The sequence below is a fragment of the Somniosus microcephalus genome, chromosome 2 (genome assembly GCF_052327205.1).
Source record: "Somniosus microcephalus isolate GS21.2 chromosome 2, FLI_Smic_1.0, whole genome shotgun sequence".
In the NCBI taxonomy this organism is placed as follows: Eukaryota; Metazoa; Chordata; class Chondrichthyes; order Squaliformes; family Somniosidae; genus Somniosus; species Somniosus microcephalus.
The window spans coordinates 286509809-286798166 of record NC_140988.1 but is presented as its reverse complement, the minus strand read 5'-3'; the positions used below and the strand labels follow the sequence as shown (position 1 = coordinate 286798166).

At 47.4% G+C, this 288358-nt stretch overlaps 1 protein-coding gene across 1 annotated transcript; it reads left to right on the top strand.

Annotated features, from left to right (window-relative positions):
• The first annotated feature begins 95082 nt into the window (after positions 1-95082).
• Positions 95083-278568, top strand: LOC147123443 (urea transporter 2-like). Its single transcript, XM_085966031.1, has 10 exons — positions 95083-95103; positions 95504-95657; positions 138298-138487; positions 143435-143558; positions 153192-153196; positions 223271-223463; positions 225682-225829; positions 259018-259152; positions 261492-261541; positions 278401-278568. The coding sequence occupies exons 1-10, from the start codon at positions 95083-95085 to the stop codon at positions 278566-278568; spliced, it is 1188 nt and encodes a 395-aa protein (XP_085822157.1).
• Positions 278569-288358: the final 9790 nt, after the last annotated feature.

The window sequence follows — 288358 nt, the reverse complement described above, 5'->3', positions numbered from 1 at the left end:
CCCTGCAGTTTTATCGACAGCCATCACAGACAATGGCAACTTTTATTCAAACCCATCCCAGACAAGGGGACAGTTTGGATCCTTTTGTTTTAGCCCAGAAACTTCCGATTTGGGCGGGAACATTTTGGCCCCAAAATTGGGGTATAAGAGATAGCTTCTCAGAGCATCTCTCTCTCTCTCTGGCTTGTCTCCGTGTGCCTTCTACAGCATGGTGTCTGTCTGTGGAAGTTAAACACCAGCAGTTTACTTTTAAACACTGGGGTGTTTTCACTTCTGGGAAATGAAGATCTAAGATCACAGGGCACGGAGCTAGCATTGCATGTGGTGAGCATATATTTTTCTGGCCTTCCACAAGGCAACTTAGGGTAGGCTTAGGGGTGGGGGTAAAGTGGGGATTTCGTTAAGAATTGTTATTTTAGTCGTTTTTCCCTCGTTGTGTCTGTTTCTTTCCCTCCCCTATTTAAGCAATTTTACAGTGATTACTTTAATCGTGTGGTATAGTTTCTTTAGTTAATCAAATTTGACTTTCTCACATCCAGACCATTTGTCCGTTTTAATATATCATTAATTATAAGTTCCTCCAGTCAGAACTGGAAGGGTGGGTTTAGCGATTCAAAACCGCTGATTGGGATTGGTCAGAGTGCAGTAGCAAAAAGCTGCCTGACCAGGTAAATTACTGTAAACCAGGTAAAGTAAGGTAAATTACCATAAACCAGGTAAAGGATGCCCCCCTACACCCCCAATCAACATCACTAAAACAGATTATCTGGTCATTATCACATTGCTATTTGTGGGAGTTTGCTGTACGCAAATTGGCTGCCACTTTTCCTACATTACAACAGTGACTACACTTCAAAAGTACTTCATTGGCTGTAAAGCGCTTCAGGACATCCCGAGGTCGTGAAAGGTGCTATATAAATGCAAGTCTTTATTTTTCTTTTATGGCAGGTGGCATCTGTGGTAATGATGGTCAGAGTCAGGGGCAGGGGCGTTTCCTGCAATGTGATGGGTTAAGATGGATTGGTGTTGAAGGACTGTCAATGTAGTGGTGATGTGAAGGGGATAGTGTGATTTTACTTATATTGGAAGTTTCAGTCTATGAGCTGCTACCTGTAAGCCCTCGCTACTTGCCGTAGAATCCTAGAATCATAGAATGATATAACACAGGAGGAGGCCATTCAGCCCATCATACCTGTGCTGGCTCTTTGGTAAAGCTATCCAATTAATCCCACTCCCCTGCTCTTTCCCCATAGCCCTGTAGATTTTTTCCCTTCAGGTATTTACCCAATCCTTTTTTAAATGTTACTGTCGAATCTGCTCCCACCACACTTTTAGGCATTGCATTTCAGATTGTGTCGATTGGGCTTATACTCACTGGAGTTTAGAAGATTGAGAGGGGATCTCACTGAAACCTATAAAATTCTGTCAGGCCTGGACAGACTAGATGCAGGAAGGATGTTTCTGATGGCCGGGGAGTCCAGAACCAGGGGTCATAATCTAAGGATAAGGGGTAAGCCATTTAGGACTGAAATTAGGAGGAATTTCTTCACCCAGAGAGTGGTGAGCCTGTGGAATTCTCTGCCACAGAGGGCGGTGGAGGCCAGTTCATTAAATATATTCAAGAAAGAGTTGGATATATTTCTTAAGGCTAAAGGGATCAAGGGATATGGGGAGAAGGCAGGGACAGGGTACTGAATTTGGATGATCAGCCATGATCTCATTGAATGGCAGAGCAGGCTCGAAGGGCCGAATGGCCTACTCCTGCTCCTATCTTCTATGTTTCTATGTTTCTACAACAACTCGCTGTGTAAAAAAATGTTTCCTCATGTCGCCTCTCGTTCTTTTACCAATCACCTTAAATCTGCGTCCTCTGATTACCGAACCTTCTGCCACTGGAAACAGTTTCTCCTTATTTACTCTATCAAAACCATTCATAATTTTGTCCACCTCTCTCAAAATTTCATCTTAACCTTTTCTGCTCCAAAGAGAACAACCCCAGCTTCTCCACATATCTGAAGTCCCTCATCCCTGGTACCATTCTAGTAAATCTCTTCTGTACCCTCTCCAAGGCTTTGACATCCTTCCTAAAGTGTGGTGGCCAGAATTGAACACACTTCAGCTGGGGCCTAACTACTGTTTTATAAAGGTTTAGCATAACTTCCTTCCTTTTGCACTCTATTCCTCTATTAATATAGCCAAAGATCCCATATGCTTTTTTAACAGCCTTCACAACTTGACCTACCACCTTCAAAGATTTCTGTACATACACCCCCAAGTTTCTTTGTTCCTGTACCCCCTTTAAAATTGTACTTTTTAGTTCATATTGCCTCTCCTCATTCTTCTTGCAGCAGCTTCTCCTGCATTCCCTTGTTCAAAGCCTCTTCGTCCACTGCTGAGGACTCCTCCTCCTCAGCTGCTGCTGGCTCGATGTCGTGGCCCCATTGCAAGGCAAGTTTATGCAGGATTCAGCAGACGACAATGATATGGGACATGCGATGGGGTCAGTATTGAAGGAAAGTTAGGCACTTGAATCGCTACCTCAGCACATCAATAGCTTTCTCGATTACTGTCTTGGTGCTACCATTGTAGCACCTATAAGCTAGGGTTCATGTCATCAGCCCTGGCAATAACAGGTAGCCTTTGTCCCCTTATAGCCAGCTTTAGACCTGATATTCTTGCTCAAAAGATGCAGAGATGTTGGACTGATGCAGGATGAACGCATCATGGTTGCTCCCAGGATACCATGCACACATCTGCACTATTCATAGAAGATGGTGACTGCCAGTTGAGCGTTGAGAGGGCGGTAACCCTTCCACTTCATAAAACATTCTGCCTCATGTGATGTTGCATTAACCGCCACATGAGTGCAATCAATAGACTGGACTTATGGGAAGCCGGTAATTGCTGCAAACTCCACCGCTCTGTCTGTTGACTGGCAGCATCCATGGGGAACTTGGTGTACTGTCTTGCTTTATCAACAAAGCATTTGTCACTTGCTTGATGCACGTGTGTGCAGCCGACTGGGTAATGAAGGATTCGAAAATTTCATACATCTCCCCCCCACCCCCGAAGATTTATTTGGTTTTTAAAAGAAACCCTGGTCAGACTGAGTTTTAAAATCCAGGGCACAACAAAATGGCTGCGGTCAGACCTCGTGACCGAAAGCCTGTCAGTTTCAATTCGGACCCTGGCAAGCTAACAGCTTGTGCATTTCAATGTCTGCAGCAAGGAGGTCACGAAACCAGACAAGACTTTTGCATATGCATTGGGGACAAACCCAATTACAATCAGACCTACGCATAAAGGCCATCAAGGTGTTTGCTCAAACAATCAAAATAATCAGCAGGGCCATCGAGACGGGGCTGGCCCCCATCAAAGAACCTGTTGGACAAAGGAGAGCAGTTGCAGAACCGGCAGGAACCAATTACCGGCCATCCAAGTCGATGGGCCAAGATCAATACCTTTTGTTTAATTCCAGCCCACTCAAATCAGACAAAAGAATGAGCTGATTGAACGTAGAGATAAGGGCTACCGAGGCGGGTATAACTAACCTCTCAAGAAGCCATTCGCTCTCTCTCACCTCGCCTCCTGGGCCCTGCCTCGCCATCAACCAAGGAAGAAGACCATCGAAGGAGAGCCTGTCCAGAGAGGTAGGATACCCTGTCAGAGACCTTTTAATTACTGGGGTATCTCTACCTGGACGGTGAAGTCTGTGCAACAGCGGGACTACGTGACATCGGCAGGCAACAGGGCAAAGGGGCAAGGCTTTTCTTTCAACATCTCAGACCGGTGAGCATTATACTTCTGACCCATCGCAAGATAATCTAGCTAGGTGTAGAGGGTGGGAGTTAAGGGGATTGCTGAATTGTCATTATAGCCATTTTCCCTCGATGTGTCATTTCTCCTCCCCTGTTAAGTGTAAGTGTACTGCATTCATATCATCCTTTTGTATAGTATTGTTATTGTTGTGTTTGTACCGCTACACACAACTACATAAAATAATAAAGCAGCAGAGACTGAGAGTAACTTCAAGTGCTCTTTACTGGGTAACTGGAACTTCAGCACTGACTGTGCAAACCGATACGCATCTGTTATATACGCTCGCAACTAAGGATATACATCCGCAATACAAAGTAGTCCCTTCAATGTTGTATACATTACACTTCCTCCCCCTTTAGTTTAATAGCATATTAACGCAAAATTTCTATAATTAACATAGAGAGCCTGTCTTTACAGTAACAAAACTCAAATTCCAACATAACATTTTATTTTGTCAACAGCCCTTTTACAAGTCAAGTCTCTGGGGAGGCCTCCTCTGCCTCTCTGGGTAACGTCTCTCTAGACTCTTTTGCTTTGGGGAATGAGACTGTACAGGTACAGTTGCATCAGATGAGCTATCAGTACAGGTAGAGCTCTCAGCTGAGGATGAGGCTGGTGCTGATGCTAATGAATCAGGAGTGTCTGTTTCCATGTCAGGTGAGTCTGGGCGAGGTATAGGGGTGTTTTCCACCTGAACATCCAGAATTTGGTCCACATGATGTCTCAAAATGTTCTCTCCCACATCCACAGTATACATCAGTGGTCCCTCTCTTGTGGATATTGTACCTGGTTGCCACTTTTCCGTCCGGAAATCACGAGCAAGAACTGACTGTCCCACACTGAAGCTTCTTGTTGGCTTAGCATTCAAATGTTTGAACTGTTTGTTCTCTACATCACGACGTACATTCGGTTTAAGAAGGTCCATGCGAGATCTCAGGTGCCTGTTCAGAAACATCATCGCTGGAGTCTGATTAGTGGCTGCGTGTACTGCGTTCCGATAAGCAAAGAGGAATTTGTCTATCTTGTGTTGCAGTGGTAGATTCTCACTGTACATTGCTTTGATGGCCTTCTTGAAAGTCTGTACAAATCTTTCTGCCAAGCTATTTGTAGCTGGATGGTACGGGGCAGATGTGTAGTGCTTGATTCCATTTTTCCTCGTGAACCTTTGGAATTCGTCAGAGACAAATTGTCGTCCATTGTCTGTGCAGATTTGTTCTGGTAGTCCATTTCTAGCGAACATGGTCCTCAGAACTGAAATGGTCTTTTCAGATGTGGTTAATTTCATTTTAATGACCTCGGGCCATTTGGAATGTGCATCGACTGCAATCAAGAACATGGAGTCCATGAACGGTCCAGCAAAGTCGATGTGCGCACGTTGCCATGGTGATGAGGGCCATTCCCATGGATGGAGAGGGGCTTGTGGTGGTGCGTTCTGGACCTTTTGACATCTTGAGCAGCTCTTTGTCAAGTCCTCGATCTGTTTGTCAATTCCCGGCCACCACACGTATCCATGGGCAAGGCTTTTCATCTTTACCATACATAAGTGGCCTTCATGCAGTTCATCTAGCACTCGGTTACGAAGCTTGGGAGGAATCACAACTCGTGAGCCGCACATCAGTGTTCCTCGACACACTGATAACTGCTCCCTCCTAGCTGAGAATGCTGGAAACAATGAGTCACCATGCGCTGGCCATCCCTTCACGGTGATGTCATAAACTTTTGACAATGTAGATTCATTGCGTGTTTCTCTTTCAATGAGGGAGTTTGTCACTGGTAGCTGCTCAACTATTGTTGTGTGAAATACCTCTGCTGAGTCAACTGTTGTAGTTTCCTCTGAGGTCGGCAGTGGTAAACGTGACAAACCATCAGCGTTGCCATGTTGCTTGGTCCCCTTGTATTCAATATCATACAGGTGAGCCCTTAGGAAGAGTGACCATCGCTGCAGCCGTTGTGCCGTCATCACTGGAACGCCCTTCCTTGGGTTGAAGATTGAAACGAGAGGCTGGTGGTCAGTTAACAGTGTAAACTGTTGACCATACAGGTAGTGGTTGAATTTCTTGACTCCCCACACAAGGCTGAGGGCCTCTCGGTCAATCTGTGCATAATTGTGTTCAGCTGTAGTCAATGATCTTGACGCAAAGGCTATTGGTCTTTCTGAGCTGTCTGGGAACTTATGTGACAACACAGCACCAATGCCATGGGGTGAAGCATCACATGCCAGTCAAATAGGTAAGGATGGGTCAAAGTGAGCTAGCACCTTTTCTGAAGTAATGAGTCTTTTACTCTCTTGAAAAGCTTGTTCACAGCTGTCACTCCACTTCCATTGTGACCCTGTCTGTAGCAGTGCATTTAGTGGATGTAACACTGTGGATAGGTTGGGCAAGAACTTGTGATAGTAGTTCACCAGTCCAAGATATGATCTCAACTGACACATTTTCAGGTATTGGTGCATTAATCACAGCCTCAATCTTGTCTGGAGACTTGTGTAAACCGTCCTTGTCAATCACATGTCCACAGTATGAGATTTCCTTTTTGAAAAACTCACACTTGTCTCGGTTCGCTCGGAGCCCATACTCCCATAACCTGATAAGCACCTGTTCGAGGTTGGAAAGGTGGTCGTTGTCATTCTTGCCAGGAATGATGATGTCATCAAGATAACACTGAGTACTTGGGATCCCCTGCAGGACTTGGTCCATTGCCCTTTGCCAGATTGCAGGAGCTGATGCTATTCCGAATACCAGCCAATTGTACTGGTAAAGGCCTTTGTGCGTATTTATTGTCAGGTACTTCTTTGATGCATCATCAATTTCCATTTGGAGATAGGCCTGGGCCAAGTCAATCTTTGTGAAGCATTCCCCTCTTGACAGGGAAGCAAAGATGTCCTCAATGCGAGGCAATGGGTACTGTACTGTGTGGAGGACTGGGTTAACAGTCACTTTAAAGTCTCCGCGGATGCACACTTTTCTTGGCTTTCCTGGTTTTGTGCTGGAGGTTTTCTTCATCACTGGAACTATAGGTGTGGCCCATTCACTCCAATCCACCTTGGACAGGACCCCTAACTGCTCCAAGTTCTCCAGCTCTGCTTCTACTGATGGGCGAATTGCATAAGGCACTGGCCTGGCCTTATGGAACTTTGGATTTGCGTTCTCCTCAATCTTAATTTTTGCTTTCATGCCCTTAAGTGTTCCTATTCCCTTCTTGAACACTTCCTGAGAGTCAGAAAGTATTTGTGACAGTCTCTCAGGAGTGGCGTTGCTGTCCTCCTTTGCTGGCACAAACAGTGCTTGGATGGTGTGCCAATCCAACTGTATTTTCCTGAGCCATTCGCATCCCAGCAATGGTGGTCCTCCATTTTCCACTACATAGAGGTTCAATTGCGGTATTTCTTTTCTTTGTATGTCACTGTCACTTTTATTTTACCTTTGGGGCACACTCTTTGTCCTGTGTATGTCTTTAACAGTACTTTAGTTGGCCTTAGTGGTATGTGTGAAAACAGTCGTTTGTAATCATGTACAGAGATCACTGTTAAAGCTGAGCCTGTGTCCAACTCCATTTTCAGCCTAACTCCTGCCACTTCTGGAGTAACCCATATTATTCTGTGATCCTCTGTTTCTTTCACACTGTGTAGTTTTAGACAAGCCAGATCCTCTTCCTCTGAGTCTGCGTCACTTTTTCCTTTATCTGAACTGTCTCCAGTCACGTAGTATACCTTCTTGTATCTATCTTTGAAAGGTTTCTTGTTTTCAGTCACTTGGTGTGCCTTTTTGCTCTGTATTGTATCAGTTTTCTGCTTCTTTGCTTTGCAAACTCTTTCAATGTGCCCTCGTTTGCCACATTGTCTGCAATCTTTGTCTTTAAACCAACAGTCATTGTGGTCATGTGACATTTTACCACAGCGATAATACTTCTTTTCTTGTTTCAGTGACATTTTGTTAGTGGAACATTCCAGGGATTTTTGTTGAATTTCTAAAGCGCCACGTGCTGCTGCTTCCATTGAAATTGCAATACTTAGAGCCTTCTCCAAGGTGAGATCTTTTTCAGACAAGAGCTTCTTTTGTGTGCTTTCATTTTGCATGCCACACACAAATCTGTCTCTCAATGCGTCTGATAAGCCCACTCCAAATTGGCAATGTTCTGATAATTTGCGCAACTTTGCCAAATATTCAGAAATGCTTTCATTTTTGCTCTGGTTCCGTTTATGGAATTTAAATCTTTCGGCTATGAGCAGTGATCTGGGGCTTAAATGGTCTTGGCGTGTGTCCACTATTTGTTTAAATGTTTTGTTTGCTGGCTTTTCAGGGGTTAATAAACTACGTAGTAGCCCATATGTCTTCGCGCCCATAACACTCAGCAAAACAGTGGCTTTCTTTTCTACCTCCACTCCGTTAGCCTCACAGTACAACTCCACTCTTTCAATGTAAGTTGCCCAGTCTTCAATGCTGCTATCAAATGCTGCAATCGTGCCAATCATCGCCATTTTTTTTTTCCAAACCCGTTTTTCTTTCTTTACTAGTTAGCTAGCGTCATGCAAGTCCTGTGCACTTTTCACTTGACTTACGTATCCCCTGCCTAGCTTAGCAAGCGTGCTCCGTTTTCTCTGCCTTCTCGCTCCTTTCTTCCAAATTTCGGTGTCCTCTGGATGTGATGCCAGAATAGGAAGACGTAGGTTCATAATTCTCATCGCCAATTTGTTGTGTTTGTACCGCTATACAGAACTACATAAAATAATAAAGCAGCAGAGACTGAGAGTAACTTCAAGTGATCTTTACTGGGTAACTGGAACTTCGGCACTGACTGTGCAAATCGATACGCGTCTGTTATATACGCTCGCAACTAAGGATATACATCCGCAATACAAAGTAGTCCCTTCAATGTTGTATACATTACAGTTATCTTATTTTCTCCTAATAAATTTTGGTTTTCTTTGTACCAAACCACTGGTCTACTTGTTATCTGCCAATAAGTCCGGGGATCAGAACTAAGGGGTGAGCGATCCGAACCGCTCAGAGATAAGGCAGCCGGAGACATAACCGACTGGCCAAAGCAAGTAGCAAAACCCCCTACAGAATGGCGACCGGCGGCAGGACCCCGGCAACAGTGTGCGATATAGCAGACAGTGGTGTGGATGAAGGAGCCATAATGGAAGAGAGGTTGTCTGATTATGTGTTTAGAAAGGTGCATATCACCAAGAAGTGGATACTCACCCTATTACAGGCTGAGCGTCCCATAGATGCAGCCGCCCAGTGGACAGCCAGTAAACAACATAAGGGGTCAATAGAGAAAGCAGTGTGGCTTATGTGCTACAAGAAACAGGTTCTACTGTTGGACGGAGTTGTAGCAGCACAGGCTGCCAAGCTTAAGAAATCGCCCTAGAAATCCAGGACAAGGAGATAGAAATACAGGATAAGGCTTTAGCAGAGGAGAAATTGATAGTGGCGCTTCAGGCGCTAAACCAAGAAAGAGTGCAGACGGCAGAAGAACACCAGGCAAAAATAGAACGCCTGGAGAGCCGGGTCGCTGAAGTTAAGAATAATACAAGAGCAAAAATAGAGCGCCTGGAATGCCAGACCGCCGAAGTCAAAGGTAGCGCAAGATATAAGGTGGAGTGTTTGGAGTTCCAGGTCAGAGAGGCAAGAGGTAGTGAGATAAGGTTAGAGGACACAATTGCTCACCTAACCCAAGAGATAAGAGAACAGGAGGAGAAGGTTAAAGAAGTAAAGGCAGCATATAGGCTGGCTTGCGACCGAGGCTTTGAGGAAGCAGATCATGGCCCCTGTAGGGAAGAGATAGAAACCTTGAGTATGACTTTAGCGAGGGCTAAGGGGATGATATGCCTTATCAGCCCAAAGGCAGGCCAATCGGACTTTACCGGCAACCCAAGCAGAACGGTCCCATAGGCAGCGCAAAGAGATGAGCCAGTAAGGGAACCAGAGGTTTCACGGCCACCACCCATAGCTCTGAGCTTTCAGGAGGTCTGGCAGCATAGGGGGGTGGAAGATGAAGTGGTAGGGGAGGTACAGCAGCCCCCGCTAGATAGGCCGGGACCGGTGTACCCCCTCTGACAACGGAGGTACAGCCTGCCCGGGGATGACAACGAACAAGGAGCCATCCAAAACCAGTTTGTGGTACCGCATGGCACCCACCAACTCAGGGCCATGGTTAGTCACATCCCCAAGCTCTCCGAAAAGAGAGACCCCTCACTGCATTTTAGAGAGATAGAACAGGCAGCTTACGTTAATGACTGCGATGACGCAGAGCAAGCCAAGATGCTGCTGTTTTCTCTGGAGGGTAAACTCCTCCAGACCCTATCAGATGAATGTAAGAAGGGGCAGAAGGGATACGATGACTTAAGGGATGAGATATTAGAGGCCATGTGTATGAATGACGGCAGCCCGTTCGCCCGTATAGAAAGAACGGTACAGCTCCCAGGGGAGTCCCCGCAGGCGTTCGCAGACAGGCTGTGGCCAGTCTACCGGAGGTCGTGCCCGGGAACGCTGGCATGAACGTTGATGGACCAAGACCAATTGGCCCACTGGCTCCGTTGTCTAATGACAAACTGCCTGCTCCAAATCCGAGCCCAGGCTGTGGCCTGGTTTGACCCCCGTAGCCCCCAGACCACCAAGGAAACAGTGATCCGCCAGCTCACGATAGCATTCAAAAATATAAGGGGTATCGAGACGCCCCAACCCAAAGGGAAAGTCCATGAGGTTAAACCTCAGGGCCAGAATAAGAAAGAGTGGCACTAGGAGGGAAACCGTCCCTCCCAGAATAAGCTGAACTGTTACAGGTGCGGGAAGGATGGCCACTGGCGAAAGGATTGTAAGAATCCCTGGAAGGAGAATAAGGGGAGGAATTCACCAGCCCCAGCCCAAAAGGCAGGGCCAGGTATCCCTCCCGCTGCGATCGAGCCACTCCTGGTGTCGATACAGTCCCTACGATCTCTCCTCCTGGCCAGCCAGGGGAAAATAGCTGCCACCACCGGTGTTGTAGTTCCCTCAGCCCCATCTGACTCCCCGCAATGACTGGAGCCCGCACAGCCTGTCCACCTGTGTGATCTCCGGTACGACAGATGGAAGAGACCGCTCGTGCAGATGGAGGTAGAGAAGGTTAAAGGGACTTATCTGCTGGATACGGGAGCATCATGCACCGTGATCCATGCAGCTAACCCCACCACCTCACCTCTGTCTAGCGGGGTTCCATATGTCCTATCGGGATTCACAGGCAAGGAACAGGTGGGAGCGTTATCCAAGCCGCTCTCAATCCGGCTGGGCACGCTCCAGACCAAGTGGACGTGTGTCCTGGCGAGGTGGGAAGCGGAGGGAGGCAAAGGGATCCTAGGGGCCGACTTTATCGTGGGCCACGGGATCCTCGTGGATCTCCGCACTCATTGCCTCTGGGGAGCGACACGGGTAAGGAGGGCGGTGTGGTAGTCATCCCAGGAAAGGAGGGGAAGGGGACCCTGTGTATTGTGAAGCCGAAAGAGGGTTACAACCTCGGGCTCATGGTCGATGGTGTCCCGAGGGAATTCCAGGCATTCGTGCAAGCCCACCTGGCCGCGTTTGCCACACACAAGCACGACTGCGGGAGGGTCACCGGGTTTGAGGTCAGAGTAGACGGCGACCCCATGGCCCGGCCCCAGAAGCAGTATAGCTTCCCCCGAGAAGCAGAGGCCGACATGGAAGCAGCCATGTCCTCTTTAGTACAGCAGGGAGTGTTGAGGCCCACAGCCACCCATGTTAATTCTCCGCTTTGGCCGGTTAAGAAACCGGACAATTCATGGAGAGCCACGGTGGACTATCGGGTGCTCAACAGCAATATCCCCGTGTGTGCCCCCTGATGTGCCAAATAACTGCCTGAATCTGAAGTTAAAGCTTAAGACTGAAGCCTTTTATTAAATAAGAATCATGGCAGAGTTAACAGAGTCCATCATCGACCGAGCCCTTGGGAGAACATACCAGAAGAGGGGCGGGGCCAGGGAGGAGCATTAGTGGTTCCCCCTAGTGGAACATTCCAGACATTACAAGTGCAAGTACAAATATCAGAACACAGTTATTTCATCACATTCACCCCCTGCTATAGATTCAGTCTGTCAGGTGGTCTGATAATCCTTTGGGAACAACGTAACTCTTGCTGAGGCTCCTCCCGGAGTACTAACTCCGGTTCATTCGAATTCCCAGAATCATCAGTATTTTCCACACTGAGGGTTTGTGTCTCTGAAGGTCCAATACCACGATTGAAAACTCTATACTCTCAGAGTCTAACTCTTTTCGAGCTCCAGCAGGTGCAAGATCTTTAATAGAGACCGTATCCTCTCGCCCATCCGAATATTGAATATACGCATACTGGGGATTAGCATGGAGGAGTTGTACTTCCTCCACCAGTGGATCAGTCTTGTGGCCTCTCACATGTCTGCGCAACAACACAGGGCCCGTGGTCGTCAACCATGTGGGTAACGATACTCCATTGGTAGCTTTTCTTGGAAAGCTAAACATCCTTTCATGAGGGGTGGCATTCGTCGCTGTACACAAAAGAGACCTTATGGAATGCAGCACGTCTGGCAGGACATCCTGCCAGCGAGAGGTCAGCAGGCCTCGTGACTTCAGAGACAGTACGATAGCCTTCCACACTGTCGCATTTTCTTTCTCGACCTGCCCATTACCACGAGGGTTATAGCTGGTAGTTCTACTCGTTGCAATCCCCTTCGATAGCAAAAACTGTCGTAATTCTTCGCTCGTAAAGGAAGAACCCCTATCACTATGTATATAGTTAGGTATGCCGAACAAGGAAAACAGTTGGCAGAGGCATTTAATTACAACAGCACTAGTCACATCCGGACAGGGGATAACAAAAGGGAACCGAGAGTACTCGTCTATAATATTAAGAAAATAGACATTACGGTCGCTCGATGGAAGGGGACCTTTAAAATCGAGACTCAAACGTTCAAATGGTCGAGTTGCTTTAATAAGATGAGCTGGCTCGGACGGCTTATAGAAGCGGGGTTTGCATTCAGCACAAACATGACAGGTTCTGGTCATTGTCCGGACCTCCTCAATAGAGTAGGGTAGATTGTGGGACTTAATGAAGTGGTTCATTCTGGTAACCCCAGGGTGGCAGAGTGCGTCGTGGAGACTTTGAAGCTTATCTGTACCTAGACTAGCACATACTCCTCGTGACAAAGCATCCGATGGCTCATTAAATACTCCAGGCCTGTACTGAATATCATAGTCATATGTTGACAGTTCTATTCGCTATCTTAAAATCTTATCATTTTTGATCTTGCCTCTCTGCTTAGTGTTGAACATAAAGGCCACAGATCGCTGGTCAGTAATGAGCATAAAACGTTGGCCAGCGAGATAATGTCCCCAATACCTGACTGCTTCAATAATTGCCTGTGCCTCCTTTTCCACTGAAGAATGTCGAACTTCTGGTCCTTGCAATGTACGAGAGAAGAAGGCTACTGGTCTACCAGCTTGGTTAAGAGTTGCTGCCAATGCAAAATCAGATGCATCACTTTCCACTTGAAATGGGATCTTCTCATCCACGGCACATACCACTGCCTTCTCAATGTCCCGTTTGATATTAAGGAAAGCCTCCTGAGCTTCCGCCGATAGCGGAAAAGACGTCGACTTAATAAGAGATCGGACTTTATCTGAGTAGCTAGCCATCCACTGGGCATAGTACGAGATGAATCCCAGACACCTTCTTAAGGCTTTTACAGTGTGAGGTAAAGGTAATTCCTTAAGTGGGCGTAATCTTTCAGGGTCTGGCCCGATTACCCCATTCTCCACAACACAACCAAGAATACACAAACGTGTAGTATTGAAGGTACACTTGTTTTCGTTGTAGGTCAGGTTTAACCTTTTTGCAGTCTCTAGGAACTTCGCGAGATTTTGATCATGCTCCCGTTGGTCACACCCACAGATGGTAACATTGCCCAGGTACGGGAATGTTGCTTCCAATGCGTATTCATCCACCATACGATCCATCTCCCGTTGGAAGATGGATACCCCATTCGTCACTCCAAAGGGCACCCGAAGGAATTGGAACAGGCGCCCATTAGCTTCGAAGGCCGTATAAGGTCGGTCTTCTATTTTGATGGGGAGTTGATGGTAGGCAGACTTTAAATCAATGGTGGAGAACACGCGGCACTGAGCTATCTGGTTCACCATCTCAGAAATACGAGGCAAAGGATAGGCGTCTAATTGGGTATACAAGTTTATAGTCTGGCTATAATCGACCACAAGTCTTTTCTTCTCATTAGTTTTAACCACCACCACCTGGGCACGCCACGGGCTACCACTGTGTTCGATGATTCCCTCCCGTTGAAGCCTTTCCACTTCCTCTTTTATAAATGTTTTATCTTCTGAACTATACCGTCGACTCTTAGTCGCTATAGGTCTACAATTAGGAGTAAGGTTCGCAAACAAAGAAGGCGGGCTTACGTTTAAAGTAGAAAGGCCGCAGACTGTGAGCGGAGGCTGGGATCCACCATACTTAAGGGTAACGCTCTCATGCTGACACTGGAAGTCCAAGCCTAATATTAAGTTCACACACAACTGAGGTAATATGAGGAGTTTAAAATCCTTATACTCCGTATCCTTAACGGTCAATGTGACTTTACAATATCCAGTTACCTCCAAAGTAAGGCATTTGGATGCCATCACAATTTCACTTCGAGTAGGATACACCTTCAATGAACAGGTGTTAACAAGGTCGGGGTGTATAAAACTTTCAGTACTGCCACAGTCTATCAAACACCCAGTAGGACGACCATTAATCTTGATGTCCATCATAGATTTTGACAAGGAACACGGTATGGTCTGGTCAACCGTAGCCGAGGCTAGAGTAAAACGATAGGCGGCAGCAGGGAAGACATCGGGTACAGGATTACCCTTACACACTTTACTAAAATGTCCCTGTTTCTTACATTTAAAACAGGTAGCCTCTCTGGCTGGGCAACTTTGCCTGGGGTGTTTAGATTGGCCACAAAAATAACACTTAGACCCATGGGGCACAGCCGCAACAATAGGATTAAGTGGGGGCTCCATTGGTGTTATGGATGCCTCCATACTCGGAACACACGAGGCTGAGAGAGATGCATGGGCTGATGCATACACTTCTGAATTCTTCTGGGCTACATCTAACGATTGAGCAGCAGCGACAACCGTTTTTAAAACTAACGAGTCGTTCTTGAGGAGTCTCTGTCTAATATAATTAGATCGGAGGCCAGATATGAAAGAATCGCGGATGGCTTCTTCCTGATACACTATGGCAGAGACAGCCTTGTAGTTGCAACCCTTAGCCAACGCCTTAAGGTCCTGCAGGAAATCATCCAGAGATTCCTCGGGTAATTGCCTGCGAGTAGACAGGAGATACCTGGCGTATACTTTGTTAACCGACTTAAGGTACTGGGCTTTAAGAGCTGCAAGGGCCTCTTCATATGTAGTAATATCTTCAATTATAGAGTAAGTTTGATGACTTACCAAGTTGGTTAGAAGACCCAACTTGTTAACCGTCGGATTGGTCGATGATGCGATGAAGTGTTCAAAACATCGGAGCCAATGCGTAAATTTCTTCGACGCATCTGCCGAATGGGGATCGATATCCAGACGCTCTGGTTTCAAAAATTGATCCATCTTCCAAAAGTTGTTATTTAATAAAATTGATGTGCCAAATAACTGCCCGAATCCGAAGTTAAAGCTTAAGACTGAAGCCTTTTATTAAATAAGAATCATGGCAGAGTTAACAGAGTCCATCATCGACTGAGCCCTTGGTAGAACATACCAGAAGAGGGGCGGGGCCAGGGAGGAGCATTAGTGGTTCCCCCTAGTGGAACATTCCAGACATTACAAGTGCAAGTACAAATATCAGAAAACAGTTATTTCATCACACCCCCACGGTGGCAGCAGTTGCCAACCTCATCGGAAGTATTCCAGCATCTGCGACCATGCTCACGGTGCTGGATATTTCAAATGGGTTTTGGTCCATCCCTTTAAGGCGGGAGGACCAGTACAAATTTGCCTTTACTTTTAAAGGGCAACAGTACACTTGGAACTGCTTGCCACAAGGCTTTCATAACAGCCCCAGCATCTCCCACCAGTGTATGGCGGATAGTTTAAAAGAATTTAGTCAGCCCACCCAGTTAGTGCAGTATGTGGATGACCTGCCTTTGTTTACCGACTCAGTCGGGGAGCACGGCCCGCTGATGGCCGAACTGCTGGAGCTGCTACAGTGTAAGGGGTTCAAAGTGAACCCGAAAAAGGTGCAGATCGGCCAGCGGGAAGTTAAATTCCTGGGCCTGACCGTCCGCACCAGAGAGAGAGCCATAGACAAGGTGAGGAGGGAAGCAGTCCAAGAGCTACCGGTCCCCAACACAGTGAGAGGTGTGAGGTCATTCCTAGGGTTAATGGGGTACTGCAGAGACTTCATTGAAGACTATGCAGCCACAGCAGCCCCTCTGCTCCGACTCCTACACAAGGGAGTGGGGTGGTGTTGGGATGAGGGGTGCCAGGCAGCATTTGTCCAGCTCAAGGGGGACCTGCAGACCGCACCAGCCCTGGGAGCCATCGATGGAGGGAAGGAGTTCTTCTTGGAGGTAGCGGCCAGCGGGGATAGTCTCAGTGCTGTGCTGCTCCAGGAGCGGCACGGCAGGCTAAGACCCGTGGTCTACTCCTCCAGAGTACTCACTGATGCGGAGAGGAGCTACTCAATTTGCGAACGGCACCTTTTGGCCACGTATTGGGCTGTGAAAAGATCCTCGATCTTCACAGGCACCTCTCCCATCACCCTCCGCTGGACGGGAAGGATTAAAGATGGGACAGTCAGCAGTGCCCGCATTGCGCACTGGACCCTCCTCCTCTCGCAGATGGATCTGAAGATGAGGGGCCTTTGCGAGCCAAAGCTCGCGGCCAATATGGTATATCCTGGAACAGCCCATCGGTGTTCCATAGAAGGGGTGTGGGAGGTGAACATAGGTTTACGGGCCGGGATGCATCCCACAGGCCGCGAGATCTATGTAGACGGTTCCAGCATGGTACCTGCTGGCGAACGACTCACGGGGTGTGGAGTTTATGACCCAACGGCAAACATTGCCCTGGCGATCAAGCTCCCCAGTACCATGAGCGCCCAGCAGGCGGAGCTGTCCGCGGTGGTGTACGTCGTGACCCACCCCGAAACCTTCCCTACCCCGTACACGATTTGCTCGGACAGCATGTTCACTTGCAATTCATGCACGGAATACTGTTAAGTCCGTGAATGATTGAGACACGGACCAGCAGGAGTGAAAACAACAAGTATTTACTGGTGGAAGTCAATAGCGAAACTAACAAACAGAGGCTCTCTAGCGCCTTTTATACAGGGGTAGTCACTGCTGGTACTGCAGTCTGAGACCAGTTATTCTCTTAAAGGTACATACACAACAATTCCTCCCCTTTTAGATAAACAGTACATAACATTCATTTAACAACTAAATGATAACGAATTACAATCACAATTACTGTTGCTAGATACATTGGTTAAGTTTAAGCAATTATAAGTTCAGTCTTTGAGGAGGCTTCCTGATTCTGTCTGGATAACGCCTCTTTGGGGTATCAGGTTCTTCTGGCAATGTTGCGTCGGGATCAATATCTTTGTTTGGTTCATCTGCTTCCAATATTACCGGTTCTGCGGTAGCTGCAATTGGAACGTCAATTTCATTACCAGGTGTATCAGATCGTGGTGTGGAGTTGACGTTTTCCAGTGACTCTAGAATCTGGTCAGCATGGCATCTTACAATGCTCTCCCCAACGTCCACGGTATACAGGAGAGGTCCTTGTCGTGTACAAATCGTTCCTGGCTGCCATTTCTCAGTGCGGTAGTCCCAGGCCAAAACTGGTTGACCTATCTTAAAACTCCTGGTCGGCCTTCCATTCATATTCTGAAACTGCCTGTTCTCCACATCTCTTCGGACGTTTGGCTTAACCAAATCCAAGTGGCATCGTAGTCTTCGATTGAAGAACATCATGGCTGGAGTTTGGTTGGTAACCGCATGTGTCGCATTCCGGTAGGCAAACAAGAAGTTGTCCACCTTGTGTTGTAGGGGTATATCTTCATTACACATTGCTTTGATAGCCTTCTTGAATGTTTGGACAAACCTCTCGGCCAATCCATTAGTGGCTGGATGATATGGGGCAGATGTGTAATGCTTAACGCCATTGTTCTTTAAGAACCTCCGGAACTCTTCGGACACAAACTGTGGTCCATTGTCAGAGCAAATCTGTTCAGGCAGCCCATTCCTGGCGAAGATGGTTCGCAAAACTGTGATAGTTTTTTCCGTGGTGGTTGAGGACATTTTTATTACCTCTGGCCACTTTGAATGTGCATCCACCGCAATTAAAAACATCGAGTCCATGAAGGGACCAGCAAAATCAATGTGCACCCGTTGCCATGGAGATGAGGGCCACTCCCATGGATGCAGAGGAGCTTGTGGTGGGGCGTTTTGGACCTTCTGGCATCCTGCACAGCTCTTGGTCATCTCTTCGATTTCTCTATCGATTCCCGGCCACCACACAAACGCTCTGGCTAAGTTCTTCATTTTTACCCCACCCAGATGACCCTCATGAAGCTCATTGGGTACTCTATCCGTCAACTTAGGTGGAATTACTACTCTGGATCCACACATCAAGGTCCCTCTGCACACTGACAGCTGTTCTCTTCTCGGCGAGAATGCTGGCAGCAGTGGTTCGCCATGTGCTGGCCATCCCTTCACTGTTAAATCATAGACCCGTGATAGTGTCGGGTCATTCCGTGTTTCCTTTTCTATGTTTGCATTCGTCACAGGGAGACATTCGACTATGGTCGAGTGGAATAACTCCATTGGATCCACTGCAAGGTCTTCTTCTTCCACCGTCGGCAACGGTAGGCGTGACAATCCATCAGCATTTCCATGCTGTTTAGTTCCTTTGTACTCGATGTCATATTGGTGTGCCCCTAGGAAAAGGGACCATCTCTGCAGCCGTTGTGCCGTCATTATCGGTACGCCCTTCTGAGGGTTGAAAATGGAGACAAGAGGTTGATGATCGGTTAGTAGAGTAAATTTTTGACCGTGCAGGAAGTGATTGAACTTCTTCACCCCCCACACTAGGCTGAGGGCCTCTCTGTCAATCTGAGCGTAGTTACGCTCGGCAGAAGTTAACGAGCGTGACGCAAAAGCTATCGGCCTCTCTAACCCATCAAGGAATTTATGTGACAGTGCCGCCCCAATGCCGTAGGGAGACGCATCACACGCCAGTCTGATCGGCAATGCTGGGTTGTAGTGAGCCAATACTTCCCTTGAAGTGATTAAGTCCTTACTCTTCTGAAAAGCACGCTTACAATCATCGCTCCATTTCCATGTTACCCCCGTTCGTAGCAGGGCGTTCAGTGGGTGCAAAATTGTCGACAAATTCGGCAAAAACTTATGATAGTAATTCACCAATCCGAGGAATGACCTCAGTTGCGACACATTTTCAGGCGCTGGGGCCTTAACAATCGCTTCAATTTTGTCAGGGGACTTATGTAACCCCTCTTCATCAATCACGTGGCCACAATACGATACTGTTTCTTAAAAAAGTTGCACTTGGGGCGGTTGGCTCGCAGCCCATGTTCCCGTAGTCTAGTGAGCACCTGTTCTAGGTTGTTAAGGTGTTCACTGTCATCTTCACCTGTTACAAGGATGTCGTCCAAGTAACACTGAGTCCCCGGAATCCCTTGCAGGACTTGTTCCATCGCTCTTTGCCATATCGCCGGAGCCGATGCTACTCCGAATACCAATCGATGATACTGGTAAAGACCTTTGTGAGTGTTTATCGTGAGATACTTCCTAGAGGACTCTTCAACCTCCATCTGCAAATATGCTTGTGCTAGGTCAATTTTTGTAAAACGCTTCCCTCCAGACAGAGAGGCGAAAATGTCTTCTATCCTTGGAAGAGGATATTGTACTGTGTGAAGGACAGGGTTCACCGTCACCTTGAAATCCCCACAGATGCGAATCTTCCTTCTTCATGACAGGAACGATGGGTGTCGCCCACTCGCTCCAGTCGACCTTAGACAACACGCCCGCCTTCTCCAGATTCTCCAGCTCTGCCTTGGCGGCTGGGTGAATTGCATATGGTACCGGTCTTGCTTTGAAAAACTTGGGAACTGCATTCTCTTCTATTTTTATCGAGGCGGTCACGCCTTTAAGCGTGCCCAGTTCTTGTTGAAATACCTCTTTGGCATTAGCTAAGATTGTTGACAATCGTCCAGGAGTGATGTCTTCATCTTTTTTACCGTCCACCGTCATTGCATGAATGGAATGCCAATCTAAGTTTATCTTCCTGATCCATTCCCGTCCCAATAACGGTGGTCCACCATTTGGCAGTATGTAGAGATACAATTTCCGTATTTTCTTGCCATTGTATTCGACAGGCACCCTTATTTTTCCTCTGGGGTATACCTTTTGCCCCGTATACATCGTCAAGACGATGGATGTCTCTCTCAAGGGTATGTGTGAAAATAGCCGCTCGTAGTCTCGTCGATTCATGACGGTTAGCGCTGATCCTGTATCCAATTCCATTTTAACTTGGGACCCTGCTATCGTGAGGGTGACCCAAATGGTTCAGTGATCCTCTTTTGCGATTACATTGTGAAGTTTGAGACAGCTTAGTCTCCTGTTCTCGGATTCACTGTCGCTCATCTGGTCTTCGGAACTACTGTCCGTCATCTTTTGTACTTTCTTGTACGGTTCCTTAGTAGCCTTTTTGTTGTCGCTGGTCTTCTTCCCAGACCTGCAAACTCGTGCAATGTGTCCAATCTTCCCGCATTGTCTGCATATTTTGTCTTTGGACCAGCAGTCCTTCTGGTCATGGTTAGTTCTGCCGCAGCGATAACATTTTGCAAATCCCCGTGTCATTTCATGGGTGCCGTATTCCTGTGGTTTTTGTTGAATTTCTGCAGCTCCCCTGGCTGCTGCTTCATACGATACTGCCACGCTGAAAGCCTTATCTAGCGTCAGCTCTTTTTCTGAGAGTAACTTCTTCTGTGTTCCTTCACTCAGGAGTCCACAGACAAATTTGTCCCGTAGGATATCTGCCAGTCCTGCTCCGAACTGGCAGTGCTTTGATAGCTTGCATAGTTCCGTAAGATACTCAGCATTGCTCTCATCTTTGTGCTGAGTTCTCCTGTGGAATTTAAATCTTTCTGCTATCAACAGCGGTGCAGGGTTTAAGTGTTCCTGTAGGACAGCAACAATTTCGTTAAAACTCTTCGCCTTTGGTTTGGCTGGAGTAATCAGGTCCCGCAATAGGCCGTACATTCTAGCGCCCATTAAGTTTAGCAATATCGATGCCTTTTTCCCCTCCGCTTTTTCGTTTGCCTCGAAATATACCTCGACTCTTTCCACATACGTGGTCCAGTCCTCTAATGTATTATCAAAAGCAGTGATACAGCCAGTCTTCGGCATCTTGCAAATCTAAAATGGCGCTCCCCGCGCTTTGCCTTCTTCCCCGATTTAACAAAATGGCGCCTCCCGCGCTTTGCCTTCTTCCCCGCTGTTGTTAGCGCTGCTTTCCACGGTTTCTTGCGCGTTAAATATTGATTCTTTTTCTTTTATTATTTTCCCGTCGTGGAGCGGACCCTCTGGGACACTTCCCTCCCTCTTCTTAGGTCCGAACGCTGCCCGGCTTCGAAGCATCGGCCGCGCCCTGTGTGCTCCACCCTCTCTCTCTCTCTTTGCTTCCCGACTCGCTGCCCGGCCCCGTTGAAAAGCCATCCGATCGAGCTTCAGCCCGCCGCAGCCCAGGAAGGATCAGAGCACTACCTGCTACCAGCCCGATTAGCTGGGAAACCACAGACCGAGGAACCCAGCCTGGCTCTGGACAGTCTCTCCTGCAAGTTTTCAAACCGATGATTGACGGTCGACGCCCGTTTCCCGAGTTTCTTTGGACTCTATTTTTTTTTTTCTTTCTTCTGGCTCCGACCTTCAACAACGTCGTCTGAGGTGCTGCCGAGTTGCAGGTAAGTTCGTTTCTTACTCGTCGCCAGTGTTAAGTCCGTGAATGATTGAGACACGGACCAGCAGGAGTGAAAACAACAAGTCTTTACTGGTGGAAGTCAATAGCGAAACTAACAAACAGAGCCTCTCTAGCGCCTTTTATACAGGGGTGGCCACTGCCGGTACTGCAGTCTGCGACCAGTTATTCTCTTAAAGGTACATACACAACAAATACCTGGCCATTTGGTCTTGCAGCGGGTATACCTCCGCCGTTGGGAGACCCTTAGTAGTAAAACCCCTGCTGGAGAAAATCCTGGCAGCCGTGGGGGAGGAAGGCGAGATCTTCATCCACAAAGTGAAGGCCCACTCCTCCACAGAACCCCGCAGCCAGTGTAACCAGCAAGCTGACACGCTGGCCAAAGAGGGTACCTGCACCGGCACTTTCTGGGACCCCAATGGGTCCGGGCCCGTGGCGGCAGTTAGAGGCAGGGATGGGACCCAGAGGAGCTTAGGAGTAGCATTAGCCCCGGATCTTAAAACGGTCCAAGCCCAAGACCCTGTCCTGAAAACCTCCATCAGCGCAGTGAGCGAGGGTAGGAGCATAGAAGGCCCTTACGGCGCAGCGGCCCTCTCCATAAGGGAAGGCATGCTGTTCAAAGAAGAACAGTGGGTAGTACCCCAGCAGCACCAGAGGGAGTTCCTTCAACTGGCCCATGAGGGTCCGGGAGTGGGACACCCCGGGCCTGAGACCACCTGGCAATGAGTGGAACAGGCGGGATGGTGGCTGGGACTCCGGGAAGACGTCCGCAAGTTCTGTGCTAGCTGTCTTGTGTGCGCTGCAAACAACCCCGACCCCCACAGAAGGAAGGTGCCCATGGGACACGTTAGGAGGGTGGAGGGACCATGGCAGTCGATCCAGATCGACTACATCGGGCCCCTGCCCACCGCCCAGGGAGACTACAAATACTGCCTCGTCCTGGTAGACATGTTTTCCAAGTGGGTAGAAGCCTTCCCCTGTAGAACAGCCACAGCACTGGGCACTGCATGGATCTTGGTACGGGAGGTGTTCTCGCGGTTGGGACTACCCCAGTTTGTGGAGTCCGACCAGGGAAGCCACTTCACCGGCGAAGTCATGCAGAACACTCTTATGCTGCTCGGCATCAAGGGGAAGTGGCACGAAGCTCACAATCCACAGTCCTCAGGGATTGTGGAGCGCATGAACTGCACCATAAAAGAAAAGCTGAGGAAAGAGACAGTGGACTCGCCCCAAAAATGGGCGGAGGCCCTGCCTCTAGTCCTCATGGGGATCCGGGCCAGCCAGTCCAAAAGTACAGGGTATTCCCCGTACGAGTTAATGACTGGCAGGGTTATGCGGACCCCCACCCATGTCCTAGCCCCAGTTCTTACCGAAGGGCAGCTTCGGGAGGTAAATCGGGATAAATTCGCCCAAACACTCCTCGAGCGCCTGAAGCAGATTTACGAGCAGGCAGCAGGTAGCATGGGGAAGCAGCACCGGAATAACCGGTTGCTGCTCGAGCCTAACAAAAGTCACCAATGGGAGATAGGGGACCAGATAATGGTTAGGAACTACGCCCGAGTGGGGAGGTGGGGAGTTTAGAGCCATTGTACATGGGACCCTATAGCATAGTAGATAAAGCCAGCCCCATGGTGTATGCAGTGAAATTGCCCCAGCGCACAAAATGGTTCCATATCAACCAGTGTAAGCTGTTTAAGCCAGAGGCGAAGAAGCAGGCAGCTGGGATCCAACCCGAGCTTTGAAATCCTCAGCCCGCAGTGGGCGCGCACACATAGGCTGCACACGCAGGCGCAGTCGCGTGCGTCAAGGGAGGGGTCGCCCAGCACCTTGTTCAGACCACTCCCCCCCTCCTTTGGGATTCCGAGGAGGAGGAGCCCAAGCCAGATGGCCCCGCCCCCGACCCAGGTTTTGAACCTGGAGGTGGAGACCCTCAGCCACCGGCAGCCGGCGGTGGGAGATTACCAGTCCCCTGTTCAGGTTTGGGAGGGGAGGGACCCCAAGGAGAAGATCCCCAGCCAGCGAGGAATGCGGTCCGAGCAAAAGTTCCACTCACCAGGGTAGCCCCACCAGTAGCACTTCCTAGGAGGTCCCCTCGGACACCCCAGCCTAGGAAGGCATGGTCGCCGGCTCCCCAGTTTGAAAGGGCAACCTCCCGAGTTACAGAGAAGTCGGAAGATAAAGGTCCCCAACTAGCAGCTACAGACTGCAAGGGACCGGAAGTGCAGGTCAGTGCAGCAACGCCGCAGGGAGCAGCCTGCAACAGCCCAGGCAGGAATTAGGCTGGCCGCTCGGAGACGGGCGGCAGATGTATATAGTTTTAGTAGTTTAAGTTTATAGTGTTAAGTTAGGCTTTTTAATTTAATTCTAAGTAAGGAACAGTTAGTTTCGATTTAAGTATGAAGCTGTCTCAGAGTATTGTCCATGTGAGTCGAGGTCGCGGGACCCGACCATACGTCACCTGAGCCAGCGAGTCTCCAGGGAACCTGGCTAGATGCCTTTATGTCTATTGCAGGAAATTTCAGAATGTACGGAGGCGTAATCCTGCTCGCCCTGCTCGGGCTGAGCATCGGTAGGAGAGGGGATGTCGAGGACCACCACATCTTCAGGTGCTCGGGGAACAGGGCGCCGGTGGCGGTTGACGGTAGCGGCGTACGGGAGGCGGAGGACACAACTGCTTACTTCCACGAGGGGACGTGGCCAGGGTGGCTGGGATCCAATTCATCCCAGTACTCCAGCCAAACCGGGTTCACCTATGGGGAGGCCTCCCTCCTCTGCCCCAGGATACGGATCGTCACTCCCAGGATTAGCATCACCGTGGGCAAAGGATATGTTTAACATGCAAGGGACACGTTCCCCTGGATAGGTGGTGGTGGCTCAGGAAACTAAGTAAAGGCATGGGGAACCCCAGAGTTGAGTGGGAACGGTTGGGGAACAACACTCATCAGACTATCACAGGGACCCACGGGGGGGGTTAAGTGTGTGTTGGGATAAATGGTGGGAACCGGATCAGGGGATCTATGTCTGTATGTGGGGATCAGAGAAGGCCTGCCCCACAGGCATTTCCATCATTTTCTGCAGCCAGTGGCAAGATAACGGGAGGGGGATGGACTGGGGGTCTCGCCTGGATGCATGCGCGATCCCATACTCTCCAATCTCAGTTAATGCCACTGAACTAGAGACCCGCCCCCGACAGCCCCTGCCCACGACCGCGACGTCACGGACGATAGTAGAGGGATGTCCCGCCACCACCAAGGGACCAGGGAACGGCTTGGTGCTAGTACCTACAGACCAGGTGCTATATCAAGGGGTGCACTATGCGGTAGCCTCCATGGTTTTAAACCTCACCGAGATAAACCTACCCGCGTGGTGCCCAACAGAGACCGCGCAGTTGTATCAAGCCCTCTTAAAAGATATGTTCCGTAAATTCTATGAGTTTGATTTTTCAGACGTTGACAGAACCAGACTATACACCCACGAGCTTTTGGACGGGATTGGGAGACAAAGAAGGGGTGCTTTTAACGATGTTTTAACTGGTTTTAACACGGGGTCTTCTGTCATCAACAGCTTAGATGACATCGAGCTGCAAACTTAGATTAATGGTATAAAAACGCAATTAAAGAAAATATTAATCGATGAGGATGAGGTGGTGGGTTCCGAGTTGCATGAGGACCAGGCCATAACACTCCACTTAAAGGAGATCATAGCGGAGCTGGAGGAACATGCCAAAACAGTTAATGCTCTCATTAGGGAGGACAGAAATGCTTCTGACCAAGCTGCACAGAATGAAGTATGCGTGCTGTATGGGGCATGGTTGCTGGGCGAGGGCCGCAGCAATCTGGAGGATTTAAAGCAAGGTTTAGTCCCCTCCTGGATCAGCAACAAACACCTCGCAGCCCTCCACCCTTTTGAGAATGCATTAAGCCCATGCCAGCTCCGGCTAGCTTCGGAGGCCTACCCAGTCCCAGTGGACTGTGGGTGGTCCAACCACACCATCATGGGGATAGCTGTAAGAATGCCAGTCATGGGCGGGACGGCCCGACCCGCGCCGGTGTACAGGGTGGAGCACATTGGAGTCATTCAGGGGGGTGCACACATTCATTTTACAGCGGTCCCACCCTACGTCATAAAATGCTATGACGGGCACAGACCTCTCAGGGTGCCGTAGCCGGGGAGCACACATAATGCTGTGTCCCCAGCACTTGAATGCCTATTCCAAACCACAGTGCGGGTTCAGAGCTGCTGACGCAAAACCTATAAATTGCACCATGGAGGCAATGGCACAAGGCCATGTTTCCCCCCAGGTAGCATATGTAGGAGGTGGGACATATTGGGGTCAATTTTCTGGTCGCTGTCGGGCGGCTTTTCATGCGGCCAGGGACCGAAAATCGGCGAAAAAGCGGGTCGTGACCCCCCCCCACCTGATTTCCCACCCCGTCCAACTTTCAGACCGCCGTTTCTCCGCGACTCGCTTCAGTCCCGCCCGCCGCTGGCAGGACTGGTCGTCGGAGCACTAATAAGCAATTATCAGCTTGTTGAGGTAGTTTTACCGGGGCCGTTGCAACTTTGGGGCTTTCCCCACATCCAACCTGCCTGCGGGGAACCCCGCTGCTGAGACCTGGCGTGAAGCTTGCCGGCTTACTTGCTGTCAGCTGCAGGTCAATCGGAGAAGCTGCAATTTAAAGGGACAGCACTTGTATGTTGAAGGGCCTTGTTGTTGCAGGTTTGGGGTTACTTCTTCAAGGCTTAGGCACAGCTGTGGAAGGTTGCAGCCTCACACACTTCTCCAATGCGATCTCCTGGGAAGCCCCTCTCGCCACCCTCACCCAGCGCTTCCTCAGCGGAGGCATCTACGAGAAGCATGGGACACCTTTTTTTCCTTCCCTTCTTGCCATTAGAGGATCTCCAGCAGCAGAGGCGGCAGCAGCAGAACCAGGAACAGCAGGATCAGCAACAGGAGCACCAGGCTGCTTCTCACTCACCTGAAGCTGCACAGGCCAGAAGGGGCCAGCGCTTGGAAGTGGCTTGAGAGCACCTTGCTGCGCTTTAGGGGGCCATGGGGACCCGTTTCTGCACTGGCAGTCCTACTCAGAAGGACTTCCATGAAGATCTGGTTTCTCTGTTCAACAGATGGCCAACGCTCCTCAAGAGATGTCATTCTCTTATGAGCACTCACCATGTTTTCCATACCCTGGCGAGTTATCTCCTCCATGGAGGTTGCCAACCTTTCCATGGTGATGCGCTCATGCGCCAATGACTCCACAAAGGCTCTGCTCATGGTCGCTATGGACTCCTCCATTCGCTCCACACTCGCAGCGACCCTGGAGACAAAACCTGCCAGAGACTCCTGCATCTGTGCATGGAGATCCATCACCTCTTCTCTTGCGGTTGGACCCAGAGGCAGAGGGTCAACATGCAGCGCAGCTGAGCTGAGCTGTCAGAGTCCTGCGCCCTCCGACGAGGACTCTCCACTGCTGTCCCTGTCTCCAGAATCTGCTGAGGCTCACTTGTGAGCTGTGAAACACCAGGTGACAACACTACTCTATGTCCCGAAGGTCCCCCCGAGGTGTGAGTGTCTGCGCTGGTGCTGGGTGTGCTTACTTCTGCTGATGCTGCGCCCTCAGAGGTTGGAGCTTCCTCTGAGGAGTCTGGCTGCACAGCCTCTTCCTCCTCCACAGTGAGGACGGGGGCTCTGGATGGTACTGTGGGGGAGTAAAGGAAGGGTTTAGAGATGTAATGCCAAGGTTCTTCTGGTGACTCCCAGCGAGTTGGCATCTGCTGACACCTGCATCCATGCAGCGTTGGTCTCAGTGGGAGGTCTCTTCCTCCCTGACCTAGGGAAGAGGACCTCCCTGTGTGCCCTTACCCCATCCAATCATGCCTGCAGTGAAGCCTCGTCGAATTTGGAGGCAGCTCGGGGTCTGGCACTGGCCACAGCTGCTGCAGGCTCCTCTGCCATCCTGTATGGTTCGATGGAAGCCTTCAGAGGATGCAGTGCTTGCTATGGACCTTAAAAGCACCATGAATGATGACATCATACTGCGGGGATTTCTGACTTGAATTGGACAATTAGCAAGGCTTCTCACATGCTGGGAATTCATTGGCCAGTTGAGGGAAAATTGCGTGGAGCTGGCTGACACTTTTTTATGTGTGTCAGAAACCCCCCATTTGGGGAAACCCGACCATTTCCCACACAAGCCGAAAATCGGGGACATTGTGTCACCACAGGAGCGCCTCACGACCAGTACGGACAGCTTAGCTGGTGTGCGGTGAGTGACAGCAGTTTCTGTTTCAAACCCAAGGCAGAAGTTCAAGTGGCACAACTACGAATTGTCCCCATTCCTGAACCCTCCACTGTTCACCTCACTGTGAAAGAGAATTTCACCCACCTGCAGAAATATGTTGCGCATTTCGGTTATCAGATTCCCCCTCTCCCAGAACACCTCACCAAATTGCTAAAAGCCGTTTTAGTGTCACAAAAACGCTTCTATACCCTGGAACAGAAGACTGTCCAGATAGGGGCCGACATTTTAGATATTACGACCCCACCCAGGTGGGACGTTTTTGAAAATATAGAGGCCCCATCCTGGATCCGTATGGCACCCCACATCCTGGTGGTGTGTCAGTTAGGGATAGTTCTCTACCTGGTGTGCATCCAGTGTAGGAGAAAGGGTCCCAGATTAGAGTTTAAAACTAAAAAGTTGTGGAAGGAAAATTATGCCCGGGTGGAAGAAGAGACACCCGTTTGAGTTTTGCGTTGCATCACTTAAACGTGATGGTCGTTGTTTGTTACTTTTAATAAAGCGTGGCGGAACCACCAGAGGATTACGGACAATTGTATATAATTCCTTTTACAGCAATGTAGTACAGCTGGGGGCTGCACCTTTAATGTATCTGTTAACTGTACTAGGTCTTCTTTCCTGTACTCCACGTGATGATGTCATGCCGTCCGTCATGTGATCTCTCAATGGCAGGAAGAACGTGATGACGTCATGACGTCAGAGCTCGGAACCTTCTAGCAGTAGAGCTCGGAACCTTCTAGCAGTTGAGCTCGGAACCTGCTAGCAGTTGAGCTCGGAACCTTCTAGCGGTTTCCAGAGAGGCTTTCAAGCAGACCAGACCTATTTACATTGTATCCTACAGTTTCCTGTACAGCTTCGTTTGTTCATTAAATTTTATTGCTTTTGATTTTCTGAGTCGATCTCAATTCTTCGGCTAGGAACCCCAGTTCCTACATTGGTGACCCTGATTTCTTCGAACAATTTTCGTTGAAGTTACATCATGGACACGAACGCCGTCACCCTCAAACTGCCGCAATTTTGGGAGCAACAACTGGCCGCGTGGTTTTTCCAGGCGGAAGCCCAATTTGCAATCCGGGGAGTAGCAGCGGATTCAACCCGTTATTATTACGTGGTCTCTGCCCTCGACAGTGCCACGGCCTCGCGGGTCATCAGCCTCCTCGAGAGTCCACCGAACGATGGCAAGTACGAAGCTTTAAAAGCACGTTTACTGCAGACTTTCGGTCTGTCCAAGTCGGAGCGCGCTCGCAGACTTATCTCCATGCCCAGCCTCGGGGACTCAAAACCCTCAGAGCTCATGAGCCAAATGCTCACGCTTTTGGGCTCAGAATCGCAATGTTTTCTGTTCCGTGAGCTGTTTCTCTGTCAACTACCAGAGCCAGTACAGACGGCCTTGGCCAATTCCGCGATCACGGATTGTGCTGAACTCGCCACGGAAGCGGATAAAATAGTCATCGTCTCACAACAATCTTGTGCAGCCACGAGGCGCCCATCCCCCACAAGAGCGAATCCGACTCCTCCTCCTGCAGGCTGGTGTGCATACTGTAGTGTAAGTACCTTTAAGAAAGAACTACTTTTACAGCTCCTGTATACTGTAGTACCGGCAGTGACCACACCTGTATATAAACCCTGTGTAGGGATCTGTACTTTAGTTTTTAGACTACCCTCATCCAGGAAACACCTGTTGATTATTAATCTGCAGTCTCCGTCTATTTATTGAAGAACACCATACCTTAAGATTCACAGATTTAACAGTGGCGACAATTAAAATAGAGGAAAATGTAAGCCCAAAGTTTTTTAAGGCCAGACCTTATGCAATCCACCCAGCCATCGAAGCAGAGCTGGAAGGTTTGGAACGTTCAGGAGTACTGTCCAAAGTGGACTGGAGCGAGTGGGCTACACCCATCGTTCCTGTAATGAAGAGGTCATTGAGTAATACGCCTGGGGAACCAAAGAAGGTTCGCATCTGTGGGGACTTTAAGGTGACAGTGAACCCAGTCCTTCATACGGTACAATATCCGTTTCCGCGGCTTGAAGATATTTTCGCCTTGCTATCTGGAGGAAAACGCTTCACTAAGATTGATCTGGCCCAGGCGTACCTGCAAATGGAGGTAGAAGAAGCCTCGAAACAATACCTCACGATCAACACTCACAAAGGTCTCTACCAATACAACTGGCTGGTGTTCGGGGTAGCATCAGCTCCGGCTATTTGGCAAAGGGCAATGGATCAAGTCCTGCAAGGGATTCCAGGGACCCAGTGTTATTTGGATGACATCCTGGTCACGGGCGAAAATGACAGTGATCACCTCACCAACCTGGAGCAGGTGCTCACTAGATTGAAGGAATATGGGCTACGAGCTAATCACTACAAATGCGAGTTTTTCCAGAAGCAGATCTCGTATTGTGACCATGTTATTGATGAAGAGGGGTTACATAAGTCCCCTGAAAAGATTGAGGCAGTAGTCAAGGCTCCAGCACCGGAAAATGTGTCACAACTGAGGTCGTTCCTCGGGCTGGTGAACTACTACCATAAGTTCTTACCAAATTTGTCTACAGTAGTACACCCACTGAACACCCTACTGCAAACGGGGGTACCTTGGAAGTGGAATGACGAATGTAAACAAGCTTTCCAGAAGTGTAAAGAATTGATCACATCAAAAGAGGTGTTGGCTCATTTCAACCCAGCACTACCAATTCGGTTGGCGTGTGATGCATCACCCTATGGTATTGGAGCGGTGCTGTAGCACAAATTTCCAGACGGGTTGGAGAAGCCAGTAGCCTTTGTGTCTCGGTCATTAACCTCAGCCGAGCGCAACTACGCCCAGATTGACAGGGAGGCCCTCAGCCTAGTATGGGGAGTAAAAAAGTTCAACCACTATCTGCACGGGCAGAAGTTCACCTTGCTGACTGACCACCAACCACTTGTCTCCATCTTTAATCCAAAGAAGGGCGTTCCGGTGATGACTGCGCAACGGCTACAAAGATGGTCCCTTTTTCTAGGGGTGAACCAATATGAAATAGAGTATAAGGGCACGAAACAGCATGGAAACGCTGATGGGCTATCATGCCTGCCACTGCCTACTGCAGCGGAAGCACCAGCACTGGACCCTGTCGAAATATTTTATTCGTCTATAATTGAACGCTTGCCAGTAACTAACGCGGATATAGAGAAGGAGACCCGAAATGATCCGACACTGTCTCGGGTATATGATTAGACGGTGAAGGGATGGCCAACACATGGCGACTCACTGTTGCCAGCATTCTCATCCAGAAGAGAACAGCTGTCAGTATGCCAGGGGACAGTGATGTGTGGATCCTGAGTGGTAATTCCACCCAAGTTAAGGGAGAGAGTGCTCAATGAGCTTCACGAAGGCCATCTGGGAGGGGTGAAAATGAAAAGCCTTGCTAGGGCTTATGTGTGGTGGCTGGGGATCGATCAACAAATCGAGGACCTAACAAAGAGCTGCTCAGGATGCCAGAAGGTCCAATATGCACCACCACATGCCCCTCTACACCCATGGGAGTGGCCCTCCTCTCCATGGCAATGGGTGCATATTGATTTTGCTGGTCCATTCATGGACTCAATGTTCTTAATAGCAGTGGATGCGCACTCGAAATGGCCTGAGGTGATCAAAATGTCCTCCGCCACTACGGAGAAAACGATTGCAGTCCTACGGACCATATTTGCCAGGAACGGCTTGCCAGAGTAGATTTGCTCTGATAACGGACCACAGTTTGTGTCCGAAGAGTTCCAGAAATTTATGAGAAGGAATGGGGTAAGGCATTACACATCTGCCCCGTATCATCCAGCCACAAATGGATTGGCTGAGAGGTTCGTACAAACCTTTAAAAAGGCAGTAAGTGCCATGTGCGATGACGACGTTCCACTGCAGCATAAGGTGGACAATTTCCTGTTAGCCTACAGAAATGCAACACATGCAGTTACCAACCAGACCCCGGCCATGATGTTCTTTAACCGAAGGTTGAGATCTCGTCTGGATTTGCTCAGACCAAATGTGCGAAGAAATGTTGAGAATAAGCAATTCCAGCACATCAATGAGAAGCCGGCAAGGAGCTTCAATGTAGGACAACCAGTCTTGGCCCGCGACTACCGAACAGAGAAATGGCAACCCGGAACGATATGCACACAGCAGGGGCCACTAATGTACACAGTGGATGTTGGGGAGAACATTGTGAGATGCCATGTCAACCAGATCCTAGCGTCACAAGAACGAGTCAACCCCATGTCTCGCGTACCTGGTGATGAACCCGAGATACCGGTAGCATCTACCCCAGAAACAGTAGCATCGGAAGCTGATGAACTAACCGACGGCAGGGGGCCAGAATCGCCTCCACACCAAGAACAAGACACTCCAGAATGGCGCTATCCAGAAAGGATCAGGAAGCCGCCCCAAAGACTGAATCTATAAATGGACTATTTCAGTTAAATGTGCATGTTAAAAGTGTTAACTGTTATTTGATTGTTATGGTACTGTTAATCTAAAAGGGGAGGAATTGTAGTGTATGTACCTTTAAGAAAGAACTACTTTTACAGCTCCTGTATACTGTAGTACCGGCAGTGACCACACCTGCATATAAACCCTGTGTAGGGATCTGTACTTTAGTTTTTATACTACCCTCATCCAGTAAACACCTGTTGATTGTTAATCTGCAGTCTCCGTCTATTTATTGAAGAACACCATACCTTAAGATTCACAGATTTAACACATACCATGCTCATTTCCACGTGAAGGCCAGAAATTGCCATCCGCCCTGCAGTTTCTCACCAAAACAAAAACCTACCTCAAACCAGCGGTTTCTGAGAAGATCAATAAGGCCTAAGGGACGCGCCGGAGTTGCGATGGCCATCGGGTCCGCAGGGAAACTCCTATACATTACAGACTCCCTGTCAGGGCGACATTTTCTCTGTGATACTGGCTCCCAGTGCAGTATCCTACCAGCGTCGAAGCTAGATCTTCAATCCGGCGGTCAAAGTCCCCCCCTCGAGGCAGCCAATGGTGCGGCCATTCGCACATTCGGAAAGCGTAGGGTCCAGTTGAGTTTTGGCGGCCAATGTTTTGTTTGGGAGTTCATCATGGCAAAAGTCTCACAGGCCATCCTGGGGGCAGATTTCTTCTGCGCAAATGGGTTTCTCGTCAACGTCCGACACTGCTGGCTAATCAGTGCCTCCACTTTTCACTCGGTCCCCTGCCACCGAAGCACCGCGATGTCTTGGTCAGTTGCCTGTGCAGTCCCATCTCCAAATGAGTTCTCTCGTCTTCTCAGTGAGTTCCCTGAGCTCACCAGGCCCACATTTTCTTCTTCAGTCGCGAGGCACGGTGTGGTGCACCACATTACCACGACAGGATCCCCCGTTTATGCGAGAGCTCGAAGGCTGGAACCTGGTAAACTCACGGCCGCTAAGGCGGAGTTCCATACAATGGAACGCCTGGGTATTATTCGACGTTCGAATAGTCCTTGGTCCTCGCCATTACACATTGTTCCTAAGCCGGGCGGCGGATGGCGACCATGCGGCGACTACAGATGCCTGAATGAGGCTACCACACCGGATCGGTACCCAATTCCTCACATTCAGGATTTTTCAGCCCACCTGGCAGGGAATTCCATCTTTTCCAAAGTAGACCTCGTCCGAGGCTATCATCAAGTGCCCGTGCATCCTCAGGACATCCCCAAAACTGCCGTCATCACACCTTTCGGGCTCTTTGATTTCCTTCGTATGCCATTTAGGCTGAAGAATGCAGCACAAGCCTTCCAACGTCTCATGGATTCCGTGTTGCGCGATCTGCCATTCATCTTCGTCTACCTAGACGACATCCTTATTGCCAGTAACAGTACGAAAGAACACATTATGCACTTGCGTACCCTTTTTTCTCATCTCAGCCAACATGGCCTTATTATCAACCCGGCCAAGTGCCAGTTTGGGTTGCACAGCATTGATTTCCTGGGACACAGAATCACCTCAGAAGGCGCTGTCCCGCTGGCCACGAAGGTGGAAGTAGTCACCTCGTTACCTCTTCCTCAGACCGTCAGGGCCCTCCAGGAATTTCTGGGAATGGTCAATTTTTATCATCGGTTCGTCCCCAAGGCGGCATTGTTGATGCAACCTTTGTACGAGGCCCTCAGAGGTAAATCGGGCAAAGACCCAATCGATTGGACACCCCAGATGGACCAGGCTTTCCTCGACACAAAGAACGCTTTGGCTGCTTCGACCATGTTGGCACATCCCCTTCCGGGCGTAACCATTGCCCTTACCACTGACGCATCTGATTATGCCATCGGGGCAGTACAGGAGCAGTGGGTCGACGGCACATGGCAACCACTGGCTTTCTTTAGCCGCCAATTGCAGAAGAATGAACGCAAGTATAGTACTTTTGATATGGAGTTGTTGGCATTGTTTCTGGCCATCCGCCATTTTTGCTTCCTACTGGAAGGATGCCCATTCACGGCTTTTGTAGACCACAAGCCACTTACTTTTGCGATGGCCAAGACAGCGGAACCATGGTCGGCACGGCAACAACGTCATCTTACGTACATATCTGAATTTACAACTGACATACAACATGTCTCGGGCAAAGACAACCTGGTGGCAGATTGTCTCTCCCGCGCCCAGCTCCACGCAGTACACCTGGGAGTCGACTATGTTGGTTTGGCAAAAGAACAGAAGGCAGACCCTGAAGTGCAGGCATACCGGACCGCACCTTCCAGCTTACAAGTGGCTGATGTCAGTTTCCAGGCCGCAGGGACCACACTCCTGTGTGACATCTCGATGGGCGTCCCACGTCCAATCGTTCCAGTCGAATGGCGCAGGAGAATTTTCGACACTATCCACGGGCTGTCACACCCTGGCATGAGAGCGTCACAATGACTCATGGCAAAGAAATTCGTCTGGAAGGGCATGCATCTCGACATCCGTGACTGGACCAATACCTGTGTGAGTTGCCAGAAGTCCAAGATACAATGCCATGTTAAAGCCCCAGTCGCCACTTTTCCGGTTCCGGAGCGTCGATTCGACCATGTGCACGTGGACCTGGTTGGTCCTCTCCCTTCCTCTCGCGGGTACACTCACCTCCTCACCGTGGTAGGCCGCACCACCAGGTGGCCAGAGGCAATTCCTTTGGTTGCCACCACAGTGGCAGACGTCTCCAGAGCCTTCATCTCGTCATGGGTAGCTTGGTTCGGGGTATCGGCTGACATCTCCTCTGACCAGGGGCCTCAATTTACCTCTGAGCTTTGGAACGCCGTAGCTCAAGGTTTGGGCACCAAGCTTCATCGTACCACCGCCTACCATCCACAGGTGAACGGTCTGTGTGAAAGATACCACAGGTCCCTTAAAGCCACACTGCGTGCTAGTCTTCGTGGGCCTAGTTGGGTGGACAGGCTCCCTTGGGTGCTGCTAGGTCTTCGCACGGCACCTAAGGACGACCTGCATTCTTCTTCAGCAGAGCTGGTTTACGGCCAACCACTCAAAGTGCTTGGCGATTTTCTTCCTCCTCACACGGAACCCTGGTCCCCAGCTCAGCAGCTCGTCAGCCACCAGGAAGCGGCTAGGAATTTCATCCCAGTGCCTACGTCGCATCATGACCTGCAGCGCTCCCATGTCCCGGTGGATCTTAAGAGCGCAGAATACGTGTTCATTCATCAGGATGCTCGCAAAAACCCGCTCAAACCGCCTTACACAGGTCGTCAGGTGACAAGTCCTTCACAGTCGACGTCGGCAGTAAGCCTGACCACATCTCCATCAACCGGTTGAAACCGGCGCATCTGGATCTGAGCGAACAAGTCGTCACCGCTCAGCCGCCTCGTCGTGGTCATCCACCGTCGACTGCCGGTCCAGTACAGCCACAGTCATCCGCCGAGTCGCCAGTGCCTGCCTCACCGGGTCGACCACAGCCGGCCTCTTCTTCTCCTCCGCCTACGGCGTCATCCCAACCACAGCCAATGGCCAGTTCATCTTCTAGTGCTCCGTTCCAGCTGCCGGGATACCGCAGTCGGTCGGACAGACTCGTCAGACCCCCTTCTCGCCTTACCTTCTCTGTTTAAAGCAAGTCTGGGGGGGCGCATGTGGTGGAACCACCAGGGGATTACGGACAATTGTATATAATTCCTTTTACAGCAATGCAGTACAGCTGGGGGCTGCACCTTTAATGTATCTGTTAACTGTGCTAGGGCTTCTTTCCTGTACTCCACGTGATGACGTCATGCCGTCCGTCACGTGATCTCTCAACGGCGGGAAGAACGTGATGACGTCATGACGTCAGAGCTCGGAACCTTCTAGCAGTAGAGCTCAGAACCTTCTAGCAGTTGAGCTCAGAACCTGCTAGCAGTTGAGCTCGGAACCTGCTAGCAGTTGAGCTCGGAACCTTCTAGCGGTTTCCAGAGAGGCTTTCAAGCAGACCAGACCTATTTGCATTGTATCCTACAGTTTCCTGTACAGCTTCGTTTGTTCATTAAATTTTATTGTTTTTGATTTTCTGAGTCGATCTCAATACTTTGGCTAGGAACCACAGTTCCTACAAAAGATTGTTTCTTCATTTCATTGTGTTATTTTAATAAAGATTGTGACTGTTTGATACTACAGAATAAAAATTTTGCAATGTACCAAGTGGTGCAGGGGTGTTGGACCCCTCCACGCTTGGATTGTTTGTAGCGAATCGTATTTGCCATCTGTAGATGCCTGTCGTACACCGCGTTTTCTCTAAGTATGGGAAATGTGGGCTGAGGGATTATGGATAGGTAAATACAGGAGAAGGTTATTTGTGGGGGTCAGAAATTTTGCTCACCTTCATTGGACACTTCAAGCAAGTTTCAGTATCCTAGGGGGGACTGAAGGATTCGAAAATTTTATACATCTCCCCCCCCACCCCCGAAGATTTATTTGGTTTTTAAAGGAAACCCTGGTCAGACTGAGTTTTAAAATCCAGGGCACAACAAAATGGCTGTGGTCAGACCTCGTGACCGAAAGCCTGTCAGTTTCAATTCGGACCCTGGCAAGCTAATAGCTTGTGCATTTCAATGTCTGCAGCAAGGAGATCACGAAACCAGACAAGACTTTTGCATATGCATTGGGGACAAACCCAATTATAATCAGACCTACGCATAAAGGCCATCAAGGTGTTTGCTCAAACAATCAAAATAATCAGCGGGGCCATCGAGACTGGGCTGGCCCCCATCAAAGAACCTATTGGACAAAGGAGAGCAGTTGCAGAACTGGCAGGAACCGATTACCGACCATCCAAGTCGATGGGCCAAGATCAATACCTTTTGTTTAATTCCAGCCCACTCAAATCAGACAAAAGAATGAGCTGATTGAACGTAGAGGTAAGGGCTACCAAGGCGGGTATAACTAGCCTCTCGAGAAGCCATTCACTCTCTCTCGCCTCGCCTCCTGGGCCCTGCCTCACCATCAACCAAGGAAGAAGACCATCGAAGGAGAGCCTGTCCAGAGTGGTAGGATACCCTGTCAGAGACCTTTTAATTGCTGGGGTATCTCTACCTGGACGGTGAAGTCTGTGCAACAGCGGGACTACATGACATCGGCAGGCAACAGGGCAAAGGGGCAAGGCTTTTCTTTCAACATCTCAGACCGGTGAGCATTATACTTCTGACCCATCGCAAGATAATCTAGCTAGGTGTAGAGGGTGGGAGTTAAGGGGATTGCTGAATTGTCATTCTAGCCATTTTCCCTCGATGTGCCGTTTCTCCTCTCCTGTTAAGTGTAAGTGTACTGCATTCATATCATCCTTTTGTATAGTATTGTTATCTTATTTTCTCTGTTAATAAATTTTGGTTTTCTTTGTACCAAACCACTGGTCTGCTCGTTTGTCTATATCGTTATCTGCCAATAAGTCCGGGGATCAGGACTAAGGGGTGAGCGATCTGAACCACTCAGAGATAAGGCAGCCGGAGACATAACCTACTGGCCAAAGCAAGTAGCAAAACCCCCTACAGTAACATGTTCCCCACTGCAGCCTAGAAGGGCCCTGATGTAAAAATATTGAGGGAAACTGTCACTTTGACTGCGACTGGCAGAAAGTGACCGGATGGCGCAGAAGGCTACAACTTCTCCTACGTCTGCCATGAGACCCTTGCACATTGCTCTTCTGTGAGCTCTTGGAAACTTGTTCTGAATCTGTAGATCCTATGTGGAGGATAGAGTCACCTCCGTGCAACCCTTCTTCTATGTGACCCTGTGACAGCACCTGCTACCACTCCAGCATGCTCACCTTGCTCCTCTTTCTCCCCATCTTCTGCCCGCAGTTGAGTGTCAGAATGACTTCCATTCCTCCTCTCCTCATTCACCCTCCTTGAAGGCAAAGAATTAACAAAAGCCATCAATGTTATAATCAGTTCCACAGCACTTAGCAAAAATACTAAACCGTTTTCTCTATAGCTGCTTGCCCCTTCAAATAATGCTTTTAAGTGCTGATTTTGGTCTTCACCATCAAGGATTGCTGGGTGTTTCCATCCCTCAGCATAATTCTATTTTGCTGAACAGAAATAGCATTGGAGTCCTAATCGTGTCATAGGACCCTGATTAGCATACGATTATTAGGCTACCACTGTGTTTAGGCAGTTGCCCAGGCTTTAAGGGGTTTTCTTAGATCGCGGAGGTCTCTCTCTCTCCAGAGGCCTCCCTCTCTCTTGCACAGTAAAACCTTGAGTGTTTCGACCCACTCGCCCCTTAGGTTCTAGACACTGAACTTTGAGGCAGGAACTACAATGCAGAGAAAACTCTACAGACCAGGTTTAATGAAAACGAAATTAAATTTAATTGCATAATGGAACAAATCAAACTGCAAGCCAATAAGGTACACGGGAGGGAAAAACAAATCATAATACAGTACTGGCTAAGATATATACAGGCATATTATACTTTACAAAAGTCATCACGAAATGGGGAAACACACGGAACATCGAGGGACAACAACTCATTGTTAAAATTACCCCTTAAATGCCCACCCCCTAAGCCTATCTAGATCAGATTATGAGGGGCCAGAAACATGCTCACCAATCCAGTTGGAAAGTATAGAGTTTTGAAAAAGGTCTGCGTTTTGATCCTTTCAGGCGTCCTGTCTCCACGTGGTCAGCGCTGCGGGCTGCGACACTCTCTCTTCTTCCTCAAGGTAAAGGTCATAGACAGGCTGGATGTCAGCAGGCCTGGAAGTCGGTGCGGGGAGAAACCAACTGTTTTAAGATTTTTGCATGGGTTTCGTCGCACAGTCCAGTTGGTTCACCGTTTTCATATAGGTTTCACCTATCTTTGTCAGCATCCCGGGGTTGGTCGATGATCTCACAACAGTTACCCCGGGGTTAGATGCTGACTCGACCTCCCATCTCGAACCTTGATCCTCCGTCGTCTCCACCTGAACTCTGCACCGAACAGGGCTGCGTTTTTCGATGGCTGGCGATGTAAAGATGTAGAAGCCCAGCTGAAGCTGTCGATCGCTACCCCGGGTCCCCAGATATACTTCTCAAAAGAGGCCTTTCTCTCCCGCCAAATCAAGGTTCGTCTTTGTTTAACTTTTGGCGGGCTTGTAGCACAGTGGGGTAGTTATTATGTTTTAAACTACTTTGGGATGGCTGACTCCACAAAGGCTGTCTGGGGACTGCAGGAACCATTTTAAAGTGTCCCAAAAAGCTGGTCACGGGGTCTGGTGGCCATTTTGTATGCCCCTTTTCCTGGGCTTCTTTTAAAACAGTCTTTAAAAATTAAGGCCTCTTCTGCCAATAGACCCTTATAGGACAATGTTCAATTTTGCAAATCTTACAGTCCCCCCTGATGATACTATAACATGCTTGAAGTATCATAATTCTGGGTGAGCAAAATTTTCTGACTCTCCACAATCAAACCATGTCTGTATTTACCTATCTGTGACCCCACGACACATGCATTTCCCATTTCAGAGAACCCACAGTGTACATTAAGCATCTATAGATGGCAATACATTGGAATTGAAATCTGACACACACATTTCCAGGCATGGAGGGGGACCTAATACCCCTACACCACCTGGTTCATACATATTCTCTTTTATTAATAGCAACACATATCAATAAAAATACCATAAAGAAAGAAAAATAGACACTAAATCATACATGAATACTATCAAAAATAGAGGAGGGAGGGAAACTTTAACTTTATAGATAGCAGCAAAAATCTAAACGGGTGCTTCCTCTTCTACCCGCACATAATGCTCTCTCCATTCTCCTCTGTTCTCATACTTCTGGACACGCTTGTCCCTCTTACAATGTACAAACAGTAAATAAATCACAATAAAAACCTGACACACTACAAGGATGTGGGAGGCTATCCTAATCCAAGAAGGGACTTCTATATTAGTGAACAGGTCCCACCACTGTGGGGTCACTATATCCAATATGTCTGCCCCTATTTCTAACGTCTTCTGCTCCAGCGTGTAAAAATGTTTCTGTGAAACGGCAACGGCTTTTAGTATCTTGGTGAGGTGTTCAGCGAGAGGGGGAATGATATACCCAAAATGTGCAACGAATCGTTGCAGATCGGTGAAATTTTCTTTAACAGTGATGTGAATAGTGGAAGGTTCAGGAATGGGGACAATTCGCTCTTGGGCCACTTGAACTTCTGCCTTGGGTTTGAAGCAGAAACTGCTGTCACTGATCGGACACTAGCCATGCTGTCCATGTTGGTAGTGGGGCGCTGCAGCGGTGACACAGTATGTCCCACCTCCTATATATGCCACCTGCGGGGGCACATGGCCTTGTGCCATTGCCTCCATGGTGCAATTTATAGGCTCCGCGCCAGCAGTTCTGAACCCGCACTGTAGTTTTGAATAGGCATTCAAGTGCTGGGGACACAGGATGATGTGTGCTCCCCGGCTCTGGCACCCTGAGAGGTTGGTACCCATCGTTGCATGCTCCCATCGAATGACGTACGGTGGGACCACTGTGTAGCGAATGTGTGCACCCCTTTGAATGACTCCAATGTTCTCCACCCTGTATACCGGGGCGGGTTTAGCTGTTTTTCCCATTACCGGCATTCTTATACCCATAATGGTATGATTAGACCTCCCACAGTCCACTGGGACTGGGTAGGCCTCTGAAGCTAGTCTGAGCTGGCACGGACTCAATGCATTCTCAAAAGGGTGGAGGGCTGCGAGGTGCTTATTGCTGATCCAGGAGGGGACCAAACCTTGTTTTAAATCCTCCAGATTACTGCGGCCCTCGCCCAGTAACCACGCCCCATACAGCACGCACGCTTCGTTCTGCGCAGCCTGATCTGACGCATTCTGATCCTCCCTGATGAGAGCATTTACTGTTTTCGCGTGTTTCTCCAGCTCAGCTATAATTTCTTTTAAGTGTAGTGTCATGGCCTGGTCCTCATGTAACTCAGAGCCCACTACCTTATTCTCGTCCGTCAGTATCTTTCTTAACCGCCCTTTTAAGCCATTAATCTGAGTCTGCAGCTCCACGTCATCCAGAGTGTTGATGACGGAAGTCCCTGTGTTAAAGGCTGTAAAAATATCATTTACTGTACCCATTCTTTGTCTCCCTACCCTGTCCAAGACCTCTTGTGGTGTGGTGTACATTCCGGCTCTGTCGACATCGGCAAAGTCGAACTCATAAAACTGTCTGAACATGTTTGTTAACAGGACCTGGTACAATTGCTCCGTTTCCTTGGGGCACCACTCTGGCAATCGCACCTCGGTGAGGTTTAAAATCACCAAGGCCACCGCGTAGTGCACCCCTTGGTACAGCACCTGTCCTGTGGGCACTAATACCAATCCGTTCCCGGGTCCCTTGGTAGTGGTGGGGCACCCTTCCTTGCGGGCTTTGGCTACCGGAATCGTGGGCAGGGGCTTGCGGGGGCGGGTGATGAGCTCAGTGGCATTCACCGCGATCTGAGAGTACGGGACTCCGCACGCCCGTGTGCTGACGTCCCACCTCATCCCTTTCCCAGCATCCTGCCACTGTCTTTGGAAAAAGATGGAGACGCCTGTGGGGCAGACGCGTTCTGAACCCCACATACAGATGTAAATCCCCTCATCTGGTTCCCACCATTTGTCCCAACAGACACTCAATCCCCCATGAGTCCCCGTAATAGTCTGATGGGTATTGTTACCCAATCTCTCCCACTTGACCGTGGAGTTCTTCATGGTCTTACTCAGCTTCCGCAGCCACCACCATCGGTCCAAAGGAACATGTCCCGTGCAGACCAAACAAATCTTCCCGACGGTAACGCTGACTCTGGGTGTGATGATCCTCACCCTGGGACACATTAGAGAAGTCTCTCTATATGTGAATCCCGACTGGCTGGAGTATTCCGTAGAGTTCAACCCCAGCCATCCTGGTCACCTCCCTTCATGGAAGTAGGTGGCTGTCTCCTCAACGTCACGCGCGCCCGACCCATCGGTCGCGATGGGGGCTGTGTCCCCGGAACACCCATAGACTATGGAGTCCTTGGTGTAGCCCCAATAGGCCCAGCTACACCCGATCACCGCGAGCGTGATGAGAATCTTTTCCATGGCACCTTTTGTTCCTGCAACAAATTAAACAATACAGCCAGGCTCCCGAGAGATTCTGGCCTAGGTGAAGGCATGATCGGGTCTTTCGACCCCGATCCCAAACAACCACACATGGTAGGCAGATTCCAAACTACTATTTATACATACTTTCGCCTTAAAATTACACACCTTAAACTAAAACTTAAACTTAAACTTAACTAAACTTATGTACAGCAACGCCCGTCCCCGGGCGGCTTGCCTAATCCCTGTTTGGACTGCAGCTCACCGCTCCCTGTGGCGGGACTGCACTGACCTGTAGCTTGGGTCCCCGCAGCCTTTTTCTGCCAATTGGGGACTGCGTTTTTCATGGGGTTTCCCAAGTCGGTGTCTGCTGACGTAGGGGAGATCTGGCCAGGTTTTCTTTGGCTGAGGCGTCCGAGACGACCTGCGAAGGGGTGTCTTGGGCGAGGCTCCCTTAGAGAGTGGACCTGTGGTTGGGACTTTAGCTCCACCACGACTGCCGGCTTCGGCTCCCTTCCCTCAGGCTCCGCCCCTTTGGGATTTGGGTCTGTGGCAGACGACTTCTCCCTACCTGTCCCTACAGGTGGAGAATCTCCGCCCCCAAGTTCTACCTACCCCAAGCTTGAGTCGAGGGCGGTGTTAGATCCGTGGTTCAGTGGATAAATAATTACACGGATGCTGTACATAAACAAATAACAGGTCTTTACTGGAGGAGGGTAATCTCTAGACTGGGGTACAGAGGCATGCGCACAGCTTATATACCGGTGTGGTCACTGCCGGTACTACAGTATACAGGAGCTGTAAAAAGTAGTTCTGACTTAAAGCACATACACTACAATTCCTCCCTTTTTAGATTAATAATACCCCCTTAATATTCAAATAACAATTACATTTTTACATGTACATTCAATAACAAAAGTCCATTTATAGATTCAGTCTTTGGGGCGGCTTCCTGACCCTTTCGGGATAGCGCCTTTCCGGGGGTTCTTGTTCTTGGTGCAGAGGTGATTCTGACCCCCTTTCATCAGGTAGTTCATCGGGTTCCACTGCTACTGGGTCTGAAGTAGATACTACCGGTATGTCGGGTTCATCCCCAGGTACTCGAGACATGGGGTTGACGCATTCCTGTGATGCTAAGATCTGATCGACGTGGCGTCTCACAATGTTCTCCCCGACATCCACTGTGTACATTAATGGCCCCTGCCTTGTACATATCGTTCCGGGTTGCCACTTCTCTGTTCGATAGTCCTGGGCCAAGACTGGTTGCCCTACATTGAAGCTCCTTGTCGGCTTCTCGTTGATGTGCTGGAATTGTTTGTCCTCAACATTTCTTCGCACATTTGGTCTGAGCAAGTCCAGACGAGATCTCAACCTTCGGTTAAAGAACATCATGGCCGGGGTCTGGTTGGTAACTGCATGTGTCGCGTTTCAGTAGGCTAATAAGAAATTGTCCATCTTATGCTGTAGTGGAATTTTCTCGTCGCACATGGCCTTTATCGCCTTCTTAAAGGTTTGTACGAACCTCTCAGCCAATCCATTGGTGGCTGGATGATACGGGGCAGATGTGTAATGCCTTACCCCATTCCTTTTCATGAATTTTTGGAACTCGTCGGACACAAACTGTGGTCCATTATCAGAGCAGATCTGCTCTGGCAACCCGTTTCTGGCAAATATGGTCCGTAGGACTGCAATCGTTTTCTCTGTAGTGGTTGAAGACATCTTTATCACCTCAGGCCACTTTGAATGAGCATCCACTGCTATTAAGAACATTTGAGTCCATGAATGGACCAGCGAAATAAATGTGCACCCGTTGCCATGGAGAGGAGGGCCACTCCCATGGGTGTAGAGGGGCATGTGGTGGTGCATTTTGGACCTTCTGGCATCCTGAGCAGCTCTTAGTTAGGTCCTCGATTTGTTGATCGATTCCCGGCCACCACACATAAGCCCTAGCTAGGCTTTTCATTTTCACTCCCCCCAGATGACCTTCATGTAGCTCATTTAGCACTCTCTCCCTTAACTTGGGTGGAATCACCGCTCTGGATCCACACATCACTGTCCCCTGGCATACTGACAGCTGTTCTCTTCTGGATGAGAATGCTGGCAACAGTGAGTCGCCATGTGTTGGCCATCCCCTCACCGTCAATTCATATACCCGTGACAGCGTCGGATCATTGCGGGTCTCCTTCTCTATATCCGCGTTTGTTACTGGCAATCGTTCAATTATTGACGAATAAAATATCTCGATAGGGTCCACTGCTGGTGCTTCCTCCACAGTAGGCAGTGGCAGGCGCGATAGCCCATCAGCGTTCCCATGCTGTCTCGTGCCTTTATATTCTATTTCATATTGATTCGCCCCTAGAAACAGGGACCGTCTTTGTAACCGCTGTGCAGTCATTACTGGCACGCCCTTCTTAGGATTAAAGATGGAGACAAGTGGTTGGTGGTCAGTCAGCAAGGTGAACTTCTGTCCATGTAGATAGTGGTTGAATTTTTTTACTCCCCATACTAGGCTGAGGGCCTCCCTGTCAATCTGGGTGTAGTTGCGCTCGGCTGAGGTTAGTGACCGAGACGCAAAGGCTACTGGCCTCTCCAACCCGTCTGGGAATTTGTGCGACAGCACCGCTCCAATGCCGTAGGGTGATGCATCACATGCCAAACGAATTGGTAGTGCTGAGTTGAAATGGGCCAACACCTCTTTTGATGTGATCAATTCTTTACACTTCTGGAAAGCTCCTCTACATTCGTCATCCCACTTCCATGGTACCCCTGTTTGCAGTAGGGTGTTCAGCGGGTGTAATACCGTAGACAAATTTGGCATGAACTTGTGGTAATAGTTTACCAGCCCGAGGAACGACCTCAGTTGTGACACATTTTCCGGTGCTGGAGCCTTGACTACTGCCTCTATCTTGTCAGGGGACTTATGTAACCCCTCTTCATCGATGACGTGGCCGCAATACGAGATCTCTTTCTGGAAAAACTCGCACTTGTGGCGATTAGCTCGTAGCCCATATTCCTTTAATCTGGCGAGCACCTTCTCCAAGTTAGCGAGGTGATCACCGTCATTTTTGCCCGTGACCAAGATGTTGTCCAAATAACACTGGGTCCCTGGAATCCCTTGCAGGACCTGATCCATCGCCCTTTGCCAGATAGCCGGAGCCGAGGCTACTCCAAACACCAGCCGGTTGTATTGATAGAGACCTTTATGGGTGTTGATCGTAAGGTAATGTTTCGAAGCTTCTTCTACCTCCATTTGCAAGTACACCTGGGCTAGATCAATTTTGGTGAAGCGTTTACCACCAGATAGCGAGGCGAAAATATCCTCAATTCGTGGAAGCGGATATTGCACCGTGTGAAGGACTGGGTTCACTGTCACCTTAAAATCCCCACAGATGCGGACCTTCTTTGGTTCCCCAGGCATATTACTCAACGACCTCTTCATTACAGGAACGATGGGTGTAGCCCACTCGCTCCAGTCCACTTTGGACAGTACTCCTGAACATTCCAACCCTTCCAGCTCTGCTTCAACCGCTGGTCTGATCGCATAAGGCACTGGTCTGGCCTTCAGAAACTTTGGGCTTGCATTATCCTCTATTTTAATTGTTGCTGTTATTCCTTTTAGTGTTCCTAGTCCCTCCTGGAACACTTCTTTTGCGTCAGTTAGCATTTTTGACAGTCGTCCAGGTGTGACGTCGTCATCCTTTTTGGCCTCCACCTTCAGTGCCTGTATGGAATGCCAATCTAAATGTATCTTCCGGATCCATTCACGTCCTAACAGTGGTGGTCCTCCATTTGGCAATACATATATATCCATTTTAAGTGTTTCCTGACCTTTATATGTCACTTTCACCCTTATTTTTCCTTTGGGGTAGACTTTTTGCCCCGTATACGTCTTCAAGACAATCGCTGTAGCTTTCAAGGGTATGTGTGAAAATAGCCGCTTGTAGTCTCTTTGATTTATGACTGTTAGAGCTGACCCTGTGTCCAATTCCATTTCCACTTGGACTCCGTCTATCTTGAGTGTAACCCAGATAGTCTGGTGATCCTCCATTTCGGTTGCATTATGTAGTTTCAGACAACCCAGCTCCTTGCTTCCGGAGTCTGTGTCACTTTTCTGTTCATCTGAACCACTGTCCATCACCTGGTGTACCTTTTTGTATTTCTCCTGTGGAGATTTCTTACTGTTGGTTTTCTTCCCAGACCTGCAGACTCTTGCTATGTGTTCTGCTTTCCCACACTGTCTGCACACTTGGTCCTTGAACCAACAATCTTTCTGGTCATGTGTTGTTCTGCCGCAACAATAGCACTTCCCTGTTCCATAGGTCATTTAGTTGGTGCCATATTCTTGCGGTCTCCGTTGTATCTCTGCAGCGCCCCTTGCGGCTGCTTCGTGTGATACTGCCATACTGAAAGCTTTGTCCAGCGTAAGGTCCTTTTCTGATAGAAGCCGTTTCTGGGTTCTTTCACTTTGTAGCCCACACACAAACTTGTCCCTTAACGTGTCTGCTAGTCCCGCTCCAAACTGGCAGTATTTCGATAGCTTGCGCAGTTCCGTTAGGTACTCAGCATTGCTTTCGTCTTTGTGTTGGTTCCTTTTATGGAACTTAAATCATTCTGCTATCAGCAGCGGTGTGGGGTTTAAGTGGTCCTGTAGGATTTCTACTCTGCTTTCAAAATTCTTGTTTACCGGCTTCTCTGGGGTTATTAGATTTCGCAGTAACCCATAAGTTTTTGCACCCATGGAATTTAACAGAACCAGTGCTTTATTAGCATCTGGCACTTCATTCGCCCTGCAGTACACCTCAATACGTTCCACATATGTCGACCAATATTCGTCTTCATTGTCGAACGTAGAGATACTGCCACTCTTCGGCATCCTTGGTTGTGCGTTAACTATCACCAATGGCGCCTCCCGCGCTTCCCCTTCTTCTCCGCTGGCACAAAATGGCGTCTCCTGCGCTTTCCTTCCTTCCTGCGCTCGCCCGTCTTCTCCGCTACGGCTTCGCAAAATGGCGTCTCCCTCGCTCTTCCTTCTTCTCCGCGGCTCAATGGCGTCTCCCGCGCTCTCCCTGCTTCTCCGCGGCTCAATGGTGTCTCCCCTTGCTTCGCCCCGTGGACCCTGATCAGCCCGTGATCCCTGGCTGTGCTCTGCGCGTTCTTCTCTTGATATTTGTCGACGCCGCTCAGTCTAGAACCCAGCTGTTTCTTACCCTCTCTCTCTCCAGTTTGCAGTATTTGTCCTCGATGCCGCTCGGTGATCAACCCCTGGCTGCGCCCTGCACTCTTCACCCTCTTTCTTACCCCGTCGACGCTGCTCGGCTCTCTCTCTCTGCCATCGGTCAGCTCCAGCCGCCACTGCTCGGGAAGGGTCTGCTCTGGAACTGTCGTCGGTCTCTTACTGCTCGTTGTGGCTGGGGAACCAAGCCCGGCTCACCACAGCCTCCCCAGCGAAGTTGGATCTCTGCCTGACTGCTGGGCGGTTGCTCGCGGTCGACGCCCGTGTTCCTGGACTCGACTATTTTCTTTTTTTTTTATGTTGCAGGTAGATTTGCATCAACACTCGTCGCCACTGTTAGATCCATGGTTCAGTGGATAAATAATTACACGGATGCTGTACATAAACAAATAACAGGTCTTTACTGGAGGAGGGTAATCTCTAGACGGGTACAGAGGCATGCGCACAGCTTATATACCGGTGTGGTCACTGCCGGTACTACAGTATACAGGAGCTGTAAAAAGTAGTTCTGACTTAATGCACATACACTACAGGCGGGACCTCCGTCCTCCGACTCCACCTCCTCCAGAATCATGTCAGGGGCGGGGCCTAGCTGTTCGGGCTCCCCCCCGATGGCGTTCGGATCAGGGGGAGGGCCCTGGTCTTCGGGCTCTTCCCCGTCCGAGTCCCACGCCAATGGGGAAACCTCCCAGGTGGGCGGGATAACTTCTCCCCTCAAGCAGGCTGTGGTTCCAGCCTGTGTGCTCTGCGACTCATCGCGCGCCTCAAGCTGAGGATTTTTACCCTCAGACCTGGCTTCAGTTGTTGGCTCTTTTGCACCCGGCTTAAACAGTTTGCACTGATTGATGTGAAACCATTTAGTGTGTCGGGGCAACTTTACTGCGTAAACCATGGGGCTGGCTTTGTCTACAATACTGTAGGGCCCCATGTACAGTGGTTCTAAACTCCCCACTCGGGCACAGTTTCTCACCATGACCTGGTATCCAATTTTCCACTCCTGTGCCTTACGGGGCTCGAGCAGCAACTGGTCGCCCTGATGCTGCTTTCCCATGTTCCCAGCCGCTTGCCCATAAACCTGTTTCAGGCACTCAAAAAGGGTCCAGGCAAACTTGTCCCGATTTACCCCTCGGAGCTGACCTTCAGTGAGCACCGGGGCTAGTACATGGGTGGGGGTTTGCATGATTCTCCCATTCATCAATTCGTGCGGGGAGTACCCCATACTTTTGGACTGGCTAGCCCGGATCCCCATGAGGACTAGAGGCAGGACCTCCGCCCATTTCTGGGGCGAGTCCATCGTCTCTTTCCTCAGTTTTTCTTTCAGGGTGCGGTTCATGCGTTCCACAATCCAGATGACTGTGGATTGTGGGCCGCGTGCCACTTCCCTTCAATGCCTAAGAGCATGAGGGTGTTCTGCATCACTTGGCCGGTGAAATGACTCCCTTGATCGGACTCCACGCATTGTGGTAGTCCCCACCGCGAGAACCCTTCCCGGACCAAGAGCCTGACAGTACTAAGTGCCGTGGCTATTTTGCAAGGGAAGGCTTCTATCCATTTGGTGAACACATCCACCAGGACAAGGCAATACTTATAGCCTCCCTGGGCAGTGGGCAAGGGCCCGATGTAGTTTACCTGTATCGACTGCCATGGTCCCTCTACTCTCCTGATGTGTCCCATGGGCACCTTCCTTTTCTGGGGGTCTGGGTTGTTTGCAGCACACACAAGACAATTAGCACAGAACTCGCGGACATCGTCCCGAAGTCCCGGCCACCATCCCACCTGTTCTACCCGTTGCCAGGTGACCTCAGGCCCGGGGTGTCCCGCTCCTGGACCCTCATGGGCCAGTTGAAGGAATTCCCTCTGGTGCTGCTGCGGCACAACCCACTGTTCCCCTCGGAACAGCATGCCTTCCTTGATGGAGAGGGCTGCTGTACCGTACGGACCCTCTACTTCCTTGCCCTCAGTGATGGCCTTGAGGACTGTTTTTAGGGTGGGATCTAGGGTTTGGACGGTCTTGAGGTCTGGGGGCAGTGTTACCCCTGTGGTCCCAATTCCCATCCCTGCCTTGGATTACTGCCGCGGGTTTGGACCCATAGGGATCCCAGAAAATGCCGGTCCGGGCACCTTCCCTGGCTAGCACCTCCGCTTGCTGGTTACCCTGGTTGTGGGGTTCCGTGGAGGAATGGGCCTTCACCTTGTGGATAAAGACTTCCCCTTCCTCCCCCACTGTGGCCAGGATCTTTTCCAACAGGGACTTTACGGTCAAGGGTCGCCCGTCCGCAGAGGTATATCCGCGGCGGGACCAGATGGCCAGGTATTCCGTACATGAATTGCATGTGAACATGCTGTCCGAGCAAATTGTGTATGGGGTGGGGAAGATCTCGGGGTGTGTAACGACGTACACTACCGCGGACAGTTCAGCCTGCTGGGCGCTCATAGTGCTGGGGAGCTTAATCGCCAGGGCAATGTCTGCCGCGGGGTCATAAACTCCACACCCTGTGAGTCGTTCGCCAGCAGATACCGTGCTGGAACCGTCTACGTAGATCTCGCGGCCCGTGGGATGTATCCCGGCCCGTAAACCTATGTTCACTTCCCATACCCCCTCTACAGAACACCGATGGGCTGTTCCGGGATATACCATGTTGGCCGCGAACTTGGGCTCGCAGAGACCGTTCACCTTCAGATCCATCTGTGAAAGGAGGAGGGTCCAGCGCGCAATGCGGGCACTGCTTACTGTCCCATCCTTAATCCTTCCATCCAGAGGCATCCGGGTGTGTGTGTGATGGGTGAGGAGAGTGATGGGAGAGGTGCCTGTGAAGATCAGTGACCTTTTCACAGCCCAATGCGTGGCCAAAAGATGCTGCTCGCAATTGGAAAAACTCCTTTCCACATCTGTGAGCACTCTGGAGGAGTAAACCACCAGCCTTAGCTTGCCGTGTCGCTCTTGAAGCAGTACAGCGCTCAAGATATCCCCGCTAGCCGCTACCTCCAGGAAGAACTCCTCCCCCCCATCTATGGCCCCCAGAGCTGGCGTGGTCTGCAAGTCCCCCTTGAGTTTTTCAAATGCTGCCTGGCAACCCTCATCCCAGGACTACTCCATTCCCTTGTGTAGGAGTCGGAGCAGCGGGGCCGCTGTGGCTGCATAATCCTCAATGAAGTCTGTGCAGTACCCGGTCAGTCCCAGAAAGGACCTCACACCCGTTATGGTGGTGGGGATCGGTAGATCTTGCACCGATTCCCGTCTAGCCTTGTCTATGGCTCTCTCTCCAGCGCGGATGGTCAGACCCAGGAATTTTACCTCCTGCTGGCCGATCCGTGCCTTCTTTGGGTTTACCTTGAAACCCTTTCTGCCTAATAGCTCCACTAGCTCGGCCAATAGTGGGCCGTGCTCCTCTCTGGAATCTGTGAACAGGAGCAGGTCGTCCACATACTGCACTAGCTGATTGGGCTGGCTGAACTCTTTTAAGCTCCCTGCCATACATTGATGGAAAATGCCGGGGCTGTTATGGAAACCCTGTGGCAAGCAGTTCCAGGTGTACTGTTGCCCTTTAAAAGTAAAGGCAAACTTGTACTGATCCTCCCTCCTTAAAGGGATGGACCAAAACCCATTGGAAATATCCAGCACCATGAACGCGGTCTCGGATGCTGGGATACTCCCTATCAGGTCGGCAACTGCTGCTACCGTCGGCGCGTAGGCTGGGATGTTGCTATTGAGGACTCTGTAGTCCACCGTGGCTCTCCAAGAATTGTCCGGCTTCTTCACCGGCCACAAAGGAGAGTTTACATGGGTGACTATCGGTCTCAACACGCCCTGCTGCACCAGTGAAGACATTGCTGTCTCCATGTCGGGCTCCACTTCCCTGGGGAAGTTGTACTGTTTTTGGGGTCGGGCCATGGGGTCCCCGTCTACTCTGACCTCAAACCCGGTGACCCTCCCGCAATCGTGTTTGTGAGTGGCAAGCGTAGTCAAGTGGTCTGACACGAATGCCTGCAGATCTTGTGGGACACTGGCGACCATGAGCTCGAGGTCGTAGCCCTCTTTTTGCTTCACGGTACACAGGGTCCCCCTTTCTCCCTTCCCTGGGATGACTACTACCTCGCCCTTCTTACCCTTACCTGCTCCCCAGAGACAATGCTTTCTTAGATCCACGAGGATCCCGTGTTCTGCTAAGAAATCGGACCCAAGGATCCCTTTTCCACCCCCCACCTCCCACTTCATCAGTATACACTTCCACTTGGTGTGGAGTGGTCCTAAACGAATGGAGAGGGGGATGGAAAATGCGCCAGCCTGTTCTTTGCCTGTGAAGCCCGACAGAATATATGGGACCCCGGTGGACAGAGGTGAGGTGGTAGGGTTGTCTGTGTGAATCACGGTGCATGATGCCCCCGTATCCAACAGATAGGTTCCCTTTTCCTGCTCTACCTCCATCTCCACGAGGGGTCGCCTCCATACATCATATCGCAGCGCATACAGGTAAACGGGCTGCGCTGGCTCTAGTCATTGGGGTGAAACGGTCGGGTTTGTGAGAACGACAGGACCGGTGGTGGCTGCTACCCTCCCCTGCGAGATCATAAGAGACCGCATTGTCTCTAAAATTGACTCGATTACAGCGGGATCCATAGCTGCACCGGTTCCCTTTTCTGGGACAGGGGCTGCGGTCTGGACCTGGACTCGTGCTGGGGCGGCGGTCTGGGCTTGGGCTTGGGCTGCGGGAGATTTTCCCTTATTATCCTTCCACGGATTTTTACAGTCCTTGCGCCAATGTCCATCCTTCCCACACCCGTAGCAATTGAGCTTGGCTTGGGTAGGGCGATTCCCTTCCTGGTGCCACTCCTTTTTACTTGGGGCTGCGGGTTTTGCCTCATGCACTTTTCCCTTAGAGGGAGGTGTCTCCTGACCCCTATAATTCTTGTATGCAATGGTAAGCTGTCGGAGCACCGTCTCCTCCATGACACCGGGACCTTGGGGGTCAAACCAAGATTTGGCTTGGGCCTTTATCTGCGACAGGCTGTTGGCAACCAGACAACAGAGCCAATGAACCCGCTGAACATCGTTCATTGCAGCCCGTTCAGGCATGCCCGGACAGCTGCGCCGATACACTGGCCACAGCCTTTCTGCGAAAACCCGCGGGGGTTCTCCAGTTAGCTGCACAGTCCCTTCCACACGGAGGAACGGATTACCTTCGTCCACTCCCAGAACCTCCAGGACATCATCCCTGAGTTCCACATACCCTTTCAGTCCCCTCTTGCTCCCTGCTGAGAGGCACTGAAGGATTGTGCTATCCAGGAAGAATAGTAACATCTTCGCCTGCTCAAGATCATCACAATCATCGATGGCGGCTGTCTCCTCTACCTCCCTGAAATGGACTGAGGGATCTCCCTTCTCAGTGAGTTTTGGGAGGTGGCTCACCATCGCCCTGAGTTGTTGGGCACCGTGGGGCAGCACGATCTAGTTCATGTGGGGTCCGTCCGCGCCATTGGCGGCGGTGGGACCATGCCTCTGGTGCCGAGTGGGACACCTTGGTGCCGGCTCCGGCTGTACTACCAGGGGTTGTTCCTCCTCCTGTTCCACCTCGGCTTCCTTTTCTTCCACCCCCCCCCCCTCTTCGGGCCAAACCTCACTATAGCTCGGCGGTGCTGAGGGCTCAGTGGCTGGCGCCACAACTGCTTCGCATGGAATCGGGTTTTTGGATTCCTTCAAAAAGTCTAAGTAACTTGCTTTTGGGCTTACGAGGCATATTTTGCCTTAACCAAGGCCGTTCTTAGGTCTTCTATCGTCTTTTGGCAGGGGCCATGGTCTGCGCTCTCAAACCCGTGCTCAAGGGCCAGCTTGTAAGCTGCCTTAACCTCTACTACTCTCTCCTCCTGCGCTCTTAGCTGTTGTGCGAGGCGGGCATTTTTCTCCCGTATCCTCGCTTCATGAATCTTTGCCTCAGTAACCTGGCATTCCAGTTACTCTATTCTAGCCTGATGTTGGCTGGCTACAACTTGGCGTTCCTGATTCAGCGCGTGAAGCGCTGTGATGAGTTTTCCCCACCCATGGCCTTTTCCTCTATTTCTGCTGCCTGGGTTGTGATCTTGGCTGCCTGCGCTGCAACAACTCTGTCCAAAATCTGGACTTGCCTTTTGTAGCACATCAGCCTCACTGCCTTCTCGACTGAATTCTTATGCTCTTTGCTCTCTGTCCACCTGATGGCTGCGTCTACTGGACGCCCATCCCGTAAGAGATCGGAAGTCCACTGTTTAGTGAGATTTACCTTCCCAAAGACATAATCCGCTATCCTCTCATCCATAACATTTCGTCCATTCAAACCTGGGTCTAATACATTGCAATCCTGCTGCAAGTGTCCTGCCGCGGTCGCCATTTTCTGTGAGGGGTTTCTTAGCTCGCGGAGGTCTCTCTCTCTCCAGAGGCCTCCCTCTCTCTTGCACAGTAAAACCTTGAGTGGTTCGACCCACTCGCCCCTTAGGTTCTAGACACTGGACTTTGAGGCAGGAACTACAATGCAGAGAAAACTCTATAGACCAGGTTTAATGAAAACAAAATTAAACTTTATTGCATAAAGGAACAGATCAAACTGCAAGCCAATAAGGTACATGGGAGGGGAAAACAAATCATAATACAGTACTGGCTAAGATATATACAGGCATATTATACTTTACAAAAGTCATCACGAAATGGGGAAACACACGGAACATCGAGGGACAACAACTCATTGTTAAAATTACCCCTTAACTGCCGCAGGGGTCAGTGCTGGGTCCCCAACTCTTTACAATCTATATTAACGATTTGGAGGAGGGGACCGAGTGTAACATATCAAAGTTTGCAGATGATACTAAGATGGGAGGGAAAGTAGTGAGTGAGGAGGACATAAAAAACCTGCAAGGGGACATAGACAGGCTAAGTAAGTGGGCAGAGATTTGGCAGATGGAATACAATACTGGAAAGTGTGAGGTTATGCACTTTGGCAGGAAAAATTGTAGAGCAAGTTATTATCTTAATGGCAAGAAACTTGAAAGTACTGAAGTACAAAGGGATCTGGGGGTCCTGGTGCACGAAACTCAAAAGGTTAGTATGCAGGTGCAGCAAGTGATTAAGAAGGCTTTCATTGCTAGGGGGATAGAATATAAAAATAGGGAGGTATTGCTTCAGTTGTACAAGGTATTGGTGAGACCGCACATGGAATACTGCATACAGTTTTGGTGTCCATACTTAAGAAAAGACATACTTGCTCTCGAGTCAGTACAAAGAAGGTTCACTCGGTTAATCCCGGGGATGAGGGGATGGACATATGAGGAGAGGTTGAGTAGATTGGGACTCTACTCATTGGAGTTCAGAAGAATGAGAGGCGATCTTATTGAAACATATAAGGTTGTGAAGGGGTTGGATCGGGTGGATGCGGGGAGGATGTTCCCGATGATGGGTGAAACTAGAACTAGGGGGCATAGTCTTAGAATAAGGGGCTGCTCTTTCAAAACTGAGATGAGGAGGAACTACTTCACTCAGAGGGTGGTAGGTCCATGGAATATGCTGCCCCAAAAAGCTGTAGAAGCTACATCATTACATAAATTTAAAACAGAAATAGACAGTTTCCTAGAAGTAAAGGGAATTAAGGGTTACGGGGAGCGGGCAGGAATTTGGACATGAGTCTAGGTTCGGATCGGACATGGCCCTGCGGGTAGCGGAGCGGGCCCAGGGGCCGTGTAGCCTGATCCTGCTCCTATTTCGTGTGTCTAATTCTGTTAGATTCAGGAGATGGTTCTGTGATAGTAGATTGGCGGTTAGGATCAGATCAGCCATGATCTTATTGAATGGCGGAGCAGGCTCGAGGGGCCGATTGGCTTACTCCTGCTCCTATTTCTTATGTTCTTATGTTCAGCCCCTAAGCCTATCTAGATCAGATTATGAGGGGCCAGAAACATGCTCACAAATCCAGTTGGAAAGTATAGAGTTTTGAAAAAGGTCTGCGTTTTGATCCTTTCAGGCGTCCTGTCTCCACGTGGTCAGCGCTGCGGGCTGCGACACTCTCTCTTCTTCCTCGAGGTAAAGGTCACGGACAGGCTGGATGTCAGCAGGCCTGGAAGTCGGTGTGGGGAGAAACCAACTGTTTTACCATTTTCGCATGGGTTTCGTCGCACAGTCCAGTTGGTTCACCGTTTTCATATAGGTTTCACCTATACTTGTCAGCATCCCGGGGTTGGTCGATGATCTCCCGACAGTTACCCCGGGGCTAGATGCTGACTCGACCTCCCATCTCGAACCTTGATCCTCCGTCGTCTCCACCCGAACTCTGCACCGAACAGGGCTGCGTTTATCGATGGCTGGCGATGTAAAGATGTAGAAGCCCAGCTGAAGCTGTCGATCGCTACCCCGGGTCCCCAGATATACTTCTCAAAAGAGGCTTTTATCTCCCGCCAAATCAAGGTTAGTCTTTGTTTAACTTTTGGTGGGCTTGTAGCACAGCGGGGTAGTTATTATGTTTTAAACTACTTTGGGATGGCCGGTAACGGCCATCTCTGGTCTGGAATGACCCTGTATTGTTTTTAAATACCTTCTGATGTCTTAAACGGTTCTTGATGTTCCCCCTATGAATATGAAACTGTTTTCTTTTGTCGGGGTAAACATCTAGATGGCCTTTATCTACAGGCCGATCTGACTGGATCTGCATCCAATCCATATGTATGTGATTCTGTCTGGTTTTGTTTTCTCCGAAACGGCCTTCCAGAAGTTACTGTGGGCTGAATCCACAAAGGCTGTCTGGGGACTGCAGGAACCATTTTAAAGTGTCCCAAAAAGCTGGTCACGGGGTCTGGCGGTCATTTTGCATGCCACTTTACCTGGGCTTCTTTTAAAACAGTCTTTAAAAATTAAGGCCTCTTCTGCCAATAGACCCTTATCGGACAATGTTCAATTTTGCAAATCTTACAAGGCTGCTTAACCCAAAGACCCTCAGAAAATGGGGTTGGCAGCACCATCAATGAAAATAGGTGGTAAGCGTTTCCCTGCAATTTTCAGGATCATGCCACCCTGTTTCCACGAGGTGGGAAGACTGAAAATTCAGCCCATAGAGGTTTGCGTATAATTCTTTGCACAGCTCAAGTAAGCAGTTGCTCCCAGGCATCAGTTGATGTGCCAATATATTAGTTGCAGTGTAACAAGGGTTTAGAGGTTGGTGGCAACATTAAATAATAGCATTAATAGCATTAAAACCACTTGAACAGAGCTATTGATGAGAAGAAGATTAAATAATAGACCATGAAGAAAAACAACTAGGAAAGAATATGTGTGGCGAAATTGCACAATAATAACATAAACACGTTAATATGTTTGTATAAATTCCTGTCTAGTATTTTAATGAAGGCATTAATCGTCAAACAGCTTAATGCCTTTAACAAAATATTGGACAGAGGAATTTCATAGAAGTGTGTCAATGCATTCAAATGCTACTCTCACGCAGCACAATTTCACCCCACTGATTAAGAATGAAAAATAAACCATAGCATCAATGAAAACATAGAAAATAGAACTCAGGAGGGGAGAGTTATTAGGTAGCATAAAGGGATGCAGTCAGGCACAACTACAATGAGGGCAACCTTTCACAAATTTGGTGGTTGCAGGGCACACAGATATAACAAAGTAGAGAAATTAAAATAAAAAGATTAATCACATCAAATTAATTTACAAAATAAAACCCTGCATATCAAACACACAAGCATAGATTAATTAATAAGCTCTACTTACATAACATTCTGGAGTTTGGTTATTTAAGGTATAATTTGATTTTAATATGATGAAAATTGGTTAGCTCTGTGAACAGCTTTCTTGTAACCTATTCTTACCACAAGATGGCACACCAGCTGATTATACTTCTGATAACTCAGGAGTGGGATGTGCAGCAGTGTGCAAAACTGTTTAGTAACTCCTTCATATAGTATTTTATTAAATGCACTGCCAACATATTTATATTTCAAAGATTGTTTTTAGATTAGAAAAAAGTGTGACTGGCATTTATTAGGATAACAAAACTAAAATAATAGAAACCCTCAGAAATAGTGTCTGGTGCAAGAGAGGGAATCGCAGCTGGTGCGCAAGAAGATAAAGGGCTATCGTGAATGGTGAATTTAGCTCAGTTGGAGATTATTAGAACTAAGTGATTACTTGGAAGTTGAAGTTAACAGAGATAGTAGAAGTGGACAGATTATGGGAAAAGCAAAAAATGACATTTTTCTTACCTTTAAAGATTTCACAGATGTGAAAATAATAGATTCAGTATTCAGATTTGGATGTAGTGAGTGTGCGAGAAGAGCAGTAAACTAGATAGAGAAAAGGAAGTGGAATAATTTGTTTTAAAAAGCGACAGAAAAGTTACAAAGTTGAAAACAGCAAGACGAGTTTAGAGAAAGTGGCAAATAATAAAGAATGGGAAAACAAGGACAAATGTCCCTCATGGAGAGTGACAGGCCTAGAAATTAGGTTTGCCTCCGCCAGGGCTTTTGCGCCCGAAATTTTGCGCCCGCGATAATTGCCGCTGCGCCCGCCAAAAATTCAGCTGCCCCGCGCCCAGACGGCTGCGGGCGCTAATGGAGGGTTTCAGCGCCTCGCTATGGGCGCTGAATGCAGGTTTGCGGCGCTAATCCCCCGCTGCGGCACCCGATGCGGTGCGGCAGGCTGGGGTACTGCAGGCCTCCTCCTTCTGTTAAGGAGGAGCTGCCTGCAGCCGACCGCTGACCGGTCGATTCGCCCGACAAATGAGCCCGGCACCTCGGAGAAGTGCCGGGCTCGCGGGCCACACACATCAGTGCCGCGGGGGGGTGGTGGAGGAGTCCGGGGAGTGAGGTGCGGGCAGGCGGACGCCGGGAAAGCGGCCGGCCGCCGCTCCACCTTAATGCGCCGGCGCTACGTGCTGCAACATCCCGTTGAACAATCGTTGGTTGCGGCTGCCACGGGCGAGGCGGCCGCAACTGAATTTGGGCGTCCGGCCGCGTTACCACGGCAACCGGGACGCTGCGCACACCGATGACGTCATCGGTGCCGGCGCAGTGCTACCGGCTAACGCCGATGGTAGGGCCCAACGCAATTTCGATCGCGGCTATAATTCCGGCACAAGGCCCTCTAACGCCTCTAATTGGGCGCTAACCCCACCGAATTTCTAGGCCACAATCTTTCATTTTTGCTTAAAATTATAATAAATTTTGATATATGTCACTTAAATAGAAAAGTTACATAAATTAAAATGGGTTTGCAAACTGTCATCAATGCCCCTGCTAATATTACTCTGATGTTGGCAGCTTTGCAGGAAACGTTGTTTTGTTCCACACTGTTATATGGAGGAGTCATAGAGGGAGAAATTCGGTATCGCCCTGTTTGGGGCACAAGTATCGGCCGGGCGCAAAGTTTAGCGCCTGGCGCAAATTATCATCTCCGACTGCAAACTTGGCTTCTATCGCCCCTGGAGGTGATTGGAGCGCTAAATCAGGCGCTACACACCTGTCTTAAGGCGCAAAGGCCGAGGAGTGAGGTGCTAACTCAGAGCGCAGGCGAAGATCAGGTGATGTCAGTTAGCAATGGAACACAGACACACTGGCGCCGGCCAGTTCTTAAAGGGGAGGGTCGATCTTGCTCTCCATTCACACCCTGCTCATTGCAGCCTTGAATCTCGGCCTGGAGAGACCTGTACATCAATTTTGCTGCAAAGGACTATGGAGAGGGCCAGGGAACGAGCTCAGCGCTTCAGCCACTGGGCCTTGGTGGCTCTGGTTGGCGCAGTGCAGCGCCAAAGAGCTTTACTGTACCCTGAGAGTGGCAGGAGGCCTTGCCACGCAACTACAGAAGAGTGTGGAGGAAGGTGGCTCATCACGTCTCCTCCAGGAGCATGGTGCCAAGGACCCATACACAATGTCGGAAAAAGATCAACGACCTCACTCGGGTGGTCAGGGTGAGTGGCTGCTTTTTAATACCTCTCCATCCCTCCATCTGAACCTCACTCTATGGCTAGAGGGTGTAAAACCCCAATTCCCAACACTCATCCAACACCTATGGCCAACTCATAAATCACACATGCACATTCCACACCTTGCATACATTAAAGGCTGTTCAACTATGGGAGGCACATCGGGCAAGCACATGGCTGCTTACCTTAAGGGCTATTCAACTATGGGAGGCACATCAGGCGAGCACATCGCTGCATATTTACTCAGACGCCGTCCTTTTTCTTGCAAGCCAAGCTATCTCATAACAGGAGTCAGCAGCAACGGACGGGTGGAGGGCAGCCTCAGCTGCAACCCCTCAGCGATCTTGAAGCGCACGTCCACAGGATTGTGGCAAGCCAGGTGATCGATCCCGTCGCCCCTGCAGAGGTCGACCCCATTCGGGACGGCAATGGTAAGGTCATCAGCTTTCTCTCCTCTCTCATTCCACTTGTCCCTCACAACACCAGCCTTTTACACTTTCAATACAACTTACTAAATCGCTCCACTCCTTCCTCCCTTACTGCCCCCCTGTCCTGACACTGAAGCCACTCTTGTACCTCTCTGCTTTCAGATGGTGAATCACCAGCTGAGGAGACGGGCCCTAAAGTAGCCGATAGAAGCGACGCTGCAGGCGAGGAGGAAGCAGAAGCCACAGCCTCAGCGCCAGCGTCTCCCGAGGGAGCCCATGCTCACACTGGGACCACATCTTCCCTGGAGGGGAGCAGGGGGGTAGGGTCTGATGAGGGTGAAGCTCCGGGACCCAGCGGGCTGCAGCAACGCGATGGGGGTAGGGAAGATCGGGGGGCTTTCTCCCTGGAGGGAGAACAGGCCAGCGAGTCCTGCTGCACGGGACGCAGAGGAGGAGCGGCTCATCACGGAAATGAACACCCAGGCAGTGAACATGCACACTGAGCTCATGGGTGCAATGGGAAGGGTGCCCGAAAGTATTGATGGACTGGCAAGGAGTGTGGAGCACTCCGCTGCAGCACAGGCGGATGCAACACAACTGCTTAGTACTGCAATTCAGTCACTGGCTGCTGTCATCCAATCTCACACTGCTCTCATGCAGTCTTGGATTGAGGCAACGCAAGCACTGACTGCTGCCATCGTTGCTGGTTCAGCCACACTGCCCCGGGGCTCTCACGGCGCCGCAGCAGGCCAGCAATCTGTGGTCCAGCAGGTTGCTCCGGATGTTGAGGTGCTGCCCCATGGGAGTGCCAGTGTGTCAGTTGAGCAGGGAGGTGCTGTCCTCTCTCAGGATGACAGCATTCCTGCTCCCACCACTGTCACTTCCCCATTGCACTTGCACGTAGCCCAGACTGCTGCCGTCCATGCAGAGTTGGTGCAGTCTGCAGCCGGGGCCTCCAGGCCCAGAGCTGGTTGAGGGTGTCCTTCAAGGGCATCTGTAGTCTCAGGATCTGATATTCAGCAGCCTTCCACCAGCCTTGCTGCAGCCACTGGGGCCCCATTACGGAGGAGCAGTAGGGTGGGAAGGGGGGAAGTGCGCAAGGGATGGAGATCACCCTCGAAGGGTAAAACGTAGGAGGTCTCAAGAAATGTTGGGAATGTTTTTATTAAAGGCTGAGGTTCATCTGATAACTTTTGTTTAGTGTTTTGGTCATTATCTCCAGCTTGTGAGAACCAGTTATGTTAATTAATGATTTGTTGTGTTTGTTTCTATAAGTTTGTCATGAATTAATGACACACACAGAGTTTGTAAAATAAAAAAGTTGGTGTATTGAAAATGTACATGTTTGACCTTTGGAATCATTGCTGTCTTGGCTGGCTATAGGGGTTGCGGGTTGCTTTCCATCATGTTGTTCTCCATGCCAGAAGCCATCTTCTGAGTAGGGGCCTAGAAGCGGCTTGTTATCAGCCATTGACGGACGGCCCTTGCAGTTTCAACATTGTGGGCCTCCCTCCCGCCTTGGTGCTGCTGCTGATCATCCTCCTCCTCTTCCTCCTCCGGTGGTACACCAAGGCCTGGTGGCATTGGCTGGGTCCTGAGGATTGCCAGGCTATGAAGAATGCAGCACACAACTATGAAGAGGGAGACTCGCTCAGGCGAGTACCACAGGGCTCCCCCTGAGTGGTCCAGACAGCGGAACCATTGCTTGAGCATGCCGATCGTCTGCTCAATGATGTTCCTGGTGGCGAGATGTCTCTCATTGTACCGCAGCTCAGCAGGGGTGTTGAGGTTATGGAGCGGTGTCATCAGCCAGGTGCAGAATGGATAACCCTTGTCCCCGAGGAGCCAACCACTTGGCTGATGCGGTGCCTGGAAAAGGTCTGCTACACCAGTCTGGCGCAGGATGAAAGCATCGTGGCTGCTGCCAGGATAGCGGGCATTGACGGCAAGTATCAGCTGTCTGTGGTCACAGGCCAACTGGACATTTAAGGAGTGGAACCCCTTGCGGTTTCGGAAAACCTCTGTATTCTCATGCGGTGCCCATAATGCCACATGCGTGCAGTCAATAGCGCCCTGCACCATGGGGAAGCCTGCTATCCTTGCAAAGCCCAATGCACGTTCATGCTGTTTGGCCTGGGTCATCAGGAAAGAGATGTACTGGCTTCTCCTTTTATAGAGGGCATTTGTCACCTCCCGGATACAGCAATGGACTGCGAACTGGGAGATATTGGCGATGTCCCCAGTAGCTGCTTGAAAGGAGCCGGTGGCATAAAAATTCAGAGCCACTGTGACCTTCACTGCCACCGACAGACGTATCCTGGTCCTCACTGCTGCAGCAGATCTGGTTGCAGCAGTGGCAGAGCTCAGTGACCACCTCCTTGCTGAAGCGCAGCCTGCGCAAATACTGCTCCTCAGACAAATTAATGTAGGAGAATTGTTCCCGGAATACCCTGGGAAGGCAAGGTCTCCTGTGCAGAAGCCTGTTGGCCCTCCTCTCTCTGGCCATGATTGCCACTCTCTCTTTGCGCCTCTGATGCCTCCAATTCTGCAGGCACAGGACGACACCCTGAATCAGTGCAGCCCCCATAGTCACTTGACAATCGAAGCAATGAAGGTCAAATCCAAAAGAACCTGCAAAGTGCTACTCAGTAGCCAAAACTACTTCACACAGCGTTGACTCTCTCCAGAAGTCTCTCTCTCTCAGAATGAGTGGTGCAAAAATGTCTCCCACAGAAAAAGGCAGGAAGAGGGTGCCTTTAAATAGCGCTCCCCCAGCCCCTTCCTGACTGCAAAACGTCCCACTCTCCCTGTCATTGCTTATGGATGGTGGAAATGAAGGGGGCGCCACTCAATATCCGGTCTGGGGCACGCTCGACTGATGTCACGATCTGCAGGCGCAGGAAATCGTGGCAGTAGAGTTTAGTGCCGCCGCAAAAACACTGGTCAATTTCGCGAGCGGCGCAAACATCGCTGCACCTGGGCGCTAGTTGCCTTGAGCCCCATTAACGCCCTCTTAGGGCGCTAACGGGAGGCGCAAAGCAGCCAAATTTTCCCCCCATAGTGTCATAACAGCAGAGAAGGAAACCATTCGGCCATCGAGACCATGCTAGCTCTCTGTAGAGCAATCCAGTCAGTCCCATTCCCCCGCTCTATCTCCGTAGCCCTGCAAGTTTATTTGCCTCAAGTGCCTATCCAGTCTCCCCTTGAAAACGTTGAGTGTGTCCGCTTCCACTACTTCAGTCGGCAGTGAGTTCCAGGTCCTCACTACTCGCTGCGTAAAAATGTTTTTCCTCACATCCCCCCTGTATCTCTTGCCCAAAACCTTAAATCTGTGTCCCCTAGTCCTTGTACCATCAACTAGTGGGAACAGCCTTACCCTGTCTAGCCTATCCAAACCCATCATAATCTTGTACACGTCTATCAAATTACCCCGCAACCTCCTTTGCCCTAATGAAAACAAATCCAGCTTCTCCAATCTGTCCTTGTAGCTAAGATCCCACATCCCCAGATCCATTCTGGTAAATCTCCTCTGCACCCTCTCAAGTGGCTTCACATCCTTCCTAAAGTGTGGTGACCAGAACTGGACGCAATACTCCAGTTGTGGCCTAACCAGCACTTTATAAAGGTTCAGCATAACTTCTCTACTTTTGTACTCAATACCTCTATTTATGAAGCCCAAGATCTCATATGTTTTGCTAACCACTCTCTCAAAATGTCCCGCCACCTTCAGGGGCCTGTGCACATTAACTCCCAGATCCCTCTGTCCCTGGACTCTTAAAAACTGTGTATATTGCCTCTCCCTGTTCCTTCTGCCAAAATGTATCAACTCACACTTCTCTGTATTAAATTCCATCTGCCACTTGTCTGCCCATTCTGCTAGCCTTTCTATGTCCTGTTGCAGTCGATTGGTATCATCATCACCGTTTGCCATACCCCCAAGTTTGGTGTCATCGGCAAATTTAGAAATTCTACTCTGTATTCCAATATCCAGGTCATTTATATATATCAAAAAAAGCAGTGGCCCCAGCACTGACCTTGGGGAACACCATTGTCTACCATCCTCCTGGAAGTAGCAGCCAGTGGGGATAGCCTGAGCGCAGTGCTGCTTCAGGAGCGACATGGCCAGCTCAGTCCGGTGGTCTACTCCTCCAGGGTCCTCACAGATGTGGAGAAGGCATACTCCAACTGTGAGAGACACCTCCTTGCCACTCATTGGGCGGTAAAAAGATCCCTTATTTTTACAGGGGGGAGGAACCTGGGGTGATTCCCCCACACTAACCCAGGGTCACTGGGTAATGATCATGGTTCAGAGGTGCACGGAGGAAGACCTGAACAGATTTTTTTTGGCAAAGAATAATATCATTCTACTTAACAACAGCATTATGAAGAGAGTCAGTGAATTTCCTGTATGTAAAACTAAAAAATAAATGCACTAAAGTACTTAAATCAGTATTTTCAGAGTCCGTTAATGGCAGTTTTTGAAAACAAGTGTAGCAAAATCATATAAACCTGCCATAATCATAAAATTCTACAAAAATAGCGTTCCAAACTATTTCTTACAAAAAAAGGAAAATATATACACAAATATCTTAAGAATGTATGTACGTTGTACTCCTGAGTTCATTTTCAAGATAACTATCACTAAGACCTTTTACACAATTACTTGTGAGTTAACACAACTGCTCGTCATGCAGGAACATGCTATTTCCTGATCAGCAGCATGACTCACGCTGATGAGAATAATCTAATTAGAATTTAGACATAGTTTAGCATCTTAAAACGTAGGAAATCAGCCTCTGGATCTCGAAAAGAACCAACCTGACAGTCATCCAGGTGAATTGAACAATTACAGTATATTCGCACAGAGAAAATGGATGCTACATTTTACTGAATCAGAGATGGCCCTCATTTTTGAGGATGACAACCATCTTCAGCACAAGAGCTAGGATCTCATAAAAAGAAGCAGGCTTGGCCATGTGGTTGATAGTGAGGAAGAAAGCTGTAGATTGCAAGAAGATATCGATGGACTGGTCAGGTGGGCAGAAAAGTGGCAAATGGAATTCGATCTGGCCAAGTGTGAGGTCATGCATTTGGGGAGGGCTAACAAGGCAAGGGAATACACTATAAATGGTAGGATACTGAGAAGTGTAGAGAAACAGAAGGACCTTGGAGTGCATGTCCACAGATCCCTGAAGGTAGCAGGACAGGTAGATAAGGTAGTTAACAAGGCATATGGGATACTTTCCTTTATTGGCCTAGGCATAGAATATAAGAGCAGGGAGGTTATGCTAGAACTGCATAAAACACTAGTTAGGCTACACCTAGAGTACTGCGTACAGTTCTGATCACCACATTACAAGAAAGATGTGATTGCACTAGAGAGGGTGCAGAGAAAATTTACGAGGATGTTGAGGGAAGACTTGATTGAAGTGTATAAAATTATGAGGGGCCTAGATAGAGTGGATAGGAAGAACCTATTTCCCCTAGCAGAGAAGTCAATAATCAGGGGGCATAGATTTAAAGTAAATGGTAGAAGGACTGGACGGAAGTTGAGGAGAACCTTTTTCACCCAAAGGATGGTGGGGGACTGGAACTCACTGCCTGAAAGGGTGGTAGAGGCAGAAACACTCATCACATTTAAAAAGTACTTGGATATGCACTTCAAGTGCCGTAACCTACAAGGATACAGACCAAGATCTGGAAAGTGGGATTAGGCTGGATAGCTCTTTTTCAGCCGGCACAGACACAATGGGTTGAATGGCCTCCTTCTGTGCCATAAACTTCCATGACTCTATGGGGGAAAAATTGAGTCATGCCCCCTTTGGGGCGCTAACTTCAACATAGCGCCCCGAAAAAATTAGCGCCCCCCGCGGCAGAAATTCATCGGTAGCGCCCCAAGAGGGAAGCGGGGTGCTACTGGCAGTGCTCCCTCTTGGGGCACTGCGAAGGAATATTGTGGCGCTACGTGCCGCAGCGCATGTCATGCCGCGGTACTGCAGGCCTTCCTCCCATTCTTAAATGGGAGGGGCTTTGCATAGCATGATCCGGGGCACAGCTCGGCCACCAGGGATCGGAATGCCAGCAAAAGAGTCCGGCACTCAAGTGCCGGGCTCACGGAGCACAGCCGGCACTCCGCGGGGGGGGGGGCACTGAAGAGGAGGCCGGGTACGGCAACGGGGGGCAGGTGCTGGCAGGCAGCCAGCAACAAAAATGGCCACCCGGCACCTCGCCTTTAATTAGCGCCGTCCGGCCGCAGGTAGGCCCCCCTGACCCCGTCGGACATAGCGTCCGACGGTAAGTCAGGGGTGTTGCGTCCATGTATAATAAGACACAGACTGCGGAGAACGGTACAACAGGTGTTTGCTCAACGTGGCTCACACTGCAACTGATCTGTACAGATTACTACTCAGGGCTATATACAGGTGTGGTCACTGCCGGTACTGCAGTATACATGAGCTGTAAAAGATAGTTCCCCACTTAAAGGTACATACATTACAATTCCTCCCCTTTTAGATTAACAGTACCATAACACTCATTTAACAATTAAATATCAAACTAATTACAATTAACACTTTTAACATGCAACATTAGCTGAAAATAGTCTATTTATATATTCAGTCTTTGAGGAGGCTTCCTGATCCTTTCTGGATAGCGCCTTTCCCGAGTGTCTTGCTCTTGGTGCGGAGGCGATTCTGGCCCCCTGTCGTCGGTTGGTTCATCAGCTTCCGATGCTACTGTTTCTGGGGGAGATGCGACCTGTACGTCGGGTTCATCACCGGGTACGTATGGGCGAGGCATGGGGTTGACTTGTTCCTGTGACTCTAGGATCTGGTCAGCATGGCGTCTCACGATGCTCTCCCCAACGTCCACTGTGTACATTAGTGGGCCCTGCCGTGTGCATATCGTTCCTGGCTGCCATTTTTCTGTTCGGTAGTCGCGAGCCAAGACTGGTTGCCCTACATTGAAGCTCCTTGTTGGCTTCTCATGGATGTGCTGGAATTGCTTACTCTCAACATCTCTTCGTACGTTTGGTCTGAGCAAATCCAGGCGAGATCTCAACCTTCGGTTAAAGAACATCATGGCTGGGGCCTGGTTGGTGACTGCATGTATCGCATTCCGGTAGGCGAACAGGAAATTGTCCACCTTGTGCTGCAACGGAACGTTGTCATTGTACATAGCCTTTATTGCCTTCTTAAAGGTTTGTACGAACCTCTCAGCCAATCCATTTGTGGCTGGATGATACGGGGCGGATGTGTAATGCCTTACCCCATTCTTTTTCAAGAACCTCCGGAACTCTTCGGACACAAACTGTGGTCCGTTGTCGGAGCAAATCTGTTCTGGCAAGCCATTCCTGGCAAAAATGGTCCGTAGGACTGCAATAGTTTTCTCCGTGGTGGTGGAGGACATTTTGATGACCTCAGGCCATTTCGAGTGTGCATCCATGGCTATTAAAAACATTGAGTCCATGAATGGACCAGCAAAATCAATATGCACCCGTTGCCATGGAGATGAGGGCCACTCCCATGGGTGTAGAGGGGCCTGTGGTGGTGCATTTTGGACTTTCTGGCATCCTGAGCAGCTCTTGGTCAGGTCCTCGATTTGTTTATCGATTCCCGGCCAACACACATAAGCCCTGGCTAGGCATTTCATTTTTACCCCTCCCAGATGACCCTCATGAAGCTCATTGAGCACTCTATCCCTTAACTTGGGTGGAATTACCACTCGGGATCCATACATCAAGGTCCCCCGGCACACTGGCAGCTGTTCTCTCCTTGTCGAGAATGCTGGCAACAGTGAGTCGCCATGTGCTGGCCATCCCTTCACCGTCAAATCATATACCCGAGACAGTGTCGGGTCATTTCAAGTTTCCTTTTCGATACAAGCGTTAGTTACCGGTAGGTATTCAACTATAGTCGAATGGAATATTTCGACTGGATCCACTGCTGGTGCTTCCTCCGCAGTAGGCAGTGGCAGGCGTGATAGCCCATCAGCATTTCCATGCTGTTTTGTGCCCTTATATTCAATCTCATAGTGGTGCGCCCCTAGAAAAAGTGACCATCTTTGTAGTCATTGCGCAGTCATCACCGGAACGCTCTTCTTCGGATTAAAAATGGAGACAAGAGGCTGGTGATCAGTCAGCAAGGTGAATTTCTGCCCGTGCAGATAGTGATTGAACTTTTTCACTCCCCACACTAGGCTGACGGCCTCCCTGTCAATCTGGGCATAGTTACGCTCGGCTGAGGTTAGTGATTGTGACGCAAAGGCTATTGGCCTCTCTGAGCCGTCCAAGAATTTGTGCGACAGCACCGCTCCAATGCTGTAGGGTGACGCATCACATGCCAACCGAATTGGTAATGCTGGGTTGTAATGGGCCAATACCTCTTACGATGTGATTAGTGTTTTGCTCTTCTGGAAAGCTCATCTACATTCGTCACTCCACTTCCATGGCACCCCAGTTTGCAGTAGGGTGTTCAGTGGGTGTAATATTGTAGACAAATTTGGCAAGAACTTATGGTAGTAGTTTACCAGCCCAAGGAACGACCTCAGTTGTGACACATTTTCCGGTGCTGGAGCCTTGACTACTGCCTCAACCTTCTCTGGGGACTTATGTAACCCCTCTTTATCGATAACGTGGCCACAATACAAGATCTGTTTTCTAAAAAACTCGCATTTGGGGCGGTTAGCTCGGAGCCCATATTCCTTCAATCTAGTGAGCACCTGCTCCAGGTTGGTGAGGTGATCACTGTCATTTTCGCCCGTGACCAGGATGTCGTCCAAATAACACTGGGTCCCTGGGATCCCTTGCAGGACTTCTTCCATTGCCCTCTGCCAAATAGCCGGAGCTGATGCTACCCCAAATACCAGCCAGTTGTATTGGTAGCGACCTTTATGGGTGTTGATTGTGAGGTATTTTTTTGATGCTTCTTCTACCTCCATTTGCAGATACGCCTGGACCAGATCAATCTTAGTGAAGCGTTTCCCTCCAGAAAGCGAGGCGAAAATATCTTCAATCCGCGGAAGTGGATATTGTACGGTGTGAAGGACCGGGTTCACTGTTACCTTAAAGTCCCCACAGATGCGAACCTTCCTTGGTTCCCCAGGCGTGCTGCTCAACGACTTTTTCATCACAGGGACGATGGGTGTAGCCCACTCGCTCCAGTCTACCTTGGACAGTACACCTGAACGTTTCAGACACTCCAGCTCTGCTTCGACGGCTGGGTGGATCGCATAAGGTCTGGCCTTAAAAAATTTTGGGCTTGCGTTTTCTTCAATTTTAATCATCGCTGTCATGCCTTTTAGTGTTCCAAGTCCTTGCTGGAACACTTCTTTCGCGTCAGTTAGGATCTTTGACAGTCGCCCAGGTGTGACGTCGTCATCCTTTTTGTCAGCCACAGTCAGTGCCTGTATGGAATGCCAATCCAGTTGTATTTTCCGGATCCATTCACGTCCCAGTAATGGTGGTCCTCCATCTTGTAATACATACAGGTCTAGTTTTGGTGTTTCCTTACCGTTATATATAACGGTCACCCTTATTTTTCCTTTGGGGTAGACTTTTTGCCCCGTGTCCGTCTTCAAAATAATTTTTGTGTCTCTCAAGGGTATGTGTGAGAATAGCCGCTCGTAGTCCCGTCAGTTTATGACTGTTAGGGTGATCCTGTGTCCAATTCCATCTTTACCTGAACTCCTGCTATCTTGAGAGTGACCCAAATGGTTCGGTGATCCTCCGTTGTGATCACATTATGTAGTTTCAGACAACTCAGTTCCCTGCTTTCGGAGTCGTTGTCACTCTTTTGTTCGTCTGAACTATTCTCCATCATCTTATGTACCTTCTTGTACTTTTCTTTGATAGGTTTCTTATTGCTGGTTTTCTTTCCTGGCCTGCAGACTCGTGCTATGTGTCCTACTTTTCCACACTGTCTGCACACTTTGTCTTTGAACCAGCAATCATTCTGGTCGTGTGTTGTTCTGCCACAGCGATAGCACTTCTCTGTTCCATATGACATTTCGTTTGTGCCATATTCTTGCGGTCTCTGTTGTATCTCTGCAGCGCCCCGTGCTGCTGCTTCATATGATACCGCAATGCTGAAAGCCTTGTCCAGCGTAAGGTCCTTTTCAGATAAAAGCCGTTTCTGGGTTCCTTCACTTTGAAGCCCACACACAAACTTGTCCCTTAAGGTATCTGCCAGTCCCGCTCCAAACTGGCAGTGTTTCGATAGTTTGCGCAGTTCTGTTAAATAATCAGCATTGCTTTCATCTTTATGCTGGTTCCATTTGTGAAACTTGAATCTTTCTGCTATCAGCAGCGGTGTGGGGTTTAAATGTTCCTTTAGTATCGTTACTATGTCTTCAAAATTCTTTTCCATTGGCTTCGTTGGGGTTACTCGATTTCGTAATAAGCCATACGTCTTTGCACCCATTAAATTTAACAATACCGACGTTTTCTTGTCATCTGACACCTCATTTGCCTTGCAGTACACCTCTATGCGTTCGACATATGTAGTCCAATCTTCGACTTCATTGTCAAATGCGGTGATACTGCCACTCTTCGGCATTTTGGGTGTGGTTTAAAATGGCGTCTCCCAATGGCTTAAAATGGCGTCTCCCGCGCTTTCCTTCCTCCCCCGCTGCTGCCAACACCGCTCCCGGTGGTTCTCGTGGCAATGGCAGCGCCCTGTAGGTTTCACGTGCTTCTCCTGCGCTGCTGCCAATGCCACTCTCGGCGGTCCTCGTGGCAATGGCGGTGCCTCGCGGGTTTCTGCGCATCTCTCTCTCCCTCTCCCCGACGCTGCTCGGCCCCTGAATACCGGCTGTGCCCTGTGCGCTCTGCCCTCTCTCTCTCTCCCCCGTCGACGCTGCTCGGCCCTTTGCTGTGCCGCTCAGTCGGGCTCTAGCCCGCCGCTGTCCGGGAAGGGTCTGCGCACTACCTGTTGCCAGCCCGTTTCACTGGACCACCTCGACTGGAAAGCCAAGCCTGGCTCTCGACAGCCTCCCCCGCAATTCTCGAGTCTCTGCTGGATGACTGGGCGGTTGCCCGTGGTCGACGCCCGAGTCTCTGGCCTTGACCTCCAATCCACTGATCTCCAGGAATGAATCCCCGGGAGGTGATGCAGAGTTGCAGGTAGGTTCGAACTTGCCTCGTCGTCAATGTTGCGTCCGTGTATAGTAAGACACAGACTGCGGAGAACGGTACAACAGGTGTTTACTCAACGTGGCTCACACTGCAACTGATCTGTACAGATTACTACTCAGGGCTATATACAGGTGTGGTCACTGCCGGTACTGCAGTATACATGAGCTGTAAAAGATAGTTCCCCACTTAAAGGTATATACATTACAAGGGGGCTCTACCGAAGATCGCAGCTGGGGCGCTGCGCACGGCAATGACGTCATTGCCGGCGGCACAGCGCTGCGGGGTGCTAAAGGTTACAGTCGCCGCTAACTTCCTGCTGAATTTCGCGGGAGGCGCAAAGCAACCAAATTTTTCCCCCTATGATTCTATGAGGCAGGCGCCTAATGAATACAAGCCAATCAGGGTCCTATGTTGTAATTAGAACCCCAACAAGTTTTTAACTGGAAAAATTGGAAGTCCTGCCCAGTGTCTAACCCATGGAGTAAAATCTCAGAACCAACAAACAGTTTGCCCCAGTTTCTGGGCATATATTTTCTGGGTATCTGCTGAAGATTCCCAGCTTTACTTTTTCACTTCCCTGAACCCCACAACTACATCTGTACTGTGAGAGTATTGGTCTGACATTAAGTAATTGATGAGCCTGAATCCGCTCCAAATGAAGACTGGGAAGACCAAAGCCAGTGGCCTAGAAATTCGATTGTGTCTGAAAACGGGCTACAGGGGGCGGGGCAAGAGCTGCACACATCTGTTCACCTGGTCACAGGGACACAAGAAATTCATGCTGGCAGATCATTACACTGGGACAAGTGTGCACGCTACCCGTGCTGCTTATTGGCTACATGCCTGTTTGGTGGGGAGGGGGGGTGGGGGAGTGGCGGTGAGGCATTTAAAGTGGAGATGCACTGCAGCTGCAGACAGCAAGAAAGGCTTTAAACTGGGTAACATGACTGGAAGAGTTGCAGATAGGTCTCCCGATTCTCAAATGCAGCTTTGGAAGCCCTTGTTCAGGTGGTTGGCAGGGGGAGGAAGACCCTTTTCCCATTGGGTTGCCAGAAAGCCCTCTAGTCAATAATGAGAAGAGGTGGCTCAGGAGATCAATGCCAGGAGTGTAACTCCCAGCACCAGGCTACAATGCTGAAAGAGGTTTAATGACCTCAGCAGGATTGTCATAATGCTTAGAATAATCCTAATTCTCAGATCAATTACTCTCTGCTTACACTTGCACCACCTGCAGCCCCACTACTCACAACCCTCCCTTCCTTTCCTACAATCACTGCACCTCCTTCTGCTCCTACTCACACACTCCTGCTGCACCTCCTACTCTAAGCATTATGGGATCTCTCACTTCCACATAAAGTGGGGACACTGGCAAGGAGAACATTGTAGAGGTAATAAAAGCACAGATTAGTATTTTGGCAGTGAAGAAGAGGTAGGGGCAGAGATGGATGATGTTGTGAAGGTGAAAGAAAGTGGTTGGAGGAAATGCTTTTTGTGGAGAAGCTGAGTTTGAAATTATTCTTGCTCTCATGGGTGATCTTAGAGTAATAAGAGAACTTGGTTTTACAAAGGTACCAACAGTAGACCTTGAGGCAATTGAGCCACATTATCAGTGGAGACCTATACCTTTGCTGCCTTTATTTTAATGGGAGGTTATCACAGAGCTATGCTATCTGCTCATTTAAAAGCCAGTTGGAACTGAAGTCAACAGGCCCAGCTTAAAAATGAAGGAAGGTTTAAATAGGCCCCCTTATAAGACGGCCAATTTCATTTTGGCTGCCTGTAGTCTCCTGGGGTGTTCCAGGATAAGAATCAGACCTTTCTGTGGTCGTGAAATCTGTAACTCTCCTCCCAAAAGGCAATAGATGCTATGTCAATTGCAATTTTAAACGCTGAGATTGATAGATTTTTGTTAGGTAAGGGTATCAAGGGATACGGAGCAAAGGTAGATAAATGGAGTTGAGGTACAGGCCAGCCATGATCTTACAGAACAGGCCCAAATGGCTGAATGGCATATCTGTTCCTATGTATGTTTCTTTCACTGGATGAGGATTACCAAGAAAACAGAGCATGGTAGGTGCTACGCAAGTCTACAGAAAGAGAAAGGTGTGTCTGACTGCAGTAACATAATTGCAGGTGCACTACAATTGGCTTCTCACATTGTAGTTGTAATGTAAGAAGTCACACAACACCAGGTTATAGTCCAACAGCTTTATTTGAAATCACAAGCTTTCGGAGCGCTGCTCCTTCTTCAGGTGAAGTGGAGAAATGCATAAAGACACAGCTTATATAGTCAGAGAATCATGTCAGATGTTTACAGGTAACCTTTCCAACTGCCATTAATCACACCTCGGCAGAGAGATAATCACAGCAGTCAAAGGTGTGAATGGTGTCCAAACTGGTCAGTCAGGGAAACATTACATCAAAGAACAATGAGGTGGGGTCACAAGGGGTCAAATATTGCAGATGCTGGGGTCTGTATGAAAAACAAAAAAACAGACAAAAAACATTTTTTTTGGCTGGAAATCACAGCAGGTCCGGCCGCATCTGTGTAGAGAGAACAAGCCAATGTCGACTCAAGTCTGGATGACCCTGCATCAGGTGGGGTTACATGTAGCGTGACATGAACCCAAGATCTCAGTTGAGGCCGTCCTCATGGGTGCGGAACTTGGCTATCAGTTTCTGCTCGACGATTTTGCGTTGTCGTGTGTCTCGAAGGCCACCTTGGAGAATGCTTACCCGAAGATCGGAGGCTGAATGTCCTTGACTGCTGAAGTGTTCCCCGACTGGGAGGGAACACTCCTGCCTGGTGATTGTTGCGCGGTGTCCGTTCATCCGTTGTCACAGTGTCTGCATGGTCTCGCCGATGTACCATGCTCCGGGGCATCCTTTCCTGCAACGTATGAGGTAGACAACATTGGCCGAGTCACATGAGTATGTACCATGTACCTGGTGGGTGGTGTCCTCACGTGTGATGATGGTATCTGTGTTCACACCTTTGACTGCTGTGATTATCTCTCTGCCGAGGTGTGATAAATGGCAGTTGGAAAGGTTACCTGTAAACATCTGACATGATTCTCTGACTATATAAGCTGTGTCTTTATGCATTTCTCCACTTCACCTGAAGAAGGAGCAGCGCTCCGAAAGCTTGTGATTTCAAATAAAGCTGTTGGACTATAATCTGGTGTTGTGTGACTTCTTACATTTGTCCACCCCAGTCCAACTCCGGCATCTCCACACTGTAGTTGTAATGTACCTGACCTCCAGGAACGTGCATTGAATGAAATTGCACATTTCTCCATGTGTGCTAAAACAGAAGCTTAGAAGAATGATTTGGATTTCTATAGTGCCTTATCATGTGCCAATGAACTTCCTTTGAAGTGAAGTTACTGTTGCTATGTACGAAAATACAACAGCCAAATGTGTACAAACAGCAAATGAGATGAATGATCAGAGTATCTGGGGTTTTTTGGTGATAGAGTAATGTTAGCCAGGACACTGGGAAAATAACAAGCAGGCAGATGAGGCCTCTTAACATTTTATCTGAAGGACGGTATATCCAACAATGCAGCACTCCTTTGGTATTGCACTAGAGTATCACCCTAAATTATAAGCTCTGGTGCTGTAGCGGGGCTTCAACCCATAGTTTTCTAACTCAGTAGATTACAGTGCTACCAGCTAAGCAAAGGTGATACTCAAAAAGAGCAATAAACTTTCAGTTAACATATAATTTCGTGCATTAACAGATAAAATGATAATTTACTTCATTTGGCTGCTAGATTTGTTACAACAAAAGAGCAACTACACTTCAAAAAGTAGAGTGAAGAGGTTATGAAAGGTATTGGCCCAGAAATTGCTGGAAAAATAATGGGGAGTTCAAAGCACCTGGCAATGGTGTGTAAAAAACCCAGCAACTTGTGGCGAGGAAGAGATATTTTATTAGCTGTGAATCGCCACAAATTGCTGGACGATTTGCACCACTCCATTAGCCTCACAAAAAGCTCGCCATCAACCTGCCCATGAATGTCAAGAAATTGCTGGATTTGCGGCATAAATACGAAATAATCTCACCGCAGCCATTTAGCATTGGTATTCCATGTTGTAAGGACCCTGTTAATGACTTGATTTATGGTCCTGACATGCTACTCAACCTTGGAAGCCCAAAAAGGAACTGTTGAAACTGTAGAGTCACACTCCTCCTGCAGTTGTAGCAAATTGTTCCTAGAGGTTTTTTTAAAAAAAAATTCTTACTTTTCCTTGCTGTCTTTTTCCTCCCTCTCAATCTAATCTTTCTTTCCCTCTCTTTATTTCTCTTTCTGTATCTAACTTGACTTTCATTCACCCTATTTCCTTCTCCATCATTTGCTCGGTTTCTTTCCCTAACCTCAAATTTCATTGGTTAAGGAGATAGACCATTGGACCCGACGTTCACAAGATCCCAGATGCACCTTTGACGTCGCCACACCATTATCAATTCGCATTTCCAGCAATTTGCAGTGCAAAAATAATATGATCTGAAGGGTGAGGTAAAAAATCCAATTCATGGTGCTCGCCGCGAGATGCGCCGCTCCAGCAATTACTAGGCAAATATATAAATGTAAGTTCTTTCTTTTAAGAGAAAATGGAATGGCTTGATTATGTACACTGTTACCCAAGCACAGGTATTGTTATATATTCAAGAACTAGAGACAGTGTTGGAAATGACAGTAACAAAGCCAGATGCTATGGCCCGGATTTTACTTTAATAATAACTGAGGCTAACAGCACCCACCGTCAATGTTCCCTCTAATTTTTTTTTGGGTGCGTGGCCTCTTTAAAGAGCTGCGCAGCCCATTCAAATTTCAGCGCATGCACGGTTTTTCCATTTAAAAGCCGGTGAGCGAACTGCACGGGACCTCCAGATCGCGTGGCTGTGCAGCTTAACGGGAACTGTTATTGTGGAGGAAATCGGACAACAACTTCGCAGTTAAAAGCGGAAATCCGTAAGTTGCTGTCAGAGATACCTCGCTCCTCCACAGGGTCCATTGTAACAGTCCTCGCCGATAGACTCGGCATTGAAATCCATGCAATGGCGTGAAGTTGGGGTACTTGCCCAATAGTTCCCCACTAAAGACGTCAGAAAAAGTTAGGGCTGGTGCATTCAGGAGGAAGTGAATTTTTAACAGCGTGACAAGTTATCATAGAATCATAGAATGGTTACAGCACAGAAGGAGGCCATTCGGCCTGTCGAGCCCATGATGGCTCTCTGCAAGCGCACTTCAGCTAGTCCCACTCCCCCACCCTTTCTCTGTAGCCCTGCAAATGTTTTTCCTTCAGTTACTTTTCCAATTCAATTCAATTGATAGTTACTGCCAAACAACCTCACTGGCCTGGAAAATTTAATTTTACAAGTGTGGAGTCTCATTCCTTCAGAAGCTAATTAGTGTTGGAGATTTTTTTTCATTTTTTTTTTTTACTTTTTCTGTCTGTCTCTTTTATCTCTCTGACTCCCACCTGTCTTTCCCAATCTTTATTGCACTCTCTGCATTTGATTTAAATCTAATTAATAATTCCTGCTTTGTACTTCCTGGTTTAGACACTGCAGCTGCGATTTTCTTTGAGGAGGCGGGTTGGAGTCGGGTTGCCTGGTGGGTGGGTTCCGGTCCTGCTGCCGGTTGCAGCTGCTCCCAATTCACGATTTTAAATTAAGTGGGCTCATTAAGCCCGCCGTGTGCGCTACCCGACCCAATGAGTGGGAGCGGGTCTGCTGCTTGCCTCTGATGACGTAATTCATTCATTTGTTTTTAAGGGGCCCATGTAGCCTTAGCTTCTCATTTCAGTTGTGCTGCTCTGGAAATCGGCCCAGCTAACCATGACTGCTGCAAAAGCAAAGGCTGCTCCAAGCTTTCATGAGGACTCTCCAAGCTCTTGTGGAGGGAGTAAGAGGGCACAGGGAGATTCTGTTCCCTCCCGCTGTCCGGAGGAAGCCTCTTCGGCAGACAAAGGCTGCCTGGCTGCAAATTGCTGAGGAGGTAAGTGCTGGGTCCTTATGCACATGCACCTGGGTGCAGTGCCGAAAACGGTTCAATGATCTTCTGCGCTCATCAAAAGTGAGTATCACATTACACTTTCCTTCAATCTGCTTCCCTTCTCTTCTCATCACCAGCACTCTGCATTGTCAGTCTGCTCCTCCACATCCCATCTTACCCTTACTTTGCTTGCACCCTTACCTATCCCTCTCTCTATGTACTGAATCACTTCACCATCCTACTATGCACCCCTCACACTCGCTCTCACTGTTATGAAATAACAACAACTAACAATGCACAGGAAGGCACCTTCCTCTTGGCACCTCACTCCATCTTGGTCTCCCTCTAAGCTTCTATGTTATGGATTCTTCAGTCACTCCATCAATCTCGCTGAAACTCCACTTGTGTCCATCCTTGCAGGAAAAGATACCCCACAATAAGAGGGAGAGAGCAATGACAGGAGGAGGGCCACCATCATTTGCAACTTTGACAAGCACTAAGGAGGTTGTTCGCGACATCATGGGAGGTGGCGAGGAGCTGGAAGTAGGGGACGGAGAGACGGGCGCAGTAGAGGAAGCTGGTGACAGAATAGATTTTCAAACCTCTCTTTTAGATTTAATGATTGACTGAAATGGCATATGATGTTCATAGAGATTGACTTTTGATCATCTGCACAATAGGATGTGTCTGCTACCTAAATATCAGATGTCTAACTCATTCCTTTACTCTCCCACAAGACCATCAAGAACCCCCCACCCCACTGTCCAGGAAGAAGAGCCATACGACTCCTCAGAGGAACCTGCAGCCTCTGAGGGAGCAGCATCACCAGGACTCTGCGCACCCAGCACCAGCGCAGCACCGCACACCTCGGCGGGTCCTTCGCGAGATAGAGTAGTGTTGTCACCTGGTGTATCACAGCTCATAAGTGAGCATCAGCAGATGGTGGAGACAGCAACAGCAGTGAAGACTCCTCGTCGGAGGTCGCAGGACACTCCTAGCTCTGCTCAGCTGCATGTAGACGCTGTGCCTCTGGGGCCATGCAGAAAGAGTGGTGCTGGAACTTCAAGAACAAGTACAGGAGTCTCTGATGGGGTTTGCATCCACGGTAACTGAGAGTGTGCAGAGAATAGAGGAGTCCATCTCAAACATAAGCACTGCCTTGGTGGAGGCAATGGCGCATGAATGTGCTGCCACGGAGAGGGTGGCAACCTCCATGGAGGAGATAACGCGCGAGACTCAACAGAGCATGGTGACTCTTCTAAATAGATGGTTTGCTATGGAGGATAGATGGGCATCTATTGAGGAGAGACACCAGAGGTACATGGACGTCCCCGTTATGAGGACTGTCAGTACAGAGATGGGTCCTCATGGCCCCACTGATGTTCAGCAAGGTGCTCTCCAGCTACTTGCTAGCAGTGAAGTGCGGGTGACCCATGAGAGGGATGTTGGTGGCCGACAACAAGGAAGTGGGTGTTCCTCTCCAAGCGCTCACACGACCATGCCACTGCGGAGCCCTCGGTCAGAGCCCCAGATTCCCCATCCAACTGAGATGGCCGTCTCAGCCCCTTCAAAGCCGCAGGAAGAGCAGACTGTCGAGGAGCCCTACCAGGCTCTCAAACCCAGAGGACGCCCGCCAAAGGTGTCTAAGCAGGCGCAGCATAAAAGTGAGCAAGGTGCCTCTACATCTGCTGAAGCCACAGGGGAAGCACCACGCAGAAGCACACATAAGAGAAAGTTAACACACAAATAGTCACAAGGGTAGTCACTTGGGTGTTTTCTTGCGTAACAAAGTAGCGATTGTCATCCTGATTGTCATTTTATTAAACAAAAGTGATGGCAAAGAATTGAAGATTTGGCCTATGTGTGCTGAGAAATGGAAGTTGCACAGTAAGGGCTCAGGGCGACCTGTATTTGTAATGATGGTGATGAGAGTGATAGGAAAGCACCGTTTATTGGACAGATGATGTATGGCATGTTCAGAAGGTCGTCCAGACATTCATCTCCATCTGCCAACCACCTGTGGTTGAAGCGTAAAGTTGTGCGAATCTGGCATGGATGAGTGCATCCCTTGCCTGACGGCTAGCAATGTGGTCGCATGCTGCTGGAATTGGCACATCCAGCCCCGCAAGGTGTCCCTCATCTGCTGCCTCCTCCTCCTCCTCTTCTTCCGAGGAGGCTCTGCGCTGAGCCACTTGTTCCTCAGGCAGCGCTAAGCCACGCTACTGTGCGATGTTGTGCAGGGCACAGCAGACCACGATGATTCTGGAGACCCTGGCTGGTGCGTACTGCAGGGCTCCACCAGAGGCATCGGAATCGCATTTTCAGCAAGCCAATGGTTTGCTCTATGATGTTTCTGGTGGAAATGTGGCTCAGATTGTAGCGCTCCTCAGCCTCGTTTGATGGCCTCCTCATCGGTGTCATGAGCCACTTTTTCAGGGGATAGCCCTTGTCGCCAAGTAGCCATCCGGAAAGTTGGGTTGGCGGATTGAAGAGCTGAGGCACAATAGACTGCCACAGGATGAAGGAGTCATGGCAACTGCCAGGGTACTTGGTGCAAACATGCATAATGATCTTCCTGTGGTTACACACCAGCTGGACGTTAAGGGAGTGGAAGCCCTTGCAGTTGACAGTTATAGCTGGGTTGTGATGGGGTGCCCTTAAGGCCACATGTGTGCAGTCGACGACGCCCTGCACCCTTGGGAAGCCTGCCATATTTGCAAAGCCAACTGCACGCAAGGTTACACTTACTTCATCTGTGGCGAAGTGGATGTACTTGTGCAACTTTGCAAAGAGGGCATCGGTAACCTGCGTGATGCAGGTGTGTGCGGCCGACTGGGAGATGCCACTGATGTCTGCTGCTGATCCCTGGAAGGAGCCCGAAGCAAAGTAGTTGAGTGCAGTGGTGACTTTGACAGCCACTGCTAAGGAGTGTCCACCCGCTCCTCTGGGCTCCAGGTGTCGGTGCAGCATTGTGTAAATGTCTGCGACTACCTCTCACGAAAGTCTCAGCCTCCTTTGGCACTGCTGCTCACTCATGTTGAGGAAGCTCATCCTCGGCCTGTAAACCCTGTGGTGGGGGTATCTCCTGCGGCGAGGTACAGCCCTGCGCTGACGCCCTCTGCCCTGTGCATCATGATGTGGCTGAGGAGAAGGTTGGCGCTCCTGTTGCTGGTGCTGCTGTTCTGCCTGGTTGTGCTGCTGCCGCGGCTGCTCTTCCTCCGAATCGGACGACCAGGATGAGTGGATATAAATGGTTCCCATTCCGCTGGTGGATATCTCAGTTGAGCAATAGAGGTTGCAAGCGCTCAGTCAAAGGGGCCAGCGGGCCTTCCAAGGAGGTCACACTGCAGATGGATCTCTGCTTGAACACTCACAAGATCAGTAGAGCTGCAAAATGTTAGCCCAAACCTCAAAGCACTAACTTGTGCCATCTGAAACTCAGCCATGTGTTGGACCGCTTTTAAGCTGCTGGAGCAGCTGCCAACAACTCAGCTCCTTGCTAAACCCGGCACAATGCAGCTGGCGTGTTTGACGACGGGCAACATGCAGAAAAAGCTCAAAAATTGCAACAGGCAGTTAAAATAAGATTAGCAAGGCAGTTAACAAACTGTTAACTGCCTTAAGTACCTCTCCCACCATTTGGTGTCAAGTCTGATCGGGACTTGCAGACCCGACACCTGGCAAAGTAGCATGGAGGCAGGATGGCGGTGGGTTCACAACCCGCTGTCAATCATTTCGATTTTTACTCCCAAGCCGTCTCCAAACCCACCCTCTGAGCACTGGCAAATTCGCGACCCGCATGTCTCAGTGAGGATTCTTCAATCTGATTGGTCAAAGAGCCTCATTGTTTCTTGTCCTGCTCACAGCCGTTCCTTCACTGCTGACCGCAAAAACGGACCCATGAATTTCCTCAGGGGTTCTCCCGATTAGCCGCAGTAACTTTGGCAGAAACCCGGATACATTGTGTAAACAGGGTTTCCACCAAAGTTACAGTGGCCAACTGATAGAATCCTCGAGAAAATTCTTAGCAAATTTATTTACACAGTCATAACATTAATCCACATGCAAGCATCAAGTACCCAGTGCCTAAACCCACGGAAGTAGTATTCTCACTTACTCTCGAATTTATCTGCTTAAACCAACACCACACTGTTAGGTAAACCATCATAGATCCTGCGGCACAATAGACTGTCTCTCTCAATTACTGCTAATTGGCTGCATATGTATTCAGGAAAGATAGGGAAGGAAAAAAAGAAGAGGAGGGTGGCAGTATTGATCAAAGATACTGTTACAGCACTAGAAAGAGATGATGTACCTGACGGTTCAAAGACAGAATCTATTTAGTTAGAATTAAGGAACAATAGAGGAGCTATTACGCTGCTGGTTGTATACTATAGGCCACCAAATAGTGGGAAGGAGATAAAGGAGCAAATTTGCAGGCAAATTGCAGAAAGATGCAAGAACTTTAAAGTTGTGATAATATAAACAGAAAATGCTGGAAATACTCAACAGATCAGGCAGCATCTGTGGAGAGAGAAACAGTTAACGTTTCAGGTTGATGACCTCTCGTCAGAACTGAAAAAAGTTAAGAGATGTAATAGGTTTTAAGTAAGTGCAGAGGCAGGGAAAGGTGGGAAGGGAGGCAAGACCAAAAGGGAAGGTCTGTGATAGGGTGGCAGGCAGGAGAGAATAAATACAAAAGGGATGATGGTGCAAGGCAAAAGGAGATGGTAATGGGACAAGTAAAGGAACAAAAGATGGGTCCAGAAGAGGTGTGAATAGCAGAATCACCAACAGCTGCCATCTGAAAAAATGGGGGCAGAGGTTATGATCTGAAATTGTTGCAATGTTGAGTCCGGAAGGCTGTAAAGTGCCGAATTAAAAGATGAGGTGCTGTTCCTCGAGCTTATGTTGAGCTTCATTGGAACAGTGAAGGAAGGTGTCAGATGTTAGGGTTGACTGAGGAGTGGACCAGGGTGTCACGGAGTAAACGCTCCCTTCGGAATGCTGAAAGGGGAGGGGAAGAAGTGTTTGGTGGTGGGATCACGCTGGAGGTGGGGGAAATGGCTGAGGATGATCCATTTAATGTGGAGGCTGGTGGGGTGGAAGGTGAGGACAAGGGGGACCCTATCATGGTTCTGGGAGGGAGGGGAAGGGGTGACGGCAGAAGAGCAGGAAATGGAATACACAGTCGAGGGTCCTGTCAACCAGGGAGGAGTGGAATCCTAGGTTGAGGAAAAAGGAAGCTATATCTGAAGCACTGGTGTGGAAGGTGGCATCATCAGAACAGATGTGACGGAGAAGAAGAAACTGGGAGAATGAAATACAATCCTTACAGGAAGCAGGATGGGAGGAAGTGTAGTCAAGATAGAGTAGTGATGATAGGGGACTTCAATTATCCTAATGTCATAGAATCATAGGATGGTTACAGCACAGAAGGAGGCCATTCAGCCCGTTGAGCCCATGCCTGCTCTCTGCAAGAGCACCAGCTAGTCTCACTCCCCCGCCCTTTCTCCGTGGCCCTGCAAATGTTTTTCCTTCAGGTGCTTATCCAAGTCCCTTTTAAAACCACGATTGAATCTGCCTCCACTGCCCTTTCAAGCAGTGCATTCCAGATCATAACCACTCGATTATAACCTTAAATCTGCCCCTCTGGGAACAATTTCTATCTACTCTGTCTAGACGCCTCATGATTTTGAAAACCTCCATCAAATCCTCTCTCAACCATCTCTGCTCTAAGGAGAACAACCCCAGCTTCTCCAGTCTAGCCACATAACTGAAATCTCTCATCCCTGGAACCATTCTTGTAAATCTTTTCTGCACCCTCTCTAAGGCCTTCACACCCTTCCAAAAGTGTGGTGCCCAGAATTGGACACAATACTCCAGTTGAGGCCGAACCAAAGTTTTATAAAGCTTCATCATAACTTCCTTGCTTTTGTACTCTAGGGCCGGGATCTTACCTGAGGAGGCGCGTTGGGGGCGGGACTGCTGGTTTCCGGGTTCTAGTCACGCCTCCAGCGATGTCTGACGACCTGATGCTATTTTCCCCTGATTGGCCTTGTTAAGCCAGCCCTGTGGGCTTGCCAGCCAATTAAGGGAAAGCCGGGATCAGATGACGTCAGTGCATGACGCTTCATCTGCCGGTTTTGTTAAAGTGACAGGCACCATAATTTTTTGACAAATGAATTGTCAGTGTTTGACAGCATTGAGGTGCTGTCAAACACTGACAATCACTGTCCAAAGGTGAGCCCTTGAATCCAGGCTCACCAATGACTCTCTCCTTAGGAGAAAACAGATGGCAGCTGCATGTGAGATTGCAGAAGCCATCTGTCAATTCTCACTATCAGATGAGGCTTAAACATCAAATCTTGTCACCTGCAAATACATATAAACAGAATAAAAATATTTCTCACTACATTCTCTCACCTGTCATACTTACCTGTGCACCATTGCACCCATCACACTATCTCTGCAGCTGTCATTTGCACACTACAGCAGACCCGCAGCTCGCCTCGCTGACCCTGGCGGGGTTTCCCGTCGTCGGGAAGGCCACATCAGCAGGCGTAAAATGGTGAAAAACCTCTTAACTGCCTGTTAACTACCTGTTAACAGGTAGTTAATTGGTCCTAATCCCCTTCCCGTCGCTAGGAGATGGATCCCTGCGCGAGTCGGGGACCCGCCACCCGGGAAGATGGTTCGGAGGCCAGTTGGGAGCGGGGTTGGGACCCGCTCCCAATTTTTCCCATTTTCCCAGCAGTGCCGCCTCCAAACCCGCCTCCTCAGGGCTGGTAAAACCCAGCCCTATGCCTCTATTTATGCAGCCCAGGATCCCGTATGCTTTTTTAACCGCTTTCTCAAACTGCCCTGCCACCAGATTTGTGCCCAGATCTCTGTTCCCGCAGCCTCTTTAGAATTGTACCCTTTAGTTAATATTGCCTCTCCTCGTTCTTCCTACCAAAATGTATCATTTCGCACTTTTCTGCATTAAATTTCATCTGCCACATGTCTGCCCATTCCACCAGCCTGTCTATGTCCTCTTGAAGTCTATCACTATCCTCCTCACTGTACTTCCAAGTTTTGTGTCATCTGCAAATTTTGAAATTGTGCCCTGTACATCCAAATCCAAGTCATTAATATATATCAAGGAAAGCAGCGGTCCTAGTACTGACCACTGCTGTTTTTGATATATATTAATGACTTGGATTTGGGGGTCCAGGGCACAATTTTGAAATTCAATGCAGCAATGTGTGAGCTGATACATTTTGGTAGGAAGAATGAGGAGAGACAATACATGCTAAATAGTACCATTTTAAAGGGGGTGCAAGCAGCCCGCTTGATTGGCATCCCATCCACCACCTTAACCATTCCACCACCGGCGTACCTTGGCTGCAGTGTGTACCACCTACAAGATGCACTGCAGTAACTCACCAAAGCTTCTTCAGCAGCACCTCCCAAACTCACGACCTTTGCCACCTAGAAGGACAAGGGCAGCAGGTGCATGGGAACACCATCACCTCCAAGGTCCCCTCCAAGTCACACACCATCCTGACTTGGAAGTATATTGTCGTTCCTTCTTAGTCACTGGGTCAAAATCCTGAAACTCCCTCCCTAACAGCACTATGGGAGTACCTTCACCACGCAGACTGCAGTGTTTCAAGAAGGTGGCTCACCAACACCTTCTCAACGGCAATTAGGGATGGGCAATCAATGCTGGCCTTGCCAGCAATGCCCACATCCCAGGAATGAATAAAAAAAGAGAGACCTGGGGGTGTTTGTGTACAAACCTTTGAAGGTGGCAGGACAGGTTAACAAAGCAGTTAATAAAGCACATGGGATTCTGGGCTTTATAAATAGAGGAATAGAGTACAAAAGCCAGGAAGTTATGTTAAACCTATATAAAACACTCGTTCGGCCCCAGCTGGAGTAGTGTGTTCAATTCTAGGCATCACACTTTAGGAACAACATGATGGTTTTGGAGAGGGTACAGAAGAGAGTTACTAGAATGGTTCCAGGGATGAGGGATTGCAGTTACGTGGATAGACTGGAGAAGCTGGGTTTGTTCTTCTTAGAGCAGAGTTAAGAGGATATTTGATAGAGGTTTTTAAAATCATGAAGGAGTTAGATAAAATCATGAAGGGGTTAGATACAGTAAATAAAGAGAAACTGTTTCCAATGGCTGACGGGTCGATAACCAGTGGGCACAGATTTAAGGTGATTAGCAAAAGAACCAAAGGCGACACAAGGAAAAACATTTTTTACATGAGTGGTTAGGATTTGGAATGGCCATAGGGGGTGGATACAGATTCAATAGTAGCCTTCAAAAGGGAATTGGATATATACTTGAAAGAGAAAACATTTCAGGGATATGGGGAAAGAGCAGGGGGAGTGAGACTAACTGTCCGTAAGAGCCAGCACAGACTCGATGGGCTGAATGACCTCCATCTGTGCTGTACTGTTCTATGATTCTATGAAAATCTTGAAGGTTTTAATAGAGTAAATAAGGAGAAACTGTTTACAGTGGCAGAAGGGCCAGTAACCTAAGGACACAGATTTAAGGTCATTGGCAAAAGAACCAGAGGCGGCATGAGGAAAAAAAGATTTACGTAGCGAGTTGTTATGATTTGGAATGCACTGCCTGAAAGGATGGTGGAAGCAGATTCAATAATAACTTTCAAAGGGGAATGGGATAAATATTTGAAAAGGAAACATTTGCTGGCCTCCTTCTCTGCGGTATCATTCAATGATTCTATATCAGGAGTAATCACCGTGTGACTACTATTTCCTCTATGTAAAGATTGGTTATGAGCAACGTTTAACTAACAATTGAGAGTATTTTAGGCTTGTTCTCCTGGATGACAGTAATGCCAAGATTAGTCAATTGAAAACAATAGATTTTGGGGGAGAATATTGGTGGGGTGGTAAATTGCAAGGAGGAAAGCCTCCGGCTACAGGATGATATAAACGGGTTGGTCAGATGGGCGGAAAAGTGGCAAATGGAATTTAACCCTGAAAAGTGCGAGGTGATGCATTTTGGACGGACAAATAAGGCAAGGGAATACACAATGAGTGGTAGGACCCTAGGAAGTACAGAGGGTCAGAGGGACCTTGGTGTACATGTACATAGATCCCTGAAGGCAGCGGAGCAGGTAGATAAGGTGGTTAAAAAGGCACATGGGATACTTGCCTTCATTAGCCGAGGCATAGAATATAAGAGCAGGGAGGTTATGATGGAGCTGTACAAAATGCTGGTGAGGCCACAGCTGGAGTACTGTGTGCAGTTCTGGTCGCCTCACTATAGGAAGGATGTGATTGCTTTGGAGAGGGTGCAGAGATGATTCACCAGGATGTTACCTGGGATGGAGCGCCTCAGCTATGAAGAGAGGCTGGACAGGCTGGAGTTGTTTTCCTTGGAGCAGAGAAGGCTGAGGGGGGACCTGATTGAGGTGTACAAAATAATGAGGGGCATAGATAGGGTAGATAAAGAGGAACTTTTCCCCTTAGTGGGGGGGTCAATAACAAGGGGGCATAGATTCAGGGTAAGGGGCAGGAGATTTAGAGGGGATTTGAGGAGGAACTTTTTCACCCAGAGGGTGGTTGGAATGTGGAACTCAATGCCTGAAAGGGTGGTGGAGGCAGGAACCCTCACAACATTCAAGAAGCATTTGGATGAGCACTTGAAATGCCATTGCATACAAGGCTATGGACCAAATGCTGGAAAATGGGATTAGACTGGACAGGGATGGATGGGCGGCGCAGACACGATGGGCCGAAGGGCCTCTTTCTGTGCTGTAAAACTCTATGACTCTATGACTCTATATAAGCCCTGATTTTGTAAGGCCCTGCCAGCAACACAGGGCTTGGCAAGGAAAGATTGGAAAATCGGGTGCCCAACCTGGCACAGCTGATTCATGTGTAGCCCAGTTCTCTGACAGATGATTTGGGGCCAAAAATTGAGATTGTTCTACTGGTACCTATGACTTCATTTTAATATTTAAATGTCATTTTAAAGGTTATTTACCCTAATTTTCTGTCCTTGGTGGGAGACTCTGCCCACAGCACAAGATTTGCCTATACAAACTAGGCATGAGGGAATTCCAGGACTAAATGCACATTCTTCATCGTTATTTTTGGGGTGGGGAGCATTTTTATGTATGCTTTGCTGCATTTTACACCATGCATTACTTTGTCCTCCAACTTTGCCTTTTCTTCCAATTGATAAATACTTTGTTTCATTATTCTAGATTACTGCTGGCTTTGACGTGCACCATGTGGAGGTAAGATGGGTATACCATATGAAAAAGCAGAGATCATAAAGGGCAACAAATACAGATGCCACATTCTCCAAGGTGTTTCGGATACCTGTCGCTACCCCAGGATCTGCATTCTTGAATTCTTCCACGTGCCTAGGTCAGCGAGATAAGTCGTCACTGCCTCCATTTCACAGAGTTGTATCACCTGCTGCATAATGACTTGCACACAACATCTGGATCAGGGACTACTCTTCAAGTACCTGGTCAGTTCAGGACCTTATGGAAACTTTGGTCAGAGGTTATCCTCTTTGGGTTAGATTGTGTTTGGGGAGGGAGCAATAAAACAAATGAAAAAGGACAGAAAAAGAACAACTGATTCATCAAGCCCATCCAATCCAGACATGGTGCAGTCTATGTGCACCATCAAAATAACGAACCCATCCCCATCACGCAATCTCCTGGGAGAGACAAAAAATAAAGAGAAAAAAAACTCTAGTCAATTTAGGCACTAAAATATGAATCTGGCACAAATGGAATGATTTTGGCCCCACTTTCCACAAAAATCTAGTACTCGGGCACTTTAAAAAATAGCTCTTTCTCAAAGTTCCCACTAAATATCAGAGGAAACTTAGAATATTCCCTTATTTTGAAAGAAGCTGTCTCCAAGAATTGCACCCGATTGTTGCTTGGAGGTTAAATGTTCACAAGGATAACTGTGCAAGACAAGCATGCCCATTACAATAATGCATTGTCCTACTTTTCAAAGAGGCTTTCTTGTCCATTAGCATTGCCACATCGAATTTCCCAGATTTATGAGGTGGGAAATAACCTTCTGAGCCCACGATTTCCTAAGCTTCAAAGATTCCCCGTCATCCAAACGAGTCTCTGATAAAATGATAATTTCCCGTCTTCAAACTGTTTCAGTGTTGCATCATTTTAAACTGACCAGTGTGTTCCTCACTTTTGCAGGAGACCAGTCTAATACAAATGTCACTCTTAGACAAATAGTCATACAACTATAAATACTGAACTCTCTTCGCCTTCCCAGCCCTGCTGATCACTTTCGTTGTCCGAGTTTCACGTATTTCCCAATCGGGCAAACATTCTGGCATTAACTACAGTCGGATGAAGAATTTAGCACCGAGCTCTCATTCTGCGCAACAGCGAATCCATCAGTTCACTTTCAGTGTTCAGCCAAGCAAGAGAAGACCAATGATTGATTCGAAGCTGTTTTCTGTTATATTGGCATTTTGTAAATGTGATATTATGTTTATATTGTGTTTCTTATTTACGTGTGTCTATCTTTGTGCATGAAGAAATCAAGTGCTCATAATTAATATAAAGATGCGGCCGGGAATAGGTTACTAACCGCCGGCGGTTTCGCTGCCTGTGCACGCGCTGTCTCTTTAAACCTTTCGGGCTCCCGCGCGACAGAGTCCGTCACTTGGCGCGGATGCGCACGTCCTGCACCGGCCGGGAGTTCAAGGTTTAAAGGGGCAGCACGTGAGCGGGCCGAGTGGCCAGGCTCTGCCCGTGTGGCATTGGGAGCTGCCAACCCGCAACTCCTCCTCATACATTCCTAAAAACAAGTATTTCAAATTAATGCTGATACTAGTGGGTGGCAGTCTAAAGAAATTGAGGAATACAATAATTCAGTATAGTGTCAATTGAATATTATACTAGATGTTGACTGATACTAGACAAGGGAACTAGATGTAATACCTCCAAATTTGCAGATGACAAAAAGCTGGGTGGGCGTGTGTGCTGTGAGGAGGATGCCGAGAAACTCCAGGATGATTTGGACAGGTTGGGTGATTTGGGCAGAAGCATGGCAGATGCAATATAACGTGGATAAATGTGAGGTTATCCACTATGGTGGCAAAAACAGGAAGGCAGATTATTATCTAAATGGCAATAGATTGGGAGAAGGGGAAGTGCAACGAGACCTGGGCGTCCTTGTGCACCAGTCGCTGAAAGTAAGCATGCAGGTGCAGCAGGCGGTTAAGAAGGCAAATGGTATGTTGGCCTTCATAGCGAGAGGGTTTGAGTACAGGAACAAGGATGTCTCGCTGCAGTTGTACAGGGCCTTGGTGAGACCACATATTGAGTATTGTGTGCAGTTTTGGTCGCCTTATCTGAGGAAGGATGTTCTTGCCATGGAAGGAGTTCAGTGAAGATTCACCAGACTGATACCTGGGATGGCAGGAATGACGTATGAGGAGAGAGTGGGTCGATTGGGCTTGTACTCGCTGGAGTTTAGAAGAATGAGAGGGGATCTCATTGAAACTTTTAAAATTCTGACAGGACTGGACAGACTAGATGCAGGAAGGATGTTCCCGATGGTCGGGGAGTCCAGAACCAGGGGTCACAGTCTAAGGATAAAGGGTATGCCATTTAGGACAGAAATTAGGAGGAATTTCTTCACCCAGAGAGTGGTGAACCTGTGGAATTCTCTACCACAGAAGGCAGTAGAGGCCAATTCATTAAATATATTCAAGAAGGAGTTGGATATATTTCTTAAGGCTAAAGGGATCAAGGGGTATGGGGAGAAAGCAGGGACTGGGTACTGAATTTGGATGATCAGCCATGATCACATTGAATGGCGGAGCAGGCTCGAGGGGCCGAATGGCCTAATCCTGCTCCTATCTTCTATGTTTCTATGTTGCTTACCTTGTATGGTCTGCATAGGTAGGGTTCTTGGAATATAAGAATTAATAGACTGGTACATATACATCCAATTACAAGGCTATCCCCACTAGTTGATGGTACAAGGACTAGGGGACACAGATTTAAGGTTTTGGGCAAGAGATACGGGGGGATGTGAGGAAAAACTTTTTTACGCAGCGAGTAGTGATGACCTAGAATTCGCTGCCAACGGAAGTGGTGGAAGCGGAGACACTCTGTTTTCAAGGGACTGGATAGGCACTTGAGGGAAATAAACTGGCAGGGCTACGGGGATAGAGCAGGGGAATGGGACTGACTGGATTGCTCTACAGAGAGCTGGCATGGAGTCGATGAGCCGAATGGCCTCCTTCTGTGCTGTTATGACTCTATGACCATGAGGGAAAAAGTCAGAATAATTAGCATAAGTAGAGTACTTGACATGGCAAATCCAATTGCTAGGATGGTACTGTTATAAATCTCATCATCAAGAAACTACTTATGAAATAACACTGGACGGCCAGCTGGTGGCGCTGTCCAAGGTGTATAAATACTCGGGCGTGGGCCCCAGCTTTCCAGGGACATTTTGTAAGACAAGGAGCTAGTGAAATACAACTAGACTTCCATGTTCTGAAACAAGCTGATTAAAGCCTTGCTTTATGCTCAAACCAAGTGCGTAGTGAGTTTTATTATGTCAGGTACTAAAGATGGATTTGCTAGGATTGTGGGGGGAAGCTACAATCTGTTACAGGCCAATATATTTTTGGACAATTGTATCACAACACAATCCTACAGGCATAAACTCTCACCAAACAGGCCAGTATCACAATCAAAGGTTAGATTTAATTTGGTTTCTTTTGACCGCTAAAACAATCTAATATCTCCACTTGATTTTATCTGCTCCAAAAAATCCACACTGTAAGCAGGTGCTAGCATATTGCACAACTGTGGATCAGCCTGATGCCAAAGGAGAAATTACAGCAACAACATGCATTTATATATCGCCTTTAATATAGTAAAATGTTTCAAAGCACTTTACAGGAGTGTTATCAAACAAAAATTTGACACCAAGCCAAAGTAAGAAATATTGGGACAGGTGACCAAAAGCTTGGTCAAAGAGGTAAGTTTTAAGTAATGTCTTTTAAAGAAGAGAGAGACAATGGTAGAGAGGCGGAGAGTTTTAAGGTGGGAATTACAGAGCTTAGGGCCTATGCAGCTGAATGTACGATCGCTATTGGTGGTTTGATGGAAATATAGGATGCGCAAGAGGCCAGATTTGGATGAGCGCAGAGATCTCGGAGGGTTGACGGGCTGGAGGAGGTTACAGAGATAGGGAGGGGTGAGCCCATGGAGGGATTTGAACACAAGGATGAGAATTACTATTCACAAGTGAAAACTATTCACAAATCCGCCAGTCTCTATTACCAGTGGAGGCTGAACCCTCATTGTGGCAATTAACTACTCAGAGTACAAATGCCCTATCTGTCATTTCAAATCTCCTCAGTTAGAATATCTAGCTATCTATGGGTTGCATAAAGAAAAATAGGGCACCTGAAAATACCTACAATGTGTAGTGCCCATTCTTTGGTACAATTTTCCTTCTCCCAAACTAATAAAAATGTGACAAATTAGTATAACATTTTTTTTAAATGGTCTGTCAAAGTCTGCTTCAACAGATACATCTGCACACTGTACATTGCCAAGACAGCTGTTTCTGAATGCTCCAAACTACTCACTCAGTTACATCGGAAAGACAATGGCCTGTCCAGAGTATTCATACCTTCACAGACTAACATTTTCCCCACTGCCTGTCTGGGAAGAAAGGAAAGGAAAGGGAAGGAATAAAGGAAGGATCTATCTTCGACTGTAATAGGACAGAAAGGCTAGCAGAATGGGCAGACAAGTGGCAGATGGAATTTAATACAGAGAAGTGTGAGGTGATACATTTTGGCAGAAGGAACAGAGAGAGGCAATATACACTTAATGGCACAGTTTTAAAGAGTATGCAGGGACAGGGGGACCTGGGAGTTAATGTGCATAGGCCCCTGAAGGTGGCAGGACATATTGAGAGTGTTTAGCAAAGCATATGGGATCTTGGGTTTCATAAATAGAAGTATTGAGTATAAAAGTAGAGAGGTTATGCTGAATCTTTATAAAGCGCTGGTTAGGCCACAACTGGAGTATTGCGTCCAGTTCTGGTCACCACACTTTAGGAAGGATGTGAAGGCCCTTGAGAGGGTGCAGAGGAGATTTACCAGAATGGTTCTGGGGATGTGGGATCTTAGCTACAAGGACAGGTTGGGGAAGCTGGATTGTTTTCATTAGAGCAAAGGAGGTTGAGGGGTGACTTTGATAGAGGTGTACAAGATTATGAAGGATGCAGGGAGGATGTTTCCCCTGGCTGGGGGGTCTAGAACAAGGGGTCACAGTCTCAGGATATGGGGAAGGACATTCAGGACTGAGATGAGGAGAAATTTCTTCATTCAGAGGGTGGTGAACCTGTGGAATTCTCTACCACAGAAGGCTGTGGAGGCCAAGTCACTGAATATATTTAAGAAGGAGATAGAAACATTTCTAGACACAAAAGACATCAAGGGGTATGGGGAGAGAGTGGGAATATGGTATTGAGATAGAGGATCCGCCATGATCATATTGAATAGCAGAGCAGGCTCGAAGGGCTGAATGGCCTACTCCTGCTCTTATTTTTCTATGTTTCTATTATGATGGGTTTGGATAGGCTAGATGGGGAAAGGCTGTTCCCTAGTCATTGTACCATCAACTAGTGGGGACACTGATTTAAGGTTTTGGGCAAGAGATACGGGGGGTTGTGAGCAAAAACATTTTTATGCAGCGAGTAGTGAGGACCTGGAACTCGTTGCCAATGGAAGTGGTGGAAGCGGACACACTCCATGGGGGCGATTTTGCCAGCCATGGGGAGGCGGGTTTGGAGGTGGGACTGCTGGGAAAATGGCAGAATTTGGGGGCAGGTACCCATCCCGCCCCCAGCCCGCCTCCGTGCAATCTTCCCAGGAAGTGGGGACCCGACCCGCGCCGGGTCCCGTCTCCTCAAGGCAGAAAGGGGATTAGTGCCAATTAACTGCCTGTTAACAGTTAATTGGCACTTTGTTGGAGAATCCCCATTTTGAGCCCTGAAGTGTGGGCTTCCTGACGGCTCCGAACCTAGCCAGGGTCAGCGAGGCGTGCCATCGGTCTGCGGGGGTTGGAGGGGCCGAGATGTCTGGTGTTCAGGTGAGTGATGGGTGCATGTGTGCAGAGGTAAGTGTGTGAGGTGTGCGTAAAGTGTTTTAATAAGTTTTACTTACCTTCTTCCTGCAGGCTTCCTCCCTTCAGGTCTCAGGAGTCCCTCAGCTCACTGGCACAGAAAGCAGAATGGCCACTGCTGTCAAACTGCAGCCTTCTGATTTCTGCTCAGGAGAGCTCTCTAACTCTGCCTGAGTGGCAGGACTGAACTTAGAGGACAGATTGTCAGTGTTTGACAGCTTCACAGAGCTTTCAAACGCTGACATTTCATCTGTCAAAAGCTCTTGACAGATGAAACGTCACTCGCTGACGTTACCTGTAACCGACCTTCCCTTAATTGGCCTGCTGAGCCCGCTGGGTGGGCTTAACAAGGTCAATGAAGGGAAAATAGCGTAGGTTGGCCACAAGTCGATGGAGGCGCAACTAAAACCCGACAAGTGGGAGTCCCGCCTCCAAAAGCTCCCCATTGACAAAATCCAGCCCAATGTTTTCAAGGGGGAGACTAGATAGGCACTTGAGGGAAATAAACTTGCAGGGCTACGGGGATAGAGCGGGGGAATGGGACTGACTTGATTGCTCTACAGAGAGCCGGCGTGGACTCCATGGGCTAAATGGCCTCCTTCTGTGCCGTTATGACTCTATAAATTTCAAAAACAAATATCTTGCTTTTTAACTGTATAATATAAATGTGTTATTACCACACAAAGTGCATTCTATCATGAACTGAGAATGTAATATTTCCAGTATCTCCATGGCAATGCAATACATTACCAGCACACATTGCACAACTTCAAATTAAATACCTGAATAAGTATTTAGTATTTACAGTGATTTGCAAAAGAAGCAGAAGACAAGTAACACAAAATGAATTTATTTTATTAAAAATATGAGGTTGCACAAAAAGTATAAAGAAAGAGATTAAAGTTGGAATGATTTAGCACTGAAAATAAAAATGAAAGTTTAAAGATGAAAGCTTGGTGAATGTGGCCCATTTGATTCAAAATTTAGTCAAAACACATATTCTCAACGGCATTTTGATCTCAACACAGTGCAGCACATTTTATTCCGTATACAGTATTTCTTTGTTGCAACTCGGATGCCATTTTGGGCTTCATTGAATGTTGTTATTTAACTAGTGTGAGTCCCATAACATTGCTCATTGGTCAAAATAACAGGACTACGTAAGTACATGCATAAAAAGTGGTAAAGATGCACAATATGGATGAATTTGAACAGCAAGAGGAAAAAAATAAATGTGTGTGGGAAAAAAAAAAGCATAGCAAAAGAACATAAAAAACTAGGAATGGAAAGAATTATGTACACTTCAAAATGCTGGAATGTGCAACAAAAAAATATCAAGATTTCCAGAAGGACATGTCCCCAGACATTCCCTAGAAGATAGATTTTGTATCATCAGACCTCATCTATTACATTTAAAAAATTCAAAATCCACCACTGTAAAAAAAAACACTTGTGTACTTCAGGAGTTTGTTCCCCTAATAATGCAACTGATGGAATATTGGGTATGGCTGCCGCTTTAGTCATGACAAGTTCATGTCCCATTGTACTTTCATTGCAACTAATTATTTTTATATGAGACCACCGGGTCTTGGTTTTCACAGAAAAACAAATTGAATTATGGGATGTGATCATAAAACACTAATAAAAAATCCTGAAATTGAATTTAATAAAAATAAATGTACTTATTCAGTAGCCTTGAAGCAGTGCCCTAGGCTGTTATTGAGGTTGTTTTTCAGTAATATATTGTTTATTGGGTTATCAGCTTTTTGGGGTCGGTGTCATGTTTTTTGAAGCTGCTTGTCAGCTTTTCCAGTTTTAGTGGCATGTATGATAGTTGTTTGTTTACTGATTTTAATTTTAAAGAATTTTTTTATAAATCTTCTGAATGAACTTGATTTTTAGCTGGAGACAAATTCATTCATGCAGCAAATGGTACCAGTATGTATAGAAGAGAACACAGCCGTCAAACAAGATAACGACAAGAATGTCTACTGTAATTGTGAACGTATTGTGCAATTCCCTGATAAAATCAGAAAGTTTGGTGATTGGCTCAAAGGTAAGAAACTACGGGGCTGAGTTTTCTGCCTTTTACTAATTTTAGCAAAAATAAAGATGTCTGTAAAAAGCAATGTATTATCAGGGGACAAAGTACTAATGGACTATTTTACTGTGTTCTAAAGTGGCATTTATATTGCACTGCTCATGTGAAATAAATGGCTCAGGATGATTAACAAGGAGTGAAACGCTAGATTATTCCTAGTTTGCAAGAAATGTATTAACGAGCGTTAACAAAAAGTGAGGGAGGAAGCTGATTTATACATGTCAAGGTTATTAATGATGCATTCGAGCAACATTGCACAGCTCCACCATAAAACTGGATATTATTTTAGTCCCAAGACCTAGAGGAAGTGAGTTTAACAAAGACAAACATTTTGAGGTATCAGCACAGCAGTGAAAGAAGTAAATAGTACAGAGGAGTTTTCTGCCTGAGAGCATTGGCATAGCAACCACTGCTGGGGGATATTGTTTGAGTTATCAGCTCTTTTGGGGCTGTATCAGCTTTTTTGGAGCTGCTCATTAGATTTTCTACATTTTGTCAAATTTTGTCTGATAACGTTCTTATGAAGTGCCTTGGGACATTTTACTATGTTAAAGGCGCTATATATAAATGCTAATTGTTGTTGTAGCTTGGCATTTATGGTAACAGTCATTAGTTTACCAATTTTAATTTGAAAGAATATTTTTAAAACCTTCTGAATCCAACTAGGAGGAGAGGAAAGCCCAGGAGTGTAGTAGCCCTCAGGAGTACATGCAGACACTGGGATGTACACCAGGAAACGGGTGTACTGCAATTGAGGCAGCTAGCTGGAGGAGAAGTGCACAAGAAAATGACATTATATTAAGAAAAAATACGCAGATAAGATTGGTAAAGTAAGTCAGGATAGTAAAACCACAGGAAATAAATTTTAAATTAGTGAAAAGTGTGGTGTATGTAACCTGTTCCACCTTAAGAGAACTTAAGCCTGTTCCACCTTAAGAGGTGTACTACTTTCTCTGGCTGCTGTATATGGAATACCAGTGGTGACCACCGGTATATAAGTACTGTGTAGTGATATTGTATTCAGTATAGTCCTGACCTCCAACTAGTAAAGACCTGTTGAACTTTATTCTTGTAGTCTGTGTCAGTAATTAATCTTAATACAACTGGAACACACAGACTTAACAGTGGCGACAAGTCCGATTCTTACCCTGCGGCAGTTTATATCCACGGCGGCTTCGTCCACAGAACGGGCGTCGAAGAGAGGCATCCACCCTCATCACCCTGCTGGAAGACACGTTGCGCGGCAGGCATCGAGAACCCGGAGTGCAGAAGACATCCTGAACTCGAAGCCTCCATCAGCGGCAGTCAGCTATCTTCTTTCTACCTCGGTGGTGGGTAAGCCGGTCAGCGACGCGAGCAGAAAGTCGGCCGCGTTGGCTGTACAGACGGGGGGGAGGAAGACGGAGGAATAAGGGCGGTGAGATCGATCGCGACTGGAGATAAGGGCCGGGCCGCTTTCGGGCCAAAAAGGTGCAGCGTCTGGGGCGACTGAAGGCGCAAGAGCCACGGTGAAGGCGAACGCAGCCAGTGCTAATAACCGGGCTGCAAGAAGGGCTGCGAGGCGCGACATCGGGGAAGCGCGAATGCCCGAGGGAGCCGCGGTGAAGCGGAGACAGCGTCGGGGGAGTTACTAACTGCTGGGAAAGGGGAGCAGCAGCGGCACGCCAAACGCCATTGCAGCCAGTGGGTGAAGACCGCCAAGCGCGGGAAAACCGCCATTTTGTAGGCGGAGGACGAAGACAAGAGCGGGAAGCCACCATCTTGGGATAAAATAAATTGCAACGATGCCTAAACATGGGAACATTAATACCTTTGATAGCGACATCGAAGATTGGGCCATGTATGTAGAACGCATACAAAATTATTGTAAAGCAAATAAAATCCCAGATGCAGAGAAAGCACTAACTTTATTAAACTTAATGGGTGCGAAGACATACGGGCAATTGAAACACCTTTTATCACCAGATGAACTGGCAGATAAGACGTTCGAGGAGATTGTTACTGTCCTGAAAAATCATCTAAACCCCACGCCGCTGATGCTAGCAGAACGATTTAAATTCTACAGCAGAAGGCAGCTGAAGGATGAAAGCAATGCTGAATATTTAATGGAATTGCGTAAGCTAGCAAAGTACTGTCAGTTTGGAACGGGACTAACAGACGCGCTAAGAGATAAATTTGTGTGTGGATTATTAAAAGAAGATACACAAAAGCGACTGCTCGAGGAGAATGAGCTGACGCTTGAGAAAGCGGTCACTATGGCAGCAGCACACGAAGCCGCAGCGAGAGGCACGGCAGTAATGCAGCTACGGTCACCGGAACTCAGTACAAATAAATTGGGTTTGAGTACTGTAAAATGTTATCATTGTGGAAAGACAACACACGATCAGAACCAGTGTTGGTTTAAAAACCAAGAATGCAGAACGTGTGGCAGGCTTGGCCACATAGCTAAAGTATGCCGGTCAGGAAAGAAGACCAGCAACAAAAAGCCACCGCAAGGAAAATACATAAAGGTGCACAAGGTGACAAAGACCAGTTCGAACGAACAGAAGTCAGATTCAGACGCTAGCAGTAATGAACTGGGTAGCTTAAGAGTACACAACGTTGGTAAGGATGCAGATCTCCAGACAATTTGGGTCACTCTTCAGATAGCAGGAGTCCAAGTAAAGATGGAATTGGACACTGGATCGGCATTGACGGTCATGAATAAGAAAGATTACAAAAGGTTATTCCAACATATTCCCCTACGGGATACGGAGATTATATTGAAAACATACACGGGGCAAAGAGTGTACCCCATCGGAAAGATAGAGGTAAAAGTGGTCCACAAGGGCGAAGAAAGCCAAGTAATGGACTTATATGTGCTACCTGAAGGAGGTCCACCACTACTGGGACGGGAGTGGATTAGGAAAATGAATATGGACTGGCACTCCTTAAAAGCACTAACGGTAGATTCCGGGGAAACAGATGTCAAACCTAAACGATTGTCCAAAATATTGGATGATGCTAAAGAGGTGTTCCAGCAAGGACTGGGAACACTGAAAGGAATTACGGCAAACATCAAGATTGATGAACATGCACAACCAAAATTTTTCAAAGCCAGACCGGTACCCTATGCAATACGACCTACTGTAGAAGCGGAACTGGAAGCGCTAGAACGTTCAGGTGTACTGTCTAAGGTAGATTGGAGTGAGTGGGCTATGCCCATTGTTCCCGTTATGAAACGTCCTTCGAGCAACAAGCCAGGAGAACCAGGGAAGGTTCGCATCTGTGGAGATTTCAAGATCACCGTTAATCCGGTGCTTCACACGGTGCAGTATCCGCTTCCGCGGATTGAGGATATTTTTGCTTCGTTGTCTGGCGGGAAACACTTCACCAAGATAGACCTGGCGCAGGCGTACTTGCAGATGGAGGTTGAAGAAGAGTCACGCCAGTACCTCACGATCAACACGCATAGAGGTTTGTACCGGTATAATAGGCTGGTTTTTGGAGTGGCATCGGCTCCGGCAATTTGGCAGAGGGCCATGGAGCAGGTATTACAGGGAATTCCAGGCACACAATGTTACCTGGACGATATTCTGATTACAGGTGATGGTGATGAAGAACACCTCGCAAACTTGGAACTGGTGCTCAACAGACTGAAAGAGTATGGACTTAGAGTTAATCGGCAGAAATGTGAGTTCTTTCAGAAGCGGATCTCGTACTGTGGTCATGTCATTGACCAGGAGGAGCTTCATAAGTCTCCTGACAAGATAGAGGCAGTTGTAAAGGCTCCCGCTCCGGATAATGTCTCTCAGTTGAGGTCGTTTCTGGGATTGATTAACTATTACCATAAGTTTCTACCGAATCTATCCACGGTACTGCACCCGCTGAACGCTCTTTTACAGAAGGGGGTACCATGGGAATGGAGCGAAAATTGTAAGAAGGCATTTCGCAAAAGCAAAGAATTGATCACCTCAGAGGAAGTGTTGGCTCACTTCAACCCGACACTGCCTATTCGGTTGGCTTGTGATGCTTCTCCATATGGTATTGGGGCAGTACTCTCACACAAGTTGCCAAATGGCACGGAAAGGCCAGTCGCGTTTGCATCCAGATCATTGACCTCCGCTGAGCGCAACTATGCGCAGATCGATAGGGAGGCTCTCAGCCTTGTATGGGGAGTGAAGAAGTTTAATCATTACCTGCAGGGCCAAAAATTCACACTTCTGACAGACCATCAGCCGTTGGTATCCATTTTTAACCCTAAGAAGGGTGTTTCGGTGATGACAGCACAGCGACTCCAGAGATGGTCCCTTTTCCTAGGGGCACATCAATATCAAATAGAATTCAAAGGTACAAAGCAGCATGGCAATGCTGATGGGCTGTCGCGCCTGCCACTACCTGAAGCAGAAGAGACGACGAAAGTTGACCCTGTTGAGTTAATTCATTCGACCATCATCGAGTGTTTACCAGTCACCAATGCAAGTATTGAAAGAGAAACCAGGAACGACCTGACACTGTCCCGAGTTTACGAGGTGACAGTGAAGGGATGGCCAACACATAGTGATCCTCTGTTACCGGCACCTCCGATCGCACTGCTACACCCATGGGAATGGCCTTCAGCCCCATGGCAACGCGTACATATTGACTTTGCTGGTCCATTCATGGACTCCATGTTCCTAATTGCGGTGGACGCACATTCCAAATGGCCAGAAGTGATCAAGATGAATACCACTACTTCAGAAAAGACAATTGCGGTGTTAAGAACAATATTCGCAAGGAACGGATTGCCAGAACAGATATGTTCGGACAACGGACCACAGTTCGTGTCGGAAGAATTCCAAAAATTCTTAAAGAAGAATGGGGTGAAACATTATACCTCTGCCCCATATCATCCGGCGACAAACGGGTTGGCCGAGAGATTTGTCCAAACATTCAAAAAGGCAATAAAGGCCATGAACGATGATCAGATTCCGTTACAACACAAGGTGGACAATTTCCTCATGGCATATCGAAACGCCGCTCATGCAGTGACTAACCAAAGTCCTGCCATGATGTTTTATAACAGGAGGTTGCGGTCCAGGTTGGACTTGTTAAAACCAAATGTGCGGAGGGAAGTGGAAAACAAACAGTTCCGGCATATTAATAACAAGTCCACTCGAAGTTTCGACGTAGGACAACCAGTGTTGGCAAGGGGCTATGGAAACGAAAAATGGCAGTCCGAAACAATTCGGGCCAGACAAGGACCTCTGATGTACACAGTAGATATTGGTAACAATGTGATAAGGCGTCATGCGGATCAACCGGTAGAATCAAGAGCAAGGGTCGAACCCATGGTTGCGACAGAGACAACTGTGGAAGACGTTAATGAACCTGAAGCATCTACCTCGGCAGGGACTGTACCTGATGATGACGTCCAATACATAGGAAACCAACAAGAAGAGTCACCTCAGCAACAAGAATCAGAGACCACTGAAAGGCGTTATCCAAACCGAATCAGAAGGCCTCCTGAGAGACTGAACCTTTGAACTGTTTATACCTGAAGTTATATATGTATATATGTTATTATGTTATGTTAAATGGGGATATGACTGTTAAGCTAAAAAGGGAGGATTGTGGTGTATGTAACCTGTTCCACCTTAAGAGAACTTAAGCCTGTTCCACCTTAAGAGATGTACTACTTTCTCTGGCTGCTGTATACGTAATACCGGTGGTGACCACCGGTATATAAGTACTGTGTAGTGATATTGTATTTAGCATAGTCCTGACCTCCAACTAGTAAAGACCTGTTGAACTTTATTCTTGTAGTCTGTGTCAGTAATTAATCTTAATACAACTGGAACACACAGACTTAACAAAAAGTACATTTAAAACAGAGAGTAAATAATGGCCCTAAATCTGCTCTGGCAGACTAGCACCATAATTCTGGCAGCAATCTGCTGGAACAGCGAGAAACTTCACTGGTATCTGGATGCGCTAGGCCTTGTTTTTATGTGGGGAGTTTCCAGTGGCCTTATTTGGGGGTAGAACCGGCACACAAACAAATCCACTGACAGAGCGGACAGGGCTGAGGGCAGGCACCTCCGACATGGGGAATTCCTGCTGCCTCTGCTGGCTGAACATCATCTGCCTGTGTTTCCAGGTCTTTCGCAGCAGGGTGGCATATCATGTCGTCTCCTTGACCGCGCAAACCTTGGTGAGGCCAGCAGAGGAGTTTCGTAGCGGGCACAATCCTGCTGGAACTTCTAAGATTGCGCCTCCATGAATTTTCAGGGAGGTAGTTTTCCAAGTATCCACTGACAGTGGGTGAGATACCTTTCTACCAGTATTGACTCAGAAAATTACCCTCAATTTTTTTCATTGTATCAGTGATAAATATTTGGAATAATCTCCCAGTTAAGATAGTGGGAACTGATTAGCAGCCATATCTTGGAAATACTCAGCAGGTCAGGCAGCATCTGTGGAGAGAGAGAAACAGAGTTAACGTTTCAGGTTGATGACCTTTCGTCAGAACTGGAAAAAGTTAGAGATATAACAGATTTTAAGCAAGTGCAGGGGCAGGGAAAGGGGGGAGGGGTGGAAAGAACAAAAAGGAAGGTCTGTGATAGGGTGGAAGGCAGGAGAGATTAAATGACAAAAGGTATGATGGTGCAAGGCAAAAGGAGATGGTAATGAGACAAGTAAAGGAACAAAAGATAAATCTAGAAGAGGTGTAAATGGGAATGGCAGAATCATCAACAGCTGCCATCTGAAAAAATAGAGGCAGAGGTTATGGTCTGAAATTGTTGAACTCTATGTTGAGTCCAGAAGGCTGGAAAGTGCCTCGTTGAAAGATGACGTGCTGTTCCTCGAGCTTACGTTGAGCTTCATTGGAATTGGAACAGTGCAAGAGGCTGAGGACGGAGAGGTCAGTGTGGGAGTGGAGCGGAGAATTAAAGTGACACAGGATCCAGGAGGTAGGTATCAAGCTACTTGCCTCCTGGATGCAACAGTCCCTGCTCTGTTTAACTGCCGGGTTTCATGAATTGTGTGAAACCCGTCCACAGGCAGTTAAACACAAAATGGAGGTGCAAAAAGAGGCTTCCAGCCTCATTACAATATTTAAATTGAGGTAGCGCTCCCTGGGAGCGGGTTGGTCGCCCGCCTCCTGTCCTGCCCCTGGTAAAACCGGAAGTAGGCGGGTTGGAGGCGGGATCAGGTCGGAATCCCATTTTTAACATTTTAACTGCCCCCAGGCTCCAAACACACCCTTTTTTTAATGGGGAAAATTCTGAAAACTTCTAGAATGAGATGACATATAGCAACAGCCTGACATAGTCATACTCACAGAACCATGCCTTTAAGCCAATGTCCCAAACTCCTCCATCACCATCCCTGGGTATGTCTTGTCTCACCGGCAGGACAGACCCACCAGGGGTGGTGGCACAGTGGTATACAGTCAGGAAGGAGTGACCCTGGGAATCCTCAAGATTGACTCCGGACCCCATGAAGTCTCATGGCTTCAGGTCAAGCATGGGCAATGAAACCTACTGCTGATTACCACCTACCGCCCTTCCTCAGCTGATGAATCAGTACTCCTCCATGTTGAACACCACTTGGAAGAAGCACTGAGAGTAGCAAGGGCATAGAATGTATTCTGGGTGGGGGACTTCAATGTCCATCACCAAGAGTGGCTCGGTAGCACCACTACTGACCGAGCTGGCCATGTCCTGATGGACACAGCTGCCAGTCTGGGCCTGCGACAGGTGATGAGAGAACCAACACGAGGGAAAAACCTACTTGACCTCGTCCTCGCCAATCTACGTTTCGCAGATGCATCTGTCCATGGCAACACTGGTAGCAGTGACCACCGCACAGTTATTATGGAGACGAAGTCCCGTCTTCGTACTGAGGACATCCTCCATCATGTTGTATGGCACTACCACCATGCTAAATGGGATAGATTCAGATCAGATCTAGCAGCTCAAAACTTGGCATCCATGAGGCACTGTGGGCCATCAGCAGCAGCAGAATTGTATTCCGCTACAACCTCATGGCCGGCATATCTCTCACTCTACCATTAGCATCAAGCCAGGGGACCAACCTGGTTCAAATGTAGAAGAGCACCCTCTCTAGATCTTTTTATTGCGAACTGCCGACGTGACATTGGCCGTCTCAATTTCTCTACTTCCCTCACTCACTTCAATCTACCTCCCCAGAACTTGCAGCACTCCTTCTCTCAGATCAAACCCTAACATGGTCATTAAACCTGCTAGACAAGGGCGGCGTTGTTGTTGTTTGGCAAACTGACCTCTACCTTGTGGAGGCTGAATGCCAACTCTCTGACACCGCCTCCTACCTCCCGCTGGACCATGACCTCATTACCGAAAATCAAGCCATCGTTTCCAAGACTGTCACTGACCTCATCTCCTCTGGAGATCTTCCCTCCATGGCCTCCAACCTCATAGTTCCCCAACCCTGCACAGCCCGCTTCTACCTCCTTCCCAGGATCCACAAACAGGACTGCCCTGGTAGACCCATCATTTCAGCCTGCTCTTGCACAACGGAACTGATTCCTTCCTATCTCGACTCTTTTTTCTCCCCGTTCAGTCTCTTCCCACTTACATCTGCAACTTTTCCGACACCCTCTGCCACTTTAACAGTTTCCTGGCACTAACCGTCTCCATTTCACCATGGACATCCAATCCCTCTACAACTCCATCTCCCACCAGAACAACCTGAGGGCGCTCCACTTCTTCGTTGAACAGTGGCCCAACCAGTCCCCATCCACCACCATCCTCCTCCGCCTGGCTGAACTTGTTCTCACATTGAACAACTTCTCCTTTGATTCCACTCACTTCCTCCAAATAAAAGGTGTTGTTATAGGAACCCGCATGGGTCCTAGCTATGCCTGCCTTTTCGTGGGATATGTGGAACGTTCTTTGTTCCAGTCCTACTCGGGTCTTCACTCCCTCACCTCCTTGGTGATGACTGTATTGGTGCTCTTGCCCTGAATTGGAAAATTTCTTTCACTTTGCTTCCAATTTCTGCCCTTTCCTCGCCTTCACATGGTCTATCTCCAACTCTTCCATTCCCTTCCTCAACTTCTCTATCTCCATTTCTGGGGATAGGCTTTCAACCAACATCCACTATAAGCCCACAGCTACTATGACTACACTTCCTCCCACCCTGCTTCCTGTAAGGACTCCATTCCATTCTCCCAGTTTCTCCATCTCCATTGCATCTGTTCTGATGCCACCTCCTATACTAGTGCTTCCGATAGGACTTCCTTTTTCCTCAACTGAGGATTCCCCTCTACCGTGGTTGACATGGCCCTCAACCATGTCCATTCCATTTCCCACTTCTGCTCTCCCCCCTTCCCCTCCTTCTCAGAACCATGATAGGGTTCCCTTTGTCCTCGCCTTTCACCCCACCAGCCTCCACATTCAACGGATCATCCAATGCCATTTCTGCCACCTCCAGCATGATCCCACCACCAAACACATCTTCCCCTCCCCTTCCCTTTCAGCATTCCGAAGGGACCATTCCCTCCACGACACCCTGGTCCACTCCTCAAACACCCCTTCCCCTTCCCACAGCACCTTCCCATACATGCGCAGGAGATGCAACACCTGCCCTCCTCCCTTCCCACCATCAAGGGCCCCAAACACTCCTTCCAGGTGAAACAGCGATTTACTTATACTTTTTTCAATTTAGTATACTGTATTCAGTGCTCACAATGTGGTCTCCTCTACATTGAGGAGAACAAACGAAGATTGGGTGACTGCTTTGCGGAACACCTCTGTTCAATCTGCAAGCGTGACCCTGAGCTTCCGGTCACCTGTCACATTAAATCTCCACTCCACTCCCACTCTGACCTCTCTGTCCTCAGCATCCTACACTGCTCCAACGAAGCTCAGCGTAAGCTCGAGGAACAGCACCGCATCTTTTGATTAGGCACTTTACAGCATTCTGGACCCAACATTGAGTTCAACAATTTCAGACCATGACCTCTGCGCCTATTCTTTCCAGACAGCAGCTGTTGGTAATGATTCTGCTATTTCCATTTACACCTCTTCCAGACACAGTTTTTGTTCCTTTACTTATCCCATTACCATCTCCTTTTGCCTTGTATAATCATATAATTTGTCATTTAATCTCTCCTGCCTTCCACCCTATCACAGACCTTTCCTTGTGTTTTTCCTTCCCACACCCGCCCCCCGCCCTTTCCCTGCCTCTGCACTTGCTTAAAACCTGTTATATCTCTAACTTTTTCCAGTTCTAATGAAAGACCTGAAACATTGGGGGGAATTTTGCCGGTGCTCAGGGGGCAGGTTTGGAGATGGGACATCCGGCAAAATTGCAAAGATTGACAGCGGGCCAGAACCCACTGTCAACCCGCCTCCAATCAATCTCCCCAGGTGTCGGGTCCCCGATTTGCGCATGGACCCGACACCTAGCAGCAGGAAGAAGATTATAGGCACTTAACTACTTGTTAACAGGTTATTAACAGGCAGTTAAGAGGCTTTTTGCAATTATGACAGGTCTACTGCGGGCTTCCTGACGTCTGGACACCACGCCAGTTAAGTGTGGCATGCTGTGGGTCTACTGTAATGTTTGTGCATTGATGACAGCTGCAGAAGTGGTGTGAAAGATGCAATGGTACACTGGTGAGTTTCAGAGGTAAGAAAATGTTGGGGAAAATCAATTTTAATGTATTTAGACTTTTCTGTCGGTGACAAGTTTTGGATTGTGTGTGTAGTCCCACCTCATTGGGAGAAACTCTCTCACCAGTGACAGATCGCTTCTGCAACCTCACCTGCAGCTGCCATCTGTTCTAGCCTAAGGAGGGAGTCACTGGAGAGCCTGGGTGCAAGGGCTCACCTTTGTACAGTGATTGTCAGTGTTTGCAGCACCTCAATGCTGTCAAAACACTGAAAAATCAGCTGTCAAAAATAATTGTGCATGGCCCCTTTAAGAAAACCAGCAGATGACGCATCATCAACTGACGTCATCTGACACCGGCTTTCTCTTAACTGGCCGGCAAGCCCGCAGGGCAGGCTTAGCAAGGCCAATTGATGCAAAATCGTGTCTGTGTGTCGGATGTCGTTGGGAGCGGGATTGGAACCCGGAAGGCAGCTGTCCCGCCCCCAAGCCGCATCGAGAGAAAAAATCACGGCCGTTAACTCTGTTTCTCTCTCCACAGATGCTGCCTGACCTGCTGAGTATTTCCAGCATTTTCTGTTTTTATACCCATTTTACACTATTGCACAAAGTCAAGATCTAGCCCTGTCCTTGGAATGGTGGGCAAACAGCATGTAACATATCAATCATTGTTTAATTAACTCAGAATATCTATTAACATTGAATGAAAACAATGTTTGTTGATAGACAAAAATTCTGATCAATTACTATAGTCATTTCAACTAATTGACCCATGTGAGCTTACCATTGTTTCAAAACCACAGAAACTTGCATACGTCAGCAGCATGGATGCTGCCATGTCTATGATGGTTTAGCTACAACACCTTCTCTGGATAACTGATTAACACTTTGTATTACAGTGGTAACCAGCCTGGTTTCTGCCCTGCTGGTTCATCGTTGAGGCAAAATGTTGAATTCAACATTCTAGAAATGTTATAAATTTAAAAAATTCAGTTAGGCAATACAGATTAAAAAAAACAATTGCTGCTTAGACATTTCTGAACAGGTCGTGAGGGAATCAGAATACACAGGCAATAGCTTCTCTTAACATTTGAAAACCGTCGTTTTCTGACCAAAATCGCATAGTCACCTCGGCAGCATGCATGACAAACAAGATGACTTTTCCAGGATCAGACAGCAGCCCACTAACCATTCTGCCTGGCTGTGGATTACTAAGCACAGCAACACTGATGCAGAAACCCAAATGACATGGACTAATGTGAGGAAAATAGTATCTTCTTGACTTGTGGACGGTTACTAAGATAGCATGTAAATTTGCAAGCTTTACACTATTCATATTTTTCATTCTGATAGCTTAAGATATTGTAAAGATTGGCCTAGAAATTCAGTTGCGTTTGCGCCCACTTATTGGCTATAAAGTGGGTTGCGCCTAAAGTTTTTTACCGCCCGAAATTCAGATGGACCCTAACATCGGCATTAGCCGGTAGCACTGCGCCGGCACCGATGACGTCATCGGTGTGCGCAGCGCCCCGGTTGCAATGCTATTCCAGCCCGATGGCCAAATTCAGTTGCGGCTGCCTCGCCCGTGGCAGCCGCAAACAGCGTTTGTGAAACGGGGTCTTGCAGCTCCGAAAGGCCGGCGCATAAAGGTGGAGCGGCGGCCGGCCACTTTCCCGGCGGCCGCCTGCCCGCACCTCCCTCCCCGGACTCCTGCACCACCCCCCCGCGGCACTGATGTCTGTGTCCCGCGAGCCCGGCACTTCTCCGTGGTGCCGGGCTCATTTGCCGGGGGTATTCACTGGTGATCTGACGGCTGCAGGCAGCTCCTCCTTAAGAGAAGGAGGAGGCCTGCAGTACCCCAGCCTGCCGCACCGCATCGGGTGCCGCAGCGGGAGCTGAACGCCTGAAAGTGACATTTAGCGCCCCTAGCGAGGCGGCCAAACCCTGCAATAGCGCCCGCCGCCGTCTTGGCCCGTCGCAACTGAATTTTAGGCGGGCGCTAAGGGAATCCTGGCGAGCGCTAAATTTCGGGCGCGAAAGACCTGGCGGGGCCATACCGAATTTCTAGGCCATTATCTTTAGACGTTATGCCCTCCTTAAAACCTATGTCTTTGACCAAGCTTTTGGTCACCACTCCTAATAGGTCATCCTTTGGCTTGGCATTTATTTCTGAATATGACTCTAATGCAATTTGGGATTGTTTGCTACCTTAAAGGCACTATATAAATGCAAGTTGTTGGAACACACAATTCACTTTTACAACAGCCTTGTGATGCTGCTCATGGACCTTCAACGATTCATGAACTATAACCCCCCAGGTCCTTTTCCCGACTTGGCTGCCTTGAGCGTACAACCCTGTCTCACAGTAGTCACCCTTTCAATTAATCTGCCCATTTAAACAATTTGATCATATTAAACTGCCTGAAAATAAAAGAATCTTGCATTCTTTCTCATGATTCTGCTTTGATGTGCATGATTTTCAGCAGCTGGTCACAAAGCATCTCCATATTGAAGGAATCTTTTCTTATTAAATTATGGCCATGGATTATGAGGAGGTCTATGAAGGACAATGTGGATGCCTCAGTATCCTCTGCATTTTGAGAAAGTGGGTCAACTGTGTTTGCCCCTGCTGCTCATGGTGTATGCTAAACTGAATGGACTGTTGTGCTTCATGAAGTCATGTCATTAATGCAGCAGTCACTTTTTATTTGATTAGCTGGACATTAGCTGACATATGGAAATCCATCATCATTGTGGTACAGTAGGTAGCATAGTGGTTATGTCACTGGGCTAGTAATCCAGAGGCCTGGACTAATAATCGAGAGACGCGAGTTCAAATCCCACCACGGCAGCTGGGGATTTTAAATTCAGTTAATTAAACAAATCTGGAATAAAAAGCTAGTATCAGTAAAGGTGACCGTGAAACTACTGGATTGTTGTAAAAACCCATCTGGTTCATTGGTGTCCTTTAGGGAAGGAAATCTGCTGTCCTTAACCCGGTCTGGCCTATATGTATTTCCAGACCTACAGCAATGTGGTTGACTCTTAACTGCCCTCTGAGGTGGCCCAGCGAGCCACTCAGTTGTATAAGGTGGCTCAGCACCACCTTCTTGAGGGCAATGAGGGACGGGCAATAAATGCTGGCCAGTGACACCCACCTTCCGTGATCGAATAAAAAAAAAAATGCTTAAGAATCTTCAAACCAAACAACTGAGAAATTCACATAAGTAATGTTTCCATTTGCCTAAGTGTGCAATCTCCAGGAAAGGGCAGATCCTACCTGGATAATATAGACACAGGTTGCCAAGAGTGAACTCTAGGAAGCCCCAAATATGCATATGCAATTTTACCAGCTCATACTGTGGTATCTTGAGGTGGCCATAGATGGAGACAGACACAGGTTAACTCCTTAACATGGTTTAATCAACACTTGCACATAACAGCTTCTGCCATGAGGCAGCAAAAACAAAGAGTACAACCAGTACAGATCAGACTTAACTCAGGAGAGCAATTGCCACAGCACCACCTGGTGGATCAGGTTACTCATAACCTCCCAGGTTACTACACATACCATGCAGCTTACCGACACAGAGCACTAATAAGGTTCCTGTTCAGCTAGGGCCATCATAGTCATTAGGGCATCAGCTTTTAGCTTCTGTGGAGCAATGTAAGAAAAATTCCATCCCTCAGTGACAAGCCTACCTTTCCATATCCCATTAATGAGTGGATCTAGTAGGTTCAGTTATTTTTGGACTAGAGAGGACAGGGAAGTAGGGTCACAAACTTTTCAGGAGAGAGGGCAGAGAGAAGAGGCATACAAACTCCGTGAAGTAGGGAAAGGAGGCAGCAGACTTTCTACAGAAACGGTCGAACAAATCTATAGACTATTCTAGAGAAAGGAAAGGAACAGCTGTGGACATTTCTTGAAAAATGGAGGACAGAAAAAAAAGACCTTTTTGGAACTGTACACCTTTCTGAACTGAAGTAAAAGCAGAAAATAGTGGAAATCCCTCCGATCTGGGGAAAAAAAACCAAGACAAGAGAACCTCATCAATATAAGACTCCTTAATACAAGGGGATTGTGGAAGAACGGGTAAAGGTCAAGAATTAGATCCTATTACAATGAATCAGTCAGTAGGATGAAAATTGTTGTTGTGTGCACGGATCATCAAGGATGCAGATTCAGTTCAAATTAGGTGTCCTGCAATAGCTGGGTTAGTGCACAAAGCAGAGCTCCAGTCATCCAGTGCCCATTTGCAACATGCACTTCAGGGGAGACTGCAGAAAAAATTGAAATGTGTCTTCTCCTGGGTGGTCTTCTTCCTTGCAATAGGTCCTCCCTTTATTGCTATACCTACCCTTGCTTGGCCTTCAAAGGATTTGTTGTTCCCCAAGACATTCTTCTGACCCAAATAATGGCTTTACGAGCAGCCAGCAGCCCATTCAGTGCAACCTCAAACTCCTGTAGTGCTCCCAGTGCATCATGCAGAAAAAACCGGGAACACCACATATGTATTTAAATGAGCTGACCTTGCCCGATCAGGCGAGGTCAATTATGTGAGATGCAGGCAATCACAGGACCGGAGTGGCAACAATCCCAAAACTGGGACTGCATTATTGGTACCCAGAGTTCCATATATGAATAGAAAATTTACATTTCATCACACATTCTGTTTGTTAATACTGTGAGGTAATATTTGTCATACAGACCGGGGGGGGGGGTGGTATTTTGGCCAAAGGGTGAAAACAGGTGCAAAATGGGTGCTAGCCTGCTTGAAAGACTAGCCTGTTTGAAAGTTTTGATTTAGCATGCAATTTTGGTCCTAATTACTGATTACCACAATTTGAAATTGCCTGAAGGTGCTAAATCAGAAACCTACAGGGGCAAAATTGGGCTCGGTAGCGCCCGTTTTTTGGGCGCTACAAGTGCCCTTAGGGTTCCAAAATGGCATCCATGGTGCACGCACACACTTCTGACGTGAAGCGTGCAGGACACCATCTTGGTGATGGCATTAAATCGTGCAGTGAGCATCCGCCAGAAGTATGCAGAGCAGGCAGATCATGACGCCATTTTGGAGCTCCACACTCCAGCCGATGCCCTCTCTTAACCTCGCACAGCTGAACACACATTAAGCAACATGAAGGACCCTATCCAGCGCTATTTAAAGAGATCATCAACTACTTCCAGGTTCACTGCTGGTTGATTTTGTCTGGCTGTTGCTACAATTGTACACATTTTTGGTGCTTTCCATAGTTGTTTCAAGTTTCAAAAGTCTACAGGGAGTGATGTGGCAGGTACTGAATTGCTTTTTGCTGACTTCAAGGCTTCTGCATAAATCAGTTTCTCCCAGACATAGGTGCACAAGTAGGCCTTCCTCTTGGAATCAAGCATGATTAGGAGAATGAGCAGAGGCCATGTAAAGCAAGACAAGCTGCTAGAAGATGGGTGGGGTGGGATGGGGAGAAGGGCTCTCAGCAGGAGGCCATATCCGCCCAGGGTGTTCAGAGAGCAATTCTCCTACCTGAACCTCAGTGACAACCAATGTTTGTGATGTCTGTGCTTCACTAAGGAAGTCATCATGGAAATCTGCCAACTGCTGCACCCACAACTCCAACCTCAGAGCAGGGCAAGGACTGCATTGCCAGTGGTTGTGAAGGTGACCGTGGCTATGAACTTTTATGCATCTGGCTCCTTTTAGGCTGGTGCTGGAAATATTGGCAACATCTCACAGTTTGCAGTCCACTGTTGCATAAGGGATGTCACTGAGGCTCAAAGAGAGATATCTTAATTTCATTCCCTCTTGCCAGAGACAAGCAGGCAGAGCGAGCACAAGGGTTTGCAAGGTTTGCATGCTTTCCCATGGTGCAGCGTGTCATTGACTGCACGCACATTGCTTTACGGGCGCCGTATGTCAACTCTGTCATTTACCAAAACCAAAAGGGATTCGACTCTCTCAACGTGCAGCTGGTGTGTGACCATAGGCAGCACATCATGTAGGTCACTGCCCGGTATCCTGGTAGCAGTCATGATGTGTTCATTCTGCAGCAGGCTACTGTGCCACCAAGGCAAACCAAAGGGCGGCTACTGGGTGACAAGGGCTGTCAGCTGACGACATGGCTCATGACTCCGGTTCACACAACCCACGCACACGTGCGCAGCATACATACAGTAAGAGCCATGCTGCCACAAGAAATGTGCTAGAGCAGACCATTGGTGTGCTGATGCAACGATTCCGCTGCCTGTACCACTCTGGAGAAGCCCTGCAGTACTTGACTGAGTGGGTCTCAAGATTTGTGGTGGTATGCTGCATGCTGCACAACCTTGCCATCATGAGGAACCAGTCCTAGCCACCACATATCAGATGAGAAGCTGAGGAGCAGGAGCACAAGGAGGAAGAAGAGGAAGCGGAAGAGGAAGGGAGACTGCCCAGGTAGTACATGAAGAACTAATTCAAGTGCGATACCAGTATCGTCAACCCCAGTTCCCCATTCACCAACAGTCTCGCACTCCTTACCTTCCCTCTGTCATTGACCATCACATTGTCCTCTTGGCCAAAATGCAAAAATAAAAGCCAACACAAAATACACATTCCAAACCAAATGTATAAATTAAATCATGACATATTGTATACACACTTAAACTAATGTCATCCGTGTGCCTTTGCCTGTCCTAGTGCTTCTACGAAGTGCTACCCCAGTGGCTGCAGCGTGGCTGGTAGAAGGCTGCTGACTTTCAGTAGAGAAGACTGCAGATGGCCTTGGAGGACGACCTCAAGCAACTCTGGTCCTAGAAGGTCCAGCTTCAGACTGCACCATCTAGGCATGGGTGGCAGTAGTCTGGGCTGCTGACAGGCAAGGGCACTGGCGGAGTGTCAGGGGTGCGATTACAAATGCTATCATCCTGAGAGAGGACAGCAGGTTCCTGCTCCATGGAGCCACTGCCACTCCCTGGGGCATCGCCTCAGCAATCCTAGTAATCTATTTCAAGGTTCGGAGGACAGATTGTTGGACTGCTGTGACACCCTGCAACTCCTATGAACACTGGTATCCACAGCCATGATGGCAGTAGTCTGAGCTTGCATGGCAGCAAGCTGACTCTGCATGACATCAGTCTGAGCTTCCACTGCAGCACTCACACATTTGGTGGAAGCTGCTTGTGCTACAATGGAAAAGAAAGAAAAGAAAGACTTGCATTTATATAGCGCCTTTCATGACCTCAAGACATCCCAAAGCACTTTACAGCCAATGAAGTACTTTTGAAGTGTAGTCCCTGTTGTAATGCAGGAAATGCAGCAGCCAAATTGCGCACAGTTAACTCCCACAAACAGCCATATGATAACGACCAGATAATCTGGTTTTTTTGATGTTGAGTGAGGGATAAATGGTGGCTAGGACACCGGTGATAACTCTCCTGCTCTTCTTCGAAATCGTGCCATGGAATCTTTTATGTCCACCTGAGAGAGCAGTCAGGGCCTTAGTTTAATGTCTCAACTGAAAGACGGCACCTCCGACAGTGCAGCACTCCCTCAGTACTGCCCTGGAGTGTCAGTTGAGATTTTTGTTCTCAAGTCTCTGGAGTGGAACTTGAACCCACAACCTTCTGACTCAGAGGCGAGAGTGCTACACAGCCAACACTTCAGCTGAGACATCGGCCATCAGACGCTGCATCATGGTTTGGTCCACAAATATGTTGATGGAGTTGGCCACCAGTTCCATGCTGGAAAGGACGGGCTCCAAGCTCTCAGCAAAGCCCTGTGCCAAGTTGGTGACGAACTCCTCCATGACATTGAACGCAGGCTTTCTGGCAGGCTTCCCAATGTACCAAGCATTTTGTTGTGTACACCTATCAGCCTTCTTCTGTAGCCTGCCCCATCAAAGTCCTTATCTGAGTCCTCTGCAGAGAACTCGTATGCAACTTCACCCTCTGGCGAGCTGGCATCTGCGCTATCCTTGCCCCTGTCATGGCTGCAGTGCACTTGTGCCTGGTGTCTCACCATGTACAGATCCCGCCTCTGTGCTGTCCTCTAAGATACACGTAGTGTCACTGTCTGAGCTGGTGGCTGAGCATGTGAAATCGAATGACGGTGTGTCTTCATTATCACTGCCTTCTTGGTCTTCCTCCACTGCCTGGTCAGGTTGCAGTTTTTGTGTATCGGAAAGGAAAAAGGAACAAGTGTAAGGTTGCGGTGAGGGGAGAAGGGAAAGTAAGAAGTGCATTTTTACACCATCTGCAGCTTGTAAGTCAGAAGAGATTATGGGGGGGAAGTGGGATCAGAGAAGGAGGATTAGTTATGAAGTTACCATCATCTTTAATGGATTCAGCACCGCTGCTGGCCACGGCCTCAGCAATGGCCCTTCTGATAATGACCAGCACCGTCTCCTACATGGGGGTTAGAATATGCAGGTGTGCCTCCCCCCCTCAGGTTAGTTTCTGCAGTCTCCGGTGGTGCTCTACCTTCTCCTGCCAGGGAGAAGGAACTCTGTCAGTGAGTGTCATGCAATATGTTTGGGTGATGTGGCTGTCATGATTGAATAGCTGGCAGTGTGCAAGCTGTGAGATGTGGGTGTGAGGCTTGCAGCAGTGCTAAGTGTGTGAGGGTGAGGTGAATCATATGAATGTTAGGTTTGAGTCCTGATTGATAGAGATTGTTGGTAGGTGAGTGATGGGGGTGAGGTGAATTGAGCAGTAGCTGAGTCTAGTGGTGCAGTTGGTAGGATATGGCATTTGAAGATGCATTCACTGACCTTGACCACTTATGTGAGGTCATTAAACTTCTTGCGGCACTGCATCCAGGTCCTCCAGGCTAACCTCCTGCCATTGACCTCCACAGCTATCTGTTCATACTGCCTTCTCACCGTGTGTCTGGAGTGCCTCCTTCTCCCCTGCAGATACAGGACATCTCTGCTCCTTTCCACCTCCTCCACCAAGACCTCCAGTGCAGCATCTGAGAACCTTAGAGCATGCGCGCTCCCATGGTCAGCCATTTTTCTTTGTTGGACAGCACTATTCCGAATGATGTAAGCACTCCAGCAGCCACAACGCACCTTCCATTTAAAAGGCGCAGTCTAGCTTTAAGTAGTGCAAGTTAGCTTTAAGTAGCTTTAAGATGTCATGCTGCCGGCATTATATTGAATGGGTGCAGGGTAATCACGCATTGCGATCCCCGCGCTTGTTTTCGGGGGCTGTCCAATTTAGCCCACTGTGGGTTTAGCACTGCTGATTAGACACAATTTTCATGGAGCAATATATGTGGTCTCCTCGCACCCACTTCCACTGAAGGTGTGGAGTGCGTTGGCTGGCATACAGCGGCATGTTTCGGGATGGCTCGAGGACTGAGCGAAAGGGCGCACAGGTTCTTGGATGCAGCACTGGAGCTCCTGGTGGAGGAGGTTCAGACAAGGGGGGATGTCCTATACCCGCAAGGGGTGTGGGGGGAGGGCGCCACCTCGCCCTCCTTGCCCTTGTGTCCCTGTCTCCTGCAACAACTGGAACTGCTCTGCTTGGCCTCAAGTCCTCCTCCCATTCCTTGTCCAGACCAAGGGGTACCCCAGCAAGATGCCCATAACCAAGCACTCCCTTTCTCCTGATGACTCCTATAAGGTGGAGTAGCACAGCACTTACTCTTTTTAGGTGAAGTCCTCAGAGAATTTCCAGAATAAATGTTGATAAGAGCTTTGGTGAAGTCTTGACAAAGTATACCAGAAAATCTCCTGATGTGTTTCAGGGGTCCATTTCACAGCTCCAGCAGCAAGCGAATATGAAATGGTGAGTATCCTTTTAAGTAGCGCTTGAAATGGACATCAATGCCCTGTTTACTCCGAAACAGCTGGGTGCTGTTAAGAGAGGGCATTAAGACAAGCTCTAGCCACCAAACTGCAGTGCAGCCTCTTTAATGAGTGCTAGCAGGCATTTTAAGTGGCAATTACACCCTTAATGAGCCTCCGGAGGGGGGGGGGCGTTCTTAGTGCAGGCTTCAACTCCTTTAATAAGATGGCGTCTTGCGCTAAATGTGGGCTAAACCAGCATTTCAGCTCAAAACCCTATCTTGTCCACTTCAGAGGCACGTTAGCGCCTGAATGCGCTGCCGGAAATCGACCCAAGATTACTTTACTTGAAGTGAAATAAGGTTATATTCTATAGTTCCATTGCGGTATCAGGGAGATTACTGGAAGATTGCACAGTTCAAGTGTATGTCTCAAATAGCTGAGTTTGTGATAAGAACATTAGAACATAAGAAGTAAGAGCAGGAGTAGGCCATACGGCCCCTCGAGCCTGCTCCGCCATTCAGTAAGATAATGGCTGATCGTCGACCTCAACTCCACTTTCCCGCCCAATCTCCATATCCCTTGATTCCCCTAGAGTCCAAAAATGTTTCTATCTCAGCCTTGAATATACTCAAAGACTCAGCATTCACAGCCCTCTGGGGCAGAGAATTCCAAAGATTCACAACCCTCTGAGTGAAGAAATTCTTCCTCATCTCAGTCTTAAATGGCCTACCCCTTATCCTGAGACTATGCCCCCTAGTTCTGGACACTCCAGCCAGGGGAAACAACCTCTCAGCATCTACCCTGTCAATCCCCTTCAGAATCTTGCATGTTTCAATGCGATCACCTCTCATTCTTCTAAACTCCAGAGAGCATAGGCCCATTCTACACAATCTCTCATCATAAGACAGCCCTCTGATCCCAGGAATCAATCTGGTGAACCTTTGTTGCACCGCCTCCAAGGCAAGTATATCCTTCCTTAGATAAGGAGACCAGAACTGTGCACAGTACTCCAGGTGTGGTCTCACCAAAGCCCTGTACAATTGTAGCAAGACTTCCTTACTCTTATACTCCAACCCCCTTGCAATAAAGGCCAACATGCTATTTACCTTCTTTATTGCTTGCTGTACCTGCATGCTAGCTTTCTGTGTTTCTTGCACGAGGACACCAAAATCTCTCTGAAAACCAACATTTGAAAGTTTCTCACCATTTAAAAACTGTTCTGTTTTTCTATTCTTCCTACCAAAGTGAATAACCTCACATTTCCCTACATTATACTCCATCTGCCACCTTACTGCCCACTCACTAAGTCTATCTATATCCCTTTGCAGACTCTTTGGGCGCGTTTTTCCAAGCCCCGAGGAGGTGGTTTTGGAGGCGGGAGTGGTGGGAAAATTGCAGAGTCGGGGGGCAGGAACCTATCCTGCCCCCAACCCGCCTCCGTGCCAATGTCCCAGGAGGCTGGGAGCCGCCTCCCCGAGGCGGGAAGGGGATTAGTGCCAATTAACTGCCTGTTAACAGGTAGTTAACAGGCAGTTTTTTGCCTAATCCCTATTTTTAGCCCTGAAGTGTGGGCTGTCGACGGCTCCAAACCACGCCAAGTTAGCGAGGCGGACCGCTGGTCGGCAGCGGTTGCAGCAGTCGAGATGTCCGTTGTGCAGGTGAGTGATGGGTGCATTTGTGCAGAGGTACGTGTGTGAGGTAAATGTAAAGTGTTTTAATAAGTTTTACTTAGGAAGGGGCAGAAGGTATGGAGTAAAAGGTAAAGTAATAAAAAGGGCAAAAGCAGGAACTAAGTGTCACAAAACATATTTGAAAGTTCTCTATCTGAATGCACGTAGCATTCGTAACAAAATAGACGAGTTAATGGCACAAATAACTACATATGGGTATGATCTTGTGGCCATTACAGAAACATGGCTGCAGGGTGACAATGCCTGGAAATTAAACATACCAGGTTATTTAACGATCAGGAAGGACAGGCAGGAAGGAAGGGGAGGTGGGGTGGCTATGTTAATAAAGGAAGGAATCACTGTAATACAGAGAAATGATATTGGGTCAAAAGATCAGGATAATGAAACAGTTTGGGTGGAGGTAAGGAATAATAAGGGGAAAAAAACACTAGTGGGCGTAGTCTATAGGCCTCTGAACAGTGGCAACTCTGTTGGACGGAGTATCAATCAGGAAATAGTTGAGGCTTGTAATAAGGGAACATCTATAATTATGGGGGATTTTAACTATCATATTAATTGGACAAATCAAATTGGGCAGGGCTGCCTTGAGGATGAGTTCATTGAGTGTATTAGGGATGGGTTTCTTGAGCAGTATGTAACTGAACCGACCAGGGGGCAAGCAACCGTAGATCTGGTTCTGTGTAACGAAACAGGATTAATTAAAAATGTCCTAGTAAAGGATCCCCTTGGAATGAGTGACCATAACATGGTTGAATTCCATATTCAATTAGAGGGTGAGAAGGTTGGATCTCAAACAAGCGTGCTAAGCTTGAATAAAGGAAACTATGAAGGTATGAGAGCGGAATTGAGTAGAGTGGATTGGGAAAATAGATTAAAGGGTAAGACGATACATGATCAGTGGTGTACATTTAAGGAGTTATTTTACAACTTCCAAAAAAATATATTCCACTGAGAAGAAAAGGGTGTAAAAGAAAAGACAGCCATCCATGGCTAAGTAAAGAAATTAAGGATAGTATTCGACTAAAAACAAGGGCATATAAGGTAGCCAAATCTAGTGGGAGGATAGAGGATTGGGAAACTTTAAAAGACAGCAAAAAATAACAAAAAGATTGATTAAGAAAGGGAAGATAGATTATGAAAGTAAATTAGCAAAAAATATAAAAACAGATAGTAAGAGTTTTTATAGTTATATAAAAAGAAAAAGGGTGGCTAAAGTAAATGTTGGTCCCTTAGAGGATGAGACCGGGAAATTAATGGTGGGAAATATGGAGATGGCAAAAACACTGAATGAATATTTTACATCAGTCTTTACAGTAGAAGACACTAAGAATATCCCAACACTGGACAAACAGGGGGCTAAAGGGGGGGGGAGGAGCTCAACACGATCAAAATCACTAAGGAAGTGGTACTCGGTAAAATAATGGGACTCAAGGCAGATAAATCACCTGGACCTAATGGCTTACATCCTAGGGTCTTGAGGGAAGTGGCAGTAGGGATTGTGGATGCATTGATAATAATTTTCCAAAACTCCCTGGACTCGGCAAAAGTCCCGGCAGACTGGAAAACTGCTAATGTAACACCCTTATTTAAAAAGGGCAGTAGACAGAAGGCTGGAAACTATAGACCGGTTAGCCTAACATCTGTGGTAGGTAAAATTTTGGAGTCCATTATTAAGGAGACAGTAACAGGACATTTGGATAATCATAATTTAATAGGACAAAGTCAGCATGGTTTTATGAAGGGGAAGTCATGTTTGACAAATTTGCTGGAGTTCTTTGAGGAAGTAACGTATAGGGTGGATAAAGGGGAACCAGTGGATGTAGTGTATTTAGACTTCCAAAAGGCATTTGACAAGGTGCCACACAAAAGATTATTGCTTAAGATAAAAAATCACAGGATTGGGGGTAATATTCTGGCATGGATAGAGGATTGGCTATCTAACAGAAGGCAGAGAGTTGGGATAAATGGTTCATTCTCAGACTGGCAATCGGTAACTAGTGGTGTTCCGCAGGGGTCAGTGCTGGGTCCCCAACTCTTTACAATCTATATTAACGATTTGGAGGAGGGGACCGAGTGTAACATATCAAAGTTTGCAGATGATACTAAGATGGGAGGGAAAGTAGTGAGTGAGGAGGACATAAAAAACCTGCAAGGGGACATCGACAGGCTAAGTAAGTGGGCAGAGATTTGGCAGATGGAATACAATACTGGAAAGTGTGAGGTTATGCACTTTGGCAGGAAAAATCGTAGAGCAAGTTATTATCTTAATGGCAAGAAACTGGAAAGTACTGAAGTACAAAGGGATCTGGGGGTCCTGGTGCACGAAACTCAAAAGGTTAGTATGCAGGTGCAGCAAGTGATTAAGAAGGCCAATGGAATGTTGGCTTTCATTGCTAGGGGGATAGAATATAAAAATAGGGAGGTATTGCTTCAGTTGTACAAGGTATTGGTGAGACCGCACCTGGAATATTGCGTACAGTTTTGGTGTCCATACTTAAGAAAGGACATACTTGCTCTCGAGTCAGTACAAAGAAGGTTCACTCGGTTAATCCCGGGGATGAGGGGATGGACATATGAGGAGAGGTTGAGTAGATTGGGACTCTACTCATTGGAGTTCAGAAGAATGAGAGGCGATCTTATTGAAACATATAAGATTGTGAAGGGGTTGGATCGGGTGGATGCGGGGAAGATGTTCCCGATGATGGGTGAAACTAGAACTGGGGGCATAGTCTTAGAATAAGGGGCTGCTCTTTCAAAACTGAGATGAGGAGGAACTACTTCACTCAGAGGGTGGTAGGTCCATGGAATATGCTGCCCCAAAAAGCTGTAGAAGCTACATCATTACATAAATTTAAAACAGAAATAGACAGTTTCCTAGAAGTAAAGGGAATTAAGGGTTACGGGGAGCGGGCAGGAATTTAGACATGAGTCTAGGTTCGGATCGGACATGGCCCTGTGGGTAGCGGAGCGGGCCCAGGGGCCCTGTAGCCTGATCCTGCTCCTATTTCATGTGCCTAATTCTGTTAGATTCAGGAGATGGTTCTGTGATAGTGGATTGGCAGTTAGGATCAGATCAGCCATGATCTTATTGAATGGCGGAGCAGGCTCCAGGGGCCGATTGGCCTACTCCTGCTCTTATTTCTTATGTTCTTATGTTCTTATGTTCTTTACTTTCTCCTGCAGGCTTTCAAAAGGCTTTCGATAAGGTCCCGCATAAGTGATTAGCATGTAAAGTTAAGGTACATGGAATTGGGGGCAAGGTATTGACTTGGATAGAGAACTGGTTGGCAGACAGAAAGCAAAGAGTTGGAATAAAAGGGTCTTTTTCCGAGTGGCAGGCAGTGACTAGTGGGGTACCGCAGGGATCGGTCCTTGGACCCCAGCTATTCACAATATATATTAATGATCTAGACATGGGAACTAGATGTAATATCTCCAAGTTTGCAGACGACACAAAGCTGGGTGGGAGGGTAAGCTGTGAGGAGGATGCCGAGAAAATCCAGGATGATTTGGACAGGTTGGGTGATTGGGCAGAAGCATGGCAGATGCAATATAACGTGGGTAAATGCGAGGTTACCCACTTTGGTGGCAAAAACAGGAAGGCAGATTATTATCTGAATGGCAATAGATTGTGAGAAGGGGAAGTGCCACGAGACCTGGGTATCCTTGTGCACCAGTCGCTTAAGGTAAGCATGCAGGTGCAGCAGGCGGTTAAGAAGGCAAATGGTATGCTGGCCTTCGTAGCGAGAGGGTTTGAGTACAGGAACAAGGATGTCTTGCTGCAGTTGTACAGGGCCTTGGTGAGACCACATCTTCAGTATTGTGTGCAGTTTTGGTCGCCTTATCTGAGGAAGGATGTTCTTGCCATGGAAGGAGTTCAGCGAAGATTCACCAGGCTGATACCTAGGATGGCAGGAATGACGTATGAGGAGAGATTGGGTCGATTGGGCTTATACTCGCTGGAGTTTAGAGGAATGAGAGGGGATCTCATTGAAACTTATAAAATTCTGACAGGACTGGACAGACTAGATGCAGGAAGGATGTTCCCGATGGTTGGGGAGTCCAGAACCAGGCGTCACAGTCTAAGGATAAGGGGTAAGCCATTTAGGACAGAAATGAGGCGGAATTTCTTCACCCAGAGAGTGGTGAACCTGTGGAATTCTCTACCACAGAAGGCAGTTGAGGCCAATTCATTAAATATATTCAAGAAGGAGTTGGATGTATTTCTTAAGGCTAAAGGGATCAAGGGATATGGGGAGAAAGCAGGGACAGGGTACTGAGTTTGGATGATCAGCCATGATCGCATTGAATGGCGGAGCAGGCTCGAGGGGCCGAATGGCCTACTCCTGCTCCTATCTTCTATGTTTCTATGTTTTCTTCCTTCAGTTCTCGGGAGTCCCTCAGTTCACCGGCACAGAAAGCAGAATGGCCGCTGAACTGTCAAAAGCTGCAGCCTCTGCTTTCTGGTCTGGAGAGCTCTCTAACTGAGTCTGAGTAGAAGGACTCAAGTTAGAAGACAGATTGTCAGTGTTTGACCGCTTCACAGAGCTGTCAAACGCTGATTTTTCATCTGTCAAAAGCTCTTGACAGATGAAATGTCAATCGCTGATGTCACCAGTAACCAGGTGAGCCTTAATTGGCCTGCTGAGCCCGCTGGGTGGGCTTAACAAGGTCAATCAAGGGAAAATAGCGTGGGTTGGCCAAAAGTCGATGGAGGCCGGACTACAACCCAAAAAGTGGGAGTCCCGCCTCCAAAAGCTCCCCATTGACAAAATCGAGCCGTATGTGTTCTCCTCACAGCTTACTGTCCCACCTAGCTTTGTATCATCAGCAATCTTGGATACATTGCACTCAGTCCCTTCATCTAGGTCATTAATATAGATTTTAAATAGCTGAGGCCCCAACACTGATCCTTGCGGCACCCCACTAGTTACAGCCTGCCAACCTGAAAAAGATCCGTTTATCCCTACTCTCTGTTTTCTGTCTGTTAACCAATCCTCTATCCATGCTACTATATTACCCCCAACCCCATGAGCCCTAATCTTGTGTAATAATCTTTTATGTGGCACCTTACCGAATGCCTTTTGGAAACCCAAATATACTACATCCACTGGTACCCCTTTATCTACCCTGCTAGTTACATCCTCAAAAAGCTCTAATAAATTTGTCAAACGTGATTTCTCTTTCATAAAACCATGTTAACTCTGCCGAATCATGTTATGATTTTCTAAGTGACTTGATACCACTTCCTTAACAATGGATTCCAGCATTTTCCTGACGATTGATGTCAGGCTAACTGACCTGTAGTTCCCTGTTTTTGCTCTCCCTCCTTTCTTGAATAGCGGTGTTACATTTGCGACCTTCCAATCTGCTGTTGTGCAAGAGTCGCTCATTTAAATATTAATCATGTGTTCCTGAATGGATTGGGCACTGTGGGACAGTATATCTGGCACAGCTGCTGTGGCTTAAAAAGGAACTAGCCAGTGTATAACTGGTCCAACAACTGAGCTGCAAAACCTGGAAGAAACGAGAAAGAGAGACATGGCTGACTGAAGTGTGAACAGCCAGGGCTGAGGGCATACTTGCTTTATGAAGTGGGAGCTTCAGTTGATGCTATGGGAGATGCAGTAAAGGAGAAATGCCACATTTAGATTTGATATGCACCCTCTTCAGGAAGCTGCAGCATGGGAGGAGATCATAGAGCAGGTCAATGCAGTATTCTCAGTGAAATGCAAAGCCCCTCAGAAATTCGCCAAAGTAAACATATCCAGCATTTAGCTGCATCAATTTAAATAACATGGCATCCTGCAACAACCACATTCACCTCAAATAGTTGCACATTGACTTTGTATGCTTATGTTTCTCAGTTGGGAAACCTAGCCTTAGTATCACAATGCACTTATATTATGTGTAAGGCACCACATATCTTTCAAGGAAAACATTGTAATATTGTGGCTCATTTATTAGAAGACGTAGGTCAACAAATATTTCCATTAACAGCAAATTGCATGCTATAACCAATTGCAGCAGGTATGTTTTGTGAGGAAGGGTGACTACACCATTGCTATGTCAGAGTTCTTCAACCTTGCATCACTTCAGTTATTTTTGAATTCAAGAAAAAAGAAGCTGCTAAAAATGGGCACCCAACCTGAAGCCCCTAAATTCAAAGTAATGATCCATAAAACAGTGGGGCCAGCATATGTGCAGGCAGTCCGCGAGGATCATGCAGGAGGTTATTGTGCATCTGCAGGCTAGTACGAGTTATTGATGCTTATTTTACCTGCCGCTATTTTTTCACATCATCGGGTACTTTGTCATTCACTAATTTATCATACACCTCAGCATCATGTCACGCCATATATTAACAAATCAATTTGTTACAAGAAGTGTGTTACAGATTCCATTGTAATATTTGTTCCTTTTCTATTTCTATAAGAGCCGAAAGCAACTGCCCCCCCAAGAAGCAGAACCTACCACCTTACAGCACAGTTTCACTCACTCCACTTGTAGCAGACACTAGCATAGGCGTATCCATTCTGGGAGAATTAGATTCAGGCTTTGAATACGGAGCACAGAGCATGACTGAGGATGAGCAATGAAGAGGCAGCAGCAGAGGAGCAAAATGTCTTGACTGTAGAGTCAGTTCGGAGCTGCCCTCAAATTGAGTTAGTAATACTGTGCCACAGCTCAAGAGGATATCACTGGTCCTTCAGGATTCATCTGTCATTAAATAATGGCACTATCAACTACTGTAGGATCAATGCATTGTGGCAGCCTCCAGGGTATCTGACATCCACATTCCTGGTGTGGTGCATGTTATATCCGTGTATCTTAATGTTGTGTCCTTCAATAATCAGACAACAGACTGCAGGGAACGATTCAACAGGTGTTTACTGAATGAGGGTTACTCTAGAACTAACTGTGCAGATCACTACTCAGGGTTTATATACAGGTGTGGTCACTGCCGGTACTACAGTATACAGGAGCTGTAAAAAGTAGTTCTCTCCCTTAAGGTATATATACATTACATACATTACAATTCCTCCCCTTTTAGATTAACAGTACTATAATACTCATTTAACAATTAACATTTTTAATATACAATTGATGGGCCTTCAATAACCACAAAACTAGAAGTTATAGACTTAAACAAGTTGGCTTTTAATCACTAAGATCAGAGCTAACATCTCAACACGCCGACTGGTTCACAGGAATGAGTCATACAGATCCTGGGATCTTTATGTAAGAGAAGTCAGGGGCGGAGCCAAGAGCCAAGACCTGGAACCTCCCAGGTTAGTCGGGAAAGAGGAAGTTAAACTATACACAGTGGGGGAGGGTAATATACATGAGTGCAAAACGAATACAGGATCAAGACAAACAGATTTCATTACATTCACCCCTTCTATAGATTTAGTCCATCGGGGTGATGTTTCTTAAAAGTTGGTATAAGTGAGTCTGTCAGGAGGTTTTGCAGTTCTCAGTGATCGGCGCAAAGCCGGTTGGGGTGCCTCTAGGGGAGTGGATTCTGGTTCCTCCGTGTCCGGGCCTCCGCAATGTCTTCCAGGTTATCTGCAGTGTCCTCCAGGTTAAAGTTGGGTATTGATACCTCTGGGCATCCTGTCTCTTTGTAGTGTAGGTCTTCATCGGGTAGTCTCCCATCGTTCTCTCCGCTCCCGGAGGGAGTGAGGTCTTTTATGGAAACAGTGTCCTCTCGCCCGTCAGAGTATTCGATATAGGCGTACTGAGGGTTTGCATGGAGGAGCTGTACCTTTTCCACAATGGGGTCCGTTTTATGGCCTCTCACGTGCTTCTGCAATAGTACTGTCCCCGGAGACGTCAGCCACGCGGGTAGAGATATGCCCGAGGTGGATTTCCGGGGGGAAACGAACATCTTTTCGTGAGGGGTAGCATTAGTGGCAGTACATAACAGAGACCTTATGGAGTGGAGCACGTCTGGGAGGACTTCCTGCCAGCGGGAGGTCGGAAGGCCTTTTGACTTTAAGGCTAACGTGACAGCCTTCCAAACAGTAGCATTCTCCCTTTCCACTTGGCCATTACCCCGGGGGTTGTAGCTAGTGGTTCTGCTAGTGGCTATCCCCTTCGAGAACAAGAACTGGCGCAGCTCGTCACTCATGAATGACGTCCCCCTATCACTGTGTATGTAGTTCGGCATGCCAAACATGCAGAATAGATTACAGAGACATTTGATGACCGTGGCACTGGTCATGTCTGGGCAGGGAATGGCGAAGGGGAAGCGGGAATATTCATCAATGATATTGAGGAAGTATACGTTACGGTCGGCAGAGGGAAGGGGTCCCTTGAAGTCCAGACTTAGGCGCTCGAATGGCCGTGTGGCTTTGATAAGGTGTGCACGGTCAGGCCTGTAGAAACGAGGCTTGCATTCCGCACAGATGCAGCAGGCTCTGGTCATTGCCCTGACCTCCTCGATGGAGTGGGGCAGATTGCGGGACTTTATAAAATGGTATAGTCGGGTGACCCCTGGGTGACAGAGGTCGTTGTGGAGACCCTGTAATTTGTCCGTATGAATGCTGGCACACATTCCCCGCGATAGGGCATCTGGGGGTTCATTAAGGGCTCCCGGCCTGTACATAATATCATAGTCGAACGTGGATAGTTCGATCCTCCACCTGAGTATTTTGTCATTCTTGATTTTCCCCCTTTGTTATTAAACATGAAAGCCACCGACCGCTGGTCGGTGAGCAGGGTGAAACGTTTGCCGGCTAGGTAGTGTCTCCAGTGCCGCACTGCCTCCACTATAGCCTGTGCCTCCTTCTCGACAGAAGAGTGCCTGATTTCAGGTCCCTGAAGGGTTCAGGAGAAGAAGGCCACAGGTCTCCCAGCCTGATTGAGGGTCGCAGCTAAGGCAAAGTCTGACGCATCGCTTTCGACTTGAAAGGGAATGCATTCGTCCACTGCGCACACTGCAGCCCTTTCAATGTCCTGTTTAATGCTGGTGAAAGCCTCCCGAGCTTCAGCTGATAGTGGGAAGGACGTCGATTTAATGAGGGGTCGGGCCTTATCAGAGTAATTGGGCACCCATTGGGCATGATACGAAAAAAATCCTAGGCACCTTTTTAAAGCTTTGGGATTGTGTGGCAGGGGCAGTTCCTTTAGGGGGCGTAATCGGTCAGGGTCCGGTCCAATTACCCCATCTTACACCACACAGCCGAGGATACAGAGACGGGTTGTGTTGAAGACACATTTGTCTTCGTTGTAGGTTAGATTCAGCTTTAGGGCAGTTTTTAAAAATCTCGCAAGATTTAGATCGTGGTCTTGCTGGTTGTGCCCACAGATAGTGACATTGTCCAGATAGGGGTAGGTAGCTTGTAGTTTATTCTCGTCAACCATGCGGTCCATCTCACGTTGGAAGACCGAGACCCCATTTGTTACTCCGAAGGGCACGCTGAGAAAATGGTAGAGGCGCCCGTTCGCCTCGAAGGCGGTGTATGGGCGGTCCTCCGTTCTAATGGGGAGCTGGTGATACGCAGATTTGAGGTCGATAGTCGAGAAGACTCGGTATTGCGCAATCTGGTTGACCATTTCTGATATGCGGGGTAAAGGGTAGGCGTCCAGCTGGGTATAAATATTAACAGTCTGGCTGTAGTCAATTACCATCCGTTTCTTTTCGCTATTTTTAACTATGACTACTTGGGCACGCCACGGGCTGCTACTGCATTCAATAATGCCTTCCCGCAGGCGTCTGTCCACTTCCGCCTTGATAAAGTGTCTGTCTTCCAGACTGTACCGTCTACCTTTGGTCGCTGTGGGCCTACAGCTCGGAGCGAGATTAGCGAATAAAGAGGGCGGGCTGATTTTTAAGGTTGATAGGCCACAGACTGTGAGTGGCGGCTGGGACCCGCCATATGCTAGCGTGACACTTTCGTGGTGGCACTGGAAGTCCAGGCCCAAGATTACATTAACACAGAGTTCTGGCATCACGAGGAGTTTAAAATCCTTGTAGTCCGTGCCTTTTACAGTCAGTGTTACCACACAGTAGCCCAAAATGTCCGAAGTGTGGGGCTTAGCAGCCATAGCAATTCTGCTCCGTGTAGGGGTTACCGTTAATGAGTGCCGCCGTACCAGGCTAGGGTGGATAAAACTCTCGGTACTCCCACAGTCAATTAAACATTTCGTTAAATTCCCGTTTACCTGTATGTCCATCATGGATTTTGTCAACGGGTGTGGCCTGGATTGATCCACCATGATCGAAGCCACTGTTGGGCCCTGGGCGGCCGTTGAGTCAGGAAAAGATGGCGGATCCCAAGATGGCGGCCCGCACGGCACGCACGAGGCGGTGACGGAGTTGGAAATCGGATTCCCCCTGCAGACTTTGTTAAATGCCCCTTTTTCTTACATTTGAAGCATGTAGCGTCCTTCGCTGGGCTTCGTTGTCTGGGGTGCTTGGCCTGGCCGCAGAAGTAGCATTTCGGGCCTCGAGACATTGCCGCTGTAGTAGGACTCCTGGGTGAACTTCTGTGTGGGGACTCCAGCGGCGTAGAGCTGGTCTGAGACCTGTATGGGAAGATGGCTGATTCCAAGATGGCAGCCCCCTCGGCGCGCATGAGGCGGTGAGGGCTGCATGGCCGGAAGAATAAGAGTCAGAGTTTTTCTGGGCCACGTCCAGCGATCGCGCAGTGGCCACTGCCTTTTGTAAGTCCAGGACCTCCTTCTCCAGCAGTCTCTGCCGGATATAATTCGATTTGAGGCCCGTGATGAAGGAATCGCGGACCAATTCATCAGAGTACGCGTTGGCCGTCACGGCCTTGCAGTTACAGTCCCGGACCAGGTCCTTTAGGCCCTGTAAGAAATCATCCATTGATTCCTCTGGTCGCTGCCTGCGTGTAGCCAGCAGATGCCTGGCATACACTTCGTTTACCGGCCTCTGGTATTGGGCCTTCAGGATAGTGATGGCATCCGTGTAAGAGGTGGCGTCCCGGATGAACGAATAAGTCCGATGACTTACGCGAGTAGTCAGTAGACTCAGTTTATCTACCTCGCTAGCGGATGAGGCCCCCGCAAAGAGTTCGAAGCATTTGAGCCAGTGTCCAAATTGATTTGATGCTTCAGCAGAATGTGGATCCAAGTCCAGACGCTCTGGTTTTAGGAGTCGATCCATCCTAGTATTCTTTAGTGATTAAAATTGATGGGCCTTCAATAACCACAAAACTAGAAGTTATAGACTTAAACAAGTTGGCTTTTAATCACTAAGATCAGAGCTAACATCTCAACACGCCGACTGGTTCACAGGAATGAGTCATACAGATCCTGGGATCTTTATGTAAGAGAAGTCGGGGCGGAGCCAAGAGCCAAGACCTGGAACCTCCCAGGTTAGTCGGGAAAGAGGAAGTTAAACTATACACAGTGGGGGAGGGTAATATACATGAGTGCAAAACGAATACAGGATCAAGACAAACAGGTTTCATTACAACAATGTTATATGAAAATAGTCCATCCATATATTCAGTCTCTGGGGAGGCTTCCTGATTCTTTCTGGATAACGCCTTTCCCGAGTGTCTCACTCTTGGTGCGGAGGTGATTCTAGCACCCTGTCGTCAGTTAATTCCTCAGCTTCCAATGCTATTGTTTCTGAGGTAGATGCGACCTGTACGTCGGGTTCCTCACCAGGTACGTATGGCCGAGACATGGGGTTGACTCGTTCCTGTGACTCTAGGATCTGGTCAGCATGGCGTCTCACAATGTTCTCCCCAACATCCACTGTGTACATTAGTGGCCCCTGCCGTGTGCATATCGTTCCTGGTTGCCATTTCTCTGTTCGGTAGTCGCGGGCCAAGACTGGTTGCCCTACATTGAAGCTCCTTGTCGGCTTCTCATTGATGTGCTGGAATTGCTTACTCTCAACATCTCTTCGTACATTTGGTCTGAGCAAATCCAGACGAGATCTCAACCTTCGGTTAAAGAACATCATGGCCGGGGCCTGGTTGGTGACTGCATGTGTCGCATTTCTGTAGGCTAACAGGAAATTGTCCACCTTATGCTGCAGTGGAATGTCGTCATCGCACATGGCATTTACTGCTTTTTTAAAGGTTTGTACGAACCTCTCAGCCAATCCATTTGTGGCTGGATAATATGGGGCGGATGTGTAATGCCTTATCCCATTCCTTTTCATAAATGTTTGAAACTCTTCGGACACAAACTGTGGTCCGTTATCAGAGCAAATCTGCTCTGGCAAGCCGTTCCTGGTAAAAATGGTCCGTAGGACTGCAATAGTTTTCTCCGTGGTGGTGGAGGACATTTTGATCACCTCAGGCCATTTTGAGAGCGCATCCACGGCTATTAAAAACATTGAGTCCATGAATGGACCAGCAAAATCAATATGCACCCGTTGCCATGGAGATGAGGGCCACTCCCATGGATGTAGAGGGGCATGTGGTGGTGCATTTTGGACCTTCTGGCATCCTGAGCAGCTCTTTGTCAGGTCCTCGATTTGCTGATCGATCCCCGGCCACCACACATAAGCCCTAGCAAGGCTTTTCATTTTCACCCCTCCCAGATGACCTTCGTGAAGCTCATTGAGCACTCTTTCCCTTAACTTGGGTGGAATTACCACTCGGGATCCACACATCAAGGTCCCCTGGCATACTGACAGCTGTTCTCTTCTGGATGAGAATGCTGGCAACAGTGAGTTGCCATGTACTGGCCATCCCTTCACCGTCAAATCATATACCCGAGACAGTGTCGGGTCATTTCGGGTTTCCTTCTCTATACCAGCATTAGTTACTGGCAAGCATTCAATTATAGTCGAATGAAATATTTTGACAGGATCCACTGCTGGTGCTTCCTCCGCAGTAGGCAGTGGCAGGCGTGATAGCCCATCAGCGTTTCCATGCTGTTTTGTACCCTTATACTCGATTTCATATTGGTGCGCCCCTAGAAAAAGGGACCATCTTTGTAGCCATTGCGCAGTCAACACCGGAACGCCCTTCTTTGGATTAAAGATGGAGACAAGTGGTTGGTGGTCAGTCAGCAAGGTGAACTTCTGCCCGTGCAGATAGTGATTGAACTTTTTCACTCCCCACACTAGGCTGAGGGCCTGCCTGTCAATCTGGGCGTAGTTACGCTCGGCTGAGGTTAATGACCGAGACGCAAAGGCTACTGGCCTCTCCGAGCCGTCCGGGAATTTGTGCGACAGCACCGCTCCAATGCCATAGGTGATGCATCACACGCCAACCGAATTGGTAGTGCTGTGTTGAAATGAGCCAACACCTCTTTTGATGTGATCAATGCTTTGCTCTTCTGGAAAGCTTGTTTACATTCGTCACTCCACTTCCATGGTACCCCCGTTTGCAGTAGGGTGTTCAGTGGGTGTAGTACGGTAGACAAATTCGGCAAGAACTTATGGTAGTAGTTCACCAGCCCGAGGAACGACCTCAGTTGTGACACATTTTCCGGTGCTGGAGCCTTGACTACTGCCTCAATCTTTTCAGGGGACTTATGTAACCCCTCTTTATCAATAACATGGCCACAATACGAGATCTGCTTCTGGAAAAACTCGCATTTCTGGCGATTAGCTCGGAGCCCATATTCCTTCAATCTAGTGAGCACCTGCTCCAGGTTGGCGAGGTGATCACTGTCATTTTCGCCCGTGACCAGGATGTCGTCCAAATAACACTGGGTCCCTGAAATCCCTTGCAGGACTTGTTCCATTGCCCTTTGCCAAATAGTCGGAGCTGATGCTACCCCGAACACCAGCCGGTTGTAATGGTAGGGACCTTTATGAGTGTTGATCGTGAGGTACTGTTTCGAGGCTTCTTCTACCTCCATTTGCAGGTACGCCTGGGCCAGATCAATCTTAGTGAAGCGTTTCCCTCCAGATAGCGAGGCGAAAATATCTTCAGTCCGCGGAAGCGGATATTGTACAGTGTGAAGGACTGGGTTCACTGTCACCTTAAAGTCCCCACAGATGCGAACCTTCTTTGGTTCCCCAGGCGTATTACTCAACGACCTCTTCATTACAGGAACGATGGGTGTAGCCCACTCGCTCCAGTCCACTTTGGACAGTACTCCTGAATGTTCCAAACCTTCCAGCTCTGCTTCGACGGCTGAGCGGATCGCATAAGGTACCGGTCTGGCCTTAAAAAACTTTGGGCTTGCATTTTCCTCTATTTTGATCGTTCCTGTTATGCCTTTTAGTGTTCTGAGTCCCTGCTGGAACACTTCTTGTGCATCAGTTAGCATTTTTGACAGTCGTCCAGGTGTGACGTCGTCATCCTTTTTGGCATCTACAGTCAGTGCTTTTATGGAATGCCAATCTAGCTGTATCTTCCGGATCCATTCACGTCCTAGTAGTGGTGGTCCTCCATCTGGCAATACATATAGGTCCATTTTTGGTGTTTCCTTGCCGTTATATATAACGTTCACCATTATTTTTCCTTTGGGGTAGACTTTTTGCCCCGTGTACGTCTTCAAGACAATCTTTGTATCTCTCAAGGGTATATGTGAGAATAGCCGCTTGTAGTCCCTTCAGTTTATGACAGGTAGGGCTAATCCTGTGTCCAATTCCATTTTCACTTGGACTCCTGCTATCTTGAGCGTGACCCAGATAGTTTGGTGATCCTCCGTTTTGATCACATTATGTAGTTTCAGACAACCCAGCTCCTTGCTTCCGGAGTCTGTATCACTCTTCTGTTCATCTGAACTACTCTCCGTCACCTTACGTACCTTCTTGTACTTCTCCTGTGGAGATTTCTTGCTGCTGGTTTTCTTTCCCGACCTGCAGACTCTTGCTATGTGTCCTACTTTTCCACACTGTCTGCACACTTTGTCCTTGAACCAGCAATCATTATGGTCGTGTGTTGTTCTGCCGCAGCGATAGCACTTCACTGTTCCGTATGACGTTTCATTTGTGCCATATTCTTGCAGTCTCCGTTGTATCTCTGCAGCGCCCCGTGCTGCTGCTTCGTGTGATACTGCAATGCTGAAAGCCTTGTCCAGCGTAAGATCCTTTTCTGATAGAAGCCGTTTCTGGGTTCCTTCACTTTGAAGCCCACACACAAACTTATCCCTTAAAGTATCTGCTAGTCCCGTTCCAAACTGGCAGTGTTTCGATAGTTTGCGCAGTTCCGTTAAATACTCAGCATTACTTTCATCTTTATGCTGGTTCCTTTTGTGAAACTTAAATCTTTCTGCTATCAGCAGCGGTGTGGGGTTTAAGTGGTCCTGTAGGATTGACACTATGTTTTCAAAATCCTTTCCTACTGGCTTCTCTGGGGTTACTCGGCTTCGTAGTAAGCCATACGTTTTTGCACCCATTAAATTCAACAATACCAGTGCTTTCTTGTCATCTGGCACTTCATTCGCCTTGCAGTATACTTGTATGCGTTCGACATATGTCGTCCAATCTTCGACTTCATTGTCGAACGTTGTGATACTGCCACTCTTCGGCATTTTTGGGTGTGGTTAGACTGGCTTAAAATGGCATCTCCCGCGCTTTCCTTTCTTCCCCGCTGCGGCTTAAAATGGCGTCTCCCGCGCTGCTGCCAATGCCGCTCTCGGCGGTCCTCGTAGCAAATGGCGACGCCCTGTGGGTTTTGTGCGCTGCTCCTGCGCTGCTGCCAACGCGCTCTCTACGGTCCTCATGGCAATGGCAGCGCCTCGTGTTTTCCTGCGTGCCTCTCTCCCCCGTTGACGGTGCTCGGCCCTTGAACACCGGCTGCGCTCTGCTCTCTCTCGTCTCTCTCCCCCGTCGACGCTGCTCGGCCTTTTTCTGTGCCGCTCGGTCAGGCTCTAGCCCGCTGCTGTCCGGGAAGTGTCTGCGCAGTACCTGTAGCCAGCCCATTTCGCTGGACCACCGTGACTGGAAAGCCAAGCCTGGCTCTCGACAGCCTCCCCTGCGATGCTCAAATCTCCGCTGGATGACTGGGCGGTTGCCCGTGGTCGATGCCCGTGCTTCTGGACTCGACCTTCTTCCACTGTTCTCCAGGAGCGAATCCCTGGGAGGTGATGCAGCATTGCAGGTAGGTTCAAATCTATCTCATCGCCAATGTTATGTCCGTGTATCTTAATGTTGTGTCCTTCAATAATCAGACAACAGACTGCAGGGAACAATTCAACAGGTGTTTACTGAATGAGGGTTACTCTAGAACTAACTGTACAGATCACTACTCAGGGTTTATATACAGGTGTGGTCACTGCCGGTACTACAGTATACAGGAGCTGTAAAAAGTAGTTCTCTCCCTTAAGGTATATATACATTACATACATTACAGTGCACATGCTGACATATAAGATACTCGCTGAGGTGCCCGGCGGTGCCGAGGGATTTTTGAGGGCATGTTGTTGTTGGAAGAGAGAGGGAGAGAGAGCGACTGGGGGGAAGAGAGAGCGCGACTGGGGGGAAGAGAGAGCGCGACTGGGGGGAAGAGAGAGCGACGGGGGAAGAGAGAGCGCGACTGGGGGGAAGGGGGGAGGGGGAAGGGAGGGGAGGGGGGAAGGAGGGGGGAAAGGGGGGGGTGAGGAGATGGGGAGGAGGGGAAGGGGGGAGGGGGGAGGAGGGGGGGAGGGGGAGGGGGGAGGAGGAGGGGAGGGAGGAGGGGAGGAGGGGGGAGAGGGGGGAGGGGAGGGGAGGGGGAGGTGGGGGAAGGAGGGGGGAGAAAGGGAGTGGGGAGCCAGCAGACCCTCTCCCCCGAGCCCCGCCCTCCCGAGGCCCGATCTCACGAGGCCCGATCTCCCGAGCCCCGCCCCCCCCCCGATCTCCCGAGCGCCGATCTCCCGAGGCCCAATCTCCGATCTCCCGAGCCCCGCCCCCCCATCTCCGGAGGCTCGCCCCCCCCCCGATCTCCCGAGGTCCGATCTCACGAGCCCCGCCCCCCCCCGAGCCCCGATCTGCCGAACCCCGATCTCCCGAGCCCCGCCCCCCACCTGAGCCGGCTTCAAGAGCAGAGAGAGAGACGCCGCCGCACAACCTACCGCGTGAGGTCCGGCCGGACTCAAGTCGCGCGCGCTGACTCCTGCCCCACCCGCCTTTACTAAGATGGCGGCGGTGGCGACGCTCGGCTCAGGCCCGCCCCCTCCAGCCTTCACAAAGATGGCGGCAATTGCGAGCCGCTTGTTGAGCGCGACGGGTGGTGCCTAGCTCGGGCGTGGCTGGGCAACAGAGGCCCAGGCTTACAGGCCGGGAAAAACGGTGAAAGGTAGGAAAATTCTAGATGTTAGAGAAAAGATTTACAAATTAATTAACTTTTTTTAAAAACAATTTGTGTTTTAAAAGCAACTTTTTTTTTGCTGGAAATGTAGATTTGAAAAGAAACACGCAGAAAGTGGGAAAAAGAAATGAAAAGTTTGGAATCAAGATGGCGGCGAATCATCTCAGTTCAGAATGATAAGGCCCGCCCACACACGCACCGATTGGTCAACCGTCAAGTCACTGAACTGTAGGATTGGTCAATCATCACGTCACTCAACTGTAGGATGGCCCGCCCGCACACACAATGAACCCGCCCCCACTCGATGCAAATGAGCGGATAATGAGAGGAATTGTGAACGTTTTTTGGATACCGTCTGTACAATTTTTGTCTGAGCAAAAAGTAAATATGCCTACAAGAGTCCCCTAATGATGAGCTTTCTTTTGATATAACATATGTGTAGGTACGCTCTATAACTTTTGATTGTATAGCCGGCCAGAGAGACAGACAGAGAGACAGACAGACAGAGAGACAGACAGAGAGACAGACAGACAGACATATCCTTTTATATATATAGAAGATATACAATGACTGAATGGAATCTCCTTTATTTATAGAAGCTTGGGGTCACGCTTGCGGACTAAGTGGAGGTGTTACATAGAAACATAGAAGATAGGAGCAGGAGTAGGCCATTCGGCCCCTCGAGCCTGCTCCGCCATTTAATGAGATCATGGCTGATCATCCAAATTCAGTACCCTGTCCCTGATTTCTCCCCATGTCCCTTGATCCCTTTAGCCTTAAGAAATATATCTAACTCCTTCTTGAATATATTTAATGAATTGTCCTCAACTGCCTTCTGTGGTCGAGAATTCCACAGGTTCATCACTCTCTGGGTGAAGAAATTCTTCCTCACCTCTGTCCTAAATGGCTTACCTCTTATCCTTAGATTGTGACCCCTGGTTCTGGACTCCCCCGTTCTGCAAAGCGGTCAATCAATCTGTGTTTGGTCTCCCCAATGTAGAGGAGACCGCAACATGAGCAGTGAATACAGTACACTAAATTGAAAGAAGTACAAGTAAATCGCTGTTTCACCTGGAGCTTAAATGGCCATATGAGGTTCATTGATGCACTATTGAGAACCTAACCATCCTGTTTTAGTTAGAGTGAGTCAGATTAGCTGGAAAACTTCCTCTAGCTTTGGTGATGCTGAATCCCAAAGCATGGTGAAAGCCCACTGGAAATACAAAATAAGAGACAAAGGGGTAGATTTTCAACTGGTGTAATACTGGCGTTGCGAATCAGCCGCATATTGTAAAACTGCCCGGTTTTCATTTCCACTGAAATCAAGTTGAAAGTCTAACCTGAAGTATTTAGTCACCACTTCCTATTTGTGCTGTGCAGCACTTTCCCAGTTTCAACCAGTTCACTGCTTCTCAATAGATCTACCCTCCCTCTTAATGGTTTTTGTAGTACTTACCTTGACGGGTTTTTTCCTCGCCATCATTCATGTACACTGTGTTGCTGCATACACAGGTGTACGGTTTTCTCTTTTAGTGGGCCAGAAAGGTCAAGAATTAACTAAGACTCAGGAATGATTTTAAACGTTATAAACAATTTTTATTGACATTAAGACATGACAGTCTTTACAGGTAATGAAGCTACACAACATTATCCTGGGGCACACAACTCCGAATCAAGGGTGATTTGGCCCTTGTTCTAGGAGAGTTGAGGAGATTAATTCTTCTTCAACATCTTCCTTGAATGCTGCTTGTGGTCTCTTGAAAAATCATTGCAGCCCTGCATGATTTATACCTTTTCCTGTCTGTTGCTGGGCAGAATATGTTGGTGTTTTTTTCCCATTCCTCGTGGTTTTAGCAGCAATTTGGTTTTTGTTTCCTTATGTTTCGCTGTTAGCAAAATGAATAAGTATCCTTGAACAGTACAGCAGTTTTCAGTGAGTCTGCTGCACATACTTTCCCAAAGCAGCTTCAGATTAAACAAGTCCATGATGCTTTTCGATCTTGGTCAAGCTAACAATTATGGCCCAGAAGCCTTTGCTCAATTGATGTTTTGTTACAAACGATCCGTTCCTTGGTAGGCTATTGATCACAAATTAGCCTACCTGTAATTTTCTTTTGTTTTCTTAGGCTGCACATAAGTTATCCTCATTTTCTGTACATACGTTAACCTATTATGCTTTTTTAAAAAGTATTCACCCTGCTAATCCAGGGTTTCATGTCCATTCCTTTATCCATCTCATGGTTCCCGTTGAGAGTCTCCTTGAGAGTTCCCACTCCAGAGGCCTTATTTAGTCCTCCTTGAGCAAACACCAAAAAGTCTATATTAAAAAGCTCAAAATCCTTAATACAAACAGAAAATGCTGGAAATACTCAGCAGGTCAGGCAGCATCTGTGGAGGGAGCAACAAATGTTTCAGGTCGATGGCCTATCGTCAGAACTGAAAAAGGTTAGAGATATAACAGGTTTTAAGCAAGTGCAGAGGCAGGGAAAGGGGGGAGGGGAGGAAAGAACAAAAGGGAAGGTCTGGGAGTGGTGCGGAGAATTCAAGTGACAGGCGAACGGAAACTTGATGTCACGCTTGCGGACTGAACAGAGGTGTTTCGCAAAGCGGTCATCCAAACTGCATTTGGTCTCCTCAATGTAGAGGAGACCGCATCGTGAGCAGCGAATACAGTATACTAAATTGAAAGAAGTACAAGTAAATCACTCTTTCACCTGGAAGGAGTATTTGGAGCCCTGGACGGTGGGAAGGGAGGAAGTAAAAGGACAGGTGTTGCATCTCTTGTGCTTGTAAGGGAAGGTTCTGTAGGAAGGAGAGGGGGTGTTGGGGTGATTGAGGAGTGGACCAGGGTGTCACACAGGGAATGGTCCCTTTTGAATGCAGAAAGGGGAGGGGAGGGGAACATGTGTTTGGTGGTGGGATCCACTCAAAATCCTTCACAGGTTTTTAAGCAATCCACTTTATTTTAACAGGATTTTAATATGGCAGAATGAGAAAATGCGCAAGCGTATGTGGAAATCCCAAACTTGTGGTCAGTTTCAAAGGTGGTATGACAGCGTACTCTGACAGTTTGCCGTCATACCGTCTGCAAATTCAGGGCCAATGTATTTAGTCTATGCTAAACATGAAGCCAACAGTTTGGTTTTGTTTATTCCAATTTGCAATGTTTTTAGTTTCCAATAGTAGCAAACATGCCCCATTTTTGATTGCACTTTACCTTGTTAATTGAAGTATTGGTATGTAGGTTATTCATGTGCACAAACATGAATGTCACAGGTGCATTAGAAGCACACATAATGGATGCTCTAATTATTTTTTTTGAAAACATTGCAGAGCAGAACATTATCTTTCTATTTATTGACTGGAACTTACGTGGAATTGCTCAGGTGATGTTTGTCAACAATTCATTGAGCGGAATTATTATTTTGGCCGGGTTGATTGTACAGAATCCATGGTGGGCACTGAATGGCTTCGTGGGAACAGTGTTCTCGACTCTGGCAGCACTTTTGCTCAGTCAGAACAGGTAAATGTGCTGTGGTAATATACATTTGATTTTAAAAATCATTTTTTGAAAAAGGCATTGAAATGCTTTTAATGTTTGTGATGTTTTCCACTGTATATATGGGACTAGTGTTTATACTGCAAGATAGTGTTGAGCATAGTCACCAAATTCCATGGGAATATTTATCATTCTAAAATTATATTTTGTAGTTTTGTTAAACAATAAATTTGACAACTGAGAACACGATCTAGCCATTCTGGAAGATTGCTGAGATGTTTCCACCAACTAATGTATTTTACTCTTATGAGCTGTATTGAGGAGGTCCATGAACAACAACAACTTGCATTTATTATAGTGTCTTTAAGATAGAGAAACATCCCAAAGTGTTTTACAAAGGTGTATGGAATAACCAAGGCCAAGCTAAAGGAGAAATTAAAGGAGTGACTAAAAGTTGAGGTGGGCTTTAATCGTAGAATCATAGAAAAGTAGAACATAGAAGGAGACCATTCGGCCCATCGAGTTTGCGCCGGCTCTTTCGAAGAGCAATCCAGAAAGTCCCACTCCCCGGCTCGTTCCCCATATCCCTGCAATTTTTTCTCCCTCAAGTATATATCCAGTTCCCTTTTGAAGGCTACTACTGAATCTGTTTCCACCACCCTATCAGGCAGTGCATTCCAAATCCTAACCACTCGCTGCGTAAAAAGGTTTTTCCTTTTGCCAATCACCTTAAATCGGTGCCCTCTGGTTATCAACCCTTCAGCCATTAGAAACCATTTCTCTTTATTTACTCTACCTAAACCTTTCATGATTTTAAACAACTCTATCAAATTTCCTCTTAGCCTTCTCTTCTCTAAGGAGAACAACCTCAGCTTTTCCAGTCTATTCATGTAACTGTAATCTCTAATCCCTGGAACCATTCTAGTAAATCTCTTCTGTACCCTCTCCAAAGCCTTCACATCCTTCCTAAAATGTGGTGCCCAGCTGGGGCCGAACTAGTGGACAAAGGAGGACAAAGGGATTAATTAATTAAGAAAGGGAAAGTAGAATATGAGAGTAAGCTAGCAGGGAACATAAAAACTGACTGTAAAAGCTTTTATAGATATGTGAAGAGAAAAAGATTGGTGAAGTCAAGCATAGGTCCCTTACAGTCAGAATCAGGGGAATTTATAATGGGAAACAAAGAAGTGGCAGACCAACTAAATTCATACTTTGGTTCTGTCTTCACAAAGGAGGACACAAATAACCTCCCAGAGATGCCGGGGAACATAGGGCCTGAGGAAAGGGTGGAACTGAAAGAAATCAGTATTTGTAGGGAAATGGTGTTAGGAAATTGATGGGACTGAAGGCCGATAAATCCCCAGGGCCTGATAATCTACATCCCAGGGTACTTAAGGAAGTGGCCCTAGAAATAGTAGATGCATTGCTGGTCACCTTCCAGAACTCGATAGACTCTGGAACAGTACCCATGGATTGGAGGGTAGCTAATGTTACCCCACTATTCAAAAAAGGTGGTAGAGAAAAAGCGGGGAATTATAGACCGGTAAGCCTGACATCGGAAGTGGGGAAAATGCTAGAATCTATTATAAAAGATGTAATAGCAGAGCACTTGGTAAGCAGTGACAGAATCGGACAAAGTCAACATGGATTTACAAAAGGTAAATCATGCTTGACTAATCTAATGGAATTTTTTGAGGATGTAACTGGTAAAATAGATAAGGGAGTACCAGTGGATGTGGTATATTTGGACTTTCAGAAGGCTTTCGATAAGGTCCCACATAAGAGGTTAGCGTGCAAAATTAAGGCACATGGGATCGGGGGCAAGGTATTGACTTGGATAGAGAACTGGTTGGCAGACAGAAAGCAAAGAGTTGGAATAAACAGGTCGTTTTCCGAGTGGCAGGCAGTGACTAGTGGGGTACCGCAAGGATTGGTCCTAGGACCCCAGCTGTTCACAATATATATTAATGATCTGGACGAGGGAATTGGATGTAATATCTCCAAATTTGTAGCGAAAAATCGCATAGACCTCCTCAGAAGACAAACATGGGACACAACCAACAGAGTACCCTACGTCGTCCAGTACTTCCCCAGAGCGGAGAAACTACGCCATGTTCTTCGCAGCCTTCAACATGTCATCGATGACGACGAACACCTCGCTAAGGCCATCCCCACGCCTCCACTACTCGCTTTCAAACAGCCGCCTAACCTCAAACAGACCATCGTTCGCAGCAAATTACCCAGCTTTCAGGAGAACAGCGACCACGACACCACACAACCCTGCCACAGCAACCTCTGCAAGACATGTCAGATCATCAACACAGATACCATCATCACACGTGAGGACACCACCCACCAGGTACATGGTACATACTCATGTGACTCGGCCAACGTTGTCTACCTCATACGTTGCAGGAAAGGATGCCCCGGAGCATGGTACATCGGCGACACCATGCAGACACTGTGACAACGGATGAACGGACACCGCGCAACAATCACCAGGCAGGAGTGTTCCCTCCCAGTCGGGGAACACTTCAGCAGTCAAGGACATTCAGCCTCCGATCTTCGGGTAAGCATTCTCCAAGGTGGCCTTCGAGACACACGACAACGCAAAATCGTCGAGCAGAAACTGATAGCCAAGTTCCGCACCCATGAGGACGGCCTCAACCGAGATCTTGGGTTCATGTCACGCTACATGTAACCCCACCTGATGCAGGGTCATCCAGACTCGAGTCGACATTGGCTTGTTCTCTCTACACAGATGCGGCCGGACCTGCTGTGATTTCCAGCCAAAAAAATGTTTTTTGTCTGTTTTTTTGTTTTTCATACAGACCCCAGCATCTGCAATATTTGACCCCTTGTGACCCCACCTTTATGCATTTCTCCACTTCACCTGAAGAAGGAGCAGCGCTCCGAAAGCTTGTGATTTCAAATAAAGCTGTTGGACTATAACCTGGTGTTGTGTGACTTCTTACATTTGTCCACCCCAGTCCAACTCCGGCATCTCCACACCATAAATTATTACAGGCAGGGTATGGGCAGTTGCATTTTGCATAAGTTGGAGTTTCCGGAGAATGGGTGGCAGCTGATCAATGTTCCGCCCAAAACCGGCAGGAGTGACGTCATGGCCAGCGGGTGGGAATTGTGCTTGGAGCTGGACACCGTTGGTGAGCCAAGAGAACAGTCCCCAGTCAGGTAAGTCAGGCAGGAGGGGTGTCCAGGCCAATTGCAGCTGGAGAGGTGATGGGAGGGGGATGGTTGGGTGATGGGAAGCTTGGGGGAGAGGAGGCCCAACTTTTCCTGGTTGGGCCAGCAGGAGCACTCCTTTAGCTTAGTTTGAAAACAGTCTGGTTCAGCCTGAATCAATGGTTTGGGATGGGGGAAGAAATCAGTAACGAGGGAAAGGAGTTTGTGGTGGAGGCCGAAGACAAAGGCTGTAGGTCCCACATTGGACTCACCAGTCACCTGAGATTTTTAATTGGAGGAAATTGCGACTAATCCAGGATTAGATGTCAGAAAACACAGAAGCAGTGGTGGGGTCAGTCGAGGTGGTGAAGTGGTAGAGCTGGGTGGCATCAGCATACGTGTGGAACCTGGCATCATGTCTTCAGATGATGTCACTGAGAGGCAACATGTAGATAAGGAATCGGAGATACAACTGAATGTTTTACCAAGCCACTTAGAGGGCATTAAGAATCACATATAAGCCTAACGGGTTAGGGGTGGCAGTTTTACTTCCCTGAAGGACATGAATGAAAACAGTTTTTTTTTTAACAAAATAGAATCTTTCATGGTTATTTTGTTTTGGTACTTGCTCACAAATTACAAGCTTTATTGAAGTCAGCTTCACAGCTTCCTGTGGTTGGGTTTAAACTGATAACATCAGGATTAGTTAGTCTAGTACGATATCACTATACTACTTCTTCTTAGGCAGTCCCTCGGAACCGAGGATGACTTGCTTCCACACTAAAAATGAGTTCTCAGGTGACTGGTGGGTCCAATGTGAGACCTACAGTCTTTGTCACAGGTGGGGCAGACGGTGGTTGAAGGGGCAGGTGGGTGGGGTGCTTGAGTTGACATGCGCTCCTTCCGCTGTTTGTGCTTGGCTTCCACTTGCTCCCGGCAAAGAGACTCGAGGTGTTCGGCGCCTTCCCGGATGCTTCTCCTCCACTTTGTGCGGTCTTGGGCCAGGGATTCCCAGGTGTCGGTGAGGATGTTGCACTTTTTCAAGGAGGCTTTGAGGGTGTCCTTGAAGCGTTTCCTCTGCCCACCTGGGGCTCTCTTGCCGTATACTACTGTACCTCTCTATCAGCCTTCAAAAGCCTCATAACAACTTACCCCTTCAGACATACCTTTGGTCACTTCCCCTCATTATCTCCATCTTGCTGTATGGGTCTCTCACAACACCTTCTATAAAGGACCTTCAAACATTTCATTATGTTAAAGGTACCATAAAAATGTAAGTTGTTGTTAAACTATTATTGTGTAACCTATTTTGTGAAGTAAAGAAGTGTAGTTTCAACAGGAAAGTGAACATTTACATAAATATTAAGAGGATGCTGAATCCCCAGCTTTTAATATTTGAAATATTAAGAAGCATGGGTTCTCCCAGATTGGCTTATTTTGACAGTTTATTGGGCAATTTTCTGCAAAAAATTAATCAGATGTGGAATAAGGCACTGTTTTTAATTTTCATTGAAACTTAAAAGGAGTTCTCCATACACCCTCAATTAGGTTTCCAACAGATGGTGGACCACAATTATTTATGACCACCTGCTATGAGTTGAATAGGATTCCACTGTTTGGAAGGCCAAACCTCCTCTAGCACAGCACGTTCCTGACCCATTGGGATGAAGAAATCACCCCTAAAAATCAAATAAAAAGATTAATTGCTTGCCTTAAAAATGACTTTGTTAGGAAAATGTTGGGTCATGAAATGTTAGCTTAATTATGTTGCTGTATTTTTTTCAGATCTAAAATTGCAGCAGGGCTTCATGGGTATAATGGCATCTTGGTTGGCCTTCTACTGGCTGTGTTTTCTAATAAAGGAGATTGGTATTGGTGGCTACTACTGCCTGTGATTGCCGTGTCAATAGTGGTATGTGGAGCAATCTATTTTTACATATAGAACAGTTGAAGCACATAATCTACATTCAACTTTTGTATATTTACTAGTGTTTGAAACAAACTAAAATAACTTCTGTGTTACTGCTTATTAATAAATATACATGTTTTTAAAGTTGCATGAATTGAAAATTCAAAGTATGGTTAAAATATGGGAACACAATGGGGCTGAAAATCCACAGCCCTTCTGGCATATTCATGCTGTATGTCCAACAGGAGTGAGGTGGAAGAGCCAGAAATTAGGCCAAGACCTTGATCTGTTCGAGCCTCTGTCCACTCTAAACAAGGTTACCCTTTTCAGATGAGGCATGGTCAAACGAGGAAACTACTGGCACCAGGGAAAACTCTGCTGCTCTTCTTGGAAATAGTGCCACGGGATCTTTTGCATCTACCGGAGAGGGCTGACGTGGCCTTGGTTTAACATGTCATTCGAAAGACAGTACTTCCAACAGTGCAGCATTCCGTCAGTACTGCACTGAAGTGTCAGCCTAGATTCTGTGCTCAAGTCTCTGGAGTGGGACTTGATCCTACAACCTTCTGACTCAGAGCCGAGAGTGCTACTACTGAACCAAGGCTGACACTGACAATGGGTAATAAATATATGGAATAAGTTACAGCAAATGTAATTCAAACAAGTAGGCCCCACTATTTACAGGGAAGCGGTGGGGATGTTGGGGTGGGGAGCAGTGAGGCTTAAAATGGCCGAAGAACCCAGCAAGGTCGGGATGTGGGAGCTCGATTTAAATATGTTAATTGCATGTCCCGCCTCTCCACAGCAAGACACTCGGATGCCCCGATACCTGCCGATGTAAAACAGGCAGCGGGTGCATGCACAGAGTGTTGGGGATGCGTTCCCTGTATTTAACTATTTAACCCCCTCCCCAACTATCTAATTTCAAAGCCAAAGTGTCAGTGACTTCAACAGATAGCTAGATATAACAACAACTTCCATTTATATAAGCACCTTTAACGTAATAAAACGTTCCAAGGTGCTTCACAGGAGCATTAGCAAACAAAATCTGACACTGAGCCACATATAGAAATATTAGGACAAATGACCAAAAGCTTGGTCAAAGAGATAGGTTTTAAGGAGCGTCTTAAAGAAGGAGAGAGAGGCAGAGAGGTTTAGGGAGGGAATTCCAGAGCTTAGAGCCTAGGCAGCTAAAGGCACGACCGCCAATGGTGGGGCAATTAAAATACAGGATGCACAAGAGGCCAGAATTGGAGGAGCGCAGAGATCCCGGAGGGTTGTAGGACTGGAGGAGGGGTGAGGCCATGGAGGGAGTTGAAAACAAGAATGAGAATTTTAAAATTGAGGCATTGCCAGATCAGGAGATAACGTAGGTCAGCAAGCACTGGGATGATAGGTGAACGGGACTTGGTGCAAGTTAGGATACGGGCAGCAGAGTTTTGGATGAATTCACGTTTCTGGAGGGTGGAAGATGGGAAACCAGCCAAGAGAGCATTGCAAAATCAAGTCTAGAGTAACAAAGGCAAGGATGAGGATTTCAGCAGCAGATGAACTGAGGCAGGGGTATAATCGGGCAAAGTTATGGTGATAGGCGATCTTGGTGATGGCCCAAATGTGTGGTCGGAAACTCATCTCGGGGTTAAATATGACACCAAGGTTGTGAGCGGTCTGGTTCAGCCTCAGACAGTTGCCAGGGAGAGGATGGAGTCGGTGGCTAGGGAATTAATTTTGTGGCAGGAACCGAAGACTGTGGCTTTGGTCTTCCCAATATTTAGTTAGAGGAAATTTCTGCTCGTTCAGTACTGGATGTCGAACAAGCACTCTGACAAATTAGAGACAGTAGAGGGGTCGAGAGAGATGCTGGTAAGGTAGAACTGTGTGTCGTCAGTGTACATGTGGAACCTGACATTGTGTTTTCAGATGATGTCGCCGAGGGGCAGCATGTATCCAAAAATAAAGGAATATGGTGAGAATTGATGCAATCAACGAAAAAGTAGGAGGCTCATGTATCAACATGACCTTTTTCTTACCCTAAAATTTCCTCTGTTTGTAACCTTCAATTTTTCACATCAAGTCCCAGCTTAATCCAGGCATGCTAGGTCACAGTTGAAGTACACTTTAATATGATTTGAATTGACGGGAGCTTTTTGCCACATGAATGAGTTGCAGCAATGTCTCATGAGATATAGAAACTCTCCAGTAGATCCAGTGAAAGAACAAAGAAAAGAGAATGAGGATCTGTGGAGTGAATCATATTTTAAGAGAATTTATCAACAAAAATGTAGCTTTGTCTTTTGTGATTTACATTCTAAACCTTTGTTAATACAAACCAGTACATTGCAAGAAGTACCAAGGTGCCAAAAATCCATAGGACACTATCCCAGTCATTGCACCAAATTGTATCTGGTGGTATCCTCCAGAGTTTGCAGGATCATTGGAAGGGCACCTCAATAGCATGGGGTAGACAGGCACAACTGACACTTCGGGCATCTCTCTGACACCCACCTGTCTCATGGCAACAGAAACTCTGCCACTTGCCTACCACAAGTTAGACAGGCCCCTTGAACCCCGGCCGTGGCAAAATTGAACATAAAATATGCCTGGCCTGCAGCTCACTGGTGGGGTCCAGGAACACCATAAAGGAGGTTGGTACACCTCCACTCACTTGGTGTAGCAGCTGTCACAGAAACATGGGTCTCTTTCAAACCTCAGGAGAAGGAACTCCTAGCTTATAAGACAACCAGGAAACTCTTTCAAACTGAGTCTCCGCCATTTTCCTATGAGTTCCACTGGTCTCCCACTGGAATTATGGCAGGAGACTGCCAATGAATTTTGGGGGTCGTGCACATCATTTCTGCCTTCGTAGTGACTTAAGTCCGGAAATTTGTGGGCCACGATCCCAGTTGTTACATGGGTCGTGCTCACTGGTGCCCTCCAGTGCTGACCCCATTGGAGTTTATAGAGCCAGTGGGAGGGCACTTAATTTGAGTGGAGCATGTATCACTACCGACACATCTCCAGCACCTGCCTGCCCCATGCAGCTGGAAAATCCCTTTTGGGGGGGGGGGGGTGAGGGGTTGTCCAGGACTCACCTCCCAGACTCAGTGGAGCCATCTGTCCATCAATTTTACATAGAATTGCATAGAATTTACAGCACAGAATCAGGCCATTAAGTCCAACTGGCCTATGCTCCACATGAGCCTCCTCCCATGCTGCTTCATTTAACCCCATCAGTATATCCTTCTATTCCTTTCTCCCTCATGTACTTATCTAGATTCCCTTTTAAATGCTATTCGCCTCAACTACTCCATGTGGTACCAAGTTCCACATTCTAACCCCTCTCTGGATAAAAATGTTTCACCTGAATTCCTTATTGGATTTATTAGTGACTATCTTTATGACCCCTAGTTTTGAACTCACCCACAAGTGGAAACATCTTTGCTACGTCTACCTTATCAGACCCCTTCATAATATTAAAGACCTCTATTAGATCACCCCTCAGCCTTCACTTTTCTAGAGAAAAGAGCCCCAGCCTGTTCAATCTTTCCTCATAGTTATAAACGCTCAGTTCTGGTATCATCCTTGTAAATCTTTTTTGAACCTTCTCCGATGCCTCTACATCCTTTTTGTAACACGGAGACCAGAGCTGTGCACAGTACTCTATAAGTGTGGTCTAACCAAGGTTCTATATAAGTTTAACTTTGAATTCTATTCCTCTAGGAATGAACCCCCGTGCTTGGTTTGTACTTTTTATGGCCTTGTCAACCTGTGTTGCTACTTTTCCTGATTTTTGAATCTGTACCGCATTTGTAAGTGCAAATCCTAATATTTTTATTGCCCTTTCTTCAAATGTCCAGGACGCTTCCCTGGCTTGGACCCCGCTCTCAATGGGGTCCCCTTCTGCCCATTTGGAGGCTGGTATGCCTCCTCTTACTCGGCATATCATAAGAACATAAGAACATGAGAAATAGGAGCAGGAGTAGGCCAATCGGCCCCTCGAGCCTGCTCCACCATTCAATAAGATCATGGCTGATCTGATCCTAACCTCAAATCTTCTATCACTCTGCATCCACCCGAACCCATGTGATCTCCCGGGAGAGGCGAAAAACCAGATAAAGACCCAATGGCCAATTTGGGAGAAAAAAATCTGGGAAATTCCTCTCCGACCCATCTAGGCGATCGAAATTCTTCCAGGCGATCACTCTGTCCCTATATTTCCTACAGTACTTACCTTCTGTAAAGGCAATCTCCACCCCAGCCAGGAACAGGAATAAAACCATCTCCTGAAATCTAACACAGAATTAGAACACAGTAGGAGCAGAACCAGGCTACACGGCCCCTGGGCCCACTCCACTACCCACAGGGCCATGACCATTCCGAACCTAGGCTCATGTCCAATTTCCTGCCCGCTCCCCGTAACCCTTAATTCCCTTTACTTCTAGGAAACTATCTATTTCTGTTTTAAGTTTATTTAATGATGTAGCTTCCACAGCTTTCTGGGGCAGCAAATTCCACAAACCTACCACCCTGTGAGTGAAGAAGTTTCTCCTCATCTCAGTTTTGAAAGAGCAGCCCCTTATTTTAAGATTATGCCCCCTCGTTCTAGTTTCACCCATCATTGGGAACATCCTCACCGCATCCACCCGATCAAGCCCCTTCACAATCTTATATGTTTCAATAAGATCGCCTCTCATTCTTCTGAACTCCAATGAGTAGAGTCCCAATCTACTCAACCTCTCCTCATATGACCACCCCCTCATCCCCGGGATTAACCGAGTGAACCTTCTTTGTACTGACTCGAGAGCAAGCATGTCTTTTCTTAAGTATGGACACCAAAACTGTATGCAGTATTCCAGGTGCGGTCTCACCAATACCTTGTACAACTGCAGCAATACCTCCCTGTTTTTATATTCCATCCCCCTAGCAATAAAAGCCAACATTCCATTGGCCTTCTTGATCACTTGTTGCACCTGCATACTAACTTTGAGTTTCGTGCACCAGGACCCCCAGACCCCTTTGTACTACAGTACTTTCCAGTTTCTTGCCATTAAGATAATAACTTGCTCTATGATTTTTCCTGTCAAAGTGCATAACCTCACACTTTCCAGTATTGTATTCCATCTGCCAAATCTCTGCCCACTTACTTAGCCTGTCTATGTCCCTTTGCAGGTTTTTTATGTCCTCCTCACTCACTACTTTCCGTCCCATCTTTGTATCATCTGCAAACTTTGATATGTTACACTCGGTCCCCTCCTCCAAATCGTTAAAATAGATTGTAAAGAGTTGGGGACCCAGCACTGACCCCTGCGGAACACCACTAGTTACTGGTTGCCAATCTGAGAATGAACCATTTATCCCAACTCTCTGCTTTCTGTTAGAGAGCCAATCCTCCACCCACGCCAGAATATTACCCCCAATCCCGTGATTTTTTATCTTGAGCAATAATCTTGTGTGGCACCTTGTCAAATGCCTTTTGGAAGTCTAAATACACTACGTCCACTGGTTCCCCTTTATCCACCCTGTATGTTACTTCCTCAAAAAACTCCAGCAAATTTGTCAAACATGACTTCCCCTTCATGAAACCATGCTGAGTTTGTCCTATTAAATTATGTTTATCCAAATGTCCCGTTACTGTCTCCTTAATAATGGACTCCAACATTTTACCAACCACAGATGTTAGGCTAACAGGTCTATAGTTTCCAGCCTTCTGCCTACTACCCTTTTTAAATAAGGGTGTTACATTAGCAGTTTTCCAATCTGCCGGGACCTTTGCTGAGTCCAGTGAGTTTTGGAAAATTATTACCAATGCATCCACAATCCCTACCGCTACTTCCCTCAAGACCCTAGGGTGCAAGCCATCAGGTCCAGGGGATTTATCCGCCTTGAGTCCCATTATTTTACCAAGTACCACTTCCTTAGTGATTTTAATCGTATTTAGTTCCTCCCCCCCTAGAGCCCCCTGTTTGTCCAGTGTTGGGATATTCTTAGTGTCCTCTACTGTAAAGACTGATACAAAATAATTGTTCAGTGTTTTTGCCCTCTCCATGTTTCCCACCATTAATTTCCCGGTCTCATCCTCTAAGGGACCAACATTTACTTTAGCCACCCTTTTTCTTTTTATATAACTATAGAAACTTTTGCTGTCTGTTTTTATATTTTTTGCTAATTTACTTTCATAATCTATCTTCCCTTTCTTAATCAATCTTTTAGTTATTTTTTGCTGTCTTTTAAAGACTTCCCAATCTTCCATCCTCCCACTAGATTTGGCTACCTTATATGCCCTTGTTTTTAGTCGGATACTATCCTTAATTACTTTACTTAGCCACGGATGGCTATCTTTTCTTTTACACCCTTTTTTCCTCAGTGGAATATATTTTTTTTGGAAGTTGTAAAATAACTCCTTAAATGTACACCACTGATCATGTACCGTCTTACCCTTTAATCTATTTCCCCAGTCCACTCTAATCAATTCCGCTCTCATACCTTCATAGTCTCCTTTATTCAAGCTTAGCATGCTTGTTTGAGATCCTACCTTCTCACCCTCTAATTGAATATGGAATTCAACCATGTTATGGTCACTCATTCCAAGGGGATCCTTTACTAGGACATTTTTAATTAATCCTGTCTCGTTACACAGGACCAAATCTAAGGTTGCTTGCCCCCTGGTCGGTTCAGTTACATACTGCTCAAGAAACCCATCCCTAATACACTCAATGAACTCATCCTCAAGGCAGCCCTGCCCAACTTGATTTGTCCAGTTAATATGATAATTAAAATCCCCCATAATTATAGCTGTTCCCTTATTACAAGCCTCAACTATTTCCTGATTAATACTCCGTCCAACAGAGTTGCAACTGTTCGGAGGCCTATAGACTACACCCACTAGTGTTTTTTTCCCCTTATTATTCCTTATCTCCACCCAAACTGTTTCACTATCCTGCTCCTTTGACCCAATATCATTTCTCTGTATTATAGTGATTCCTTCCTTTATTAACATAGCCACCCCACCTCCTCTCCCTTCCTGCCTGTCCTTCCTGATTGTTAAATAACCTGGTATGTTTAATTCCCAGTCATGGTCACCCTGCAGCCATGTTTCTGTAATGGCCACAAGATCATACCCATATGTCGTTATTTGTGCCGTTAACTCATTCATTTTGTTACGAATGCTACGTGCATTCAGATAAAGAACTTTCAAATATGTTTTGTAACACTTAGTTCCTGTTTTTTCCCTTTTTAGTACTTTACTTTTTACTCCATACCTTCTGTCCCTTCCTGACACGTTCTGTTTTTTAATTCCCCCACTGCTACCTAAGTCTATGACCTTCTCTGTTGTCATTTCTATTATTTGCTCTCTAGAAACCTCCCCCCCACTAATTAGTTTAAAGCCCTCTCTACAGCCCTAGTTATATGATTCGCCAGGACTCTAGTCCCAGCACTGGCCAAGTGGAGTCCGTCCCAACGGAACAGCTCCCTCCTGTCCCAGTACTGGTGCCAGTGTCCCAAGAAGCAAAACCCATTTCTCCCACACCAGTCTTTGAGCCACGCATTTAACTCTTTAATTTTATTTATCCTAGCCAAATTCACTCGTGGCTCAGGTAATAACCCAGAGATTATTACCCTTGGAGGTTCTGTTTTTTAATTTGACCCCTAGCTGCTCATACTCCTTTAACAGAACCGTCTTCCTTGTCCTACCTACATCGTTTGTACCAACATGGACCACGACAACTGGATCCTCCCCCTCCCACTCCAAGTTTCTTTCCAGCCAAGAGATGTCCTTAACCCTGGCACCGGGCAGGCAACACAGCCTTCGGGACTCCCGCTCTTGACTGCAGAGAACCCTATCTATCCCCCTAATGATACTATCCCCTACCACTACAACATTTCTTTTTACGCCCTCCACTTGAATGGCCCCCTGTACCACGGTGCTGTGGCCAGGTTGCTCATCCTCCCTGCAGTCCCCGCTCCCGCCCTCACAGGGAGTAAGAACCTCGATCCAGCTGGACAAGAACAAGGGCTGCGTCTCCTTCAACACTGCATCCTGGATCCCTGTACCTTCCTCACTCATAGTCACACCGTCCTGTCCCTGACCATGGACTACATCTGCAGTAATTAACTTCATAGGTGTGACCATCTCCTGAAACATAGAGTCCAGGAACTTCTCCCCCTCCCTGATGTGTCGCAGTGTCTGAAGCTCGGTCTCAAGCTCCATAACATGGAACTTGAGTTCCTCTAGCAGCAAACACTTGTCGCAGATGTAATCACCGTGAGCCTCAATGGGGACCACTGGCTCCCACATCTCGCAACACTAATACATCACCTGCTCCATTCTATATAATTAATTAAATTTCTTATTATTAGTTATGAAGACCCTGCCCGGATATAGACGATAATGTCACACCACTATTCAATAGGACTTACCAACTTAAAGGTATAAAAGAGAAGGAAGAAAACCAACCAACCAGCTGATCACCAACCTCCTCCTTGAATACTGTCTGTGGGGCCTGTTTGGTTGCCTCGTGTCGCTGCTCCGCCTCCGCAGTGCTGTCTAAGCCTGGGAGTGGGGAACAAAACAGAGCAAAAAACACACCCTCACCTCCCACTTGTCCGAACTCTCCCACTTAGCAAAACTCCAGCAGCACTCAATGCACAAAGCACTCCCTCAATGCACTAGCCCCTCCCCTTTTATACCCGGATTCTACTTCCGGTTTAAACTGCCCAAGAGTTTAAAAAACCCTTAAAAAATTAAACTTACTTCAAATAATTGACTTCTTAACACACTAAAATTCACAAAATACACTTAAATGATTTTTCTCCCACTTAGCAAAACTCCAGCAGCACTCAATGCACAAAGCACTCCCTCAATGCACAAAGCACTGTGCATTGCCTCCAGTCCTACATCAAGTCCTAATTGAATTGGGGAGTCAAGAGTCCCCACTGCTGGTGCCTGCCCAACATCAAGTAGAAGTTTTGTCCCTGACAAGGCCCCTGGAAATGGCAGAGCCTGGTGCACTGGGACCTTCCTGATTTCTGGTGGATTCCACCATAAGACCTAATTTTCTTGCAAATATCAAGAGGTCATAAGAACATAAGAATTAGGAGCAGGAGTAGGCCATACAGCCCCACGAGCCTGCTCCACCATTCAATAAGATCATGGCTGATCTTCGACCTCAACTCCACTGTCCTGCTCAATCTCCATATCCCTTGATGCCTCAGAGTCCAAAATCTATCTATCTCAGCCTTGAATATACTCAACAACTCAGAATCCACAGCCCTTTGGGGTAGAGAATTCCAAAGATTCACAACCGTTTGAGTGAAGAAATTCCTTCTCATTTCAGTCTTAAATGGCCAACCCTGTATCCTGAGACTATGCCCCCTAGGTCTAGATTCACCAGCTAGGGGAAACAACCTCTCAGCATCTACCCTGTCAATCCCCCTCAGAATCTTATATGTTTCAATGAGATCACCTCTCATTCTTCTAAACTCCAGATTGTATAGATCCAATCTACTCAATCTCTCCTCAGAGGACAACTCTCTCATCCCAGGAATCAATTTAGTGAACCTTCATTGCATCACCTCTAAAGCAAGTATACCCTTCCTCAGATAAGGAGACCAAAACTGTGCACAATACTCTAGGTGTGGTCTCACCAAAGCCCTGAACAATTGTAGCAAGACTTCCTTACTCTTATACTCCAAACCCTTTGCAATAAAGGCCAACATGCCATTTGCCTTCCTAATTGCTTGCTGTACCTGCATGCTAACTCTGTGTTTCCTGTACAAGGACACCTAAATCTCTCTGAACACCAACATTTAAAAGTTTTTCACCATTTAAAACATATTCTATTTTTCTATTCTTCCTACCAAAGTGAATAACCTCACATTTCCCCACATTAACGCCCACTCACTTAACCTGTCTGTATCCCTTCGCAGGCTCTTTGTGTCCTCCTCACAGTTTACTTTCCCACCTAGATTTGTATCGTCAGATTATAAATAGCTTAGGCCCAAGCACACCACTAGTTACTGCCTGCCAACCTGAAAATGATCCGTTTATCCCTACTCTGTCCATTAACCAATCCTCTATCCATGATAATAAATGTTTTTATTCGTTTATGGGATGTGGGCATCGTTGGCAAGGCTAGCATTTATTGCCTATCCCTAATTGCCTTTGAGAAGGTGGTGGTGAGCTGCCTTACAACTGAGTGGCTTGCTAGGCCATTTCAGAGGGTAGTTAAGAGTCAACCACATTGCTGTGGGTCTGGAGTCACATTTAGGTAAAGACAGCAGATTTCTTTCCCTAAAGGACATTAGTGAACCAGATGGGTTTTTACAACATCTGGTAGTTTTTTTTATGGCCACCATTACTGATATTAGCTTTATATTTCAGATTTATTTAATTAACTGAATTTAAATTCCCCCCCTCCCCCAAGCTAAAGGAAGGCGAGGACTGCTGGATCCAGGAGGTAAGTACCTTTCCACTTACTTGCTGGGTCCAGCTTTCCTGCCTCGCCAATTGGACCCCCCGACCCCTGACCCTTCCAATCTCTCATCGACCCTCCCCCCATGAGGCCTCTGATTCCCCCCTCTGGCCTCCGAGCACCCCCGACCCCTGACCCTTCTCCAACCTCCAGTCTTCCGACCTCCTCCGACAATCCCCAGCCTTCCGATCCCCTCCGACAAGCTCAGCCTTGCAACTTCCGATCCGCCTCCTGATCCTGGCCTTCCAACATTCACCCCCCCCCCGCCGCACAACCACCCCACCCCTAGACCCTTCTCTCCCTCCCTCCTCTCTGCGGCCTGGTGCCGTAGACCTACCCACTCAACAGCCATCTGGCTGGCTGCGGGCAGGAAACAGAGAAGCAAAATATTAATCACACCCTGCTGTTAAATTCGGCAGGGCTTGAGGGAAATCCGTTCTCCTGGGTTTCCTGACCACATTCCAGCCCCTTGCTCCCTACCCTCCTCCAAGTTAAAATTCCGGCCCATAGTTGTGACGAGTGGCACTGGGTGAACCCAACTGCAGGAAGGCAAACTCAGGCAGAGGATAGGTTGCAAACACAAAGATAGAATTTACTAGAAACAAACAAAATAACAACAGTACAGATACAGATACAGATACAGATACAGATACAGATACAGATACAGATACAGATACAGATACAGATACAGACACAGATACAGATACAGATACAGATACAGGCTAGCAGGCCGGCAAGAGGATCACAAGGCAGTGTGAAACTCAAGACTGAGCACCAGACATAAAACTAAGCACCACTTAAATAGCAGGGATATAACCATGCACAGGTGAGTACGATTAGGAAGAAAGAAGGAAACAATTAAGAGTTTATGGTGCCCTCTGGTGGCGAGGTGAGACAGAACCTGGGTCATTCCTGTCAGGAGCCCCCCTCCCCTAGGAACGGCCCCCAACGTGCCCCCAGAAGGTCCATGGCGACGACGAAGAAAGTCCTGCACCAAGTCGCGATCCAGGATGTTGCGGTCCGGGACCCAGGAGTGTTCCTCCGGACCATATCCCTCCCAGTCCACCAGGAACTGGAGGCCCCCGCGAACCCGGCGAGAGTCCATCAGGCGACGGACCGTGTAGGCAGGCTGGCCGTCGATGATACGGGGAGCAGGGGGAGGCCTCGTGGCGGGCGCCAGGGATCTGATGCCCACTGGCCGGAGCCGGGAGATGTGGAAGGTGGGATGAATCCGCATGGAGCGAGGCAGCTGGAGACGGTAGGACACCGGGGATGACCTTCCTCAACACCGTGAAGGGACCGATGAAACGGGGCACCAGCTTGCGGGACTCCACCCGCAGCGGGAGATCCTGAGTAGAAAGCCAGACCCTCTGACCAGGACGGAATGAAGGAGCTGGTCTGCGCCACTTAGAAACATAGAAACATAGAAGATAGGAGCAGGAGTAGGCCATTCAGCCCTTCGAGCCTGCTCCGCCATTCAATGAGATCATGGCTGATCATCCAAATTCAGTACCCTGTCCGTGCCTTCTCCCCATAGCCCTTGATCCCTTTAGCCTTAAGAAATATATCCAACTCCTTTTTGAATATATTTAATGAACTGGCCTCCACCGCCCTCTGTGGCAGAGAATTCCACAGGTTCACCACTCTCTGGGTGAAGAAATTCCTCCTCATTTCAGTCCTAAATGGCTTACCCCTTATCCTTAGACTATGACCCCTGGTTCTGGACTCCCCGGCCATCACAAACATCCTTCCTGCATCTAGTCTGTCCAGGCCTGACAGAATTTTATAGGTTTCGATGAGATCCCCTCTCAATCTTCTAAACTCCAGTGAGTGTAAGCCCAATCGACACATTCTCTCCTCATACGTCATTCCTGCCATCCCAGGTATCAGCCTGGTGAATCTTCGCTGTACTCCTTCCATGGAAAGAACGTCCTTCCTCAGGTAAGGTGACCAAAACGGCACACAATACTCAAGGTGCGGTCTCACCAAGGCCCTGTACAGCTGCAGCAAGACATCCTTGTTCCTGTACTCGAACCCTCTTGCTACGAAGGCCAACATACCATTTGCCTTCTTAACCGCCTGCTGCACCTGCATGCTTACCTTCAGCGACTGGTGCACAAGAACACCCAGGTCTCTTTGCACTTCCCCTTCTCCCAATCTATTGCCATTCAAATAATAATCTGCCTTCCTGTTTTTGCCACCAAAGTGGATAACCTCACATTTATCCACATTATAGTGCATTTGCCATGTTTCTGCCCAATCACCCAATCTGTCCAAATCGTACTGAAGTTTCTCGACATCCTCCTCACAGCTTACCCTCCCACCCAGCTTTGTGTCGTCTGCAAATTTGGAGATATTACATCCAATTCCCTCGTCCAGATCATCATTAATATATATTGTGAACAGCTGGGGTCCTAGGACCGATCCTTGCGGTACCCCACTAGTCACTGCCTGCCACTCGGAAAATGACCCATTTATTCCAACTCTCTGCCTTCTGTCCGCCAACCAGTTCTCGATCCAAGTCAATACCGTGCCCCCAATCCCATGTGCCTTAATTTTGCACGCTAATCTCTTATGTGGGACCTTATCGAAAGCCTTCTGAAAGTCCAAATACACCACATCCACTGGTTCTCCCTTATCTATTTTACCAGTTACATCCTCAAAAAATTCCAGTAGGTTCGTCAAGCATGATTTACCTTTTGTAAATCCATGTTGACTTTTTCCGATCCTGTCACTGCTTTCCAAATGCTCTGCTATTACATCTTTTATAATAGATTCTAGCATTTTCCCCACTACCGATGTCAGGCTTACTGGTCTATAATTCCCCGCTTTATCTCTACCACCTTTTTTGAATAGTGGGGTAACATTAGCTACCCTCCAATCCATGGGTACTGTTCCAGAGTCTATCGAGTTCTGGAAGATGACCAGCAATGCATCTACTATTTCTAGGGCCACTTCCTTAAGTACCCTGGGATGTAGATTATCAGGCCCTGGGGATTTATTGGCCTTCAGTCCCATCAATTTTCCTAACACCATTTCCCTACAAATACTGATTTATTTCAGTTCCACCCTTTCATCAGGCCCTATGTTCCCCGGCATCTCTGGGAGGTTATTTGTGTCCTCCTTTGTGAAGACAGAACCAAAGTATAAATTTAGTTGTGCTGCCATTTCTTTGTTTCCCATTATAAATTCCCCTGATTCTGACTGTAAGGGACCTACGCTTGACTTCACCAATCTTTTTCTCTTCACATATCTATAAAAGCTTTTACAGTCAGTTTTTATGTTCCTTGCAGGCTTACTCTCATATTCTATTTTCCCTTTCTTAACTAATCCCTTTGTCCTCCTTTGTTGAATCCTAAACTGCTCCCAATCCTCAGGATTATTGCTTTTTCTGGCGAATTTTTATGTCATTTCTTTGGATCTTATGCTATCCCTAATTACCTTGTTAGCCACGGTTGAGTCACCTTTTTTGTTTTATTTTATGCCAAACTGGGATGAGCAAATTCTGTAGCTCATCCATTCGGTCTTTGAATGTTTGCCATTGCCTATCCACCGTCAACCCTTCGAGTGCCATTCCCCAATCAATCCTACCCAACTCGCTCCTCAGACCATTGTAGTTTCCTTTATTTAAATTGAGGACCTTGGTCTCTGAATCAACTATTTAATTCTCCATCTTAATGAAGAATTCGATCATATTATGATCGCTCAGACCCAAGGGGCCTCGTACAACAAATTACATAATACCCAGTCTAAGATGGCCTGATCTCTGGTTGGTTCCTCGACATATTGGCCCAGGAAACCATCCTGTAAACACTCCAGGAATTCCTCCTCCACAGTATTGTTACTAATTTGGTTGGCCCAATCTATATGTAGATTAAAGTCACCCATGATGACTGCTGTGCCCTTATTGCACGCTTCTGTAATTTCCCTTTTCATGCCATCCCCAACCTCCGCCTTACTGTTGGGAGGTCTATATACCACTCCCACTAATGTTTTTTTCCCCTTAGTATTTCTCAATTCTACCCATATAGATTCCACAACATCAGAGCTAATATCCTTCATTACAATTGTATTAATCCCTTCTTTAACCAGTAATGCTACCCCACCTCCCTTTCCTTTTTGCCTATCTTTCCTGAATACGAATACCCCTGGATGTTGAGTTCCCAGTCTTGGCCATCCTTGAGCCATGTTTCCGTAATCCCAACCAAATCATATTTGTTTACCTCTATTTGCGCAGCCAATTCATCCACCTTATTACAAATGCTCCTAGCATTAAGACACAAAGCCTTCAGGCTTGTTTTTTTAATGCTCTTAGACCTATTAGAATTATTATTTACTGTGGCCACATTTGATTTAAACCGTTGATTTCTCTGACTGCCACTTTTGTTTTTCTCCTTCCTATCTTTTGCCTTTATCCCTGTTTCCCTTTCCTCTGTCTCCCTGCTCAGGTTCCCAACCCCCTGCCATTTTAGTTTAAACCCCCCCGAACAGTGCTAGCAAACCTCCCCGCAAGGGCATTTGTCCCGCTCTGGTTCAGGTGCAACCCGCCCGACTTGTACAAGTCCCACCTTCCCCAGAAGCAGGCCCAGTGATCCAGGCTTGTTGGCCTGGATCGGTTGTTGCCTAGAAGCTCATTGTAAAGCCAGCCGCGCTCTCCTCCAGGTCCGTTGACAGCGCTGGACAAACTTCTCCATGGAGGGAACACCCACCTCGAGCTCCTGCTCCTGGAACAATGGAGGCTGAAACCCGAACTGGCACTCGAATGGCGATATTCCTGTGGAGGAGCAGCGCAAGGTGTTGTGCGCACACTCAGCCCAGACGATGTAACGGCTCCAGGTCGCAGGGTTAGCGGACACGAGACACCTCAGGGTCGTCTCCAGGTCTTGATTGATCCGTTCCGTTTGACCGTTAGACTGAGGGTGGAAACCCGAGGAAAGGCTGACAGTAGCTCCAATGAGCTTATAGAAAGCTCTCCAAAACCGGGAGGCGAATTGTGGACCACGATCAGAGACGATGTCAAGAGGCAAACCGAACAACCTGAAAACATGCTGGACCATGAGCTCGGCTGTCTCTTGGGCTGAGGGAACCTTGGGCAAGGGCAGAAAGTGACAGGTTTTGGAGAAGCGATCCACGATGACCAGAATGACAGTGTTGCCTTGAGATGGTGGAAGGCCTGTGATGAAATCCACAGAGAGGTGTGACCAGGGGCAGGTGGGAATGGGGAGAGGATGCAGCAAACCCTGGGGGCGGGATCGAGGGTTCTTGTTTCGTGCACAAGTAGCACAAGCTGCCACGAACGCCTTTACGTCCCTCTCCATGGTGGGCCACCAGAACCTTCTGCGAAGAAACTCCAGCATCCTGGATGTGCCTGGATGACCGGTGAGTTGAGACGAATGCCCCCACTGCAGAACTTCTGAGCGTGCCGTGTCGGGAACAAAAAGGCAACCTGGTGGGCCGTTGCCAGGGTCTGCCTCCCTCTGTTGCGCCTTTCTGACCAGCGTCTCGATCCCCCAGCGAACCAGTGCTACAATTCGAGAAGTTGGAAGAATAGGTTCTGGTTGTCTCTCCCGCTCAGGTGGATCAAATTGCCTTGAGAGAGCATCAGGCTTGAGATTCTTGGATCCTGGACGATATGACAGGACAAAGTCGAAACGATTGAAAAACAGTGCCCAGCGAGCTTGATGGGAGTTAAGCCGTTTGGCCTCCTGGGTATAGGCCAGATTCTTATGGTCTGTCCAGACAATGAACTGGTGTTTAGACCCCTCCAACCAATGTCTCCACTCCTCCAGTGCCAACTTAACTGCTAGTAGTTCCCTGTTTCCAATATCATAGTTTCGCTCTGTAGGAGTGAGTCAGCGAGAAAAGAAGGCGCAAGGGTGCAGTTTGTTGTCGTTAGACCGCTGGGACAAAAGGCACCCACTCCTATATCAGAGGCATCACCTCGACAATGAAGGGGAGTGAGGGATCCAGAATCATGAGGACAGGAGCAGACGTGAAGCGCCGCTTGAGATCCTCAAAAGCCTGCGCAGCCTCAGCGGACCAACTGAACCGGGTGGAAGCGGTTTTGGTGAGGGCGTTGAGAGGGGTAGCAATGGTGCCGAAGTTCCTGATGAATCTCCGATAGAAATTAGCAAACCCCAAGAAGCGTTGCACCTTTTTGAGAGAGGTGGGTGGTGGCCAATCTCGGACAGCTTGGGTCTTGCCAGGGTCCATTTGGATATTGCCGCTGGAGATGATGAAGCCCAGGATTGAAACCGTGGAAATGTGAAACTCACACTTCTCAGCCTTGACAAACAAGAGGTTGTTAAGCAGACGTTGCAGGACTTGCCTTACATGCTGGACATGATCGTGAAGAGTTTTGGAGAAAATGAGAATGTCATCCAGGTAGACAAAGACAAAGCGATTCAGCATGTCTCGGAGGACGTCGTTGATGAGCGCCTGGAACACAGCAGGGGCGTTGGTCAATCCAAAGGGCATGACCAGGTTCTCATAGTGCCCAGTAGGTGTGTTGAATGCCGTCTTCCACTCATCCCCTTCGCGGACACGGATGAGGTTGTAGGCATTGCGGAGATCCAATTTTGTGAAGACTGTGGCTCCCTGTAGTAGCTCGAAAGCAGTCGACATGAGCGGAAGAGGATAACGGTTCTTTATAGTAATCTTGTTAAGGTCACGGTAGTCGATGCACGGGTGGAGACCTCCATCTTTCTTACTCACGAAGAAAAAACCGGCACCAGCAGGAGAGGTGGCCGGACGGATGAAGCCAGCGGCGAGGGCATCACGGATGTAATCCTCCATGGCGGCGGTCTCTGGAGCAGAAAGAGAAGATCTTACCCCTAGGTGGGCATGTCCCAGGCAGGAGGTCAATGGCACAGTCATATGGCCTATGAGGGGGAAGAGATGTGGCTCAAACCTTACTAAAAACCTCTCTTAAATCCTCATACTCGGGAGGCACTCGGGACAATTCAGAGTGAGATGGGGGCTCCTGGGGCTGGGAAGGAGGCTTGGAGCGAAGACAGGTGGTGTGGCAGGCGGAGCCCCATTCCGTAAGCTGGCCGGCGGCCCAATCCATGCGTGGATTATGGCAGGCCAACCAAGGGTAACCCAGAACTAATGCAACCTCGGGAGAGTGGATAAGGGAGAATTGGATGGTCTCGAAAAAGGGAGGTGGGGTAGCATTACTGGTTAAAGAAGGGATTAATACAATTGTAATGAAGGATATTAGCTCTGATGATGCGGAATCTGTATGGGTAGAATTGAGAAATACCAAGGGGAAAAAAACATTAGTGGGAGTGGTATATAGACCTCCAAACAGTAACGCGGAGGTTGGGGATGGCATTAAAAGGGAAATTAAAGAAGCGTGCAATAAGGGCACAGCAGTCATCATGGGTGACTTTAATCTACATATAGATTGGGCCAACCAAATTAGTAACAATACTGTGGAGGAGGAATTCCTGGAGTGTTTACGGGATGGCTTCCTGGACCAATATGTCGAGGAACCAACCAGAGATCAGGCCAACTTAGACTGGGTATTATGTAACGAGAAAGGATTAATTAGCAATCTTGTTGTACGAGGCCCCTTGGGTCGGAGCGATCATAATATGATTGAATTCTTCATTAAGATGGAGAATGAAGTATTTGACTCAGAGACTAGGGTCCTGAATTTAAATAAAGGAAACTACGATGGTCTGAGGAGCGAGTTGGGTAGGATTGATTGGGGAATGGCACTCAAAGGGTTGACCGTGGATAGGCAATGGCAAACATTCAAAGACCGAATGGATGAGCTACAGAATTTGTTCATCCCAGTTTGGCATAAAAATAAAACAAAAAAGGTGACTCAACCGTGGCTAACAAGGGAAATTACGGATAGCATAGGATCCAAGGAGAGGACATATAAATTGGCTAGAAAAAGCAATAATCCTGAGGATTGGGAGCAGTTTAGGAGTCAACAAAGGAGGACAAAGGGATTAATTAAGAAAGGGAAAATAGAATATGAGTGTAAGCTAGCAAGGAACATAAAAACTGACTGTAAAAGCTTTTATAGATATGTGAAGAGAAAAAGATTGGTGAAGTCAAGCGTAGGCCCCTTACAGTCAGAATCAGGGGAATTTATAATGGGAAACAATGAAATGGCAGACCAACTAAATACATACTTTGGTTCTGTCCTCACAAAGGAGGACACAAATAACCTCCCAGAGATGCTGGGGAACATAGGGTCTAATGAGAGGGAGGAACTGAAAGAAATCAGTGTCTGTAGGGAAATGGGGTTAGGAACATTGATGGGACTGAAGGCCGATAAATCCCCAGGGCCTGATGGTCTACATCACAGGGTACTTAAGGAAGTGGCCCATGAGATAATAGATGCATTGCTGGTCATCTTCCAGAACTCGATCGACTCTGGAACAGTACCCATGGATTGGAGGGTGGCTAATGTTACCCCACTATTCAAAAAAGGTGGTAGAGAAAAGGCGGGGAATTATAGACCGTAAGCATGACATCGGTAGTGGGGAAAATGCTGGAGTCTATTATAAAAGATGTAATAGCAGAGCACTTGGAAAGCAGTGACAGGATCAGACAAAGTCAACATGGATTTACAAAAGGTAAATCATGCTTGACTAATCTACTGGAATTTTTTGAGGATGTAACTGGTAAAATAGATAAGGGAGAACCAGTGGATGTGGTGTATTTGGACTTTCAGAAGGCTTTCGATAAGGTCCCACATAAGAGATTAGTGTGCAAAATTAAGGCACATGGGATTGGGGGCAAGGTATTGACTTGGATAGAGAACTGGTTGGCGGACAGAAAGCAAAGAGTTGGAATAAACGGGTCGTTTTCCGAGTGGCAGGCAGTGACTAGTGGGGTACCGCAAGGATCGGTCCTAGGACCCCAGCTGTTCACAATATATATTAATGATCTGGATGAGGGAATTGGATGTAATATCTCCAAATTTGCAGACGACACAAAGCTGGGTGGGAGGGTAAGCTGTGAGGAGGATGTTGTGAAACTCCAGTACGATTTGGACAGGTTGTGTGATTGGGCAGAAACATGGCAAATGCACTATAATGTGGATAAATGTGAGGTTATCCACTTTGGTGGCAAATACAGGAAGGCAGATTATTATTTGAATGGCAATAGATTGGCTGAAGGTAAGCATGCAGTTGCAGCAGGCGGATAAGAAGGCAAATGGGATGTTGGCCTTCGTAGCAAGAGGGTTCGAGTACAAGAACAAGTATGTCTTGCTGCAGTTGTACAGGGCCTTGGTGAGACCACACCTTGAGTATTGTGTGCAGTTTTGGTCACCTTACCTGAGGAAGGACGTTCTTGCCATGGAGGAAGTGCAGCGAAGATTCACCAGGCTGATACCTGGGATGGCAGGAATGACGTACGAGGAGAGATTGTGTCGATTGGGTTTATACTCACTGGAGTTTAGAAGATTGAGAGGGGATCTCATCGAAACCTATAAAATTCTGTCAGGTCTGGACAGACTAGATGCAGAAAGGATGTTTCTGATGGCCGGGGATAAGGGGTAAGCCTGTGGAAGTACAGTTTCTCACTTAGACACAAAATGGCTTCCTGGGCATAGAATAAAAACTCAAATGGCCGACAGAATGATTCACTAATCAGTTTCAAGGGGGTGAGACAATTTAGGAATGCTACATACGTACTCCTTATCTGTGACAAGCTTAACAAGGAGCCTCGTTTACCAAACAAATAGCCAAGGACAGGATAAGGTAAACATCGGCCCACAGGCTCAGTTGGTACAGTGGGAGAACAGAAGGATCCCATAATAAAGGATTAGTTAATTTTAACTCAAGGTATTTCTGTTCGTTATTCTAACGAAGCCTGGAATACGTTGTTTCAGTAATTTGCAAGGTCTGTGCCTTTGTAATCAGGTATGATTCAATACTATGTCATGTGCCATAGAAAGCCTGTTTTGTTTCTGTACTGTATAAATATGTTACAAATTCTGTATTACTTCGAAGAGGTCTGATGTAGCCTTTGACTACACAACCCTTCCCTTGCAAGCAAATAAAGCCTGTCTTTAATGATACTTTGTGTGTAAAGAGTCTTACTCGGGAGTCGAGACTTCGACAAGCCATTTAGGACAGAAATGAGGAGGAATTTCTTCACCCAGAGAGTGGTGAACCTGTGGAATTCTCTGCCACAGAGGGCGGTGGAGACCAGTTCATTAAATATATTCAAGAAAGTGTTGGATATGTTTCTTGAGGCTAAAGGGATCAAGGGATATGGGGAGAAGGCAGGGACAGGGTACTGAATTTGGATGATCAGCCATGATCTCATTGAATGGCGGAGCAGGCTCGAAGGGCCGAATGGCCTACTCCTGCTCCTATCTTCTATGTTTCTATGTTTCTATGTTTCTATGTTTCTATGTTGTCCTTCCACGCCCGAACACAGGGGGGCAGTAAGATGGTGAATAGTTCCAGAGCCCAGGGGTCCTCCATCCAGGGCGATAACAGTGAGGGGGTGATCTGGATGGGTCAGGGGAATCTTGAGCTGTTTAGCTAAACCCAGATCCATGATGTTACCATCAGCCCCAGAATCCACCAGGGCCTTAAGATCATGTCGTTGATTGCCCCAGAAAAGGGAAGATGCCAGCAGGACCCTAGAAACAGTGGGGCCGGGAGGGACGGTTACGGTCATCTCAGGGCCCTCCGTCCTGGACGAGCCCTGGCTTTTCCCACCAACTCTGGACAAGAGCAAAAGTGGCCCGGTTCCCCACAATACAGGCAAGATCCCTCTCTCATTCGGCGATCACGTTCAGGCTGCGAGAGACGAGCTACTCCCAACTGCATGGGCTCCTCTGGAGCAGTCAAAGATGGACTCGGGATGGCTCGGAGGCTCTCGGATGGCTTCGAAGCAGGGAAGGCTCTTGTTTCCGGAAGTGGGGTGAAAAAGGAGCGGTGTTCTCTTCGCCTCTCACGGAGACGATTATCCACTCGAATGGACATATCAAAGAGAGACTCCAAATCACTCACCGAATCTCTGGAAGCCAGTTCGTCCTTGATTTCATCCGTGAGACCATGGCGAAAAGTGGCGATGAGCGCCTCCGAATTCCATTGGCTCTCCGCCGCAAGAGTGTGAAACTCAATGGCGAAGTTCGCAATGCTACGAGCCCCCTGGCGAAGCCGAAGCAGTTTGTTAGATGCCTCTCTCCCACTGACAGGATGATCAAAGACCTTTCTCATTTCCTCAGTGAAAAGTTGGTAGTTTGCTGTTCCCAGACGGCCGTCGCCCAGGTAAGTGCTTTGCCGGTGAGTAGCGAAACGATGTAGGCTACTCGGGAACGGTCAGTGGGAAACAATGAACCTTGCAGCTCGAAAGCCAGGGAACACTGGGTTAGAAAGCCTCGACATCCTCCTGGGTTACCATCATAGCGCTCGGGTGCAGGTAATCGGGGTTCTTTCAGAGGGGGAAGCGAAACCGAAGGAGCGGGTAACGGTGCTGGAGTAGCTTTGGTCGCCTGACTCTGGCTCTGATGGAAAGCAATGACGAGGGCCTCCAGCTGTTTCTGGCTTCGGGAGAACGACGTGGTGAAGCACCGCAGTTCATCCAAGATCAGTTGCAGATGTTCAAAGACTCGTCGTGGCCATTGGTCCCTCTCTGCTGGGTCCATGTTTGGCTCAGTCTTGCTGTGACGAGTGGTACTGGGTGAACCCAACTGCAGGAAGGCAAACTCAGGCAGAGGATAGGTTGCAAACACAAAGATAGACTTTACTAGAAACAAACAAAATAACAACAGCACAGATACAGGCTAGCATGCCGGCAAGAGGATCACAAGGCAGTGTGAAACTCAAGACTGAGCACTGGACATAAAACTAAGCACCACTTAAATAGTAGGCATATAACCATGCACAGGTGCGTACGATTAGGAAGAAAGAAGGAAACAATTAAGAGTTCATGGTGCCTTCTGGTGGTGAGGCGAGGCAGAACCTGGGTCATTCCTGACAATAGTTTTGAGGAGAGACTTGTGATCCTGGTACTATTTCCACTGGAACAAAGAAGACTAAAGAGATTTTTGGGATTTTCTAAAATGATGAAGGGTTTTGACAGGGTGAATAGGAAAACCTGTTTTCTCTGGTTGATTAATGGTGAGAAATATCTTTATGCACAGAATACTTTGCCACCGTTGAGGTTGAGGGAAGAGTAGATAAATAACACAGTGGAATTCGTTTTGGATTACTCTAGTAAAGAACTGACATATGTACAGTTGACTACAACATCACAGAAAGTTACAGCATATCTAGGGTTACTATTGTAGTCAGCTATACATATCAAGAAGTAGGTACATCTACATATAATTAATTTGTCTATGTAAATAGACAAAAAAGCAATTTTATAGATTAACTTATTTTAGTCTGACTCTTAATAATTGACATAACTGATGTCTTAGTCATTGTGTGATTATTTATTATGGATGTGTTATTACTGTAGAAAAATATGAGCATGCAGGTGGTTTGTAATGAACAAATATCATAACCCATGTATATGCCAACTATCCAGGGTCAACACATGACTCCTTCACTCTGTTCCAGTCCACTCTGCCCAGAATGTTCAAGAGATATGACAGACTACATGGATGGATAGAAACATAGAAGATAGGAGCAGGAGTAGGCCATTCAGCCCCTTGACCCTGCTCCGCCATTCAATGTGATCATGGCTGATCATCCAAATTCAGTACCCCGTCCCTGCTTTCTCCCCATATACCTTGATCCCTTTAGCCTTAAGAAATATATCTAACTCCTTCTTGAATATATTTAATGAATTGGCCTCAACTGCCTTTTTTGGTAGAGAATTCCACAGGTTCACCACTCTCTGGGTGAAGAAATTCCTCCTCATCCCTGTCCTAAATGGCTTACCCCTTATCCTTAGACTGTGAGCCCTGGTTCTAGACTACCCCGCCATCGGGAACATCCTTCCTGCATCTAGTTTGTCTAGTCCTGTTAGAATTTTATAAGTTTCAATGAGATCCCCTCTCATTCTTCTAAACTCCAGCGAATATAAGCCTATTCGACCCAATCTCTCCTCATACGTCATTCCTGCCATCCCAGGTATCAGTCTGGTGAACCTTCACTGCACTCCCTCCATGGCAAGATCATCCTTCCTCAGATAAGGCGACCAAAACTGCACACAATACTCAAGGTGTGGTCTCACGAAGCCCTGTAGAACTGAAGCAAGACATCCTTGCTCCTGTACTCGAATCCTCTCGCTATGAAGGCCAACATACTTAACCGCCTGCTGCACCTGCATGCTTACCTTCAGCGACTGGTGCACAAGGACACCCAGGTCTCGTTGCACTTCCCCTTCTCCCAATCTATTGCCGTTCAGATAATAATCTGCCTTCCTGTTTTTGACACCAAAGTGGATAACCTCGCATTTATCCACATTATACTGCATCTGCCATGCATCTGCCCAATCACCCAACCGGCCCAAATCATACTGGAGTTTCTCTGCATCCTCCTCACAGCACACACGCCCACCCAGCTTTGTGTCATCTGCAAACTTGGAGATATTACATCTAGTTCCCTCGTCCAGATCATCATTAATATATATTGTGAATAGCTGGGGTCCTAGCACCGATCCCTGCGGTACCCCACTAGTCACTGCCTGCCACTCGGAAAAAGACTCGTTTATTCGAACTCTTTGCTTCCTGTCTGCCAACCAGTTCTCCATTCAATTCAGTACCTTACCCCCAATCCCAAGTGCTTTAACTTTACACGCTAATCTCTTATGCGGGACCTTATCGAAAGCCTTCTGAAAGTCCAAATACTCCACATCCACTGGTTTTCCCTTATCTATTCTACCAGTTACACCCTCAAAAAATTCCAGTAGGTTAGTCAAGCACGATTTACTTTTTGTAAATCCATGTTGACTTTGTCCAATCCTGTTGCTGTTTTCCAAGTGCTCTGCTATTACATCTTTTATAATGGACTCTAGCATTTTCCCCGCTACTGATGTCAGACTTACCGGTCTATAATTCCCCGTTTTCTCTCTACCACCTTTTTTGAATAGTGGGCTTACATTAGCTACCCTCCAATCCATCGGAACTGTTCCAGAGTCTATTGAATTTTGGAAGATGACCAGCAATGCATCTATTATTTCTAGGGCCACTTCCTTAAGTACCCTAGGATGTAGATTATCAGGCCCTGGGGATTTATCAGCCTTCAATCCCATCAATTTCCCTAACACCATTTCCCTACAAATACTGATTTCATTCAGTTCCTCCCTCTCATTAGACCCTATGTTCCCCGACATCTCTAGGAGGTTATTTGTGTCCTCCTTTGTGAAGACAGAACCAAAGTATGTATTTAATTGATCTGCCATTTCTTTGTACTCCATTATAAATTCCCTTGATTCTGACTGCAAGGGACCTACGCTTGACTTCACCAATCTTTTTCTCTTCACATATCTATAGAAGCTTTTACAGTCAGTTTTTATGTTCCCAGCAAGCTTACTCTCATACTCTATTTTCCCCCTCTTAATTAATCCCTTTGTCCTCCTTTGCTGCATCCTAAACTGCTCCCAATCCTCAGGTTTGCTGCTCTTTCTGGCCAATTTATATGTCCTCTCCTTGGATCTTATGCTATCCCTAATTTCCCTTGTTAGCCACAGTAGGGTCACCTTCTTTGCTTTATTTTTATGCCAAACTGGGATGAACAAATTCTGTAGTTCATGCATGCGATCTTTAAATGTTTGCCATTGCCTATCCACCATCAACCCTTTAAGTGACGTTCCCCAATCCATCCTAGCCAACTCACGCCTCATACCATCGTACTTTCCTTTATTTAAATTCAGGACCCTAGTCTCTGAGTCAAATACTTCACTCTCCATCTTAATGAAGAATTCTATCATATTATGATCGCTCCGCCCCAAGGGGCTTCACACAACAAGATTGCTAATTAATCCTTTCTCATTACATAATACCCAGTCTAAGATGGCCTGATCTCTAGTTGGTTCCTCGGCATATTGGTCCAGGAAACCATCCCGTATACACTCCAGGAATTCCTCCTCCACAGTATTGTTACTAATTTGGCTAGCCCAATCTATATGTAGATTAAAGTCACCCATGATAACTGCTGTGCCCTTATTGCACGCGTCTCTAATTTCCGATTTAATGCCATTCCCAACCTCAGCATTACTGTTTGGGGGTCTGTATACAACTCCCACTAATGTTTTCTGCCCCTTGGTATTTCTCAGCTCTACCCATACAGATTCCACATCATCAGAGCTAATATCCTTCCTTACTATGGTGTTAATCTCCTCTTTAAATAGCAATGCTACCCCACCTCCTTTTCCTTTTTGCCTGTCTTTCCTGAATATTGAATACCCCTGAATGTTGAATTCCCAGCCTTGGTCTCCCTGGAGCCATGTCTCCGTAATCCCAATTATATCACATCCGTTTACATCTATTTGCGCAGCTGATTCATCCAGCTTATTACGAATGCTCCTTGCATTAAGACACAAAGGGCAGGATTTTAATTGGGCCATGGAGGTGGGATTGGAGGCATGTGGGGGGTTAAAATCCCGAAATCGGGGGGGCATGAATCCATCCCACCCCAACCCGCTCCATGCCAGTTTCAAAGGAGGCGGGTACCCAACCCGCACTGGGACTCGCCTCCCCGAGGCGGGAAGGGGATTAGTGCCAATTAACTGCCTGTTAACAGGTAGTTAACAGGCAGTTTTTAGCCTTATCTCTATTTTCATTGGTGAAATGTGGGATTCCTGACAGCTCCAAACCATGCCAAGTTAGCGAGGCGGGCCGTCGGGATGAAGGGCTTGGAGGGTTCGAGATGTCCGGTGTTCAGTTGAGTGATGGGTGCATGAGTGAAGAGGTAAGTGTATTTGGTGTGTGTAAAGTGTTTAAAGAAGTTTTACTTACATGTACTTACCTTTACAGCCTTCCTTCCTTCAGGTCTCGTGAGTCCCTCATCTCACCGGCACAGAAAGCAGAATGGCCGCGATCTGTCAAAAATTGCAGCATTCAGCTTTCTGTTCCAGGGAGATCTCTAAATCATCCTGAGAGGAAGGATTTAACCTAGAGTACAGATTGTCAGTGATTGACAGCTTCAAACAGCTGTGAAACGCTGATATTTCATCTGTCAAAAGGTCTTACCAGTTGAAATATCAATCTGTGACGTCACCTGTTGCCGGGTGGCCCTTAATTGGCCTGCTGAGCCTGCTGGGCGGGCTCAACGAGGTCAACCAAGTCAAAGTCGCGTGGGTTGGCTAGAACTCGGTGGAGGCGGGTCTACAACCCAGAAAGTTATAGTCCCACCTCCTAACCGCCTCCTCAGTGATAATCCAGCCAAAGCCGTCAGGCTTGATTTTTTAACACTCTTAGGCCTAGAAATTCAGTATAGCCACTTTTGGGGCGGAAAAGTCGGGCGGCCGGTAAAGTTTGCGCCCGGCGCAAAGTCGAGGCCACTTCGCCGATATTCAGTAGCTTCGCCCTAAGAGTTTGCTCGAGCGCTAAAACTGGCGTTACACAACTATCTTTAGGCGCAAAGCCGGCGGTGCTGAGCTAAACCGCCGAGGCCGGGCGCAGCGCAGGTGCGGTCATTTCTTGATTGACAGCAGACACCCTGGCGCCGGCCAGCTCTTAAAGGGGGAAGGGTCGAGTTCGTCTGCTGCCACGCCCTGGACACTGCAGCCCTCCAGCTAGGCCTAAACACTGCTGCTGAACAGAAATAGTGCCGGGAAAGATGCAGAAGGCCCGTGAACGAGCACAGCGCTTCACTGGCCATGATTTGAGGGTGCTGGTTAGGGCTTTGGAGAGGAGGCGCAAACTCTTGTTCCCGGACAGTGGCAAGAAGCCTGCCACCAGCGTCTACAGGAAAGCCTGGAGGGAGGTCGCCCACAGGGTCACATCCAACAGCGAGGTCCCCAGGACTGGTGTCCAATGCCGGAAAAAGTTCAATGACCTCACAAGGATTGTCAGGGTGAGTCCCCTTTCCAGTGTCCTCCTCATCCTTGCATGTGCACCTCACATTATGGGCAAAGGGACCTAAAAGCCCTAATGGCCAGCCCTCATCCAGCAGCTATGGGACTGGCATGAACATCAATTGCACATTCTGCACTTTACACACTGGCCAAGCTATTCGACCATGGGAGGCAGTGCACACAAGATCAGGGCACCACACTGGCCAAGCTATTTGACCATGGGAGGCAGTGCACACAAGATCTGGGCACCACACTGTACTTAGAGGCCGTCCTTTCTCTTGCAGGCCAAGCTGGCACACAATCAGAAGAGCCGGACTGTGACCGGGGGAGGCGGTCCCCAGATCCAGCAGCTCAGTGACCTTGAAGAGCGCGTGGGTAGCCTCATGGGTGCCCGGGTGACTGGCCCCGTTGCATCTGGAGATGCCGACCCTGTTCTGGGCACCAATGGTAAGGACATCACCTTTTGGACCTCTCTCGTCCCACTTGCGCTTCAGATCTACATCCTTTGCCACTGTCCGACCAATGCGCTGAATGCCACCACTCATGCCTCCCTCGCTGACGCCCTCTCCTCACTCTAAAGCTACTCTTGTGCCTTCCTGCTTTCAGATGGTGAGGAGGAGGTCCCTGAAGCTGCCAGTGACAGCCCCTCGGAAGAGGAGGAGGAGGAGGAGGAAGAGGAAGAGCAAGGCGGCCCATCAGGGGAACCCTCAGCCGCGCCAGAGGATGCCAATGGAGGGGACATGTCTTCCCTGGAGAACAGCCAGGGGGAAGTGTCGCAGGGGAGTGTAGCTCCTGTGCCCAGTGGCGTGCAGCAACACGGGAAGGGTCGGCCAGCTCGGTGCCCTTCTTCCCAGAGGGGGGAAGGGTCGCAGGGGAGTGTAGTTGCTGGGCCCAGTGGCATCCAGCAACGCGGGAAGGGTCGGCCAGCTCGGCGGCCTTCTCCCCAGAGGGAGAGTCCGGCCTCCAGTCCGGAGACGGTCCTCGCCAAGGAGGTGCGCCTCCTCGATCAAATGTCCGTGGACTCGGATCGCCGGCACACCGAGTTCATGGGGGTTGTGGCACGGTTGCCTGAGGCCATCGAGTCCCTGGCTCATAGTGTGGCCGATTTCGACGCCTCACAGGCCAGGAGTTTCGAGCAATTCGAAGCAGCACAGGCCGTGAGTCGGGCCGAATTCGGGGCAGAACAGTCCGCGAGTCAGGCAGAATTCGGGGCAGAACAGTCCGCGAGTCGGTCCGATTTCGGGGCAGAGCAGTCCGCGAGTCGCCAGGTGATCAGTGGTGCCGTGCAGTCACTGGCTGGTCTGATGCGGGCACAGACCAGGGCAGTACGGGCATTCACTGCTGCCACACTCGCTGTGTCAGCCAGGCATCGCCAGGGCACCCGCCGCGCTGCAGCAGCACAGCGGTCTGTCCTTCAGCAGATTGCTGCGCATGCTGCCGTGCTGGCCCGGGCGAATGCCAGTGTCTCAGGCGAGCAGCAAGCACCTGCCATCAGCCAGCTTGCCCCCATTCCTGCAGCCGCCACTGCCACTCCCCCAGTGGAGCTGCGACGAGCTGTTGGAGAGACTGCTGCTGCCCAGCCACAGCTGCAGCAGTCACCAGCCGGCCCCTCGAGGGCCAGAGCTCGTCTAGGCCGACCCCCAAGGGCATCTCCCATCACGCCATGTGCCCCTCAGGAGCCTTCCCCCAGCCTTGCAGCAGCCACTGGGCACACTTTGAGGAGGAGCAGCAGGGCGGCCAGGGGCCGCAAAAGGCTGGTCAAGGAATCGCCCTCGCGGGCCACAAAGTAGAGGGTGTGGGCAAATGTGTTTTTATATGGGGATGGTTGTTTTGTTTATGGGGATGGTTGTTTTTGTAAGGCCGAGGATGAAGGCCATTTTTGTGGAAATGTTTTGTTATTCCTCCCCAGGTTGTGGGAGTGAGTCATGTGTCTGACAGTTTTTTGGGTGTGTTGTCTCTTTTTGGGTTTCATGTGGGAAGGGCCCTGAGTTTGTTCAATAAAGCATTTTATTTATTCAGCTTGTCCATGTTTGATGTTTGAAGTGGTTGTTGCCTTAACCGGCTGAGGGCTTGCGGAGCGGCTGCATTCAGGTCCCTTCATTGACACAAGCCATTCCCTGACAGGGGGCCTAGAAGTGACGTTCAATAAGCCGCCGACGGGCGGCCCTTGGACCTTGTGCCTCCCTCCTGGGCTGGTACTCCTCCTCCTCCTCCTCATGCTCCTCCTGCTCCTCCTCCTGAGGTGGTGCTCCAGCGTGAGGTGGCAGTGCCTGAGTCCTGCGGATAGCCAGGTTGTGCAGCATGCAGCAGACGACCACGACCTGGGAGACTCTCTCCGGCGAATACTGCAGAGATCCTCCGGAATGATCCAGGCAGCGGAACCATTGCTTGAGGACGCCAATCGTTTGTTCTATGATGTTCCTAGTGGCTTGATGGCTTTCGTTGTATGCCTCCTCAGCAGGGGTCCTGGGCGCGCGGAGCAGGGTCATGAGCCAGGTACACAAAGGATAGCCTTTGTCCCCGATAAGCCATCCTCTTGGGGGAGGCTGTGCCTGGAACATGTCAGCCACAGTAGTCTGTCGCAGGATAAATGCATCATGGCTGCTGCCTGGAAAGCGGGCATTGACAGCTAGGATGCGCTGCCTGTGGTCACACACCAGCTGTACATTGAGGGAATGGTAGCCCTTCCGGTTGCGGTAATCCTCGGCATTGTGGATAGGTGCCCGCAAAGCCACATGCGTGCAGTCAATGGCGCCCTGCACCATGGGGAAGCCCGCTGTTCTCGCAAATCCCACTGCACGCTGCTGCTGCTTCTCCAGGGTCATGGGGAAGGAGATGAATTGGTGTCTCCTTCTGAAAAGGGCATTGGTCACCTGGCGGATGCAGCAATGCACGGCGAACTGGGATATGTTAGCAATGTCCCCAACAGCGGCTTGGAAGGAGCCGCTTGCATAGAAGTTCAGAGCCACCGTGACCTTCACTTCCACCGACAGAGACGTCCTGCACCTCAGCTGTGGACGCAGATCTCTGTGAAGCAGCTGGCAGATCTCTGCAACCACCTCCCTTCTGAAGCGCAGCCTCCTAACACACTGCGCGGCAGGCATGGTGAGATAGGACACCTGCTGGCGGTATTTCCTGAGTGGGTAAGGCCTAGGTTGCCGACGCCTGTTGCCCCCTCTGCGTCTAGCCAGGGCTGCCCCTCTCACACAGCGTCTGCGAGCCCTTCGCACATAATGCTGAAACCGAGGGATTACGGAAACATGGTTGCAGGGTGAGCAGGGCTGGGAGCTTAACATACAGGGGTATTCAGTATTTAGGAAGGATCGACAAAAAAGAAAGGGAGGAGGGGTAGCATTGCTAGTAAAAGAGGGGATAAATGCAATTGAAAGGAAGGATATTAACTCAGTTAATACAGAATCTATATGGGTGGAGCTAAGAAATAGCGAGGGGCGAAAAACATTAATAGGAGTGGTATATAGGCCTCCAAATAGTAAAATAGAGGTTAGGGAGGGCATCACGAGGGAAATTAGAGAAGCGTGCAATAAGAGCACAGCTGTCATCATAGGTGACTTTAACTTACATATAGATTGGACTAGCCTAATCAGTAAAAATAATGAGGAGGAGGAATTCCTTGAGTGTTTGAGGGATGGTTATCTGGATCAATATGTCGAGGAACCAACTCGGGAACAGGCTATATTGGACTGGGTACTGTGCAATGAGAAGGGACTAATCAGTAATCTTGTTGTACGGGGACCCTTGGGTCAGAGCGATCATAACATGATCGATTTCTCACTCGAAATGGAGAGCGAAGAAATTGACTCAGAGACTAAGGTCCTGAATTTAAACAAGGGGAATTATGATGCCATGAGACGGGAACTGAGTAGGTCTGATTGGACAACGTTCCTGGGAGGACTGGAGGTAGATAAACAATGGCAAACATTTAAAGATAGAATGACAAAATTGCAAAAATTGTTTATACCAATCTGGCATAAAAGGAAATCTAAAAAGGTGACTCAACCGTGGATAACAGGGGAAATTAGAGACAGCATAAAATCCAAAGATAGGGCGTATAAAATAGCCAAAAAAAGCGCCAGAGCGGAAGATTGGGAACAGTTTAAGATAGAGCAAAGGAGGGCAAAGGGCATAATCAAGAGGGGCAAAATAGCTTACGAAAACAAGCTGGCGGAAAATATAAAAACTAACTCCAAAAGCTTTTATAAGTATATCAAAAGGAAAAGACTGGTGAAAACCAAAGTTGGTCCATTGCAGTCAGATACGGGGGAATATATAATGGGAAATAAGGAAATGGCAGATCAACTAAATGCATACTTTGGGTCAGTCTTTACGAAGGAAGACACAAAAAACCTCCCTGGGATATCGGGAAAAATAGGGACATTGGCAAAGGAGGAACTGACGCAAATCAATATCTCTAAGGATATGGTGTTAAGGAAGCTAAAGGGATTGAAGGTGGACAAATCCCCAGGGCCTGATAACATGCATCCTAGGGTACTGAAGGAGGTGGCCCTAGAGATAGCGGATGCACTAAGGATGATTTTTCAGAATTCATTAGACTCGGGAACAGTGCCGATGGATTGGAGGGTAGCTAACGTTACCCCACTATTCAAAAAGGGGGGTAGGGAAAAAGCAGGTAATTACAGACCTGTAAGCCTTACATCAGTTGTGGGCAAAATGCTGGAGTCCATCATTAAGGATGAAATAGCGGAGCACTTAGCAAATGGGGACAGGATAGGACAGAGTCAACATGGATTTACAAAGGGTAAATCGTGCTTCACTAATCTATTGGAATTTTTTGAGGGAGTAACTGGTAGAATAGATGGGGGAGAGCCAGTAGATGTGGTGTACCTGGACTTCCAAAAGGCCTTCGATAAGGTCCCACATAAAAGATTAGCATGGAAAATTGAGGCTCATGGGATAAAGGGGAAAGTTTTGGCGTGGATAGGGAACTGGCTGTCAGATAGAAAACAGAGAGTTGGAATAAACGGCTCATTTTCTGAATGGCAGGCAGTAACAAGTGGGGTACCACAGGGATCTGTCCTGGGCCCCCAGCTGTTCACAATTTACATTAATGACCTGGATCAGGGAGTCGGATGCAGCATTTCCAAATTTGCAGACGACACTAAACTAGGAGGGGGGGTGGGCTCAGAGGAAGAGACCAGGAAGCTCCAGAGCGATTTGGACAGACTGGGCGATTGGGCGGATAAATGGCAGATGCACTATAATGTGGACAAGTGCGAAGTTATCCACCTTGGGTGCAGGAACGGGAGGGCAAATTATTATTTAAATGGCAATAGATTGGGAGAGGGGGAAGTACAGAGAGACCTGGGTGTTCTTGTACACCAGTCACTGAAGGCGAGCATGCAGGTGCAACAGGCGGTCAAGAAGGCAAACGGTATGCTGGCCTTCATAGCAAAAGGGTTAGAATACAGGAACAGGGATACCTTGCTGCAGCTGTACAGGGCACTGGTGAGACCACACCTCGAGTACTGTGTACAGTTTTGGTCGCCTCATCTGAGGAAGGATGTTCTTGCCATGGAGGGGGTGCAGCGGCGATTCACCAGGCTGATACCAGGAATGGCGGGAATGACCTATGAGGAGAGACTATGTAGTTTAGGGATGTACACACTGGAGTTTAGAAGATTGAGAGGGGACCTCATAGAAGTGTATAAAATTCTGACAGGTCTAGACAGACTGGATGCAGAAGGAATGTTTCCCTTGGCGGGTGAGAACAGAACTAGAGGACATAATTTAAGGATAAGGGCTAAACCATTTAGGACAGAGATGAGGAGGAATTTCTTCACTCAGAGAGTGGTGAACCTGTGGAACTCATTGCCACAGAGGGCAGTGTACGCCAGCTCATTAAATATATTTAAGAGGGAATTAGATATATTTCTACGGGCAAAAGGGGTTAAGGGTTACGGAGAGAAGGCGGGGACGGGATACTGAATTAAAGGATCAGCCATGATCTCATCGAATGGCGGAGCAGGCACGAAGGGCCGAATGGCCTACTCCTGCTCCTATCTTCTATGTATCTATGAGGGTTGGCACCCCATGCAGCCCCCATAATATACTGGCAAACAATGACCTCAGAATGAAGGCAAATTGCCAAGCTCTGGCCTGAAGCCAAAAATAACTCTCCTATGTTGGACCAAAGCAGTAAGTTCTCTTCCTTGGTCTCTGTCCAGAAATCCGTTGCACAAGAGTGATTGCTGCAAAATGGCTGGCCTTTATAGTTCAGGGTAAGTGCCCTTTAATTAGTGCTCCCCGAGGCCCGCATGGCCTCTGCTGCGTTCCAGTTCACAGTTCTTAGGAGCGCCACGCCCACATTGGGCGGGTGCGACTGAAGTTCCGGATTGGGGCGCACAAAGGGCGTTGCACGAGGAAATGACGTCATAATCTGCGCGCGCAGCTGAGCGCGCGCAAACACTTTGCGCCGGCGCTAAATGTCTACTGAAGTTGGGCGTAGGTGCAGATCGCCCTGCGCCCGGCCGCTAAGTGCCTAGCGCTCGAGATCTACTCCTCCTAAGGCGCTAACGGCTGGCGCACGCAACTGAATTTCTAGGCCTTAGACTTTTTAGAATTATTATTTACTGTGGCCATTGTAACGATCAATAACATGTCATTCTATAGTGGACACTAGGTGGAGCCGTAGAGCTGTATATAGCTGTATTAAGACTACACTACCCAGCTGTATGTATATTAAGACTACATTACCCATGAGGCACTAGGCCACCCACAAGGCAACAGTCAAGATGGAAGCCTCTACAGATACTGTACCAGTCCACATGTGCTCAATAAAATAACTAGCAAAAGCTAGCGGTGTTCATAATAAGAATGTTTATTTATTATTGAACATAAGATGGTACCAGGATGGTGAAGATCTGCTGAAAATTGTGAAAAGCGACATGGAGAATTTGAAGCCACCAGAGCGTTTGAATCTCGAGGGAAATGTCGACTACAATTGGCGGATTTTTAAACAACAATTCGATCTCTACATTGCAGCCATCGGATTCGGTACGAAGCCAGACGCAAGGAAGATAGCGTTGCTGCTCACGGTTGCAGGCCCACAGGCGATAGAGGTATTTAATACATTTGTATTTAATCCAGCGGAGAACAGAGAAAAATTAGAAGATGTGCTAAAAAAATTTGATGCACATTGCTCTCCCAAAAAGAATGAGACGTATGAAAGATACATCTTCCGTTCTCGGACACAGCAACAAAATGTGACTTTTTATAGCTTTATAACTGATCTGAAACTGAAAGCACAGACATGTAATTTCTCTGAGCTCAAAGCATCCATGATTCGTGACCAGATTGTGTTTGGTATTCATGATAAAAAAGTCAGGGAACGTCTGTTGAGAGAAACCAAACTAAATTTGGAAAATGCGGTGAAAATATGCCAAGCCAGCGAGCTAGCTCGAAAGCACGCGAAGACTTTCAGTGAAATCAATAATGATGCGATTGTAAAGAGTGATAATGCTGCTGTCGGTGCTGTGTCCTATAAGGGGAAGAAACATGGGCAGAACAGAAATGAAAAGCAATCGGAGGATGAAATTTTTAATTGTAAACACTGTGGTTACAAACACCAGTTAAGACAATGCCCAGCATTTGGAAAAATGTGCACAAAGTGTAATGGAAAGAATCACTTTGCCAAACAATGCTTTTCAAAAGTACAAACTAAGAAATGGCAACGAGTTAATGTAATTGAGGACACTGATTTAAGTGAGACATTTTCTGTAGGAATGGTGTCATGTGACAATATCAAAAAGGATACAGAAAATGTGCAGCCCTCAGAAATGGACAATGCTGAACATAAAGTTAATGCAGTAAAAGAGGACAAATGGATGATCCCACTGCAGGTAAATGGAGCATTAGTTACCTTGAAACAAGACACTGGGGCAAAAGCAAACTTAATCAGTATGAGTGACATTAACAATATGAAAGAAAAGCCCAAAATACAGAAAAAGTCAGTACTACTGAAGGACTATAATGGACAGAAAATAGATAGCTTAGGTGTATGCAGACTTAAAGTGACAGTCAAAGACAAAGTGCATCATCTCATGTTTTCTGTTGTGGCTGAAAGACTTGATTCGATACTAGGTGACAAAGCTTGTGAAGACTTAGAACTGGTCAAGAGAGTCTACCATATAAACTGTGCCATAAGCAGACCGGATGACTCAGGTGATGAAGCAGAGAGCCCATCAAGGATGAAAAGGCCAAAGGGTATCCATGTCTTCAAAAAGCCTAGTTTCTCCAAGAAGAAAGAAAAAGACTTTAAGGTCAAAGAGAAGCCAAAGGAAGAAAAGCACAAAGAGGAAAAACACAAGGAGAAAAAGTCCAAAGATATAACCGCAGCAGATGTTGTTAAGCAGTGGAAAGAGAAAAAGAAAAAGAAGAAGCCTGCACCAGAGCAGGAAGCAATTCCGGTGGATACTCCTTCTTTCCTCAGGCCAATCTTTGGTGTTCCATTAGCCGAGGCTGCTGAGAGGACTATGCTGTATGATGGGAATCCAGCTGCCAGCAGTTTTTCGAGAGTGCATTGACTACATTGAGAGTTATGGCATGAAGAGTGAAGGAAACACTGAAACCCTCTCCAAGCAAAGATCGCAAGGAGACCTCGATCTATACAAGAGCAGATTGATGACAATGCCGCAACTGCATCTTGTCATTCACCGCCAGAACAATCTCATGAAGACACATTAGACTTACCCGTGTTGAGAAGATCCACACGTGAAGTAAAAGAGCCTGATAGACTTAATCTTTGAGTACAATGTAAAGCTTTGAAAATGTGTTGACTATTTTGAAAATGTTTATGTTTATAGAGCACTAACAAAAGTGTTACTGATATTATCTTTATTGTTTTCTTGAAAGTTGATTGATATTGATTTTGTTAAACCTCAAAGAAAGGGGGATGTAATGATCAATAACATGTCATTCTATAGTGGACACTAGGTGGAGCCGTAGAGCTGTATATAGCTGTATTAAGACTACACTACCCAGCTGTATGTATATTAAGACTACATTACCCATGAGGCACTAGGCCACCCATAAGGCAACAGTCAAGATGGAAGCCTCTACAGATGCTGTACCAGTCCACATGTGCTCAATAAAGTAACTAGCAAAAGCTAGCTGTGTTCATAATAAGAATGTTTATTTATTAATGAACATAAGAGCCATGTTTGATTTAAACTCTTGATTTCTCTGACTGCCACTTTTGCTTTTTTCCTTCCTGTCTTTTGCTTCTATCCTTGCATCCCTTTCCTCTGTCTCCCTGCACAGGTTCCCAACCCCCTGCCATTTTAGTTTAAACCCTCCCCAACAGCACTAGCTGTTTGTACTGGTCCCACCTCCCCCAGAACCGGTTCCAATGTCCCAGGAATTTGAATCCCTCCCCCTTGCACCATTCCTCTAGCCACGTATTCATCTGAAATATCCTTCTATTTCTACTCTGACTAGCACGTGGCACTGGTAGCAATCCTGAGATTACTACCTTTGAGGTCCTATTTTTTAATTTACCTCCTAACTCCCTATATTCAGCTTTTAGGACCTCATCCCGGTTTTTACCTATATCGTTGGTACTTATATGCACCACGACAACTGGTTGTCCACCCTCCCCATTCAGAATGCCCTGCAGCCGCTCCGAGACATCCATGACCCTTGCACCAGGGAGGCAACATACCATCCTGGAGTCTCGTTTGCAGCCGCAGAAACGTCTATCTATTCCCCTTACAATAGAATCCCCTGTCACTGTAGCTCTCCCGCTCTTTTTCCTCCCGTCCTGTGCAGCTGAACCACCCACATTGCCAGGAAGTTGGCTGCTGCTGCCTTCTCCCGATAAGCCATCTCCCTCAACAATATTCAAATTGGTATATCTGTTTGAGAGGGGGATGGCCACAGGGGACCGCTGCACTACCTGCCTGCGCCTACTACTCTGCCTGGCGGTCACCCATTCCCTTCCTGGGAGATCATGGCTATGTCAATGCTGATGGCTCCATTGCACAGCCCAGAAATTCCTACAGAGCATAGGTACAGGGAAGCAAAAAAGCAAAAAGTCAGTGACAGAAAGAACCTTTGGAATATTTCAAATACATTTCCGCTGTTTGGACCTATTGGCCTAGAAATTGGGTATAGCCCCGCTTGAGGCGTTAGAACTGGCGCTGCGCAAAGTTTATAGCCAGACAAAACTTATCGCTGCCTGGCGAGATATTGGGTTGCATCGCCCCCAAAGGGGATTGAGCCACTAACTCAGACGTTGCACGGGGCTCCTAAGGCGCAAAAGTTCAGGCGCTACCCAATATCAGCGCGGACGGGCGCAGCGCAGGTGATCTCAATTACCGCAAACCACGAGACTTCCAGGCGCCGGCCGGCTCTTAAAGGGGTGGGTCAGTCAGCCTGAGCTGCTACACTCAACGCCCTGTAGGCCTCAGATTCGGCGCTCGCCCTTCTCTGGCGCAATAAACTTGGTGAGGATGGAGAAGGTGAGACAGGGAGCAGAGCGCTTCAGCACTGAGGCTCTGAACCAGTTGGTGTCTGCAGTTGAGCGCCATCGAGATGTTCTGTATCCTGACAATGGCAAGAGGCCGAATCAAAAGGCTTACCGGCGATCTTGGAGGGAGGTTTCTCAGAGGGTCAACTCCAACAGCATGGCGACCAGGACCCTTGTTCAGTGCAGGAAGAAATTCAACGACCTCACTCGGGTCGTTAGGGTGAGTGTTGGTTATGCAAACTTCTGATTCCCTCCATCTGCACCTAACTTTGAGGACCCTGTTGCCATGATGCCCCAATGGCCATCTGTCAGCAAGCACCCATGGCCCTTTCTGGGCACACACATGGACATTTCACTCAAGGCCACATGTAAGGGCCCTTGCACCATGGGGGGCATGAGATGATCTCTCAAGGCATCATGTTACAGAACTTCCCCTTCTTTCCCCTGCAGTCTGTAGGGGGTTTCTCTTGCTTGCTCTGGTCTCCTGCCAGGCTTCTTGCAATAATTACCCGTGAGTGGTTCGACCCACTCGCCCCTACGGTTCTCGACCTTGGACTTAGGTGCAGGAAGCTGTAGTGCAGAAAAACTCAATAGACCAGGTCGAATAGCACGAAATGGATGCCTTTATTGAACAGTTTGCAACATTATAAAATACATGTCATATGCATAGATTAAAGAAACTACAAGCATGCACACATCTATAAACTTAACTCTATGGAAATGGGGAACACACGGCACATCGTAAAAGGGGTAACACATTACAACTACCCTTAACCCCCTCCCCTAGACCTAAACTAAGTTTCGACTTGAGGAACTCGGGATCATGCTCACCACTTTAAGAATTGCGAAAAGGGGTTTGCAGCCTTTTGACACAGCTTTCCGTCGTCACATGGGTTTGGAAAGTTCTGGCGCAGCTTGTTTTCCTCTTGGTTCTCCTGCGATGAGGCAGTCGATACAGCCTTGGTGAGCGCTCGCCACGGATGAATCCGTTACCGACGTGACTTTAAGAACTGGATGCACATGGGTGAATCCATTACCGATGTGATGTTGGGACGCTGGAGTGCCGGGCCCTGACTGTCCTCTTATACAGTCATAATGATTGTCCTTCTGAGGGTGTCTTCTTCTTCGGCCTGGGTCGTCGATAATCTCCCGACAAAGTACCCGGGCCACCCTCGTCGTCTTCTCGTCGTTGCCGGGCCTTGCCTGCCCGAACACCGAACACGGTCCGAACCGAAATGCTGCTTGGTTCCGATGGAGTCTGTCCCGGAGCGTACCGATGGAGAACTCACTAAAAGTACCGTAGACGTTCCGAAGCTACTCCGAAGCGTTGAGCATTTAAGAAGGGAAGCTGAAGTGAAGCGTCAAGTCAAGCGTACTGATGGACTTTCTCAAATCCACAGTTATACCTTTTCGGAACATTCTTATCTCCCGCCAAATCATAGTCCTGTCTTTGTAATAATTTTGGCGGGCAGAACTCTCTGCAGGGGTGTTTTGTCTTCATAACGGGAGTCGGTGATAGCTGAACTGGCCTTCCTGGGCCGATAATGTCTTTGCTTTGTCACCGTAACTCAGCTTGTATATTGATCAGTCTGGAGATGGCCCTTGATGGCTGTTAAACGGCTTTTCCTTTGTACAGTAAATGGGTTAAAGTGTTCATTCAATTGTCTGCCCATTTCATGATGGGCCTCATCCTGCTACCCAAATCTGTCCGGTACTTGTAATCTAATCAATATGTATACTCAGTTCCATGAGTTTCGGTTTCCCGAAACTGGTTTTCGCGGGCTTTAATGCCCTCAATCCACAAGCCTGTCTGGCTTGCAGTAACAGAAATTCAAACGGTCCCAGAAGCTGGTCACGAAGTCTGGCAGCCATTTTGTGTGCCCTTTTATCAAAGGTTTCTCTGTACAAGCTTCCTTTTGGTCAATAAAGCTGTCTTATTAACTCTGATTTCTTGCGTAATTACTTATGAAAATTTCGCGAATCTTACAAGTCCAAGCTGGCGACGATGCAAAAGGAGCAGCGTCGAACCGGTGGCGGACCTCCACAAGTGGTCACTCTCACGGATCTCGAGGTGAGAGTGCACCAGATTCTTGGAGGATGTCTGTCTGGTCCTGTTACCACTGCAGCTGCCGACCCCATTCTCGACAGCGAGGGTAAGGCTCTCACCTTTTGCAGCTGTCTCCTTCCACTTGGTCCCCCCGCCAGCATGCTTCCTCAGTGTGCCGCAATCTGCCATGCCTTTCCGCCAACCTGTCCTTTTGCTAAAGCCACTCTTCCACCTCCCTGCTTTCAGATGATGCATCACCAACTGGGGCTCCACGCCCTGAAGCTGCCAGTGCCAGTGCCTCCGGAGGTGAGGATCAGGAGGAAGCCGGACCATCCGTTCCAATCTCAGGGGAGCATACACATGTACAGACTGGGGATAGTAGTTCCCTGGAGGGGAGGGGGGGGCGGCTCTGAGGATCAGGCAGTTGCCGGAACAAGCGGCATGCAGCAACGCAAGGGGGGTAGGCAAGTTCGGCCACCGTCTCCCCAGAGGGCAAGGCAGGTAGTGATGACTGCTGCACAGAGTGCAGAGGAGGTGCGTCGCCTGGCTGAAATGAGCACCCCTCAGGCACACTGAGCTGATGGCTGCAGTGGGGAGGATGCCTCAGTCAATAGATACACTGGCAAAGAGTGTGTTGGACTTCGGGGCAACAATGGAGAGGACTCTCCAGGGCTTCGGGGCAACAATGGACAGGACTCTCCAGGGCTTCGGGGCAACAATGGACAGGGCTCTCCAGGGCTTCGGGGCAACAATGGAGAGGTCTGTCGAGGGCTTCGGGCCAACAATGGAGAGGACTGTCCAGGGCTTCGGGGCAACAATGGAGAGGTCTGTCGAGGGCTTTGGGCCAACAATGGAGAGGACTGTCCAGGGCTTCGAGGCCGCTATGGAAAGGACTGTTCTGGGCTTCGGACAATCCCTGGAAAGGTCTGTCCAGGGCTTGTCCGAGGCAGTGGAGCGGTCAGCACCAGCCTTGTCCGAAGCAATGGAAAGAACTGTCCAGGGCTTCTCCGAAGCACTGGCACCTGGCTCACAGGTCCTCACTGCTGCCACGCAGTCACTTGCCGGCCTCGTCCACACCCAGATTGAGGCAACGTGAACTCTCACTGCAGCCACCCTATCTGCATCAGCTAGGATCACCCTGGGCCCTTCCAGTCCCATACAAGGCCAGGAATCAGTGGAGCATGCGATTGTGGCGGATGAGCCGAGCCGGCCCCCTCAGAGAGCCAGTGTGTCGTCCGACAATGGTGCAGGTGTCCTCTCTCGGCAGGTGACCATTCCACATGCCAGGCCGTCCCTCAGGGGCTTCTGCGCTTCCAGACAGTCAGCAGGCGTCCCCCAGCCTTCACCCCGCCACTGGGGTTCAATTACGTAGGAGCAGCAGGGAGGGAAGGGGCCGAGCGCGAAAGAGAAGTCGTTCTCCATCAAGGGGCCAGCAGTAGGGGGAGGTGCTGAGACGTTTCTTTGGCCTAAATCAAGGAGACCCTCACCTGTTGGAATTGTTGGAAATAGTTTGTTTAGTTTTGCGGCTTTGCCGAAGAGTTAACTGTTATTTTGTTAGTTATGGTTTCTGTTAACATGACGTTGTTTTGCTGTAATGAAAGACTTTTGTGACAATAAAGAGAAGTTTAAATGTGCTATGGTGTACGTGACTAATTACAGTGATGCTGGCCTTCAGAGGCTTTCAAACATCCAAAGTGTGCAGCAGTTAAGACACTCATCATTCAGCCAGAGGGGCCTCAATACGAGTCCTCATGAGCCTGTGATGGATGGCCCTTCCACTTTCAGGAGCCCTTCCATCTTCCTCCTCCTCCTCCTCCTCCTTCTCGTCCGCATGCTCCTCCTCCTCCTCCGCCTGCTTCTCCGGGGTCAGAGGGAAGGTGATGAATTGACGCCTTTGCCTATAAAGGGCAGCTGTAACTTGTCGGATGCAGCAGTGGACTACAACCTGAGAGATATTCGCGATGTCCCCAATGGCTCACTGAAAGGATCATTTGCCATAAAAATTGAGGCCAACAGTCAGTTTAGTGGCCACCGACAGAGAGGTCATGCACCGTAGACGCGGCTGCAGATCCTCAGCAAGCAAGTGGCACAGCTCAGTAACAACGTCCATCCCGAATCAGAGCCTTTGCACACACTGCTCCTCCGACATGTCAAGGTATGACACCTGCTGCCTAAAGACCCTCGCAGCATACCCTCGGATTGGCCGACCTCCATTGCCCCTCCTCCTTCTGGCCAACCCCGGCCCTCTCCCCCGCCGTCTCTCTGGCCCTTCATAGTGTTCGGCCATGAGGCCGTCACCCTCCAAAGCATCTCCCATTCCGATGCCAGTTGGTCAAAAGGCTGTTAGGTCTAGTGCTCCAACTGCTCCGGACAGGTTTGAGGGTCCCAAGCACTCTAATGCTAAATTCCAAAAACTCTGCTCCACAGTAGCTCACCAACTCTCTCCACCAACGATCGCAATGAACAGGCCAAGTGGCTGAAGCTTCTGTACTAGAGCTGTCCCCTTTAAATAGCGCCCCCGACTCCGAGAAGGGCCTGCTAACGCTCCTTCGAACTGTCACTAATAGCGCTAGGCGTAAAGGCTCCGGGCGTCACCCAATATCTGCTCAGGCGCCCCTAAAAGGCGTTGCACAATGAAATGACGTCATGATCTGCTTGCGCTCGCGGGCGCGCGCAAACACTTAGCGCAGGCGTTAAATGTATAGTCAATATGGGAGTTGTCGCTATCTTCATTGCGCCCGCCCCAACATTAGGTAACGCCCCAATTCTCGGTCTCTTTAGGCGCTAACTGCTGGCGCAAACAACCGAATTTCTAGGCCATTGTTCCCTATAGTATGTTCCTTATGCGATAAGCAGGTAGTTGTTGTATGCATAATGTGGCTTTATAGTGTAGCATCAGTCTGGATTTTCCAGAAGAACAAATGCCTTAGCAATAAATTTGTTAGGCATGACCTACCTCTCAATCCCTGTGTTGGCTTGTGGTTATTCCCTTTATTCTTGTTAAATATGCTTGAATTGCTTTCTTTGTAATCGACTTCAGTGTTTTTCCGACTATAAAGTCATGCTAGCTGGCCTGTAATACCCAGGATTATATATCTGACCTTTAAAAATAAAACTGGAACATTATTTTCTAATCTTCTGGTGTTTTTCCTGTATTTAATGAGCTACAACCCATTTCAGCCATAGTTCTCCCTTCTTCAGCCGTCATTTTAATCAAGTTTTCTTTGATGCATTCCATCTGGTATAATTCGTTTATTAAAATTTAATCATTCAAGTTGTTTTCATTCTTTCCATTACTAATCCCTATTTTCTCCATGAATGGAGATATATCCCTTACTCCAGTGATTGGATAGAACATAAGAACATAAGAAATAGGAGCAGGAGTAGGCCAATCGGCCCCTCGAGCCTGCTCCACCATTCAATAAGATCATGGCTGATCTGATCCTAACCTCAAATCTTCTATCACTCTCCATCCCACCCGAACCCATGTGATCTCCCGGGAGAGGCGAAAAACCAGATAAAAAACCCAATGGCCAATTTGGGAGAAAAAATCTGGGAAATTCCTCTCCGACCCATCTAGGCGATCGAAACTCTTCCAGGAGATCACTCTGTCCCTATATTTTCTACAGTACTTACCTTCTGTAAAGGCGATCTCCACCCCAGCCAGGAACAGGAATAAAACCATCTCCTGAAATCTAACATAGAATTAGAACACAAGAAGTAGGAGCAGAACCAGGCTACACGGCCCCTGGGCCCGCTCCACTACCCACAGGGCCATGACCATTCCGAACCTAGACTCATGTCCAATTTCCTGCCCACTCCCCATAACCCTTAATTCCCTTTACTTCTAGGAAACTATCTATTTCTGTTTTAAATTTATTTAATGATGTAGCTTCCACAGCTTTCTGGGGCAGCAAATTCCACAAACCTACCACCCTCTGAGTGAAGAAGTTTCTCCTCATCTCAGTTTTGAAAGGGCATTATTTTTTGATCATTGCAAGAGTAAGGGATCTTTATTACTGTATTGAAAATGTCTATAAACAAACATTCCAGCATGCACTTTTCCTCTCTTTAGAGGGCCCAAGCAATTCTTGATATTTTGCTTGGTACAAACATGTAAAAAATATTTTAATGTACTTAAAGTTTTTTTAAAATTTCCCTTCTCATCTTGAATTATTCCTGTTAGTACATTTTAATTAGAAATTGTATATTGTTTTCAATCACCTCTTCTACACATGTTACAGCATCTAATCTAATAATTTGTGGTCATTGGTGCTCATGTGATCCTTGTCTCTACATTTTCCATCCGGTACTTTAAGAAATACTGAATCAAGTTTGGCCTCTTGTCATCCTTATTCTGTAGGACCGTTGTCTTCACAAAAATGTCTTGGCAACCTTTTTACTTCATCTGAATTGGAAGAAGAGCCAAAAGAATCATGTATCATTTTTGTTGTGGGATCATTCAAAAGTGGCACAATTGCGCACTTGACCTGATTTGCATTATTTCATTATTTCTTTGTAAACAAATGGGAAACAAAAGTTTGTCAAATACTTCTTCATGAAGGTAACTTATGTTAAGCCTCTTGTTTATGTCAAGAAGCAGTCCTATATTTGCTCCATAACCTGACATTTGGATGTTCCTTTCCACTATTGATTTTATCTTAGAGTAATTAACACCCCCGCCTCATCAACCCCCCACACCCTCAAATATCTCCCTTCCTTTTCTGAATGTTTTTCAAATAATTCTTTTAAAAAACGAATTTCCAAGATGTGGGCATTACTGACAAGGCCGGCATTTATTGCCCATCATAAGTTGCCCTGGGAAGGTGGTGGTGGGCCACCTTCTTGAACCGCTACAGTTTTTTGATGCAACTGAGTGGCTTGCTAGGCCACTTAAGAGGACAGTTCAACCACATTAGTTTGGGACTAAAGTCATATATAGGCCTAATCAGGTAAGGTTGCCTTCCCTAAAAAGACATTAATGAACCAATTAGGTTTTCACAGCAATTCAACAGCTTCTGGTCGCTTTTACTGATACCAGCTTTTTATTTCCAGATTTTTTTAAACTGAATTTAAATTCTGTCAAAGTGGGATTTGAACACAAATTCCCTGGATTATTAATCCAGTAATATAACCACTATACTACCATACCCTTATTTTATAATGATGATATTTAGCAATTCCTATTATAATTTATAGAGTACAGAGCAGGATTAAAACAAGTGTACTTAAACAGAGTGTTTTATTTGGGAATATGGAAAGAGTGGGAATTCGGAGAAGTGGGGGAAGGAGTTGCTGCTTTTTGCCTACACTACTTGCAGTGCTTTGTGTTGTTTAATTTCAGTACCTATAACTTAATCTAGATCAAGTAAGTAGTCGAGAAATGAAACTGTAAATTCAGTTACCTAATTACAAATTTAATTAAATTTAATTAAATAAAACAATGTCATATAGGGATGGCAGTGCAGGTGGTGTGCCGCAACTGCAGCATGTGGGAGTTTGTGGAAAGCATTGTGATCCCGGATAACCACGTTTGCAGTGAATGTCTGCATCTTGATAACTTCAGCTCAGAGTTTTTGAGCTGGAGTCTGAGGTGCAGACATTGTGGGGCATCAGGGATGGAGAGAGTTACCTGGACACTTTGATCCAGGAGGCAGTCACACCCCTCAGGGTAGGTAGTGGTACAGGTCTGGTTAGTGGTCAGTGACAAGAGGGTGTGACTGCAACTCAGACAGGTAAGGGGACCCCAGGTGCAGTGCTGGAGGAGCCTCAGCTTTTGCCCTTGTCCAACAGGTATGAGGTTCTTGCTGCCTGTGTGGATGAGGGAAAGGCCTGCAGGATGGATGAGCAAGCTGACCATGGCACCATGGTGCAAGAGGCCATTCAAGTGGGGGGAGTGAAAGGGAATGTAGTTGTGGTCGGGGACAGTATAGTCAGAGGGATGGATACTGTTCTCTGCAGCTGCAACTGAGAGTTCCAAAGGTTGTGTTGCCTGCCCGGTGCCATGATTAAAGATATCTCCTCGTGGCTGGAGGAGAACATGGAGTGGGAGGGGGGGGATCCAGTTGTCGTGGTCCATGTAGGAACCAACGACATAGGTAGAACGAGGAATGAGGTTCTGCTGAGGGAATTTGAGGAGCTAGGATTAAATTAAAAGGCAGAATCTCAAAGGTAATAATCTCTGGATTGTTACCTGAGCCACGTGCAAATTGGCATAGGGACAAACAGATTAGAGGTTTAAATGCGTGGCTCAAAGAGTGGGAGGAAGGGGTTTCAGTTCATGGGACACTGGCACCAGTACTGGGAAAAGAGGGAGCTGTTCCGTTGGGACGGGCTCCAGTTAAACCGGGCTGGGACCAGTGTCCTGGCGAACCAAATAACTAGGGCAGTAGACAGGGCTTTAAACTAATGAAGTGGGGGTGGGAGGATTCAGGAAAGAGTCAATTTAAAGCCGGCAACAGAAATGTCCAGGCTCTAGAGCAGAGTAGAGTTTTGGGTAAAAATAAGCAGAGTGGGTCAGGAAGGGACAGAGAGAGTAACAAAGGTAATAAGGCATCAGTGACTAAGGTTACATCAGGAAAAATAGAAATAAATCAAAGCTAAAGGGACTATATCTGAATGCGCGAAGCATTCACAACAAAATAGATGAATTAATAGCGCAGATAGAAATTAATAGGTTTGATCTAATAGCCATTACGGAGACTTGGTTGCAATGTGGCCAAGGCCAGGATACTTAACTTTTAGAAGAGATAGGTAAAATGGAAAAGGAGGTTGGTAGCCCTGATAATAAAGGGTGGAATAAAGACAGTGGAGAGAAAGGATCTTAGCTCCGAAAATCAAGAAGTAAAATCAGTTTGGGTAGATCTAAGAAACAGCAAGGGGCAGAAAATATTGGTGGAAGTTGTTTATAGGCCCCCAAACAATAGTTGTAATGTAGAGCAGAATATAAATCAGGAAATTAGAGACGCATGTAACAAAGGTAATACAGTAATCATGGGGGACTTTAATGTACGTATAGACTGGGCAAACAAAATTTGCAGTAATAGTGTGGAGAATGAATTCATGGAATGTATGCAAGATAGTTTTCTAGATCAGTATGATGAGGAACCAACTAGGGAACAGGCTATTTTAGGTCTAGTATTGTGCAATGAGAAAGGGTTAATTAATAACCTTGTAGTAAAGGGGCCTTTAGGGAAGAGTGACCATAATACGATAGAATTTTATATTGTGTTTGAAAGTGATTTAGTTAAATCCGAAACTAGGGTCTTAAATCTAAACAAAGCAAACTACGTAGGTATGAGGGGCGAGTTGGCTAAGGTAGATTGGGAAACTACATTAAAGGGTATAACAGGAGACAAGCAATGACTAGCATTTAAAGAATTAATACATAATTTACAACAAATATACATTCCTTTAAGGCACAAAAACCCCACCGGATAAGTGATCCAACCATGCCTAACAAGAGAAGTTAAAGATGGTATTAGATCAAAGGAAGAGGCTTATAATGTTGCCAAAAAGAGTAGTAAGCCTGAGGATGGGAGGACTTTAGAATTCAGCAAAGAAGAACCAAGAAATTGATAAAGGGAAAATAGAATATGAGAGTAAACTAGCGAGAGACATAAAAACAGATTGTAAAAGCTTCTATAGATATGTAAAAAGGAAAACATTAGCAAAAGTAAATGTGGGTCCCTTACAGGCTGAGACAGGAGAAATTATAATGGGGAATAAGGAAATGGCTGAGAAATTAAACAAATACTTTGGCCGCAATTTTGTCATTGGATGCGGGTTGGGAGTGGGTCAGGTGGTTTCCAGCTTCCAGACCTGCCCCCAACTGCATCCGGCCCACGGACATGATTTTACGTTGATTGACCTTGTTAAGCACACCCTGCGGGCTTGCCGGCCAATTAAGAGGAAGCCGGTCAGATGATGTCATTTGATGACGCGCCATCTGCCAGTTTTCTTAAAGGGACCACGCACAATTTTTTTTGACATCTCATTTCTCAGTGTTTGACAGCATTGAGGTGCTGCAAACACTGACAATGACTGTACAAAGATGGGCTCTTGCACCCAAACTCTCCAATAACTCCCTCCATAGGCTAGAACAGATGGCAGCTGCAGGTGAGGTGACAGAAGCAATCTGTCACTGGTGAGAAAGGTTCTCCCAATGAGGTGGGAGTAGACATCGATTTCAAAAATTGTTACCTACAGAAAAGTGTAAATGCATTAAAATTGATTTTCCCAACATTTTCTTACCTCTGAAACTCACCAGTGCACCATGGATCCTTCACACCACTTCTGCAGCTGTCATCAATGCAGTAACATTACAGCAGACTCACAACACGCCACACTTACCTGGTGTGGTGTTCAGACGTTGGGAAGCCCGAGGCAGAAGCGGCAAAATTAAAAAATAGCCTGCTAACTACTCTCAGCTACTTCTTAACAGGCAGGCTTTAATCCTCCTCCCGCCGCAAGGTGTCGGGTCCATGCGCAAATTGGGGACCCGACACTTGGGAAAATTGCTTGGATGCGGGTTGACGGCGGAATCGGATCCCGCTGTCAATCAAAACAATTTTAACCTTTGACCCACCTCCAAACCCGCCCTCTCAGTGCCAATAAAATTGCAGCCTTTGTGTCTGTCTTCACGGAAGAAGATGCAAAAAACTTCCCGGAAATAGTGGAGAACCAAGGGCCTAGCGAGAATGAGGAACTGAAAGAAATTAGTATTAAAAAAAAAGTACTGGAGAAATTAATGGGACTGATAAATCCCCTGGACCTGATGGCCTACATCCTAGGGTTTTGAAAGAGGTGGCTATAGAGATAGTGGATGCATTGGTTGTCATTTTCCAAAATTCCATAGATTCAAGAACAGTTCCCGCAGATTGGAAGGTACCAAATCTAATCCCACTATTTAAGAAAGGAGGGAGAGAGAAAATGGAGAACTACAGACCAGTTAGCCTGACATCAATTGTAGGGAAAATGCTAGAATCTATTATTAAGGACATGGTAACAGGGCACTTAGAAAATAATAGGATTGGGCAGAGTCAACATGGATTTATGAAAGGGAAATCGTGTTTGACAAATCTGTTAGAGTTCTTTGAGGTTGTAACTAGCAGAATAGATAAGAGGGAACCAGTGGATGTGGTGTATTTGGATTTTCAGAAGGCATTCGATAAGGTTATTAAACAAAATTAGGGCTCATGAGATTGGGGGTAATATACTCGCATGGATTGAGGATTCGTTAACAGACAGAAAACAGAGAGTAGGAATAAACGGGTCATTTTCGGGATGGCAGGCTGTAACTAGTGGGGTACCACAAGGATCAGTGCTTGGGCCTCAGCTATTCACAATCTATATCAATGATTTGGATAAGGGGAACAATTGTAATATACCCAAGTTTGCTGGTGATACAAAGCTGGGTGCGAATGTAAGTTGTGAGGAGGATGCAAAGAGGCTTCAAGGGGATATAGACAAGCTAAGTTGTGAAGGAATAAGCCATATAACCTATTCAGAAAAATACACCATTCTATGAAAGAATTCTGGCCTTATAGCAAACATGACAAACTGGGTCTGGAAATCTAGAAACCTAACTGAAAAAGCTGTGATAGCATTCTGGCTATTGAGATAAGACAAGTTGTTGACACTGAATCAATAACCTTATTGCAACAGAAGGTTAAAGGCTCCTGAAGTCTGAACCTTTCAGAACAAGACAATAGTACACCCTGTATAAGATGATCTAATTTACACCTCGTAAAGGAGCACATAAAAGTAACAAATATCTGCCTTCATAAAAATGATACCAAGTAAAGTGCACCTGCTGTTACACCATTTTTATGATAAATTTAGAACACCTAGAGGAGAGACATGGTTCTATAGTGTTACCAGCTGAGGTGACTAAGAATTGCAGGGGTGAGCAGAAAAATGACTAGAGATAATTAGCTTACATCAGCAGAAAACCTTAAGGAAATACCACTGGAAAAGGGTATAAATATTGAACTCTCAAATGGGATAATAGACTCACTTAAAGGGGCAAAGCGATTCTCGGCTTTGGAGCCAGCTCTGTAAGTCTCCAACTCTTTGTACCTCGGGGATCAAGGTACTGTATTTGATTTTGGTGGATATCCTGAATAAAATTAAGAACTGTAAAACTGTAGCGAAGTTAAGATTTGAGAGTAGGTTCTCTGCTAATAGAATTGTAAAGCTTTCTTTTTTTGGAACTGTTAATGTTGCGATTGACTCACCAACTGTAAATTATATGTCAGTTCTTTAATAATTCTATATATTTTTAGAATTGTCTCACATAATACTTCTGTATCAAACTCGCAAACTCAATCTCTGTACACTTTTCGGTGAGGAGTTGCAGAATTCTGGGGGAGTTTTCCGGACTCTCATAATATCCGGAACGTTACAGCCTAGCTAAACTTATTAAAAGTGCTATCTGGAGGACGGTAACATTTTCAGGTTTTTCCTTTCCTTTAGGGAGAGATAGTCCGGACCTTTACACCCAATTAAGCGCCTTTAGGATTCGGCTACCTCAAACTTTAGTTGAAAATGAACGTCTGAGGAATACGCCTGATCCGGGGTAGCCCTAAAGGGGTTAGGACTAGTAATAATCCTTTCAAAGTGAGTGGGCAAGAACATGGCAAATGGAATATAATATGGAGAAATGTGAAATTATCCACTTTGGTAGGAAAAATAGAAAAGCAGATTATTTTTAAATGGTGAGAGATTGGGAAATGTTGGGGTTCAGAGGGCCCTAGATGTCCTTGTACACGAATCACTGAAAGTTAACATGCAGGTACAGCAAGCAATTAGGAAAGCAAATGGTATGTTGGCCTTTATTACAAGAGGATTTGAGTATATAAGAATAAAGACATCTTACTGCAATTATATAGGGCCCTGGTGAGCCTACACCTGGAGTATTGTGTACAGTTTTGGTCTCCTTATCTAAGCAAGGATATACTTGCCATAGAGGGAGTGGAATGACCGTTCACCAGACTGATTCCTGGCAAGGGGGGATTGTCCTATGAGGAGAGACTGAATAGATTAGGCCTATGTTCTCTAGAGTTTAGAAGAATGAGAGGTTATCTCATTGAAACATACACAATTCTTACAGGGCTTGACAGGGTAGATGCTGGGAGGATGTTTCCCCTAACTGGGGAGTCTAGAACCAGGGGTCACAGTCTCAGAATAAGGGGTCAGCCATTTAGGACTGAGATGAGGAGAAATTTCTTCACTCAAAGGGTGGTGAACCTTTGGAATTCTCTACCCCAGAGGGGTATGGATGCTCAGTCGTTGAGTATATTCAAGATAGAGATTGATAGAATTTTGGATATTAAGGGAATCAAGGGATATGGGGATAGTGCAGGAAAGTGAAGATGAGGTAGAAGATCAGCCATGGCCTACTCCTGCTCCTATTTCTTATGCCCTTATGTTCTTAACTTTATCCAAGCCAACTCAGATTTACTTAGAATGTATAGCGCAGAAGCAGGCCATTTGGCCCAACTGGTCTAGCCGGTGTTTTTGCTCCACAAGAGCCTACTCCCACCATTCTACATCTCACCCTATCAGCATAACCTTTTATTCCTTTCTCCCTCATGTGCTTATCTAGCTTCCCCTTAAATGCATCTATGCCATTCGCCTCAACTACTCCATGTGGTAGCGGGTTCCACATTCTAACCACTCTCTGGGTAAAAACATTTCTCCTGAATTCCCCATTGGATTTATTAGTGACTATCTTATGTTCATGACCTCCAAATTTGGTCTCCCCCATGAGTGGAAACATCTTCTACCCTACGTCTACCAGATCAAACCCTTTCATAATCTTAAAGACCTCGATTACATCACTCCTCAGCCTTCTTGATTCTAGAGAAAAGAGCCCCAGCCTTTATCGGTTTTGGACTATTTTATCAGATCTTTTCATTCCCAAGAATCTGACTGACTGGCTCTGTGTGTGTTCCGTACACGTGTACAAAGCTCTGGTTCCTCCACTCATCAGCAAATTTAAAATAGTCAATAGGTTAGGTATCATATAAAGTATACATCGCTAAAATACTCTTCTTAGACAGTCCCTCGGAACCGAGGATGACATGCTCCCACATTAAAAATGAGTTCGCAGGTGACTGATGAGTCCAATGCAGGACCTACAGTCTCTGTCACAGGTGGGGCAGACGGTGGTTGAAGGGGTGGGTGGGTGGGGTGCTTGGGTTGACGTGCGCTCCTTGCGCTGCCTGCGCTTGGCTTCTGCTTGCTCCCGGTGAAGAGACTCGAGGTGTTCGGCGCCTTCCCGGATGTTTCTCCTCCACTTTGTACGGTCTTGGGCCAGGGATTCCCAAGTGTCGGGGGGATGTTACACTTTTTCAAGGAGGCTTTGAGGGTGTCCTTGAAGCATTTCCTCTGCCCACCTGGGGCTCCCCTGCTGTGCCGGAACTCCGAGTAGAGCGCTTGTTTTGGGAGTCTCGTATCGGGCATGCAGACAATGTGACCCATCCATCGGAGCTGATTGAGCGTGGTCAAAGCTTTGATGCTGGGGATGTTGGCCTGAGCAAGAACACTGACGTTGGTGTGCCTATCCTGCCAATGGATTTGCAGGATCTTGCGGAGGCAGCGTTGGTGGTACCTCTCCAGTGCTTTGAGGTGCCTGCTGTACATGGTCCATGTCTCTGAGGCATACAGTTGAGTGGGTATCGCTGCTGCTCTGTAGACCATGAGCTTAGTGCCGGGTTTGAGGTCCTGGTCTTCAAACACTCTCTTCCTCAGGCAACCAAAGGCTGCATTGGCACACTGAAGGCAGTGTTGAACTTTGTCGACGACGTCTGCCCTTGTTGACAGTAGGCTGCCAAGTTATGGAAAGCGGTCCACGTTGTCCAAGGCCTTGTCGTGGATTTTGATAATCGGGGGCCAGTACTGTGTGGCGGGGGCAGGTTGGTAGAGGACCTTTGTCTTATGGATGTTTAGTGTAAGGCCCATGCTCTCGTACACTTCGGTGAAGGCGTTGACGATGGTTTGGAGTTCGACCTCCAAGTGAGCTACCACCCAGAATGTCAACAAATGAAAAAAAATCTCTAATTTCTTTTAACACTGACAGGTATCTGTTTATATAAATTTCAACATAGCTTTAACTGTTTATGCTACCGAATATTGAACAAAAATATAATACTCCAACTATATAAAAAAAAACAGTCGTGTTGTGAGCTCAAAATATCGGCTGGTGTACGACCACAGTATTGAGGGAGTGCTGAAGGTGCCACCTTTCGGAAGTGACCTTGAATCGATCCTGTATGCTTGTTCAGGTGGACATTGAAGAATCTGCGGCACCATTTGAAAAAGGAACAGTCGATTCCCTTGTTGTCTTGGCCAACATTCCTCCCTTAACCAATAATGGCTGACTGTGGTAGGCCGCTGCTGCAAATGGAACAGGCTTGATGGACCAGCTGGTCTTTTTCTGTCTGTCATTATTGTATGTACTTTTGTTTGCTATAAGTAGCCTTTCATCAAGTTAGAATTGATTTGATTAATTCCTCAGAAGCATCTCGTCACTTTGGACTAAGCTATTTGCATTACGGCATTTTTGCAAGTATCATTGCTTTTACAATGGCCTGGAATATGCGGTCAGCGGTGAAGCAAAGGCGTTTGCCGCTAGCGCCAAAGATAGCTGCCCACAAAAATCTTGCGATCTCTGTGGCGAGAAGTTTGTCTTTTTCGACACACAAGTGATTTCAATGTAATTTTTTTTATTATTCGTTCCGGGGTGTGGGCATCGCTGGCAAGGCCAGCATTTATTGTCCATCCCTAATATAATGTGGAATCCCTAGAGCGTTCTGCTGTGACAGCAACAAGCTGTCTAAGCAGCCAATCACAATGCAGAATTCGTACAGACAGGGAACCAGTAAGTGAAGCTGCTTTTATTCGGACTTTTAAAAAATGTTACAGAGAACAAAACAAAGATTAGGGCTCTCATATGGGGAAAAGGTAAACCTGAAATAAATACGAACAAACTTCTAAAAAATATTCAAAATTTTTTTTACATTTCTTAAAAATTTTAATTTTTTATCATAATGGAGAAATTTGACACTCCACAAAATTAAAATTAGTTTTTTGGGCCATAAAGTTTGTTTAGCAGCCAATACGCTATCAAAAACCCAGTTACACTTAATCCAACAAGGCCTAACTTTTAATGGGGTATTTACCACCGATATTACTGCGGAAAAGCCAAAGTTTTCGTCCATTTCACTGATTTCCCTGATTACAGTATGGAGAGTTTTCCCCCGATTCTCATTGACTTCAGTTTTACTAGGGCTCTTTGATGCTACACTCGGTCAAATGCCGCCTTGATGTCAAGGGCAGTCACTCTCACCTCACCTCTGGAGTTCAGCTCTTTTGTCAATTTTTGGACCAACGCCAAAATGAGGTCTGGAGCCGAGTGGTCCTGGCAGAAACTAAACTGAGCATCGGTGAGCGGGTTATTGGTGAGTAAGTGCCCCTTGATAGCACTGTCGATGACCACTTCAATCACTTTGCTGACGATTGAGAGTACACTGATGGGGTGGATTGGATTGATCCTGCTTTATGTGGATAGGGACATAACTGGGCTATTTGCCACTGTGTTGGATAGATGTCAGTGATGTTGCTGTACTGGAACAGCTTGGCTAGATGCACGGCTAGTTCTGGAGCAAAAGTCTTCAGCAGTACAGTCGGGATATTGTCTGGGCCCATAGCCTTTGCTGTATCCAGTGCGCTCAACCGTTTCTTGATATCACGTGGAGTGAATCGAATTGGCTGAAGTCTGGTATATGTAATGTTGGGCACCTCAGGAGGATGCCGAGATGGCTCATCCACTCGGCACTTCTGGCTGAAGATGGTTGCGAATGCTTTAGCCTTGTCTTTTACACTCGCATGCTGGGCTTCGCCATCGTTAAGGATGGGGATGTTCGTGAGGCCTCCTCCTCCCATTAGTTTAAATGGCCACCACCACCATGACTGGATGCAGCTAGACACGGCTGTACTGGAGGTGTGTACCACCTTAAACAGGATGACAGTTACCTTATCCCTGGCCTTCCAACACATAAGAACATAAGAATTAGGAGCAGGAGTAAGCCATACGGCCCCTCAAGCCTGCTCCGCCATTCCATAAGATCATGGCTGATCTGCACCAAGCTACTCTCCAGCAGAGTGGTAGGAGTGATGTGGCACTGGCCCAACAGAGGGATGATGGTGAAAGGGAACAGGGAAATTGGAACTCTATTTAAAGCACTCCCACTTCTCACCCATTGCCCCCCTGCCCCCCAGTCAATACCCAACATGCTCCTCTCCTGATGGCCAAATCTGCCCCTGAACAAGTCTGGCTGGGCCTTCAAGGGCTCCAAAACCCAGAGATCATTGACCAAAAGCATCTCAGCAGTCAGTGCAGGGATCTAAGCAGCCTGCCTCTACATCTGCTTAAGCCAGAGGGAATGCTGTGAGAGAGGGAGAAAAACCAGGAAATTATAGACCTGTTAGTCTAACATCTGTTGTGGAGAAGTTATTGGAATATATAATTAAGGACAGAGTGACTGAGCACTTGGAGAAATTTGAGATGATCAGAGAGAGCCAACATGGATTTGTAAAGGGTAGGTCATGTCTAACAAACCTAATTGAATTTTTTGAGGAAGTAACTAAAGTAGTAGACAGGGGAATGTCCACAAATGTAGTTTATATAGACTTCCAGAAGGCATTTGATAAAGTTCCACATAAGAGATCGTTAGCTAAAATTAAAGCTCAAGGAATTGAAGGCAAATTATTGACCTGGTTAGGGGACATCTCCTCTTGGCTGGAAAGAAACTTGCAGTGGGAGGGGGTGGATCCAGTTGTCGTGGTCCATGTTGGTACAAACGACGTAGATAGGACTAGGAAGCCGGTTCTGTTAAAGGAGTATGAGCAGCTAGGGGTCAAATTAAAAAACAGAACCACAAGGGTAATAATCTCTGGATTATTACCTGAGCCACGAGCGAATTTGGCTAGGACAAATAAAATTAGAGAGTTAAATGCGTGGCTCAAAGACTGGTGTGGAAGAAATGGGTTTTGCTTCCTGGGACACTGGCACCAGTACTGGGGCAGGAGGGAGCTGTTCCGTTGGGACGGGCTTCACTTGGCCAGTGCTGGGACTAGAGTCCTGGCGGATCATATAACTAGGGCTGTAGAGAGGGCTTTAAACTAACTAGTGGGGGGAGGTTCCTAGAGAGCAAATAATAGAAATGACAACAGAGAAGGTCATAGACTTAGGTAGCAGTGGGGAAATTAAAAACCAGAGCGTGTCAGGAAGGGGCAGAAGGTATGGAGTAAAAGGTAAAGTAATAAAAAGGGCAAAAGCAGGAACTAAGTGTCACAAAACATATTTGAATGTTCTCTATCTGAATGCACGTAGCATTCGCAACAAAATAGACGAGTTAATGGCACAAATAACTACATATGGGTATGATCTTGTGGCCATTACAGAAACATGGCTGCAGGGTGACAATGCCTGGGAATTAAACATACCAGGTTATTTAACGATCAGGAAGGACAGGCAGGAAGGAAGGGTAGGTGGGGTGGCTATGTTAATAAAGGAAGGAATCACTGTAATACAGAGAAATGATATTGGGTCAAAAGATTAGGATAATGAAACAGTTTGGGTGGAGGTAAGGAATAATAAGTGGAAAAAAACACTAGTGGGCATAGTCTATAGGCCTCCGAACAGTTGCAACTCTGTTGGACGGAGTATCAATCAGGAAATAGTTGAGGTTTGTAATAAGGGAGCATCTATAATTATGGGGGATTTTAACTATCATATTAATTGGACAAATCAAATTGGGCAGGGCTGCCTTGAGGATGAGTTCATTGAGTGTATTAGGGATGGGTTTCTTGAGCAGTATGTAACTGAACCGACCAGGGGGCAAGCAACCTTAGATCTGGTCCTGTGTAACGAGACAGGATTAATTAAAAATGTCCTAGTAAAGGATCCCCTTGGAATGAGTGACCATAACATGGTTGAATTCCATATTCAATTAGAGGGTGAGAAGGTTGGATCTCAAACAAGCGTGCTAAGCTTGAATAAAGGAGACTATGAAGGTATGAGAGCGGAATTGAGTAGAGTGGATTGGGAAAATAGATTAAAGGGTAAGACGATACATGATCAGTGGTGTACATTTAAGGAGTTATTTTACAACTTCCAAAAAATATATATTCCACTGAGAAGAAAAGGGTGTAAAAGAAAAGACAGCCATCCGTGGCTAAGTAAAGAAATTAAGGATCGTATTCAACTAAAAACAAGGGCATATAAGGTAGCCAAATCTAGTGGGAGGATAGAGGATTGGGAAAACTTTAAAAGACAGCAAAAAATAACAAAAAGATTGATTAAGAAAGGGAAGATAGATTATGAAAGTAAATTAGCAAAAAATATAAAAACAGATAGTAAGAGTTTTTATAGTTATATAAAAAGAAAAAGGGTGGCTAAAGTAAATGTTGGTCCCTTAGAGGATGAGACCGGGAAATTAATGGTGGGAAATATGGAGATGGCAAAAACACTGAATGAATATTTTACATCAGTCTTTACAGTAGAAGACGCTAAGAATATCCCAACACTGGACAAACAGGGGGCTATGGGGGGAGGAGCTAAACACGATCAAAATCACTAAGGAAGTGGTACTCGGTAAAATAATGGGACTCAAGGCGGATAAATCACCTGGACCTGATGGCTTACATCCTAGGGTCTTGAGGGAAGTGGCGGTAGGGATTGTGGATGCATTGGTAATAATTTTCCAAAACTCCCTGGACTCAGCAAAGGTCCCGGCAGACTGGAAAACTGCTAATGTAATGCCCTTATTTAAAAAGGGCAGTAGACAGAAGGCTGGAAACTATAGACCGGTTAGCCTAACATCTGTGGTAGGTAAAATATTGGAGTCCATTATTAAGGAGACAGTAACAGGACATTTGGATAATCATAATTTAATAGGACAAAGTCAGCATGGTTTTATGAAGGGGAAGTCATGTTTGACAAATTTGCTGGAGTTCTTTGAGGAAGTAACATATAGGGTGGATAAAGGGGAACCAGCGGACGTTGTGTATTTAGACTTCCAAAAGGCATTTGACAAGGTGCCACACAAAAGATTATTGCTTAAGATAAAAAATCACGGGATTGGGGGTAATATTCTGGCATGGATAGAGGATTGGCTATCTAACAGAAGGCAGAGAGTTGGGATAAATGGTTCATTCTCAGACTGGCAATCGGTAACTAGTGGTGTTCCGCAGGGGTCAGTGCTGGGTCCCCAACTCTTTACAATCTATATTAACGATTTGGAGGAGGGGACCGAGTGTAACATATCAAAGTTTGCAGATGATACTAAGATGGGAGGGAAAGTAGTGAGTGAGGAGGACATAAAAAACCTGCAAGGGGACGTAGACAGGCTAAGTAAGTGGGCAGAGATTTGGCAGATGGAATACAATAATGGAAAGTGTGAGCTTATGCACTTTGGCAGGAAAAATCATAGAGCAAGTTATTATCTTAATGGCAAGAAACTGAAAGTACTGAAGTAAAAGGGATCTGGGGGTCCTGGCGCACGAAACTCAAAAGGTTAGTATGCAGGTGCAGCAAGTGATTAAGAAGGCCAATGGAATGTTGGCTTTCATTGCTAGGGGGATAGAATATAAAAATAGGGAGGTATTGCTTCAGTTGTACAAGGTATTGGTGAGACCGCACATGGAATACTGCATACAGTTTTGGTGTCCATATTTAAGAAAAGACATACTTGCTCTCGAGTCAGTACAAAGAAGATTCACTCGGTTAATCCCGGGGATGAGGGGATGGACATATGAGGAGAGGTTGAGTAGATTGGGACTCTACTCATTGGAGTTCAGAAGAATGAGAGGCGAGCTTATTGAAACATATAAGATTGTGAAGGGGTTGGATCGGGTGGATGCGGGGAGGATGTTCCCGATGATGGGTGAAACTAGAACTCGGGGACATAGTCTTAGAATAAGGGGCTGCTCTTTCAAAACTGAGATGAGGAGGAACTACTTCACTCAGAGGGTGGTAGGTCCATGGAATATGCTGCCCCAAAAAGCTGTAGAAGCTACATCATTACATAAATTTAAAACAGAAATAGACACTTTCCTAGAAGTAAAGGGAATTAAGGGTTACGGGGAGCGGGCAGGAATTTGGACATGAGTCTAGGTTTGGATCGGTCATGGCCCTGTGGGTAGCGGAGCGGGCCCAGGGGCCGTGTAGCCTGATCCTGCTCCTATTTTGTGTGTCTAATTCTGTTAGATTCAGGAGATGGTTCTGTGATAGTAGATTGGCGGTTAGGATCAGATCAGCCATGATCTTATTGAATGGTGGAGCAGGCTCGAGGGGCCGATTGGCCTACTCCTGCTCCTATTTCTTATGTTCTTATGTTTTTATGATTAGTCAGTAGAAGATAGAGCCCTATAAATTGTAACCTTTAACGCCGACCGTTAAGGCCGGTTTTGAAGAAAATCTGGTGGCCGCCTCGCTTCCACCCACTTCCAGCGGGGAACACGGAGACAGCCATATTGGGCAGGTCGTCAGCGCTGCCATTGCCTGCGCTCACCGCAACTATTTTAATGATCAGGAGTGTAACATCAATCGGCGTGCAACGCTGAATTGACACATGCTGAGCGATTTTTGGACGTCAGCGTTCCTCTTACTGTCCTTTCCAAAGCATGCCTGTGCGTGAAGCCGTTGCCAGCACGTGGAGCTAGGAGAAAGTGGTGGAGGTCTATAGACCTCTGCCAAAGTCATCAATAACTCTGCAGAGTCCAGTCCAGTGAGATGGCTCATCATGATTGCTGCAAAAACACACCAGCAGATTGAATGCCTGTTTTATACACATTAGATGCCAGCACTCAACTGGACCATGTCAGTGAGTTCTGGCATGTAATGTGTACAGAACAGCATATGATTACAAATAGTCTGGGGGACTTGTACTGCATCTAAAGGCCTGATCCATTACTGTCGGTCGGTGGTGTAATATAAGACGTACACTTGTACACAAGATTTGAAATCTTACTAGTAAGCGCTTACAGTTGTGTCAGTAAACTGGAAATGAAATGATATTTGGGCTTTGTAAATGTTTACTGTTATTGTTACAAACGTCTGTATTGAATATGCATTCTGTTCCTCTGAAGTAACAGGTGTGTGCTTATTACACTTTCAATTAAAGGAGATCTAACGACTTTTTCCTGTTTCTGAAGGAATTTCTACATCTGCATTTAATTTACTCATATCGATATTCAGGTGTTCAGGGTTTCCAGTGAACATTTCACATCTCTTGGTCTATTCAGGGAGGAATCATGGACCACCTATGCTGGCTCTGACACCCAGTATTGCAAACAAATCTCCCAATTCCAGTACACCATTGCCCTTTCAAAATACTTATCCAGGTACTTTCCAGAGAGATATACACCTAGAAAGACTTACAGTGAAAAGCCTTGGTAATAACAAAGCTTATTCACTGTGTATGGTATTAAAATAAAAGGTTGCTTTTATTTATTTTCTAAGCAGTAGAATTGGAAATATTGGTTGCATTCTTTAAAATATGACAGATTAATTTATTTTGACGCTTTTATTTACCTTGCATACTGATGCGCTATCAATTACTCATAAAAGATGGAGAGTTAGGAGAGTAACTAAAGGCTTTCATTAGCAAAGAACAGAGCATGCTTCTCGTGGTTGACTGGGTTCCAAGAAGGCAGGGGGCTGCAGGGCAATCACCTTTGTACCTGGGCCTGTGGGTGGAGCCAGGGGCGGAGCCAGCAGAGACATGCTGAGGCATGCATAGGTACAACAGTGTGCAACCACAACAACAACAGTGAACAACAATAACAGTGGTTTACCACATTCACCCCTTGTTTAAAATTGAGTCCGGCGGGGTGAAGTGTACTAAAGGTTCGTGTAAGTAAGTCTATCAGGTGGCCTTGTATGCCGTCCTGATCGTCGTGGTGGCGGTGGTGATGGTGCAGCATCCAACGTTGAATCTGGCGTCTCATTGAGTGGTTGGGTGGACAATGACGGGTCCTGGGGCTGCGGCATGCCGTCTAGCGGGGTTGGGTTGTGGGTAGTGGTGGATGGCAATGGTAGTGTTTCAGGGGCACCCAAAGGTGCGAGATCTCGTGTGGGGGCTGTGTCCTCCCGCCCGTCCGGGTACGCTACGTAAGCGTACTGGGGGTAGGCATGGGTAGTGGTGGGTGGCGAGGGAGGTGTTTCGGGAGCACCTGAAGGTGCGAGGTCTCGTATGGAGACTGTGTCCTCCCGCCCGTCTGGGTACACCACGTAAGCATACTGAGGGTTGGCATGGAGGAGGCTCACCCTCTCGACCAGGGGGTCCGTCTTATGGGACCTCACGTGCTTCCGCAGTAGAACGGGTCCTGGAGAAGTCAGCCATGTCGGTAACGAGATCCCCGATGTGGACTTCCTGGGGAAGGAGAACATTCTCTCGTGAGGGGTAGCATTGGTGGCTGTACAGAGCAGTGACCGAATGGAATGGAGCACCACAGGGAGGACTTCCTGCCAGCGAGAGGTCGGAAGGCCCTTAGATTTCAAGTTTAAAAGGACTGCCTTCCAGACCGTCGCATTCTCCCTTTCCACCTGGCCATTCCCCCGGGGGTTGTAGCTGGTGGTCCTGCTTGTAGCGATACCTCTCGAGAGCAGGTACTGCCGGAGTTCGTCGCTCATAAAGGATGAGCCCCTGTCGCTATGAATATAGCTAGGGAAACCGAACAAGGCGAAGAGGTCATTCAGACATTTAATGACCGTGGTACTGGTCATGTCTGAGCAAGGGATGGCAAACGGGAAACGGGAGTACTCATCAATTATGTTGAGGAAGTACACATTGCGGTCGGAGGAGGGGAGGGGCCCTTTAAAATCGACACTCAGCCGTTCAAAGGGGCGCGTGGCTTTGATCAGACTTGCTCTGTCTGGCCTATAAAAATGCGGTTTGCACTCGGCACAGATTTGGCAGTTCCTGGTCATGGTCCTGACCTCCTCGATGGAGTAGGGCAGGTTACGGGATTTGATGAAGTGAAAAAACCCGGTGACCCCCGGGTGGCAGAGGTCATTGTGGAGGGTCTTCAGTCTATCGACCTGCGCGTTGGCGCATGTACCACGTGATAGGGCATCTGGGGGCTCATTGAGTTTCCCGGGCCGGTACAAGATATCGTAATTGTAGGTGGAGAGTTCGATTCTCCACCTCAAGATCTTGTCGTTCTTGATTTTGCCCCTCTGCTTATTATTAAACATAAAAGCTACTGAACGCTGGTCAGTGAGCAGGGTAAATCGTTTTCCGGCCAGGTAATGCCTCCAATGTCGCACAGCTTCCACAATGGCCTGGGCCTCCTTTTCGACAGAGGAGTGTCGAATCTCGGGGCCCTGGAGGGCCCTTGAGAAAAAGGCCACGGGTCTCCCCGCCTGGTTAAGGGTTGCAGCTAGGGCAAAGTCGGATGCGTCGCTCTCCACTTGGAAAGGGATGGACTCATCCACTGCGTGCATTGTGGCCTTCGCAATATCTCCTTTTATGAGAGCGAAGGCTGCACAGGCCTCTGCTGTCAGGGGGAAGGAGGTGGACTTGATGAGGGGTCTGGCTTTGTCCGCATAGTTGGGCACCCACTGAGCATAGTACGAGAAAAACCCTAGGCATCTCTTCAGTGCTTTTTGGCAGTGGGGGAGGGGGAGCTCCATAAGGGGGCGCATCCTGTCGGGGTCGGGGCCGATGAATCCGTTCTCCACTACACAGCCAAGAATGGCAAGGCGCTTGGTACGAAACATACATTTGTCCTTGTTGTATGTTAGGTTCAGCCGCTGGGCCGTACGGAGGAATTTCTCTAGATTAACATCATGGTCCTGCTGGTCGCGGCCACAGATGGTGACGTTGTCTAGATAGGGGAAAGTGGCCTGGAGCGCCTTCTGGTCAACCATCCGGTCCATCTCCCGTTGGAAGACTGAAACCCCGTTGGTGACGCCGAAGGGAACTCTGAGGAAGTGGTAGAGACGACCGTCAGCTTCAAAAGCTGTGTACTGGCGGTCCTCAGCCCTGATGGGGAGCTGGTGGTACGCCGACTTCAGATCAATCGTTGAGAACACCCGGTATTGTGCTATCTGATTGACCATGTCAGATATGCGGGGGAGTGGGTATGCATCTAGCTGGGTGTAGCGATTGATCGTCTGGCTGTAGTCAATAACTAGGCGCTGTTTTTCGCCAGTCTTCACTACCACCACTTGTGCTCGCCATGGGCTGGTGCTACTTTCAATAATCCCTTCCTTCAGGAGTCTTGCTACCTCGGATTTAATGAAGCTCCTATCCCCGGCACTGTAACGCCTGCTTTTGGTAGCGATGGGCTTACAGTCGCGGGTGAGGTTAGCGAACAAGGAGGGGGGGGGGACTTTAAGGGTGGAGAGGCTGCAAATGGTGCGCGGCGGGCGATTTAAAAGCTGCTGGCTGCAGACTGTGAGTGGGGGGAGGGGTCCGTCGTACTCTAATGTGACACTCTTAAGGTGGCACTGAAAATCCAACCCCAGTAGAACGGCAGCGCAAAGATGGGGCAGGACCAGGAGTTTAAAATTTTTGTATTCTGTGCCCCTTACTGAAAGGGTCACTACACAGTAGCCACCGACGTCCGCTGACTGGGCTTTGGAAGCCAAAGAGATCCGATGTCGCGTCGGCAGGACCGGGAGAGAGTAACTGCGCACCGTGTCGGGGTGGATAAAGCTCTCCGTGCTCCCGCTGTCAAAAAGGCAGGTAGTGGCGCGGCCGTTTACCGTAATGTCCACCATGGACCTGGACAGTTGATGAGGGAGAGATTGGTCCAGCATCACGGAGGCCAGCGTATGGTCGAGCGAGTTGATGTGGTCGTCAGATGAGGCGGTGGTTGAGTCCGGGTCCCCCGTGGTTGAAGTTGGAGACGTCCGAGATGGCGGACAAAATGGCGGCGCCCATGGTCCCGATCCCCACGCGGCTGGGGGAGCCCAAGATGGCGGACAAGATGGCTGCCCCCACGGTTCACACGCGGCGCTGCTGGCGTTAGCGGTTTTACCTTTGCAGGCGCTGACATAGTGTCCTTTCTTCCCGCAGCCGGAGCAGCCAGCGTTTCTCGCCGGGCAGCGTGCTCTGGGGTGTTTTGCCTGGCCACAAAAATAACATTTCTGTGCCTTGGACATCGCAGCAGCAGTTGAAGGTGGCGGTCCCATGACCCAAGGTTGTGGCGTCCACGTTGCGGAGCGGTTAGGGGAGAAGGCGTCCATATTCCTGTGGGCCGCGTCGAGCGAGAGCGCGAGGGACACTGCCTTTCTCAGGTCCATTTCTCCCTTTTCCAACAGTCTCTGCCGGGAGTAGTCGGACCTTAGACCCGCAACGAAAGCATCTCGGATCAGTCCCTCCGTGTGTGCTGCGGCTGATACTTCTTTGCAATCGCAGTCTCGGCCGAGTATCCGTAGTGCCCGTAGGAAGGCCTCCACCGATTCCCCGGGCTGCTGTCTGCGGGATCTTAAGAGGTGCCTGGCATAGACCGTATTTACCGGGTGTGCGTATTGCCCTTTTAGCAGATCGATAGCCGCCGCGTAGGTCGTCGCGTCCTGGATTATTGTATAAACTTGGTGGCTCGCCTTTGAGGCCAGGATTTCCAACTTGTTTTCGTCCAGGGTCACAGTTGAGGCTTGCAGGTAGGCCTCGAAGCAACGCAGCCAATGCGCGAATTTGGTAGCCGAACCCGCTTCTTGGGGGTCTAGGTCCAGGCATGTTGGTCTGAGGGCTCGCAGCAGCTCCTGCTGCTCAGCGTATGGTGCAGCAGCCTGCTGCTCAGCGTTTGGTGCAGCAGCCTGCTGCTCAGTGTTTGGTGCAGCAGCCTGCTGCTCAGCGTTTGTTGTCGACATTTTGTTTTTGCTAATAAAATTGATGCGCTATCAATTACTCATAAAAGACGGAGAGTTAGGAGAGTAACTAAAGGCTTTTATTAGCAAAGAACAGAGCATGCCTCTCGTGGTTGACTAGGTTCCAAGAAGGCAGGGGGCTGCAGGGCAATCACCTTTGTACCTGGGCCTGTGGGTGGAGCCAGGGGCGGAGCCAGCAGAGACATGCTGAGGCATGCATAGGTACAACAGTGTGCAACAACAACAACAACAGTGAACAACAATAACAGTGGTTTACCACACATACCCTCTCTGTCAACCAAGAGACATAACCGGAAACATTCCACTTCACTTTAAGAAATTACGATTTCCTGATAACGCCACACAGATACGTTAGACCCGACCTTCAGCCTCCTGCTGATCTTAGCGCCTGAAAGAGCACGTTGCACGGGAGGTTCTGCGCTGCGCTCATTTAAATCAGCATGCAGGACCAAAATAATGGTGCTGCCTGCGCTCTTTTTGCGGGCGGCCATTAACTTTGGCCCATAGTAGTGCTGCCCATTTTCGGGTGAATTTCTAGGCCAGAGAGTAGGATTAATGGGTATGTACTCAAATTGGAAGGTGGTAACTAGTAGTGGCCCACAAGGAACTGTGCTGGGACTTCAACTACTCACTATATTTATTAATGACTTAGATAATACAATAGAGAGTCATATATCCAAGTTTGCCAATGACACGGATTGGTGATATAGTAAGTAATGTAAACAGGAGCATAAAATTACAAAGAGACATTTATAGATTAAGTGAGTGGGTGAAACTGTGGCAAATGGATTTCAACGCTAGTAAGTGTGAGGTCATCCATTTTGGACCTAAAAAAGATAGAACCGAGTATTATTTAAATGGTGAAAAGCCAGGAACGGTCCAAAGAGATTTTGGGGTCCATGTACACAGATCAGTAAAATGTAGCAATCAGATACAACAAATAATCAAAAATGCTAGCCTTTATATCAAGAGGGCTAGAATATAAAAGGGAGGAAGTTTTGCTACAGCTATACAAAGTCCTGGTTAGATCACATCTGGAGTACTGTGTACAGTTCTGGGCACTGTACCTTGGAAAGGATATACTGACATTCACGAGAATGTTACCAGCTCCAAGGGTTGGATTATGAGGAGAGATTACATAATCTAGACTTGTATTTCCTGGAATATAGAAGGTTAAAGGGTGATTTGATTGCAGTTTTTCGGATTTTGAAAGGAACTGATAGGGTAGGTAGAGAGAAACTTTTTCCACTGGTGGGGAGGTTTGGATAAAGGGGCATAACCTTAAAATCAAAGTCAGGCCATTCAGGAGAGAAGTTAGGAAACACTTCTTCATACAAAGGGTGATAGAAATCTGGAACTCTCTCTCACAAAAGGCAGTAGATGCTAGCTCAATTAATAATTTTAAATCTGAGATTGATAGATTTTTGCTAGACAAGGGCGTAAAAGGATATGGAGCCAAGCCAGGTAGATGGAGTTAAGATAAAGATCAGCCACGCTCTCATTGAATGGCAGAACAGGCTCAGGGGGCTGAATGGCCTACTACAGCTCCTATAGCCTAAAAATTTCAGTACGCTGGAAACCTGCCAGTAACAGCGCCAGCCAAGGCTAACAGCCACCCACTGTGAAAGCGCAGGCAGCACCGGTATTTTGGTGCTTCCTGCTAATTAACATCAGCGGTGTGGAGATTTTATGGCGTAATGCACTTTTTACAGTGCTAATCTTAGCAGGAGGCCGAAGCAGGAAACTCTGTTCCCTAGCCACTGACTCCATCCCTCTCCCTTTCTGAGGCTGAACCACACTGTTCGCAACCTTTGTCTCATATTTGACCCTGAAATGAGCTTCCAAGCACATATCCGCAGCATAACAAAGACCGCCTATTTCCACCCCTGTAACATCGCCCGTCTCCGCCCTTGCCTCAGCTCATCCGCTGCTGAAACCCTCGTCCATGCCTTTGTTACCTCTAGATTTTACTGTTCCAACACATTCCTTGGCTGGCCTCCCACATTCCACCCAATGTAAACTTGAGGTCATCCAAAACTCAGCTGCCCGTGTCCTAACTCGCACCAAGTCCCGTTCGCCCATCACCCCTGTGCTCGCTGACCTACATTGGCTCCCGGTTAAGCAGCGCCTCGATTTCAAAATTCTCATCCTTGTTTTCAAATCCTTCCATGACCGCGCCTCTTCCTATCTCTGCAATCTCCTTCAGCCCCACAACCCCCCGAGATAGAAGAATGAGAGGCGATCTTATCGAAACATATAAGATTGTGAGGGGGCTTGATCGGGTGGATGTGGGGAGGATGTTTCCACTGATGGGTGAGACTAGATCTAGGGGGCATAATCTTAGAATAAGGGGCTGCCCTTTCAAAACTGAGATGAGGAGAAACTTCTTCACTCAGAGGGTAGTAAATCTATGGAATTTGCTACCTCAGAGAGTTGTGGAAGCTGCGACATTAAATAAATTTAAAACGGAGATAGACAGTTTCCTAGCTGATAAGGGAATAAGGGGTTACGGGGAGAGGGCAGGGAAGTGGACGTGAGTCTAAGTTCAGATCAGCCATGATCCTATTGAATGGCGGAGCAGGCCCAAGGGGCCGTATGGCCTACTCCTGCTCCTACTTCTTATGTTCTTATGTTCTTATATCTGCGCTCCTCTAATTCTGCTCTCATGAGCATCCCTGATTATAATCGCTCAACCTTTGGTGGCCGTGCCCTCTGTTACCTTGGTCCTAAGCTCTGGAATTCCCTACCTAAACCTGTCCGCCTCGCTACCTCTCTTTCCTTCTTTAAGACGCTCCTTAAAACCTACCTCTTTGACCAAGCTTTTGGTCACCTGCCCTAATTTACCCTTATGTGGATCGGTGTCAAATTTTTTTGTATTATAATACTCCTGTGCAGCGCCTTGGGACATTTTACTACGTTAAAGGCGCTGTATAAATGCAAGTTGTTGTTGTTGTTGTTGAAGATCACTTCTGTGTTCCGCTTGCAGTAAAGGAGGATGGGGAAGGAATGAGCGAACCTGTAGGCTATGTATGGAACAGTTGCCGTACTTGTTACAACAATATTACCTGCCACCCACTTAATGTTACAAGCAAATTGCTTATGCGTTTGTGAGGAGTCTGTTGACTGCACCAGGGATGTCTGTGCTTTGATCAGACTTCGGGTTTTATGGGATCGAAGGAGAAGGGGGGAGGGTGTGGGTGTACGCCAGGGCAAATACATTATCGGAAGTCGGTACCTCTCATAACACTGAAGAAGGCATGCAGCATTCCGTGTTGTTGAGAGAGACCACAGGTCGTTTTTTCTGACATTGAGCCAAGATGCCCCACCTAATGCTTTCAAGGACTTTCCCATATCACTTTTCCCACACATCTAAACTGGCTGAGTGGCAGGAGGCAGAGGGTGATGGTCGAAGGTTGCTTTTGTGACTGGAAGCCTGTGTCCAGTGGGGTACCTCAGGGATCGGTGCTGGGTCCCTTGTTGTTTGTGATCTACATAAATGATTTGGATGAGAATGTAAAAGGTATGATCAGCAAGTTCGCAGATGACACGAAAATTGGTGGGGTGGTCAATTGCGAGGAGGAAAGCCTTAGGCTACAGGACGATATAAACGGGTTGGTCAGATGGGCGGAAAAGTGGCAAATGGAATTTAACCCTGAAAAGTGCGAGGTGATGCATTTTGGACGGACAAATAAGGCAAGGGAATACACAATGAGTGGTAGGACCCTAGGAAGTACAGAGGGTCAGAGGGACCTTGGTGTACATGTACATAGATCCCTGAAGGCAGCGGAGCAGGTAGATAAGGTGGTTAAAAAGGCATATGGGATACTTGCCTTCATTAGCCGAGGCATAGAATATAAGAGCAGGGAGGTTATGATGGAGCTGTACAAAACGCTGGTGAGGCCACAGCTGGAGTACTGTGTGCAGTTCTGGTCGCCTCACTATAGGAAGGATGTGATTGCTTTGGAGAGGGTGCAGAGAAGATTCACCAGGATGTTACCTGGGATGGAGCGCCTCAGCTATGAAGAAAGACTAAACAGGCTGGGGTTGTTTTCCTTGGAGCAAAGAAGGCTGAGGGGGGACCTGATTGAGGTATACAAAATGATGAGGGGCATAGATAGGGTAGACAAAGAGGAACTTTTCCCCTTAGTAGGGGGGTCAATAACAAGGGGGCATAGATTCAGGGTAAGGGGCAGGAGATTTAGAGGGGATTTGAGGAGGAACTTTTTCACCCAGAGGGTGGTTGGAATGTGGAACTCAATGCCCAAAAGGGTGGTAGAGGCAGGAACCCTCACAACATTCAAGAAGCATTTGGATGAGCACTTGGAATGCCATTGCATACAAGGCTATGGACCAAATGCTGGAAAATGGGATTAGACTGGACAGGGATGGATGGGCGGCGCAGACACGATGGGCCGAAGGGCCTCTTTCTGTGCTGTAAAACTCTATGACTCTATGACTCTATCTCATTCTAAAGGAATAGAGACCAACCCGCTTGCCACGGAGGGAGTGCAGCGAAGATTCACCAGACTGATACCTGGGATGGCAGGAATGACGTATGAGGAGAGATTGGGTTGATTGGGCTTATACTCGCTGGAGTTTAGAAGAATGAGAGGGGATCTCATTGAAACTTATAAAAATCTAACAGGACTAGACAGACTAGATGCAGGAAGGATGTTCCCGATGGCCGGGGAGTCCAGAACCAGGGGTCACAGTCTAAGGATAAGGGGTAAGCCATTTAGGACTGAGATGAGGAGAAATTTCTTCACCCAGAGAGTGGTGAACCTGTGGAATTCTCTACCACAGAAGGCAGTTGAGGCCAATTTATTAAATAATATTCAAGAAGGAGTTAGAAATATTTCTTAGGGCTAAAGGGATCAAGGGATATGGGGAGAAAGCAGGGACAGGGTACTGAACTTGGATGATCAGCCATGATCTCATTGAATGGTGGAGCAGGCTCGAGGGGCCGAATGGCCTACTCCTGCTCCTATCTTCTGTGTTTCTATGTAACCCAAGCTCTTTATTTTAAATGCTTGTTTAAATTTTCCAGCGCTTTGTAGTTTTTGAAAACATTATACTGTAGTCATAATTTCATTGATATGCTGAGGTCACTTTAGTCTCTGGCTTTGGAGGGTCTGACAATTGAGGGCATTTTACTATTCCATGCTGAGGACAGAATACTCATATCTGATAACTTAAATAATTTGAATTCACACTTCAGATTTCCAAGGTCGAAACACTGAACGTCTATAGGTGATTCCTAATCCAAACCTCAAGCTCACTCTTCTAGTCACTCAGAAGTAATCACCTGCAATATTCTGCATCTTCCCATTTGTTATATTCAGTATTACAATCTCAGCCAGGACAGTTTCAAATAAGCAAACCACCAAAGAAACAATTAAACTGTACCTACAAATCTCAAGGGTTACCTCTCAAGACCTAGGCTTGCGATTTAATATAGACACTGCTACATGGAGAGTCCTGGCTGTCTTACATTTGTCAGTTGAAGTGTCCTCATGGTTGTTAATGCCGCTGAAGTGCTTTTAGCGGCTGCACGCATGGGCGTGCTTTGGAGAGGGCGGTAACGGGAGCGGCGATATCCAAAATGGATGAGTGGGCGTCAACTCGACGTTGCACACCGATTGACATCATGCTTCGACTACTTACAATACTTTAGTCGAGCGCAGACAATGGCAGTGCTCGAAAGTGTGACGGCCACCATTTCTTGCCCCGAATCGGGCGGTAACAGCCAGCGCTAAACCTCCGAATTTCAAGACCTATGTTCCTTTGAATGGCATAGAAATGGTAGGAAGTGTAAGAGAAAGCAATTGTAATTTACCAAGGGTGTGTGTAATGTATATACCTTTAAGGGGGGAACTACATTTTACAGCTCATGTATACTGTAGTACCGGCAGTGACCACACCTGTATATAGCACTGAGTAGTAATCTGTACAGTTCAGTTCCAGAGTGAGCCACGTTGGGTAAACACCTGTTGTACCGTTCTCCTGCAGTCTGTGTCTTACTACTGACGGACACAACATTGGCGACGAGGCAAATTCGATCCTACCTGCAACTCTGCATCACCTCCCAGGGATTCGTTCCTGGAGACCAGTAGATTGGAGGTCAAGGCCAGAGACACGGGCGTCGACCACGGGCAACCGCCCAGTCATCCAGCAGAGACTCGAGAATTGCGGGGGAGGCTGTTGAGAGCCAGGCTTGGCTTTCCAGTCGCGGTGGTCCAGCGAAACGGGCTGGCAACAGGTAGTGCACAGACCCTTCCCGGACAGCGGCGGGCTAGAGCCCGACCGAGCGGCACAGAAAAGGGCCGAGCAGCGTCGACGGGAGAGAGAGAGAGAGAGGGCAGAGCGCACAGGGCACAGCCGGTGTTCAGGGGCCGAGCAGCGTTGAGGAGAGGGAGAGAGACGCGCAGAAACCCGCGAGGCACCGCCATTGCCATGAGGACCGCTGAGAGTGGTGTTGGCAGCAGCGCAGGAGAAGCGCGCGAAACCTACAGGGCGCCGACATTGCCACGAGGACCGCCGAGAGCGGCGTTGGCAGCAGCGGGGGAGGAAGGAAAGTGCGGGAGATGCCATTTTAAGCCATTCTAAGCCACACCCAAAATGCCGAAGAGTGGCAGCATCACCGCATTTGACAATGAAGTCGAAGATTGGACTACATATGTTGAACGAATAGAGGTATACTGCAAGGCAAATGAGGTGTCAGATGACAAGAACGCACCGGTATTGTTAAATTTAATGGGTGCAAAGACGTATGGCTTATTATGAAATCTAGTAACCCCAGCGAAGCCAGTGGAAAAGAGTTTTGGAGACATAGTGACGATACTAAAGGAACATTTAAACCGCACGCCGCTGCTGATAGCAGAAAGATTCAAGTTTCACAAACGGAACCAGCATAAGGATGAAAGCAATGCTGAATACTTAACAGGACTGCGCAAACTATTGAAACACTGGCAGTTTGGAACGGGACTGGCAGATACCTTAAGGGACAAGTTTGTGTGTGGGCTTCAAAGTGAAGGAACCCAGAAACGGCTTTTATCTGAAAAGGACCTTACGCTGGACAAGGCTTTCAGCATTGCGGTATCATATGAAGCAGCAGCACGGGGCGCTGCAGAGATACAACAGAGACCGCAAGAATATGGCACAAACGAAATGTCATACAGAACAGAGAAGTGCTATTGCTGCGGCAGAACAACACACGACCACAATGATTGCTGGTTCAAAGACAAAGTGTGCAGACAGTGTGGAAAAGTAGGACACATAGCATGAGTCTGCAGGTCGGGAAAGAAAACCAGCAATAAGAAATCTCTAAAAGAAAAGTACAAGAAGGTACATAAGGTGACGGAGAATAGTTCAGACGAACAAAAGAGTGATACCGACTCCGAAAGCAGGGAGCTGAGTTGTCTGAAACGACATAATGTGATCAAAACGGAGGATCACCGAACCATTTGGGTCACTCTCAAGATAGCAGGAGTCCAGGTAAAAATGGAATTGGACACAGGATCAGCCCTAACAGTCATAAACCGATGGGACTACGATCGGCTATTCTCACACATACCCTTGAGAGACACAAAAATTATTTTGAAGACGTACACGGGGCAAAAAGTCTACCCCAAAGGAAAAATAAGGGTGACCGTTATATATAACGGTAAGGAAACACCAAAACTAGACCTGTATGTATTGCAAGATGGAGGACCACCATTACTGTGACGTGAATGGATCCGGAAAATACAGCTGGATTGGCATTCCATACAAGCACTGACTGTGGCTGCCAAAAAGGATGACGACGTCACACCTGGGCGACTGTCAAAGATCCTAACTGACGCACAAGAAGTGTTCCAGCAAGGACTCAGAACACTAAAAGGCATGACAGCAACAATTAAAATCGAAGAAAACGCAAGCCCAAAATTTTTAAGGCCAGACCGGCCAGCCGTCGAAGCAGAGCTGGAGAGTTTGGAACGTTCAGGAGTACTGTCCAAGGTAGACTGGAGCGAGTGGGCTACACCCATCGTCCCTGTGATGAAAAAGTCGTTGAGCAGCACGCCTGGGGAACCAAGGACAGTTCGCATCTGTGGGGACTTTAAGGTAACAGTGAACCCAGTCCTTCACACTGTGCAATATCCACTTCCGCGGATTGAAGATATTTTCGCCTCGCTATCTGGAGGGAAACACTTCACTAAGATTGATCTGGCCCAGGCGTATCTGCAAATGGAGGTGGAAGAAGCATCAAAAAAATACCTCACAATCAACACCCATAAAGGTCTCTACCAATACAACCGGCTGGTATTCGGGGTAGCATCAGCTCCGGCTATTTGGCAAAGGGCAATGGAACAAGTCCTGCAAGGGATCCCAGGGACCCAGTGTTATTTGGACGACAGCCTGGTCACGGGCGAAAATGACAGTGATCACCTTGCCAACCTGGAGCAGGTGCTCACTAGATTGAAGGAATATGGGCTCCGAGCTAACCGCCGCAAATGCGAGTTTTTTAAAAAACAGATCTCGTATTGTGGCCACGTTATCGATAAAGAGGGGTTACATAAGTCCCCAGAAAAGATTGAGGCAGCAGTCAAGGCTCCAGCACCGGAAAACGTGTCACAACTGAGGTCGTTCCTTGGGCTGGTAAACTACTACCATAAGTTCTTGCCAAATTTGTCTACAATACTATACCCACTGAACACCCTACTGCAAACTGGAGTGCCATGGAAGTGGAGTGACGAATGTAAACGAGCTTTCCAGAAGAGCAAAACACTAATCACATCGAAAGAGGTATTGGCCCATTTCAACCCAGCACTACCAATTCGGTTGGCGTGTGATGCGTCACCCTACGGCATTGGAGCGGTGCTGTCGCACAAATTCTCGGACAGCTCAGAGAGGCCAATAGCCTTTGCGTCACGATCACTAACCTCAGCCGAGCGTAACTACGCCCAGATTGACAGGGAGGCCCTCAGCCTAGTGTGGGGAGTGAAAAAGCTCAATCACTATCTGCACGGGCAGAAATTCACCTTGCTGGCTGACCACCAGCCTCTTGTCTCCATTTTTAATCCGAAGAAGGGCGTTCTGGTGATGACTGCGCAACGACTAAAAAGATGGTCACTCTTTCTAGGGGCGCACCACTATGAGATTGTATATAAGGGCATGAAACAGCATGAAAATGCTGATGGGCTATCACGCCTGCCACTGCCTACTGCGGAGGAAGCACCAGCAGTGGATCCTGTCGAAATATTTCATTCGAGCATAGTTGAAGGAATATGGGCTCCGAGCTAACCGCCGCAAATGTGAGTTTTTTTAAAAACAGATCTCGTATTGTGGCCACGTTATCGATAAAGAGGGGTTACATAAGTCCCCAGAAAAGGTTGAGGCAGTAGTCAAGGCTCCAGCACCGGAAAACGTGTCGTATAGAAAAGGAGACCCGAAATGACCCGACACTGTCTCGGGTATATGATTTGACGGCGAAGGGATGGCCAGCACATGGCGACTCACTGTTGCCAGCATTCTCGACAAGAAGAGAACAGCTGTCAGTGTGCCGGGGGACCTTGATGTGTGGATCCTGAGTGGTAATTCCACCCAAGTTAAGGGATAGAGTGCTCAATGAGCTTCATGAGGGTCATCTGGGAGGGGTAAAAATGAAAAGCCTTGCCAGGGCTTATGTGTGGTGGCCGGGAATCGATAAACAAATCGAGGACCTGACCAAGAGCTGCTCAGGATGCCGGAAAGTCCAAAATGTACCACCACATGCCCCTCTACACCCATGGGAGTGGCCCTCATCTCCATGGCAACGGGTGCATATTGATTTTGCTGGTCCATTCATGGACTCAATGTTTTTAATAGCCGTGGATGCGCACTCGAAATGGCCTGCGGTCATCAAAATGTCCTCCACCACCATGGAGAAAACTATTGCAGTCCTACGGACCATTTTTGCCAGGAACGGCTTGCCAGAACAGATTTGCTCCGATAACGGACCACAGTTTGTGTCCGAAGAGTTTCGAAGCTTTATGAAGAAGAATGGGGCAAGGCATTACACATCCGCCCCGTATCATCCAGCCACAAATGGATTGGCTGAGAGGTTCGTACAAACCTTTAAGAAGGCAATAAAGGCTATGTACAATGACAACATTCCGCTGCAGCATAAGGTGGACAATTTCCTGTTCGCCTACCGGAATGCGACACATGCAGTCACCAACCAGGCCCCAGCCATGATGTTCTTTAACCGAAGGTTAAGATCTCGCCTGGATTTGCTCAGACCAAACATACAAAGAGATGTTGAGAGTAAGCAATTCCAGCACATCCATGAGAAGCCAACAGGGAGCTTCAATGTAGGGCAACCAGTCTTGGCCCACGACTACCGAACAGAAAAATGGCAGCCAGGAACGATATGCACACGGCAGGGCCCACTAATGTACACAGTGGACGTTAGGGAGAACATCGTGAGATGCCATGCTGACCAGATCCTAGAGTCACAGGAACAAGTCAACCCCATGCCTCGCCCATACGTACCCGGTGAGGAACCCGACATACAGGTCACATCTACCCCAGAAACAGTAGCATCGGAAGCTGATGAATCAACTGATGACAGGGTGCCAGAATCGCCTCCGCGCCAAGAGTGAGACGCTCGGGAAAGGCGCTATCCAGAAAGGATCAGGAAGCCTCCCCAAAGACTGAATATATAAATGGACTATTTTCAGCTAACGTTGTATGTTAAAAGTGTTAATTGTAATTAGTTTGATATTTAATTGTTTAATGAGTGTTATGGTACTGTTAATCTAAAAGGGGAGGAATTGTAATGTATATACCTTTAAGGGGGGAACTACTTTTTACAGCTCATGTATACTGTAGGACCGGCAGTGACCACACCTGTATATAGCACTGAGTAGTAATCTGTACAGTTCAGTTCCAGAGTGAGCCACGTTGAGTAAACACCTGTTGTACCGTTCTCCTGCAGTCTTGTGTCTTACTACTGACGGACACAACAGTGTGCACGTGGGTGTTTGACAGTGTTGACTTTGACAACGATGGACAATATGTGGCCACCAAGTCTAGCAGATAGCAGCTCTTCTTCTCGGAGGCTGCAGATGTCTGTGACCACCTACCGTGACAATCTGAGTCTGTGGAGGCACTGCTTTTCAGATAGTTCAAGGAAGCTGTCTCTCCTGCTGTACACCACATGGGTAGTGCCTCCTGCAATCTCAACACCTCTGTTGCTCTCCTCTCTGCTGTTCTCCGCTCTGTTGTCCTCTCTGCTATTCTTCTCTCTGTTTACCTCTCCATTGTTCTCCGCTCTGTTGTCCTCTCTGCTGTTCTTCTCTCTGTTCTGCTCTCTGCTGTTCTCCAGTTCTCTCTCCTGTGCATCTCTCTCTTGTGTACCTACAGCTCCCACTACAGCACAACCTTGCTGCCATGGATGGTGATTGTCTTCCTCATCCAAAGTCCAATCGAAAGCACCCATGGTGCCCCCCATCCTGATGTTGTACATTTGAAAGCTTCCAAACTTCTGTAACACGCGTGTCATCACAAGAACTCTCAGCAAAACGTTTGTCAGAGGTAACTGAGAAAGCAGCTGTAAGCACTGAGCCTTTATTCATAATGGGGAATCAGAAGTTTAAACAACCCAGGAAGTGTCACTCATTCTTGCCTCTGTTTCACTGACGAGTTTCCCGAGTACCGGGAACCCATGCTGGAGGCGTTAATTTTAAATTCCAGGTAAAATCTCTTCAGATGAGCCTTATTATAAAATGATAATGAGCGACCCACCTCCGGCGAGCAGGTTACTTGTATAGACCCAAATGTGCCTTCATTAAATCCGGAAGTGGACACGTTGGAGATGGCTTGGAGCCTGGTTTGAGAATTTTGAAATTTTTACCTTCCACCCGCCCCCAACCCACCCAGCCTTGGGGGTTAACATTACCCCTGGTATCAGTAAAGTCACAATGCACCCAACAGATTGTTGTAAAATCCCAACAGGTTCACTAATGAAAAAATCCTGCCATCCTTACCCGATCTGACCTATATGTGACTCCAGTCCCACACCAACCTGGTTGACTCTTAACAGCCCTCTGAAGTGACCAAAAATCCACTCAGTTGTGTCAAACCGCTACAAAGAAATGTAGCGGTTCAAGAAGGTGGCCCACCACCATCTTCTCAGGGCAACTAGAGATGGGCAATGAATTTTTTCATTCTTCATTTCTGAAAATGTTTTTAAAAGATACAAAATTTAAACTCTGGCCACAATTTTAACTTTTTAAAATTCTTTGGCTGGTGTAGCCAACCCACTTATTCTGCAGTAAAGTGTTCAAAAGAATCTCTCCCTCCCATCAAAGAAAGGTGCTACATCAGTGAGTGAATGTAATGTCACCCCCAGCAATATGCAAATACCTTATCCTAGGATTTAGCACAGGGTCATCTATAGGGTGGGTGGATGATCCACTCTACCCCAGATATGCCCTAAAAGGCCTCCCCTCGAATTTTTGTCTATGGGCCTGGGTTTTCCACTTTAACAGAACCATGACACACTTTTGGCTGGGGGAGGGGAGAGTTCCACCCTCCACGAGGGTGAGTCCCTGACCCCAGTCAGTATTCTGGAAGCTGACTTTTTTGAATAATGAGGGAGGGTTCCTGGCCTCCATCAGGGAATCATCCTGGCTGGTAGCAGAGAAAGGCGGTGGTAGGCTTTGTGTGGGACTGGAGTCACATATCGGCCAGATCTGCCACTTCATAGCAAGGCCAGTGGTCCCTGGAGCAGCCAAAGAAGGGGTGATTTTTTTTTAATTTGGAAATTGTGGGCCTTGGGAACAGAATCGATTGAATTGCCTTTGGAGTTAATGCTGCAATATAAATGTGTATATGGCTCCAGACACATGGAACATCACCTGCTATAGTTTCTGGCCCATGGGGCAAAGTACTGCAGGCACCAAACATTATTGTGACTTTTGTTCTTCTCCATTTTATGCTTATCAAGATGAGGGGTTGTTAATGCTGAGAAATAAAGAACTTTCCATTTGGGGCATGCAGTGTCAGCTTCAAGCACACCTAGATCAGGCATAGCACGGTTACAGACTGTGTTATTCTCCCTCTACCCCAGAAAACTGAACATAAGCAGATCACTTCCTACTCAATTATTTCCCACACCGGTCACCTTGCCAACTCCACATGGCTCTATACAGGTACTGGTCTGAGCATGGTATCTGTAACATAAGAATGCCCATAAGCTCTTTCCTTTGAAAGTGATCAGTAGCAGATACTTTAAGCACTAAAGATCTTTCAACGTGGCCAAGTTGGGGTCTAAAGCTGAAACACTGGTTTAGCGCAAGATGCCATCTTGATAAAGGAGTTGAACCGAAGTACTGTGCTACTCCACCTTATTGGACACCTTATAGGAGTTACCAGGAGAACGGGTCATCAGCATCTTGCTAGGGGACTCCTCTGGGTCTGTAGGAGGAATGGAAGGAGGACTTGAAGCCCAGCAGAACAGCCCTAGCTGCTGCAGAAGAGAGGGACAGGAGGGCGAGGTGGACTCCTTTGCCCCTGCGGGTACAGGACATTCCTCCTCCTCTGAACCTCCTCCAGTTGGACCTCCAGTGCCACGCCCAAGAACCTGTGCTCCCTCTCACTTGGTCCCTGAGCCATCCTGCAGCGTGTCGCTGTGTGCCAGCCAGAGCACGCCATACCTTCAGTGGAGGTGGGTGCGTGGAGCCCACATATACTGCTCCACGAAAATTGTGTCTAATCGGCACTTGATTGCTAAACCTGCAGGTGTCTGATTTAGCACTTCCAGGCAAGTTCAAATTATGGTAATCAGCATTTAGGACCAAAATTGTGAGCTAAAGCCAGACTTTTAAACAGGCGTGTCTTATTAGCACAGCTGAGGTTTTAGTCATAAACTACTTTTGAGTTTAATTTGCTTCACAAAATTATGGTTTCTACGTTTTATCTACCACTGACAGTTGACACATTCTTATTATTAGTGTTACTTGTAGCATTAATATTTTAATACAATTTCAGTTGTAGTCAGAGAATCTCCTGCAATGGCTTCTTGCGCTGATACCTCTGGAGTCCCCCAAGGATCTATCCTTGGCCCCCTCCTATTTCTTATCTACAAGCTGCCCCTCATCGATGCCTTTGTTATCTCCAACTATTCCAGCGATTTCTTGGTCAGCCTCCCACCTTCCACCATCCATAAACTTCAGTTCATCTAAAACTCTGCTGTCCATATCCTAGCTCGTAATAAGTCCCATTCATCCATCACCCTTGTGCTCGCTGACCGACCTTGGCTCCCAGTCCGGCAACTCTTCGATTTAAAATTCTCATCCTTGTGTTCAAATCCTGCATGACCTCACCACTCCCTATCTCTGTAACCTCTTCCAACCCTACAACACTCTGAGATACCTGCACTCCTCCAGTTCTAGCCTCTTGCACATCCCGTATTTACATTGCCCCATCACTGGCGGCTGTGCTTTCAGCTGCCTAGGCCCTAAGCTCTGGACTTCACTCCCTAAACCTCTCTACCTCTCTCTCCTCCTTTAAGACGCTCCTTAAAACCTACCTCTTTGACCAAACTTTTGGTCATTTGTCTTAATATCACCTTATGTGGCTCAGTGTCAAATTTCATTTGATAACACTCCTGTGAATCACCTTGTGAAGTTTTACTCCAGTAAAGGTGCTATTTAAATGCAAGTTGTTGTTGTTGTATGTAGAGGAAGCTGCTCAGGATGAAAAATATTATGTTTCCTAACCTTTAAAAATGCATACCACTCATTTCACAAATTAACCTGGTAGCCAGTTTATATTTGCACTGAAAATAATTTCTTTTTACAGCCCTGTGCTTTCAAGTGCCTTGGCCTCTGTGATGGAAAGATGGGAGCTGCCTGTTTTCACGCTGCCTTTTAATATTGCTCTGTCGGTGTATTTGGCTGCAACAGGACACAACAACCAGCATTTTCCCCAGGTTCTTATTCAACCCATGACTGCACGATTAAATACCACATGGCCAGATCTCAGTGTTCCAATGGTAACCAGAATCTTATCTATGTCATTGTGTAATCGTTAATCACTTCAGCAGCATCAGATATTTGCAGCAAAATACTATTATATGCAAAACTGATTAATTTAAAACCCTTTTCTATGTTTACATGGTATAATTTCAGATTTTCACCTGTTTGTCTCTATTATGATTGAGCTGTTTAAAGGCAGTAAGTGAAAGTTAATAATTCATGTCTGAAGTTTGTTGATATTTTACTCAGAGGCTAACACTTTTTCACTGTACTATTGCTTCAGTTAGAGCACTTCACTTTTTTAGCTCCCATCTCTAACAGGACTAGACAGACTAGATGCAGGAAGGATGTTCCCAATGGCGGGGGAGTCCAGAACCAGGAGTCAGAATCTAAGGATAAGGGGTAGGCCATTTAGGACTGAGATGAGGAGGAATTCCTTCACCCAGAGAGTGGTGAACCTGTGGAATTCTCTACCGCAGAAGGCAGTTGAGGCCAATTCATTAAATATATTCAAGAAGGAGTTAGATATATTTCTTAAGGCTAAAGGGATCAAGGGATATGGGGAGAAAGCAGGGACAGGGTGCTGAATTTGGATGATTAGCCATGATCTCATTAAATGGTGGAACAGGCTCGAGGGGCCGAATGGCCCACTCCTGCTCCTATCTTCTATGTTTCTATGTTTCTATCTCAAAATGTGTAGATTAAATGTACCATCATCTCTCAGAAAGCACTGTACAAAGGCTGTAACATCATTTCAGTGCATCATGGACCTAGTTCCTATATAAATGCGCTATATAAATGCAAGTCTTTCTTTTTCTTTTTAGTTGTCACAACATTGGGCCATCTTATTTGGCTTAAACAAGATGACTTCTAACTGTTCTTCAGCACTTCTAACCTTTTAGTATTCCTCAAAAGCTTTTGCAGCTTTCTCTTAAAACATAGGCAATCAGTCTGTTTTTTAATCTCCCTCTGTTCACAACCAGAAGGGGATCAAGGACTTTCCAACACAGTGGGAGTGAGGTGTCTTTTGCTTCCCAGGACAGGCTAACAAATTACTTATTATTTATAGTTAACTATCTATCATCTCAGTTTTTTTTTACTTGTTTTGACATGCTTTAAAAAGACTGGGGTAATTGTTTGTCTTCATCGCCTGGATAGAAAACTGATGGAATGGATTACCTGCCTGTTGTAGAACCTTCCCGATTTTAATTCCATTAATTCCAATAGAAGGAAAATCAGGCAGATTCTACAATGAGCAGACGATCCAATTCGCCAAATTACAGGCCAAAAAATTACCCCAATATTTAAAGACAATTTTATTCCAAACACAGACAATTAATGTTTCTGTGGAAAAATGGGCAAAATATACCATATGCTTTGGATTTCAATGATATAGGGACACTCAATGTGTGCATCTTCCTCTCCCAGCCACATATACATTAACTTTATTACTGTCATCAGTCTACCATCCCAAGAAAGGGGCGATCCAAACTTGAGTAACTAACAAGGTTAACTTGACTTATAGGTGCAAATTCTTATCCATGATTCTGGACAGTTTTGGGTAGAATGGTGCTGGGGAATGAGGGAAAATTTTAGCACTGAAGCCCAGTACTGCTTCACTACCCTATCCAGGATCTTTTTCCACACCCCCACTGGGACTGTCATTGACCACTCCTTCCCTGCATGCAAATGGTGATGGAGGTTGGGATAAGGCCCTTGAGGATTTCCTTCCTGTCTGCCCAACGTACCACTGCTTCCCAGGGCCGCCATGTGGCAAGTAGCTGTAGGCTCTGGGAAGTGGCAGCAGAGGCCTTATCTATACACCCTGGGGAAGATCTTGACTTTGTACGATAGTGTAAAATGGATAGCAAGTCCGCAGCCTGCTTTATATCTCTCCCCATTTTTATTTCCTTTGACTTCCGAGCAAGTGAGTGTAATCAGAGACAAACTGTGAGAGAGATGTCAAGGACTCTGATGGACTTTGAGAGTGAAAGCATCAAGTCAAACAAATTACAAAGAGATAAAGGAAGGAAAAGAAATGTGAAGGAAAATTTAAAAAATTCTGAGGCAAACTATACAGTAAAACAGTGCCACATGGAAAAATTGTTTAGTTCCAGCGGTGATAAATAAAACTTATAAATCACTGTTGTGGTTTCATGTCAGCAGCTTCCATAACCTTTGTACTTGTAAGTTTACATAAATCAAATAATGACTTACTGCTTAATTTTTATTCAGCTTCTGAGAGCTATCCCAGTGGGTGTTGGGCAGGTGTATGGCTGCGACAATCCCTGGACTGGTGGCATTTTCCTTTTTGCATTAATGATCTCATCTCCAGTCATATGTCTGCATGCTGCAATTGGATCCTGTCTTGGTATACTGGCAGGTAAGATTACATCCTTGTTCAAACAGAAGATTCTGGAAACAATGTCTGTGACATGAAGTATATTGATGTGCCTTTGGTTTTGATAGAAAAGTGAGAATTGTCTTGGTCAATCTAATGCAGCTGCCAGTATCCCAACAAAGAAGTCTTAGTAACATAGTGGGCGATTTTAACCCTACCCACCCAGGGGAAACCTGGTGGGTGGGCAGCTAAAATCAAGTAAGCTACTTACGCGCCCTGCAGATGTCAGGAGATTTTAACCTGCTCAACTGAGCAGGAGTCTTTTTTTGCATCTATATGTCAGTCCCGATAACGTCATTGGGACCTGACCACAATTTTAACTCAGAAGCCTAAATGGGAAGATGAGGATCGGGGCCAGAAGAGGCCCAAACAGGTGAGTTTTTAAAAACGTTTTTTTTATCTCTCCTTATAGGACCAGGAGGAGTGGGAGTGGAACCTTACACCACCTATGCCCCCCGCACCCCAGGTAGCGAGACCCCTGTGATCCTACGCTCCTTCTGCATTTCCTATTTTCTTCTGTTGTAAATATAGGGGGTGAAATTCGACTGGGGCTGGGATGCAAAACGGGCAGTATCACATCTGGCGCCTGTTACACGTCCCATCCAATATTTAGTTCCATGACATCAATAAAACGGAATATCAGGCGGGGCATATAACAGGCGACAGATACGATACCACCCATTTTGCGTCCCCACCCAAGTCGAATTCTATCCCAAAGACTCTCAAGATGGCTCTTGGTCTAACAACTCCTTAATTGATCGCCTCTCTTTTACATTGCCATCCTTTGCACTTTCCCCCCAATCTCTTCTCTTCCACTGCTTAAGATCTCCTGCCCCTAATAGTGGGTGCATTATAGGCCAAACTACAAGTTTAAGCTGCAAGTTTAAAGCTATCTGTAAAGGGCACATTGCATTGCTCATTCCTCAATCCTTCTTGTTTTGTGCTGTTCTCAACCCTTTGAGAATTTTGCTTTCCTCCAACTCTGGCCTCTTCTGCAGCCCCCATTTCCATCGCTCCAACATTGACAGCCATTCCTTCAGCCATTTAGGTTCTTATCTCTGTAATTCCCTCCTTAAACCTCAAGGCCTCTCCACCTCTCTCTGCTCCTTTAAGACTCTCCTTTAAGACCAGGATTTTAGTCACTTCTCCTAATATCTCCTTTTTGGCTCGGTGTCGATATTTGTCTGATTACACTTCGATGAAGCACCTTGGGAAGTATTTGTATATTAAAGGCACTATACAAATGCAAGTTGTTGTTGATGTTGTATGACGTAGTCAGTTAAAGGTTACAACAGATTTTGGAAAGTTTAGTATGACTATCAGGTTACTGATTCCTAAATGAAATCTTGGCAGAACATAAAACATAGACCAAGAACATTAAACATAAAACATTGGTTCGGCCCCAGCTGGAGTATTGTGTCCAATTCTGGGCACCACACTTTAAGAAGGACATGAAGGCTTTAGAGAAGAGATTTACCAGGGATGAGGGATTACAGTTATTATGTGGATAAACTACAGAAGCTGGGGTTGTTCTCCTTGGAGCAGAGAAGGCTGAGAAGATTTGATAGAGGTGTTTAAAATCATGAAGGCTTTAGATACAGTAAATAAAGAGAAACTGTTTCCAATGGCTGAAGGGTCGATAACGAGAGACCTCGATTTAAGGTGATTGGCAAAAGAACCAGAGGCGACATGAGGGAAAACTTTTTTACACGAGTGGTTAAGATTTGGAATGCACTGCCTGATGGGGTGGTGGATAGAGATTCCATAGTAGCCTTCAAAAGGGAATTGGATAATATGTGCAGGAGAAAAATTGCAGGGGTATGGGGAAAGAGCAGGGGAGTGGGACTAACTGGATTGCTCTTAGAAGGAGCCGGCACAGACTCGATGTGCTGAATGGTTTACTTATGTGTTGTATTATTCTATGATTCTATGAACAGAAATTTAAAAGGTTACTGATGAGATTACTTCTGGATCCAATTTTGAAAAATGGATGAAGGTGCAAAACCTTAGGTTGTTTTTTGCAACTGCAGAAAAAAATGGCATTGATATTTATGGTGAAGACTGGGAGGGTGTGGGACAGTGCAGAAATCCCAGGGACGCGGAAGTCCTTCCAAATTTAATGGCAGGACCTCATTATAATTTTAAAATTTTGTTTCCCGCCTGCAGCTGGCCCAATTGATGGGCTGGCTGGGTGACGGGCAGGAAAAGCAGTGGTAGAAGGCCGCAGAGGGGGCTGTTGGTGTAGTGTCCGCGTATAAATAACACATGGACTGCAGGAGAACGGTAATAACAGGTGTTTACTGAACAGAGGGTATGCTGGAACTAACTGTACAAATTACTACACGGTGTTATATACAGGTGTGGTCACTACTGGTACTGCAGTATACAGGGGCTGTAAAAGATAGTTCCTCTCTTAAAGGTACATACATTACAATTCCTCCCCTTTTAGATAAGCAGTACATAACATTCATTTAACAATTAAATAATAACTAATTACAATTACAATTTTCTTTGTACTACAGGTAGACTATCCTTTATCCGAAAACCTCGGGACTAGCCGTGTTTCGGTTTTTGGAAAATTTCAGATTTCGGAAGGTATTTTATAAGACTGGGAAATTTGTCGGGGGTGGGTCGGCAGTGGGGGTCGTCGGGGTTGGCGGGGGGGTTGGCGGGGGTCCGCGAGGGGGTCGGCGGGTGTCGGGGTCGGCGGGAGTCGGGGTCGGCGGGGGGGTCGGCGGGGGTCCGCGGGGGGGTCGGCGGGGGGGTCGGCGGGGGTCGGGGTCGGCGGGGGGGTCAGCGGGGGTCCGCGGGGGGGTCGGCGGGGGGTCGGCGAGGGTCAGGGTCGGCGGGGGGGTCGGCGGGGGTCCGCAGTGAGGTCGGCGGGGGGTGTCGGCGGGAGTCGGGGTTGGCAGGGGGGTCGGCGTCGGTGGGGGTCCGCGGGGGGGTCGGCGGGGGGGTCCGCGGGGGGTCGGCGGGGGGGGTCGGCGGGAGTCGGGGTTGGCGGGGGGGTCGGCGTCGGCGGGGGTCCGCGGGGGGGTCCGCGGGGGGGTCGGCGGGGGTTGGGGTCGGTGGGGGGGGTCAGCGGGGGTCCGCGGGGGTGTCGGCGGGGGGGTCGGCGGGAGTCGGGGTCGGCGGGGGTCCACGGGGGGTCGTCGGCGGGGGTCGTGCGCACGACTTACGCTGACCATCTGCTCAGCTTAAGTCGTGCGCCACTCTGGTCATGTCGTGCGCACGACTTACGCTGAACAAAAAAACCTTCGGTTTTTAGAGGGTTTCGGTTTTCGGAAGTTCGGATAAAAGGTAGTCTACCTGTATATACATCAGCTGAAAGTAATCATTTATAAATTCAGTCTTTGAGGAGGCTTCCTGAACCTGTCTGGATAGCGCCTTTCTCGAGTATCCTGTTCTTGCGGCGGAGTCGATTCTGGCTCATTGTCATTGGTTGGTTCGTCAGCTTCCAATACCACTGATTCTGAGGTAGACGCAATCTGTACTTTGGGTTCATCACCAGGTGCGTATGATCGTGGCATGGGTTTGACTTGTTCCTGTGACTCTAGAATCTGGTCAGCATGGCGTCTCACGATGCTCTCTCCAACGTCCACTGTGTACATTAGTGGTCCCTGCCGTGTGCATATCATTCCTGGCTGCCATTTTTCTGTTCGGTAGTCGCGGGCCAAGACTGGTTGCCCTATCTTGAAGCTCCTGGTTGGCTTCTCATTGATGTGCTGGAATTGCTTATTCTCAACATCTCGTCTTATGTTTGGTTTGAGCAAATCCAGGCGACATCTTAACCTTCGGTTAAAGAACATCATGGCTGGAGCTTGGTTGGTGACTGCATGTGTCGCATTCCGGTAAGCAAACAAGAAATTATCCACCATGTGTTGCAGTGGTATGTTGTCGTTATACATCACCTTTATTGCTTTTTTAAAGGTTTGAACAAACCTCTCAGCCAATCCATTTGTGGCTGGATGATATGGGGCGGATGTGTAATGCTTTACCCCATTATTCCTCAAAAACCTCCGGAAATCCTCGGACACAAACTGTGGTCCATTGTCGGAGCAAATCTGTTCTGGCAAGCCATTCCTGGTGAAGATGGTCCGCAGGACTGCAATAGTTTTCTCCGTGGTGGTGGAGGACATTTTGATGACCTCTGGCCATTTCGAATGTGCATCCACGGCGATTAAAAACATTGAGTCCATAAATGGACCAGCAAAATCAATGTGTACCCGTTGCCATGGAGATGAGGGCCACTCCCATGGGTGTAGCGGGGCCCGTGGTGGAGCGTTTTGGACTTTCTGGCATCCTGTGCAGCTCTTGGTCATTTCCTCGATTTCTTTATCGATTCCCGGCCACCACACAAACGCCCTGGCTAGGCTCTTCACTTTTACCCCTCCCAGATGAAAGACTCCTTCAATCCCTCTATCTCTCAACTTGGGTGGAATTACCACTCGGGATCCACACATCAAGGTCCCCTGGCACACTGACAGCTGTTCTCTCCTTGGCGAGAATGCTGGCAACAGTAAGTCGCCATGTGCTGGCCATCCCTTCACCGTCAAATCATAGACCACAGAGAGTGTCGGGTCATTTCGGGTTTCCTTCTCTATACTTGAGTTTGTAACAGGTAGACATTCGACTATGCTCGAATGGAATATCTCAACAGGGTCCACTGCAGGTGCTTCCTCCACCGTAGGCAGCGGCAGGCGTGACAGCTCATCAGCGTTTCCACGCTGTTTCGTGCCCTTATACTCTATTTCGTATTGATTAGCCCCTAGAAAAAGGGACCATCTTTGCAGCCGTTGCGCCGTCATCACCGGAACGCCCTTCTTTGGGTTAAAAATGGAGACAAGAGGCTGGTGATCAGTCAGTAAGGTGAACTTCTGCCCGTGCAGATAGTGATTGAACTTCTTCACCCCCCACACCAGGCTGAGGGCCTCCCTGTCAATCTGGGCGTAGTTACGCTTGCTGAGGTTAATGAGCGTGACGCAAAGGCTATTGGCCTCTCTGAACCATCAAGGAATTTGTGCGACAGCACCGCTCCAATGCTGTAGGGAGACGCATCACATGCCAACCGAATTGGTAGTGTTAGATTGTAGTGGGCCAATACTTCTTTTGAAGTGATTAGGCATTTACATTTCTGAAAGGCACGCTTACACTCATCACTCCATTTCCATGCTACTCCAGTTTGCAGCAGGGTGTTCAGTGGGTGCAGAATTGTAGACAAATTTGGCAACAACTTATGGTAGTAGTTCACCAACCTGAGGAACGACCTCAGTTGCGACACATTTTCCGGTGCTGGAGCCTTGACTACTGCCTCAATCTTGTCTGGGGACTTATGTAACCCCTCTTCATCAATCACTTGGCCACAATACGAGATTTGTTTCCTGAAAAACTCGCATTTGGGGCGGTTGGCTCGTAGCCCATATTCTTGTAATCTAGTGAGCACCTGCTCCAGGTTGGCAAGGTGTTCACTGTCATTTTCGCCCGTAACCAGGATGTCGTCCAAATAACACTGGGTCCCCGGGATCCCTTGCAGGACTTGTTCTATTGCCCTCTGCCAAATAGCCGGAGCTGATGCTACCCCGAATACCAGTCGGTTGTACTGGTAAAGACCTTTGTGAGTGTTTATCGTGAGGTATTTTCTAGATGCTTCTTCTACCTCCATTTGTAGATACGCTTGGGCCAGATCAATCTTTGTAAAGCGTTTCCCTCCAGATAGTGAGGCGAAAATATCTTCTATCCGCAGAAGTGGATATTGTACTGTGTGAAGGACTGGGTTCACAGTTACCTTAAAGTACCCACAGATGCGAACCTTCTTCGGCTCCCCAGGCTCAATGATTTCTTCATTACAGGAATGATGGGTGTGGCCCACTCGCTCCAGTCCACCTTGGACAGCACACCCGAACGCTCCAGACTCTCCAGCTCTGCTTCGACGGCTGGGCGGATCGCATACGGTACCGGTCTGGCCTTAAATAATTTTGGGTTTGCGTTATCTTCAATTTTTATCATTGCCGTTACGCTTTTTAGAGTCCCAAGTCCTTGCTGGAACACCTCTTTCGCGTCAGTTAGAATTTTTGACAGTCGTCCAGGTGTGACGTCGTCATCCTTTTTGTCAGCCACAGTTAGCGCCTAAATGGAATGCCAATCCAATTGTATTTTTCGGATCCATTCACGTCCCAATAATGGTGGTCCTCCATCTTGTAGTATATATAGATACAGTTTCTGTGTTTCCTTGCCGTTGTATTTAACGGGCACCCTTATTTTTCCTCTGGTGTAGACTTTTTGCCCTGTATATGCCTTCAAGACAATGGACGTGTCCTTCAAGGGTATGTGTGAGAATAGCCACTCGTAGTCTCGTCGATTCATGACTGTTAGGGCTGATCCTGTGTCCAATTCCATCTTTACTTGGGACCCTGCTATCATGAGGGTGACCCAAATGGTTCGGTGATCCTCCTTTGCGATCACGTTGTGTAACTTTAGACAACTTAGTCTCCTGCTCCCGGAGTCATTATCACTCTTCTGATCTTCTGAACTACTGTCCGTCATCTTTTGTACTTTCTTGTACTTTTCCTTAGTAGTTCTTTTAGTGTTGGTTTTCTTTCCCGACCTGCAGACTCGTGCTATGTGTCCCACTTTTCCACATTGCCTGCATACTTTGTCCTTAAACCAGCAATCCTTCTGGTCATGGGTTGTTCTGCCGCAGCGATAGCACTTTTCTGCTCCATATGCCATTTCATTGGTGCTATATTCTTGCGGTTTCTGTTGTATTTCCGCAGCTCCCCGTGCTGCTGCTTCGTAGGATACTGCAATGCTGACAGCCTTTTCTAGCGTAAGGTCCTTTTCCGAAAGTAGTTGTTTCTGGGTTCCTTCACTCTGGAGCCCGCAGACAAACTTATCCCTTAAGGTATCTGCCAGTCCTGCTCCGAACTGGCAGTGTTTCGATAACTTGCGTAGTTCCGTAAGATAGTCAGCATTACTTTCATCTTTGTGCTGGTTTCTTTTATGGAACTTGAATCTTTCTGCCATCAGCAGCGGTGTAGGGTTTAGATGCTCCTGTAAGATATTGACAATCTCTTCAAAGCTTTTCTCCATTGGTTTAGCTGGGGTAATTAAATTCCGCAATAGGCCGTACGTTCTCGCGCCCATCAAATTCAATAATACCAATGCCTTCTTTTCATCGGCCACCTCATTTGCCTTGCAGTACACTTCAATTCTTTCCACATACGTGGTCCAGTCTTCTATTTAGTTGTCGAAAGCAGTGATGCTGCCACTCTTCGGCATCTTGGGTGGTTTAAAATGGCGCCTCCTGCGCTTTTCCTTCTTCCCCAATGGATTAAAATGGCGCCTCCCACGCTTTTCCTTCTTCCCCAATGGATTAAAATGGTGCCTCCCGCACTTTTCCTTCTTCCCCCGCTGCTGCCAATGCTGCTCCTAGCATTCTAAATAGTAATGGCGGCACCCCGCGGCTTTCTGCGCGTCTCTCTTTTGTTCCCCCTTTTTTTTATTTTCTTTAACGCTGCCCGGCTTTTGAGCACCGGCCGCGCCCTGTGCGCTCCACCCTCTCTCTCTATTTTTCTTCCCGATGACGCTGCTCGGCCCCCTTGCAGAGCTGCTCGATCGAGCTCTAGCCCGCCGCAGTCCGGGAAGGGTCAGTACACTACCTGCTACCAGCCCGATTTGCTGGAACACCTTGACTGGAGAGCCAAGCCCAGCTCTCCACAGCCTCCCCTGCGATTCTCTGAACTCCGATGGATCACTGGGCGGTTGCCCGCGGTCGACGCCCGTTGCTCTGGCTTCGACCTCCAAGAAGCTTCTTTTCAGGGATGGATCCCCGTGAGGTGATGCAGTACTGCAGGTGAGTTTGAACCTGCTCGTCGCCACTGTACAAATTACTACACGGTGTTATATACAGGTGTGGTCACTACTGGTACTGCAGTATACAGGAGCTGTAAAAGATAGTTCCTCTCTTAAAGGTACATACATTACAGTTGGGCACTGTCCCCGGCATATCGGGAAAGAGTGCAGGCTGGAAGCAGGGTAGTGGGGGTCGGAGCCTGGATATCGGGAGGGATCCAGGGAGGTGAAGATCCGGGCTTCATGAGGAGGCGGGGTCGGAGGCTGGCAATCAGGAGGAAGGAAAAAATTGGGAGTTGGTGGAGGGGGGTTGGTTCACGGCAATTAGGAGAGAAGGAGGGAGCAAAAGATGAGGGGGACATGGGGGGTGGGGTTGGTGCATTGTAATCGATTGGGAGGGAGGGAGGGAAACATTGGGGTTTGGAGGTGGGGGTGTGGTCAGAGGCCGGTAATCAGGAGGGAGGGAGGGAAGGGAAGATCGGGAGTTGTAGGTGAATTGGAGCACAGCAATCGGGAGGGAGGCAAAAGTAGGGGATTGAGGCGGGCGTGTGGTTGGAGCCCGGCAATCAGAAGGGAGCCAGGGAGGGGAAGACCCTGGCTTTGTGGAGAGGGGGGGAATCGGAGGCTGGCAATCAGGAGGGAAGATGGCAAAGATCGGTGGTTGGAGGTGAATTGGCCGATCGGGGGGGTGGCTTAAAATCGGGGGTTGGATTGGGGTTCAGCAGATTGCGGGTTATCGGGGGGGAGTCAGACAATTGCAGCAACAAGGAGAGGCCGCGCTCGGCAAAAGGCTTGCTTGAGGGGCAGTGGGGAGCACTCCTGCTCCTCCTGGCTCACAAGCAGTGCTGTAAAAAGCACCTACTGGAGCCGGCAGCTCTCACCTCCATTTTGCTGTTGGGTTTCCTGAGGCCTGGGAAACCAGGCTGGCCAGCGTTAAAATTAAATCAGTTTCCCAAATGCACTATGGAAGCCTGATTTAAATATTATAGTAAAGTATCCCGCCTCTCCAAGACGGGACGCTCACATGGCATGCAACACGCTGCCACAAAAAACGGCAATGGCTGCAAAGGCAGCGGGTTGGGGTCGCGTTTCCTGGTTTTAAATTTTTACCCACTCCCGCCCGTTGTGGGGGCAGGGGGGGTTTATATTGACCCCAATAGCTTAAATCCATCATTATTCTATAAGAATATAATCTAGGTTAACTTTATACTACAGGAAACTCTCATTTAAACGGCACCTAAATATCCGGAATTCTCTATTAACCGGCAAAATTCTCACCCGAAAACAACACCTCAATAACCAGCAATGTTGCCGAGTCCGAGTCAGAGTCTGCCGCGGTGGCCGAGTTAGTCAGTGGGGGTAGTTCTCCAAACTGCCACTACTCGGCTTCTTGGCGCTGTCGGAAGTCGGAACACCTCAATACCCATGTAACAGGAGCCTGACTCTCCCACGCTGCCAGTAGCCTCTTCAGATCCGCCATTTTACAGGGGTACTGTGTGTCTCCCACAGTGCTGGTAGTCATTGCATTGTATTACCCTCAACTGGCAGTACTGTACTTAATCAAGCGTCTTCCACCATCCATTTAACACAACATTCTGTAGGTGAGTACCCAATTACTGTATACTGCACATTTCTTGATTTTTTTATTTTTCTTTGTTAAAAATAGCCTCAGTAGATAACCCTCTCCGTCATCCAGAATTTTTGATCAACCGGCAACGCGCCGGTCCCGTCGGTGCCGGATACCAAAGAGTTTCCTGTAATTTACAGTAGAAGAACTGCACTTGGCACTGCTACATCTACTGGAACATTGTCTAAACAGCAACAACAACTTGTATTTATATAGCGCCTTTATTGAAGTAAAACGTCCCAAGGCGCTTCACAGGAGTGTTGTCCAACAGAATTTGGCACCAGGCCAATGAGATATTAGGGTAGATGACCAAAAGCTTGGTCAAAGAGGTAGGTTTTAAGGAGCGTCTTGGAGGAAAGAGAGGCAGAGAGGTTTAAGGAGGGAATTCCAGAGCTTTCGGGCCTTGGCAGCTGAAGGCACGACTGCCAATGGTGGAGCGATTAAAATCGGGATGCGCAAGAAGCCAGAATTGGAGCAGCACAGACGTCCCGGGGGTTGTGGGGCTGGCGGAGATTACAGAGATAGGGAGGGGTGAGGCCATGGAGGAATTTGAAAACAAGGATGAGAATTTTAAATCGAGAAGTTGCTTAACTGGGAGCCAATGTAGGTCAGTGAGCACAGGGATGACTGGTGAACGGGACTTGGTGCGAGTCAGGAAACAGGCAGCAGAATTTTGGATGAAACTAAATAATTAAAAATTATTTTCACAAATATGATGGAAGAGCAGATTATACAACTTGCTGAAGAGCACATCCTCAAATCAAAGAACGACAAATGAGACTTCTGATTGGAATTTGCAAAATAAAGAGAATTTATGTAGCAAGCAGCTTTGAGATGAAATATGCCCACTGAGCAACATCAATAACATCTCAAATTGTTTTTTTGCTTTCCTTCCTCTTTAGGTTTCTGTACAGACAGTTCTTTATTTCCTGTAGCATATTTCATTAGCTTTCCTGTTTTCTATGTGCTTTATCTTTTTATACTGTATTTCTATTTCCTCAAAGTTTCTATTTTCTTTTCAGTTGTGGTAGCTCTTCAGCCTTAACAGTGTTTCAGCATCGCTTCGTTGGCAGCACTCTTGCCTCTGAGTTAGATGGTTGGGGATTCAAGCCATAGTCAAGGAATTTAGCTGAAATCCTCAGCTGACACTCCAGAGCCTTCCCACTATTTGAAGTGCAAGAGTTCTCCCCATGGCCTATATTAAATCCGTGTGTTAATGGAGACACGGAATGCAGGAGTTGGTTTAACAAGTCTTTACTGAATGGAGACAATCGGGGACTGAAACTACAGAAGGCTGCTAGCGCTTTTTTATACACGGGTGGTCACTGCCGGTACTGCAGTCTGAGACCAGTTATTCTCTTAAAAGTACACATACACAATTCCTCCCTTTTTAGATAAACAGTACATAACATTCATTTAACAACTAAATGATAACTAATTACAATCACAATTACGGTTGCTAGATACATTGGTTGAGGTTAATCAATTATAAGTTCAGTCTTTGAGGAGGCTTCCTGATTCTGTCTGGATAACGCCTCTTTGGGGTATCAGGTTCTTCTGGCAAGGTTGAGTCGGGATCAATGTCGTTGTTTGGTTCATCTGCTTCCAATATCACCGATTTTGCGGTAGATGCAATTGGTACATCGGTTTCATCGCCAGGTGTATCAGATCGTGGTGTGGAGTTGACGTTTTCCCATGACTCTAGAATCTGGTCAGCATGGCGTCTTACAATGCTCTCTCCAACGTCAACGGTATACATGAGAAGTCCTTGCCGTGTACAAATCGTTCCTGGCTGCCATTTCTCTGTGCGGTAGTCCCGGGCCAAAACTGGTTGACCTATCTTAAAACTCCTGGTCGGTCTTTCATTCATATTCTGAAACTGTCTGTTCTCCACATCTCTTCTGATGTTCGGCTTAACCAAATCCAAGCGGCATCGTAGTCTTCGATTGAAGAACATCATGGCAGGCGTTTGGTTGGTAACCGCATGTGTCGCATTCCGGTAGGCAAACAAGAAGTTGTCCACCTTGTGTTGTAGGGGTATATCTTCATTACACATTGCCTTGATAGCCTTCTTGAATGTTTGAACAAACCTCTCGGCCAATCCATTAGTGGCTGGATGATATGGGGCAGATGTGTAATGCTTAACACCATTGTTCTTTAAGAACCTCCGGAACTCTTCAGACACAAACTGTGGTCCATTGTCAGAGCAAATCTGTTCAGGCAGCCCATTCCTGGCGAATATGGTTCGTAAGACTGTAATAGTTTTTTCTGTGGTGGTTGAGGACATTTTTATTACCTCTGGCCACTTTGAATGTGCATCCACCGCAATTAAAAACATCGAGTCCATGAAGGGACCAGCAAAATCAATGTGCACCCTTTGCCATGGAGATGAGGGCCACTCCCATGGATGTAGAGGGGCTTGTGGTGGGGCGTTTTGGACCTTCTGGCATCCTGTACAGCTCTTGGTCATCTCGTCGATTTCTCTATCGATTCCCGGCCACCACACAAACGCTCTAGCTAAGTTCTTCATTTTTACCCCTCCCAGATGGCCCTCATGGCGCTCATTGAGCACTCTTTCCTTCAATTTGGGTGGAATTACTACTCTGGATCCACACATCAAGGTTCCTCTGCACACTGACAGCTGTTCTCTTCTCGGCGAGAATGCTGGCAGCAGTGGTTCGCCATGTGCTGGCCATCCATTCACCGTTAAATCATAGACCCGGGATAGTGTCGGGTCATTTCGTGTTTCCTTTTCTATGTTTGCATTCGTCACAGGGAGACATTCGACTATGGTCGAGTGGAATATCTCCATTGGATCCACTGCAAGTTCTTCTTCCACCGTCAGCAACGGTAGGCGCGACAATCCATCAGCATTCCCATGCTGTTTAGTTCCTTTGTACTCGATGTCATATTGGTGTGCCCCTAGGAAAAGGGACCACCTCTGTAGCCGTTGTGCTGTCATTATCGGTACGCCCTTCTGAGGGTTGAAAATGGAGACAAGAGGTTGATGATCAGTTATTAGAGTAAATTTTTGACCGTGCAGGTAGTGATTGAACTTCTTCACCCCCCACACTAGGCTGAGGGCCTCTCTGTCAATCTGGGTGTAGTTACGCTCGGCTGAAGTTAACGAGCGTGACGCAAAAGCTATCGGCCTCTCTAAACCATCAAGGAATTTACGTGACAGTACCGCCCCAATGCCGTAGGGAGACGCATCACACGCCAGTCTTATCGGTAGTGATGGGTTGTAGTGAGCCAATACTTCTCTTGAAGTGATTAAGTCCTTACTCTTCTGAAAGCCCCGCTTACAGTCATTGCTCCATTTCCATGCTACTCCCGTTCGTAGGAGGGCATTCAGTGGGTGCAGAATTGTGGACAAATTCGGTAAAAACTTATGGTAGTAATTCACCAATCCGAGGAATGACCTCAGTTGCGACACATTTTCAGGCGCTGGGGCCTTAACAACCGCTTCAACTTTATCAGGGGACTTATGTAACCCCTCTTCATCAATCACGTGGCCACAATACGATATTTGTTTCTTTAAAAACTCGCACTTGGGGCGGTTGGCTCGTAGCCCATGTTCATGTAGTCTAGTGAGCACCTGTTCTAGGTTGTTAAGGTGTTCACTGTCATCTTCACTTGTCACTAGGATGTTGTCCAAGTAACACTGAGTCCCCGGAATCCCTTGCAGGACTTGTTCCATCGCTCTTTGCCATATCGCCGGAGCTGATGCTACTCCGAATACCAATCGATGATACTGGTAAAGACCTTTGTGAGTGTTTATCGTGAGACACTTCCTAGAGGATTCTTCAACCTCCATCTGCAAATACGCTTGTGCTAGGTCAATTTTTGTAAAATGCTTCCTCCAGATAGTGAGGCGAAGATGTCTTCTATCCTTGGAAGAGGATATTGTACTGTGTGAAGGACTGGGTTCACCGTCACCTTGAAGTCCCCACAGATGCGAACCTTCCTTGGCTCCTCAGACTTATTGTTTAACATTTTCTTCATGACAGGAATGATGGGTGTCGCCCACTCGCTCCAGTCTACCTTAGACAACACGCCTGCATTCTCCAGATTCTCCAGCTCTGCCTCGACGGCTGGGCGAATTGCATATGGTACCGGTCTTGCTTTGAAAAACTTGGGAGTTGCATTCTCTTCTATTTTTATCGAGGCGGTTACGCCTTCAAGAGTGCCCAGTTCTTGTTGAAATACCTCTTTGGCGTCAGCTAAGATTGTTGACAATCGTCCAGGAGTGACGTCGTCATCCTTTTTACCAGCCACCGTCAGTGCCTGAATGGAGTGCCAGTCTAAACTTATCTTTCTGATCCATTCACGTCCCAATAACGGTGGTCCACCATCTTGCAGAATGTAGAGATACAATTTCCGTATTTTCTTGCCGTTGTATTCGACAGGCACCCTTATTTTTCCTCTGGGGTATAGTTTTTGCCCCGTATATGTCCTCAAGACGATGGATGTCTCTCTCAAGGGTATGTGTGAGAATAGCCGCTCGTAGTCTCGTCGATTCATGATGGTTAGTGCTGATCCTGTATCCAATTCCATTTTGACTTGGGACCCTGCTATCGTGAGGGTGACCCAGATGGTTCGGTGATCCTCTTTTGCGATTACATTGTGAAGTTTGAGACAGCTTAGTCTCTTGTTCCCGGATTCACTATCACTCATCTGGTCTTTGGAACTACTGTCCGTCATCTTTTGTACTTTCCTGTACGGTTCCTTAGTAGCCTTTTTATTGTCGTTGGTCTTCTTCTCAGACCTGCAAACCCGTGCAATGTGTCCCATCTTTCCGCATTGCCTGCATATTTTGTCCTTGGACCAGCAGTCCTTCTGGTCATGGTTTGTTCTGCCGCAGCGATAACATTTTGCAAATCCCCGTGTCATTTCGTGGGTGCTGTATTCCTGTGGCTTTTGTTGTATTCCCGCAGCTCCCCTTGCTGCTGCTTCATACGATACTGCCACGCTGAAAGCCTTATCTAGCGTCAGCTCTTTCTCTGAGAGTAACCTCTTCTGGGTTCCTTCACTCAGGAGTCCACAGACAAATTTGTCCCGTAAGGTATCTGCCAGTCCTGCTCCGAACTGGCAGTGCGTTGATAGCTTGCGTAGTTCCGTAAGGTAATCAGCATTGCTCTAATTTTTATGCTGATTTCTCCTGTGGAATTTAAATCTTTCTGCTATCAGCAGCGGTGTAGGATTTAGGTGTTCCTGTAGGATAGCAACAATTCCGTTAAAACTCTTCGCCTTCGGTTTGGCTGGAGTAATCAGGTCCCGCAATGGGCCGTACGTTCTTGCGCCCATTAAATTTAGCAATACCGATGCCTTTTTCTCCTCAGCTATTTCGTTTGCCTTGCAATATACCTCGACTCTTTCCACATATGTGGTCCAGTCTTCTATTGCATTATCAAAGGCAGTGATATCACCAGTCTTTGGCATCTTGAAAATCTATGATGGTGCCTCCCGTGCCTTGCCTTCGTCCCTGATTTAACAAAATGGCGCCTCCCGTGCTTTTCCTTCTTCCCCGCCAAGTTAAGATGGCACCTCCCGCGCTTTCCCGCCGTTGCTGCTACTGTCAACGCCGCTCTCCACGGTATTTTTATTTTTAACCGTTCCCGTCGTGGAGCGGACCCTCTTGGACACTTCCCTCCCTCTTCTTAGGTCCGAACGCTGCCCGGCTGCGAAGCACCGGCCGCACCCTGTGTGCTCCACCCTCTCTCTCTCTCTTTGCTTCCCGACTCGCTGCCCGGCCCCGTTGCAGAGCCACCCGATCGAGCTCTAGCCCGCCGCAGCCCAGGAAGGATCAGTGCACTACCTGCCACCAGCCGGATTAGCTGGGAAACCACAGACTGAAGAACCAAGCCTGGCTCACGACAGTCTCTCCTGCACTTTCCAAGTCGATGATTTGGAGGCCGGTTGCCCACGGTCGACGCCCGTTTCTCGAGTTTCTGTGGATTATTTTTTTTATTTTTCTCTCTTCTGGCTTCGACCGTCAATAACGTCGTCTGAGGTGCTGCCGAGTTGCAGGTAAGTTCGTTTCTTATTCGTCGCCAGTATTAAATCCGTGTGTTAATGGAGACACGGAATGCAGGAGTTGGTTTTCCAAGTCTTTACTGAATGGAGACAATCGGGAACTGAAACTACAGAAGGCTGCTAGCGCCTTTTTATACAGGGGTGGCCACTGCCGGTACTGCAGTCTGAGACCAGTTATTCTCTTAAAGGTACACATACACAACAGCCTAGTCAACATTCCACTCTCAACCAACACACCTACAGCAGATTAGCTGATTGATTCACCTCATTGCTGTATGAAAAATAACTGCTGCTATTTGCCTACATAATAGCCACTCAATTTTTATATAAAAAAAAGTAACAGCTTCACCTTCTGATCAGATGTTGGATTTCTTTCTCCACTTCCCTCTGTTTTCACACGAAGCACTACTTTGTGCTCCATTGTACACTGTGTCCCATCTCTTGCTGCATGACTGAGTTTACTGCTTCTTACTACTTATAATCATCTGACCGCATCGAACCTAAAACTGATCGCTATTAAAACGTGTTCATTTTCATCAGCTTTTCCTTGGAGCTTATTACACAAATGATTAAACTATACACTTTATTTATCTCAATCAATTGTAGTTCTACACACTAGTTACACATATTTCAATTCCCCATCTTACAAACTTCATTAATTATGTGCACACATTGGAAGACGAGTTGCATTTTCAAGACACACTACAATTAATAGTTGGAACCATTATGTAGTAATCTTCACCCTTTTACAAGCTTGCAGTACCCCCATACAGATAATACAGTACAGCTTGTTACAGAGCACATTTTTAAGATTCAATTTCGAGAAGCACTGATTACCACCTCACCCAGCTGTTGCTGAAACATAAGCAGAGACTGGAATGGTTGTGATGTACTTTTGAAACCCCCCAGTTGGTGTTGCCTATTGCAGGTTGTATTTTTTGAGTGTTTCTTTTCACACAGTGGCCGAGGCTGTTCTCTGATGTTTGACCTTTTTGAGAAAAGTTCTGATTAGTTCACACTCTAACAAGTCTTTGAGATGCGAGCTGGATGAGATAAACCCTTTCCTTTTAGCTGTCAGGGTTATGAGGATTTAGTTGTGGAAACACAAAAAGGATTTAATTAGTTTCTACATCTAATTTTAGATTAGAAATGAGTTCACACTTTCCTTATGGGGCATAGAATCCAGCCAGATCCAGACTAGAAATACTGAACAGAGGTAATTTAGGTGCGACGACAATACATTTTTTAGAAGTGAGATATCAGATATTTATAAATCTGCAGTTCCACATCACCGAATCACTCCACACTCATGATGTTGTGTCACAATGAACAAATACTTAAATTAATAATGTATGATGTTATTGTGCGATCATACTATTGTTACCAGTTTGAGCAATTGGTGCTAACAGAACCTTGTTATAGTGCCAGCTCTACACTGCTTTTTAGTCAAGCAAGCCCACATCAAGGTGTTTAAGATGTTAAAAGGATTTGATAGGGTAGGTACGGAGAAATTCTTTCCTCTGGTGTGGGAAAGCAAGAACAAGGGGACGTAATCTTAAAATTAGAGCTAGGCCATTCAGGAGTGAAATCAAGGAGCACTTCTTTCACAGAAAGAAGAGGGGAAATCTGGAACTCTCTCCCACAAATTGCTGTGGATGCTGGGACAATTTGAGCTTTCAAGACATAAGTGGGTTTTGATTAGGCAAAGGTATGAAGGTATATGGACCAAAAGTGGGTAAATGGAGTTGAGGTATGTTGTGTATGTACCTTTAAGGGAATAACTGGTCTCAGACTGCAGTACCGGCAGTGACCACCCCTGTATAAAAGGCGCTAGCAATCTTCTGTAGTTTCAGTTTCCCGATTGTCTCCATTCAGTAAAGACTTGTTATAATCAACTCCTGCTGTCCGTGTCTCAATTATACACGGACATAATGTTGGCGACGAGCAGATACGAACTTACCTACAGTCTGCACCACCTCATGGGATCCATTCCTGAAGCGAAGTGAGCAGAGGTCGAGTCCAGAAGGAAGAAAGAAGCAGTAGAAACGGGCGTCGACCGTGGGCATCCGCCCCTGAGTCAGCGGAGTTGAAGATTACAGGAGAAGCTGTCGAGAGCGGGGCCTGGTTCCTGTCGACAGTGCTTCAGCTAATCGGGCTGGTGGCAGGTAGTACACAGATCCTTCCTGGGCTGCGGCGGTCGAGAACTCGAGCGGGTGGCTTGCAACGGGGCCGAGCAGCGTTGTCGGGAAGAGGAGAGAGAGAGAGGGTGGAGCACACAGGGCGCGGCCGCTGCTACGAAGCCGGGCAGTGTACAGACCCAAGAAGAGGGAGGCAAGAGTCCCACAGGGTTGTTCCACGACGGGAAAATAATAAAATAAAAAAAAATAAAAAAAATATTAAACGCACAGAAAACCGCGAGGAGCTGCAGGTTGCAACGGAAACCACGGAAAGCAGCGCTAGCAACAGTGGGGAAGAAGGCAAAGCGTGGGAGGCACCATCTTAATCAGCGAGGAAGAAGGCAAAGCGAGGGAGGCGCCATTTTGTTAAATCGCGGAAGAAGGCAAAGCATGGGAGGCGCCATTTTAGATTTTCAAGATGCCGAAGACTGGCTGTATCACTGCCTTTGATAATGCAATAGAGGACTGAACCACGTATGTGGAAAGAGTCGAGGTATATTGTGAGGCAAACGAAATAGCCGATGAGAAAAAGGCATCGGTATTGCTAAACTTAATGGGCACTAGAACGTACGGCCTATTGCGGGACCTGATTACTCCAGCCAAACCGAAGGCGAAGAGTTTTAACGAAATTGTTGCTATCCTACAGGAACACCTAAACCCTGCACCGCTGCTGATAGCAGAAAGATTTAAATTCCACAGGAGAACTCAGCATAAAGATGAGAGCAATGCTGAGTACCTTACGGAACTACACAAGCTATCAAAGCACTGCCAGTTCGGAGCAGGGCTGGCAGATACCCTACGGGACAAATTTTTCTGCGGACTCCTGAGTGAAGGAGCACAGAAGAAGTTCCTCTCAGAGAAAGAGCTGACGCTAGATAAGGCTTTCAGCGTGGCAGTATCGTACGAAGGAGCAGCCAGGGGAGCTGCGGAAATACAACAAAAGCCACAGGAATACGGCACCCACGAAATGACACGGGGATTTGCAAAATGTTATCGCTGTGGCAGAACTAACCATGACCAGAAGGACTGCTGGTCCAAGGACAAAATATGCAGGCAATGCGGAAAGATGGGACACATTGCACGAGTTTGCAGGTCTGGGAAGAAGACCAACGACAACAAAAAGGCTACTAAGGAACCGTACAAGAAAGTACAAAAGATGATGGACAGTAGTTCCGAAGACCAGATGAGCGATAGTGAATCCGGGAACAAGAGACTAAGCTGTCTCAAACTTCACAATGTAATCGCAAAAGAGGATCACCGAACCATTTTGGTCACCCTCACAATAGCAGGGTCCCAAGTTAAAATGGAATTGGATACAGGATCAGCAGTAACCGTCATGAATCGACGAGGCTACGAGCGGCTATTCTCACACATACCCTTGAGAGAGACATCCATCGTCTTGACGACGTATACGGGGCAAAAAGTATACCCCAGAGGAAAAATAAGGGTGCCTGTCGAATACAACGGCAAGAAAATACGGAAATTGTATCTCTACATACTGCAAGATGGTGGACCACCGTTATTGGGAAGTGAATGGATCAGAAAGATAAGCTTAGATTGGCACTCCATTCATGCAATGACGGTGGATGGTAAAAAAGGTGAAGACGTCACTCCTGGACGATTGTCAACAATCTTAGCTAACGCCAAAGAGGTATTTCAACAAGAACTGGGCACTCTTAAAGGCGTAAACACCTCGATAAAAATAGAAGAGAATGCAATTCCCAAGTTTTTCAAAGCAAGACCGGTACCATATGCAATTCGCCCAGCCGTCGAGGCAGAGCTGGAGAATCTGGAGAATGCAGGCGTGTTGTCTAAGGTAGAATGGAGCGAGTGGGCGACACCCATCGTTCCTGTCATGAAGAAAATGTTAAACAATAAGTCTGAGGAGCCAAGGAAGGTTCGCATCTGTGGGGACTTCATGGTGACGGTGAACCCAGTCCTTCACACAGTACAATATCCTCTTCCAAGGATAGAAGACATCTTCGCCTCACTATCTGGAGGGAAGCGTTTTACAAAAATTGACCTAGCACAAGCGTATTTGCAGATGGAGGTTGAAGAATCCTCTAGGAAGTATCTCACGATAAACACTCACAAAGGTCTTTACCAGGATCATCGATTGGTATTCGGGGTAGCATCAGCTCCGGCGATATGGCAAAGAGCAATGGAACAAGTCCTGCAAGGGATTCCGGGGACTCAATGTTACTTGGGCAACATCCTAGTGACAGGTGAAGATGACAGTGAACACCTTAACAACCTAGAACAGGTGCTCACTAGACTACAGGAACATGGGCTACGAGCCAACCGCCCCAAGTGCGAGTTTTTTTAAGAAACAGATATCGTATTGTGGCCACGTGATTGATGAAGAGGGGTTACGTAAGTCCCCTGACAAAATTGAAGCGGTTGTTAAGGCCCCAGCACCTGAAAATGTGTCGCAACTGAGGTCATTCCTCGGATTGGTGAATTACTACCATAAGTTTTTACCGAATTTGCCCACAATTCTGCACCCACTGAACGCCCTACTACGAACGGGAGTAACATGGAAATGGAGCAATGACTGTAAGCGGGCCTTTCAGAAGAGTAAGGACTTAATCACGTCAAGAGAAGTATTGGCTCACTACAACCCATCACTACCGATAAGACTGGCGTGTGATGCGTCTCCCTACGGCATTGGGGCGGTACTGTCACATAAATTCCTTGATGGTTTAGAGAGGCCGATAGCTTTTGCGTCACGCTCGTTAACTTCAGCCGAGCGTAACTACGCCCAGATTGACAGAGAGGCCCTCAGCCTAGTGTGGGGGGTGAAGAAGTTCAATCACTACCTGCACGGTCAAAAATTTACCCGACTAACTGATCATCAATCTCTTGTCTCCATTTTCAACCCTCAGAAGGGCGTACCGATAATGACAGCACAACGACTACAGAGGTGTTCCCTTTTCCTAGGGGCACACCAATATGACATCGAGTACAAAGGAACTAAACAGCATGGGAATGCTGATGGATTGTCGCACCTACCGTTGCCAACGGTGGAAGAAGAACTTGCAGTGGATCCAATGGAGATATTCCACTCGACCATAGTCGAATGTCTCCCTGTGACGAATGCAAACATAGAAAAGGAAACACGAAATGACCCGACACTATCCCGGGTCTATGATTTAACGGTGAAGGGATGGCCAGCTCATGGCGAACCACTGCTGCCAGCATTCTCGCCGAGAAGAGAACAGCTGTCAGTGTGCAGAGGAACCTTGATGTGTGGATCCAGAGTAGTAATTCCACCCAAATTGAAGGATAGAGTGCTCAATGAGCTTCATGAGGGTCATCTGGGAGGGGTAAAAATGAAGAACTTAGCCAGAGCGTTTGTGTGGTGGCCGGGAATCGATAGAGAAATCGAAGAGATGACCAAGAGCTGTACAGGATGCCAGAAGGTCGAAAACGCCCCACCACAAGCCCCTCTACATCCTTGGGAGTGGCCCTCATCTCCATGGCAAAGGGTGCACATTGATTTTGCTGGTCCCTTCATGGACTCGATGTTTTTAATTGCGGTGGATGCACATTCAAAGTGGCCAGAGGTAATAAAAATGTCCTCAACCACCACAGAAAAAACTATCACAGTCTTACGAACCATATTCGCCAGGAATGGGCTGCCTGAACAGATTTGCTCTGTCAATGAACCACAGTTTGTGTCTGAAGAGTTCCGGAGGTTCTTAAAGAACAATGGTGTTAAGCATTACACATCTGCCCCATATCATCCAGCCACTAATGGATTGGCCGAGAGGTTTGTTCAAACATTCAAGAAGGCTATCAAGGCAATGTGTAATGAAGATATACCCCTACAACACAAGGTGGACAACTTCTTGTTTGCCTACCGGAATGCGACACATGCGGTTACCAACCAAACTCCAGCCATGATGTTCTTCAATCGAAGACTACGATGCCGCTTGGATTTGGTTAAGCCAAACGTCCGAAGAGATGTGGAGAACAGGCAGTTTCAGAATATGAATGAAAGACCGACCAGGAGTTTTAAGATAGGTCAACCAGTTTTGGCCCGGGACTACCGCACAGTGAAATGGCAGCCAGGAACGATTTGTACACGGCAAGGATCTCTCATGTATACCGTGGACGTTGGAGAGAGCATTGTAAGACGCCATGCTGACCAGATTTTAGAGTCACTGGAAAACGTCAACTCCACACCACGATCTGATACACCTGGCGATGAAACCGACGTACCAATTGCAGCGACCACAGATTCGGTGATATTGGAAGCAGCTGAACCAAACAACGACATTGATCCCGACTCAACCTTGCGAAAAGAACCTGATACCCCAAAGAGGTGTTATCCAGACAGAATCAGGAAGCCTCCTCAAAGACTGAACTTATAATTGCTTAACCTCAACCAATGTATCTAGCAACCATAATTGTGATTGTAATTAGTTATCATTTAGTTGTTAAATGAATGTTATGTACTGTTTATCTAAAAGGGGAGGAATTGTTGTGTATGTACCTTTAAGGGAATAACTGGTCTCAGGCTGCAGTACCGGCAGTGACCACCCCTGTATAAAAAGGCGCTCGCAATCTTCTGTAGTTTCAGTTTCCCGATTGTCTCCATTCAGTAAAGACTTGTTATAATCAACTCCTGCTGTCCGTGTCTCAATTATACACGGACATAATAAGGTACAGATCAGCCAAGTGGTCTTGGCAGAACCCAAACTGGGCATCAGTGAGCAGGTTATTGATAAGTTAGTGCCGCTTGATAGCACTGTCCATGACACCTTCCACTACTTTGCTGATGATTGAGAGTAGACTGATGGGGTGGTAATTGGCCGGATTGGATTTGTCCTGCTTTTTGTCGACAGGACATACCTGGGCAGTTTTCCACATTGTCGGATAGATGCCAGTGTTGTAGCTGTACTGGAACAGCTTGGCTAGAGGAGGGTGCTGGTGCCCTGTGTCCTGTGCAGCATCAGGTGATTGCAGCGAATGTTGGTGCTGTTGTTGGTGATGGTAGTGTGCCTGGTGATGTTGGTGTTGAGGCTGAACATGGAGGGATTTAGAGGACCAAGGTGAGATTTTGTCAAGGGCACCGATGTAACTGGAATACATGGAAGCTGAAGTTGCGATGACAGAAGCGATCTGTCAATGGTGAGAGAGCTTGACCAAGGAGGTGACAGTGGATAGCAAGTTTACTCCAAACACTTCCAAACTGCATACAGCTCAAAAGTGTCTTCCAAATCCTGAAAGCTCAAGCTTCTGACATTGGAAAGTGATCAGCTGTGAAATGGTAGCTTTCATACCACTTTTGCAGCTGCCACCTATTCACAGCAATGGGGAGACATAGAAAACCCAACCTACTTACCTGACGTGATCTCCGAATGACATGAACCTCGTTAAAAAAGTGGTAAAATAGAAATAGACTGGCAAAATAGTAGTTAACAAGCATTTAACTATCTTAAATGCCTCCCCCGCCACTTGGTGCCGGGTCTGTTCTGAAATCGCAGACCCGACACTTTGGAAACTTGCATGGAGATTCCAACCCGCTGTCAATCATTTCAATTTTGACAGTGGACCCACCTCCAAACCCGCACTCTGAGCACCGGCAAAATCGCAGTCTCTGTTTTTTGCCACTTACTACTTTCTTCTTTTGTTAACTCTTTCTTGTTTTATGTCTTGTCTCTTTTGTTTGCTGTGTCTTCCTAGTCCTTTGTAAACCATGTTTCTTCGAGTGTGCATGTACAGAAACGACCAAATTAAAAGTGGGACAGAAAAAAGAATCGAAAATTGGGGAAAAAAGTAAAATTACACATTTTTAAAATAATATTAGCAAGCATTCAATAAGGTGTAGAGGTCAAAATAAAGAAATGGATAACTAAGGCCAGTGGAAGAAATAAAGGTGAAGACATGAAGAAAAAGTGAGTCCCAAGTCCGAGATTCATCGATAGACCTCCGGAAAGAAACAATGTGGAATACATATAAGTAACTGAATCAGTAACTTTAATGATTTTAGGAGGAATTATAATTTTTTTATCAGTTTGTTATCTTATAAACAACAACAATGACAACTTGCATTTATATAGCACCTTTAATGTAGTAAAACATCCCAAGGCACTTCACAGGAGCGATTTTGTCTTATAATACTCCCGTGATGCGCCTTCGGACATTTTACTACATTAAAAGCGCTCTATAAATACAAGTTGTTGTTGATTATCAAACAAAATTTGACACCGAGCCCCATAAGATATTAGAACAAATGACCAAAAGCTTGGTCAAAGAGGTAGGTTTTAAAGAGCATCATAAAGGAAGAGAGAGAGATAGAAAGTTGGAGAGGTTTAGGGAGGGAATTCCAGAGCTTACGGCCTAGGCAGCTGAAAGCACAGCCGCCAATGATGGAGTGATTAAAATCGGGGATGCGCAAGAGGCCAGAATTGGAGGCGCGCAGAGATCTCGGAGGTTTGTAGGCAATGTTCCCTCTAATTATTTTTTTTGGTGTGGGGTCCCTTTAAATTTGCTGCGGTGTTTTTTCCAGCAGCAGCAGCTGGTGAGCGGCCTGCATGGGACCTCACCTTAGGGGGAACATTGCTTGTAGGGCTGGAGTCATATCCTTAGCAAGGATGCAGTAGAGATTTACTAGAATTGAACCAGGGATGAGGGACCTCCGTTACATGGATAGACTGGAGAAGCTGGGCTTAGAGCAGAGAAGGTTAAGAGGAGATTTCATAGAGGTGTTCAAAATTATGAAGGTTTTTGATAGAGTAAATGTGGAAAAATTGTTTCCAGTGGCAGAAGAATCGGTAACCAGAGAACACAGATTTAAGGCGATTGCCAAAAGAGCCAGAGGCAACATGAGGAAAAAAAATTTAGGTAGCGAGATGTTGTAATTTGGAATGCACTGCCTGAAAGGGTGGTGGAAACAGATTCAATAGTAACTTTCAAAAAGGAATTGGATAAATACTTGAAGGGAAACAAGTTACAGGGCTATGGGGAAAAAACAGGGGAGTGGAATGAATTGGATAGCTCTATCAAAGAGCCAGCACAGGTATGATGGGCCGAAGAGCCTCCTTCTGTGCAGTATCGTTTTATGATTGTGTTGTGTTAAATGTTATTTACATTGCTATATGTTCAGCTGGGTCACAAATAAAAATAAATTCAACAATGTGATTGGTTGGTTGAAATTGCAATCTTTTATTTATTTATTTGACTACATTCAAATACAAAGCATCCTTACAATGTTCTAAAGAACTTCAAAGCTAATGAATTACTTTTTATTAAATGAAATCCAATGTCAGCCAATTGGCATATAGCAAAGTTTCACAAACAAAAAATGAGATAAATAACCAGATAATCTATTTTTGGTTGAGGGGGGAGTGTTGGACCGACACCAGAAGAACTCCATGCTTTTCTTCAAATAGTACCATGCAATTTATTATATCCACCTCAACAAGGAGGTTTGACCTGGGTTTAACATCTCATCCAACAATACAGCACTCCTACGATAGCATATATTTTTTATCCACACCTTTGTTTTGTGCCCTTCCCCCTTTTTTTCTCTCCCACATGGCAGCTGTCTCTCATTCTGCCAGCGCATTTCACACCAATCTAGTGCTGTCTTTTGTCTCTTTGCTAGTCCTATCACCATCTCGTCTCGTTTTGAATACCTCTTAATGTCTCTTCACTTCTCTTTTGTTCTTTCATCCCCATTTCCCAGCCCCCAAACTGGTCTTTTAATCTGTTTCATTTCCTGTGTTTTTTCAGTCCTGATGAAGGGTTTCGACCTGAAACATTGACTCTATTTCTCTCTCCACGGATGTTGTCTGGCCTGCTGAGTTTTTCCAGCATTTTCTGTTGTTAATACAGCACTCCTGTTCTGTACTAAAGTGCCAGCCAAGATCATGTGCCTTTTTATCACTGAGCCAAGACTGACATACAATCACAAGATTTGACGAGATCAAACTCGCCTAATCATGCTAATAATGCTATACCATTTGCCTGTACCTTGTTGAATGGCAGCCAAAGCATACACATCATTATTGTGAGTATGCTAAATGCACCATCACCATGGGATTAGTTCGTGAGACAGTGTGATTTTTATTAACACAAGTTTGTGCAGACTTCATAGTTAATGTGACATGTGAATTCCACAGTACACTGTTTATTTGAAACTAATTGACTTGCAGTTTATTTATTTCTTCTGGATGGGTTTTGCTCAATGAAAATTATCTTAATTAAGAAGCAATTAATTAATGCACGGTGGCATAGTGGTTAGCACTGTTGCCTCACAGCGCCAGGGACCCGGGTTCGAATCCGGCCTCGGGCGACTGTCTGTGTGGAGTTTGCACATTCTCCCCGTGTTTGCGTGGGTTTCCTCCGGGTGCTCCGGTTTCCTCCCACAGTCCAAAGATGTGCAGGTTAGGTTGATTGGCTATGATAAATTGACCCTTAGTGTTAGGGGGATTAAATACGTGGGGTTACAGGGATAGGGTGGGATATGTGTTGGTGTAGGGGTTACGGGGATCGGGTGGGATATGTGTCGGTGCAGGCTCGATGGGCCGAAATGGCCTCTATCTGCACTGTGGGGTTTCTGTGATTCTGTGATTTCTGTGAATTCAGATTTCATTGGGACAAGCCAATTAGTAACTACAACTTAACTATATACTGTGCAGAAGTGACATGCTGTTATAACATAGTTTATCTATATATATAAAGCGGTTTGTCTCTCTGTTTGTCTCTCTGTTTGTCTGTTTGTCTGTCTGTCTGTCTGTCCGCTATACACTCAAAAGTTATAGAGCGTACCTACACGCATGTTATATCAAAAGAAAGTTTATCATTAGGGGAGTCTAATAGGCATATTTACTTTTTGGTCAGACAAAAATTGTTCAGACAGTATACAAGAAAGGTTCAAAAAACGGCAACATTCCGCTCATTAGCATTGAGTGACGTGATGGTTGACCAATCGTACAGGGGATTAACCTGATGGTTGAACAATCGGTGCATCACGGTGGGCATTTCATTGCGTGTGTGGGTGGGCCTAATCCTTCTGAGCTGAGGTGAGTGGCTGCCATCTTGATTCCTAACTATTGATTTATTTTTCCCACTTTCTGTGTGTTTATTTTTCCCACTTTCTGTGTGTACCCCGTTAGGTTATTTTCTGCAGTTGTCTTCTTAGCTATGGGGTGCTTAAAAACCTGAACTTTAATATTTAGGAATCTCTCTTTATTGTAGTGGATGCGCGGAGCCACGGCCTAGCAGCGCGGGAAGCCTGGGCCTCGAGTTCAGCGGATTCCGGCGCGCCCGGAAGCTGTCGAAACTGCTGAAGGCCGTTCATTTCCACGACCACGTCACCGTCTTCGCCTCGGCCAACAGCATCCGGGTGACGGCCGAGGCCGCCAAAAGCGTCATGGGGAACGCGTTCATCCAGGTGCCGAGGCCTGAGCCCCGGGGAGGAAAGCCGACCAGGTCACCGTCTTCGCCTCGGCCAACGGCATCAGGGTGACGGCCGAGGCCGCCAAAAACGTCCAGGGAAACGCGTTCATCCAGGTGCCGAGGCCCGGGCCCCGGGGCGGAAAGAGGGATTGGAGCGGGGGATGAGGGCTCGAGGAGGGGAGAGGGGGGAGGGTAGAGGGTAAAAGGGAGGGGGAAGAGGGAGTGGGGGAGGAGGGGGAGGGGGGAGAGGGAGGGGGGAGGAGAGGGAGGGGGGAGAGGGAGGGGGAAGGAGGGGAGGGGGAAGAGGGAGGAGGGGGTGGGGGGGAAGAGGGAGCAGGGGGAGGGGGGAAGAGGGAGGAGGGGGAGGGGGGAAGGGGAGGAGGGGGAAGAGGGAGGAGGGGAGGGGGGAAGAGGGAGGAGGGGAGGGGGAAGAGGGAGGAGGGGGAGGGGGAAGAGGGAGGAGGAGGAGGGGAGGGGGGAAGAGGGAGGGGGAAGAGGGATGAGGGGGAGGAGGGGGGAAGGGGGAGGAGGGGGAGGGGGGGAAGGGGGAGGAGGGGGAGAGGGGGAGGGGGAAGGGGGAGGAGGGGAGAGGAGAGGAGAGGGGGAGGGAGGAGAGGGGGAGGGAGGGGGAGGAGAGGGGCAGGGAGGGAGAGGAGAGGGGAGGGAGAGGAGAGGGGAGGGAGGGAGAGAGAGTAAAGCAGGGAGAGACGGGGGAGGGAGAGAGAGAGGTTGAGGGAGGGAAAGAATGTGGGGGTGGGAGAGGGAGGGAGAGCTCGCCTTCTTCCTTCACAGGGGTCCATCGGGCCAGGCCTGAGGTGCTCCTTCCCCCCCTCTCTCTCCAGGCTAATCCCGAACTAAATCCAGCAGTCTCTCTCTCTCTCTTCCCCCCGTCTCTCTCTTCTCCCCCCAGTCTCTCTCTTCTCCCCCCAGTCTCTCTCTCTCTCTCTTCCAACAACAACATGCCCTCAATAAACCCTCAGCACTGCCGGGCACTCCAGCTAGTAGCATATAAATCAAATCTGCTGTTGTGATAAAATCCTATGATTTTCCAGATGTAAACCTGTAGCATCTGTAAGACGTGCAGAATTACCCCTCGCCCCGTCCAACAGGTTATAGAGTTCAGACTTGAGACTTATGAGAAATTACACCAGACACACGAGTTCTGTCTTTAATCTTTTATTGTTCCTAAGACAGATTCAAAACCCCAATCACTATTTGAGCAGTCCACCAATAATATTACGAGAAATTATGCATGCAACCACCCGCCAATGATCTGTCCAGCATTGATTGTAGGTCCTCATAAGCAAAAAGACTGGCCAGGTCCCTCCTTACTCTGACTGCAGCTTGATCCTCATAGGTGAGATGACTGGCCAAACCACCTTCTTCTGACTGCAGTGATGATATTCTTATAGCCACTGTGCTTTATACAGCTTTCCTTGTCTTTTGCATTAAATCATTCATTCAGAGATAGTGAAATGTTCCTTTTAATGTTGGTCTGAGCTGTTTTAGCTGTCAAATGTTTACATTAACTCATCCTGTGAGGCTTATCCTTATCACAGCCCAAAATTGTTCATTCACTCCTAAAGTTTACAAAAGTGGCAGCAAACCACTTGGTTCGGTTCATGAGTTACATCGTATTCTGCATTTCAAAACTTCAAAGGTTTGACTTCTCCGATTCGCTATCACCTATTTTACACTATTGCAGAGAGTCAAAATTACATCCTATGTAACTATATTCAAGGGATCGTTCATTTATGCACTAACAGCAGTTGCATGCAAAGATTTATTTATTGTTATAACTGGTATGTGAGGAAAACACATTGGCCCGGATTTTGCTGTAATAATAAGGGCGAGGCTATCAGCGCTCACCGTTATTACAGGGTAAATCTGACAGCAACTTCTAGCATCTGCACATGCGTAGTTAAACACGGAAATCCAGAAATTGCTGTCAGAGATACCTTGCTCCTCCACGGGGTGCGCTCTTGCAGTCCTCGTCAATAGACTCGGAATTGAAATCACTGTAATGGCGTGAACTTGTGGTACTTACCCACTAATTCCGCACTAAAGAGTTGAAAAAGTTAGGGCTAACACATTCAGGAGTAAGTGAGTTTTTAATAACATAATAGTGATAATTACTGCTGAACAACCTCTCTGATCATGAAAATTAATTTTACAAGTGTGGAGCCTCATTCCCTCAGAAGAAATTTAATGTTGCTAAATTTTAAAGAAATAAAAATTAATTTTCGTTTTAGTTTTTCTATTTTTCTCTTTTATCTCTTTCCCTTAATCCCATCTGTATGTCCCAATCTTTATTTTGCTGCCGGTGCATGAATATATATCCTGTCCATCACAAAGACCGACTACTTCCACCTTTGTAACATCACCCACCTCTACCTCAGCCTATTTCTGCTGAAACCCTCAACCATGCCTTTGTCACCTCCAGAATCAATTATTCCCAAGCTCCCATGGCCATCCTACACCCTCAATAAACTTAAATTCATCTAAAACTCTGCTGCCCATATCCTATGGCACACACAGCATGAAATTGGGATCAGTAGCGCCCATCGTTTGGGTGCTACGGGTGCCGCTTGGGTACCAAAATGGCATCCAATGCGCGTGCGCACACTTGTGGAGTGAATCGCGTTGGAAACCATATTAGTGAGGGTGTTAGCGCATGTACAGTTAACATCTGCTGGAAGTATGCAGAGCAGGCTGATCATGATGCCAATCAGCGTGTAACGCTGATTTGATGCCAGCGGTGCCATTTTGAAGCTCAATGCTCCAACACATGTTCAGCAACAGGTAGGACCCCGCACCAGCGCTATTAAATGGGATCATCAACCACCTACAGGTTAGTTGCTGGTTGATTTCTTCTGGCTGTTGCTACGATTCTACAAGTGTTTGGTGCTTTCTGTAGTTATTTCAAGTTGCAGAAGTCTACAGGGAGTGGTGTGCCAGGTGCTGAAGGACTTTTTACTGACTGCAAGCCTTCTGCACAAACCACTTGCTACCAAACATGAGTGCACTAGTAGGCCTTCCTCTTGAAGTAGAGCATGGCTGGGAGAATGAACCGAGGCTACGCAGAGCAGGACAAGCTGCTGGAAGTGGGAGGAAGAGGAGGGCGGAGAAGGGGTCTCAGCAAGAGGCCATATCCGTCCAGGATGTTCAGGGAGCAATTCTCCTACCGAAACCTCAGTGAGGAACAATGTGTGAGACATCTGCGCTTCAGTAATGATGTCCTCACTGAAATCTGCCACCTGCAGCAGCCACAACTGAAACCGCAGAGCAGGGCGAGGACCACATTGCCAGTGGCTGTGAAGGTGACCGTTCCGATGAACTATTATGTGTGTAGCTCATTGCAGGCTGGAGCTGGAGATATTTGCAACATCTCACAGTTTGCCATCCACTGTTGCTTAAGGGAGGTCACTGAGGCTCTCTATTCAAACAGGGTTGACTATACTTCATCCTCTCTTGCCAGAGACAAGCAGGCAGAGTGAGCGCATGGCTTTGCTAGGATTGCAGGCTTCCCCATGGTGCAGGGTGCCATTGACTGCACGTGCATCACTTTGCAGGCCCCGCATGTCAACTCTGCCCTATACCAGAACTGAAAGAGATTCCATTCCTTCAACATCCAGCTGACGTGTGACCATAGTCAGAGCCCGGTATCCAAGCAGCAGTCATGATGGGGGGAATTTTAACCCCAAAAAATGGGTGGGTTGAGGTCAGGTGGGAAGTTAAAGAGTTAAAAAAACTGAAACCCGACCCCAACCCGCCTCCAACTTGCCCACTTCTGGTTTTAACAGAGGCGGGACAGGGGCAGGCAATCAACCTGCTTCCAGGATGCTGGTCACTCCTTTAAATATTATAATGACGCTCTGTGCCTAATGGTGATCCACCATTTCAAATTTAACTCTGGCTGGCCCAGTTTCCCAGGCCTTGGGGAGTCCGCCAGCTAAAGGGAGGCGAGGACTGCTGGATCCAGAAGGTAAGTGTCTTTTCACGCCAACCCCCCATGATTGCACACCCCTCCCAACCTTTCCGGTCTCCCCTCAAGGCCTCCGTTCCCCCCGGGACTCCGTCTTGCCTGCGGAAACCTTCCTCTCTCCAGCTCCATCCTCCTCCGGCCTCCCTCCTCCGGCCCAGATCCCCCTTTGCCCTCCCCCCCTCCCCCCTCTGGCCCCGATTCTCCTCTAGCCTCCCCCCTCCGACTCCAATCCTCCTCTGGCCTCCAACCTCCCCACACGCCCCCTGATCCCACCCTCCCTCCTCGCTGCAGCCTGATGCTGCAGGCCTACCCGCCGATATGGCTGGCTGCGGATGGGAATCAGTGCTTTGAAATGCTAATTCAGCCCTGCCATTAAATTCGACAGGGCCTGCAGAAGACCCGTTTTCCCATGTTTCCCGACCACTTTCCAGCACCATCCCCCGCCCCACCCACTTCCTAGCCGCCTCCAAATTAAAATTCCAGCCAATGCCTTCATTCTGCGGCAGTCCACTGTGCCAGCTGCATTCCAGCCACCACGGTAATCCAAAGGGTGGCTACTGGGTGACAAGGGCTGACGACATGGCTCATGACTCCGGTGCGCAACCCACGCACACGTGCACAGCATACATACAATGAAAGCCTTGCTGCCACACCATTGGTGTGCGGATACAACACTTCCGCTGCCTGCACCACTCTGGAGGAGCCCTGAAGTACTCGGCAGAGCGGGTATTAAGATTCATGGTGGTCCACTGCATGCTGCACAACCTCACCATCATGAGGGCACAATCCTTGCCATCAGCTATACGACGAGCAACTGAGGAACAGGAGTATGAGGAGGAGGAAGAGGAAGAAAAGGAAGGGAGAAAGCAACTTAGACAGCCCCTTTCTGCCCAGGCTGTCCATGAACAACTCATCCAAGTGCAATACCAGTAACCGCAACCCCAATTCCCCATTCACCAACAGTCCCACTCCTTACCTACCCTCTGTCACTGACCATCACAGCGCCCGCAATGCAATAATAAAAGCCACCACAAAATAAACATTCCAAACCAAATTTTTAAATGAAATCATGCCATATTGCATACAAATGTAAACTAATCACCCTTGTCCATTCCCTTAGTGCCTGTCTTCTGTGTGCCTTTGCCTGTCCTAGTGCTCTGACTCAGTGCTACCCCAGTGGCTGCAGCTTGGCTGGTGAAGGCTGCTGACTCTCAGTGGGTGAGACTGCAGATGGCCTAGGAGGATGACCTCGAGCAGCTCTGAGCCTAGAAGGCCCGGCTGCAAACTACAACATCTCAGCATGGGTGGCAGCAGTCTGGGCTGGCTGGCTGACAGGAAACAGCAAGGGCATTGGTGGAGTGGCAGGGGTGGGAGGACGAATGCTGTCCTCCTGAGAGAGGACAGCAGGTTCATGCTCCATTGAGCCACTGCCACTCCCCGAGGGCTCAGCAGCCCCAGTAATCTGTTGGAGGACAGATTGCTGGACTGCCATGACACCCTGCAAGCCCCAGGAGCACCTGGTCTCACCAAGCATCCCAGACCAAAAGGAGTGGAAGTGGGGACTACTTGGAGTCCAGGCCAGGGTCAGGGCCTGGATGGATCCCCAAAGATGAGAGGCCGAGTATATATTTGGGGAAGGGGCTGTATGGGAGTTTAAGGGGCTTTCAAAGTGTTCTCTGGGGGAGTGGCGGGAGATGGCTGGCACTCATGCCCCCTGCCAGCCAGCCACTGCCAATGTTTCTGGGTTCTTCAGGGGGTGCACCACAATTATGCCCTGGCATCATCAATGGCCCACTTGTCCTGGTCCTTCAATGGCATTGTGTACATGTATTGGGAAATGGTCCTGATGAATTTTCGAGGCCCACATATTTACTACAGTTCCTGCTAAATACTTAAAACTCTACATTTTGTGCATGCACACAAAGTATAAAGTAGAATATGTAATACAAGATATCCATTGGCTTGTTATTTTACTATAGTAATTATACAACTGACATACATGTACATAATCAAAATGAAAATTGCTTCCACTAAGGGGCTTAAAAGTTACTTATTTTACTTTGTTACTCGATTCATCTTTTAGGATTATCCCTGGCTTCACCATTCCAGAAAATCTATGATGGATTATGGAGCTACAACTGTGTTCTGGCCTGTACTGCAGTGGGAGGAATGTTCTATGCCCTGACATGGCAAACTCACCTCTTGGCAATAATGTGTGGTACATATCTATATATTATTAAAAATCTTGTGTATGGTGCATACTTCCGGTCTACAACAGTCACTTCCTGTAATATTTATTATATCAACATTTGCGATGGAATGATGGGAAAACTGTATTTAAACGTAGTAACTTAAAATGAGCTAAGCCACGTAAACATTTTGCTATCAAGATTTTTTGATAAACCAATTGAATCACTCACAAAGCTTTTTGAGAAAAAAACACATCTGTCATTTTTTCTCAGTAACTGAAATTTCTGTGTTCAAAATAAGGTTTTAAACAAAATAATAAAATCAATGGGCAAGACTTATGAAGTTTCATGTTAAAATGACCCCGATTAACATGTATTCATGAGGCCCCCGATTGACGTGTATTCATGAGGCCCCCCGATTGACGTGTATTCATGAGGCCCCCGATTGACGTGTATTCATGAGGCCCCCGATTGACGTGTATTCATGAGGCCCCCGATTGACGTGTATTCATGAGGCCCCCGATTGACGTGTATTCATGAGGCCTCTAATTGATGTGTATTTATGATGCCCCGCCTACCTCTGGCGGCATCTTGGCCGACTCAAACAAGTGCGCGGTTATAATGGTGGTAGGTGGGAGTCTGTCGGGAACACAGCGCTAAGTACTCTAACGCTAATTTAACCGTCCGCCTGTCCCATTCCAGTCGGCCTGGAGTTGTGGGAAAGATAGGCATGGATTTCGGAGTCAACAACAGGTTCAAGAACTTTGGCGAGGAAATGGAGGCTGGAGATGGGGGGCGGTAATTTGCAAACACAGAGGGTTAAAAGTGGGTTTTTTGAGGAGGTGGTGATGACAGCAGATTTGAATTGGAGGGGATATGTACCTGAGGAGTAGGAACTATTTACAATGTCAGCTAGCATGGGGGCCAGGAAGGGAAGCTAGGTGGTCAGCAGTTTAATGACAGAACGTGAGGAGAGACTGTCCAGTCATTTATGGCATTCACAGAATGATGGCAGAGTTGTGGAATTCGAGCCTGATAGCATCAGTTAAAAATTCCAGACTACCATTTAAACAAAATGAAATTTGACTCATTCAGTCACGTGGCCCCAATATTCACGGTGAGTTCGGGTTTCCCCGCATGCTGTGGAGTTTTGACTCCACAGTGTGTGACTTTTTTATCTGACAGCATCTCCACCTGTCAGCCTGATTGACAGACTTGGCTTCCAGTCGGGCGGGGAACACTCAGCAGCAGGCCGCAGGTGCAGGTAAGGAGCCTGCAGCTGCTAGTGGGAGTGTGGGGTGGGTCCGATCCCAGACCCTAGGGGGAGGTCCCACTCCGGTGGGGGAGGGAGATTCCAACCCTCAACCTGTGGGGAGGGTCCAATCCCCAATCGGGGTGGGGGGCAGTCTTTGGATGGGGGGGAAGGTCTGATGGGGGGGAGGGGGGTTCGATTCTACGGAAGCAGGTAAGCTTGTAGCTGTAAGGGCTTTCTCCGAAGCTGTCCTTGCCTCCCTTTCACTGCCAGGTTTCCCAGGCCTGGGAAACCCGGCCGGCCAGGGTTAAACCTGGAAGGGAAGTTAAAAGTGAGGCTCCCAGCCTCATTATAATATTTAAATTGTCAACCCGCCTCCTGGGAGCAGGTTGGCTTCTTGGCTGCCCACCCCTTGTCCCGCCTCCGTTCAACCCAGAAGTGGACAGGTTGGGGTCAGGTTTGAGATTTTAAACATTTTACATCTCAGCCAACCCCAACCCACCTGTTTTTCGGGCTTAAAATTCACCCTTATGAGTCAGTGGCCCTGATGTTATTCCCTACATGGCAGATACATCCCTATTGTTATAAAACAGTAACTGACTTATAAAAACGATGCCTCAGGAGATTTGCTAGTTTAAAAAAAAGTCTCTGACTACTTTCTAAAGCCAATTTCTTGTAGCTAATAACCTATGTAATGGACCGGAAGAATTATACTGCAAAATGCAAAGCGATTTTACACGAGTGAATGAAATCAAATCATTATCTTGGCATTTCAATTACAGGATTTATCATAAATGGCCATTGCCTTATTTGTACCCAATATAAAATAATTTATCCAATTGATTTTTAGTTTAGCATCCAATTATTAAATGTTGTTGTCAGCTTAAAAAATTTAAATAATTCATCTTTCTTAGTGCCAATGTGATTAGGGCCACGAGACTTTTACCATGATTTCTCTTTCCTTGAAGGCAACAACTGCACCATAAGTTGTTTCAAAGTAAAGATGATTAGGTATTGGAGAAATCTTTAATGAAATGCAGTAATTTAACTCCGATTATAAAAATCTAGCCATCGTCTCATGCTTACTAAACAATGTTTTCCTATCTCCTCCCACAGCAATTTTCTGTGCTTACTTAGGAGAAGCGCTGATGAACGTGATGTCTGTGGTAAGTTGCTACCATTAAACGTCAAAAACTTAGAAGCACTTTAATTAGCATTGTTTCCCATAAAATTGATCAGTGCTTAAGCACTTTTTTGAATTGTATGCCTAGTTTTTAGCTCCAGAATGTGCATTCAAGCTATCTTCTGCCTTAATTTGTTGGCTAACTTTATCACTTTAATCTTAGTCTAGAATTTTTATTCAAAAAAATTAAAATAACTAACCACAAGGTGGAATTTACTTTGTCTGTATGCATATGTCATTTGGAATCATTTAAATACAGTGGCAAACCAAAGTACAATTTTTAGGGATGGAGCCCACTTTGAGGACATAGTTTTAAAGCTTACCAGTTAAAAAAAAGAATTGTGTATGAACTTTGACACCGGCTTGATCTTTTCTGTAATTTCAGTTAATTTTGTTATAAGCAATTAAAATATTATTTTTGTGCAACCAATAGATATTGGTGATATCACTGGAGGAGTGGCTTAGGGAAGCTGTTGATCATAGTGGTGTTTTAACAGCCTAAACAGATTGATACGGTTGAGCTGTACTAAAAATTTAGGGATAGTTCACTGATTCCCAAATGTAGTCAAGCTAAACTCCACAATATTTATTCATGTTCAGTCTCTGCTATTCAATTCTGCCCTGCTACCCTCTGCAGACAACCTCCCCTTACCCTCACTGGCCCCAGCATATTTATGTCTCATGGATTATTTAATCGTCTCAGTCTATACCTTTACCCTTATAAGCATCAATCCCATTCCCAACCTGATATTCGTGTGGTTATTTTTTGAAGGCATTAATCAATGCAGCATCGGCTGGTTTTTTCTGGGACTTTGTTTCACATAGAGGTATGGCAGCCTAGTGGTTATGTTACTGGACTAATAATCCAAAGGTCGGGAGTAATGATTTGGCAACATGGGTTCAAATCCCCCCATGGCAGTTGGGGAATTTAAATTCAGTTAATTAAATAAGTCTTGAATAAAAATGGTGACCATGAAACTATCAGATTGTCATAAAAAACCATGTGGTTCACTAATGTCCTTTAGTAGGAAATTTGCTGTCCTTACCCAGTCTGGCATATATGTGACTCCACAGCAATGTGGTAGATTTTTAGATCCGAGTGCACGGCACTTCAACCACCGTCTGCCCCACCTGTGACAGAGACTGTAGGTTCCGCATTGGACTCATCGGTCACCTGAGAACTCATTTTTAATGTGGAAGCAAGTCATCCTCGGTTCTGAGGGACTGCCTAAGAAGAAGGTAGATTCTTAACTGCCCTCTGAGCAAGCCACTCAATTGTACCAAACTGCTACGACAAAGTCAGCACTGTGAGAGTACCTTTACCACGGTTCAAGAAGGCAGCTCACCACCACCTTCACAAGGGCAATTAGGGATGGGCAATAAATACTGGCCTGGCCAGCGATGCCCACAACCCACAAGTAAATTTTAAAATGCCTACTAGCTTGTGGAGAAAAATCTGCTGAAGTCTAATCTGGAGGGTTTTAAAGTTTGAATCTCTGTCCTCCAGTTCTGCAATCACAGTCCATATTAAATAGCTTGCTGTATCATCCATCCCTCTCAGCATTTTGTATACCTGGATCAACTCCTCCCTCAAACTTCTTTTCTTCATTGAAAACACCTGTGTGAGTTGCTCCTTGGAGCTTTTTTTTTATTCGTTCCTGGGATGTGGGCATCACTGGCAAGGCCAGCATTTATTGCCCATTCCTAATTGCCCTCTTGAGTGTTGTTGGAGCTGCACTCATCCAGGCAGGTGGAGAGTGTTCCATCACACTCCTGGCTTGTGTCTTGTAGACTCTGACCTGCTCTTGTAGCCATTGTATTTATGTGGCTGGTCCAGTTAAGTTTCTGGTTAATGGTAACCCCCAGGATGTTGATGTTGGGGGATTCGGCAATGGTAATGCTGTTGAATGTCAAGGGACGGTGGTTAGACGCTCTCATGCTCGAGATAGTCATTGCCTGGCACTTGTGTGGCACGAATGTTGCTTGCCACTTATCAGCCCAAGCCTGAATGTTGACCAGGTCTTGCTGCATGCGGGCAAAGACTGCTTCAATATCTGAGGAGTTGCAAATTTTTTTTTTTAATCATTTTTATGGGATGTGGGTATCGCTGTCAAGGCCAGCATTTATTGCCAATCCCTAATTGCCCTTGAGAAGGTGGTGGTGAGCCGCCTTCTTGTACCGCTGCAGTCCGTGTGGCGAAGGTACTCCCACAGTGCTGTTAGGTAGGGAGTTCCAGGATTTTGACCCAGTGACGATGAAGGATCAGCGATATACTTCTAAGTCAGGATGGTGTGTGACTTGGAGGGGAACTTGGAGGTGGTGGTGTTCCCATGCGCCTGCTGCCCTTGTCCTTCTAGGTGGAAGAGGTCGCGGGTTTGGGAGGTGCTGCCGAAGAACCCTTGGTGAGTTGCTGCAGTGCATCTTCTGGATGGTACACACTGCAGCCACGGTACGCCTGTGATGGAGAGAATGAATGTTTAAGGTGGATGGGGTGCCAATCAAGTGGGCTGCTTTGTCCTGGATGGTGTCGAGCTTCTTGAGTGAATGGAATGGAACACTGTGCAATCATCAGCGAACATCCCCACTTTTGACCTTATGGTGGAGGGAAGGTCATTGATGAAGCAGCTGAATATGGTTGGGCCTAGGACACTGCCCTGAGGAATTCCTGCAGCGGTGTCATGGGACTGAGTTGACTGGCCTCCAACAACCACAGCCATCTTCCTATGACTCCAGCCAGTGCAGAGTGTTTCCCCTGATACCCATTGACTTCAATTTTACTAGGGCTCCTTGATGCCACACTTGGTCAAATGCTGCCTTAATGTCAAGGGCACTCTCACCTCACCTCTGGAATTCAGCTCTTTTATCCATGTTTGCACCAAGGCTGTAATGAGGTCTGGAGCCGAGTGGTCCTAGCGGAACCCAAACTGACCATTGGTGAGCAGGTTATTGGTGAGTAAGTGCCGCTTGATAGCACTCTCGACGACACCTTCCATCACTTTGCTGATGATTGAGAGTAGACTGATTGTAGTGTCCGTGTGTAGATAAAGACACTGAAGACAGGAGTTGGTTCATAGGTATTTACTAAGCAAGTCTGGGGGGGGGTTCTAAAGGATATACACAATACACAGGCTTATATAGCCCAAGTGGCAATTACCGGCATTACGCACACCTGGGGCTCTTAAAGGCACATACACCACAATTGCTCTTAAAGGCACATACACCACAATTCCTCCCCTTCTAGCTAACTAGTACATCATATTTTAAGTAATTATTAATTACATGTTATATGCAAAATAATATACATTGCTGTATTAATTAACTATAAGTTAGTGTCTCAGGAGGCTTCCTGACTCGGTCCGGATAACGCCTCGGGGGTGTAGTAGTTTCTGGTGGTGTAGTAGGTTCTTCTGGCAAGGCTGATTCGGCTTGAAGGCCAGTGTCGGGTTCATCGGGTTCCAGTATCACCGGATCGGAGGTAGATATGGGTATCTCTACTTCATCGTTAGATGTATAGCGTGGTGGTGTAGGTTGTCCCTTTTCGGATGACTTGATGATTTGGTCAGCATGGCGCCTTATTAAGCTTTCTCTGATGTCCACGGTATACATCAGTGGTCCTAGTCGTGTGCAGATAGTTCCAGGCTGCCATTTCTCGGTACAGTAGTCCCGGGCCAAAACCGGTTGGCCTATCTGGAAGGCCCTAGTTGGCCTTTCATTCATGCCCTGAAACTGCCGGTTCTCCACGTCCCTTCGGATGTTGGGCTTGACCAAATCCAGCCGGCATCTTAGGTTTCTATTGTAGAACATCATGGCGGGAGTTTGGTTTGTAACCATATGTGTTGCATTCCTATATGCAAATAAGAAGTTATCCACCTTGTGCTGAAGTTTTATGTCTTCATTACCCATGGCCTTTATGGCCTTCTTAAAGGTTTGGACAAACCTTTCAGCCAATCCATTGGTGGCGGGATGGTATGGGGCGGACGTGTAGTGCTTTACCCCATTGTTCTTTAAGAACTTTCTGAATTCTTCGGAGACAAATTGCGGTCCATTATCAGAACATATCTGTTCCGGCAGCCCATTCCTGGCAAATATGGTCCTTAATACTGTGATGGTTTTTTCCGTGGTGGTGGAGGACATCTTTATTACCTCCGGCCACTTGGAGTGTGCATCAACTGCGATTAAGAACATTGAGTCCATAAATGGACCAGCAAAGTCGATGTGCACCCTTTGCCAGGGAGATGAGGGCCACTCCCATGGATGTAGAGGGGCCTGTGGCGGAGCATTTTGGACCTTCTGGCATCCTAGACAGCTCTTGGTCATGTCTTCGATGTCTCCATCGATACCTGGCCACCATACAAACGCCCTAGCTAGGTTCTTCATTTTCACTCCACCCAGATGCCCCTCGTGAAGCTCCTTTAGCACTTTATCCTGGAGTTTGGGTGGAATCACCACTCTGGATCCACACATCAAGGTTCCTCGGCACACTGACAGCTGTTCTCTTCTTTGCGAGAATGCTGGCAACAGTGGTTCGCCATGTGCTGGCCATCCCTTCATTGTTAAATCGTAGACCCGTGAGAGAGTAGGGTCATTTCTGGTCTCCCTTTCAATGGCAGAATTTGTCACCGGTAGACATTCCACTATGGTAGAGTGGAATATCTCTACTGGGTCTACTGTAGGTGCCTCTTCTATCGTTGGCAACGGCAGGCACGATAAACCGTCAGCATTCCCATGCTGTTTTGACCCTTTGTATTCAATGTTGTATTGGTGTGCCCCTAGAAAAAGGGACCACCTCTGTAGTCTTTGTGCCGTCATAATGGGGACACCTTTCTTAGGGTTGAATATGGAGATGAGGGGTTGATGGTCAGTCAGCAAGGTAAATTTTTGTCCGTTTAGGTAATGGTTGAATTTCTTCACTCCCCATACCAGGCTGAGTGCTTCCCTGTCTATCTGGGAATAGTTACGCTCAGCTGAGTTCAATGAGTGTGACGCAAAAGCTATCGGCCGTTCCGAGCCATCAGGGAATCTATGGGACAATACCGCTCCTATGCCATAAGGGGATGCATCGCACGCCAGTCTGATTGGTAGTGATGGGTTGTAATGAGCCAAAACTTTCTCGGATGTGATTAAGTCTTTACATTTATGGAAGGCACGTTTACAGTCTTCGTTCCATTTCCAAATCACTCCTGTGTGTAGAAGATCATTAAGAGGGTGTAGAATAGTTGATAAGTTCGGTAAAAATTTATGATAGTAATTTATTAATCCCAGGAATGACCTCAATTGTGAAACATTTTCAGGTGCTGGGGCTTTTATAACTGCTTCAATTTTTTCAGGTGACTTATGCAACCCTTCCTTATTAATTATGTGGCCACAATATGATATCTGATTTTGGAAAAATTCGCACTTGGGGCAATTTGCTCGTAGGCCCCGTTCTTTCAGCCTAGTGAGCACCTGCTCCAAATTGGCAAGGTGCTCGTTGTCATTTTCTCCTGTTATAAGGATGTCGTCTAGGTAACACTGAGTCCCCGGAATCCCTTGCAGGACTTGCTCCATAGCTCTTTGCCAGATAGCTGGAGCTGATGCTACTCCAAAAACCAGTCGATTGTACTGGTACAGGCCTTTGTGTGTGTTTATTGTGAGATACTTTTTAGAGGTCTCCTCAACCTCCATCTGTAGATATGCCTGTGCCAAGTCAATTTTTGTGAAACGTTTTCCTCCGGATAGTGAGGCGAAAATATCTTCTATCCTCGGACGAGGATACTGTACCGTGTGAAGGACCGGGTTTACAGTCACCTTAAAGTCCCCACAGATGCGAATTTTTCTCTGTTCCTCAGAGTTATTTTTCAATGCTTTTTTCATGACTAGAACGATGGGTGTTTCCCATTCGCTCCAATCTATTTTGGATAATATGCCTGCCTTTTCCAAATTCTCCAGCTCTGCCTCGACTGCCGGACGTATTGCGTATGGCACCGGTCTTGCCTTAAAAAATTTTGGAATTGCTGCATCTTCCACTTTTATTGAGGCGGTGATGCCTTTCAAGGTTCCTAGTTTCTCTTGAAACACTTCTTTGGCGTTGGCCAAGATGTCTTTTAATCGTTCAGGTATGATGTCATCCTTGTTTTTTTCCTTACTGGTCACCGTCAGTGCCTGAATGGAGTGCCAGTCTAAACATATCTTCCTTATCCATTCACGTCCCAACAACGGTGGACCACCATCTTGTAGAATGTATAAATACAACTTTTGTATTTCTTTGCCGTTGTATACCACAGGCACCTTTATTTTTCCTTTGGGGTAGACTTTCTGCCCCGTATATGTTTTTAAGATAATGGATGTGTCTTTTAGAGGTATATGCGAAAATAGCCTCTCGTAATCTCGTCGATTTATTACGGTTAGAGCTGATCCTGTATCTAGCTCCATTTTAACTGGGGACCCTGCTATTATGAGGGTAACCCAAATGGTCTGGTAATCTTCATTGGCAATTACATTATGTAATTTGAGAGAGCTTAGTCTCTTGTTCCCGGAGTCGCTATCGCTCTTCTGGTCTTTGGAGCTACTGTCCGTCATCATTTGTACCTTTTTGTGCTTTTCCTTATTGGTTCTTTTTCCGTTAGTGGATTTTTTATTTTCAGATCGGCATACACGTGGAATGTGTCCCATCTTTCCGCATCGCCTGCATGCTTTTTCTTTGAACCAGCAATCCCTCTGGTCATGGTTGGATCTGCCGCAGCGATAACATCTCTTAAAACCCCGTGTCATTTCATGGGTGCCGAAGTCCTGTGGCCTTCGTTGTATCTTTGCCGCTCCTATTGCACTGAAAGCCTTGTCCAGTGTTAAATCTTTTCCAGAAGATACCTTTTTTTGTGTTTCTACACTTAGGGGATCGCAGATGAATTTGTCTTGCAGAGAATCTGCCTCAAATTGGCAGTGTAGGGTATCAACAATCTCCTCAAAATTCTTGTCCATCGGTTCGGCTGGAGTGATTAAGTTGCGTAACAGCTTGTATGTTTCTGCGCCCATTAAATCCAGAAGCACTGAAGCTTTTTTTTCATCTTCTATTCCATTTGCGGTGCAAAACACCTCTACTCTTTCTACATATGTGGTCCAATTCTCTATCTTGTTATCAAAAACATCAATATTGCCAAAGTTAGGCTCTGTTTCATTATCAAAAGCATCCATATTGCCAGACTTAGGTATTTCAAAAAAAGATATAGCGCTTCCCGCGCTTTTTTTTTTTCTCTGTAGCAACGATATGGCGCTTCCTGCGCTTTCCCGCCGCTGCTACCGATAACAACGCTGTTTTACTGTGGTTTCCGTTTATTCACTGTTGGAGACTCGTTCCCGACGGAGGTCTGAACGCTGACCTGCTTGCCGCGCCGGCCGTCTCCCGAGTGCACCCTCCCAGTCCGTTATTGCTTGCCTCCGATTTCGCTGCCTGTCTCAGCTTTAGAGCCCGACGCTGGAGCCCCAGCCTGACGCCCAGGAAGGATTAGCGCAGTACCTGCCACCAGCTTGGACAGCTGGTGAAACCACAGTTTCTATAACTTCCTTGAGTCTTCTGGATGCTGGAGGAATCGATGTCCTTGAGGTGCTGCCGAATTGCAGGTAAGTCCGTTTCCACTTCGTCGCCACTGTAGTGTCCGTGTGTAGATAAAGACACTGAAGACAGGAGTTGGTTCATAGGTATTTACTAAGCAAGTCTTGGGGGGGGTTCTAAAGGATGTACACAATACACAGGCTTATATAGCCCAAGTGGCAATTACCGGCATTACGCACACCTGGGGCTCTTAAAGGCACATACACCACAATTGCTCTTAAAGGCACATACACCACACTGTTGGGGCGGATATTGGCTGGATTTGATTTGTTCTGGTTTTTGTAGACAGGACATAACTGGGCAGTTTTCCACTGACTGCACACTCCTAGATGAACCACCAAATGCAATGTGCCCATTGTCCCTTTAAATATACCAGCTGAAAACACGTCATCGATGATGTCACCAGACCCACTCTATTTAATTAGGCTGGGTAACACGCAAACTGGGCTTAACAGGCCCCATTAACATAGAAACATAGAAACATAGAAGATAGGAGCAGGAGTAGGCAATTCGGCCCCTCGAGCCTGCTCCGCCATTCAATGAGATCATGGCTGATCATCCAAATACAGTACCCTGTCCCTGCCTTCTCCCCATATCCCTTGATCCCTTTAGCCTTAAGAAATATATCTAACTCCTTCTTGAATATATTTAATGAATTGGCCTCAACTGCCTTCTGTGGTAGAGAATTCGACAGGTTCACCACTCTCTGGGTGAAGAAATTCCTCCTCATCTCTGTCCTAAATGGCTTACCCCTTATCCGTAGACTGTGACCCCTGGTTCTGGACTCCCCGGCCATCGGGAACATCCTTCCTGCGCCTAGTCTGTCTAGTCCTGTTAGAATTTTATAAGTTTCAATGAGATCCTCTCTCATTCTTCTAAACTCCAGCGAGTATAAGCCCAATCGACCCAATCTCTCCTCATACGTCATTCCTGCCATCCCAGGTATCAGTCTGGTGAATCTTCGCTGCACTCCCTCCATAGCAAGAACATCCTTCCTCAGATAAGGCGACCAAAACTGCACACAATACTCAAGGTGTGGTCTCACCAAGGCCCTGTACAACTGCAGCAAGACATCCTTGTTCCTGTACTCGAACCCCCTCGCTACAAAGGCCAACATACCATTTGCCTTCTTAACCGCCTGCTGCACCTGCATGCTTACCTTCAGCAACTGGTGCACAAGGACACCCAGGTCTCATTGCACTCCCCCTTCTCCCAATCTATTGCTGTTCAGATAATAATCTGCCTTCCTGTTTTTGCCACCAAAGTGGATAACCACACATTTATCCACATTATACTGCATCTGCCATGCACCTGCCCAATCACCCAACCTGTCCAAATCATACTGGAGTTTCTCTGCATCCTCCTCACAGCACACACACCCACCCAGCTTTGTGTCATCTACAAACTTGGAGATATTACATCTAGTTCCCTTGTCTAGATCATTAATACATATTGTGAATAGCTGGGGTCCTAGAACCAATCCCTGCGGTACCCCACTAGTCACTGCCTGCCACTTGGAAAAAGACCCGTTTATTCCAACTCTTTGCTTCCTGTCTGCCAACCAGTTCTCTATCCAAGTCAGTACCTTGCCCCCAATCCCATGGCCATTAACTTTACACGCTAATCTCTTATGCGGGACCTTATTGAAAGCCTTCCGAAAGTCCAAATACACCACATCCACTGGTTCTCCCTTATCTATTTTACCAGTTACATCCTCAAAAAATTCCAGTAGATTAGTCAAGCACGATTTACCTTTTGTAAATCCATGTTGACTTTGTCCGATCCTGTCACTGCTTTCCAAGTGCTCTGCTATTACATCTATTATAATGGACTCTAGCATTTTCCCCACTACCGATGTCAGGCTTACTGGTCTATAATTCCCCGTTTTCTCTCTACCACTTTTTTTGAATAGTGGGTTAACATTAGCTACCCTCCAATCCATGGGAACTGTTCCAGAGTCTATAGAATTTTGGAAGATGACCAGCAATGCATCTACTATTTCTAGGGCCACTTCCTTGAGCACCCTAAGATGTAGATTATCTGGCCCTGGGGATTTATCGGCCTTCAATCCTGTCAATTTCCCTAACACCATTTCCCTACAAATACTGATTTCTTTCAGTTCCTCCCTCTCCTTACACCCTATGTTCCCCGACATCTCTGGGAGGTTATTTGTGTCCTCCTTTGTGAAGACAGAACCAAAGTATGTATTTAATTGGTCTTCCATTTCTTTGTTCCCCATTTTAAATTCCCCTGATTCTGACTGCAAGGGACCTACGCTTGACTTCACCAATCTTTTTCTTTTCTCATATCTATAGAAGCTTTTACAGTCAGTTTTTATGTTCCCTTCAAGCTTACCCTCATACTCTATTTTCCCCCTCTTAATTAATCCTTGTCCTCCTTTGTTGAATCCTAAACTGCTCCCAATCCTCAGGTTTGCTGCTTTTTCTGGCCAATTTATATGTCCTCTCCTTGGATCTTATGCTATCCCTAATTTCCCCTGTTAGCCACGGTTGATTCACCTTTTTTGTTTTATTTTTATGCCAAACAAGAATAAACAAATTCTGTAGTTCATCCATGCGATCTTTAAATGTTTGCCATTGCCTATCCACCGACAACCCTTTGAGTAACTGATGTGCCTTCAATAACCACAAAACTAGAAGTTATAGACTTTAACAAGTTGGCTTTTAATCACTATGATCAGAGCTAACATCTCAACACACCGACTGGCTCACAGGAATGAGTCATACAGATCCTGAGCTCTTTAAGTAAGAGAAGTCAGGGGCGGAGCCAAGAGCCAAGACCTGGAACCTTCCAGGTTAGTCAGGAAAGAGGAAGTGAAACTATACACCATGTGGGGGAGGGTAATATACATGAGTGCAAAACGAATACAGGCAAGACAAACAGATTTCATTACATTCACCCCTTCTTTAGATTTAGTCCATCCGGGTGATGTTTCTTAAAAGTTGGTATAAGTGAGTCTGTCAGGCGGTTTTGCGGTTCTCAATGATCGGTGCAAAGCCGGTTGGGGTGCCTCTAGGGGAGTGGATTCTGGTTCCTCCGCTGTCCGGGCCTCCGCAGTGTCTTCCAGGTTATCTGCAGTGTCCTCCAGGTTAAAGTTGGGTATTGATACCTCTGGGCGTCCTGTCTCTTTTTGGTGTAGGTCTTCCTCGGGTAGTCTCTCATCGTTCTTTCCGCTCCCCGAGGGAGCGAGGTCTTTTATGGAAACAGTGTCCTCTCGCCCGTCAGAGTATTCGATATAGGCGTACTGAGGGTTTGCATGGAGGAGCTGTACCTTTTCCACAAGGGGGTCCGTTTTATGGCCTCTCACGTGCTTCCGCAATAGTACTGTCCCCGGAGACGTCAGCCACGCGGGTAGAGATATGCCCGAGGTGGATTTCCGGGGGAAAACGAACATCTTTTCGTGAGGGGTAGCGCTAGTGGCTGTACATAACAGAGACCTTATGGAGTGGAGCACGTCTGGGAGGACTTCCTGCCAGCGGGAGGTCGGAAGGCCTTTTGACTTTAAGGCTAACGTGACAGCCTTTCAAACAGTAGCATTCTCCCTTTCCACTTGCCCATCACCCCGGGGGTTGTAGCTAGTGGTTCTGCTAGTGGCTATCCCCTTTGAGAGCAAGAACTGGCACAGTTCGTCACTCATAAATGACGTCCCCCTATCCCTGTGTATGTAGTTCGGCATGCCAAACATGCAGAATAGATTACCGAGACATTTGATGACCGTGGCACTGGTCATGTCTGGGCAGGGAATGGCGAAGGGGAAGCGGGAATATTCATCGATGATATTGAGGAAGTATACGTTACGGTCGGCAGAGGGAAGGGGTCCCTTGAAGTCCAGACTTAGGCGCTCGAATGGCCATGTGGCTTTGATAAGGTGTGCACGGTCAGGCCTGTAGAAACGAGGCTTACATTCCGCACAGATGCGGCAGGCTGTGGTCATTGCCCTGACCTCCTCGGTGGAGTGGGGCAGGTTGCGGGACTTTATAAAATGGTATAGTCGGGTGACCCCTGGGTGACAGGTCATCGTGGAGACCCTGTAATTTGTCCGTATGAATGCTGGCACACATTCCCCGCGATAGGGCGTCTGGGGGTTCATTAAGGGCTCCCGGCCTGTACATAATATCATAGTCGAACGTGGATAGTTCGATCCTCCACCTGAGTATTTTGTCATTCTTGATTTTCCCCCTTTGTTTGTTATTAAACATGAAAGCCACCGACCGCTGGTCGGTGAGCAGGGTGAAACGTTTGCCGGCTAGGTAGTGTCTCCAGTGCCTCACTGCCTCCACTATAGCCTGTGCCTCCTTCTCGACAGAAGAGTGCCTGATTTCAGGTCCCTGAAGGGTTCGGGAGAAGAAGGCCACAGGTCTCCCAGCCTGATTGAGGGTCGCAGCTAAGGCAAAGTCTGACGCATCGCTTTCGACTTGAAAGGGAATGCTTTCGTCCACTGCACACAGTGCAGCCCTTTCAATGTCCTGTTTGATTCTGGTGAAAACCTCCCGAGCTTCAGCTGATAGTGGGAAGGACGTCGATTTAATGAGGGGTCGGGCCTTATCAGAATAATTGGGCACCCATTGGGCATAATACGAGAAAAATCCCAGGCACCTTTTTAAAGCTTTGGGATTGTGTGGCAGGGGCAGTTCCTTTAGGGGGTGTAATCGGTCAGGGTCCGGTCCAATTACCCCATCTTCCACCACACAGCCGAGGATACAGAGACGGGTTGTGTTGAAGACACATTTGTCTTCGTTGTAGGTTAGATTCAGCTTTAGGGCAGTTTTTAAAAATCTCGCAAGATTTAGATCGTGGTCTTGTTGGTTGTGCCCGCAGATAGTGACATTGTCCAGATAGGGGTAGGTAGCTTGTAGTTTATTCTCATCAACCATGCGGTCCATCTCACGTTGGAAGACCGAGACCCCATTTGTTACCCCGAAGGGCACTCTGAGAAAATGGTAGAGGCGTCCGTTCGCCTCAAAGGCGGTGTATGGGCGGTCCTCCGTTCTAATGGGGAGCTGGTGATATGCGGATTTGAGGTCGATAGTCGAGAAGACTCGGTATTGCGCAATCTGGTTGACCATTTCTGATATGCGGGGTAAAGGGTAGGCGTCCAGCTGGGTATAAATATTAACAGTCTGGCTGCAGTCAATTACCATCCGTTTCTTTTCGCTATTTTTAACTATGACTACTTGGGCACGCCACGGACTGGTACTGCATTCAATAATGCCTTCCCGCAGGAGTCTGTCCACTTCCACCTTGATAAAGTGTCTGTCTTCCAGACTGCACCGTCTACTTTTGGTCGCTATGGGCCTACAGTTCGGAGCAAGATTAGCGAATAAAGAGGGCGGGCTGATTTTTAAGGTTGATAGGCCACAGACTGTGAGTGGCGGCTGGGACCCGCCATATGCTAGCGTGACACTTTCGTGGTGGCACTGGAAGTCCAGGCCCAAGATTACATTAACACAGAGTTCTGGCATCACGAGGAGTTTAAAATCCTTGTAGTCCGTGCCTTTTACAGTCAGTGTTACCACACAGTAGCCCAAAATGTCCGAAGTGTGGGGCTTAGCAGCCATAGCAATTCTGCTCCATGTAGGGGTTACCGTTAATGAGTGCCGCCGTACCAGGCTAGGGTGGATAAAACTCTCGGTACTCCCACAGTCAATTAAACATTTCGTTAAATTCTCGTTTACCTGTATGACCATCATGGATTTTGTCAACGGGTGTGGCCTGGATTGATCCACCGTGATCGAAGCCACTGTTGGGCCCTGGGCGGCCGTTGAGTCAGGAAAAGATGGCGGATCCCAAGATGGCAGCCCGCACGGCATGCACGAGGCGGTGACAGAGTTGGAAATCGGATTCCCCCTGCAGACTTTGCTAAAATGCCCCTTTTTCTTACATTTGAAGCATGTAGCGTCCTTCGCTGGGCATCGTTGTCTGGGGTGCTTGGCCTGGCCGCAGAAGTAGCATTTCGGGCCTCGAGACATTGCCGCTGTAGTAGGACTCCTGGGTGAACTTCTGTGTGGGGACTCTGGCGGTGTACAGCTGGTCTGAGACCTGGATGGGGAAGATGGCTGATTCCAAGATGGCAGCCCGCTCGGCGCGCACGAGGCAGTTAGGGCAGCATGGCCAGAAGAATAAGAGTCAGAGTTTTTCTGGGCCACGTCCAGCGATCGTGCAGTGGCCACTGCCTTTTTTAAGTCCAGGACCTCCTTCTCCAGCAGTCTCTGCCGGATATAATTCGATTTGAGGCCCGTGATGAAGGAATCGTGGACCAATTCGTCAGAGTACACGTTGGCCGTCACGGCCTTGCAGTTACAGTCCCGGACCAAGTCCTTTAGGCCCTGTAAGAAATCGTCCATTGATTCCTCAGGTCGCTGCCTGCATGTAGCCAGCAGATGTCTGGCGTACACTTCATTTACTGGCCTCTGGTATTGGGCCTTCAGGATAGTGGTGGCCTCCGTGTAAGAGGTGGCGTCCTGGATGAACGAATAAATCCGATGACTAACGCGAGTAGTCAGTAGACTCAGTTTATCTACCTCGCTAGCGGATGAGGCCCTCGCGAAGAGTTCGAAGCATTTGAGCCAGTGTCCAAATTGATTTGATGCTTCAGCAGAATGTGGATCCAAGTCCAGACGCTCTGGTTTTAGGAGTCGATCCATCCTAGTATTCTTTAGTGATTAAAATTGATGTGCCTTCAATAACCACAAAACTAGAAGTTATAGGCCTAGAAATTGGGTTCTGGTCTTGCCAGGGCTGTAGCGCCAGAAAGTTTGCGCCAGCGGTAATGCGGCAGCGCCCGACGAAAATTCGGGTGCGCCGGGCCCAGACGGCGGCGGGCGCTAAAACCCTCCTTTAGCGCCTCAAAACGGGCGTGAACTTGGGTTTCCCGGCGCTAATCCCCCGCTGCGGCACCCGATGTGGTGCGGCAGGCGGGGGAACTGCAGGCCTCCTCCTCCTGTTAAGGAGGAGCTGCCTGCAGCCGACAACTGTCCGGCGGATTGACCCGACATCTGAGCCCGGCACCTCGGGGAAGTGCCGGGCTCGCATGAGACACTGATCAGGGCCGCGGGGGGGGAATGCAGGAGTCCGGGAAGGGAGGTGCGGGCAGGCGGCCGCCGGGAACGCGGCCGGCCGCCGCTCCACCTTTATGCGCCGGCGCACACTGGGGGAAGACTCTGTTGCCAGAGTCTTAGTTGCGCCTGCCACGGGCGAGGCGGGCGCAACTGAATTTCGGCTTGGGGCCGGGTTACCACGGCAACCGGGACGCTGCGCACACCGATGACGTCATCGGTGCCGGCGCAGCGCTACCGGTCTACCGCCGCGGAAGGGCCCCAGGCAATTTAGGAACCGGCGCCAATTGCAGCGCTAGGCCCTCTAGCGCCGCAAAATCGGTGCTAAGGGCACTGAATTTCTAGGCCATAGACTTTAACAAGTTGGCTTTTAATCACTAAGATCAGAGCTAACATCTCAACACACCGACTGGCTCACAGGAATGAGTCATACAGATCCTGAGATCTTTAAGTAAGAGAAGTCGGGGCGGAGCCAAGAGCCAAGACCTGGAACCTTCCAGGTTAGTCAGGAAAGAGGAAGTGAAACTATACACCGTGTGGGGGAGGGTAATATACATGAGTGCAAAACGAATACAGGCAAAACAAACAGATTTCATTACAGTAACATTCCCCAATTAATTCCCCAACAACTCGCGCCTCATTCCATTATAGTTTCCTTTATTTAAATTCAGGGCCCTGGTCTCTGAGTCAAATACTTCACTCTCCATCTTAATGAAGAATTCTATCGCTACGCTCCAAGGGGCCTCGCACAACAAGATTGTTAATTATTCCTTTCTCATTACATAATACCCAGTCTAAGATGGCCTGATCTCTAGTTGGTTCCTCGACATATTGGTCCAGGAAACCATCCAAAGAATACACTCCAGGAATTCCTCCTCCACAGTATTGGTTAGCCCAATCTATATGTAGATTAAAGTCACCCATGATAACTGCTGTGCCCTTATTGCACGTGTCTCTAATTTCCCATTTAATGCCATCCCCAACCTCCGCATTACTGTTTGGGGGTCTGTATACAACTCCCACTAATGTTTTCTGTCCCTTGGTATTTCTCAGCTCTACCCATACAGATTCTACATCATCAGAGCTAATATCCTTCCTTACAATTGTGTTAATCTCCTCTTTAACCAGCAGTGCTACCCCACCTCCTTTTCCTTTTTGCCTGTCTTTCCTGAATATTGAATACCCCTGGATGTTGAGTTCCCAGCCCTGGCCACCCTGGAGCCATGTTTCCGTAGTCCCAATCATATCATATCCATTTACGTCTATTTGCGCAGCTAATTCATCCACCTTATTACAAATGCATTAAGACACAAAGCCTTCAGGCTTGTTTTTTTAACATTAGCGCATAATCATTCTGTGGAGCGGGATGGAGGTAGCAACGGGGTCGGGACCAAACATGGCGGCCGCCTGCACCAGACCCGCCAAGGCAAAGAATATTCCGGCCATAGTGTGTGATGGGACCTGCTGTGAGGTGCTCAGGTCCTGGCTGCCAGCCACCAGATAACGCTTCCTCATCTTGGCAAGACTTGAGAAGAAGAGAAAAGAATATATTACAAGAATTTCAGGATGGAATGCCTTCTAATCGAGATAAGATGCCAAGTGAAAAGGAGGATGTTTGCTGGGCGGGGGCAGTATGCCTCCAGATTCTCCCACCCCTAGTTCTTCCATAGACTCCTGGCCGCAGATGTTCTCAAATCTGTTCAGCCTCTAAACATGTGGAGGGTTTCTACTGGTGGACTTCCATTCCCATGATTCTGTTGTCTTGTTAGCACACCTAAGTCATCCAGACATTAGAGGTTGGCGGAGCTGTCATGCAGCCACCTCTGTGGCCCGTCCACACTCCCCCCTTTTGTAAGTCTATTCCAATGCAGCGTACATGGTGGTGAAGGAGTGCTGCATTATCGGAAATTCCATCTTTCGGATAAGATATTAAACCAAGGCCTGCCTGTGATCCCATGGAATTTTTTCAAAGAGGAAGAGTAGGCAGTCACTAACATTCGCCCCTTAATCAATACCATCAAAAGTTATTAACTGGCCATTTCTCTCACTGCTGTTTTGGGGGACCTGGTAACGCACAAAATTGGCTGCTGCATTTGTAATGTATACGGACCTCAGCTGTTTTTGCTGGAACTGAACTGATGTTGCTGTGTAACTGTTTGATTTTGTGTTGTTTTCTAGGTTGGATTACCTGCATGCACTTGGCCTTTCTGCCTTTCCACAACTGTGTTTCTGCTGATGACCAGTAACAACAAAGCCATCTATAAATTGTCACTCAGTAAAGTGACCTACCCCGAGGAGAACAGAAAGGTTTACAAGGAAATGCAGAAACATGAACAATATAAATGAATAGGAACATAGTGTAAAAATCATAATGAAAAGTTGTAATTTTGAATCTGTGCGTAAATATATTGCTCTATATACAGGTGTATAAGGTAAAATGGTTACCTTGTCATTCAGTAATACCTGACATGTTAATAGTGAAAGTTCGAAGTTTTTTATTTTTGAATATCAAAAATATACGAACTTGAAACAGTTTTCGGGTTAGTTTTCTCACAACTGCATGTCAAGGGACAGATGTGCAAACTGGTACAAAGCAACTTTAGAACTAATGTCAGAAAACACTTCATCATGCAAAGAGTAATTAATACCCTCCTGGATATGAATGATCTTCTGGGTAGGATAGTGGAGGCAGATACTTTGAAATGATTCAAGAGTCACTTGGATGCTGTGATGGAGGTTGGATAGTGTCTATGGATGGATGAGCTACATGGATAAATAGCCTTACTCACCTGTACTTAGTTTAAGATTTATATGCCAGAATAACATATATTTAATATGGTATTATCAGTACTAGTATTGTAGAAGTAGTTTACTACATTAGCATCACAATAAAAAATAACTTGTGATGCGTTCTTCAGAAGAAATTTAGTAATTTGTGCCTTAACTATTTCACTGCTAAAATAACACTAATGGGTAATTTTGTATGGTTGTGCTGCTGGTGGAGGGGGCTTACTTGCCAGTCATTGTGGACACACTGCCCACGATTTTCCATCCATTAAAATAAATATCACTACCAAAAGAATGAAGTGGGAGGTTAGAAGGCTTGTAGATACAATGTTGGTAGGACAAGGATTGCCCTACCAGAAATAATGGTGGAAGCAGAATCAATAATGGCCCAGAAATTCCGTTTGCAGGCCTCCCGCGGGCGGAGGACTGCGATCTGGAAAAATCTGCGCCTGGACCAGTGGGCTCCCGGGAGGCGCAGAGTTCCGTTGCTGGGCCTCTCCAAACTGCTGGTGCGCAGGGCCCACATATCCCAGAGGCGCAGGTGGTTCGCAGCGTCCCTGGGATCACGTGGGCCATGGGGAGCCAATCAGAGAAGGGAATCTCCCTTCATACATTTGACAGGAAGACCTGTCAAATATATGAAAAGAGATCACCCCCAAAAACATAGTAAAACTTTAAATACATTTCTTTAAATCACATTTTTAAAATGACTTTAAATTACATAAATTAAGTATTTTAAACAAAAATTTTATTTTTTGAAAAAAAAAATTAAAGTTTTTAACAGGGCTAAAAATAAACTTACCTTTCTTTAAAGTATTTTTAAATGATAAATCAGTGGAATATTTTTTTTAAACTTTTTTCAACTCTTAACCTGGTAAAAGCAGGCCTTACGCCTACTTTTACCAGGCGCAAGAATTGTAAGTGTTTTCTGCGGGCGGAGAGTCTCCAAAAAATGAAACTCTCCACCCACAGAGGCCCTGCTCCAGTGCACCCAGAGGATTTGTCAAGAGCTTTCTTGACAGATCAGAAATGCCGGTTTCCAGCGCATGCGCAGTGCATGCCTAAAGCCGGCATTTCCCTTGGCCCTACGGGTGAGTTCACAGCGCGTACACACCCGTAGGGATTGGAATTTCTGCCTCAAATAACTTTTAAAAGGGAAATGGATAAATATTTTGAAAATAAAAGGGAGGGGAATAGAATGAAGCGGATAGCTCTTTCAGTGAGCCACCATAGGAGTGTGGGCCTAATGGCCTTCTACTGTGTGGTAAAATGACTATAATTTTAAATGGACGGAAAACCATGATTAGTGAGCCCTTGAGTGCCTGATATGTGCTTCTACTGGCAGTGTGAGCTTGAAAAATTGACCTGAAATCTGTTCATTTTTGTTTAAGTTATTTCAATGGAGTCCTGTAAAGGAGAATATTACAGCATGTGTCAGCCAAAGGTGTCATCACAATTGCCACCCCACCCCATAAATAGCACAGTACAAATTCCAGATATCTCACAGTGCCAACCCCCAAAATATCACAGCAAAAAAACAAAAAATATGCCAGCACATTCCGCACAAAAATTAGACCATATTCCCCATATCACTGCATACTCCTCATATAGAAACATAGAAACATAGAAGATAGGAGCAGGAGTAGGCCATTCGGCCCTTCGAGCCTGCTCCGCCATTCAATGAGATCATGGCTGATCATCCAAATTCAGTACCCTATCCCTGCCTTCTCCCCATATCCCTTGATCCCTTTAGCCTTAAGAAATATAGCCAACTCTTTCTTGAATATGTTTAATGAACTGGTCACCACCGCCCTCTGTGGCAGAGAATTCCACAGGTTCACCACTCTCTGGGTGAAGAAATTCCTCCTCATTTCAGTCCTAAATGGCTTACCCCTTATCCTTAGACTATGACTCCTGGTTCTGGACACCCCGGCCATCAGGAACATCCTTCCTGCATCTAGTCTGTCCAGGCCTGACAGAACTTTATAGGTTTCGATGAGATCCCCTCTCAATCTTCTAAACTCCAGTGAGTATAAGCCCAATCGACACAATCTCTACTCATACGTCATTCCTGCCATCCCAGGTATCAACCTGGTGAATCTTCGCTGCACTCCCTCCATGGCAAGAACGTCCTTCCTCAGGTAAGGCGACCAAAACTGCACACAATACTCAAGGTGTGCTACAACAACTGTAGCAAGACATCTTTGTTCCTGTACTCGAACCCTCTTGCTACGAAGGGCAACATATCATTTGCCTTCTTAACCGCCTGCTGCACCTGCATGCTTACCTTCAGCGACTGGTGCACAAGAACACCCAGGTCTCTTTGCACTTCCCCTTCTCCCAATCTATTGCCATTCAAATAATAATCTGCCTTTCTGTTTTTGCTACCAAAGTGGATAACCTCACATTTATCCACATTATAGTGCATTTGCCATGTTTCTGCCTAATCACCCAACCTGTCCAAATCGTACTGGAGTTTCACGATCATCCTCCTCACAGCTTACCCACCCACCCAGCTTTGTGTCATCTGCAAATTTGGAGGTATTACATTCAATTCCCTCGTCCAGATCATTAATATATATTGTGAACAGCTGGGGTCCTAGGACCGATCCTTGCGGTACCCCACTAGTCATTGCCTGCCACTCGGAAAACAACCCGTTTATTCCAACTCTTTGCTTTCTGTCCGCCAACCAGTTCTCTATCCAAGTCAATACCTTGCCCCCAATCCCATGTGCCTTAATTTTGCACGCTAATCTCTTATGTGGGTCCTTATCGAAAGCCTTCTGAAAGTCCAAATACACCACATCCACCGGTTCTCCCTTATCTATTTTACCAGTTACAGCCTCAAAAAATTCCAGTAGATTAGTCAAGCATGATTTACCTTTTGTAAATCCATGTTGACTTTGTCCGATCCTGTCACTGCTTTCCAAGTGCTCTGCTATTACATCTTTTATAATCGACTGTAGCATTTTCCCCACTACCGATGTCAGGCTTACCGGTCTATAATTGCCCACTTTTTCTCTACCACCTTTTTTGAATAGTGGGGTAACATTAGCTACCCTCCAATCCATGGGTACTGTTCCAGAGTCTATCGAGTTCTGGAAGATGACCAGCAATGCATTTACTATTTCTAGGGCCACTTCCTTAAATACCCTGGGATGTAGATTATCAGGCCCTGGGGATTTATCGGCCTTCAGTCCCATCAATGTTCCTAACACCATTTCCCCACAGATACCGATTTCATCAGACCCTATGTTCCCCGGCATCTCTGGGAGGTTATTTGTGTCCTCTTTTGTGAAGACAGAACCAAAGCATGATTTTAGTTGGCCTGCCATTTCTCTGTTTCCCATTATAAATTCCCCTGATTCTGACTGCAAGGGACCTACACTTGACTTCACCAATCTTTTTCTCTTCACATATCTATAAAAGCTTTTACAGTCAGTTTTTATGTTCCCTGATAGCTTACTCTCATATTCTATTTTCACTTTCTTAATTAATCCCTTTGTCCTCCTTTGTTGAATACTAAACTGCTCCCAATCCTCAGGATTATTGCTTTTTCTGGCCAATTTATATGTCCTCTCCTTGGATCTTATGCTATCCCTAATTTCCCTTGTTAGCCATGGTTGAGTCACCTTTTTTGTTTTATTTTTATGCCAAACTGGGATGAACAAATTCTGCAGCTCATCCATTCGGTCTTTGAATGTTTGCCATTGCCTATCCACCGTCAACCCTTTGAGTGCCATTCCCCAATCAATCCTACCCAACTCGCTCCTCAGACCATCGTAGTTTCCTTTATTTAAATTGAGGACCCTAGTCTCTGAGTCAACTATTTCATTCTCCATCTTAATGAAGAATTCGATCATATTATGATCGCTCCGACCCAAGGGGCCTCGTACAACAAGATTGCTAATTAATCCTTTCTCGTTACATAATACCCAGTCTAAGATGGCCTGATCTCTGGTTGGTTCCTCGACATATTGGTCCAGGAAACCATCTTGTAAACACTCCAGGAATTCCTCCTCCACAGTATTGTTACTAATTTGGTTGGCCCAATCTATATGTAGATTAAAGTCACCCATGATGACTGCTGTGCCCTTATTGCGTGCTTCTTTAATTTCCCTTTTAATGCCATCCCCAACCTCCGCCTTACTGTTTGGAGGTCTATATACCACTCCCACTAATGTTTTTTTCCCCTTAGTATTTCTCAATTCTACCCATACAGATTCCACATCATCAGAGCTAATATCCTTCATTACAATTGTATTAATCCCTTCTTTAACCAGTAATGCTACCCCACCTCCCTTTCCTTTTTGCCTATCTTTCCTGAATATCGAATACCCCTGGATGTTGAGTTCCCAGTCTTGGCCATCCTTGAGCCACGTTTCCGTAATCCCAACCAAATCATATTCGTTTACCTCTATTTGCGCAGCCAATTCATCCACCTTATTACAAATGCTCCTCGCATTAAGACACAAAGCCTTCAGGCTTGTTTTTATTACGCTCTTAGACCTATTAGAATTATTATTTACTGTGGCCACGTTTGATTTAAACCGTTGATTTCTCTGACTGCCACTTTTGTTTTTCTCCTTCCTACCTTTTGCTTTTATCCCTGTTTCCCTTTCCTCTGTCTCCCTGCTCAGCTTCCCAACCCCCTGCCATTTTAGTTTAAACCCCCCCGAACAGTGCTAGCAAACCTCCCCGCAAGGATATTTGTCCCACTCTGGTTCAGGTGCAACCCGTCCGACTTGTACAAGTCCCACCTTCCCCAGAAGCAGGCCCAGTAATCCAGGAAACTAAAGCCCTCCCTCCTGCACCAACTCTTTAGCCACGCTTTCATCTGCTCTATCCTCCTATTCCTATACTCACTAGCACATGGCACCGGGAGTAATCCAGAGATTACAACATTTGAGGTCCTGCCCTTTAATCTGCTACCTAGCTCCCTAAATTCTTGCTGCAGGACCTCATCCCTCTTCCTACCCTTGTCATTGGTCCCAATGTGAACCACGACCTCTGACTGTTCACCCTCCCCCTTCAGAATGCCCTGCAGCTGTTCAGTGACATCCTTGACCCTGGCACCAGGGAGGCAACAAACCATCCTGGAGTCATGTCTACAGCCACAGAAACGCCTATCTGTTCCCCTTACGATAGAATCCCCTACCACTATTGCTCTCCCACTCTTTTTCCTCCCTCCCTGAGCAGCAGAAGCACCCCTGGTGCCAGGAAGTTGGCTGCTGCTGCCTTCCCCTGGTAAGTCATCCCCCTCAACAGTATCCAAATCGGTATACCTGTTTGAAAGGGGGATGGCCACAGGGGTCCCCTGCACTACCTGCCTGCCTCTACTGCTCTGCCTGATGGTCACCCATTTCCCTTCTGCCTGTGCAGCCCTAACCTGCGGTGTGACCAACTCACTAAACGTGTAATCCACGACCCTCTCAGCATCGCGAATGCACCAAAACTCATCCATCCGCAGCTCCAGCGCCTCAATACGGTCCGCTAGTAGCTGCAGCTGGATGCATTTCTGGCACACATGGTCATCAGGGACATAGGCAGCGTCCCTGAATTCCCACATAGAGAAAGAGGAGCATAACACGGGGTTGGGCTGTCCTGACATGACTTACCCTTTAATTAATTTAATTAAATCAATACCACCAATTAAAGATCTACTCTAGGGCGCTTATTTATCAACTGTCCCCACTACACCACAGAGACCCTAGAAAATATAAACCGCAGAATTTAAGCTTGTAAAAAAAAAAGAGAAAATACTCACCAACCAATCACTTACCTGCTTTCTGGTGATGTCACACTTCAACTACTTTTTACCTCTCTCCCGCTCGGAGCTCTGAGATTGGAGATTGGTAAGCCTACCTGGTCCTCGGGGTCGGTTTTATAGCCGCTCCGCCGCCGCCTCTGCTTCCCACACAGGTCCGACTCCGCTCTGGGGCCTACCTGGTCCTCGGGGTCAGTTTTATAGCCGCTCCGCCGCCGCCTCTGCTTCCTACATAGGTCCGACTCCACTCTGGGGCTTACCTGGTCCTCGGGGTCGGTTTTATAGCCGCTCCGCCGCCGCCTCTGCTTCCCACACAGGTCCGACTCCGCTCTGGGGCCTACCTGGTCCTCGGGGTCCGTTTTATAGCCGCTCCGCCGCCGCCTCTGCTTCCCACACAGGTCCGACTCTGCCCTGGAGCCTACCTGGTCCTCGGGGTCGGTTTTATAGCTGCTCCGCCGCCGCCTCTGCTTCCCACACAGGTCCGACTCCGCTCTGGGGCCTACCTGGTCCTCAGGGTCGCTTTTATAGCTGCTCCGCTGCCGCCTCTGCTTCTCACACAGGTCCAACTCCGCTCTAATCCCCATAAATATCCCAGCACATCCCAATAAATATCAAAGCACATCTACCATAAATATCAGAACAAACCCCAATAATTAGGCCAGCACAGATCCCATAAATATCACAAAATATCTTTCATAAATATCCCCAAAAATCCCCCATAAATATATCAGTACAAACCCCAATAAATTATGTAGCATATCTTACATAAATGTCACAGCACCCCCATTAAATATTATAGTACATAACCCCGTAATATCACAGCACATTCCTGCATCATACTATCATAGCCCATCCCAGAAATGTCCAGAACATCCCCAATAAATATCACAGCATCTTCACCAATCATATGACAGCACAACCCAATAAATATCTCAGCAAGTGCCCCATAAATATCTCAAGATGCCTCATTATAAATATCACAGCACATCCTCCATAAGAATGACAGCCACATCCCTCATAAAAATAACACCATAAATCTTATAATTATCACAGCACATCTCCCATAAATATCATCTTCCATAAATATTTTTTTTATTTTTTCTGGGATGTGGGAAACACTTGCAAGGCAGCATTTATTGCCATCCCTAATTTCCCTGAGAGCTCAATGTCATAAATATCGAAGCATATTCCCATAAATATTACAGCTTATGTTACATAAGTGTCAGCTGTGGCTCAGTTGGTAGCACTCTTGCCCCTGAGTCAGAAGCTTGTGGGTTCAAGTCCCACTCCCGACATTTAAGCACAAAAATCTAGGTTGACACTCCAGTGCAGTGCTGATTGAGTACTACACTGTCGGAGGTGCTGTCTTTCGGATGAGCCGTTAAACCGAGGCCCCGCCTGCTCTCTCAGGTGGACGTAAAAGATCCCATGGCACTATTTCGAAGAAGAGCAGGGCAGTTATCCCTGGTGTCCTGGCCAATATTTATCCCTCAATCAACATCACTAAAACAGATTATCTAGTCATTATCACATTGCTGTTTGTGGGAGCTTGTGTGTAAATTGTCTGCTACGTTTCCTACATTACAACAGTGACTCCACTTCATTGGCTGGCTGTAAAGCATTTTGGGGTGTCCAGTGGTTGTAAAATGCGCTATATAAATGCAAGTCTTTCTTCTTTCTTTATAAAAATTCCAGCCCAAACCCCAATAAATATCACAGCACATTGACCATGAATGTCCCAGCACAAAGCCGAATAAGTATCCCAGCATAAATCCACAAACCCCCATGACTGTCGATAGCCATAGACCCCCATCCCAAATCTCAGGTAAAGTGGTCATTAGACTAGCCGAGGCATGCCACCAGCACCTCTAAGATGCTCGGAGCATCTGCCCTGATGGCATTATGTCATTCGACACAGCACACAAGGGGCAGAATTTTGCCGGCGCTCAGAGTGCGGGTTTGGAGGTGAGTCCACTGTCAAAATCGATATGATTGACAGCGGGTTGGGAACCCGCTGCGAACCCGCCTCCGTGTAAGTTTCCAGAGTGTCGGGTCTGCGATTTCAGAACAGACCCAACACCAAGCGGCGGGGAGGCATTTAAAATATTTAACTGCTTGTTAAGTGCTTGTTAACTACTATTTTGACAGCCTTTTTCTATTTTACCACATTTTTAACGGGGTTTACGTCATTCGAAGATCATGTCAGGTAAGTAGGTCAGGTTCTCTATGTCTCCCCATTGCTGTGAATAGGTGACAGCTGCAAAGGTGGTATGAAAGCTTCCATTTCACAGTAAACTCTCTATCCACTGTCACCTCCTTGTAGCAAGCTCTCTCACCATTGACAGATCGCTTCTGTCATTTCAACATCAGCTGCCATCTGTTCCAGCAACATCGGTGCCCTTGAAAAAATCTCACCTTGGTCCTCAGAATCAGCCCTGACACCAACATCACCAGGCACACCAACATCACCAACATCCACACCAACCTTCTCCGCAATTAACTGATGCTGCACAGGACACAGGGCATCATCACCCGTGCACATTGCTGCCCGGGTCGCCAGCGATGGCCTCACCATGTCCAGATTTGCTTTACTTAACACTGTACACCCTGGCTGCCACATGATGCACCAGGTTGGAACCACCCCACACCAGCACCATAAAGCATCTCTACAATGTCCAAGCCATTCCTTTCACACTCATCACCATTGGGGGGGTGGGGGGGGGCAGGGGTGGGGGGACATTATGTCTCACCATTCAGTGCAACTCCCTAAGCCACTTTCAAAGGCGCACACAAATCTGTCCAAGAACGCAAAATGTTCAAAATAAAGGTTTCAATGTTTGACACCAAATTACCAGAAACTTCACATGAACATTGGATAAACCACCCAAGTGCCTATCCTTGTTTGTTCTTAGTTTGTATGCTTGCAGTAGGATGAGGTTGAGTGTGAGGGGTGGCTAGTGAGTTGGGGAGGTGTTAATGTAGATAGAGAGGGATGGGTGGAGGTGCAAGATAAGTTAGTGTGAGTAAGGATGTGCAGGAGTAAGGTAAGGAAGACAGAGTGATGGGGATGTGATGAGTGACACAGCAGGATGAGGTTGAGTGTAGCTTTGCAGTGTTTCATGATCTACTGAGATCATTGAAAGGTTTGCGCCACTGCAGCCAGGTACTCCTGATGACATTCCTGCTTGTGTTCTCCTGTGCAATGTGCAACCAGGCTGCATTAATCTCCTGGGGAGGTCTCTTCCGCTCATGGGAAGGGAAGAGAGCATATGGAGGGATTCATACAAGAGCCTGGGTGCAGCCGTGTACCTTTGTGCAGTGCTGGTCAGTGTTTGCAGCACCTCAATGCTGCAGAACACTGACAGCACCACTGTCAAAATAAAGTTGACCATGGTCCCTTTAAGGAAATCGGCTGATGATCAAATTATGTCATCAGACCTGCTTCCATTTAATTGGCCGGCAACCCAGCAGGACAGGCTTAACAAGCCCAATCAACAGAAAATCCTTTTTACAGAGCGGCTGCAGCCGGGAACGGGACCAGAACCCGCCAACCACCTCTCCCGCCACGATCCTGCCTCCGCT

Coding starts and splice junctions, on each gene's coding strand:
- LOC147123443 (XM_085966031.1), top strand. CDS start 95,083: ATGCAACTGATGGAATATTGG. Junction 95,658..138,297: donor GTTTGGTGATTGGCTCAAAG/GTAAGAAACTAC, acceptor AAAACATTGCAG/AGCAGAACATTATCTTTCTA. Junction 138,488..143,434: donor CTTTTGCTCAGTCAGAACAG/GTAAATGTGCTG, acceptor TATTTTTTTCAG/ATCTAAAATTGCAGCAGGGC.